The sequence below is a fragment of the Macrosteles quadrilineatus genome, unplaced genomic scaffold (assembly GCF_028750875.1).
Source record: "Macrosteles quadrilineatus isolate MER2022 unplaced genomic scaffold, UCM_ALF_1.0 Scaffold_8__2_contigs__length_117827958, whole genome shotgun sequence".
In the NCBI taxonomy this organism is placed as follows: domain Eukaryota; kingdom Metazoa; phylum Arthropoda; class Insecta; order Hemiptera; family Cicadellidae; genus Macrosteles; species Macrosteles quadrilineatus.
Genome location: NW_026542601.1, coordinates 107,797,652 through 108,086,009, shown reverse-complemented (window position 1 = coordinate 108,086,009; position 288,358 = coordinate 107,797,652). Strand labels below are relative to the sequence as shown.

Genomic DNA, 288,358 nt, shown 5'->3' with positions numbered 1-288,358 from the left:
GTTGTCGTAGGTTTAAATCGTTGATATTATTTTTACTGTTATATCTGTAAAAAATAAACAAACTTTAAGCATCAATACATACCTACTACTGTAGTAGTTATATATCGATGACTATAAACTACAAACCCACAAAACAGAGATAGTTTACATTGTAAAACAAGTTAATTAAGCTTTGCAATTACAATTTTAACACTACCATAACAGACTGCCGTGGTAAATTTAAATTACTGTATGTAATGCAAGTTATTAACCGTTGATAACAATCACTTTTGTACAGTTTACATAAAAAAGTTCACCCAGTGCAAAATTTTAAAATAAAAGAACATTTAGGAGCTGATTCCATAAAACAAATAAAAATGCATATTATTTTATTAGATTTTGTGAATTTTTGCATGTTACAGTGGTAGAGAAGTCTTATAAAAATATTTTAGCTAGTTGAAAATGTAAATAAATAGTAATTGAGTAGTAATAAAAAGACAGACAGCATCATAATTCATCAATAATTGAATACCATTGAATTTCTTGATTTGAAACGCTAGAAACCGCACGAAGAAAAACATATTTCATAAAACTCAACATATAAAAGAATTTGCAGGAATATTAGATTTTTAAACTAGGATGCAAATTTTATTGAAATTTAAATTTTTTTTACCCAAACCCTGTGCATTATTCCTAAAGCCCGGTAAGTTTAGTGGGTTAAGTACTTGAAGGCTTAACTCAACTTATATCGTGACAGGAGGATTTATCTAGGAGTTTATTACGAGATTAACTTATTATATTTGATTTTAATGGCATATTTTTGAGAATTTATAACACGGTGAGCCCTGTTTGGTAAACATTCTTAAAACCTCTTCTTTGTTAGTATATAATGACTTCATATAAACAAACCACTAAAGTTGTTTGTGTACCAAGATGTGGTTCAAAACCTTTACCTTTATAAAAATGAAAATAAACTCGTTATTGTTTCGCGTATCCCTATGTATATCAGCCAAATATGAGTAAAAAGTCACGAATTTCCACTTTACTTGCGTAATTCGCTATGAAAATCGACTACAAAACATACGTTAGTGTTTTTATATCAAGTGATATACTAAGTGAATTCTTCGCCATAATTGGCGTCCTTCTCCTTGTTGACAATATGTCTACAATTAATAACAAAAAAGTACACATTAATTATTATTAATGGACATTTAAAATGGGCAGAAATAAAAAAATGCCTGAATTTTTTTTAGCCATTCCAGGTTCAAGGAGAACATTATAAAGGCATAGAAGAAAAATCACCATAACAACTCCATATCAATTAGTAACCGGACAGTTAAAACAAACCCATCTCACACAATAATCTTTTCTAGTTTCTTCACTATCTTGAAAAAAAACCTACTCAAAACTATTAGTGATATTACTAGAAAGTTTCCAAGTATACAAGCATGTAAATATGGATCGAACACCCTTATAAAAAATAGTCTTTGTGTGATATAAGAAGACTATTCTATGATGTGTTCTTAGATTAGGTTTATTTTTGGTTGGGTATTTCTATTAAACATTACATATCAAAACTTATTTACATAACCTGCAATGTGGTATTGTAATGAAGAAGGTCTATCGTTAGTGGCAAACGATCAACTGGACCCAATCTGTAGAGTAAATATTGACCAAATGTAGCAAACAACGTCCAACTAGAGATTGAATTATTGTACAAAAGTGGTTTACAATACTACAACAAGTACATAATTATTGCTTACATTGTACTTACCTATCTAAGTCAGCTTTCTATATTTTTGAATATAAATTAAACACTTAACTGTTATTTATAATTTCGTTTTGGCTCAAATAGCCATAGTTGCATAGTAATTATGTTCTCTAACTATATCTAACTACGGAACCTAAAAAATCATGTTGAGGTCACATGGCTACAGGCAAAGCAAACAAGTTCCTGTTCACCTGATAAGAATAAGTTGAAAACCACGTTGTTAAACAAACTCATACGTGGGATCATGGAAAAAATGTGGAACATATGTTAACAATTTATTCAAAATAATGTAATACACACATTTAACTGCTGCCAAGGAAAATTGTTAGAAAAAAGTCAAATATATCTGGAAAGATGTGGGAGAAACATTTTGATGTAAATAGGAAATCGAAACGATGAGGTTGGTGATGATATCTTTACATGTGATCCATTTTTCTGAAACGCACTTTGTGTTCTGGAATAGGAACACTTATGTATTGTCTTTCATTGAAAGTTACTTAAGTCAAAGCTATCAAAAATTATAAGGTATTTAATACTCAAATAAATGGAGATTTAATTCAGCTTGTTATTTTAATACTAATTTTAGTTTTAGCTGTTTAATAATAATTATAATAATAGTAATAGCTATGATCCAATCGTTTTGTCTATTACGATTGAGTTAGTGTACATTACACTTTAGTATCGATATGTTCAGTATTTACAAGACCGCAACAATAACTACAATCGATTAAATCAGTCGATTCAAAATTTCAATACAAGTGATTTCTGACAATTGAAGTTTACAACTGAGTAAAAAAAAATTGACTTTTATTCCCTAGGGACTAAAAAGGCTTTTAATTCCCTAGGGACTAAAAAGGCTTTTTACTCCCTAGAGACTAAAAAGGTGGTTTACTCTCTAGGGAGTAAAAGAGCTACTTAAGTCCCACAACACATATATTAAAATCGGCCGTTATTGCTGCAATATTAAAAGAACTGAATTATATTACACTGAAACAACCTTTAACATTAACTCTTTAGTAGGATAAAAAAAAATTTTAACTTATGGCTTTGGCATTCCAAAACTCTTAAAGTAATCTTTCATTCAACGGAAGAATAATGAAAATAAAAAAATTGGTTGATTAGGAATCTGTTAAGAAGAAAAACCCTTCCACGTTGCAATAGTAATAAGGGTTATTGGATTTTTAGTGTTGGCACTTTTTTGTTAACCGTCTCAATTTAAGTGTTTCATTATGATACCCATTTTAAATAAACAAATTAAGGATGTACAGATAAATCTTTAAAATCATTCGTGAAGTCATAACTCAATATTACACATTTCACATTCATTTGTAAACTTGTTTTGCTAGCGAAACAAGTCTCAAACATACATTGATAGGCAAGGGTGCGCTTTATAGTATTTCTATTACCGCAATTTCAAAAGTGTGAAGAATACTTTTTATTTACTTTCTCAAAATGCATTAGGTAATGTATTTTTGACTGTGATTTGTTGCTTTTTTATTATGAAAACATGTGTAATTGAATCTTTTTCTATTAAACAAATTTTTAAACTATTTTACGATTAAAATATTGTATTCGAATTTGTAACAAATATTTCACGAACCAACTTGCATAAGATGGAAATATTTTGTCAATTAACTAACCTTTTAAAAACTAAAACCAACAAAATATGAGCTGCATGGAATTATATGAAATATTTATCACCAAACATTTTATCACAACATGAGTAATGTTCAAAGTTTGGTGTGAATTTAATTTAAACTATAATTTAATTTAAAGAAAAGCTGTCAATATATGAACAAGTACAAGTAAAAATAATTCCAAATTAATTAAACTCTCGTAATCAAACTTTTTCCCATTAAAACTTAACAATAGAGTTTGGCCTTCCGTCTTACTTTTAATACCTGCCGAAGGACAACTCCATAGTGTCAAACTTTATCCATTTGTTTCAGCACAATTTTTGTCTTTAAAGAGTTTAAAATAAAACTGTTAAAGAATTAAAACTATCAAAGTCAGGTTAGATTTACAATAAATGTTGTGTTGTGTTAAGAACCAAAGTAAGTGCAGCTTTTACTTTAGATCAAGAGTTTGCTAAGGTAATATACTGGGGTTAATACAATTTAATGTTAAGCACAGTAAACTAGAACATATGGTACATAAAATGTAGTGGAACATGTATTAGGTAAAGTGAGAAAAACTTCCAGTACAAAAAGGAATTGCTTTAAATTGAGACCTCCAGCTACAAAAGAATCTTTAAAACCAACTAGTGATTTTATGCAAGCCACACAATAGCTGTTTCATCACTATGTATTTGAAAATAACCCATTTACAGCTGAAATCTTCGAAAGTTTTCAATTTACATAAACCAAAAACAAGAAGTGATCAGCTGATTTTTCCTCACATATACATTACTTTTGCTACATAAACATTACTTTCGATACATAAACATTACTTTCGCTACATAAACATTTCTTTCGCTACGCAAACTTTGCCTGACATTAACAAAGTTACAATCAGCTGAATTTCCTGCTAAAATTAATTGTACAGCCGTAATGTGTTAAGATAAAAAAATAAATAGCTTACGAAACACCAACAATTGTTTTAGTTTGACGAAGTAGTTTTTTTTTCATCATGATAAAAAGTATCGATCAATACTTGTCACGAAAGTCCCATTTCGGGGCAAGATAGTGTTTTACAGTTAATTTACATGCGAGTGTAAGTAGTAAAATATACTATTCCTTGATAAATCTTTACAAAACACATGTTTTCAAATACTGCAGCGTGTGATATTTTATATGAACCCAGATAATTTATTCCTTTATTTTAAATTCTATATAAAATAGGATAACAGAGGTTGTAAATGTCCTTGACGTACCAGTTTTATTTAGTCTTAGTGGGGTTACCTCTGCAATGATAACACAGTTAATACCAAGTTAATGTAAGCTAAGCATTTCCCCCCCCCCACTTTATTAACTACATACAAATTTAAAATTTGATTAGTTCTTGTATTTGAAAAAAATTTAGTTTCCTTTAAAACTTACGACAAAAGAGATGCTAGCTGATATTTTATCCACTCCAGAAAAGGCTTTTGACGATGATACAAGCCCCAAGAACCCTCTGATCTCTTCCTAATGGTCGGTCGAAGGATCAAATTGTTTTAAGGGATGTTTACTTTGATTTTAACACGTTTAAAAAGGAATTTCCTTCTTTCCATCTTAAACCTGCATACGTTCTTGATTTTGTGATAAGTACTAATATTCATTCTAATAACACAGCATGTTACAGTTATAACCTTTAATTTTGTTGCAGTTAATGCCTGGGTGTTACATTTAATGATGTTTTAAGTTTTTGGTGTAATGTTCCTTATCTGTGTGGTACATATGCAATATTTTTTATCACCACATGGAAGGTAACCTTTTAAACATCTCTAAGGTGTGGAATATTTCAAAGTGCAACGCTGTGATGTGATCAATGTGTATTGCGTTCTTTATGTAAACGTGTCTTGATTTCTCCGAACGAAGGCTTTTAAGCTGTTACCTCTATGTCTTTGATATGTAACTTGACACTAATGAGCAGCTCGTCTCGGCTATCTCGTTAACTAAGTGTATCAAGTGGGCCACTTCGAACTAATATACGTTCATGTTATGTTTTAACAATTTTAATCGTGTACCTGTAGGCAATTAAGTATTCATTCTGATGTAGGCCTACTAAACTTTAGGAGTTCAATTGAACCTTTTCCTAACCACGCGTCATGGCAAGGCTGTTAATTAGTTTGAACCAAACTAGTTTATGGTAAATTGAAAGTAGTGCAGTACGACATAGTTGTAAACATTACGCTACACCTATGTATATATTTAATAACATTCCGGATTACAGCAGAAGTCTGCTCTAGTTTATGATCAGTTTAACATATTCGGCCCGTGTCACAACTGTGAGAGACGTCTCCTGAGATTATTTATGACACAGTGGAGCGACCTGCAACCTCCACCCATCTCTCTATTTATCTCTCTTTCCATCTCTCTCACTCTCTTTTCCTATGCTTTAAAAACGTTGGTGTTAGATAAATTAAGAGAAAGAGAAATATTAAAAAGGAGAATGGCTTGAAAATTGTTAGTTTTTCTTCTAAATGTTAATGCATAGCAACGATCGGTCCTAGACAAATTAAGAGAATGAAAAATATTAAAAAGAGCATTGGCTTAAAAATTGTTAAATTTTCTACTAAATGTCCAATGCATAGCAACAAAATAGTAATAAAGTCGTATGGAATTAGTAGTATCAGAGGTAGTCCAGTAGCCGAAAACTCGACCAAAAATAATGGACAGACTTTTCTATTTTCAACCCACGCTGTAAATAAAACATGTGATTGGAATTTCTTTTTTTTTATTTTCTGTTTATATTTAGTTATTTCGTCCCCAGCTTGGCAACCTACGTTAATAAATAAAATTCATTTTTGTGCTTATTTAATTTATAAATGGATTTTGCTTAGATTTTCGTCGCGATGCATACGAGCTGAGAAAAAAAGGTTTTCAAGAAACATCCTTGCCTATTAATATATAGGAAGGATTATGAAATAATGTAATTAATTCTTCAAGAATATCAATATTCACAGTTGCAACAACCAATCACGAAATATTAACAATACAGCCCTTAAATGGCGCTTAATTGTGTGAGTGATAACGAGCATGTATTGCTTTAATGCGCCATTGCTTTTATATTATTATAGTAATTGTTATCATTATATGCTAATCCTTTTGGGAAACAAACCATTTTTACCAATCATTTACTGTAAAAGTTGCAATTTTAGAAGAATAAAAAACTAATATTTCTGTAAAAAGTTACAGTTCCAGTAACAAAATAATATCTCCAAAATTATTTGTTGACAGACATTTGGCCCAACGATTCACTGTGTATCTTTTCTTAGACTAGTCATAAAATTACAACGTATAATTCAAGATCAACTAAGCGGCAAGAATTTTAAATTAGTCTGGATACTTTAAAAACAGCAACGTCAATGGGGTTTTACGACAAAGGGAAATTGCTGTAATATTTTTACCTTACAAAGTGTCACAGGTTTTAATAACTTTGCAATTTAAACGCCAAAAGGTGCTGAATCATTTTCACCCGAAGTTTTTTAACATTTTCAAAGACCAGTGGGTAATAAATAAATCTAGGAAGGATTTATGACAAATAGCTCAACATACGCCGAGTTACACTATAAATGCGTTTCAAGAATGTATTGAAACATAATACAAACTATTACCGATTTGGTTTAAGATGGATCATTGATAGCAATGGTATATTTTTCTTTTGTTTATAAATTGTAACTAATTGTTGGGTCACAAGAATCCCCTCTAGTTTTAATTGGATAACATAAAATAAAAAAAACCTCTCTTGTACAACGATGGGATAATATTATAGATAGTTTCTCTATTATAAATGAATAGTTTAAAACCTCTCTTTTTTTCTTTTTCCGGTATAAGTAGGCCTAACACAAGCGTTATTGCTTTTGACATTGCACTACAAAGGCACCCCTCCAATCACAGAGCTTGTCTTGTTAGGTTTATTGAATAAGAAAACGTTACCATTTCTTTTGTATTTCTCGTATAATTTCATTTGAATTTAACTTTTGAGCTGATTTTTTTTAAAGTTTTAAACTCGGAATTATTTGCCTACATTGGGGTATATTATGAACCATTTGTAGTTAGATGATTCTTACTTATTAATTATTTAGCATTTCCTCCCCTTAGTGGTAACTGCATATAATTTATTTTTCTCAATAAAATATTTCGTAAATTTACATGTATGTTGTAGTGTAAATCATACTTAAAACTTTTCTAACGATTTATCGCGTCAGCATATTATCGTGCATTAAATATATTCAAAATTACGTTATTTTAAAAGAAAACCTTAACTATGGGTTTGTCTAGTTATTGGCATGGCAATGATAAAATTATAATGATTAGCCTTTCTTTACCTCAGTACATCACAATACTGCATTATCGGCTTTCTGTTATAGCATCTATAAAATGTACACATTAGTGAACGCATATGAACAAAGTTATGATAACTGCATGACATGTTTTAATACGTGAAACCTCCGATTCCCAGAACAATTTAAGTTGACAAAAACCCTACGGTGCAGAAATTTCGTCCACTTAGCAGCCGATTTCATGCGACAATCAATTAAAAGTTTACAACTAGCTTGAAGCGAAACACCACTCCATCACAAACTAAAATACCCCCGCCGCAGCAAACCTGCCGTCTAACCGAATTTCCATTAGCTTGAAATAATTTTCAATTAATGTATTTAAATAAAATTAGGTTTAACGAGTACCTAGGTATGCTGCTACAAGGAAACTAATAAAGTGTGTTTTTAAGTAAAATAATTATAGATTATTAGCTAATTAATCTGCTAACTTATCTATCAAATAACAAATAAATGACAAATAGCCATTAAAAAATGTTGATCCTTATTATTAGAATGTAGCAATCTGTAGGTAAGTATAGGTTATTTTTGTGTTTACTGTATTTCGTAGCTATATAGCATGATAGAAAAGTACAGCTACTATTTCATTGAACATGTGCATTCTTATTTTTCAGCATATCAGACTATTTACAAATGAACGTTGTAACAAAATACGTACGTAAGGTGTTTTCAAGTTAATAAATATACCGAAAATGTATTTAGGATCAGAAAAATATAGAAATCCCGATAAAAACTATAAGATGAACGTAATATTGTATAGACATTGGAAACAATCTTTAAACTTCTCTGCCAGTTGTAATAATTAAATGGATGTTGGGAAATGATCTTCGAGATATTAATCTATTTTAGCGGTATAGGTATATAATCCAAATATAGTTTTTGAGATTAATTTATTTAAGAGAAACAGAATTTGAAACTAAAGTACATTCTTATTTTTTTGAACTTATATTTTTACGTAGTTCGTACACCTATCTTATCATACACTCATCCTAAACCTACCTATAAGAGAATTGTACATTCCTTTTATTTTAATACGCTCTATGCTATGTCATAAAAATATACACGTCATCACTCACCTTTATAATACGCAAGAAAATGTAATTCGGTAAAAAATATATTTGATTAGCTAAAATGACAATGCCTTTATGTATGAGAATTTCATGTATTAAATTAAGAATCACAGTTGTTAAGTATTGATTATGAAACTATAAGAAAAAAACATTACTTTTTACTTTACTAAACTTTACTATTCTCAAATCTTTAAATTTAATTCAATTCAATTAAATCTTACAGAATTAATCTAAGTCAGCACTTATTCATCTGAGATTTGAATACGAGCCTATAATACCTTTGGTAAAGCTAGTTAAAACGTATACATGATCCGTGGTTTGAATCTTAGCATTGACTATGTATACTCTATAGTATATAATATCTATGGTATTACCCACATAGTTTCATGTCCGATCTTTGAGGTGTCTCTACCTGTCCTGACAGGAATTACGCATCATCAGTTTGTAGCCCAATTTAGATAGAATCAAGGTGCTTTCCTTATCAAGAAACTGCATGGTACCTATTTTATCTGCTGTAAAATTAATCAAATGCATTTTTTTGACACAAGAGTTTTTGTAGATAATAAATTAAGTAGAAAGCGATGAAAATCACAACAAAAGTTTTACTATCAGCATGAACAAAAAATTATATTAGCCTTTTACTAATGAACCAATGAAAGAACCAGTGAATGGATGTTGATTAGGGAGCAGTTGTAAACTCAATTATTGAACAGTTTTATCTTGTAAGTTAAAGGAATTGCTTGACCTACTCCCAGTCCCAGAACAATTTTCACCAATTTGTCTAGGACCACCTGCACCCAAACTGACTAACAGATGCTCACTTATTGATTAAATTATTTTAATACAAAATAATTAACTTTCTAAAAATATACTGTCAGAAAATCAAAAACATTTCTACTTGGATTTGAAAAATACATAATATCTATGACCCAAACGATTAAAACATTAAAGCAATGGTACACGGTCGATCCACATTGTCATTGGTATTTTACAAAAATGCTTTCTGCTCTAAGGCTGAGCTTCTATTAGCCCAAAGAGACTCCATAGATTAACTGGTGATGGACAATAGGTGGTCAATAGTTGTTGTCTTGACCTCAGAAATCTCATCACAAAACTAGATTCACATTCATGAGGCCACCGATTAAGTGACCTAATTCGGGTTTCGGCTACTTTGACTGCTTTTTGGTGGGAAAATTCTAAATAGTTGTGGATGAAGGAAAGATTACGGGTCTGTTGTAAAATTTGAACTAGCTTGCACGTTTTAAAATTAGCCTAAGGGTTTTTGTAATATCATACTTATTTGCTTAATGGCTAACACAGCTAATTATATAAAAAAGTGTTCGAAATACTGTCAAGGGGATTCCATATAACTGGATGGTACTTGGACAATAGCAAGTAAATACAACCACTCTTTTCTATTGACAATATTCTTCTGGGAATCTCTTTCATTGTCTATTTACACTCTAAAGAGTAAAACTCTGTGAAAGCAGCATTCTAAAGTATTTCCCCAGAGGCGTTGCCTCTCGTTACAGAACTGCAACCAATCATTAATAATCGATTCCCATCTCATTGATTAATATAAGCCCTTACAAGCAGCATTTATGAAAGGTATCGGTAAAAATTAAATTGTTGAAGTTGATGTTGAAAATCGAGCTGGTTTGTCAAAATTTGTATGTTTAAAATTGCAGCTATGTTGTCGTAGGTTTAAAACGTTGATGTAATTAAATTTACGCTTATATCTGTGAGAAATAAACAAACTTTAAGCATCAATATATATCTACTACTGTAGTAGTTATATATCGATGACTATAGGCTAAAAACCCATTAAACAGAGATAGTTTACATTGTAAAACAAGTTAATTAAGCTTTGCAATTACAATTTTAACACTACAATAACAGACTGCTCTGGTAAATTTAAATTACTGTATGTAATGTAAGTTATTCCTTGTTGATAACAATCACTTTTGTACAGTTTAGTACATAAAAAAGTTCACCCAGTGCAAATAAAAAAAAAGAACATTTAGAAGCTGTGAACTAAGTATTCAATAAAACAAACAAAAATGCATATTATTTTATCATATTTTGTGAATTCTTTGATGTTACAGTGGTAGAGAAGTTTTATAAAAATAATTTAGCTAGTTGAAAATGTAAACGAATAGTAGTTGAGTAGTATTAAAAAGACAGACAAAATCATAAATAATTCATCAATAATTGAATACCAATGCCGTTCTTGATTTGAAAACGCTAGAAACCACACGAAGAAAAACATATTTCATAAAACTAAACATATAAAAGAATTTGCAGAAATATTAGATTTTTAAACTAGGATGCAAATTTTATTGAAATGTAAAATATTTTAACCCGAAAACCCCGTGCATTAATTCCTAAAGCCCGGTAAAGAGTGGGCTAAGTACTTGGAAGCTTAACTCAACTTATATCGTGACAGGAGGATTTATCTAGGAGTTTATTGAGATTAACTTATTATTTGATTTAGATGGCATATTTATGAGAATTTACAACACGGCGAGCCCTGTTTGGTAAACATTCTTAAACCCCCTTCTTTGTTAGTATAAAATGATTTCCAATAAAGTTGTTTGTGTACTAAGGTGTGGGTTCAAACCTTTACCTTTAAAAAAAAAAAAATAAATAAATAAACTCGTTTTCATTTTACGTATCCCTATGTATATAAGTAAAATATATTTGTTAAAAGTCATAATTTCCACTTTACTTCCGTAATTCGCTATAAAAATCAACTACAAAACATACTTTACTGTTTTTATATCAAATGATTTACTAAGTGAATTCTTCGCCAAAATTGGCGTCCTGCTCCTTGTTAACAATATATCTACAAACAAAAAAGTGCAACATTAATTATTATTAATGGACATTTAAAATGGGTAGAAATAAAAAAAATCCTGATTTTGTTTAGCTATTCCAGGTTCAAGGAGAACATTATAAAAGCATAGAAGAAAAATCACCATAACAACTCCATATCAATTAGTAACCAGACAGTTAAAACAAACCCATCTCACACAATAACCTTTTCTAGTTTCTTCACTATCTTGAAAAAAACCTACTCAAAACAAATTAGTGATATTACTAGAAAGTTTCCAAGTATACAAGCATGTAAATATGGATCGAACACCCTTATATATCATCTTCACGTGATATAAGAAGACTATTCTTTGATATGTTCTTAGATTAAGTTAGGTTTGGTGGGATATTTCTATTAAAAATTACATATCAAAACTGATATATACTACCTGCAACGTGGTATTGTAATGAAGAAGGTCTTGCGTTAGTGGCAAACGATCAACTGGACCCAATCTGTAGAGTAAATATTGACCAAATGTACCAAACAGCGTCCAACTAGAGATTGAACTGTTGTACAAAAGTGATTCACAATACTTCTATTAGTTCGTAGTTATTAGAGGATTGCTTACTTATTGCTTACCTATAACAGTCAGCCTTCTATATTTTTGAATATAAATTAAAGACTTAACTGTTATTTATAATTTCCTTTTGGCTCAAATAGCCATAGTTGCATAGTAATTATATTCTTTAACTATATCTAACTACGGAACCTAAAAAATCATGTTGAGGTCACATGGCTACAGGCAAAGCAAACAAGTTCCTGTTCATCTGATAAGAATAAGTTGAAAACCACGTTGTTTAACAAACTCATATGTAGAATATTGGATGGAATGTTACACATACGTTAACAATTTATTCAAAATAATGTAATACACACGTTATTAATCAAACTGTTGCCAAGGAAAATTGTTAGAAAAAAGTCAAATATATCTGGAAAGATGTGTGAGAAATATTTTGGTGTAAATAGGAAATCGAAACTATGAGGTTAGTGATGAGATTTTCATGTTTGATCCATTTTTCTGAACCAAACTTTGTCTTCTTGAATAGGAACACTTATGTTTTGTCTTTCACTAAAAGTAAATTTAGTCTCAGAGACAAAGAAGAAAAATGTATTTGAGTCACAGAAAAACAAGAAAAATTTTACTCAGGTGTTTATATTAATATTGATAATGGTACAAAAAACAAAAACAAAAGAAATGCTAGATTAATAACCAACCATAAAGTGAAAGATGTAATTGTGTTCTATTTATTCGTATTAAAGAATTCGATGAAGTAATGTATATCGTAAATTAATTATCATTAATAATCGTGCAACTCGTTGCAAAAATGGTTGTTATTTTGAGACTTGACGTGATGAAATATAAACCTTATTCGAATTAAACAAATGTCTTAGTTAATTATATAAAGAAAAAATACTCATACGTTTGTTTTACTCGTATAAACATTAGTTTATAGACTATATTGAAAGAAAAAGTGGATACCTTATACTCAATAGGTTACTACCGTAATATGTGTGATAAACTTATATGTATGATAAGCTTAAGTTGCATCATTTCGACCCAAAGGTTAATTGTTGAATATTAAAAGTGGTCAAAGGTGAAATTTTTGCATCATTGACTTTTACCAACATAATTTTACCGATTGTTTTTACTGAGGAAATGAGCTATAAAAAGCAAAAACAATAATTATGACATTATTATTCAATATGCACGTCCTACACAGCTACACGTCCTAAAAAGGCCTTTTTTGTTGAGTAAAAATGAAAATCGTATACGATGAATATGAATTTCGTCTACAAAATATATGAATTTCATGTTTTACATCAATATTGAGCACAGTTTAAAAAACACTAAGTAACGGACGTAAATATTTCGTAGAAACGAAATAAAAGCATTTGAATTATTTACTGAATTCCATGAACTATATATTAAAAAATGCTATTCAGTGATGAAACATAAAATGTTTTTGCTGTAACAAAATTTAATGCTGTAAAGTTGTCTTGAAATGTTTACATAAGATTTACGTAAATGTATACATTTACTAGCAGCTGTGCTTTGCATCGGGAATAGGACGCAAAGGAGGAGGACTTGTTTGAAATACAGCTGTTCCATCATATATTTTCACGTACACCGATGGTTTTTCAATCACAGTTCAACAGTACCACTTAATTTGATAATAATGTATGGAAAAGAATGTTCTTTTGTATATTTAGCTTTTTCTTCCTGTTTATCCCAACTGAGATTTTAGTGGTAGAATACTTTATACGACATATGACAGCTATGACTATACCCGGTTTGACACTGACCTAGGGATCTGCCCCACAAGTTTCCAAACTTAAGAGGTTTTGATGGGGTTGTTGGAGTATTGCAGCCATGAGAAAACCCACAATGTTTACATTGGCGTTCACAAACTGGCAAATGCAGTTTATTAGACGATTCCACACGGAAGATTTTAACACATAAAATAATACTGTTTTGTAAAAACACGTTTTAGGATATTTATGATGAGATTGAGACAATGATTGTGGGAAGTGAGTAAGATTATTTAACATCATTGCTACCTGGAATTAGGCCCTGCTTCAAAATTTTTAAGTTAAGCTAATAGTAACATCCTATTAATCCATTTTCTTGGAAAGTGAAGCATAGTTACGATCAATGTTGTATAATTTACTTTTGTTTTTATTATTTTAACAAATCTTTCACAATTTTAATGAGTTTAATTTGACTTTAGAGCAAGGAGATAATGAATTGCAAATTTGAGATGACTAATGTTACAAGCCAATTATTTTGTTATACATTTTCATTTAGCAGATTTCTTACATCTGACAATTTCTTCTGTAAACACGATGTTAAGGAACTCTTATCTATACTTTGACCAGTCACGTACCTTGTGGGTTCGTTCCATCAACGTCAATGAGTCTTATCTTTGGGAGCTTGATACAGGCTGAGTTGTGAATTAGCTTCTTTACGATTAGTTCTGAAGCAGAAAAAACTTTATTTGATTGAAATAATTTAGCCTATTCCTATAATATGCAAAAAAGGATATATTGTCAACGTGACGTGTGATTAATTGTTGTAAAAAAAGCTATGTTAACATATTCTTCCTGCACATATTTTTTTAGGAATCCGAAAAGGGTTAGGAACCTACCTTGATAAAAATGGTCATAACATATCTGTTATGTTGCCTATGGTGAAGAAAACCGGTCAATTTTGTACTCATTTTAACCTAGTTTTTACAATTAGTGTTATTTTATAGTGACCTCCATCGCTTAAGTATATCTTTGTGTTTCTTTGTAACACTTTGATTGAAAAAATTCGAATTAATTTTGATTCAGGTTATATAAGCATTTTTAATGGTTAAACTGTTTAGTTAAGGAGTTTTAGAAAAGTTCTTAAATCAAATGAACAATGAAATGTGGGTGTTGTTGAGTAATTCACTAGTTCTTGCTGAAATATTAAAAACGGTGGGTATAGTTTACCATATGGAAAGATTTTAAATTTGGTACCTATGTTGATTAACAACATTGGTCCAACTTAATGCTGTATAAAGTATGAATGTTTGGTAGTATACGTTGACTTACGTCAATAGCAATTGTTTCATACATAAATCTATACACGCGGTAGTTTTCATCCTTTTCTATGTTAAATGAAATTATTAATTCTAGAGTCTAGTATTAGTATTACATATTATGTAAAACTAACACTTCCTAATCAAAACCATTACTACATATTATTTATTATTACCATTTACAGCTCAGTTTCAACTACAAAGTTCAGATGATTCCAACACAGATTCCTGGACCTTAAGCTAAATTTATTTTCGCACGATTGAGTTCCAACCTTGTAGAAGCGTTCCACTTTGACGCCTCTCAGAATGTATTTGAACATTTTATAACGTTTGGGATTATTCTTGGGTCTTATTTTTCAATCTCTTAAACGATTTAAAGTGTAGTTAAACAATGTAGTTAGTTATATGGTGTTATATACAGATCATTCATATCTCTTTAAACGCTTACAGTATTTAGTACATTGGTATGGATACGATATTATTGTTATGGTTTACATATATCTGTTGATTTTCTGTAAGGTAATGCGTTTATGGATTCGTAAAAGTTACTTTATGCATCACTTGAGAAACTATTTTTGTAATTCCTTTGTGATACAAGGTTAGGCCTACACAAAAGCTTGTTTTTTTTTAACTCAAAGTTAACAAACACATTTGAATTTCTTAAATATAGTATTTTCAATAAAAAATAAACTAATAACATTATATTCTGTAACCTAATTCCAAAATATTTGATTAATTTTCAACCGACAATACTTTTTAGGTATATGACGATGTAGTAAGTATAAAAGTACAGCTAAACTAATGAAAATGCAATTAGATACATCTCTGGTGTACTTGGAAACAATATCTGGTTAGCCTAGTGGTTACACTCGCCTTCGGTTCTGAAGGTCACTGGTTCGTTTCCAAGCGAAATCGTTACCCAGACTCAGATGCCATTTATCATTCTATCAATTAATATAATCAAATTACATCATCCTTTATTGTTATACAACTTAACATAAGCATTGGCATGAGTAAATACAATTAATAAACAAATTAATAAACACTATACCAAAGTGCACAATTGCTTGACTGTAAAGAAATATCTGATGAGGCTTGTGATAATTTTATAACTAGAACTTTAATCACTCTCAATGAAAAATGTCGTGCATAACTTGTGACTACTTGTAGGAAAAGCTGAATGTAAATATGTTAATATAAAAACTGCTGCAGCTATTTACATATAACTAGGTATATGTAGGTGTATGTAGTGTATATGTAGGTGTAGGTATATGTAAGGAAGTTCACCAAAACAAATGGAACATTATGTAATGCAAGTTGTTTCTACAAAATATTCATTGGGTCAAATTAATATATTCATTTATAATTTGAGATTGCCTTCCTTAATCCTAGTTACCATATTATTAAGTAACACATTACTGGAGAATAATTTTAATTCATCAATATAAATTTTAAAAGTTTTTTTCATTAGAAATTTAATTGAGTCTTTTTCATAAGAAATTGATTAATTTTTATGTCAAACCAGATTAAATGTCCTCTGATCTCTCCTTGAAAACTCTCTGAAAAGCGTCAAAGTGGAAGGTTTCTGCAAGATTGAGCCTTACTCGAGCGAAAATGAATTGAGTTTAAAGGCCAGAAATAGTATATGTATCTACTATTTCAGGTATATGTTAAAAATATTTCAACATCTTGTGTTGATTCACTGAATAAATTTTTATCAAGCAATCTGTCAGGATATATAAAATGTAAAAATATCTGCTTACTGGCCGGATAATCGTAATTTATTAAATTTATGAAATCTACTGAATTGAAATAGGCTACTAAATTAAATAATAAAATAAAAAATAAGCTAAGAAAAATTATAACAGGATTTCTTGTTAGTTAAATGTTGTCATCGTATGCCTATGGATCAAAACAAGGTAAACCAGCCAAAATAACAAACAGGTTTATTTTTTGTTAAAATCTTGACCAATCTTAATAAAATCTACGTATAAAAGAACATATAAGCTAAAACATCATGTCTACACATAAAAAGGTCAATACATGCACCATTGAAAACCATACAAATATACCATTGACATGTAATACCGAACACATTTAACCAAAATCAACGTACGACAAACCAATACGGCAATAGCTTCTTCCCTAGAGAGAAATTGGCAAAAGTAACTTGATAAACTTTATCTCAGAATGCCCATCATATAAGATTAAATCTATAATATACTTACTTGATAAAAAACAGGTGGTTATAGATAATTAATAAGGCACTAATTAGTTTGTCACATAGTAATTACCTTGTGTTTAGTCAAGTGTACAAACATAGACGTTGAAAGGTTTAATTAGGTTTGTGTTCTAGACGTTTATTGTTGATATTACCTTGTATTAGTATCAAGAGGAATTGGCATTATTAGGCTAGAATGGTACTATTTGGAGAAGTGTTTTGCTCAACAACCATATCAAGCTGAAGGTATACAATCAATAATATACTGCGATTAAATGGTAATTAAGTGAGTTGCTTAAAATGAACAAGTAACATATATTTCTATATCCATTCAAGCTATGTAACCTATAGTAATATTGGTCAGACATTTTCATCTGTATCATATAGGTAGTTCAAAACAATTAAACTATATATTCAACTTTTTCCCTGGACATCTCTTCGATAGGGATTTGCATGAAACAATTATAATGAATAGAAAAATAATTTTATTTATAATCTTTTCATGTAGATTCATTGGAAATCACGTAGATAAATAGCTAAAAAAAGGACTCCTGACCAAATACACTATTAGTAGATAGCACACTCACGTAACATACCATTCAGTTATGGGAATATCCTCTGTATTGTTGAATTAAGGAATTGTATCCATACAAATAAAATATTTACAATAAATTTTGGGGTTGCAGGTGTGAACTTTCTTTCTTAAAGAGTTAAAACCCTTAAGCCAATTTAAGATTTGACCGTTAGAGATGGGATCAGCGGTCTCCTTAAGTTTTAGTTTCGTAAAAACTTGTTCTCTTTGAAAATGTTTTAAAGTATTACCAACTTTTGCAGTCGTATTGTATGTGAAATGAATGTACTAGTTGAAGCTGAAGAAAAATATACATTATTTGAAAACCCCTGTAGAATTGCACCTAAATTGAATTGAATTGTAAGAATCTGATTCAATAGATTAAATAAACCATCATGGCTTTACAATACGTAATAGGTATTGCTGTTAAGTTCATTGACAAGGTAAATTGACCAATTTCCTTTCACTTTATAGGCCAGTTATCAATAAATAATCCATGGCATTGACGATTTGTTGATTGCAGTTCCTTTCGTAACGGAAATAAAGATTTTTTACAATCATATCGAACATTTTAGTTGCAATTTCCTTATTTTGGACGTACCGTTATTAAAATAAATTAAAATATTTGTCTTGGATATAATTCAGTGATAATTGTTTACATTGTGCATAACATAGTTTTGGAAGTGAATTGGATAAGGTAAATAAAAAAAAACTTGTGAAAAATTTGGTGTTTTTATATTTATAGATATATAGGTTTTTATTGATGTATAAAAATACCAAAGGGACATTTCAAATTTAACAAGCTCACTATTAGATTAGAGGCTTTATTTTTTAAAGGTGGAGGTATATTTGTGAACACCAGTTTTGTAAGCACTGACGTATTCTTCGAATAACCAATGAAAAGGAACGAATAGCTATTTACTTTATGGCTCTAATGAATTAACAAGAACACATTACCTAACAGCTGGATTGGTAAAGACCTAAAGACTCACGGAGCAATGAAAGTCAATGATAGTCAGAAGATAAAAGAGTGGATGGAAAAGGAAATGGAGGGAAAGATAAAAGAGAAAGTCAGCTTATTGGAGAAAACCTTCACAAGTCTACTTTTACAGAACTAAACCTCTCAAGTGAATTGGAAAGTAATTTTTGTTAATAATAAAGTATGTTAGGTATAACTTACTACTTTCATGAAATACATTTTACCACGCTAAAATAAGCTTAAACAAATATAAAATGAAAATCTATCGAGTTTATTATTTATACCAAAAGACTATCGATTAAGATTACTTTTGCTTGAAGATGTCATAATAAATGTTTTGGGAAGTATGTTTCAAAATTAATATAGAGATACATTATTAGAAATAATAATAGATTTTTAAAAATTGAAATGCATAATCTTCATTATTCCCTATCCATCAAACTCTTTATTGAATTTACTGAATCTCTTAAGTCAGTAAATTTGCAAATAATATTTAACTGATTTATTCAACTTTTTCTAAAGTAAAGTCCTTGTGTCAGGAGTTTTATAAATTTTATGATAATGTAGCATTAAATAAGATGATTATGTGTAAGGAATTTACAATAGAATACGACCTCCATTTTGCTCTTGAAATATAGGCTATCCGTAACCAACAGATTTAGGAAGAATAGAGGTTTTCTATGACAACATTTATCAGACTAAATTCAAATGCTTGAATAATATATTGATTCTTAGCAACCAAACTCATCAGTTTAATCCATTTTTGTATTACGTAAATGGTAATACGTAATATAAATTTCTAGTTTGAGTTGTATTATTGCTCAACTAATGCATATAACAATAAAATATTTTGATATAAATTATTTCGTCGCCAATACGCCAATAAAACAATAAGTTGGGGAAAGAGCTGGTCTGGTGGTTAGAGCTCGGGACTACAGTCCCTAAAGTCCCGGCTTCAAATGCCACCAAATCGCCAATGGATTTTAAGTGATAATGCCGCAACATCTAGGTCTAGCCTATTTCCATCTAGTAATATGAACAACAATCCCGGGCTCATGCGCAGCGTCCTAGGAAAAAAAACTATAGTTATGATACTGATCAGATAGCAATCATCGATATAAGTACTCGTAGATATATATCGATGATCGCTATATGGCAGCGTTTGGCAATAGCTTTGTGGTTTTATTGATTGTCTAATGATTCATATGGTTCTGGTTCTACGGTTCACCACAGATTTATATGATATTGCTCGGGTCTCACATTACAATACACTTGGTGTTATTGTTCTTCCACACTTACATATAGCACAATCAAGTTCCCTTTTAATATTATTTAATATTTGTCAAGTTTGGAAATTAAGGAATAGGTCGATTAGGATAGTAAATTTTCACTTTTAAAATACAATACGTTAGTTTCTAGTTTAAACTTAACGGAATGTATTAAAATATGTAAATAAACTCTGTGATCTTAGACAATTGTAGTAAAAATTGTATTCAAATGATATTTATGATGTCGATAGTGATGTATGTTATAGCAAGGTTACATTAGTTACATTTCTGCATACAAGACTTAATTAATTAGTTTATTTTATTTTACAATTTAGAGACCTTTTCCACTCAGTTGTAGAGGAAAGGTCTCAGTTCTGGCCTCATTAATGTATAACGCACACCATAGAAAGCATTGTTAATCATAAATTTTTTAGTTAAATGACAAATGAGATCTGGATAAACAATCAAAACCACAAAGAATGAAACAGTAATCACAGATCGAAGAATTCCATCAATTACAGACTTGAAGATTATCTAGATGGACACCAAACTAAAAAATTGAATTTTGTTTATAAGAGGTAACATGAAAAACTAAGGTTAAATACAATATGTATGGAATAGAAACATATGGGAAGAACACAAATTGAACTTTTTGTTATAAAAATTGGATTATATCCTCAATCGGAAGGTCGGTAATGATAAAAGAACATTTTAATCAATATTGGTACGTTTTATTGAGTAAACTTAGTTTAATTTGATTAAATATGACTTAGGATTGTATGGTGCAAATTAATCTTCTAAAGATATCCCTAGAATATACATGAACTTTGGTATTATAGTTATTGAATTTCATACTAGCTGCTTTAATACACAAATTATTTGATGAAACTAATCGAGAATAAAAGTTAAAACGTAATATTTATCAAGAATAATAATGGTTTAGTTGATAATATTCGGGAATGTGATAAACTTATGAAGGATTAAATGAATTTACTGTTACTGACATATGCGATTTTCCTGCTTTAAATCGAGGGAGTGTACAATTTATTTTACCTAACCCGCCATGTTAAACTTCCCTATCCCAAGCGTGATGTATACAACTTCCTTACTTCTCGAGTGATGTAAAGTTGAACAAAAACTCACTCGGTGATGTAATGAAACCCATTTAAATAACATTGAGTGCTTAACTTAAAAAATATACCTCTATGGAGGCATCGACGTTCAACGCTAGAAATCAGCTTTGCGCTTGAATGTTATTGTTACGCTTTAAAGTATTTTCCTAACCTAGCTTTTGTTTGTAAAAGAACGTTACTGTTAGACGATGAGTGAAATGGATAATGAAAAATATTGTACGTAAACCCATGTATATTGTCGGGTCAGGTAAAATCTTGTACGTTACACGTTGCGCAAGAGCGTGTTTACATCTCTTAGGTTGTTAACATTCACCTGCGTGATGTAAAAACGCTCTTACTACACTTGTAATGTAAATAGCTATTACCACATTGCAAAATTCCTTGAAAATAACTACAACTTTTTTCATAATACTAATGCAGAAATTCTAACTACACTTGACCTTTCTTGTTCAATATTAATAATAACTTAAAATTTATTTTCGTGTTAGATGTGACGTTCTTCATATAAAATATGAAGAAAGAAAAGCCCTTTGTGTAACCTGATAATGGCATTGAATATTTCACTAAGCTCTTGAAACTCATAACTGTTGCAGAAGTTACATTAATATGATGATTTAAAAACGACCAAAGCAGGAATAAAAGGTTACCCAATTACGCTTAAACATTGGCTGCCAACATTTTACACAAAATCTTTCGTATTGTAACTGTAATTAACATTCAACAATTTCCAATTGTAATCCTTAATTGCTCCAGAGTAATATGTTTAAGCAGATGGTAAGCGAACTTTGTTTGTAAAGTATATAACAAATAGTGAATTTTGGAATGGTTCAATGTCTTTTATTTATTTAATTTTGTCCTCAAACGTTATTAAATAATTGTAAATTTTGAGTATTATAGTTTGTATAAATAATATACCTGGAAATTACCATCCTTTGGCCATTTATTCCAGAAAGTAATAATTTTTTAAATCCAATAGTAAAAAAAGTAATAAGTGAGTGAATCCATGGATGCATTAAAATAGTTACTCAAAACAAAAGAAAAAAACTGATCTCGCTTCTATTATTTACAAAAAAAATGTTTATTTCCATTTGCGTTGATGCATTTTAGAAATTGTAAACCATATTTTGAATGAGGCGTAAAAAAGATTTTATAAAATTATCGTCAGCTTCTTTACTAATTAAATTTGGCTTAATGGCAGCTGTTAGGTAGAGTTATTTACTTTCTTTTGATCACAGCTCTGAGAGCTTCCTAGCATCGTCAAAGGATAAGTTTAATAGACAAGCCCAGTTTGTGCAACACGGTGTCAATGTGACAAGTTGGGTCCTTTGTTGGAAGTTTGATGTCAGTATCGAACCAATTTCGTCGTCAAAAGGGTTTGATGGGAGAAACTAATTAAAAAGAAACTAATAGACGGTGGATAGACATGAGCTATAATGTAAGTATGGCACTCTTAAATCATTTAAACGGATAATTATGTTAGTGTCTTGACCGTACAGTTTAAATATATGAAAAAATAATTTAGTTTTAAACAGGTTGAGTAGTGCTTTCTATACCGTATAATATTTACATAATTTTATCCTATAACACTTACCGAAACTAAGCAATACCTACTAATTACGGTATTTCGCAGTTTGATGTGTAGCTATCAGCTTTAAAACAATTTCTACTTAATAATATACAATTTTTATAACTTACGAACTTAGTTGAAACCTAGGTTTTTAAACAACCAAATACAATTTCCAGATAATTGTACAATAATTTTTTTTTAATATTTTCTCTGTCCAATTACAGTTTGACAAGACCATCTGAAAACATTTCTTAAATCTGCACTACACTATTATTGTTTGCATTAAGATAAGCCAACTTAAATAATCTTTTTTTGCAGGCCAACCGCAAAACTGATTGGAAGACTTAAGAATAAATAATATTCTACTGCAATACATGTGAATGATAACTGTTGTAATATTAATTTTATAAATAGATCAGCATTGGTCCTCCTTAAATGTTTCGCTAAAATGTTTAATTGAAAATAATTCAATCCTAAGCTGCCTCTCCTTTGACCTGAAATAAAAAAAGTTAATTTGACGACCTAAATCAGCGAATTACCATACTTATAAACAATTTGATGCAATGTAACATTGTAATGTATGAGTTGTAATGTAAATATTCCACCTTCTTTGGCACAAGTTCTTGATGGGATTATTTTATTATTCAGTTAACTAAAAAGTTCAGCAGGCAGTTAACCACTAAATCATTCAAGTATAGAATATGACCCTATTTAGGAAAATTTACTATTTAGGAAATTCTCTCTTATAGAAATGAGAGAATAAAGCAAAATGCAACTACCTTTTTAAGTCTAAATTTTAATTTCAAAACTAAAGTTGAAGAGAATATAATTTTATTTGCCAAAAGTTAATGGTCATATTTTATCAGACCAACTGTTCTCTATTTGGTATAATTGTTCATTGAATTTGAAAATTCCTTACCTTTATCTTTGAATTCCTGTTGTTAACTGACATTTCTTACAATGGATTCTTAGAGATTAAAGACCATTGAAATACAATTCATTCTAAGAGGATTTTTAGGATTCGATTTTTTCAGCTTCTGATTCTGATCAAATATCTTCAGTTGAATTATTTCGTGTTATATTGTTTTACAGATAAAATTAAGATACGTCTTGTAACATTTTTTGTATTCACTATTGGTTACTTAAATAATTGTAATTTTGGGAACTGCATATTTAATTTTGAAGGTTATTTTGTTTTAGCATATCAGTTGTTATCAACATCTGATACTGATAAAATTTAAGTGTGCCCTCGACTCAATTAACTATGTTAAAATGTTGTTAAATTTACAGTCTTTATGTCAAAACCTGTTTTCAGGAAAGTTAGAAAAATAATTTTACGTAGGTATGAATTTCATCTAGGCACACTAGTCATCATAGGCTATATCAGAGACAACACTGACCACACTGTAAAGGTTTGTAGTTTAAGAGTAAATTGATCGAAACATGTTGGTATTTGATAAAAATTTATCATATTTGTATAATAGTACCAAAATATAACTAGCTAATCAGAAAAATCCAATCGTGTAAATAAACAGATTATAACGGATATCTGCAAACAAACAAATAAAATAATGAAAGATAAGCATTATTTATATAAAATGCGAGTAAATGTTAGTATAGGTTGCCATTGTAGTGACATCTAAGCCCATTGAAGTAGTAATCTTAGTTAAATGGATGATAGAGCCTTGTTAGTGACTTTGATCTAATTTCAGTCCCAAGAGCCCATTATTGGAGGATCGACAACGTGTTGGTCCTAATGGAGTTTTGTACACTTTGAACGTGATTCAAGCCAGTTTACGCATTGTCAATTACAAATTGATTTAGTTTTAATTTATCATATCAAACATAGTTTGTCAAAATTTGATTAATGGTTATAAAACAGCTTTTTTAAATAATAAAATCAACACGAAGTCATATTAAGAACTAGTTTGACTACATCTAGATGAGAGTGGTATGGAACAATTGTCGAGTACAACAAGAGATACAATAAGACTAGAGAGATTGGTTGATTGAATAAAGAATTAGATTTTTTTCCCTCTGAGCCTTTCATTTCAACGAAGTAACTTTAAACTCAATCATGTACCTCTTAAACTAAATTAAATTATATTCCAGAATCGTGCTTTATAAATCACGGTTTTGGTTGAATTTTCTACTAATGCTCCTCGAGCTCCGTGAGGGGCATGTAGGTAATAAAACATATTATGAATGATAAAACCTACCAAATGAATCAGCAGTAACTAAAGATCTAAATTTTGTAATTGCAATAACATCTAAGTTCACCTTGAGTTGTGGATAACACTGACAACAAGATTATGCGTTACAAAACACAGACCTAAAACATAATGTAGTCAAATTGCATCCGCTAATATTCAACCAATATAACATACTTTTTCAACGTATACATTTATTACACAAGCATAAAAAGACCTTTCACACAATAACTTTTAGTGTCATACCATGAAGTAATCGTAACTTTTTGTAGTACCATAACTGCAAATACGAACGGACCTCATCGTGAAACAGTTGGTCTACATCGGTTTTGAAAATTATATCATTGTAAGCACCCCTAAAATAATGGTATTGAGTATTATTAATACGTAATCGCATTTGCTTGTTCAGAAAACTGCGAAAAAACATTTATAAATTTACACACATTAATTTCACACATCAACTTTAACACACACTTAACACTTTAACACTCATTAATTTTGAAATATACCGTATTTGTTGTAAAAAAATAAGTAAGGCAATAGACAATAACTAAATAATTGCTTAATACAATTAATTATAATGCTATTGAAGTTCACATGTAGTTTACGTTTTGTATCAGGACCACACAATGAAAAATCTTAGCATAATTGAATACCAAATGATATTTGACTTCATTAAAATACCTCATAATATACAGAAATCTGTAGTTTACACCAGTGCAATCTGTAGGTGAATCAATTTAAAAATGTCTATTTTGTAAAAAAAAGAAATTGTGGCTAATTTAACATGAGAGTAACAACGTCTATTTCTAGCAATAGTCAAAGGTAGTATAGTCTAAAATTACAATTGCAAAATCAAATAATAATGTTAACTATAGTCACTAACAAAGGTTTAGTAGTGTGAAACCACTGTGATTTAATATAAATCTGTGGTAAACCACAGGCCTGGCCGCGTGAATCGTTTGATTTTAAGACCACAACGTGTATTCACCCATTTAAAATGTTGCTAAAATATTAACAGTTTACACACGCGAGTCGTAAAACGTTTAAAAATTGTCATACACATTATTTAATCATGCATTAAGCTTACAGGATGAAGAGATTTATCAATCCTGAAACAAACCTGAAACAAAGAAATACAGCTATAGCAAATATTGAAACTTATTAAGAGGATATTTTATATTTGAATATACCCTATGACACCCTTTTTATCGTTTTTATGACGTGTTCCATGTCAATTGTCAATAAACATACCTAAATTTTGAATATTAGTTGAGATCCAGTAAATCATTTTGAAAAATAAACATGTTTGATGGGTATTTTAAATTACGGTTGGTATTAAACCATACATTTATAAGATGGTGGATTCAGGGCCAACTAAAATATAAACTATAATGGTTTGTCGAGCATTTTCTAATCTAAGGGAAGCATAACTGAGAAACCAAATTACCTTACCGTATGCGTTGTATAATATGGTTAAACTAGGATATATTACTGAATGTACTCACCGTTCCTCTTGTTCATAACCTTGTTTTGTGCGTTTCTTGTTGAATAGGTTGTTAGATGAAACTAAATCTGGAGTAAGGACAATTATTCTTAAATATGAAGGGGTATATGCAATTAGAAATCCTTGATAAACCTATTTTTGGAAGCCAAATACAGTTAAGGTAGTAATACGCTTTGAACAAAGGTAAATAATTAAATCTTCTAGGTGGTGAATAAAACCCCAATATAGGACTGAAAAAAGTTACAGATAACACTTTTCTGTCATTGTATATTGGATTTGGTTCCATGACGTCACTGAGACTAACGGATTCTTACTGGATATTGAAAGAGACCTCTACTGACTATGCAGTCTAGTATTACACTTTTTACAGTTTGGTAAGATATCATAAAATATTAGAAGTATTACAGATACATTAACAACGTGTGACACTCACGTAAATTGGTGAAGAAAAACTAGGCATAATTCTTTATTAATCAACAATAATAATGAATTTTAAGAGAAATAAAACTTTCAATCTTCTTTCCTAAAGAGTCACTTTACCCGTTAATATACGCTCTACCCTGTACAAAGTAACCACCGACTAACCTTCCCTTTGCGGGTTTCTTGACTCTTTGAGAAAAGATAATTTGTCTCTGTCAAACAAAGACTGGACTGAAAGGAAGATATATACATTTCTAAAGTGCTCTAATAACACGTTTAAGCTCACAAAACTGAAACTTCAAATACACTCTCATAAACTCTCAAATTAGGATCAATTGTTAACTTGTTTACACTTAATCGTTAAATTGTTACAAAATTATTCAATCTTGATGGTAAAACCTATTGTAACAAAAGTAGAACTGCTTGAAAGCTCTAAATAAAAAAAAAATTACAATTATGCAAAATAGTAATACATAAATATTTAATTTATGGGGTTTTTATGTGAAAAAAATAGGTTTTTAATTATATTTTAAAGTGGCTGATGCTCATTTGGACACGGCCGTGGGATGAGTCTTCGCATCAATGGAATAATAATTATTGAATTAAAAAGAATACGTTATACAGGGTGTCCCGGAACTCTCTACCAATTTTTTAGGGCATTGATCCTGGGTAAGAAACGTACCTAAATATCATATTTAAATTGTACGGAAGTCCTTAGTTACTCACACAGCCGCCATTTTGTTTTTTTCAGTTATTAATTTTTTTCTAAAGAATGGTTATACCAATGGTAAGAACATACCAAATGGAAACTTTGCACAAACATTTATGACAACTAGACAAAACTACAAAAAAATTATTACGATTTTCCAAATTCATAAAACAAAATGGCCGCCATTTAAATTTTTTTTTCTTAAATAACTCAAAAACCATTGATTTTACAAAAACTTTAAATGGCCGCCATTTTGTTTTATGAATTTGAATAATCGTGATAATATTTTGGTAGCTTTGTCTAGTTAGTGTTGCATAAATGTTTGTGCAAAGTTTCCATTTCGTATGTTTAACCATTCTTTAAAAAAAAATTATAACTGAAAAAAACAAAATGGCGGCTGTGTGAGTAACTAAGGACTTCCGGACAATTTAAATATGATATTTAGGTACGTTTCTTACCCAGGATCAATACCCTAAAATATTGTTAGAGAGTTCCGGGACACCCTGTATAGTATACAGTATATGTTATATTGTATGTTAGTAGTATGTTATATAGTATCGTCTGGAAATAAATAAACGGAAATTTATATATAAAAAAAAAAAACTGTTTTGCAATAATCTTTGTTGAAGCTAAAATATAAATTCCAGTTATTTCAACGACACATATTTTAAACTTTTTTCATCGCCTTAAAGTGCAGAATAAAATATAAGTAAGTTGCTTAACTGTATAATGCTGCTACCTGGTGCAGGACATGTTATGTGGATGACACCAAGATAAACTCCTGACATTACATGGATAACATTTGTATATATTCTTGTCTCTAGTTAGTATTCTAAACCTAGACACTTGGGTATAATTAATGCAGGGCTCAGTTATGCTGCTACCTGGTGCAGGACATGTTATGTGGATGACACCAAGATACACTCCTGACATAACAAAGATTCACATTTGTATATACTTGTCTCAAGTTAGTATTCTAAACCTAGACACTTGGGTATGATTAATGCAGGGCTCAGTTATGCTGCTACCTGGTGCAGGACATGTTATGTGGATGACACCAAGATACACTCCTGACATAACAAAGATTCACATTTGTATATACTTGTCTCAAGTTAGTATTCTAAACCTAGACACTTGGGTATGATTAATGCAGGGCTCAGTTATGCTGCTACCTGGTGCAGGACATGTTATGTGGATGACACCAAGATACACTCCTGACATAACAAAGATTCACATTTGTATATACTTGTCTCAAGTTAGTATTCTAAACCTAGACACTTGGGTATGATTAATGCAGGGCTCAGTTATGCTGCTACCTGGTGCAGGACATGTTATGTGGATGACACCAAGATACACTCCTGACATAACAAAGATTCACATTTGTATATACTTGTCTCAAGTTAGTATTCTAAACCTAGACACTTGGGTATGATTAATGCAGGGCTCAGTTATACTGCCACCTGGTGCAGGACATGTTATGTGGACGACACCAAGATATACTCCTGACACAAACACAGATTAACATTTGTATATAGTCTTGTCTCTAGTTAGTATTCTAGACCTAGACACTTGGGTATGATTAATGCAGGGCTCAGTTATGCTGCCACCTGGTACAGGACATGTTATGTGGATGACACCAAGATACACTCCTGACATAACAAAGATTAACATTTGTATATAGTCTTGTCTCTAGTTAGTATTCTAGACCTAGACACTTGGGTATGATTAATGCAGGGCTCAGTTATGCTGCCACCTAGTGCAGGACATGTTATGTGGATGACACCAAGATACACTCCTGACATAACAAAGATTAACATTTGTATATAGTCTTGTCTCTAGTTAGTATTCTAGACCTAGACACTTGGGTATGATTAATGCAGGGCTCAGTTAAGCTGCCACCTGGTACAGGACATGTTATGTGGATGACACCAAGATACACTCCTGACATAACAAAGATTAACATTTGTATATAGTCTTGTCTCTAGTTAGTATTCTAGACCTAGACACTTAGGTATGATTAATGCAGGGCTTAGTTATGCTACCACCTGGTACATTGTCTAATGTAAAGATGGTCTATTGAAAGTGGTTGCTGTGGAAATTACAGATATCAACCACTTCTTCTTCTTGGTAGAATCACTTCTTGGTAACTTATAGTGCCAGTTCTGACCATTTAACCCAGTGTCTCTGATTAAAGTAAGACCATTCCAGTTTTTTATTGTTTATTATTTAGAACAAAGTTAGGAACAAATAAGACGGAAACTGTACTTATTTAGTAAAGTGAATTTTGTGAAAATTTTAAATTTATAGAATATATGTATATTTTAGCCTACTTTGTCTTTTAATTCATTTCACTTCTACTACGGCACCAGCTTAAATTAGATTCATCCTAAATTAAAGTATACTACCTAATTGGCAACATGGTAAGGGGTATCAGTTACATAACTATGATAATTTACAAACGGTCATAGCAGTAACAAAAGGTTTCCCGCATACGCTTAAACAATGGCTGCCAACATTTTACAAAAACATGTTTTTATTGCAATTGTTATTAACATTCACCACATTCCAATTGAAATCTTTAGTAGCTCCAGAGTAAAATGTTTAAGCAGATGGTATTAAAATCTAGAGCACTTGGTAGTACTTGGTTTGTAAAAAGAATTTAACAAATAGTGAATGTTGGAATGGTTCAATGTCTTTTATTTATTTTTTTTGTCCTCAAACGTTTTTAAATAATTGTAAATTTAGAAAATTATAGTTTGTATTAATAGACCTACAAATTTCCGGAAAGAAATAATTTTTGTATCAAATATTTAGAAAAATCTTAATAAATGCGTAAATCTGTGGATGCGTTTATATATTTTCTGAAAAAGAAAAAAAAAATGATCTCGATTTTATCATTTACAAAAAAATGCGTTTATTTGCATTTGCGTGGATACATTTTAGAGCTTGTTAACCATATGCTTGATTGGTAAGTGTAGGCGATTTTATAATAAATATTCTTTACTAATTATGTAAGTATGGCACTATTTTAGCTATAAAATCATTTAAACGGATAATTATGTTAGTGTCTTGACCGTACAGTTTAAATATATGAAAAATAATTTAATTTTTAACAGGTTAAGTTGATTTTCTATATTATGTACTATTTACTTTTATCCTGTAACAATTACCAAAACTAAGCAATACCTACTGATTACGGTATTTCGCAGTTAGATTTGTCTAGCTGTTTAGCTATCAGCTGAAAAAATTTATACTAATTAAAGTACAATTCTTATAACTTACGAACTTAGTTGAAACATTAATTTTTAAACAACCAAATACAATTTCCAGATAATTGTACAATGATTTTATAAACAAAATTTCTCTGCCCTAATAAAGTTTGACAAGACCATCTGAAAACATTTCTAAATCTGCACTACACTATTATTGTTTGCATTAAGACAAACCAACTTAAATAATCTTTTTTGCAGGCCAACCGCAAAACCCATTGGAAGACTTAAGAATAAATAATAATCTACTCCAATACATGTGAATGATAACTGTTGTAATATTAATTTTATAAAACCCCCAAAAAATGTAATAAGTAGATAAGCGTTGGTCTAGTCCTCATTACATGTTTCGCTTACAAATTTTTATTTAAAACCATTCGATCTTAAGTAAGCTACCTCTCTTTTGACCTGAAAAAAGGTAATTTACATAATTTAATGCAACAATTTAATGCAATGTAGTATTGTAATGTATCAGTTATAATGTAAGTATTCCACCTTCTTTGGCACAAGTTCTCGATGGGATTATTTTATTATTCAGTAAACTAAAAAGTTCAGCAGGCAGTTAACCACTAAATCATTCAAGTATAGAATATGATCAAGATGTTTAGGAAATTATCTCTTATAGAAATGAGAGAATGAAGAAAAATTCATTAAACTACCTTTTTTAGGTCTGAATTTTAATTTAAAAACTTTAAACTTGGAGAGAATATAGTAAATATTTTTCAAAAGGTAAAGTCACATTTTATCAGACCAACTGTTCTCTATTTGGTATAATTGTTCATTGAACTCGAAAATTCTCTGCCTTTATCTTTAAATTCCTGTTGTTAACTGACAATTTCTACAATAAATTCTTAGAAACTCTTAGAGATTAAAGACCAACGTAATCAAATACCTTCTAAGAGGATTTTTAAGGATTCAATTGATTCCAGCTTCGACCTTCTGATTCTGATCGAACTTCTTCAATTGAAACATTTCGTGTTATATTTTTTTACAGATACAATTAAAACACAACTTGTAACACTATATTTGTGTCTTAACTCTTATTAGTTATTTAAATAATAGTGATTTTGGGAACAATACATTTAGTTTTGGTCGGTTATTTCGTTTTTTCATATCAGTTATCATCTACATCCGATAATGATTAAATTTAAGTGTGCCCTTGACTCAAATAACTCTTGAATGTTGTTAAATTTACAATCTTTGTGTCACTATCTGTTTCCAGGAAAGATAGAAAAATACTTTTACGTAGCTATGAATTTCATCTAGGCACACTAGTCATCATAGGCTATATCAGAGACAACACTGACCACATTGTAAGTGTTTGTAGTTTAAGAGTAAATTTATCGAAACATGTTGGCACTCGTATGAAAATGCATTATACTTGTATAATAGTACCTAAATATAGCTAGCTAATCAGAAAAATCCAATCGTGTAAATAAACAGATTAAAACGGACATCTGCAAACAAACAAATAAAAGAATGAAAGATAAGTATTATTTATATAAAATGTTAGTAAAAGTTGCCATTGTAGCGACATCTAAGCCCATTGAAGTAGTAATCTTAGTTAAATGGATGATAGAGCCTTGTTAGTGACTTTGATCTAATTTCAGTCCCAAGAGCCCATTATTGGAGGATCGACAACGTGTTGGTCCTAATGGAGTTTTGTACACTTTGAACGTGATTCAAGCTAGTCCAAGCATAGTCAATCACAATTTGATTTAGTTTTATTTATCATATCTCACCTAGTTTGTTAACAGTTTAAAAAATATTGTTATAAAACAGCTATTTTTAAATAATTAAATGAAATAATATTACAAACCAGTTTATCTACATCTAGATGAGAGTGGTATGGAACAATTGTCGAGTACAACAAGAGATACAATAAGACTAGAGAGATTGGTTGATTGAATGAAGAATTAGATTTTTCTCCCTCTGAGCCTTTCATTTCAACGAAGTTACTTTAAAGTCACTCATGTACCTCTTAAATTAAATTATATTCCAGAATCGTGCTTTATAAATCACGGTTTTGGTTGAATTTTCTACTAATGCTCCTCAAGCTCCGTGATGGGCATGTAGGTAATAAAACATATCATGAATGATAAAACCTACCCAATGAATCAGCAGCAACTAAACAGGTAAATTATGCAATTAAAATAACATCTATGTCCACCATAAGTTGTGGATAACTACTAACAACAATATTAGGCACATAAAAAGTCTTTCACACTAGAACATAGTGTCGTACCATGAAGTAATCGTAACTTTTATTTTAGCTTTTCTAGTACTGAAACTGCAAATATGAACGGACCTCATGGTGAAACAGTTGGCCTACATTGGTTTTGAAAATGATATCATTGTAAGCACCCCTAAAATAATAGTATTGAGTATTATTTATATGTAATCGCACGTTCTTGTTCAGAAAACTGCGAAAAAAACATTTATAAAATATTAATACTCATTAATTTGAACATGTACTGTATTTGTTGTAAAACAATAAGTAAAGAAATAGTCAGTATAACTAAATAACTACTTACTAATGTATACAATTAATTATAATGATATCGAAGTTCACATGTTGTTTAAATCTTAAAGAACAAGCTTTGCAGCAGGACCACACGATGACAAATCTTAGTATAATTGAATACCAAAATGATATTTGACTTCATTAAAATACCTCACAATATACACAAATCTGTAGTTTACACCAGTGCAATCTGTAGGTGAATCAATTTTAAAACATCTATTTTGTAAAAAAAAAAAAATGTGGTTACTTTAACATGAGAGTAACAACGTCTATTTCTAGCAATAATCAAAGGTAGTACATAGTGTTAAATTACAATTTCAACATCAAAGCGTAATATTAACTCGAGCTACCAAACAAATGGTTTAGTAGTGTGAAACCCCTGTGATTTAATATAAATCTGTGGTAAACCACACGCCCTGGCCGCATGAATCGTTTGATTTTAAGACCACAACATGTATTCGACCATTAAAACTGTTGCTTAAAATTAACATTTTTCACAGGCGAGGCGTAACACGTTTTCTAAATTTGTAAACGCATTATTTAATTATGAATTAAGCTTACAGGATGAAGAGATTTATCAATCTTTGAAACATCATTTTGGATTTTGGAACCTGAAACAAATAAATACAGCAATAGTAAAATTGAAACTTATTAAAAGGATATTTTATATTTGAATATATCCTATGACAACATTTTATAGTTTTTATGAATAACGTGTTCCATGTCAACTGTCAATAAACATACTTAAATTTTTAAATAAACATTTTGTTATGGGTATTCTAAATTACGGTTGGTATTAAACCGTACATTTATAAGGTGGTGGATTAGGGCCAACTAAAGATATAAACTATAATGGTTTGTCGAGCGATTTATTATCTAAGGGAAGCATAACTAAGAAACCAAATTACCTTACCGTTTGCGTTATATAATATGGTTAAACAAGGATATATTACTGAATGTACTCACCGTTCTCTTGTTCATCACCTCGTTTTGCGCGTTTCTTGTTAAATAGGTTGTTAAATAAAACTAACTGTGGGCTAAGGTAACAATAAATTATTCTTAAATATGAAGGGGTATATGAAATTATAAATCCTTGATAAACCTATTTTTGGCAGCCAAATACAGTTGTTAAGGTAGTAAAACGCTTTGAACAAAGGTAAATAATTAAATCTTCTAGGTGGTGAATAAAACCCCAATATAGGACTGAAAAAGTTACAGATAACACTTTTCTGTCATTGTATATTGGATTTGGTTCCATGACGTCACTGAGACTAACGGATTCTTACTGGATATTAAGAGACCTCTACTTACTATGCAGTCTAGATAAAAAATATTATTAGTTATTAAAGATACTATGGTTGAAACACTTACGTAAATTGGCGAAAAAACTAGGCATTATTCTTTATTAATCAACAATAATAATGACTTTTAAGATAAATAAAACTTCCAATCTTCTTTCCTAAAGAGTCACTTTACCTGTTAATACACGCTTTACCCTGTACAAAGTAACCACTAACCTCCCTTTGCGGGTTTCTTGACTCTTTGAGAAAAGATAATTTGTCTCTGTCAAACAAAGACTGGACGTAAAGGAAGATATATACTTTTATAAAGTGCTCTGATAACACGTTTAAGCTCACAAAACTGAAACTTCAAGTAAACTCTCATAAACTTTGAAATTAGGATCAATTTGTTAACTTGTTTACACTTAATCATTAAAATGTTACCAAATTATTCAAACTTAATGGAAAAACCTATTGTAACAAAAGTAGAACTGCTTGAAATCTCTATACAAACATCTATTTTATCAAACATTTATACAAAATAGTCATGCAAATTATATTTTATTGATGACTTTTTTGTTATGTGAAAAAATAGGTTGTCAATTGTGTTTTAAAGTGATTGTTGCTAATTTGGACTTGGGGTTGAATTTGGGCTCTTCATAAAAAAGTACAAGTTTTCGTATCAGTGAAATAATAATTATTGAATTAAAAAGAATACCTATGTTGTATAGCATCGTCTGGAAATAAATGAACGGAAATTTATATAAAAAAAAAACTGTTTTGCAATAATCGATGTTCAAGCTAAAATATTAATCCAAGTTATTTCAACGACGCATCTGTATGATATATTGAACAAGTTTAAATAGAAAAGCGTAAAAAGCACTATTTACCATAGTATAGTTATTTAAAACTAAACTGAAATATTTCTTTGACTTGCTTTGAGTCAGTTATACAGATAAGAGATTTGAGATTGTGTACAGAAGAAGGTACTAACTCGCTTTGATACGTAGTCATAAAAAATTAACTCAATATATTAAATATCGTCTGCCTTCTACAAAAATAACGACTCCTTTATGTTATATGGTCACCTTTCTACACCTAAATTAAACATAGATTAGCAAGATCATGGTATCATTCAAATTTCTTTTGTCACATGTACTGATGGTTTAAAATAGGACAATAAATATACCCTTTTTGTTGTTCCTGATAATTTTATTAAACAGCTTTACTTTTACTTTTAAAGTTTTAGTTTCAGTTCTACAAAACATAAATAGAGTATAATATGTATGCTATAGATACCTAAATACATGTATGTACATAGCATCTACCTTTCACCTTTGTTTGACTTTAATAAGTTAGACAACATTTTAATGGTTTATTATAGGTCGTTAGTTAAAGCAACTAAAGATAAAGTTTTCAATAGGCACTCGTATGTTTAATAGTTTAAATATATTGACTTAATAATCGTGTCTACCATATAAGCCATATATTTAAATTCAAAGACAATAAGTAATAAGTAAGAACGTATTTGTAAGAAAGTCTTACACAACTTTAGATCAGTTAGTCTCTAAAGAACAAAAGCAGATTTAAACACAGTAGAGAAAGCTAATTAAATTCCTTGCAGTAATTTAGAATTGAATCAAATACAAGTACAAACGCCTTTGTCTAAGCTGGAACTCGATCAGGTGAAGTCACAATGGTATTTTGTTCACTTAGCATTCTATGTAACACAACGTGGCATAAGAGATTTAATGAATACAAGTATTTAGACAAGCTTTCCTTGTCATAAGTAACATATGACTCAATTTTACCTCTGGGTTCATATATTAATGTGCTATAAATTTGCTAACCTAGTTTTTCACAATAGTTCAGGCTAGACCTAGGGGTTGTGGCATTATCACTTAGATAAAAACCATTGGTGATTTGGCGGGATTTGAACCCGGGATCTCAGGAGACGAGGTCCTGCGCTACAGCCGCTAGACCAGCTCGCTCCCCGAATCGTAGGTTGCATTAAACTTGCTGAAACATATTTGTTAGTAGCATATTGATAGAGAAGTATAAAGTATCATAATCTCCAATAGCTGCAATGGTTCATGAGCATGAGGCTAAGTTTGAAATTTGTAAAAGTAATTGATTTTGCTATAAAAAAACATTCTTGAACGTAACTATCTCCAGCATAGATGAAGTAGTTAAATAATATACTTTGCATATTTTGGATGATTATCTTTATTTTAAAATATAAAACTACTGATACACATAATAAACATAATCTATTTATATACAAATCCACATGTAATTTACACGCATTGCAGAACACGTAATAGTTGAAAACTGGTCTCAAGGGGGATTAAAACAATAAAAACGATAGTTACAGACGAAGAGAAATACTTTGCTTTCTATTTTGAACGCTTGCTAAAATATAGATTAAAAGATTATTCTTAAGTTTTATTGAAACATTTTGATCAAAGGTAAATTCACGGCCGTTTAAAAACCTAATGAATGGCAACATCAAAAGACTGAGCGTTAATGAGTCGAATCGTTGCGTATTTTGGAAATTCATCATTAAAACCAACATTAATTTTGTGGTAGGCTTAAAAAATCTTTTTACTAATTCCTCTTTTATTTATGTATTTTTATTTGCAATGGAGTTGGGTTGGATATATTTTTACCAGAAGTGATATACTTGTACAAAAACACACACCAAAACCGAACAGAATAACAAACATATAATATTGGTGATTAAAACAATAAATTAAAAAGGGTTTTTATGCTTGAGTTTTAGAAACACGCGTGTTTGACTTATTTGTTCAAATCTTAACTCTTGATATCATAAGTCAGCAGATAAGTTACTGCTTGATGCTGCCTTTATAAAGTAGCCTAATGCCTAATGGTCTATATAATTTTGATTCATCTGATCTGCAGAGACTATTTATTGCAGGTTATGTAAATATTATAATTTTATATGGTCTATTTACAAACCAATACATTATATTTCTGTAACTTTATATGGCGCATTGAAATCTTGAGTGACAGAGCCCTAGGTCAGTATCAAAACGAAAATAATACAAATCCCTCTCAACTAACAATACAAAATGTTTATAGCTCTTCGATGAATAGTTTAGGAAATTACATAACATGTATTGAATTTTAATTTCCCATATATAAATACAGATCACGACGGCATGGTAAAGAATTGACACGTCTGGGTTTTAAAGATTAAGCATTCCGATTTAAATCGGCGAAAGGCCTAATGTAGATTTATACTCAAATTACAGTTAAATACACATTTTATAATTTGATACCACTCACAAAAATTAACATATCAGAAGATAAGAGCTTATAAATTTGTACTATATAAATATAAATCCTACTGTCATCCCACTCAAAATCCTCTTGAGGTTCAGAGAGCTAAGCTCACACTCTGATAATCCTGGGATTCTCTTCCGACCGCATATTGATATCGAAACTTTATTTAGTTAAAACGATCTGGATGCCAATAGGTTTACTACTACAAAATTTACTTCGAAATGAAATATTTACAATTTTTAATTTTGGTTGGCGTAAAAATGTTACAATGTAAAAAGCAATGGAACCTGGATAAATTGATATAGTAAAAAAAAAAAAAAAAAACTGAATTAGCACTAAGATGCATTTCATAGTAATCATTAAAAGAGCCGATTTGCAGACTAAGTAAACAAAGAGAAGAAAATAGAAATAATGTTTTTTTTTTATTTATAATCTTTATTATGGGCAACCAAATGCTGCTATGAGCAAGGATATATGTAGAAAAAAAATTAAAAAACAAGATTAGCTGTTGAAAAGTGATAAAATATTTACAAGAAATGCTGATTATATCGATCTATTATGTACATCTTGAGTATTTCCATAATCTTTAAGTCAAAACTTTTTAAGTCATCAGAAATTATGACTGTTATTCTTTTTAAAATAACGCCTGTAATACTTAGCAATTGCTCGAATTCGAGCAACCGGTACATTAGCATGAGTTTAATCAAGTACAAACTGATGATTCAATCAATAAATATTTTATTCTATAATAACCACACATAATTATATATTCTTGCGCAAGTATTATGGTTTGGTTGGTAAGAAAATTTATTAATTATCAAGTTTATATTTTTAATTATGAAACCTACCTACGGGGTTTTGTGTTCTCGAAACAGAACATAATAATTCAGGTTCTATTATGCAATCTACTATGATAAAATACAGGGTTGAAATTTATTATCTATCAACCATTGAGATGGGTACGCTACCTAGGTGTGTATGCCAAAATATAATTGAAGGATGAGTTTAGAATTAAGTGAGATTATCCGTGCAGCTTACTGACTAAGATCAGCTGTCTCATTAATCAGGATAAATTAAAGCCCAATGATCAGAGACAGCTGGGTCTGGTTACGAGGCACCAAACAGCTATTGACTGACACTGCCATTGAAAAGAAGGTGTTGGAGTGGAATCCATAAGAGACTCGAAAGAGAGGAAGACCTTGCGGCACTTGGAGAATTTCATTGAAGAAGAGGCTTTGAGCATAGCAAAAACTTGGGGTCAGCTGAGTTACCTGGCACAAGATAGGGTTGGATGGCGAACTCTTCTTCGCGCCCTATGCTCCTAGCAAGGAGCTACAGGGGATTAGACAAGTAAGTCAGGAACGTGTGGGGTAAGATTTTAAAACTAGGAACTGTGTTAGCCTTTAAGGTTAAATAAATAAGGTAAACATTTCAGAACGAAAAGGTTAATTACAACGTGATCCTGATTGCGTTTAGTGACACACAAATACTGACAGCCTTCATAGTGTGAGTAGATAAAAAAATGCAGGCTCTGTCAAAAATGTTGTAATTTTTAGTAGTTTCATTTTTTATAAGAGTCGTTTCCAACACTTAAGTTAACAGGTTAGCAATTTTCCAGTTTAATTTTTATTAAGATACAAAATAATGTTAATTCATTAACATTTTCATTTCAATTCAATTCTTAAAAGTAAATTTTGGCATTCAGGTTACACAGACAATATTCCATAAATAACTCATTCGGTGAACTTAGAGCGAAACGTTGGTGTTTTTTTAATAAATAATTTATCTTAGGTGTGTACCAACAAGAATGTTAAACAACTAAAATATGTATGTATATTTTTAGATTTTCGTCAAGTTCGAACAAGGTAAGATTTTAAGTTTAATGGTTCACAATGATTTTAATCAAGTTTCAGATGTAATTCCATTGAAAGGGAAGACTCGGAGAGAGGAACTTTCAAAGACTTCATTCAATCAACCATTCTCTCTAGTCTTATTGTATCCCGTATTGTATTTGACAATTGGCCCATACCAGTCCCATTCTGTTGTAGGTGTTCTTTGTATTGTGTCAACTCATCACTGGTTTATTACTTTATAAGCGTAACTATTTTTTTATATCATTGTAATAAGTGCGATGCATTTAGTATTGAATTAAAAGAGTGATTTTTTACACAATTTACATAAGTTTGTGTCGTTCCCAATGTGTAAAAACCTCCATTACCAGTTTTGGATTTCCAATTACAGGAATATCCGTTCTCAAATAGGATCGCAGTTGCTAAAAAGGCTCAATCATCATTTCAACAGACATGTAGGCTTCTGTTTCTAATGGGTTTAACGTGTTTTTCTAATTGAACTATCCTAACATAGTTTACCAGCATTTAGTTAGTACTGCTGGACAGTTATATTCATAACTAGCTTGATGTCCAAATAAGGTTACAAAAATAGAATCAAAATTTAAAAAAGGTTAAAATAAGGCAATAATCTAGCTACGTGAAGTGTTTACGCTTTTATTTATACTAATTAGGTTATGCTATTAGTTTAGGTCTAATAACCATTTTTAAGCTTCCTCTCCAAAAGAAACATTAACATTTTCTAGAAACAATGATAGAAACTTATACATGTTTGTCATTATAAAATTTACGGGCTTCTTAACAATTCTCCCTGGGTAATAAAATATAATTTAAGGTTACACTGTTTTTAATTAACAAATATTATTATCTTTCCATCAAAAGGTAAAATGTTTGCACTTGTGAAAGAGAACTATGTAGTATAGAATCGCGGAGCTATATATACGTATAATAAAGCTTTGGAAATAAATAAATCGTGTATTTACTAAGAAAATTTAAAAATAGCAATCCAAACAACATTTAGTGTACATTTAATACTAACTTTACAGGCATTGTAATAGTAATGAAAAATCCTGTGATTAAACTTTTCCTTTATTTTTAATTAAAACTTGGAGTTTTAATACACCAAAGTGTTTTCTGTTTAACTTTTAATTTAAACCAAAGACAAACTTTTAGTCTTTTAATGACATTTTCGTTCAAAGAATAACAATTCCTAGAATACCTACAATTTTAAGACTGTACTAAGATTTTTTTTAACTTCTAGCTCAAAAAGAAACTGATTTACATTGTAAACATTGCAAACGTTTCTTATTTATTGCATGGAAGGTGCTTCGGAGGTTAAAATAATCAAACGTGAGCGTAAAATAACTGACGACTATAATTCATATATCATTGTAGGGTTGGAACAAAACACACTACTATCAAATAAAATTTGTAAAACCTATGAAAATATATTACTTTCAGTCAGGAAATTTATTTGGTAAAGTTTCATATTATGGTAAATGGTTGATATTTGACAACATCCAAATCGTAGAAATTTTTGACCCAAGGATACATATTAAACATTTATCATGTAATTTTTAATGTGGAAACAGACTTAACATATGAATGTTTAGCACGTTTCAGCGTTTAAAAGTAAAAGAGCAATACTGTTGTATAAGCAGACAAATATAGGGTGTTTTTTTTAAGTATTATTTACCATCAAGTGTTTAATGCTTGTGTTGTTTTATCAAGCACTGAACTAGCAAATATTAAAAGTAAAAAATAATGGTCATAGATACAACATTACTGCATAGCAATTATTAAATTGTAAGAAAATGTATTAATTTTAGCCAATGAATCGTTTAGGTAAATATTGTTTAAAGTTACGTTAGTGGTTTTTATTTTATTTTATTTTGTGTAGCTACACCAATGGAGGTTTTCAACCAATTAGTCCAAACCCTCTTCTTGTTATTATTTAATGTCTTCATTTTTTTAGAAAGCTTCTTCAACTGATAGCCAAATGACAAAATGCATCAGGGACCACTAAAGATCTTGCTGGGTATCGAGCCAGCAAACATTAGATTAGAATGTTTTATAACAACGTTTCATAAGTTATTAAAGACACATACATACAGCACAACTACGAGTATTCGGGGATTTCAGTTAAGGTTTTACTACTAGATGTAGAACTTTCACCCGCCATTACATCTGAGGTGTCGCCTTCCACGTAATGGCCCCAGGGACGATAACATAAATCCTTTCTTGGCACAGAAACTGCTAACTCTAGCCTCAGTCTTGTGTCCCCAATATATTGTTCTGAAGATCACCCATAATACGACAATAATGCCCATTAAATAGCTATTTTATAGAAGAAATTCCTAATGTATAATTTTCCAGTATTTAACATCTGAGTGTTAGATCAAAATCTAAGTGCGTTTCAATGTCCTAAAAAAATTTTAAGGGAATAACAGGCTTAAGAATAGTTATTAGTCAACTATCTTGCATGCCTTGAATAACAAAAATTAAAATAAATAAATTAATCTCTTGTTAAATAAAACTTTTCTAAACCAAAACACGTTACAGTCCTTTACATGTTCTCGAAAAAAAAACAGCCCTGTTCAAACATAATGATGTTTGAATATTTAAAATGATGATAACCAAATTAAGCGATAACTTAACACCAGTGATAACTCCTCATTGTTACTTATACACACAATCTCTACTTAATCTTCTGGACCTAGACACTTGGGTATGGTTAATGCAGGGCTCAGTTATGCTGCCACCTGGTACAGGACATGTTAGTGGACGACACAAAGATACACTCCTGACATAACAAAGATCAACATTTGTATATAGTCTTGTCTCTAGTTAGTATTCTAACCCTGGACACTTGGGCATGATTAATGCAGGGCTCAGTTATGCTGCCACCTGGTACAGGACATGTTAGTGGACGACACTAAGATACACTCCTGACATAACAAAGATCAACATTTGTATATAGTCTTGTCTCTAGTTAGTATTCTAACCCTGGACACTTGGGCATGATTAATGCAGGGCTCAGTTATGCTGCCACCTGGTACAGGACATGTTAGTGGACGACACTAAGATACACTCCTGACATAACAAAGATCAACATTTGTATATAGTCTTGTCTCTAGTTAGTATTCTAACCCTGGACACTTGGGCATGATTAATGCAGGGCTCAGTTATGCTGCCACCTGGTACAGGACATGTTAGTGGACGACACTAAGATACACTCCTGACATAACAAAGATCAACATTTGTATATAGTCTTGTCTCTAGTTAGTATCCTAGACTTAGACACTTAGGTATGATTTATGGCTTAGTTATGCTGCCACCTGGTGCATGACGTGTTATGTGGATGGCATTAAGATTCTCTTTTGACACAAGTACAGATTAACATTTGTATTCCTTTGATCTGGTTAAGGATAAACTAACTGTGGCCAATTTTTGTTCCTAGTTATAACAAGCCAATGTAACAGTTTTTAAATTGTTAGAAAACGGCGAATCCATTAAATTGTGATAATCTATAGTTCTTATCTTCGTAATAATTTTTCTCTTCGTTTAATATTTTGTTTAGAAGAATTAAGTAATCTTTATGTAAGAACTACAGATAGTTAGAAACCCAAGGGGTACATACAATCTTTTTAAACGTTTTGTTTATTTAATTTTACGTGCTACATTTTTTAGCAAAGGAATATACGCTATGGTAGTATACATATTTTAAACTCATTGAAATAAATTTTCAAGGTACCAGGAATATCTCTACTACATTATTGTTTTCTTATCATCAATTTCTTTACATTGGCCTTAAAACTATGCACTCCAAATAAAGTTAATTCAGTCATAAATAATTTAATATTCGGCACCATGATAAATACTACTTTTATGATCACGTATAGATAATATTATATTTGACGTAAACGTTTTCGTAAACAAGGCTTCATCAAGATGGTCAATATTTACTATATCCTTATCCTGTTGGGTGTAAACCTATCTAATACTTGGAAAACATAAACATATTCTAAAATTTATCTGAACACATACTGACCTAACCATACAGATGGTATAATACACATTTTGAGGATGTGTTAGTTGTTATTGCCGTTGAGTTCTAGCTTTGTGAAACTTTTTTTTTAATTTTTAAAATGTGTTATTAATAATTTACAAAAGAAGTGTGTGGTAAGAAGGAAAGGAAGAACAAAAAACCATGGTTTGACGAAGAATGCAAAGAAAAAGTATTGCAAAGAAAGGAAGCAAAAGACACCTGGCTCAACAAGAAACAGGAAAGTGATAGGGAAGAATATAAAAAACGCTCAAGAGAAACAGTAAGGATACTCAGGAGAAAAAAGAGAGAATGGGTGAACAAAATCCTAGAGAAGGCGGAACAAGATCGGACGGCAAACAATAGCAGAGACTTTTATCGATCGGTAAGATTTTTCAGAAAGGGGTATAGCCCAATGCCATATGGAATTAAAAACAAATCTGGGAAACTAGTGATACAGAGCAAAGAAGGGATACAAGTATGGCAAGAGTATTTTAAAGATCTCTTGAATGTAGAAGAATTAGAAGAAGAGGAAGAGGAAACCGAGGAAGTGTATCAAAATGTGGAACCAATGGTCCCAGACCCAACAGTACAAGAAGTAGAAAACGCAATCAAGGAATTAAAAAACAATAAAGCTCCACGAGAGGATTCAGTATCATCAGAATTGATTAAGGCAGGAGGGGCAAGACTAGCGAAGGAGATTCACAAATTGATTCTGGATATTTGGGAAAAAGAAGTGATTCCAAACGAATGGAAGGAAGCGATAGTCATTCCTATTCATAAGAAAGGTGACAAAAAAGAGTGCACCAACTACAGAGGTATTTCTCTCCTCAACTGCACCTACAAAATACTATCAAAGATTTTACAAAAAAGATTGGAGGAGTATACATCAAATATAATAGGTGAACATCAAGCAGGCTTCACAAGAGGTAGATCAACTACCGATCAAATATTCATACTGAAGGAGGCAATTGCCAAATACTATGAATTCAATAAAACCTTTCTCTGCCTTTTTATCGATTTCTCCAAAGCATATGACTCGATTAGTAGAAGACGACTCTGGAAGATTATGGAAAAGTATGGAATACCCAAAAAATTAATAAACTTATCAAAATCAAGCATATCAGAATCTAGGTGTAAGGTTAAGATAAATGGCGAAATCTCAGAAAAGTTTGATGTTAGCACAGGCGTAAGACAGGGGGATGGTTTGTCCCCATTGCTATTTAATTTAGCTTTAGAGGAAGCACTACAAGAAGTAAGGCAAACAGAAGCTGGAATTACAATAGGGACCAAAATAAACGTCCTTGCATTTGCAGATGATGTTGCAATTATAGCGGAGAGTAAAGAAGAGTTGAAAATGCTGGTCACAAAACTCTTAAACCATACAAAGAAAGTTGGTTTAAGAATAAATGAAGGGAAAACAAAAATAATGGAGTGTGGGAGAGCAACCCAAATAAACAATGACAACAATATAGAAATAGAAGGGTACAACTTTAAAAAAGTAAACAACTTCACTTATTTGGGAGTAATGCTGACGAATAATAATGAAGAAGATATGGAAATACAACAAAGAATAAATGCAGCACACAGAAGTTTATCAGCATCCCACAAACTATTAAGCTCTCGAATACTATCACACAAAACAAAACTCCGTATATATAAAACCATTATAAGACCAGTTCTTTTATACGGCTCAGAAAATTGGGTGTTAAGTAAAAAAACAGAAAAACGTTTGATAGTATTTGAGAACAAAATATCGAGAAAAATATATGGTCCAACCTTTGAAGATGGAGAGTGGAGGATAAAACACAATGCAGAGTTGAGGCAATTATATATGGACCCAGACATAGTGGCCGAGGTGAGAGGTAGGAGAATGAGATGGGCTGGCCATCTACTAAGGAAAGAGGACGACTCCTTAGTCAAAAACGTCCTTTTGAACAATCCGGAGGGCAGAAGACCACCAGGAAGGCCCAAGTTAAGATGGCGAGACCAGGTTAGAAAAGACCTAAGAAGACTGGGAAGAAGGGAAGATGAGGCAATGGATAGAAAAATCTGGAGGCAGTGTGTTGGCGAGGCAAAGTACCACCTTGGGTACCAAGAGCCACGGCAGTAAGTAAGTAAGTAAGTTATTAATAATTTATTTGAATTTTAAGCTTTAGTGTATTTTTTTTTTACCTAAAGATTTAATGTTTTACTTTTGCATTTGATACAAATTCATTATTGAGAGTAATTCTCCAAATCGTACTGAAACATGGCCACAAAAGCTTGGGAAAAATATGATTTACATAAAATACTTAATATAGTCAGATGATGGAGCGCATAATAAAATATATGTGTTTATACAAATACGATATGCATCACCAATGGACAATTTAACTAATTAATTATTTTTATTAAATCCAGTAAATCAGACGACCTTTCTGTAAATACAATCTGAAAATGACTTTTCGTACAATAGATTCTTAGAGATTAAGGACCAAAGTAATATAAGATCTTTTAAGAGGATTTTTAAAGGATTTCATTGATTTAGTTTTATTGCGCTATTTCTGACCAAATCGGCTTGGTTTTTCATTAAATATTTTTTTCAGTACTGTAGTGGGTAATGGGTAGTTTGATTATTGTAAATTTCAAATAAAATATATTAAACAATTGGGAAGATTTTTGCATGTAAATAAAAGGTTTAAGAATTTCTGTTACATTCTAGAAATGGCTTTAACAACTGTTGTTAAATATCCTTGGCTTGTTTATTTTGAAAATAATAAACAAAGAAAATAACTACTACACAAGAACTACAAGAACTACTAGAAGGGAAGCATACTTTATAACTATCTTAACAAGAAATCATAACTAACAGTATAATTCCGCTATCTCTTTCCAAAAAATATACCTGGTCTTTATTGTGTTTAAACTCGTTTCTGTAAAGGGTGTTTCAATTATAAAAACTATTATTTGCACTGTTCATAACTAAAATTTACTTTTATAATTTATTTTTAATTTAATATAGGTAATTCAGCATATGTTAAACAATTTTAACGATTTATTTTACATTATTTTTCAAAATTTGCACAGAACACTGAATTGTAGTGATCAAATAAAAGTGGTATATACATTGTATTTATAATTTAAAAGGTTTTTACTTCAGGCCTTTTAACTTACTATTTTGAAAAGAGTTGTCTGGGTATCTGAGTAGTTATAGTGCTTACCTTCAAATTTGAAGGTCGCTGGTTTGATTAAGCAAGATCGTCGTCAGACCCAGATGTTATTTTTCAATGGGCTATAAATAAATGCTTTTTACCTAAAGGTTTACTTTAGTTATTAACAATACCAGGGTTTTAACTCACCAACACAAAAAGTTTACAAATACCACTGGCATCAATAAAAACAATCAAAACGTTATCGAGTTAATACATATTTATGTATTCAAATAAAATTCATATTTCGAATGATTTTAATTATTCAAAATGTGCTCCTGTCACTACTTAATATTCAAATTTTTTTATAGAGCAAACCTCTTTGTTAAAATAAATTCATATAAAATACGTATTACATACGTTCTCTGAAGTATAACGATAAAAGTGTATAATTAAACAGGCAAATCCCAAATGACTGTGTTTGTTCAGTGTAAATATGTTTTTCAGAGCGTGAATAAACAAAATGGCCAGTAGCTCTTGACAAAAACCGAGACTGAATTTCCTGTAATATCGTCGTAAACTTCAAAAGATTTTTGCATTTGACAAAACAGCACTGTACACTTTTCGTGGTAGAAATCAAACCATAGATTTAGTCGCTATACCTTAAATAATATAATAATAGGGTAGGGCCTTTTGGAAATAATACTATAGTACAAACATGAAAAATTCTTTCCTAAAGTAAGTGTTATGAAAATTTTACTGGATATAATATGTTAAAATAGCAGTCTTTTGACTTTTCATACATTTGTAAATTTTCCACAACGAACGGTTTCAGTGGTGACCTTGTTTATTTTGACCTACTTGACCTTTATTTTTACCTTTCGTTACGTTTATGTCATAGTTTAAGAGATTGTATTCTTCACTTTGCGGGTTTATAATCTATGAAAATATTTTTAGAATGTAAAATATTTATATTTAAAAGTTGTATAGTTATTTTACGAATGTTTGCATACAAATGTGAGCATAATTGGCGATTAATAATAAAGTAGCCAATTATTATCATCATGGTAATTTAATATGTAGTTTATTAAAATGAAGCGCACATATACACAGAACTGTACGTTTATTTAATCCCTCAAAATGGTCAAGCGTAACTATATTTTCTAGGAAAGCTTTAATGGTGGTTAAGCTAATACATATTGCAAAATGTAAAATTAGCTTTTCTGTTTAAGGAACTGTCGTAAAAACATAGTTTTTTACTATTGGTGTAGGAAAGTACCTTTTTAAATAACAACAACCCATCAAGAACATTTTCACTTAAAAACTATTGTACAAACACATTTAATTTGAAACAAAAGGTTTTAAGGTATCTTTACATTACGCTTTGTAAGTAATTATGCAAATTAACAATTTGTGTTAAACTATTATTGCACTTGTATTAATTACTAACAGGTTGGTTAAAATAAAACGTAAAGGATGGGTAAAGCTTCTAGTATAGTTCAATATTATATTTACAAGTAGGCCTATGCGTGTAAAACCTCTTAAATATGAACCAGATAAGTGGGCCCGCCAGTTCAATTCTTTTCGTAGGTGTTCATCCTGAGAAATACACGCTTATTTTTTTATAGGTTTTAGGAGCACGATATATCAAAGGATATGAATAATGCAAGGAAAGATAGTGAAACAAACAAAAAATATAAATAAGAATATAAATTGGCTTGTTCCTGACTTGTATAGGTCTTCAATAAAAGCCATAAATTCTCAATATTAATGGGATTTGAAGACTAAATCGGATCACAGTCACTAACAACGCTCGATCATCTATAATGGCAAGTATCGGCTTCTGTCTTAAACGGTCTTCACTGGTGTATGATCGAATTTTTCATGAAAATGATAAATATTCTTTTTCCACCGAAACAAAACAATTCAGTAACTATATAGGAAACTCAGAAATTCATGATCAAACCTAAACCACAAATGTTGATTATTTGTCATTGAATTCACCAATGTAATGGGACACAGTGATTTATTCCGTATTATTATGAATTAATTACAAAAGATTTAAATACAATTCTACTAAAATGGCTGAATATTCACATAAGTTAAGGTAACCACAATTTTAAAAAAGTTAATGAATGGTTACTTAAAGAGACTAGGAGTGCAAATGAACTGATTCAATGTATTACAAGTGTGAGTTGATTGATTTGAATAATATAGCCTACCATTTATTATTTGAGGTAAATTTTAAAAATACACTCCCCAAAGAGGCTCCCCAAAACCAGCACTCCCAGAAGGGGCAGTACTCACAGAAACCAAATTCTTACTGACTTTCTCCAAAACAGCTTTCTCACAGGGCGGTTTAAACAAACTTTCCCCTTGTGAGCAACTCAGGTTTTTGGAAAAAGTCCCAAGATTAACCCTCCGACCACACTCTCGTCTCATGTGACCTGGTTGACCACAACCAAAGCAAACAATAGGACACCTCTGTCTCTGCGGTATTTCAGGACCTTGACCCACGGGTGCTACAGCGGGATGGGGACCAGTCCGGGGAAGATGCCCCAAAACATGCTCCCTCTGAAAATCAGCGTCTTGAACGCTCCGTGAAAGGATGACCAGCCTATCCAGGTCTGCAAAAGAAGAAGGCTTCGGAGCAAAAATCTGTCTGGACCGCTCCTCAGGCTTCAACCCCTGCAAGACAATGTCCACCAGTTGGTTTTCAGGGATGCCCAGCCGTAGGACACGCCACACGCCACAAATGTCACCCACATACTGACTGAGAGTTTCATCAAATTTTTGGGGACGAAACACTCTCTCAACCTTCAATCTCTCCATGACCCTGAAGGGGACAAAGAGCTCAAGTACTTCACTGTGAAAATTGTCAAAATTAACTCCCCGTTTCAAACAATCAACAATTTGTCACCAAGAGGTCTCAGGCAGAGTGGAACCAGCAGTTCCAACACTACTGAGTCCTCCATGCCTGGGAACTCCTTCAGGTGCAACACCTTTCCCAAAAACTCTAACAAAGGTTCCACATCTAAACCATCAACCGGGCAAATGTCGCTCAAAACCCCAGCAATGGGATTGGGCAGTGGAGCAAACAAACCCATTTTGCTTTTAGTCAGTCGGTCTACCTTCCAAAACACACAAAAATATGTTACAACGAACAATTCACAAACTTAACTAACTAAAGGCTCTGGACTGAAATGCCTACAGTCAGATGAGGTCCCAAACAGAAGAACCTGCCCATACACACCGCCTAAGCCACCAAAACAAAAAACACGGACTTACACTCACCACATACACACATACATACATACACTAAACAACAACACCTAACATTTGTGTGATGAGGTAAACACACACACAGTTTCAATTTTGGGTTTGGCCATGCTTTTGACACTCTTGCTCCCAAAGTATGCAAGTCATTAACCAGATTCCACCAGGTGACTCGGCCAAGGGCGAGCTCCTAATAAAAACTACAACAGTGTGCTTACCCCAACACGACAACATTTCTTCAAAAAATTCCTAAGACTGCCAGACCAGCATCACCCAAAAATCAAATCCAACCACGGCCCTTCGTGGATAGAGCACAAAAAACCACGCTCTGCTACCATCTGAGCCGACCCCTCGCACCACCCCCAGACGAACAACCATTGGAAACGTGCCCCCCATAGTGACAGTGCGAGTGGCCGCCCCACATCCCTAACAAAAGTGAAAGGCCGTGGGTGAATATCAAAAACAAACAGTTGTCAACAAAGCCTATAATTATCAATGAATTCAACAATTACAGCAATCAACAAATTCCATCCATCCAAAGAATTAATTTACTAAAATACTAAAGCTTCTCAAAAAACTTACCCTTCTGAATTTACAAAACTGGTACCAGTAACAGATAAATTAGGCCTAACAATAAATAAATAAAAAGATGGTAAAAACTGTAAATTTTGTTTTAAACTTTTAAAAATTCAACAATTAAATAAATAACAATTAGGCTACTATAAAATAAATAACGAATAATAGATTTTGGGGCCCCTTCAAATAGCAGTATTTCTCTTAAAGCTCATGAAAATGTTCATAAAGGTTCAGGTAATATTTAACATATAACACTTGCGGCTTTGGCACACTCATAGTCATTCCTGGTGGTAGGCGGTGGTGTTAGAAGGGCGGAAAGTTGCTTGAAGGTCCCCGGAGAAACAGGGCCGTTGGCAGCCCAAGGAGGAGAAAGGTGGAGAGTTCCCCCAGGCGACCCTCTCCGAGGACGACATCCGCAGAATTAAACCTCCCATCCGGGACCTCATCTGACGTCTTGGCGAAGCTTAACTACATGACTATAACGAAGAAACGGTGTAACAATTTACAGGTAGCACAAAACCAAACGATGGACACAGATACACATTTATGTTAACCTAGTCTTTGTAGTTCAACAATCGCAGACCTTCTGGTGAAAATGTGACAGAAGGCGGACATTCACTCTGGGTTGCAGGTTTGCTGCCCGACCCAAACCGACTGAGTTCCGGCGCAAAGCCAGTACTCGCACTATACAAAAAAACTGAGGCGTGACATTGGTGGGACGCTTGGTGGACATGTCACGGCTCACTTAGTTAAATGGATGATAGAGCCTTGTTAGTGACTTTGATCAATTTCAGCCCCAGGGGCCCATTATTGGAGGATCGACAACGTGTTGGTCCTAATGGGGTTTTGTACACTTTGAACGTGATTCAAGCTAGTCCAAGCATAGTCAATCAAATTTGATTTAGTTTTATTTATCATATCTCACCTAGTTTGTTAACAGTTTAAAAAATATTGTTATAAAACAGCTATTTTTAAATAATTAAATGAAATAATATTACAAACCAGTTTATCTACATCTAGATGAGAGTGGTATGGAACAATTGTCGAGTACAACAAGAGATACAATAAGACTAGAGAGATTGGTTGATTGAATCAAGAATTTGATTATTCCCTCTGAGCCTTTCATTTCAACGAAGTTACTTTAAAGTCACTCATGTACCTCTTAAATTAAATTATATTCTAGAAACGTGCTTTATAAATCACGGATTTGGTTTAATATTCTACTAATGCTCCTCGAGCTCCGAGATGGGAATGTAGGTAATAAAAACATCTATGAATGATTAAACCTACCCAATGAATCAGCAGCAACTAAAGATGTAATAAATTATGTAATCACAATAACATCTCAGCCAAGTTCACCCTAACTTGTGGATAACTTTACTGACAACAATATTAGGCACATAAAAAGTTCTTTCACACAAGAACTTAGTGTCATACCATGAAGTAATCGTAACTTTTTGTAGTACCATAACTGCAAATACGAACGGACCTCATTGTGAAACAGTTGGTCTACATCGGTTTTGAAAATGATATCATTGTAAGCACCCCTAAAATAATGGTATTGAGTATTATTAATACGTAATCGCATTGGCTTGTTCAGAAAACTGCGAAAAAACATTTATAAATTTACACACATTAATATCACACATCAACTTTAACACACACTTAACACTTTAACACTCATTAATTTTGAAATATACCGTATTTGTTGTAAAAAAATAAGTAAGGCAATAGTCAATAACTAAATAATTGCTTAATACAATTAATTATAATGCTATTGAAGTTCACATGTAGTTTACGTTTTGCATCAGGACCACACAATGAAAAATCTTAGCATAATTGAATACCAAATGATATTTGACTTCATTAAAATACCTCATAATATACACAAATTCTGTAGTTTACACCAGTGCAATCTGTAGGTGAATCAATTTAAAAATGTCTATTTTGTAAAAAAAAGAAATTGTGGCTAATTTAACATGAGAGTAACAACGTCTATTTCTAGCAATAGTCAAAGGTAGTATAGTCTAAAATTACAATTGCAAAATCAAATAATAATGTTAACTATAGTCACTAACAAAGGTTTATTAGTGTGAAAACTCTGTGATTTAATAAATCTGTGGTAAACCACAGGCCCTGGCCGCATGAATCGATTGATTTTAAGACCACAACATGTATTCAGCCATTAAAACTGTTGCTTAAAATTAACATTTTTCACAGGCGAGGCGTAACACGTTTTCTAAATTTGTATACGCATTATTTAATTATGCATTAAGCTTACATGATAAAGAGATTTATCAATCCTTGAAGCGTTATCTTGGATTTTGGAACCTGAAACTAACAAATACAGCAATAGCAAATATTGAAACTTATTAACAGGATATTTTATATTTGAATATATCCTATGACAACATTTTATAGTTTTTATGAATAACGTGTTCCATGTCGATTGTCAATAAACATACTTAAATTTTAAAATAAACATTTTGTTATGGGTATTCTAAATTACGGTTGGTATTAAACCATACATTTATAAGGTGGTGGATTCAGGGCCAACTAAAATATATAAACTATAATGGTTCGTCAACCACTTTATAATCTAGGAGAGGGGTAACTGAGAAACAGAATTACTCTTACCGTATGCGTTGTATAATATGGTTAAACAAGGATATATTACTGAATGTACTCACCGTTCCTCTTGTTCATAACCTCGTTTTGTGCGTTTCTTGTTAAATAGGTTATGAAATGAAACTAACTCTGGGGTAAAATCAATTATTCTTAAATATGAAGGGGTATATGCAATTGGAAATCCTTCATAAACCTATTTTTGGCAGCCAAATACAGTTGTTAAGGTAGTAAAACGTTTTAAACAAAGGTAAATAATAAAATCTTCTAGGTGGTGAATAAAAACCCAATATAGGACTGAAAAAAGTTACAGATAACACTTTTCTGTCATTGTATATTGAATTTGGTGCCATGACGTTACTGAAAGTAACGGATTCTAACTGGATATTGAGAGTCCTCTACTTACTATGCAGTCTGGTGTTACACTTTTTACAGTTTAGTAACACATCATAAAATATTAGTTATTGAATAAACTATGTGTAATAGACTCTCGTAAATTGGGGGAAAAACTAGGCATTATTAATCAACAATAATAATAACTTTTAAGAGAAATAAAACTTTCAATCTTCTTTCCTAGAGCCAATTTACCTGTTAATATACGCTTTACCCTGTACAAAGTAACCACTGACTAACCTTCACGTTCCGGGTTTCTTGACTCTTTGAGAAAAGATAATTTGTCTCTGTCAAACAAAGACTGGACGTAAAGGAAGATGTATACATTTATAAAGTGTTCTTATAACACGTTTAAGCTCACAGAGCTGAAAATTCAAGTAAACTCTCATAATTTTTTGAAATTAGGATCAATTGTTAACTTGCTTACACTTAATCATTAAATTTTTACCAAATATTCAAACTTAATAGTAAAACCTATTGTAACAAAAGTAGAACTGCTTGAAATCTCTATAAAAAATCTATTTTATCAAACAATTATACAAAATAGTCATGCAAATTATATTTTATTGATAGTTTTTTTGTTATGTGAAAAAATAGGTTGTCAATTGTGTTTTTAAGTGATTGTTGCTAATTTGGACACGGCCTTAGAGTTGAATAAAAAAAGTATACGTTTTCGTATCAGTGAAATAATAATTATTGAATTAAAAAGAATACCTATGTTGTGTAGTATCGTCTGGAAATAAATAAAGGGAAATTTATATTTAAAAAACTGTATTGCAATAATCGATGTCCAAGCTAAAATATTAATCCAAGTTATTTCAACGACTGTATAATATATTTAACAAGTTTAAATAGAAAAGCGTAAAAAGCCCTATTTACCATAGTATAGTTTTTTAAAACTAAACTGAAATATTCCTTTGACTTGCTTTGAGTCAGTTATACAGATAAGAGATTTGAGATTGTGTACAGAAGAAGGTACTAACTCGCTTTGATACGTAGTCATTAAAAATTAAGTCAATATATTAAATATCGTCTGCCTTCTACAAAAATAACGACTCCTTTATGTTATATGGTCACCTTTCTATACCTAAATTAAACATTGATTAGCAAGATCATGGTATCATTCAAATTTCTTTTGTCACATGTACTGATGGTTTAAAATAGGGAAATAAATATACCCTTTTGTTGTTCCTGATAATTTTATTTAACTGCTTTCCATACATGGAGTTTTAGTTTCAGTGCTACAAAACATAAATACGAGTATAATATGTATGCTATAGATACCTAAATACATGTATGTACATAACACCTTTGTTTGACTTTGTTAAGTTAAACAACATTTTAATGGTTTATTATAGGTCGTTAGTTAAAGCAACTAAAGGTAAAGTTTTCAATATGCACTCGTATGTTTAATAGTTTAAATATATTGACTTAATAATTGTGTCTACCAATTAAGCCATATATATATGTATATATATGTATATATATGTATATATGTAGCCATGTGTATTAAGCCATATATTTAATTTCAAAGACAATAAGTAATAAGTAAGAACGTATTTGTAAGAAAGCCTTACACAACTTTAGATCAGTTAGTTTCTAAAGAACAAAAGCAGATTTAAACACAGTAGAGAAAGCTAATTAAATTCCTTGCAGTAATTTAGAATTGAATCAAATACAAGTACGAACGCCTTTGTCTAAGCTGGAACATGATCAAGTGAAGTCACACAGGTATTTTGTTCACTTAGCATTCTATGTAACACAACGTGGCATAAGAGATTTAATGAATACAAGTATTTAGACAAGCTTTCCTTGCCATAAGTAATATAAGACCCAATTTTACCTCTGGGTTCATATAATGTGTTATAAATTTGTTAACCTAAGACGCTGGGCACGAGCTCGGAATTGTTTTTCACATTAGTTCAGGCTAGACCTAGGGGTTGCGACATTATCACTTGGATAAAATCCATTGGTGATTTGGCAGGATTTGAACCAGGGATCTTAGGAGACGAGGTCCTGCGCTACAACCACTAGACCAGCTCGCTCCCCGAATCGTAGGTTGCATTAAACTTGCTGAAACATATTTGTTAGTAGCATATTGATTCAGAAGTATAAAGTATCATAATCTCCAATAGCTGCAATGGTTCATGAGCATGAGGCTAAGTTTGAAATTTGTAAAACTAATTGATTTTGCTATAAAAGAACATTCATGAACATGACTATCTCCAATATAGATATAGTAGTTAAATAATATACTTTTCCTACAGTTACCTAACAATGTACATGTTCTCTCACTGATATGAGAAAACAAAGTGGCCAATTCGCTCATCATTGAGACAATGTTAACATTGTCTCACTCTAATTACTTTGTCTCACTCCAGATTTGCAACGTGAAGGCACCAAATAGTGAGCGCGTAACATGCAGGCAACGTCGTATGCGTGCGAAATACGTTGGCAGCACTGGCTGTAAATCAGCTGGTAAGCTGTTGTACTGTTGTATTTGTCACTTCACGTTAAATGTTATATTAAAAGTTCACTTCTGTGTAAAAATTGGTTATGTTTCTTCACCAATTTATTTGTTTTATGGTAACTGTAGGAAAAGTATAATGTGCAACTCGAGTTCAAAGTACAATTGCCTCACTCAAAAAACCATTGCTCACTCGCCTACGGCTCGTGAGTAAGGATTTCTCTCGAGTGAGTCAATTGCTCACTTTTCTCACTAGTTGCACAAATAACTATTGCATTCTTCGGATGATTATCTTTATTTTAAAATATAAAACTACTGACACACATTATAAACATAATCTATTAATACAAAATCAGCTGAAATTTTTACAAATGGAATTATAACACTAATTCATATTTTAATGTACTGGCTAAGACCATGTAATTCAGATGCATAGCAGAACACGTAATAGTTGAAAACTGGTCTCAAGGGGGATAAAAACAATAAAAACGAAAGTTACAGACGAAGAGAAATATACTATACTTTCTATTTTGAACGCTTGCTAAAATATAGATTAAAAGATTATTCTTAAGTTTTATTGAAACATTTTGATCAAAGGTAAATTCACGGCCGTTTGAAAACCTAATGAATGGCAACATCAAAAGACCGAGCGTTAATGAGTTGAATCGTTGCGTATTATGGAAATTCATCATTAAAACCAACATTAATTTTGTAGTAGGCTTAGAATTTTTTTTACTTAAGTCCTCTTTTGTTTATTTATTTGTATTTGCAATGGAGTTGGATCAAATATATTTTTTCCAGAACTGATATACGTGTACAAAAACACACACTAAAACCGAACAGAATAAGAAACATATCATATAGGTGATTAAAACAATACATTAAAAAGAGTTTTTATGCTTGAGTTGTAGAATCATGTGTGTATGACATTTATTCAAATCTCAACTCTTGATAGTATCATTGGTCAGCAGCTGTGGTACTGCTTGATGCTGTCTTTGTAAAGTAGCCTAATGGCCTATTTATCTGCAAAGACTATTTATTGCAGGTTATGTAAATATTTTACCTTTTACATTGTCTATTCATAAACCAATACATTATATTTCTGTAACTTTATATGGCGCATTGAAATCTTGAGTGACATAGCCCTAGGTCGAAATCAAAACGGGAATAATACAAATCCCTCCCAACATAAATTTAACTATACAACACTTTTATAGCTTTTTGATGAATGGAAATTACATAACATGTATTGAATTTTAATTTCCTATATACAGGGTGAGTTTATTGTCCCCCCTCCAACTCTTTTCTAAAAAAAATTAAATATCAATCCCTACCCCTTCCAAACATTGTTGAGTGGGGAGTTGGAGGGGGGACAATTAAAACTCACCCTGTAAAAAATACAGATCACGATGTAAAGAATTGACACGTCTGGGTTTAAAAGATTAAACATTCTGATTTAAATCTGCGAAAAGCCTAATGTAGATTTATACTCAAATAACAGTTAAATACACATTTCATAATTTGATACCATTCACAAAAATTAACACATCAGAAGATAAGAGCTTATAAATTTGTACTATATAAATATAAATCCTACTGTCATCCCACTCAAAATCTTCTTGAGGTTCAGAGAGCTAAGCTCACACTCTGATAATCCTAGGATTCTCTTCCGACCGCATATTGATATCGAAACTTTATTTAGTTAAAACGATCTGGATGCCAATTGGTTAAGAGTATAATGATACAATGGCGTTAAGTTAAATAGGTGGCAATGCAAAACAAAATGTAGATAAAATATACGTGTATAAACAATGGTACACAGGTTTTTAAAGAATAAAGATATACTTTTTTGGGATACACAATGTTTCATTATACAATACTATTTCAATATAACACTGTTCACCTGGTCGATTGCATCATAGGAATGAAGTATAGAGCACAAATTGAAAATAAATAATAAATGACCCGCAATGTAATACATAATACATCTATATCTATATTCTATATACTAATTTAATACGCAAGCAGGTTTTTTGTGACAATTACTCCTCCGAAACTACTGCACCGATTGACATGTTATTGATGTCATTGGTATCGTGAGTAAAGAGCGTATCGTGAAGTTGTGCAGGAAACTTTCTTTTTAGGAAAATAATTAGAGAGTGGAGCCCTGGGACCCTTTAAAGTTTCCTATTTCTCCATAAGATTAACATGGAAAACAAACATTGTTATGAAACTCCAGCTGATGCCAGAAATTAAAAGTGAGAAGAAGAGCATATGTTAATTGTAAACAGTCAATAAGTTTGCTAATTTAACAGTTTGCTACAAAATTTACTTTGAAATGAAATATTTACTATTTTTATTTTGGTTGGCGTAAAAATATTACAATGTATAAAGCGATGGAACCTGAATAAATTGATATAGTAAAAAAAACTGAATTAGCACTAAGATGCATTTCATAGTAATCATTAAAAGAGCCGATTTGCCGACTAAGTAAACAAGGAGAAGAAAATAGAAATAATGTTTTTTTTATATTTATAATCGTTATTATGGACAACCTAATGCTGCTATGAGCAAGGCTATATGTAAAAAACACTAAAAAACAAGATCAGCTTTTGAAAAATGATAAAATATTTGCAAGAAATGCTGATTATATTGATCTGTTATGTACATCTTGAGTATTTCCATAATCTTTAAGTCGAAACTTTTAAAGTAATCAGAAATAATGACTGTTATTCTTTTAAAATAACGCCTGTAATACTTAGCAATTGCTCGAATTCGAACAACCGGTACACTAGTATGAGTTTAATCAAGTACAAACTGATGATTCAATCAATAAATATTTTATTCCATATGTAGCGTAATCAAAAGGTCATTGTAGAAATAATAAAGTGGACTGTATATGGGTTATTAATTTAATTTTGACAACAGAAGATAATGGACTTTTGGTATAATTTTTAAAACTGAACTATAGTTATGTTACCACTTTGACGTTATTAAGGTCTTGAATTAAGATCTGGTCGAATGTTGTCTCTAGTTGAGAAGATATGTTTCATGAATGTCCAAATGTTCTCACGGTACACAGAATTTAGTCAAATTAAAAAAGGTTTATTTAATGAACACAAAAGGAAAAGGTAAATGAAATAAGTCAAAATAAAAGGAGAGAGAAATGAATTATGGTACACAAAGAAACGATATTACAAGAGAGAAAAATTGCACTTTTTGAACCAGAATGTTTACCTTGGAATGTTTACATTTTCAAATTTTTATTATTGTATTGTTGTTGACATGTGGGGATTATTTTAATATGCTCATATGGTCATATGAGCATAACTCTGAGCTGGCCTTTTACTGAACACCATAATAACCACACATAATTATATATTCTCGCGCAAGTATTATGGTTTAGTTGGTAAGAAAATCTATTAATTATAAAGTTGATATTTTAAATTATGAAACCTACCTACGGGATTTTGTATTCTCGAAACAAAACATAATAATTTAGGTTCTATCATGCAATCTACTATAATTAAATACAGGGTTGTAATTTATTATCTATCAACCATTGAGATGGGTTCGCTACCTAGGTGTGTATGCCAAAATATGATTGAAGGATGAGTTAAAAGTGAAGAGTGTGAGTGAAGAGTGAAGAGTAAAGAGTGAGATTAGCTGTGCAGCTTACTGACTAAGATCAGCTGTCTCATTAATCAGGATAAATTAATTTAAGCCCAATGATCAGAGACAGCTGGGTCTGGTTACGAACCATCAAACAGCTATGGACTTTTTGTTCGTAAAAAAGAGGAGAAAATACTGCATTTATTAATTATTACATTATATCGGAAGGTGTGGTAAGCCCGACACCACCATTGAAAAGAAGGCGTTAGATTAGAACCCGCAAGGGACAGGAAGACCTTGCGGCACCTGGAGAAGATACAGTGGAGAAGAGGCTTTGAGCATAGGAAGAACTTGGGGTCAGCTGAGAGACCTAGTACAAGATAGGGTAGGATGGCGAACTCTTCTTTGCGCCCTATGCTCCTAGCAAATAGCTACAGGAGATTAGACAAGTAAGTCAGGAAGGTGTGGGGTAAGATTTTAAAACTAGGAACTGTGTTAGTATTTAAGGTTAAATAGATAAGGTAAACATTTCAGAACGAAAAGGTTAATTACAACGTGATCCTGATTGCGTTTGGTGACACACAAATTCTGACAGCCTTCCTAGTGTGAGTAGATTTTAAATAAAATGTAGTCTATGTCAAAAATGTTGTCATTTTTAGTAGTTTCATTTTTTATAAGAGTCGTTTCCAACACTTAAGTTAACAGGTTAGCAATTTTCCAGTTTTATTTTTATTAAGATACAAAATAATGTTAATTCATTAAAATTGTCACTTCAATTGAAAACTTAAAACTAAAAGTTAATTTTTCCATTCAGGTTATACAGACAATATTTCATTAAAAGCTCAATCGTTGATCTTATAGCGAAACTTTGGCGTTTTTTAATGAATAACTTATCTTAGGTGTGTTCCAACGAGAATGTTCATTAACTGAGATATTTATGTATATTTTTTAGATTTTCGTCAAGTTCAAGCACGGTAAGATTTTAAGTTTAATGGTTCACGATGATTTTAATCAAGTTTCAGATGTAATTCCATTGAAAGGAAAGACTCGGAGAGAGGAACTTTCAAAGACTTCATTCAATCAACCATTCTCTCTAGTCTTATTGTATCCCGTATTGTATTTGACAATTGGCCCATACCAGTCCCATTCTGTTGTAGGTGTTCTTTGTATTGTGTCAACTCATCACTGGTTTATTACTTTATAAGCGTAAATATTTTATATCATTGTAATAAGTGCGATGCATTCAATATTGAATTAAAATAGTGAAGTAAGAGATATTAGTAAATTTACATAAGCTTGTGTCGTTCCTAATGTGTAAAAGTCTCCATTACTAGTTTTATATTTCCAATTAAAGTATTTTCCGGTCTGAAATTGGATCGTAGTTGTTTAAAGGCTCGATCATCTTTCAACAGACATGTAGGCTTCTGTTTCCAATGGGTTTAAAGTTTTTTTTTCGATTTAAACCATCCTAACATATTTTACTGGCATTTAGTTAAATTTTAAATGTAGCTACTAATATAAAATATCAATTTGTTTTATGTTGTGTTTAAATTAATTTTGGTAACAATTCATATTATTTAATTGCTAGTTTGTATATAGTAATTATATAGTACTTATTATAAAGCTGACAAATTAAATAAATTGTCTATTTACTAAATAATTTTAAAATAGCAATCTAAACAACATTTAGTGTATATTGTAACACTAACTCTAAAGGAGTTGTAATAGTAATGAAAAATCCCGTGATAAAACTTCTCCTTTATTTTTAATTAAAACTTGGAGTTTTAATACACCAAAGTGTTTTCCGTTTAGCTTTTAATTTAAACCAAAGACAAACTTTTAGTCTTTTAATGACATTTTCGTTCAAAGAATAACAATTTCTAGAATACCTACAATTTTAAGACTATACTAAGATTACTTTAGAAACTCATAGCTCAAAAAGAAACTGATTTACATTGTAAACAGTGCAAACGTTTCTTATTTATTGCATTGAAGGTGCTCCGGAGGTTAAAATAATTAAACGTGAGCGTAAAATAACTGACGACTATAATTCATAAATCATTGTAGGGTTGGAACGAAACACTCTACTATCAAATAACATTTGTAAAACTTATGAAAATCTATTAGGCACTTTTAGTCAGGAAATTTATTTAGAAAAGTGTTTTATATTATGGTAAATGGTTTATATTTGACAACATCCAAATCGTAGAAATTTTTGACCCAAGGATACATATTAAACATTTATCATGTAATTCCTGATGTGGAAACAGACTTAACATATAAATGTTAAGCACATTTCAGCGTTTAGAAGTAAAAGAATTATACTGTTGTACAAGTAGACAAGTAATAATAAAGGGTGTTTTTACGTATTATTTGCCATCAAGTGTTTCATGCTTCTGTTGTTTTAACTAGCACTGAACTAGCAAATATTAAAGTAAAAAAATATGTTCAAAGATACACTATTAAAGAAATTGTTAAAATGTAAGACAATCTATTAATTTTAGGCAATGAATCGTTTAGGTAAATGTTTATGGTTACGTTAATGGTTTTTATTCTATTTTAATTTTATTGTGTCTTTATCTACTTAATGAAAGTTTTCAACCAAAGAGCACAGTCCAAACTGGCCTTTCTATAATTTAATGGCGACATTTTGTTAGAAAACCTCTTTAAATGATAACGGTCTTTTTGGGTATCGAGCCAACGACCTTTATATTTGAGGTGTTACAGTAGAACCTTGATAATAAGACTCTCATAGGCATTGTCTTTGGCTATTAATACAACTCCAGTATCCAGTAGTCAATGGTATTATAAAATACCCCCGCCGCAGCAAACCTGCCGACTAAGCGAATTTCCATTTGTCTGAATTGATTTTCAGTTAAATATATTTTAATAACATTAGGTTTAACGAGTACCTAGGTTTGCTGCTACAAGGAAACTAATAAAGTGTGTTTTTGAGTAAAATATTGATAGCTTAGTACAAAATAAATAAATTTGCCAAGTTTGATCAAAATATATCCATAAACAAGCAAACTACAACATTTGACAATATTCTCCATAAGAATAACATGGGAATTTTAAATTTACAATTTTTTTAATTTTCTTCGTTACTAATAATCGAACAAAAATACTTTTATATAATAAATTATTTGTTTTTTTAAGCTCTTTAAAAAGGTCTAAAGAGAAATCGGGAAATTTTGTGTTTTGAGGGTCAAAAGTGAGAAAAACCAATTTTTACCCTATAAAACCCCCCGTAAAGCCCCGTTCCCATGGTCCGATCGTGCTGGTTCGCAAACTCATTCAAGTTTATCCCGCTTTACACCTTTAAACCAAATTTCATCAAAATCGGACAAAAATTACTCAAGTTATCGCGTTCACGGACGTATATATATATATAAGTGTATATATATATATATATATATATATACATATATAAAAATTTGAACGAATGGTGTTTTTGGCCTCTGGGGACATCAAAATGAAAAAGTAAATCGGTCCCGGGTCTAGGTCTTACCGTGCCACCTACGGTAATAGCTACTTCCCTATAGAGAAATTCGCTAATAAGACTTATCGAGGTTAACAATATCATGTGATTAGGGGTAAAATAATTTCAAAGGGATTTGAAAATGACCCCTGTTATCAAGGGTGACTTGTTATCGAGGATCTTGTTATCAAGGTTCTACTGTATGAGAAAGTTTCGTAAGTTAGGAAACACAGATATATACAGCAAAACTACGAGTATTCAGGTATTTCAGTTAAGGTTTTACTACTAGATGTAGAACTTTCACCCGCCATTACATCTGAGGTGTCGGCTTCCACGTAATGACCCCAGGGACGATAACATCAATCCTTTCTTGGCACAGAAACTGCTAACTCTAGCCTCAGTCTTGTGTCCCCAATATATTGTTGTTGGAATCATCGATAATACGACAATAATGCCCATTTTATAGCTATTTAAAAAGAAAAAAATCTTAATGGATAATTTTCCAGTATTCAACATCTCAGTGTTAGATCAAAATCTGAGTGGATTTCTATGATGTCCTAAAAATCTTTTTTTTATATTAAGGGAATAACAGGCTTAAGAATAGTTATTAGTCAACTATCTTGCATGCCTTGAATAAAAAAATTAAAAAATAAATTAATCTCCAGTTAAATAAAACTGTTCTAAACCAAAACAAGTTACAGTCCTTTACATGTTCTCGAAAAAAAAAACAGCCCTGTTATAATGATGTTTGAATATTTAAAATTATGATAACCAAATTAAGCGATAACTTAACACCAGTGATAACTCCTCATTGTTACTTATACAGTGAATCTCAACTTAATCTTCTAGACCTAGACATTTGGGTATGATTAATGCAGGGCTCAGTTATGCTAGCATCTGGTACAAGACATGTTAGTGGACGACACAAAGATAGACTACTGACATAACAAAGATTAATATTTGTATATAGTCAGTCTCTAGTTAGTATTATAGACCTAGACACTTGGGTATGATTAATGCAGGGCTCAGTTATGCTGCCACCTGGTACAGGACATGTTGCGACGAGATTTTCTGCACTGGAAAAATATAATATTAAAAGTGCAGCAGTCGCAACCGTTTGCCGGGGATAGCTCAGCCTACAATGGCTGGGTAAAGTTCCAGGGTCTGAGATAAGGTCAGGGAAACGACTAGGCCAAAAGCCGGGTCTAACCGGTATAGGACTGGCTCATACACGGGCACTGTGAACAAGTAAAAAACAAGTCACCAAAACAAACGTGCAATAATCACTACCAGGCCTACGCCGATTCTCCACACTCCTAGGGGGTCGTTGCTGACTACGCAACTCGGGCTTCGTCCTAACTATCCAATAGTTAAGCCCAGAGTGCCTAAAACACGGTGAGTTACACGACGACTTGCCAATAAAAACCACAACGCGTGTTATCACCAGGCGGGGTCTACTAGGCCACTATAATCCAATACACAACTCTAATGCCCAAGCTAAGAATCAAACAGTTCACTCAATAATCGTACCACATAATAATATACAAGTACACTATAGGTAGAGTGACTACACCACTAGTAGCTGGTCTCAATAAATACCAAGCCAAACAAGCAAAACTAAATGGCAATTGCACTATTAAAATATTGAGCTACTTAGTAGCAGATAAATAAATAATAAATACGTTCCAAACACTAGATAAATATATTATCTGATAGCCGGTACTCCGCTATCCAAGCTACCAAGATAACGTGTTGGACTACCAAACAAGCTGTTCAGGTTAAATTAAAATAATCAAATGAATAAACAATAACAACCCTACTACTGTTACTGCTACTACCAACTTTATGTTACTTAGCTGGGCTTCTGTTAATAGGCTAATAATATTAGCTAGAGATATAAAGTCAATGCTACTAGCCTACTGGCCACGTGTTTCCAACTACGCACGCTAAATCGTGCAGCCTAGGTTTGTCGGGCCTCAGAGTTATTAGTAATATAACTAACTCTTGGTACAACGCAAAATAATAACTACTATAGTCAATAAATTATATTATTTGCGCTCTAGCACCTGCCCAGAACCGTCAGGAATATACTTTTTATTCCTGACACCCGTAAATAAATCCTAACTACCGTCAGGCTTTGACCAGCACGGTTACAACTCTAACTCTCTAACTCTCTTAAACCAAAATATAATAAAACGTCGTCCACTCACCGATAGTGGGTCTGTACCCAACTTACACCAACACTCGGCGCGATCACACCACCAACGTTCTCCGACACCACTGTCACACCTCGTACACTCTGTACACTCTGTACCACCAACGTACGCCAGCCGTCTCCACAGCACACCAACACTCACTTCCTCACTCTTTGGGATCCACCACTCGAATGTCCGTCCTAGGCTATCCTGAACATCACTTTGATAAGCCGGGTCAAAGGGCGCTCGCTAGCCTCGCTGCCGCCGCTCGCTCACCTCAAAAATCGGTGCGCGGCCAAATAGCAAAAATATACCCCCCTAGGGAAAATAACTCGTTACAATGTTATGTGGACGACACCAAGATATACTCCTGACACAAGCACAGATTAACATTTGTATTTAGTCTTGTCTCTAGTTAGTATTCTAGACCTAGACACTTGGGTATGAACAATTCAGGGCTCAGTTATGCTGCCACCTGGCACAGGACATGTTATGTGGATGACACCAAGATACACTCCTGACATAACAAAGATTCGCATTTGTATATACTTGTCTCTAGTTAGTATTCTAGACCTAGACACTTGGGTATGATTAATGCAGAGCTCAGTTATGCTGCCACCTGGTACAGGACATGTTATGTGGACGACACCAAGATATACTCCTGACACAAGCACAGATTAACATTTGTATATAGTCTTGTCTCTAGTTAGTATTATAGACCTGGACACTTGGGTATGAATAATGCAGAGCTCAGTTATGCTACCACCTGGTACAGGACATGTTATGTGGACGACACCAAGATACACTCCTGACATAACATGGATAACATTTGTATATATCCTTGTCACTAGTTAGTATTCTAGACCTAGACACTTGGGTATGATTAATGCAGAGCTCAGTTATGCTACCACCTGGTACAGGACATGTTAGTGGACGACACAAAGATACACTCCTGACATAACATGGATAACATTTGTATATATCCTTGTCACTAGTTAGTATTCTAGACCTAGACACTTGGGTATGATTAATGCAGAGCTCAGTTATGCTACCACCTGGTACAGGACATGTTAGTGGACGACACAAAGATACACTCCTGACATAACATGGATAACATTGGTATATATTCTTGTCTCTAGTTAGTATTCTAGACCTAGACACTTGGGTATGATTAATGCAGAGCTCAGTTATGCTACCACCTGGTACAGGACATGTTAGTGGACGACACAAAGATACACTCCTGACATAACATGGATAACATTTGTATATATCCTTGTCACTAGTTAGTATTCTAGACCTAGACACTTGGGTATGATTAATGCAGAGCTCAGTTATGCTACCACCTGGTACAGGACATGTTAGTGGACGACACAAAGATACACTCCTGACATAACATGGATAACATTTGTATATATCCTTGTCACTAGTTAGTATTCTAGACCTAGACACTTGGGTATGATTAATGCAGAGCTCAGTTATGCTGCCACCTGGTACAGGACATGTTATGTGGACGACACCAAGATATACTCCTGACACAAGCACAGATTAACATTTGTATATAGTCTTGTCTCTAGTTAGTATTATTATAGACCTGGACACTTGGGTATGAACAATTCAGGGCTCAGTTATGCTGCCACCTGGCACAGGACATGTTATGTGGATGACACCAAGATACACTCTTGACATAACAAAGATTCGCATTTGTATATACTTGTCTCTAGTTAGTATTCTAAAACTAGACACTTGGGTATGATTAATGCAGAGCTCAGTTATGCTACCACCTGGTACAGGACATGTTAGTGGACGACACAAAGATAAACTCCTGACATAACATGGATAACATTGGTATATATTCTTGTCTCTAGTTAGTATTCTAGACCTAGACACTTGGGTATGATTAATGCAGAGCTCAGTTATTCTACCACCTGGTACAGGACATGTTATGTGGACGACACCAAGATACACTCCTGACATAACATGGATAACATTTGTATATATCCTTGTCACTAGTTAGTATTCTAGACCTAGACACTTGGGTATGATTAATGCAAGGCCCTGTTATGCTGCCACCTGGACATGTTAGTGGACGACACAAAGATACACTCCTGACATAACATGGATAACATTGGTATATATTCTTGTCTCTAGTTAGTATTCTAGACCTAGACACTTGGGTATGATTAATGCAGAGCTCAGTTATGCTACCACCTGGTAGGGGACTTGTTATGTGGACGACACAAAGATACACTCCTGACATAACATGGATAACATTGGTATATATTCTTGTCTCTAGTTAGTATTCTAGACCTAGACACTTGGGTATGATTAATGCAGAGCTCAGTTATGCTACCACCTGGTACAGGACATGTTATGTGGACGACACAAAGATACACTCCTGACATAACATGGATAACATTGGTATATATTCTTGTCTCTAGTTAGTATTCTAAAACTAGACACTTGGGTATGATTAATGCAGAGCTCAGTTATGCTACCACCTGGTACAGGACATGTTAGTGGACGACACAAAGATACACTCCTGACATAACATGGATAACATTGGTATATATTCTTGTCTCTAGTTAGTATTCTAGACCTAGACACTTGGGTATGATTAATGCAGAGCTCAGTTATGCTACCACCTGGTACAGGACATGTTATGTGGACGACACCAAGATACACTCCTGACATAACATGGATAACATTTGTATATATCCTTGTCACTAGTTAGTATTCTAGACCTAGACACTTGGGTATGATTAATGCAAGGCCCTGTTATGCGGCCACCTGGACATGTTAGTGGACGACACAAAGATACACTCCTGACATAACATGGATAACATTGGTATATATTCTTGTCTCTAGTTAGTATTCTAGACCTAGACACTTGGGTATGATTAATGCAGGGCTTAGTTATGCTGCCACCTGGTACAGGACATGTTATGTGGATGACATTAAGATTCTCTATGACACAAGTACAGATTAACATTGTTATACGCTTGATCTGGTTAAGGATAAACCAATTGTGGCTGTTTTATGTTTCTAGTTATAACAACCCAATATAACAGTTTTTAAATTGTTAGAAACAATAGCTACATATAGTTTGAAACCCAAGGGGTACAACATTTTTAAACGCTTAGTTTATTTCATTCTACGTACTACCTTTTTTAGCAAATGAATATACGCTATAGTAGAATACATATTTCAACTAATTGAAATACATTTTCAAGGTACCAGGAATATATCTACTACATTATTGTTTTCTTATTATCAATTTGTTTACATTGGCCTTAAAACTATGCACTCTAATTAGAGTTCATTCAGTCATTTTAATTTATTGTTCGGAACCATGATAAATTCTACTTTTATGATCACGTATAGATAAACAGGGTGATTTGTACTCAGTGTGACAAAAATGTTTTTGTGTAAATACAAAGTAAATGAAGTGGGATGATGCATATCAAATGTTCCAAGTCTCAAAATTAGCTTCCCAAAAAATTATTTTATGTTTTTAAAAAGTAACCATGCTTTTAAACTCTCAATACAGCGATTTATTATTTACCTATATATGGATTTGAGTAGATAATGTCATTTTCGTGTTCTAAATTAAATTTTGAACAAGAATAATAGAAAATGACGGAGGATCAGTTGTAAAAACTCCATTGGAAATAGATTCAAAAATAAAAATTAAGATGATTGATAAAAATTTAAAAAAACAATGGTCCATTGCATTTTTTACACCCTGTATACATGAAAGTGTCGGAATATGTTAAAAACTGCGCCATTTTATAAGCTTTCCAACCATATGCTAGACTATTGAGATTTAGATATTTTTTTGGTTGTTTTAGTGGTTTGAATACCAGAAAACAGGGAACTTTTTTACTGTTTTTACTGTTCAAGCTAAAACAAAAATACAACTTTTGCTTAATACATGCCGACTTTCTATGTTTTGAATGTTAAAGACGCCATGCTTTGTAGTCTTCAAACCATTAATGCGTACATAAGCAGACATAAACCTCAATAGTGTAGCATATGGTTGGAAAGCTTATAAAATGGCGCAGTTCTTAACATATTCCGACACTTTCTTGTATACAGGGTGTGAAAAATGCAATATACCATTGTTTTTAAAATGTTTATCAAACATCTTAATTTTTATCTTTGAATCTATTTCCAATGGAGTTTTTACAACTGATCCTCCGTCATTTTCTATTATTCTTGTTCACAATTTAATGTAGAACACGAAAATGACATTATCTACTCAAATCCATATACAGGTAATTGAGAAATCACTGAATTAAGTTTAAAAGCAGGGTTATATTTGAAAAACATAAAATAATTTGTTGGGAAGCTAATTTTTAGACTTGGAACATTTGATATGCATCATCACACTTCATTTACTTTGTACTTACACCAAAAAAATTTTGTCACACTGAGTACAAATCACCCAGTATTTGACGTAGACGTTTTAATAAACAAGGCTTCATCAAGATGGTCAATATTTACTATGTCCTTATCATGTTGGGTGTAAACCTATCTAATACTTGGAAAACATAAACATATTCTAAAATTTATCTGAACACATACTGACCTAACCATACAACTGGTATAATACACATTTTGAGGATGTGTTAGTTGTTATTGCCGTTGAGTTCTAGCTTTGTGAAACTTTTTTTTTTAATTTTTAAAATGTGTTATTAATAATTTATATGAATTTTAAACTTTAGTGTAATTTTTTTACCTAAAGATATAATGTTTTACGTTTGCATGTGATACAAATTCATTATTGAGAGTAATTCTCCAAATCGTACTGAAACATTGGCCACAAAAGCTTGGGAAAAACATTATTTGCATAAAATACTTAATATAGTCAGATGATGGAGCGCATAACAACAAATAAAATATATGTGTTTATACAAATACGATATGCATTACCAATGGAAAATTTAACTAATTAATTATTTTTATTAAAACCAGTTAATCAGACGACCTTTCTTTAAATCCAATCTTAAAATGACTCTTCGCACAATAGATTCTTATAGATTAAGGGCAAAAGTAATATCTTAAAAGATCTTGGATTTTTAAAGGATTTCATTGATTTAGTTTTATTGCGCTATTTCTGACCAAATCGGCTTGGTTTTTCATTAAATATTTTTCTCAGTACTGTAGTAGGTAATGGGTAGTTTGATTATTGTATATTTCAGATAAAATATATAAACAATTGGGAAGATTTTTGCATGTAAAGAAAAGGTTTAAAGAATTTCTGTTACATTTTAGACATGGCTTTAACAACTGTTGTTAAATTTACTTGGCGTGTTTTTTGCAAATAATAAACAAACACTATAACAAAGTACTATTACAAAACCTGCATTCATCAGGTAAATATTAGTGTCTATTGTTAGCGGGAAGTATACTTTATAACTATCTTAACAAGAAATCATAACTAACAGTATAATTCCGCTATCTCTTTCCAAAAAATATACCTGGTCTTTATTGTGTTTAAACTCGTTTCTGTAATGGGTGTTTCAATGATAAAAATTTTAATTTGCACTGTTCATAACTAAAATTTACTTTTAAAATTTATTTTTAATTTAATATAATTCAGCTAATGTTAAACAATTTTTATGTAAATTAACGATCTATTTTACTTTATTTTTCAAAATTTGCACAGAACATTGAATTGTAGTGATCAAATAAAAGTGGTATATACATTGTATTTATAATTTAAAAGGTTTTTACTTCAGGCCTCATGACTTACTATTTTGAAAAGAGTTGTCTGGGTATCTGAGTAGTTATAGTGCTTACCTTCAAATTTGAAGGTCGCTGGTTTGATTAAGCAAGATTGTCGTCAGACTCAGATGTCATTTCTTAATAGGCTATGAATAAATGCTTTCTAACAAAGGTTGACTTTAGTCATTAACAATACCAGAGTTTTAACTCGTCCCACACAAAGAGTTTACAAATGCCACTGGCATCAATAAAAACAATCAAAACGTTATCCAGTTAATACATATTTATGTATTCAAATAAAATTCATATTTCGAATGATTTTAATTATTCAAAATGTGCTCCTGTCACTACTTATTATTCATATTTTTTATAGAGCAAACCTCTTTGTTAAAATAAACTCATATAAAATATTACATAAGTTCTCTGAAGTATAACGATAAAAGTGTATAATTTAACCGGCAAATCCCAAATGACTGTGTTTTTCAGTGTAAATATGTTTTTCAGAGCGTGAATAAACAAAATGGCCAGTAGCTCTTGACAAAAACCGAGACTGAATTTGCTGTAATATTGTCGTAAATTTCAAAAGATTTTTGCATTTGACAAAACAGCACTGTACACTTTTCGTGATAGAAATCAAACCATAGATTAGTCGCTAAACCTTAAAGAATATAATAATAGGGGGCGGGGGGTCCTGTTGGAAATAATACTATAGTAAAAACAAGGAAAATTTTTTTTCTAAAGCAAGTGTTATGAAAACTTTAAGGGATATAAAATGTTAACCCTAGATCTGGCGATCATTTTATTCACCAGTTGCGGGTATATTTTGGCGCTTTTGTAATGGTACCATATATTTTTCCACAGAACATTTATTTGAATATAAGTATACACATATGTATATTTTCTGTTTCAGTGATAAATTTATAATATAACAATATACAAATATTTTTTCCTAGCAATACGTTTAGGCGTAGTAGCAAAAGGTTTGAAATTTTTTGGATTATGCAAATTTCAAATAGCAGTCTTTTGACTTTTCATACATTTGTAAATTTTCGACAACGAACGATTTCAACGGTGACGTTGTTTATTTTAACCTACTTGACCTTTATTTTTACCTTTCGTTACGTTTATGTCATAGTTTACCCGATAGAGATTGTTTTCTTCACTTTGCGGGTTTATAATCTATGAAAATATTTTATAGAATTTAGAATATTTATATTTAAAAGTTGTATCGTTATTTTACGAATGTTTGCATACAAATGTGAGCATGATTGGCGATTAATAATAAAGTAGCCAATTATTATCATCATGGTAATTCAATATGTATTCGATTAAAATGAAGCGCACATTTACATAGAACTGTACGTTAAATTATTCCCTCAAAATGGTCACGCATAACTATATTTTCTTGGAAAGCTTTAACGGTGGTTACGCTAATACATATTGCAAAATTTACAATAAGCTTTTCTGTTTAAGGAATTGTCGTACAATATTGTTTTTTACTATTGGTGTAGGAAAGAACCTTTTTAAATAAAAACAACCCATCACGACAAATTTCACTTAAAAACTATTGTACAAACATATTTAATTTGAAACAAAAGGTTTTAAGGTATCTTTACATTACGCTTTGTAAGTAATTATGCAAATTAACAATTTGTGTAAAACTATTATTGCACTTGTATTAATAATTAACTGGTTAAAAAAATCATTAATTAAACTAAAATCATACGTAAGGGATGTGTAAAGCTTCCAATATAGATCAATATAAACTTTCAAGTAGGCCTATGCGTGTTAAACCTCTTAAATGTGAAACAGATAAGTGGGCTATACTAATCAAAATCCAATTCTTTTTCTATGTGTTCTTCATGCAAAATATAAACTTGTATTTATAGTTTTGAGGAACACTGTATATCATAGGGTATAAATAACGTTAGAAACAACAGTGAAATGAACAAACAAACAAAAAATAAGACTATAAATTGGCTTGTTCCTGACTTGTTTAGGTGTTCAATAAAAGCCATAAATTCTCAATATTAATGGGCTTTGAAGAGTAAATCGGATCACAGTCACTAACAAAGCTCGATCATCTATAATGGCAAGTATCGGCTTCTGTCTTAAACGGTCTTCACTGTCGTATGATCGGATTTTCTTGAAAATGATAAATATGCCTTTTCCACCAAATAAAAACAATTCAGTTACCATATATGACACTCAGAAATCCATGATCAAACCTAAACCACAAAATGTTGAATATTTCTCATTGAATTAACCAATTTAATGGAACACAGTGATTTATTCCGCATCATCATGAATTAATTACAAAATATTTAAATATAATTCTACTATAATAGCTGAATATTCAGTTAAGGTAACCACTATTTGAAAATTTAATGAATGTTAACATAAAGAGGCCAGGAGTGCAAATGAACTGATTCAATGTATTACGTGTTTGAGTTCATTTAATTTTTCATTTAATTTCATTTAATTTCATTTATTTAAACGGTAAACACCATTTATACAATAATAATAAATACATTTATGATACAGGCAATAATTCAGTCTTCAATTGATTTGAGTTGAGTTGATTGTTTTGACTAATATAGCCTACCATTTATTATATGAGATAAATTTTAACAATACACTTTTTATACATTTTTAACTTACGCTACTTTGGTTTGTAATAAATAATGTTTCAACAGTATTTCTATTTATAATGAGTAAATAAATAAATTCTATTGTGAACCAGAAACATAGTTCTTTATTAGATAAAAAATTATTTTCTATACTGTAAGAGATAATCTTCTTTGGTCTTCACCAACATGAAGGACTGATGTTTAATCGTTTTCTATTCCTATCCCACAAAATAATTCGAAAAGATCACACGATAGGGATATTAGGGTTCTGATTATTCCAGAATACATTAAATATCTCATTCTTTTCTTAACATTCTGGGAAATTATTTAACATTTTTCATTTTCATTAATTTTGTTGAAACATGATAAAGGTGAGTTGTAATTTCAATTGCGTTGTGTAATCCTAATCAAACATTTCTATTTACATTACCGACGACAAACATAGCAAGAGATTAATTGTAAGTGTAAACTGTCCACCTCACCTTTTGTAGCAATGAATGAAATAGTAGTGTAAAATTACTGAGTGAACATGTTTAATTAATATCTTGGTTTAGTAAATGTAACTCATAACGATTACATATTCTTCCTATTTAAAATTAGTTGAACATTATATTAACTTTTAGACAATCGTTGTGATACAGTTAGTTGCATTCCTTAATTTTTTTGATTTAAATAAACCTAAACATTTTCATTTAAGTTGGATAATACCTGTCAAATAAACTGTAAAGTTTTTGTCCTAGGACGCTAGGTTGAGCCCGGGATTATTTTTCACATTACTTCAGAGTAGACTTAGGGGTTGCGGCATTATCACTTAGATGAAATTCATTGGTGATTGGCGGGATTTTAACCTGGGATCTCGGGCACCAAAGTCCCGCACTCTAACCACTGAACAGCTCGCTCCCCACACAAAAAAAACCGTACAGTAGAATGGCTTTAACTTAATATTTTCATTTATTAAATAATGCAATTTTCATCAATTGGGGACCCTTACAATGTTGTTAACTTTTTTTGACTCATTCTATCTCTATCCAAGCTAAGTTACAGGCTGTTGATATGTTTAATATCAAAGAAAAAATTACCTTTGGTCAAGAAAAACTTAACTTTTCAACGTGTACATTTTCCTCTTGTTAAACATCAAAACATCCTAGAGCAAGAAACTGGTGTGTTGATAGCAATATGCAACATTGGGAAAACATTTATTACATTAGACCTACTCCTATCTTTCTTCTCGGTCGTATTTGCATAGAATTGGCATACATTTTTTTTTAACATAAACACATTTTACACTTATATTATTTATTTACTTATATTTTTAAAGCTTGAAAAACATATTAACCTTCCAGTTTTAAGACAAAAAATCTAACTTCGGTTTAAATACAGCCGTGATAATCGGATTAATATTATCAAAAATGTGCTTGCAAATCTTTTTTACGTAATACATTTTTTTATAATTTTTTAACATTTAATTACATAGCAGTTTTTCTACAACACCACATAAGCCGTCGGGAAGTACTGTTATTTCAACTTGTACTGAAATAAATATTTGCCAGTTTTGTCACAGTAGAAAGAAATTCTCCAGCCGATTGTAAATTAATTGACTATTGACTTGACTTTTGACTATTGACTATTGACTATTGACTATTGACTATTAACTATTGACTATTGACTATTGACTATTGACTATTGACTATTGACTATTGACTCTTGACTCTTGACTCTTGACTCTTGACTCTTGACTCTTGACTATTGATTATTGGCTATTAACTATTGACTATTGACTATCGAATATTGACTATTAATTATTGAACGCGTTATTGAAAGAGAATAACAGAACTCTCAGATCTATAACATGAACCTAGCTTTCATAAATCTATACCATATCGTAAGCCCAGCTGCAAATTCTTGACACTTGAGTTTTTGAAAAGAGAGTTCGTACTTTAGTTATCCATGTATTCTTTTTGAAACAGCCATATTAAAGTACTTAGCTGTATAGAAAAGTAAATAAAAGGGAAACACTACGCTTAACATTTGCCTTTAACAAAATACCATTATCATTAGTGGATTAGAAGCGCTGTAGATAAACCTAATTACTAAATATATTAAATAATTACACATGTGAGGTGGGTAGGAATAATAATAAGAATAATAATTTATGTAGTATTCTTAGTCTAACCATGATTAAAGGATAATCTGAATGTCAAAGGCACATTCTACTAGCTATAATGCATTTTATCAGATCAATATTTTGATTCTTCGTGGCACAGGAACAAGAAAAACACTAGTGATTAATCGTGTTTGTAAAAATATAAACAATTCAATCAAAGACTGTAAAGATGTTACTTAAAATTAAATTACCTTAAAAAGGTATGTGTTTACATGCACAAACTGTTTGTCCACGTAATCAAATTATAACAAATTGCATGTTTTTTAAGACATATTAAGAAAGATATTAAGATATATTAAGAATTTTACCTAAGAGTATTTTCCAAACCTAGAACTTTCACCCGCCATTACATCTGAGGTGTCGGCTTCCACGTAATGACCCCAGGGACGATAACATCAATCCTTTCTTGGCACAGAAACTGCTAACTCTAGCCTCAGTCTTGTGTCCCCAATATATTGTTCTGGAGATCACCAATTACCAAGTATCAGACAAAAATACAGGGCTGTCCCGTAATCAAATAGTTAAACTCCGGGTTCTATTGGTGAAAACATGGAGAAAATCAAGAATGAAACTTTTCTCAAATCGTTTCGCTAATTTTTTTTTTAAATGATATTTTTATTTTGGGATTTTGCTAACCAATCATTACGCAACTTGGTGTGCATGTTAAAGTAAAGTGACCTATAGAAATAAATATTAACTTATTCCGATTCAAAATTTGTAAAAGGCAGCTATGAAAAATTATGATTAAATTTATAAATTAATGATTTGACCTAAAAGTGTCAAAATACTTTTATAAAGAATTTAAAATTGGCCATAATATGACATAAAGTTAAAAAATATATTACAAAAAATAATTAGCTAAAATATCAGGAATTTTTTAGTAAAATTAAACAAAATTAGTTAAAACCTTGCTTAGCATTGTTTGACCTCTGTATGGAAATATAACTTATGATATTTCCTAGGTGATGGGAGAGGTATTTTTGGTGGACTCAAAATGTGCCGGGAAAGACGGAGATTGGAGCTGACAGCAGGAAGAGGAATCCGAAGGGCAGGAAAACGGCCTGAATACGGCTATGACTAAAACCAGAGGTGGATGAAACCCGCATGGCTTCAAACACCTCTCTTCTTATCACTTTGACCGACACAACAAAAATATTCAAGAAAGCACCGTACTCACATTCTCTAGGTAAATTATACTCTCCTTCGTTCGTTGCTATAGCTAATTAATTAATTCAAAGAAATACAAATCCTATTATGAATCAAAGTAACAAAATGGATTTGTGTCCCTAGAAATAATTATAAACAAGAAAATGAATAAAACGTTTATTCTGTTCAGTAAAAAGATAAATGTAATTTCAATTAAATAAAATTAACTGTAAGCGAAAGAATCCTTACAGTAGATGATACAGTAGTAATCGGTTTCTAGGTATCAGGTTTAGAGTCTCAATTGTTGTGTTTATATCATTGTCCGTAATTTTATGTGATTGTTTATATTTCATGTAACTACTTTCGCTTTTTGTTGGTTCCAAAACGTGTCAACGCCTTAGGTTTATTTGTTTAGGATTCTGGGGGTTTTATTAGTTGCTGTTTTTCTGTCTATTTAAAGAAAACGACTTGAATTGCTTGGACAACATTCGGTCACGGTTAAAGCCGTTCTTCAGATGATTTAGATCTGGCAATGGAATCCAAACTGAGCACTCTTTTGAACCATGATGCCTTCACTTCCAATGCAGCCTTACTGGTCCAATCTGTTGGAGCTGGACAATTGACTCCTTCTGGGGCGTCCCGACTGATTTTAATTTTATCGCGAGGCTCAACGAAACTATAACGAATTTACATTTTATAACATTTCCCATTCTTTTAAACACAAGTATAAATTCTTTTTCATATAATGGGTCAATCTTCACCGTGTCTATGTACATTCCTTCAACTCCATCTATACAAGTGTCCAGAAATAACTTTTCTATTATTAAATCTCCATACATTATAAATCCTTTTGCTATGATGGAATCTTCGGCTGTGCTATCTGGATTGATGTATTTTTGGCACACGATCTTGATATTTGATTCATCTTGAATGATGTGTGAAATAGGTTCTTCGTTAGATTCAAGGTTTTTTGTTGAAATTCATGATTTCATACGTTCCCGATGACGTTAAACATCCTATAAACACAGTAAACTTAGGTAGAAGTTAGAAAATGTAGTATATATTAAAATACCTCCTTATCCTAATGACAGATGTAAACAATATAAAGTATAAGTAATATATAGACCTAATTTGGCTAGAGGTACTGCAATTTAGGCTACCTTGTAATTACTTACCATCTATTTTAGAATCTAGAGTACCGCTTTCCTGAAAAAAAAAACAAACATAAGTACAGCTTGAATGTTTTGTAAGAGGTTAGCTACTGTAGTATACTAGTAGTGTATCCGTTCTACAAACAGAGATCTTGTATTCAGTTAAAACCTTACTATATTTAGAACAGTAGTGTGTTTGCATATCAAGTAGGATCTTTCCCAGATATCCAGACAAAAACATTCTATAATATACCCGTTACAAACAAAATATCTTACAGGTTTGGTGCAAACAAACAACCTCGCAAATAAATGTTATGTGGAATCATTTTTTTTCTATATTTACTATTCAACGTTAAAAATAATACAGCAGCTAGGCAATTTGAGGCAAATACCCTTGATAAAGCTACTTTCCACACTGGTTAAAAGTAGCTACTACATCACCATTTCACACTTTGTAGCGGTTTACATCTTTAACAACGGTTCTCTTAACCGCGAAACACCGATAAATAAGGACACTAATGGTTCACCAACATACATTCAAATTGTTTTCTACCGTATTTACTTATCGTGCAGTGATTACGACGATAGTAATTAAAAGTAATATGTGCTTGGTTCCAAATAATACCCGAAATGGTCTTGCAATAACTTTATAGTATAGAAAATGAAGTGCTAAAGGCAATTTTGATAAAAGGTTGAGGTAGTTAATGTACACACAGGCTACAAACTATTGATGTGCAAACAACAATAATAGATAACAATAAAACAATAAATAAACAACTATAGTTTGTGTATTCATTGGTAAAGCGTAAACAATTCATGGTGGGTCGCTCGAAAGGTTTTACTCAAATTTGTAAACATTTCCATGCTATAAACTAACATTTAGAACCCATACAGAATATAAAAAAAATATATATATGTACACGCATAGTAGTTATTGGGATATTATGCCTGTAAACATTACACATTTCCTAAAACCGCAAATTACTTCATGTAAGAAAACAATAACATTTCATATGATAAAAAAAATCAGCACCACTAAAACTAACCAAAAATATGACGTTTCTTTGCAATTTACAGTACAGAAATTTTAATTTTATCTAAATAAATGTTTATCAATACATTTAAAGACTATTAACGGAATATATCTAAGATAAGTATTGTAAAAGTGAATTCCTTGATTGATCCTATTTTATGGGGCTGTTCGATTGTTTCGTTTATTGATTCTAGGGCCATTATTGAGTAGTTAAAAAAAATTATTTCAAAATTTTAACTTCAGTTAAAATTTGATACAACAGTTTTCAAAACTGAAACGTTAGGTTGAAAATAAACACTCTTTAGGAAAAGCTAGGAAAATGGATTGATCTTGTAAAATAAGAATTAATCTGACTGTAAAATTGTAACTATAACTAAGACCAGGAATATTATAACAGAATCGGTATGGATCATAAACATAAAAAAATGACATAACTGGCCTGAATCCTATCCTAATAACATTCACATATGGTTTGGACACTGGAAAGGTCCATTTAAGTAATGTTAAATAATATTTACTATCAGGCTGGTGACATCATTTTGTTCATCTTTATGATCCATACCGGGTCTGTTCTAGTATTCATGATCAAGACATTCCTGACTTTAATTGGATCATATGATGTCGCGTAGCTATTCTGTTGTATTATTTTGGACTTACAATCACAGCTTGTCCCTTGCAATACGTCCTTGAGTTGAGTTCTCTCTCCAATTTGGCATAGTCAAGAAATGTGACGAGGGTGTAGACTCTAGTGACGCATTGAGGAGTCTTCCCATCGAATTTGTACGAAATAACGAATGATAACTCGTTATTTCCGTCCCTCTGATTCCAATTCGGACGTGCGCGGATATCAATATAACCATCCAATTGGTTGCAAATATCATTAAAGTCAAAAATTTTCACTATATCTATTAGGAATTCTTCTTGGCCGTAGTATACAAAGGCTTTGGCTTCATTGTTATCTTGTACACATTTGACAAGAAGAGTTTTTTCTGGTCCGAATGGTATTTCGTGATGCGTTAAGCGATCTTTCACATTATTCTCTTGCTCGATGACCGTAGGCCAGGTTGGTCCAAATCTCTAAATTTCTCATTGTTCTGTTGAGGGAGGGTCAGTACTGAAACATATATATATATGCGGCTTTATTAGAAAAATTGTTTCTTGTAGCATTACATAACTGTGCTAGTTTGTTGTTAAGCATTGACTTGGTTTTCCAGAGTAACATGATTCACTTAGTTAAATATACAAGATCGTTTACAAGTTTTCGAAACTAGTATAGAGTCATTGAGTTCGGTTGAACATTTCAAACTATGTTAGTTTCGTTTTGGTTAAGCTTGTTTAGTTTGTGTTCAGTTCGATGACATAATATCCGTTGGAAATTAAATGCAAATACTTAAAGAATAATGTGGGTCTCTAAATCTACTTTACTAAAGTTACACCATGCAAAACATACAATTGAATCTCAATGTTACTTATTTCACTGATCCAAATTAAAATCTCTTGTGTATTTGCATTACACTGTGTGGCAGAATTGAAATTCATAACCTAATCGCCATAAACATCTAAAATGAGGATCAAAATATGAACTCAGGGAAAAAGTGAACGAACAAACGATAATAAAAACAATTTTATCATCTGATGCATCTTATTTTTTTAATGTGACCGAATACAGAACTTTAATCGAGATTCATGCCCTAAAGAGAGGGTTTTATCTTAAAACTGATATTTTTTTGGGGAAGTTTCACGTCATTCAATATGCAGTTGATGAATGTGTGGCTCACGGGTTTTCCAAAAGTTCGTGATCCTTATTAGCGTCATATATGGATATTGTAGCATTGTTCAAGTTTTATAAGTGTAAATTCATATGAACATTTTTATTTCATAAGGCTTTTGGAATTAAATGCATTTTAATAAGATAATATTAAATAAATTATTGAATTTACCGTGGCCTTTGACTTTCCCATCGTCAGAGATTCCAAAATACAAGTTCTGAAGTATCTGCAACAGTATTGGCTCATTTCAGGTTTAACATTCAGTTTGCGGGAATCATGATCAGCTGTGCAAATGACAAACGTAGCACATATTGTACGTAGGAGGATGGCATCATGCACGATTTCTATTTCAGCACCAGTTTTTCGATACAAACTAAATGAGAGCATTCTATTGGTTGCTATTACGTGACGTCATAGACAAAGCTGGTAAAGCCGTCTGCTGCCGAGTCTGAAAGCGTTCCTAATCCAGTTACTTTTATATCTGATTTGGAACAGGTTACACACAAAAAAAAAACTATTAGAAAAGAAAAATATTAGGAAACTGTTTTAACCTAACCTAAATAACCAAACTTGCTGTAACATTTCAAAATTCCGATTGGTAGCAAACGTTAAACTGAAAAATAAATAATAACTAAAAAAAATAATAAAATTAAAAAAATCGTAAATAACTGAATATGCTTGTCGTTTTCTTTATTTGAAACTAATTCATGTAACGCGTCAAAATAGCAAAATTTTTAAGGAAACACCATCTTCACCGAACTTAAAAATGTGACTAAGTAATTTAAACAATTTGTTTTCAATATGTAACTGTTCGTTTGTAAATACTGGAACTAGAACGGGAACGGGTTGAGGTAAACTTCAACAGACAACTTATCGAAAAACTGGTGCTGAAATAAAAGTTGTACTGACAGCATAGCATCATTGACTATTGGATACAGAAGTTGTTGTATTAATAGTCAAAGATAGCATCCTGCAAAATGTGAACACCACATAAGATCGAAGAAAATACATAGCTAAGTATAACATATTGTTTTTGCAAGCTCAAAGAGTTTGTATTGAAGGTATCCTGTTTTTGTTTTTTTCCGATTTGGGTATCAAAAATATTGTTGACACGCCTATAAATAGTTGATTTAGTACGTACTGGAATAACAACTGATATTTAATGTCCAACATTTTTTTGATTCAGTACCAGTGATTTTTTTTTTACGTACTGTTCTACAATGCTAATTTCTTAAATCGAACGAGTTCGCGAACCAGCATGATCGGACCATGGGAACTGGGTTTTATACAACAATGGAACAACGGGTGTGACCCTGAAAACATCTAATTAACAAATTTCTCTTAATTTTCAATCAATTTATCTCTAAACTACAAAAAATAATTTAAAAAACAACAGTTTTCATAGTTTTTTTTTGAGTTTTTTTGTAGAGAAGTATTATAATTTGGATCGAATGACAAGATTAATTTATACAATATTGTACAGTTTCTTTGTAAAGTTTTCTATTAATGAAATCAGAAAGTTGAATATCAGTGTAAAGTTTACATTTTAACTCATCAAGTTAGATTACGAAACTCGATACAAAAAATACAGTTTTATGATTAATAATGGAAATACAAGTTATCTGTTAAAATTGTGTTTCTGCTGTTACGTAAACAGCAAAAGTAACGCTTGAAAAAAACTAACATTTTGTTAAATTACACACTTACTGTTACAAATAATGAAAGCGGGTCAATGCATATAAATAGATACAGATAAAACTTACCAGAATCGTTGCCAACACCACAGTAGGCCTAAATAACAGTTCCATAGCAACGAAAACTGGTGGAACCGATCGCATCCAGACTGTTGCATCCATGTATGTTCGTAATTTGCATGTCAAATTAAGTTAGTGATAAATTACTATTACTCTAAAAGTGGCATAATCTATCTGACTAAAATGTGGTGTACAATTTAAAGTCATAAACGTTCACTAATTTAAACGCAACCCGCTTACTGTAAACGGGCGAGTGCATTCAAAACTTACACCGAAAAAATACACGTAATTTTTCACATAGTTTTACACTTTTCCCAAAGCCCTCTGATATTAAGAATCGAATAATGAATATTCTCAGATATGGAAAGCAAAGATTGAATCCTAGCCTGGTAAACTATTTGAAACCTAAAACAATAAAACCCATCCTTTGTCATGATGACGCACATATTTTTGATGTAGCTATATAGTTCTATTTATTAACTAACTAAAATATACGAGGTGAGATATCAAGTAGTAGTTTGATTACAACAAGTAAAACTATCTCAGTAAACCTGTAGACTATGAGAACTATAAGTTGTTTTATTGAATTGTCATACAAAGAAGTTCATATTATTAACTTATACATAAGTTTACAATACAAAAGAAATCGCCTGAATGAGCATCTAAGTTAACCGATACTAGACGCACTTATTGCAAATTATATATTTTATATAAAGCTGCCATACTAAGTGGTATTTTGATCACTTGAACCAGTTTGCAAAACAATTAATTTTTCAAGCAATTTTATCTTGCACATTGCATTGCTGAAATCTGAGGACGCTGTTATTGCAATGCACAGTGTATTAATCATAACTAATCGATCTGAAATAGTTCATTATTACGTGTTTGATTGAAATGGTTGTGTACTTAGCCGTTCATAACCTAACCATTCTACCCCATAATAACCTACTGGTTGATGGACAAAAACAGTTTCAAAAACAAATTAACTATAAAAATACGACTTGGTTAATAACACTTTTGCGTTAGTCAATTTCCATTTTACCTACTAATTTAGGTAAAAATTAAATGTATCGAATACTAACTCTCAGTTTTGACTCGAATGACGATCCGAGACATTTTTTAGCTTGTGTTGTTTCACTCCTAAAGTAATAATTTAGTTTAGCATTCTTAGGTTTAAATGGTTTAAGTCTTGTTCCTAATACCCCGTTCTTAGAGTGCATGATGTAAAACAATATTTAGAACATATAGTTATGAGAATAAAAGTATATGACCTGAAATAATAATGATTCCCCAGCCCTTAAGTGACTGCTAATAACACGGTATCCCTTACTACACTTATTTAAGTTCAGTTCAAAACTTATTCGATGAGAAACAATCTTACTTTTATAGCTTATGCACATCTTAAATATTAACCTATATTTTTATACTGATGATATATAACAAACTTTCATAAAAATATTGTATACAGTATTATTTTGATGTTTCTAAAAATAATGGGGTTTATTACATTATTTAAACAAAATTAATTTCTTTCAAAAACAAAATTTTATTGTATGAGGAGTTTGACTCTGAGCCCCGGCAATAAAACTGAAGCTTAATACAAAGCTGTGTAAGAACACGTCAACCAAGTAGTGGTTTTATAATATATAGGGTTTATGTTTTTTTTTTTAAGAGTCCCTATAAATTTATATACGTCTACAGACGTCGACACCATTATAACCTAAGTAGCAGGTGCTCGGAGGGACTTAAGCTGTCCATTAATTATTGTCTAGTCCAGACTATAGTTGCTACTTACTCAAGCTTATAAAATACTAAGACAAAATACTTTCAGGCTTATAAACTATCAATACATAATTACTTATTCAAATCTTCATCGCACTTTACGATAGGTATCGTAAGAATTGTATAAGTGAAATATGCTAAACAGAAGAATAAACAGGTCCAATCAAAAAGTTGTTAAAGGTTACAAGTAACCGTTTTCTTGTTATTTTAGAAGCAGTTAAAAATTTCTCATCACTCCGTGTAGAAAGTATCTATTTTCAATAAACGATTATATCAATAAAAGTTATTGTTTCCCAAGCTTTAATTTACAGCCAGGGAAAACGACCAGCTGATTTCATTTTACTCTAAATTTACTTTTGATTGATCTCAATCAGTTTCGTGTCCCCATAAGCACTAAGTTTTTTTAACATCTTTTACCATACTCCGTACTATTATTTTAATATAAAAAATCAGTGAATTTTACCATCCAACAAAATAAATATAAACATATATATATATATATATATATATATATATGTACAAGCTAGTTTTGGTGTGTTATTTTTTATTGTAGATCATAGTATGTACGTTGTAATGTAGTTTTTCTATGAACTATTTGCTTCAATTGTGTATTCAAATTAAGTTTTGTTAATTAGGAAATATAGCGTAATAGTTTTAAGTTTACTAAGGCCTGTTATTTTGAATGTGAGAATTTTTGCGTTTGATAAAAATTATTGTCCATAACTTTAATTACTCTCGTCGTCGGCTTCATCTCATACGTGAAAATAATCAGCACATGCTCGGATTAGCCTCACACATCCGTTTTGTGTTCCTGTGTTCGGCTTTGCCTCGTACATGCAACTTAAGCGCGTGCTTAACATTTGCACTATTACAGACAAGCATAGTTCGTGCATGGTAATGAAACGTACTTTTTTGTCTGCATGAACATTTTTCCTCATGAACTTTGTTTTAAATATTATATTATTGGCCAACTGCTGCATCCTGGCAAGGGAGATATGCTTTTGATTAGCAGAGTATAAGAGAGATCTTTGGTGGTTCAGGCATATTTTGTTTTCTTATATCTTGCAAAAAAACATGCTTAGGGCTGACGATGTTTACCTGTGTTTTTATATTTTCATTCTTTTAAATAAGAACAAATAGTTTTGTGTAATGGTGATAGAGTTATTAAGTGACCCCTATTACCCTAAATCTGTTGGTTGGCCCCATTATCTTTATCATGAACTCAAATCCTTAATCTATCATAACCCTACGCAACCCAACTACTGAACTGTATATGCATAATCAGAAAACGCTCGATCTCAACCATTCAATGCATATTTTTTCTTCTATATAGCCTTGTATTCTTGTATAAAAAGAAGATTTAATCTCATAAAAGAGCCTAAAATCACTTTATCATCAGTAAAAAACGCAAGCCTCTACTGAGATGTTGAAAAGAGTCTAGGTAGAATTTATTCAAAAAGCCGCCATGCAGCAGCACTTAACAAATATAATCCACGTCTCCTGCATTCTTAAACATTTAAGTGACCTTCATTACTCCGTGACTGCCATTACTTTAGTCCTCCTTGCGACATTTCTATTACAGGGCAGCATGATAAATTTGAATTTAATTATTTATAGTTTTTTGTTTATAGTTGAGTGATATAGTTATGTTTCATTGCGGTTTCTATTGTAAAATGATTCATGATACGATACAGTTGGCCTCTTTATTTAGCAAGACTTCTCTCATTAAGCTGGTATTTCATCAATGTCAAGAGACTTATCTTAGTCTGTTTCACTCAAACTGAGATCTGCGAAATAAGTGTGGCTTGTGCAGAGTATCAAAACATAGAGTATATTTTTTTCGCTAATTGCATTTTTATAATAATATTGAACATTTTGGAAGCGTACAATCATGTTTTGTCTTTTGTTTGTCTACTGCAAATTTTTTTTTAAAGGCAAACGGGTAAGTTTATACTAAATAACACACTATTCTTAAGATATTTTTCTTATATTTAGCCTAAGCGAAAAATATGTGCAAACAGCTGTTTTCGGTAGTGGTTAGGAAGTGTCTAATTTGAACGTTGAACGCTGTTCATATGCCAAAAGATCATTACGTACAGTCGCTTCATTGGTCTGCAAACATAATTACCCATTAATTAGTGTATGTGTGCATATGAGCATCCTGCCTCAAACACCTTAACATAACACAAATACTTTTATTGTTAATTATATTTTTCGTGAATTTTCTAAATTATACGAAAAGATAATTTTCCTACAGATTTTATCAATATAATTGGCTCTACAGTTTATTTGTAGTTTGCATTACAAATAATCTTTTAACAGTCTACTTGAATAATTTGCAATTTTGTTTGATTCTGTTGCCATTCGGAGTCATGAAAAGTTATAAGAAATCAAATGATCTGTACGTTTAATCATTATTTACATGTGTGAATTAAAGTGGAATTTGTATTTGTTAAAACACTTATTTTTTTAACGCTCTAAAGTCTGAAGTATCGTTCATAGCTTGTACAAATAGTTATTTGTATATCTAGTGCATCAAAGGGACTATAGACACTTTGGTTTATCGAATTTACCAATGTGAAAATAAATAAACTTATGCAACATCTACTAACATATTGGGCCCACAAAAAAGATATAGTTTACTGCACCTTTTTCAAAGCAGATACTGTAACCGATACCTGACCAAAATAGATTCGTATTCTACCATTAGCTGTATTGGTACCATTATTACTTGGCTAAAAAGTACTTCTATTCCAAAATTAAATTTAAAATTTTTTTAGTACATTTATATTTTTAAAACATTTTACTGATGGCATTTAAAGAAACTGGAATAGGTCTAACTCAATATTATGGGCCTGTAATGTAATGAAGATGGGGTTTTCTCGGTGTAGAAACAATCATGATCACCATAACAAAACCCTAATCTCAGCACAGTGTTAATGCTTGCCCCATATCAATATTGATACATCAAAGTTTAGCATTTGTGGGTAGGCCTACATAATTGTTATTCCTTGTTTGTAAGTTCAAATTATATTTCCGATCCCCAAGGATTACGTCGTAATAGTGTTATGACTTAATGACGATATTTATTTAGTTGTTTTTCAATTTCCATTTTACAAACACATTAAATGTCCCTTAAATTATAGAATTATAATTGCTAGTAATTACAGTAGATTTTCCTAATCCCACAGCGAGACCGTTTAAGGGTTAAGCGCTATAGAATTTGTTTATGTGAGTACGCGAAAATTTTAACTAATTAGTTGTAAAAACAGCAATGTAAAAATAATTGTTGTTAGATACGATAACATTTTGGCAAGGTCCGCAAAACCGTCAACCCAAAGAAATTACATACTTTTCAACACTGTGAACTCGAAAATAGCCCATTTCCATACAGCTGAGATCTTAGAAAATCTTCAATTTCCATACACCAAAAACAAATAGTGATCAGCTGAATTTCCTGACATAAACTTTACTTTCGTTACATACACATTACTTTTCCTACAGTTACCTAACAATGTACATGTTCTCTCACTGATTTGAGAAAGCAAAGTGGCCAATTCGCTCATCACTCTAATTACTTTGTCTCACTCCAGATTTGCAACGTGAAGGCTCGGAATAGTGAGCGCGTAACATGCAGACAAGGTCGTATGCGCGCGAAATACGTTGGCAGCACTGGCTGTAAATCAGCTGGTCAGCTGTTGTACTGTTGTATTTGTCACTTCACATTAAACGTCATATTAAAAGTTCACTTCTGTGTAAAAATATGTAACGATTCTTCACCAATTTATTTGTTTTATGGTAACTGTAGGAAAAATATAATGTGCAACTCGAGTGCAAAGTACAATTGCCTCACTCGAGAAACTCGCCTACGGCTCGTGAGTAAGGATTTCTCTCGAGTGAGTCAATTGCTCACTTTGCTCACTAGTTGCACAAATAACTATTCTCTACACAAACAATACTTCGCCTGATATCAACAAAGTTACAACTGAAGTTCCTAGTTACCTCAAAAGGACATACAAACAGCAAACTTAAAGTAAAGCGTGGTTGATGTTCAATCAGCTTAATTTCACAATACAATTTATTGTAAAGCCGTATTGTGTTTTGATTAGAAAAATAAATATATTCTACAAATATATAAATTTGTGACTAAATATCAGAAAATTTTTTTAAGTTTGATAAAACAGTTTTTTTATCTTGATAAAAAGTTTCGTTCAATACTCGTCAGGAAATTTCCATTTCGGGGCAAGATAGAGTTTTACATGCGATTCAAAGACGAGAAATGGGTCACTATCATGACTAGTAGTGAAATACTATTAATATTACAAATTGCTGCTCAATATTGACTAAAACTTATGTAAATCCAAATATTTTTACGTCTGGCTGTTAAGGAGAAGGTGATTAGTGTGCAATGCCATTCTATACGAATACAATTATTGTGCAAACTCTGAGATGAAATCACCTTTGTATAGCAATTCAATCTCCAGTTGAACGTTGTTTGCTACATTTGGTCAATATTTACTCTACAGATTGGGTCCAGTTGATCGTTCACCCACAAGAAGTTCTTTATGACAACAACACGTTATTATAAGAGTTATAGTTTGTAGGTCAGTATACAGTGGAAACAAGAATCAAATAATACGATGTGTAAGACTGATTGTTTATAATTTTAAATGGCTTAAAATAATGATCATTCATACAAATATTCACATTACTAGATATTTCGGACAAGACAAATACCAGTAGTTAATTAGGTTCACGCTAATTCAATCCTTTTATAACACGCTATTTCTGATTATCTTTCTACCATATAGACTAATGTTTAAACAGAAAAAAAAACTTCTCATAATCTAATTAAATAAGAAAATATATACATTCTTCGTTTTGGATGTTTGTTGGTTTCATAAAATATGTTACCAAAGTATAAGAAAAATGTTGTTATGGTTTATTAAATTACTAAAAACAAACAGAAACTTATATAAAAAAACTTAATGAAATTTTAATTTTAGACTTTTATAGTGAAAGTATGCCATATGTGATTATGGGTTGATATAAATTTGTAAATACTGTTCCAATCATGAAAAACTATACGAAAAAAATACCTATTATCTTAAATTAATATTATTGCCATTATTGCAATGGAAGATATTACCTATTGGGAAAGGAACGATAACATAGAATTGATAATAGGCCTTTCGAATATTAACCATATCAACCTCTTACGGTATGGTTAATATACATAGTACAATAGTAAAATGTACGTCTAAAAATTAATTGTTTACCATATATCCTATACATTGGCTATTTCGATTTATCAAAGTTATAAATTCTGTGTGCTATTTTTAAACTGTACGAGCTAATAGAGTTTATCTCAGTGTCTACTCATCAAGCTTATTTCCAAATACTGTACATTATAAATCTCAGAAACTATTTTATTTATTTTCTTGTAGGGTTACATAAGCAAATACATCAGCAGGTAATAATATCAGCATGAAGATATTTTACATTAACATAAGTAAAATCTTTTAAAAAGTCCAATTTACTTAAAGCTACTATGTGGAAGGATTTAATGGATACATTGACTAATTAGAGATTACGTTTCAAGTCTAGTGACGTGAGGTAGACACTTAATCGTATCATGTCAAGCTACGCTGTTTGGATAAACTCAGGCATTTGTCTAACACAGAATCCAACGTTTCCAAATAATTGGTAAATTAGCACGATAAACATATAGCTAGTATAACAAAAGTCCTGATGGTGAATGTCTTCAAGTTTTCTGTCAATTCAAATAACATGATAACATGTTATATTGGTTAAGCTACGTCATGGACAGTTAGAGTAGAGATTTTGAAGTAACATTACTTCAAGTAACATTTTACATATGTTATGTACGTTTAAACATGTTTAAGGAACAGTAATCCAAAGAAAATCTATTAAATACTATGTGTAAATAACAGTAGCACATTCCAAGCAAAACAAAGGCTTAGGTAACATAATTATAGGTGATGTAATCATTTTGACTAAATAAAATCATTATTGTTATATTATACCGACCACACCAGATTATGTTAGTTTCCTAACTAAACATCTTTAATGAAAGTGAATTTATTGTTTTATGCACGAATACCAAAAATACCTAATCTACCCTGGTGTAGTGGATATAAAAAAAACCTTTTGTGTTGTGGGTGAAACAGAATAGTTATCATAAATTCTATGAAAATAAACTTTATTTGAGGAATATAGTAGAGCGATATTGTTGAAATTTATTAAATATGTGGATAATAGAGTACGTTAGCTATATATATAGACAATAACTATTATATATATTATATAGCTAATATAATAGCTATAGTACCAAACAGAATGTCGAAAACTACCTAATATAAATTAACATAACCAAATGAATTTCCTATTATTCTGTTTTAGTAATTGATAACCAAATTAATCGGGATGCGAATACGTTGAAATAAATTTAATGTCAATTGTATTGATTTTTGCTTGGACTCATTTAACGAACCTGTTTTGGAACATAAAAAGATATCATTGTCGTTAGTGTCAAGATTGATTGAGAAGGGTTGAAAGGCTATTATTCAACAACAATGAGATAGAGGACAAAGTCAGCGTGGTAAAGACATGCATTAAACATTAGACCTGGCACAGTGTCAGCCTTTAACTGATTAGAGGTTTATAAGGATAACAAATTCATTTACAGACTGTGTATGTATACAAAATAAAGTGTGTAGAACTTTTACAATCACTTTATACCTAAAATGTGTCCTGAATTTGAAGTACATACAGCTAAGGAAAAAGAGTAAAATAATTTCACCATGAGATAAATTTTTTGGTTAAATGGTTTTGGGGAAAATCTTTTAGTTTCATTAATAGTTATTTTTGTTTAAATGTTAAACGTGGGTTGTCAATAAATCAATCAATAAATCAAATAGATAAATCAATAAATCGCTGTTTAAATCTTGGTTTATTTGCTTTTCAAATACTTGGTTTTTAGAAAGTTTTGTTGAATTCCATACGAGGAAAAGTATTATCTGATTAATTTCGAAACAACTAAGAGATTGCCGGCTAAAAGTAAACAATTGAGTTTTTACTCAAATTGTTCAAAGATGTTTATTTTTTTTTAAAAAGAAATAACTCAATTTACAGTTGTGAATCAAGTTTCATTGAATTTTTCAGATTGAGTACCAAAGGGAAATATAACTAAAAGCACACAGTGTACGTAGCCAAAATTTCAAAACTGCCTCATTTAACCTAAATAAAAAAAAAAAATAGCCAATCCCTATAGTTAGCCATACCTCCCTAACAAATCGTTCTCATAATATAGAGCTAGAAGCCTTTACTGAAAAATATTCCCTTACAATTTATAATCGCCATGAATAACAATTTATTCTGTTTATAACTTTGACTTACATAGTCACCCCAATACAAATATACATAATGTGTAAAATGGTATCTTTCCTAAATGAGAAGTGAAATTGTTTCAGTATAACATTGATAGGTAACTTTACCTTCCTTTGTCCTAGGTAGTAAACAATAAACATAACCTAAATTGACCCTAATGTAACAATAATAGAAGGAGATTTATGCACTACTTAATAATTAAAATTAAAGAAATGATGCTGAACAGCTTAGGAATCCAACAAAGTCAATGCTATTTAGGATCATGTGTCTCAGACAGATTTTAATTAGTAATCTTTCTGATTTACAAAATGATGCTGTTAGTACTACGAGAATAGAATTAATAATCTTAATGGAAAGGTATTTTAATTAAAGATGCTTGTCAGAGCACGCCAAGGTAGCTCATCAAGTTACGGAGTCGAGCTTTGAATGACAGACATATTGAATAACGCTGCGATGACTTAATAAGTTTATTACAGAATAAGGTCGTACAACAAATACTAATAAAACACTATTAATTATTTACACTTATATAATATATCCTTCGCAAAAATCAGGTTGTTTAAGTTAGACACTTGAAAATTAGTTTTGACACAAAATGTCGAAGTCTACATTTTCATTAGGATGGGTTGACTAATTAAGTTTTTAGAAATTTCTGTGTATAATTTAATATGAGGTAGGTAAAAAATGACAGTTTTACTACAAGTAATAATTACTGTTTGGATGAATTCCACTGTCAGACATTTAACATAACTTTTAATTAACATATTTATTATAAACTTAAATCACAGTTACCAGATCTTTAGAATTACTGTTCAACATTTATCAAAGAGAAACAATATTAAAGATAACAATTTGTTCAGAAATTTTAGAATATTAAATACAATATTATTTTTACTAACTAAAATAAACTATTGGTGCAATACTATCGACCGTTATAAAAAAAAATTAAACAATCATAATACATTGGGATTTAAGTTAAATTTAAGTTTTTTTTGCTGTAAAGATTATTGTTGTCTTTTAAAGAGCAACACAAAGCTAGTGTGTTAGTTTTTATTTATTACAAATGCCTTGAATGACCGCTAAACTCTCCATATTTTAGGCCCAAGGTTTTAATGTAATTCATTTTCAATATTTGTTTGGATGTTTAACTCGTTTAAATGTAATTCCAATCTAAAGGAGTAGCTATAGTTTTACAAGCTCTATTTATTTTCAAGGTAAATTCGATTATTACTGCAGGAGTAGATGTGAGCATACAATTTATTATGTCCTACAATTTATATTACTTGATAAAAACACAGCATCACCAGTAGAGACACTATTGGTGTACGTCGGATGAATATGACTTACTAATATATTTCTGAATTACCCTATAAAAACAGAAATATAATAAATATTTTATCTTACATTACGCTTTCTTTATTTTGATTCTACAAATTTTTTTAATACCTTGATAACATTATCATATCAAGTTTCTCTAAACACTCCTGTTTAGTTTTAATTCAATATTTTCCAATGGCTTAGCCGGTGGGGGAGCGAGCTGGCGTAGTGGTTAGAGCGCGGGGCTTCAGTCCCTGAGGTCCCGGGTTCGATCCCCGCCAAGTCACCAATGGATTTTATCTAAGTGATAATGCCGCAACCCCTAGGTCTAGCCTGAAGTAATGTGAAAAACAATCCCAGGCTCGTGCCTAGCGTCCTTAGGACAAAAAAAAGTCTTAGCCGGTATATTTTGATATTCAAATAGTTAGGCATTAATAAATCTTAATTTGTGTGGTTGGCAAAATTGTTAAAAATTCCATATTGTTGTTAGTCTGGGTTTTTCCTCTGTTGGTGAAGTAGGTGGCATCGGAAGCCGAAGAGGTTAAAAAGCTGCGTTCTCGTTGTAGCATCTGACGCAACGTTCTTTCCTTACACGGCAATTTTCCCGTTTACTGAGCATTTTAGTCTCCATACTATCTACTCTCCCCTTCTTAATTACCTCTGCTCTTATCTCCTTCGAGGCTATTTCAATTTTTTCCCGTGGAGTGGTATAAAATGATACTTATTCCTCTTGTGACTACTTCCCATGGACCTTCACTGCTGACAAGCTGCAGGACTAAGACGAGCACAAGACATTAATAGCCTCTCTTTTAGTACCTAAACCCTCCATTTGTATTAACCTTCTGTCTCGTCATTTCAAGATAAATTTAATTTGTTCCATAGTTTAGTCCTTAGTTGTTATTTGCGTTAGTTTTTAGATTTATTTCTGTTTTTCGATTTTTTGGAAAATTTAACTGTACAACGGCTTTGAGTAATTTATAATATAACTAATAAAGTAATTTAATCCTACAATCTAACAAAGCTAAGGATTGAAGCATTTATTTTCCACTTCTATTAATACCTCGACTTCAAGGTGCAGCTTAATTACTCTAATTTATCTCGCGTGCAAACATGTAAGCTCATTCATCAGACATTCTAATTTATCTTGCTGAAACTTGTTTCTGAAATTAATGACGCCATAATGTACTTAACAAAGAGCGCTCAGATTTCCTAAAGACGTGTAGCTAAGCAGTCGTGTTTGCTCAAGTGTTAAGGTTCATAATGATGTTGCAGTATTGAAATAATTATTTTGAGAAAATGTGTAATTATAATGTTTTGTAGTAAGATGGAAGATCACGGATCTTTTGTATGACAGGCTTACTAGATTTTGTAACTGTAGAAAACTAGTTTTTGTTTTGGTTATTCAATTATTTTATTGCATACTCTTAGAATGTAGAATTGATTCAATTACAAAAACGAGTTTTCTTTATTTAATCCGATTATTGTTATGTGTTTACATTGTATAAAAATATCCATTTTAAACAGTGTAAACAGAGTTAGTAGTTTTAACCTTTACAGACATTAACCTAGGCAGTATTCGCACACATGACTGTATTATAATTTTACTGTAATAGTATATAATATTAACTCACTATATCGCTTTTAATTGCTGTGTCTGATTGGAAAAAGTTATTTATGTGACAAAGTAAACAAAACTAATTTTACAAGATCGAACAAAGGGAGATTAAGCAACAAACAGTATATTTGTCGTATGTTTCCAATGAGATAATAAAATATGAGACTCTCCTAAGCGTATTATAGTAATTTTGAAAGTTCATGGTGGAGGATACTTCCTGAGATAGCTCTAGGTTTATTATCGATGAAATCTAGAGATAAAAATGCTTATTAATGTTACTCACAGACATACATTTTGTATTAATTTATACATGCAGTTATAAGTTACGCAGTTTTTTGCCATTGTTTGATTAGTAATTATTGTCATTTTTCTATTATTTATATATTCTATTATTTATAATTTGCACATTTAAGGTGAGTCGGTGGCTCAGTTGGTAGCACCACAGACTTCGCGGCCAAGACAGCTATATCATCTGTTTAGATCCTGGTACCTAGAAATACTTTTAACAGTAAACTAAACTTCACCTTTGTACTTTACCAGTCACCCCTTGCTTTGCTGGATACGTTCCATGCACGTCCGTTGACTATGTGAACGTGCAAGTGCAAGATTAAGGGCCGCAAACCCCTTAACTATTTTAAGCTCAAACAAGCTCAAAACTTCAATATATTTTATGAAAAATATTCCAATATTATGTTACAATATGAGCATTTGAAATGGCAACCTTCCTTGACAGAATTCAGATTAGATCAGAAGTTAGACACAGGAAATCACAATCTGAAAGTTAAATTACAAATGATAAAGTTATGATTGAACTAGGAAAGTTGGGTGAAAAATTACTAGATACTTCTTTATCGACAGTTAGACTAAACTGAGGTCTTTTGATTTGTGCTTTCGTTTATCTCAAGTCATATGCAGCATTTCCACGAATATGTATTTAAGTTGTAAACTGGTTATTTACTGTACTTGGTTACTTAAAAAAAATTTGTGTGGGCGTCTTTCTCAGTTTAATACTTCTTTCGATTCTAAATAAACATATAAAGCTAAAATCTTACTTTTCTCTGGAACATTCCTTTTTTCCGATTTACTCATTCAATGTTTAAGATCGAGGTGTAATTTTCAAGCCTAAAATCTAGTTAAGTAATTAAACCAATGTTTCCTTTAAGGGATTCACCCTCCAAGCTCTCAATTACTTTCTAGAGGTATCTACAATATTTATTGTATGGAAACGTAAATTTTAACTTTATATCATAAATCGTATATCTAAAATTATCAAGTAAATCTAGCAGTGTCCGCTTTTTAAAATCAACCATAAATCAGACTTTTTACGAGTTGCGTGACCAAATGTTATATTTAGAGAGACCAGCTTCACATGTAACGCTCTTTAACCTATTACGATGCAAAACACGCCTGTTCAAAGAAATCCATTTATGGAAATATGTTGCTTCCAGTCAAGTTTATACTGATTTCTTTCCAAATTGCATTTCATACCATAAAGAAAATAAGTGGACTAAAAACTGATTTCTCTTTCTGTTTCAAAAGGATACCTTATGAATTTTAATTTCAACAATGCTGTAAACTACACAATTACAATTCCTCTCAAATAAGTGTCGTGAACATCTAAGTTCAGCTATAAAAATCTCTTCTATCTAATTAGCCAGGTCTCAAATAATCAATGATAAAATATAAACTAAAATGCAAACAAAGCAATGTTAATTTCTCAAATGTTGATATCCATGATGATACTCTAATCCTACGTATACTCAACAATATATTTTAATGTTTTCTAGGTTGTTATTGCTTTATCCAAAAATTAACCGTTTAAAAAAATTGTTTTTTTTTAGACATACTCCATTTTGAAGGTGCAAAATTGAAGAAAATACTACGGTTCTTCAAAGCTGCAAATAATTACCGATGCAATATGAAAATAACAAAATTAAAAAATAATGTTGCTACATTATCGTAATGGTTTTAGCTTACATTCTTAGCCGAGTAAAATTTCACACTCTTATCGAAATGTAAACCAATATATTGACCAAATGTTAACATTGTGATTGTTTATCGTTATAAAAGCCAATCAATAAATTTGATGCAGCCAATTAAATACTGTGATGCCCCGAGCCTAAGCCTAATGCAAATTGTTGATTGTGAATATACAAATATGTTGACTGGTTTCAATATTTTTGTCTGCGTTTAATTCGAGGTTCAGTAGTTAGTATCCGCTCGGTACAAATATATAAACCAATATTGGACAGAAACCAATTATATTTTTTATATTGTGCAAATATAAAATCTCATCCCCTCTGTCAACACTAGTGAGAGAAAGTTTACTAATTTGTGATTTCATAAGTCATTTACATCTTGTATAGTTTTGTAGTGGTTGTATGAAAACGGTTCCAGCCCTGGTCTAAACTTATACATGTTAAATCACGTGTATATTTCCAATACAACTATTTTTCCTCCAATCTCTAGACCTCCTTGTGAAAAACCACTTTTGCATTTCACACCACTAACATTCAAAGTATCTTTTTCATCCTACAACACTCCTCTATCTTGTTGTTATTCACCTCATCTCTCACTACAGATGTAGAGAGAGAAATAGTCTGTAGCCATGTACTCTAACCTTGCCTCGATGATCCAGTTTAAACACCTGCACCATTGTTGTGACACGCGTAACAGTGTGACACACACACACACGCACACACACGCACACGTCGCAGCGTCGTCTCCATTGACCTGATAGTTGGCTAGTGCGCAAGACACGACCGCTCCGGGCCATCCGCCTGCTGCAGGGAGAATTTCCCCTTGCGGGGAAATTTAGGCGTGGTAGGATGGATATTCTCTGTATTAACGGTGTGGTAGGGAATTTTTCTCACAACGACCAATTAGAAAACCTTTGTAAATGTAATTTGTGATTCTAACATTTTTTAAAGTGAATTTTATGTATAAACAGTAAAGGTAATTATCACTGTTGGCGAAAAAATGATGCATTTATTATGTTGTAAATTAGTGTGGGTACAAGTTGACCTCATATCCTTGTTGATCGTATATATTGGCAAAGTCTTATGAGGTCTTAAGTTGAAAAAAAAATATTAACAAGAATCCCTGGCATGATTTTAATGGTAAAGTCTTTATCGTATCGTACCAACAATATTTTGTACAGAACTTTGACGGTGTCCAAAAATCCTCTAAAATGTATTGATTAAGTATGTTGTAAGTAAATAATCATGACAAATTAAATTCAAATTAGGCATAAATTACAATACACGTTGTTTAATTTACGTAACAATAAAAGCGGACACGGTTTGTATAATGAAATAATAGTTATAACCTTTATTATTAGCTTTTAATAAAGCATAACATCACACAATTGTTTTGAAAAGATATAATTTAGAACAAACTAGAGTCAACACGCTTTCTTATACGCAAATACGAATGCAACAATATTATCTGTTTCCGCTCGAAATTCCCCCACTTGGGGGAAATTCGTCTCGACGCGGGAAATGTGGGAGGCAGCGGCGTGGTTCTGGTTTTGGTTCAGTCGGTGCGAGGGACTAGTGCAGTGCGGTGTTGTGTGACTCTTCTAACATTGTCCGTCTCGCTCACACAGGTAAGCAGTAACCACAACCGGTTTTACCAACCGCACAATGCCATCAGCTGATTTCCCCGCCCTAGTTACCCAGCTGATCGGCGCGCTCATCTCGGTGTCAAGTTTCAGCTGTGTAGACCTAAAATCGATCCATCAAACCCCCATCTGGAGATAGGGCTGAGTGGTCTTGTCAGTAGATAACGAATCGTAAACACTTAGTGGAAATGATGTTGGGTGAATTGTTCAAATGTACTATAGGCTACTATTTTTGGGAAGGACACGTTATTATTAACAATAATTATTTCATACCTAACGTAAGTAACGTAGAATTGTCTTCAATATCGCGAGTTTATAGCAAAGATACAAATATTATCACGTTAATGGTTAGAAAATATGCTTTAAACAATCTGAATATGATTATAAGTAAGAACTTTTTAATTGCGGTGCATTAATTACTCTGGAAACGCTTGAGTGCTTTTTGACGCAGTCTAAATCACTCTCTTTTTCAGTTTAAACTGTTTAAGCATTAAGTAAGTTAAAAAATACATAGGCATCATGGAGGCTAAAATAGAACTGAATGATTCATATGTGACTGTGAACGAAGAAATGTGATAAGAATGATCGTTGATAACTGTGACTGAATTTGATATGATATGCGGTATCACATTAAAAGTTATTTAAAATGCAAATTATGGATTTGAAGAAGGTAAAGGTACTTGCTGTATAGTTATATTCATATGTACTCTATAAACATAAATTATATGTTTTGACGTTTACTTGGTTATCATGAATGAAAAAAAAACGTCCAAAATAAAAATAAAATGTATATGTTTCGATTTAGAAGTAGATTTATTGGAGTTACTTGGCAATTGTTGATATTTATGAAACACGTTACAAACATGGTAAGATAGCAATACAAAGTAATACTGTGTATGGATATGTTAAAGCGTAAACGATTTCGTTCATGGAAATTCTTCACTAATATCTTCAACACGATATTGTTATACCTATAGTAACAATTGAATCAAAGGTATAGCTAAAATGCAATCTAAAAAGGATGCAATGTTACTAGTAAACGTGAAATGAAAAAAACGCATGACTGCAGAACAACTTACATGCATTATTTTGGGCATTACAACCTTACATATATACTTTTTAGTACCCCAAAGTAAACTTTGAGTATTAAGTTGAAATCTTCGTTTTGGACAATTAACAGTAAAAAATGAAAACGTTAATCGTATTGAAAAGACAATTTAGACAAATATCATAAAGAATTTCAGTAAATTTTGGTAAGTCGGGCAGTAATTGAGAGATTTAAACTTGGTGACGATTCAAATAAGTCTAAATACCTTATCTTCAGCTCTAATTTAGTCTCGGGCGACTATTTTCAACTGTTTATTTTTTTGGCTTCTTGACGTCTCAAGTAAAATTATTTTAACACATTATTATCGTCAATACACAACAATACAACAATACAATACCGTAAGTTAACAAAATGAATACACGCTGTCGGCAATAATACGCACGACTCCACTTACCTCCAACCAATTATATTGATTCCTAAAAAAAGAAGAAAAAAAACCTACTGTAAATCTATAAAAGCCTCCATAGTCAAACGTATTTAGATGCGTAATTTTCCATCATTTCTAAGAAATTAAAACAGTTTAGTAGGCCTAAAATGTTAACGAACAGAATTTCGCTTGTCTTATTCATCGATGTATAATAAGGTCTTACTACGATTGAGAACAGATGTGCTGAGTATGACGTAACATGTATAAACATGATTGTAATACCAAGAGTGGCAACTGGCAGCTCTACATAAGGCTAGATGTAGACGTCATTAACGAAGTGTAACTTTATTTTTTTATCTTGCAGCATTTATATTTAGGAACTTCATACACAACGTATTACTAAATGGTGGACCATTCCACTCATCGAATCTACGTAAACATAGTCATACCTAAAGCTGTCACTAAGTTCATCATAAGACACTAAACTTTTAATCACTATTAATTAAATACTTGTAAACATTTTGAAACTACTGAACGCAGTACTTGTTGGACGAAATTAACAGCTATCTCAAGTATTTACAGCAAATTATACTTTTTTATGTAAAAAAACTAATTTTTTATATATTTAATCAATATTTAAAACAACTGTAAATTGCATTAAATTTAGATTGCATTAAATAAAACCTAGCATTAAATTTTAATCCTAGGTTTTTATTTTGTTTGTTGCAAAAAGACGATAACTAGTTACTATACTATTATCTAAATTGTGAACAACAACGTTATAGGTTTTCTTATTTGATTAATTTTCATATTGGAGTCTTAATTCAACTAGGCGAAAGACTATACATAAGCGAGATTTTACACATCCAGGTTTTTGTATTAAATTAAAACGTAATAAAAATTTGCTATGCAATTAAATTGCGGAATCGCAGACTTATATTTCATTGAAAAAACCCCATTTAAGTGGAGTATGGTTGCTTTTGAATTTAAAATAAATATCTAAGCAATTGATATTTAAACACGTTACAGGCATGTTTATTTTTAAGATATCGAAGACTGATATACCAATTACGTCAAAATTATAAAGCAGATGAATTTCATTTTGCTGTTAAAGATACGATAACTAGTTAGGAACCAATATTACCATAATCAGCTGAACAATACAATACACGAAAGTAAAACTATGTAAATTGATTACACTAATTTGTCTTTATTTGTAGAATCAATAGCTAACGCCCTTATAAATCAACTAACAAAACAAAAAAGTAGCATTGTAATTCTGTTAAGATGCGTTGTAACTTTATTTTATTTATATAAAAAAATAGAATTTTAAATTTTTTTTAGGCCATACTTATGTGGAATCATCAATTATTGTAGAAGCAATCATTTGTTAAATATCTATCATCAATCAAAGATTTAGCTTACAGTAAAATATAGTAAAACGATGATAAAAATAATATTAAGGGAAATTGCGTGAAAATTAGATTGATGGGTCTCATATAAATCGAGGATTAAGGGATTATCCTTGTGATGAATTGGTTTTATTTCCATGCACAAATTTTCCAATGAAGTATATCTTTCGAATTACTGATCCCAAAAACACCCAATTAGACAAATCTTAATAGTTTTAATTTCTTAACTGACAACTAACTAAACTACAAAATTATAATGTCAAAAAGTATGTTCATTTGTACAAGCTAATGCACAACAACAAGACTAATGCACAGACAACTTTTGTAGAAGTTGTTGAAGTTGTTTATATAAAGAAGATTTTGAACAAGAATCTATACTTAAAATACATTACCCGATGACATAAAAGATACCATGATAATGAAAAGATTTTTTACCCTGATGTATGCTAAAGTATTTATCATATACTTTAGTTTGCATCCCATTATGTTATCCCACTAAGTTTGCAAAAATATTATCATAACCCCTTCCACCACAGACTATATAGAGTAAAAGGGGCCAGACGATGACGGGGCTCTACGCATTGTCCGGATAGCTGTCTGGGTTTAATCTATAGTCTTTGCTTCCAATCTACCTTACCAATCTTAATGTTTTTCTACAGTATAAAATTTAACTAAAAAAAATTGTAAAATGGAAAATGCTATTTATTTTAAGCTGTTTAAAGGAGGAGTTGTATTGAATGTATTTGAAACCCCTTTCAAAGTTGTTACATAATTATGAATTGGACCGTTTTACCAATTTTAAACAGAATATGACTGAATAATTAAGTCAGTGTGAAAATCGTTTAAAAGAAATCCTTACGTTTAAACATTAGCTATTTGGCTTTATAATATAAACTTATGATACTGTAAGTTTTACCATAGTCTTAAGGTGCCTATAATGAAAAAAAAGTATAACGAACAAAAGATAAATCTAGATAATTTTAAGGTATATTAGAGCTTGAAATTCAAACCTAAATCCCTAACTACTCTGTATTTTAAGCCGTGTAAAATCAAAGCATTAAATTTAATCAGACTAATGCGTCCTGCCTTTGCAGTGATTTAACAAAAATGTTCTTAACTCTCCGTAATTAAATTGCACCGTCGATGTTGGTAGGCTTGTGTACCAATTAACACACTAATTTCGTAACGTATATAATGAGCAGTATTTTAAAACTAGCACATTGTTTCTCTTTACCACCATTAAGGTAATTTGTAATTTTATCACATTTAAAAGCAAAATGTACATCTTAGGAATATACAAATTGCATTTTGATTAGAGAAAACTACATGTTTTTGTTTCATATTGAAACTATATTATCTATAGTTAAGTTACTGTTCAATTTATTTGTATTTTTTTGGTACGGAAACATCTTATCGTTATTTTTAATAAGGTGCATGTAAAACGTACTCTTCTTTAGTGGAAAAATACTGATTCGATCAATTTGAATATTATTGACGTTAAAGTGAATCTTTTCGATGTAACTTCAACCCTTACAACACACGTTTTTATATGTTTTATCTATATCAGTTTCTCACTCATACGAGAAATATTATATTTTAATTTATTCATGAAACACTTGCAACAGCACTTACGCACAGCAGTACGACAACTTTAACGTTTTGTGATTAGAGACGAAACAAATTTAACATATTGAAACATATTTTTCAAATAAACAAATTATGTAGAGTTATTCTAATATGTTTTATATCCTCCAAAGGCTTCAGTAGTTGTAAAAAAATAAAAATGTATGATAATTAGATCAAAAATAGCTACATTATTATATTTGTATTTTTACACTCACCCTTTAATCACTTGAGTCTATACCAGTGCCATTTTCTTTAGATCTGCTGTATGAAAAGTCACAAATCCATCATTTAATCCTAGATAGAACTTTTTGATTGTATCGCATAGTTTGGTAACATTCTTTTTATTAAGTTCAAGGAAGGGTTTAGAATTTTCTAAGGCAACCTACCTAATACATCATTTAATCCTAGGTAGAACTTTTTGATTGTATCGCTTAGTTTAGTAGCATTCTTTTTATTAAGTTCAAGGAAGGGTTTAGAATTTTCTAAGGCAACCTACGGTACATGTGCGTACGGTGTATAAGCGGCGCTGATGCATGATTAAAAGTACTGTAACTTATTAAATAACTTATTAGACACACTTACTTAAGAATATACTTATCTTCAATACCCTCTTTACGTTTGAAGACAGTGAATTGACATATAAACATCCAAATTTCCACAGTTATAACATTAGTAAGATAAAAATGTTACAAACTACTTTCCATTAAGAAAATAATGCTAATCGTTACGTTTGACCTAACAACCTAGAGTTTAGAGAGTATTTATTTTTTAGATAAGAAACCCAACGATACTCATGTGTTTGAAGGCATAAACATGATATCCAATCACTTGACATTATATTGGTCCTGTTCCAAGTATGTGGAAGAAGGGTGTCGCTAAGATAAAACGGAAAATTGAAAACAATAAAGTTTAATACATGAGCCAGTAACGTAATCGCCCTGAAGCGCCCAGTTAAGGGACTTATGGCTATGAACCTTTTATGTCAAAGTAAAAGACGGTAAAAAGACCATAACATTTCATAGCCTGTACAGCCGATGTTTCTAAAACGTTGTTAGGATTGTAAATAGGAAATGATCGGGATTTATGGTTAAGTTATTATACGAAACGACGCTATGTTTATGTGTATTTGTTGATGTTTATTGGTCCTTGGGCTTGAAATGTATTAAGCTAGTTGGTTCGAAACGGATAATTGGTTTTGAATACAATCCTAAATATAGCAAGGATATGGTTTATCGGTTACTATGGAAATGTTACTCATATGATAAAGTCCTACTTGCGATTGAAAATTGCATACTTTACCACGAAAGATTGCTATTTTACAATGGTTTCTCTAATACTGATGGATGCAAAACCTTTTTACTGTACTTGTTAGGAAAATCAAATCCAGCCAACTTTTCGTAACCACCATATGTTAAAGGTTGGGCAATATTAGTTTTTTGTCAAGTTTACTTACCTTAATTACGCTATGTTAAGATCGAACAGGACGAAGCTCTCGCCTTAAAAAAACTAATTTAAACAGAATACCACAATAGCTACGTTTAGGTTGGTAATAATAGGATTAGGTAGGTACATGAGAATATATTTACTCATTAATCTGTTGGGTAAAATCATTTCAAACAAGAAAATAAAAACATGACCTGACGTGACTTCTTAGCTTGCATTTGACCATACTTCTTCTTAATACGTGTTAACCATTATGCAAAATTAAAAATTCTACTCAAGATGCCACTTAGTGATACAAGTAATTTCTACCACAAACTTAAGAATGACTATACGTTGTAAACATTCACTAATTTTTCTACTTGTACATACTGATCACAAGAATGGATAAGAAATTGTACTCGTATCAAATGTTGACTTATTTACATAATTCATGTTTTAAAATCGGTTTTACTTAAGTATTTTCAACATTCGATAATTTTAAAATTTGCAAAGTTAAATTACATTACGAATAAGGTTGTAAGAAACCTTATTTAACCTTTTGACGTGAGTTTAGTGGATCATTACGTATACTCATACATCACATGTCCTTAACTGCTATGCCAAGGCACTTAAGTGGCTAAACAACGGGTTAGTTTGATGCACTTGATGCATCTGCTCGAGCTGGGGCTTCTGATGCTAACGACCTCAGATTCAATTAAGCTAAGCTTTGTTGAGCGTGTAATTAGTGGCTCCCCTCATATTAGAGACGTGGAAACATAAATGAGAAATATATGGTTACGTGTATATAATTAATGTTGCATAAGAAACTTGAAATTAATTAAATCCGAGCATTATACGTTTAATATTGTGTTCGTTATTGTCGGTTGCATTAGAGGGTTTTCAAAAATAATAATTATGAAAAAAACAACAACAACAACACAGTCATCCTGCAGAATAAACGATTTTCAATTTACCAAACTTGATAAAAATGCCCACAAATTCAAACTACTACAGTTAACCTATACTCCATGAGAAGTGGAATTTTTAAAGTGTTTGAAGTCGTCGTCGTATCCATGAAGCCTATAACCAACGTACGATTTAATTTGTTTTTAGGCGAAAAAAATATAAATAGTTTGGAAAGAAGCTGCAAAATATTATACATTGATTGAAAAATTGGGAATACCAAATTTATATTCAATAAAAACCCCTTTCTTAGTCCCATTGATGGTGCACGAACTTGCTTAAATAAACGCAAGTATACATGTTTGTACCAAATTTCATCATAATCAGATGATAATTGTTCAAGTTGTTGTGCTAACGGACACATATTGCTAAATATAGATAAAGAATATGTATATGAAATAGAACAGATGTTTATTTGTTTCTGGAGGCATCAAAACAAAAAGGAAAAAGGTCCACGGTCCACTTTTTACAACAAAACCAGCAGTTATAGCTTATTCCCTAGATTTGAAATTCAATAAAATGTTGTATACAAATCCACATTATGTTGAGAGTTCAACTCTATCTCTCATCACCTACCGATTTCCGGAACTAAAATTTGAAATGACGCCGTACACACTTCACAAGCTGGTAGGCTATTTTTGAACTTTTACTACATCGTTGGGCAATAAATACTGCGCTTAGGTGTTGGAAACTGTAAATTTTAGTGAGATAAACATAACTGTGGTTGTATACTAACAGGAGTAACAAGTCGTAAATAATTGTAAAAATACCCCTGCATACCGAACCACAAGCTACAAGTCAAGAATATTGCCCGAGAAAATGATGTAAAAGCATTTGGTAATGACGTAAAGTGATTTCTGAAACACTTAGGAGAACATTTTGCAATTCTTAAGTGTTAAACAAACGTTTTTTTATTTCTCAAGCAACTTTCGTTTTGTGAATGTTTGTAAAAGATATTTCCGCTGTAATACTTATCATTAAATATATCAAAATGGCAAATTCACAGTTTATCGAAAATATACATCTTTGTACTGAACAAGGCTTAAAAAATACATTCGAAATTAACTGTTACTAAATTTAGTTTTATAACTTAACATAGTGCAATAAAAACACTTAGCGTAGGAAAAGTAAATTGTTGCCTAAATTAAATTTAGCTTTAATTTAAGTATGTTGAAATAAAACCTATTTCATAATGGTTAGCATCTCGAGTTTTTGGGTTCAATAGGTAAAAAATGTCTCTTCTTGAGTGAGTAATCCTATTTCCCAGGAGTTTTAATCAAAAGTAGCAATATATGCGGTATAATTTAAATATCAGAGGACTATTTCATTCTAATGTATCTAGTTCTATAACGATTCATTAGATAGCAGATTTGGTTGGTTGCATAATAAACTCATCTACATATACTAGCAATCTACATCTATGAGATAGACTACACATAGCCTAGTATGCAAATGCGCAAATGCACCATCTCAAAATCTTAATGACTGGTGATAATCGAATCGAACGTGCGAAAACATCTTTCTTTACGAGAAATCACAACGTACAATCTACATTCTTTTTCCTAATTTATGGAATAAGGAGTTTGTAAAATCTAATAAAACATTAAGTATGATAGAAATAAAGGTACTTCAAGATTAAAGTTTTTTTTTCATTTCAATAGGAAAAAAAATTGTACACTTTTTCTATGTCCCACCTTTCACATCCTACAACGCTCATTCAAGCCCGAAACTGTTTGATATATTACTTAGGCTGGTCCTAGAGGGTTGCGGCTCCCATAGATAAAATCCATTGGTTGGTGAGATTCGAACCCGGGACCACGGGCTCCGAAGCCTCACACTCTACCACTAGACCAACTCGCCTCCCATTTTCATACTGTTGAAACTGAATTGTACAGTAATAATTAATTAAATATTACCTAGTTAGGGAAGTTTATACCTCCACACCCTGCAGTTTAATGGCGTACGATGGTTATTTACAGAAACATTATTCACAAATAAGTGGCTCTAAATATAAATTTAAAATTTTACCATCGAGTAGACATGTTTTCACAGGAATATGCTAAGGCATCGAACATAATGTCTAAAAAACGTAAAATATTGTTAGGTGTCTTATTAGGTTTTTTTTGTGTAGGTATATGAAAAAGTAAAAGTAAAAAGACAATTTTATTGAACTAACTTAAAAAACTATTCAAATATACATTTTAATCAACAAAATAAATGTTAAACGTGGCTCAAAACTTACGTTCTGGTACTTTTGGGTAGGCATATTGATTTAAATATTTCAAAGTTCATCAACGCACAATGCCATTCATTTATCATTCTGCCGTGGGCCACTTTTCAATCAGAATCAAATGTACCAAACACAACAAATGATAGAATTGCCTTTTATCGAAGGAAGCATTTTCCCAAATCGGACTCACTTAGTGTCTATTGTACTCACTAAATTGCTTGTTCCTGTTAGATTACTCTTTTGAAACGTACATGTAGCCTTGCTTTGTCCGTTAACCGAAGCATGTAGCTTTATATTGATCACAGGAGCTTTAACTAAAAACCTTACATATCCTTGTAAACCAGCTGATAAAATTTATATAATTTTCTTGGTTATGATTTTACAGATTTTTTATGTATAGGGCCTATTCTATTTTGTAATCCAAAAGTTATTGAGTATCGGTATACTTAGGTACTATCGGTACTATATTTCGGTACTATCGGTATTCTATACATGGCTATAGGTGATCAACCCATTCATTACATGTGATACAATTTAAAAAGATACTTCCATTTTAAACAATTTGGCACAGTTATAAAAATTACATTATTACATCGATTGTCAAATAAAGTTAGTTATTGAAGAATGGCATAGGCTTAAAAGTATTTATCTTGTATTTACCAAATTGAAATTAGATTTAAGCGATCTTTCACTTATGAACATAATTTATCTTTAATAGTGCCTAAGCGTGCAATAACTTCACATTTAAATAAGATATCTATCTATCTATATATCTATCTATATATATAATACGTGAAGCCGTTTTTTGTTAACGCAACTCCTCCCTTATTTGTGGACCAATTTCAGCGTTTAAGGTGTCAAAAGATTCGTTTCAATATGTAGTTTTGCAATAAGGATTTAAATTTTTTAAATTCCTACTCTTAAGGGCGTGAGACCCTCTCAAAGGTCGGGTTTTTCTGTATATATTATTACAGAAAATAAAAATAGTTCATGAAAACTATTTTGAAGAAAATAAAACAAATCTGGACAGCATTAAATCTCAATTCCGTAACAAATAGGTTATACGACACACTCTTACTTAGCTCATTTATGAACCATCGATTGTGCCTACGGAATACATTACAAAATAACATGATCAACAGCTAAACTACGAGGCGTAAATTCAGCGCATAATCCACTTAGCCATTTTACAAACTTATAAGAGGCTAAAGAGTTTACAGAGAGGCATGGCAATATAAACAGTCGAAATGATGATGGATGAGCTCTCAAAAATCAATCTCCCAGCAATACTCCAACTTGTTCAGTTGTTCAACTCCGCCCGTAATGATCTGCTTCGGTTATTCAATCGTTATATTTTGACCATGGAAAAGATTATGTCATCGTTACGTCAACGTCCATTGATTTGTTTGACACATCTAGTCAGAACTAAATTGGCTCATAGTTAGTTTTTAACAGTTCCACCAAAGCACGAGAAGTGAAAAATGTAGTTTTAACCCAATTCTGAATGGTAGAGTTTTTTCGTGGCTAATTTTGCAATAACATCGTAAAAAGTTTAATCAGCTAAAAATATTTGTTTGCTTCAAAATGGAATGAGTAGAGACGTGTTTAAGATCATTCAGACAAGACTGTTTGCGTTTGAATTACTTTGAAAAACTTTTTGAGCAGTTTAAAGTGACGAATATTGTGAAATTTAATTAGTCATTATTTAGAAAATGTTATATAGATAGATATGAAAATCCATAGCTGTTAAATTTACTTTAAGTATAATTTCCTGAACAAAATAAACGATTAATTATAAATAATAATTTTGTAAATATATTTTAGTGACTGTTATACCTTTGAAAGTAGTGGTAAAATCGTTTTTAAAATGTTTGCTAAACTTAATATTTATACATTGAAAAAAAGAATAAAAATGCTTAGTGATGAATAAATAATCAAGGTTTTGCTTTGTTTGTAATTAATCCCGTTATACTTTATGAAAAAAATACATATATCCATTAACTTGTAGTATTTTATTATTGCTTTCGTACAACATACTGAATTTAGTATCATCAGAAGAGGAAACAATTATTTTTTTTAGACATTTCATTGTAACGGATCTATTAAATTCGAAACAGTTTTTGACAACAACGTGGAATTAATTGCATCCCTTACTAATGACAGCACGGACTGAGCTAATGAAAAAGTTGTTTATATATGACCCCAGCGGTTCTCATTGTCTAAACGAGATTTTGAAAGAGTAATTTTTCACTGTCTGAGCCCAGACTTGGGTCAGTTGAGTTATTGTACAGCAGCTAACAGATGGCTTTGGCTTCACTTTCTGACGTGATTCAAAACATCTAAAACAATTTAAATGTACATTATAAACTGTTAAATTGTTTCAAGGCTTGAGGATTTATTGCTATTTGTAGTTATAATAATTTAATTTTAGATTGTTTCATCAAGGACTTTATAGGACTTTATCTCGATAAGATTGATAACCATACAACTAAGAGGTATTTGTAAAATTCCTTGCATGTCTAAATACATTTTGATAAAAATAAATTAAAGACCTTGTACAAATCGAACTCTCAGAAACGAGTAAGGATGAGAGCAATGCTAATCTTTACAAATAACTTAATAATATGTAGCTCACTAAATGAAGATAAACTCTGTTTTATATACTAAAAATAGCACTTTAAGAAAATAACAATTATTCTTGATTCTGTCTCAAAAGTTAATACACGTAGCCATTTTACGGACACGAATACGAATTGATATGATTGAATTGATTGATTGAATATGAATTGATGCGCCTTGATAAAATTTTCTTGAAATTCTTTTAAAAAGTTATAGTTCCAAAAATCATTAACCTAAAGTGTTGCCGTACCTTTTTGTAGTAGGCTATTTAAAACCTGCAAATATGCATAAAAAACGAGTAACAAATATAACCAAGTAATTGTTTACAATTTTCACTATTTATATTTTCCCAATTGCTAAACAAGAATTGCTAAATGCTTATTTCAAACATTTATACAGTTGATCTAAACAAATTAAATCAAATATTTTGCACAACTATGTGGTGGGTTTATTTATTCTTAAGCTTTTTTGTAGATTATTTTTTCTAAAAAGATGTCATTGATTATGGAAATAAAGAAAGATTCTGTAGCTGTAAGTAATTAAAATTATGTTATTTATATTGTAATGTAAACAGAAAGACAATTACGATGTAGGTAATACTTTTTGTGTACATTTGTTGGCTTTTTGTTTATAAATTTGAAGTACTCAACAAGTGTTTGGAGGTGGTATAGTACATCTTCCCGTTGTGAAACATGGGTACAGCAGCTAGTTATAATTAAAATGTACCTAGTGCAAGCTATTAGTTACATAAGCTAGTCAGTTTATTATCCGTTATACACGAGTTGTTGGCTTGGTCTGTGTAGCATAACAGACTAAAAATCCAAGATACACATGTAGTGGGTTGTGTCCCAGTGCTGTTAGAAATATTATTGGTACGGCTCGGTTTGTTACTGTGCCAGCTCACCCCCAGATTGACTCGATAATTTACAAGAGCAGGCTTATGCTTGTGAAAATGTGAAAAAGATTTCGACACTGTAAAATAATTGGGTATATAACAATTATCTTGTTACTATTCGGTATTCAGTTCATTCTGCCAATAGTATTCAGTATTCCGCCCAAAACCGAATACCAGTACTTAGTTTTAATTAGGGATGTAAGGGAACGTTTTAAACACTGGTTTTGTGACTGCAGTATAAAGTCGACCAGTTGTTGAATATCATTTATTGATTAATAGATAAATTGATTAGTTGTACCAGGCATATGGAAGAAAATATTGTTCTTATTTAATTTCCATGGCCTAGCAATATAATCGGTTATTGTTCTCTGTTCAGAGAGGCCACACATAACAGGTTATTGTTCTCTGTTCCACCGGTTAACCGTAACGAGGGAACTTCTTGTTTTGTTCCGAAGGGTTCCATTGTTCGGGAAGCAACAACCGTAAATTGGTTGAAACTAAGTTTTGGAACTGATTTAATCTATCCTTCATATTTCTATTTGAATAATTATAGTTATATTGATTTAAAACAAATCTCTAGTTCCAGTTATCTAGTTATCTGTAGTTATCAGTAGTTATATGTAGTTTTCTAGTTATCAGTGTTTGTTTTATATGCATTTATTTTATTTAATACGTTTTAGAGATTTTAACAACATGCAAAAAAAATCAAATTTTACAAAAAAACTACATTAAAGGTTTCTTTTACAATTGGGATGGTATTTCCCTTACTTTTGTATAATATTGATTCTGCATTTAATATGATTTATCGTTTAGTATGCGTTATTTTTAGACAAATTACCTTACCCTGTTCCTTATACCACTCTTACACTACATTTGTGGTGACCTAATAAAAATAATTTTTTCTAATAATCATTTCTAATTCCAATGATGTATTGAGTTTTTTACTGGAATTTAGCTTTTATCTTTGATCATAGTAAGTAGAATATGACGTAAACATACTTCTAACGTTCATGTTTTTGCTATTTTACTCCCCCAACGTTTTAGACTTAATATCAAATTTCATGAAGTCATAGCTAAATGTGATTCGTGGCAATTTTAGAAGATTTAGACGCCCAAGCAATAACAGGGTAAAGTGAATCCTAACCTGCGCACAACGAACAATCTATGGAGAATTTCAAACAATTAGGATAATATTAATAGTTTAATATAGTTTGTAATAGTTGGTAATAAAGTTTTAATAATAATTAATAATAGTAATCATGAGTAGTGACAAATGTTATTAAAATGTTTTATAATTTGACATAACTGAGTTTTATGAAATCTACAAGAACATGCAGTACAGCTTAAATTATGATTAACTTTTAAATTATTAGATTCTGGCTCAATCAGTTTTCCAAATATTGCTTTTTCCCTTTTGAGATGTTACATATTGAGTTGAGATGGTGATATTAAGATTACTCATTAATTTCTAACACATGTCCGAATTTACACTTTATAACATTAACTACTATTCTTTTTTAAAGTACTGATCCCATGCAGATGTATGAAGTAAGAGAAAAATATATCCATCTTAAATTCTGCGTTCATTTTATAATGTATATAAATTCTTTGCAATAACATTGCCAAAGGTTTAACGTAAAGAATAGGAGAAATAGTTTCCAGTCTCTTGGTTTCAAAATAAAACAATTCAGGTAGAAATGTTCCGTTCATCGACCAACGACAAGGCTGGATAACAACTCAGGGAATTCTTCACATTCCTGTTCCGAATTCAGGAACTTTCTTACATTCCTGAGACTTCTATGGGATATTGGGATAGTTAACACTTCTTCCACACAAAAGAGTTGTATTGATTGACATTTCAAAGGATTGAGAGTTGGTAAATGACACTGGCGTAGATATAAAAAATTAGAACCACATTATTAAAAATTAAAATGCTTGGAAGTACCTAGCTTATATCAATGTTTTAAACTTTATTATACACTAAATTATGAAACTATGAAAACCCATTGTATACATATGGGTACAGTGTAATACAATGTATAACGAAATGTTGGCTAAATTCTTATTTTTACCCTCCACCAGTTCTCTTTTATCAAATGATAATTTTCCACGGATGATTTAAGTAAGCAAACTTCGAGTTCTGGGATGTTTAACTGTCTTCTTTGTTCTCTAGACACCAGAGTAAACTTAGCTAGTTAAACAATTCACGAACTGTATTGTTGAATTGCGGCTATTTCACTTATTTAAGTGGTTAAAGTAAAAGTGGTAATTTTTATATGAATGTTTCCAAAGCAGTAAAAATACTACTATTTACTGTCGCTTTTGTTTGTGTTGGACTTTCTGCTCATAATAGTATCATAATTAAACCTACCACACGCGTATATATTTAAGTGTCATAATTGGTTTAAATATAATACTGAAATGTCACATACTTTAGCTCTGATAGTAGCAGAAAAGTTGATTTCGCATTTTATGTCTTTACATACCTATGTATTTATCAAGTTCTTAATTGAATGATAAAAATTACTAAAATATAACAATTTTAAAAGTAAAATGAGGCTAAGCTAACGTCGCACTTCATTTTTCCTTATGCTAGGCTACAACTAAATTTCATAATATTTAAGTTATTATTATGAACTAAGTTTCGATCTTTTTCAAACTCGGTGTCGTTTGAAGGGGAATGTTAAATGCAAAAAAAAAATTTGCTTGACTTTTTTTTTGCAATTTTCAGCTATTTAAAATATAAAATTGCTACTATTTTGAATTGAACCCAGTTAATGTATATTTATATAACATGGACCTCTACATAAACATACAAATATACATGCCAAGTTTCTTAAAGACCGGTTGGAACAATTCAAAGGCAAGAATGTTAAAGCAAAAATACAAAATTTTAGATATGTGGTCAACAAAACAAATTTAGGAAAAATGTATTTTATTTCGATCCACACAACCATTTCCCGTATTTTGGCTGTTTACTTACGGAACACCCTGTTTAGATTTCTATGGGGATTCATAGAAATCTAAACAGGGTGTGGGTATAACGGTCACACAATTCAGAAACGTTGAGAGATTTCGAATCACAATAAGTGCAATCACTATGACAACGTTCTTCACAGTGGCCAAGAGTCCAGGCTATGAAGCAACCTCCAAAATACTTTAAACCTGAATATTTTAAACCGTACCTGTTTCGGTTTGTGTTATACGCTTAAAAATATAGTTATAAAAGTAACTGAGTTTGAGTTTTTCTACTTTTCGTATATCTCTGAAATAAAGGTCCCAAGTAAAAAAAATGTTATCCCAATATATTTACCCCATCTGCTATCGGGTTTTTACACATGATTTTTTTATAACTAGATAATGTAAAATAAACCATACCATGGGGCTGAAAAAAGATATTTTTTATTTCTGCTCACCAATACATTAATATTACTTTTACTTCTACCTTACAAAAACATAAAATTTAAGCCATTAAGTTGTGCCATTGTCTGTTGAACTATCATCCATTTAGGTAGTGTTAAATGAAATTAGATAACTAAAGCTCGGATGTTCCTCATTATAACGGTAATAATTATCTTTAATCAGAAAATCACTATAGTACTTATTTGTCAACAGATTAGGCATTCGATTGTCTGAGAAGAATGAATGATTTATTCCCGTTGTATAAGAATAACCTCATATGTATTCGACACTCGATATCGACAAGTTGCTATCGGTAAAACCCAATCGAAATGAATCTCGTTTTGAACTGCGGCCAACGTTCGTTGGCAAAAGGACAGCTCCTGTTACACATAACTACTTGTGGGTTCATTTAGATATTTATGTTACTCTTTCAAATGTCGATCAATATCCAATTCTTAGGGTATTTAAGTGCATTGTTCACATTGGACCGTATAATTTTAAGAGAATTAAAATAATACATTCAATGGAAATCGCAGTTTAAATCCAATACGATGATCAAATCCTAGTTAATTTTTCCATCAAATCCCCTAGACAAACACTATTGATATACTATTTGGAGCAAAACGGAAGGGTTTTACAATGTGTTACAAATAAAAATTATAGTACTTATAAGTACTAGTTGCATGAAATTTCGGAAATTATAAACTAACTCAACATTTTAAAATACTAAGTACTAGTTGCATGAAATTTCAGAAATTATAAACTAACTCAACATTTTAAAATACCTACACAATTAAATCTTACATTTTAAAACATCTTAAAAACCCACCGTAATGTTCATGGTAATCTTCACCAAAAACTCTGGCCCCAATAATATTTAATCCCTTGACAGCCTTTTCAAAAACACTTTGAGAGTGTGTTCCCACTGCGAGCAGAATGTGTTTTTCCCCAGTATTGCGTGAACCAATGCAACAAGATCTAAAACGCCCTGGGGGCCGGCCTAGTTCAGTAAAGACGCATTTATATGATAATGTACAGTAGGAGGAAGACAGTTCTTTCCATTTGAATACGAGTTCGACATGGAAGTTAACCATCTGTGACATCGATTTAGAACTTGAACTAGTTTGACTAACTGGAATTTCTATCTTAGGCATTTACTAGTATATAATATTGTGGCTAAACTTTCATTGGTTAACTTGTTTATTATCCTACATTCACATTCTAGGATGCTATATTCGAACTATTGACACATTACTTTTAGCTAGTCCTAGATGGTAGCAGCATTAGTCCTATTAAAATCTGTTTGTAATTGGCAGGATTTGAACCCGGGACCTCAGGGTATAAGTCCCATGCTTTCAGACCAGACCAGTCTGCCCCCCTTTGGCCCCGCTTAATTGTTAGTTGTAGATAAATACTATAGTTTACAATGGTGTTTGTTCACATAATACAAAGGAAGTCAGTATTTTTAAAATTCTGGAGAATTATATTCATAGTACGTCCACTGAATAAAATAAATAAAGTAATTGTCACCATAAATAATATTTGTCAAGTTTGGTAAGGATTGATGGTTTAAAATATCAAAAATTTGTTTTAGAATTTTGATTGTGATACGAGATTTTTGAAACGTAAACATATTCAATTTAAACATTGTAGTTTTATTTTTTTCCACGCAGTTTAGCCTATATTTCTACAAACTTAGAGCGTTGGAAGTCAGGGACGTAGAGTCCTAGGTTGATTTTAATATACACCTGATTTTACAGACAAGTTTTGAGTAAAGTTTTATGTGAATTGAATGTTTATATCTTTATTTGATCATTGTTATATAAAACCTACCGTGTACCTAAATCAATTCAAATTCGATCTAAAAAAGTTGGCAAGCTTTTTATAGCAACGAAAAGTAGCATATTATAACTGCATAATATATCTCTTAAGATGAGTATATTATAATTCTTTGCAAAAGTAAATCTGTGAATAATACACATTTGATCAAATAAACTCCGTACCACACTGTAAACAACAGAAACGACATGAATTTGATATATTAGTGATTAACACAACATCAAGCAAGTAGATAATGGAATTTCCCTTAAAAATTTTAAATTATATCTTTTTTTTTGAATTTTGCTAACACGAGATGCAAATACTTTTATCATGAAATAGTTCAATCGCATATCAACATTTACATTTAAAGAATACAATAATATTGTATTTTAAACTACTGGTTATGATTTTCGAATTTGAATTTTGGGAGTCAATTCTATTGTGACGATTGTGAAGTACTGTACTATGAAATGTTCAAATCTGAACCTATATCCTTGAATCTTTGTTAGTGTCAAAGAATGTAATTTGACGAATAGTTCAACAAAGAAATATCGAAAATCGCGAAAAATCTATATAATTACAGAACACGTATAGCAGTGACGTACAGTTTTCCTGTGAATTCATATAAACCAAAACTCGGATTAGTGTATGACAGACACACGTGTAACAGAACTCAGAATGAACACATGAACACCTTCTATGCTATTGAGAGAGTTTGAATGCAGAAAGCTCGTCGACGTGTAATGCTGTGAATTTGAGGCAGGAATCCCAACAATTCGTTGTTGTAACTCTTGTTTCCCACCACGAGAGGAAATAAATGTAACATGTGTTCAAAATATTTCCATCTGAAATCCCTTTTATATATTTGGTATATTTTTATTTCAAGCCGGAATATATACAAGATTCAAAACCTATGTAACTCCCATAACATTTAGTGAATTTACATACCTAACCAATTTATATTTACTGGGTCAGCAGAATTAGTTACTATTTTAAAGTATTCGTTTACTATTTAAACGGTATTTTAACTCGATGTCAATTAATACTGACGAAAAATTGCTGAATGGATTGTTAAATTTGTACTTTAAAAACAGACAGGCGATCAAGTCCGTAAGTACATTTAGCTTGTATCTACTAAGGTGACACATTTGAAGAAACTAAAATATATAATTAAGGTAGGAAATTCGAAAATAATATAACATAAAAACAAATAAAATTACATATCATGCATTCTTTTTTTAGTTTTTTTAGAGGTTGGCAGCCTCCCTCTTTTAACCTTGCAGTTGTCCGTCCACATAGACTAACTTAAGGCTGTAGAATAGCACCATTGACTATATATACCTATACCTGTAGGTATGTATAGTCAATGATAGCACTTACAACGTGCGGGGAACGTATCCAGCAAAGCAAGGGGTGAGCCGGAACAGTACAAAGGTGATCTTTACTGATAAAATGCTTGAGGCAGCGACCAGGATCCGAACCCACGACATCGCTGCCTTGGGTCCGAAGAGGTCACCAACCTCTAAAAAAAAGCAAAGGCCGTGACTCTACCAACTGATCCACCGACTTACCCCTGTTATTTCACTAGGTTCATCAGAGTTTTAAAAATAAAACTAAAGAGGGTTGTTTAAACAGACAGCATTTGATTATCTCGGACTTATATTTTGGTCTGTTGAAAATAGAGACCAAAATGTAGCCTTTAGTGGCAACTGGGGCGGAAACTAGGTTATGCATTCTGTGGTGATGTGATGTATTGATGATGATTAAGTGAAATATGTAAGTTGCTTGTCTGTGGTGCTAGGGCCTGGAGGATCCTAGCATGTCGCAATTAAGAACGTGCTATCCTCTACTACCATCTTAAAATGACAATTTAATTGGAAACGTTGTTGGGGAACCAGAGGGCAGAAATCTTTATCCAGACCAGCCAAGCCAGCTTTGATTACTTATAATTTAACTTGAAAACAGAACTATAGCTAACCATCCAAACTAAACTGCTAAATAGTGTAAAATTTTAGATGATGATAAAATAGGTCTATTGCGTTCCCTAACTCCTTATTGAACAAATTTGGACTTCTAAGGCATTTCCTGAATGATTTAATACTAAAATTTTCAACGCGGTGACTATTGCATGTCTAGTCTAGGAATGATTACCTCGTTAATCTTAACACTTAATATTTAAGGACTTATCCTGATTTAACGAGGGCATGGTGATATGAGAAAATGGAGATTGGCAGCTAATCCAACGACAGGTGGCGAGAAACAAGACGGAGGAAATCTCGATTAAGTAGCTCCTTGACCGTTTCTCGGAAAACGGCAAGCGGCAGACCGAATGAGGCGCGCTGATTGGAAAGGCCAGCGATTTCGTTGTGTGGCACTATATAAAATAGTGGGGCTAAGCGTCACAAAAACAACCAGTCCAAATCGAAAGTGGACTCTCTATAGGTTACTCATGAAAAATTACTTCAAATTTTTAACATTTCAAAGGCATTTTGAATTTAGTATTTAATTAAGATATTTGTTTGCAAATCAAACTTCCATTTACATTTAAAGCAAACATTGTTTTAAGTTTGTCATCACACTTAATTTTACATTAAGACCTATTACTTCTTTCTCCCTATTCTTACAATACCTCCTTTTGATGTGATTAAAACAATACATTTAATTTAACATACTCGATGCATTTTGTTCTAGAGGATTCAAAATGTTGCTACACAAACTTAATTACAGCAAAGAATATATTTGGGCAGATATCCCAACCAAAAATTGTAATTTAACTTGAATACCCTAAAACTCTTGTTTTTAGATCTGTAAAAGTAAAGTTGATCAGAAAGATATAAAGTTAAAGGGAAAGGCAGCACCGTATAACGGATGTGGCTTCGTTGGCATTGAACGATGATTCTTTGGAACCTCTCAGATGTATAAGTTTTTGATACACGTGCTCAGAAACATCTCTACTTTGATATCAGAGTTGATTTGAAATTATAAGTTCTTTGCTGCGTGTTCTTTTCTGACGAAAGATAAACTAACGTCGGTTTCATTTATGATTTTAAATATATCATAAATGAAGGTAAATTTTACCTTGTATTAATGAACGTCAAAATGTGTTTTTTGCTAAAATGTTATGATAGATTGGTCCAAAATTAATACTCTTATTTTTTCACTAATTTGCAGATATTAAGTAGTGGACTGACGCAACTCAGAGTATTTTTAGGTATTTCGTTATATTGATTTTGAGGCGTATCAGTACTTAACACAATTTAAAGCTTGATATCATAACACATTTTTTATTATTATTATATTAAATTTTGGTAAAATCTAAGCTAATCAATCGTGAATTGAGTTTAACAAACTATAAGTAACATTTAAAATGACAATCAAACTATTTATGTTTAACCTTTATGTAGAACGCAAAAAAGTAGGCGTACTTTTGGACTCCCGCTTCCAAAATAGCATTCTTTGAAAAATATCTTCAAAAAATCAAAACGCTATGAACTAAAAAGACAATGTATAACATTTTACAATGCCAACAGATCTAAAACGTACCCAAACAGTTAACTAAAACTCCTAACTAACAATAAATATACAATTTTAACATAAATCTTTATTTTCCATCCTAGTTACGAGAATACAAATCATATTGGATTACATTTTTCAGCTTATTACGCCCCTACCTACTAAGATTCGACAACAAAGGTAATATAGTTAATCATGCTTTCCCTCCAAACAAAAACATAAAAAAATCAATCAAATGTTTACTACCTCTTAACATAAAAATCATATTTAATATAAACACAAAATCCGTTAAAGATAAAGAAAAAATAACCAACTGTAACTAGAACTAAGTAAAACAAAACAGAGCAAATATGAAAGTTCCAAATTCAATCAATACATCTCGGTAGCAGGGTGAACGCCCCACGCTTGGCTCAGAGCCAGAAACTGACAACTTATACTGGACATTATCACCAGATTAGCCGACTGTCAAAAGTGCTCTGATCTTAGCAATTTTATCGCCTAGCCAACCCCATTATGCGGACCCGAATAATCTTAAGCGCTTTTCCTGTTTATTATTACAAACGGGAATTTAATAGTAGGTTAGACGATTTGTGAGTTTGTTTCAGGGGAAGTTTGAAGTCGATAGGGGTTGAACATAGGTTTCAGGATTGATGAACAGATTGATTTAAAAGACTTTTATTTCATTGTCATTACTATTTACAAAATTATTGTATGGTTTCAATGCAGTTGAGTCATGTACATATCTTAAGAACGAGCTAGTTTGTGAATGTGAAAGGGCGTTCAAAACACAATGTTTGAAATTATTGCAAGAATCATATTTTAGTGCGAGTCTTTTTAAAATTTGTTTATATAAATGCACTTTGCCCCCTATGAGTTCATTCCTCGTAATGATGGGCTTATTTTGTTTACAAGATTATCGAGCCAAATTTCATCACGGCGAATCAACTGAGTTTTCACGGCGTTTTGCAACCTAATAGCTTTCATACCGTCCTCAGGTGAGAAAATGGAAAAAAATAGATTCGATTTAAAAATACATTTTTAGACTCATATATTTTTCTATTAAATATATAGAACTATAAAAGAGTGGTTGTAAACAAAAAAATATTTTTTCACAACTTATCCACAATTTCAAAAATTCTCATACGTAAACTCCAAAGCTGAATTTAACTGAATACTTGAGTGAATTCACTCTTTCACAGTGTTTGAAACAATAATCCTAGATTTAATGGGGTTCTTTCATCTCTGGTCCAAAGGAAACTCTGATGCGTTAAATTAGTTTTTTTCTGGACCGCTTTTATCATTTCGAGTATATGTAAATCCAAAAACTTTCGGGACAACCTTTAAAGCTTTCTATAGTAATAAAGAATCATTATTCATTGTTTGTAGTGTTTGTATTCAGTGATATTAAATTGATTAATATGTCAAAACTATGGTTTTGATAAAATGTTACATATTTTAGATAATCGACTAAAATACTTATCATGTAATTATCTATATTATGAACTTTGGTATAAAACATTTGTCCACGTATAGTTTAAGACATTGCCAAACCTTGCTATGTGAATGGTAACAGATGAGTAAAAAAATATTAAAATAAAAAAAAAGAAAACGATTATTGTGCCCTATGTATTATTTCTTAAATACGCTCTTTAAATTGATAAAATATGTTTTCATAAAATATAAAAGCAGTTTGAAAAAACATCTGTATTGAATAATTACAAATATAAAACGGTTTAGAAAGAAAATATTATACCATTCAATACTGAATATTTAAGCAGTTTGCAAATAAATAAAAGCTATCTTTTATTTCCATATTGATTGAGACAGGAAACAAACAAACTTTACAAGAAAATACGTTCATCGACAAGAGAAAAAGAGTTTGATAAAACGCTGTTGAAATCCGAGATACTTTCTATCAAATATAGTTTATCGTCGCAATTCTTATTCTCCCTTATTATCCTTGTTTATGATATTGCCAATTTCCAATGCCTTTAAGATTGATGTTTCTCTTGATTTTACCTTTGTTTTTCTTTTTCAATCTTCTGTCAATAATGACAACTAATTCTGAAAAATAATTTAATTGGACTGTTATCGAATGTTTGCCAATTATTACAAAGAGTAGTTTCTTTGGCTTAATACTCTTCAGCTACAGCACAGTAAGGTTTGATTTATATCATATTCTGTTTTGAATATTTTGTAATATTACAGTATTTGTTTTTGATTTTTCTTTTCTGGTATTTCGTATTATTCAATGGGACAATAGATTTTATTTCTTTTTAATCAAGTTTTTAAATACAATCATATCGTCATACTTTCGTATCTCTGTTAGGATTTTGTTGGATCAAGATCTTAGTAATCAGTAGTTTATTTACCCAACATAATATACATAAATGAACGTTTGTATTGTACCTATTAAATAGGTACATTTTAAATATGAACGGAGCTGTACAATTTGACCCAAGTTGTCTTTTTTTAAATAATTGTATGATGAACAATGACTAAAGAATTTAACTTAGTATTTTGCCTCCATATTGTTATCAAGGTTTTGTGAACTGTACTCACATATAGTCACATTGAGTTTGAGAGGATATAATATTTCTACATCAGACACCGTAGGCGGTAAAATGTGATCCTGGCAATCTCTATAAATATATAAAGCTGTGGATATAAGCTGGGATACATAAAACTACAGTACTGAAACTTGAGCTCACTCTGAATCTTGTTATAGTTATACATGAGCGAGACGTAATGCAATAACGTAAGTAATAACTACAGTTATGCACAGCAGGTTACGAGCCATCGAATGTAACATTACTCTATGATTAATGCTATATAGTAAAGATTATATTAAGTTAAGCTTTAACTTAACTTCGTTTTACCTCTGATAGGGTGAAAAGAGCCATAATATATCCATGGTTTTAATTAGAAAATCTATTAGAGCATTCCAAAAAACACTTCGTATTCTATATAAATGAAAGCATATAGGGCTAGTACTTATATTTTATAAATAAAATTCATTTAAGTAAGGTACTTAGTTGTAAAAAAATTATGTAAAATATAAAATATGCAAATCCGAGGAGTATGAGCTAGATCTTAAAAATCCATCCTTACCGTTTAGCAGTATATTCATAATGAATTAATAAAATCAAAACATTAATAATATTACTTAAAGTAAAAAAGAACAAAAAGAAAGAAAAAAACCATAAAATTGTTCATATTGACACCATTAATTTCCGTTTGGTTTCTAGAATCTCTTTAAATTTATAAGATATTTACATTGATTCAACATTTGTCATTTGGTTATTGCCTTTAAATTTCTCAATGGAACTTTAGTCGAATAAAAATTGAAATATTTCCTGAATATAGTTTCAATTTTAACACAGCTTTATACAGATTTTTGTCACTAGTCCTTGGTATCTTAAATTGTCCTCTTAGCATTGTGAACAGGGGTTAGTCAGATACATGACATGTATCAACATGTCATCTTAAAGTATAAAACCTACTCAAACACGTAAACAACATAACAAATAGGGTGTTTTAAAAAGTAATACAGATATTGGTTTGTTAGTGTCTTGGTACTGGGGGTTTCCTTTAACTAAAATCTGGTATTCACACAGCTATAAAAAAATTTCAAACAAATTAAAAGCACAATTTGTATGCTTTTAAACATATAAAGTACATGCATAAAAGAAACCTTGAAAAATTTGTAGGCCTTCATCTCTAAGTGATGAGGTTGGTGAAACGAAGTACACTGGTTGAGGAAACTGACGATTCTTTTGTAAATTGCTTTTAGGTTTTGCTTTGAAGGTTAAGAATCTCTCACATGGAGCAGTATTTCTTCACCGTTTCTATTGGATAAGATAACTTTTATCTCCTGTAAATGGATGACGAAACAAAAGGTTTACTAGGATTAAGTATTGTTAGTGGATAAACCTAGTTTTAAATTTAAAGATCTGCACATTTTAAAGATTTTTTTGCATATCTGTTCTTAAATATTAACTGAATGTCATTTTTTTATAACCTACTATGTTTTACCTTTTGACTGTTGTTTGTCTTTTTAGTAGTGGTTCTATATTTTGATGGAAAATTGCGAGAGTTTTAGTGAATTTTCTATCTGAAGAGTAAGCTATTGTCGTATATCAAATACCTGGACCCTGGACCAATGTCCCCAGAGCATAAAAACAGCACCATTTCTAGTTCTTAAATATTCTTCAAGAGGGTCATTATAGGCTAAATATCGGATTGTACTGTTTTCGCCCTCGAAATGCTATAAAAGCTAAAAAAATTCAAAAAAATCTAAACATTAAAAATTCCTACGTTTTTCTTTCAGAGAATAAGTTAACGCTTAAATTTTGATTGTTTATAGATACAACCCATCTTGACCAAATTTGTAATTTTTTTTATTTCATACTTTTGATATTACCTTTCCAGTAACTGCAAATCACAGTATTGGTTAAACCTAGTTATTTTAATACGGAATATACACGAGATGTATAAGAAATATTTTACTGAAAAGACAATCAGGCAGATGGTAATTTGCTTAGTCTGCAGGTTTGCTGCTGTAAAGGCTCTATTTATTTATCACCACTCATGTCACAGCATGAAATAGAAAAGAAAACATTTTAAACTTGTACGTGTTGTGAGTCTGGTGTCTTGGACTTTGTTGTAGGAGTAAGAGTGTTTATACACTGCCACTAAGGATTGTTAAGTGCTTGGATAGCTTTCCTTTAAAAGCGTTCACTAGTCTCTATAATATAAAATTCAACTGCCCTAAACACGAAAAAGCGTGCCAAAACTTATAATACGCAACCAATCATGATAATAACTTTGTATTTCTTTTGATGACATATAATTTCATTAACAGGTAAAATATTTTTTTCAAAATCCTAAACTTCTGATGGATTTATTTACGTTCAGATAGAAATAAAAGTATGTAATCATTTTTTCTCTAAAAAACGAAAAATTTGATGTTTTGACATTGAGACATTGAGTTATTATGGTAAAGCCTGGAGTATCTAATTCTTTGCATATTAATGTTTTAATTTATGTTCTAGTTCTTGCATTTGCATTTCAATGTTCCATCAATTATTATATTTTTACTATTACTCATATATAATTCGATATTAAAGGTGATATTAATAGCAAACGCAAATAATGGTAGACCTTTAAAAGCCAAAGGTTTCTTACTTTTTTTAAGGAAGGATTAATTAACGAGTTGAAATTTGCTAAATTAACCCAAATGTTTTATAATAAGTAAGGTCATTCTGCACAAGCTTTACGCTATGTTTCAGTTTGGAAACCATTGAATTAAAGTGAAAAAAACCTCTTTGGCAATCGGCAAAAAATTATACAAAAAGTGATGGAAAGAACTAAGGAGGATTTACAAGGAACAAGCGTAATTTGTCGCTTTTGTCATCGTCAAATTACCTTTATTTCAACCTCTTTGTGTAACCAGCGATGCAAATTGAAACATTATCATTACTCCATAAGTAGAGCGTATACATTTCCTTGCGGTAAATTTTCAAAGCAATACAGTATCTCAGAATAAAAAAAAATATTTCTGCTTCGTTACTTACTTATTTGTTGCTTGAGGGCTTCATACTAATTAAGAAAATCCTGTTTAACTTATGGAGTTAGACTCATGGGTTTAGAAAAATCATATTATCATCTATTTAAAATCAACGTACGATATTTCAATGCTTAATTATTTAGTTTGCTGCTTTGTTTAAAATTTATGTAGACTTTCTAATAAAATTATATTTATGGAGGGTAAAATTTTCACCTTTAGTAGGCTATTTTTTAGGAAATTTATTGTAATAAAAAAAAACATACTATAGGAAAAAGTATTAATTGATACGACAAATGTATGACTGTAAATTGTTAAGTTAATAACTCCAAAAGCATAAAAAATATTTAAGGAGAAAATTTATAAAAAATAAACTAATGAAAATTTAAACAATATAGCGAATAAATTAGGATAAAATCTGACGTTGAGTCAAAATTGTAACATAATCAGTTAAATAGAATATTATAACTTTTAATTTGCATTTTGACTTGCGGTTACCTAGATTAATTTTAATTTTGAGGGTGAGGGTATGAAAACATTCCCCATATTACAGAGAAGAGTAAATTAAAAGGTGGGTTTTTGAAAACGCACTTAGTGAAAAGAATACCCGATTTTTGCTCGGTTATATATGGTTACATAAAATGATAGAAGTATTACAAGATACTTACTGAAAACAGGTTCAAGTGGCAGTAATAGTAATAATGATCACAGGGGTTGGTGAAACCCCTCACCACTTACTATGTGAAAAGAAAAAAAAACTTGAAAATACACTGATACAGAATTTTTGAATGCTTAACCCTTGACTCTGTTGGTAAGAGGTTGCACACAGATTGAACAAGTTTACAGTTAGCAGCTACTTATAGTGGTTATATAGTTTACTTAGCCATCAACAGGTAGCCTCTATCCTGAAAAAGCCAATAGCTGTTTGATGTTTTGAAACCAGCTGTTCCTGATTTGGGCTTTAAATAAAAAATATTCTCGGATGAAACAGCTGATCTTAGCGTGTAACAAAGCTACACAGATCATCTCACACGGTTCTACATTCATATTGGGTTAAAATACGCACCTAGAGTCGGGATCACATAAGTTTGCAGTTGAGGGAGGAGCCTATTTACCATATGGTTTTGAATGAACCAATGAGAACCGTGCGGTGTTGCCAAATCTAATAATACCAGCTGATTTGAAAATATTGCATAGTATATTTTTATTAGTGTTGTCAACGGGCGATTACGTCGCACTAGCCTTGTCTTGTGATTGGCTGCTACCAACTGCAAACTTACGTGGTCCCGACAATAGGTGGCGTCTCCATCTCCAATGGTAATCATAATGATAGTACAATAATGAGGAACTTGACAAGTTGATAACAATAACTACGCTAATTACCATATTATGTAAATAATAAATATGTGTTGCTTTGATAAATCGTACATAATATATTAAAGTAAACTAGAGGTAACCACGTGCTCTAAAACTCGACTGAAAATATTAATTTCGCAATCCTCTCCATTTCCACCACGCAATTAGAATGGGATTTCTTCCTTTTGATTTTATATTTAGTTTATATTTCGTTGTTATTTCGGCACTAGCATGGCAAGGCAACCCATTAGGCCCATGTTAATTATTCTTTTAAATTTTTTAATAAATTTTGTGTGCCTATTTTAAAGTTTATTTTTATTTATATAGGAGTTCTGAACATCTTCTAGCAAATATCCTTCTAACAGTATGCGTAGATTTTGCCTGCGATGCACACGAGCTGAGAAAAAAGAAACATGCCTGCTTATTAATGTATAGGATTAATTCGAATAGTTTTCATATTGTATAACAAATCAACATCAATTTAAACGTTTTAAAGAGATTTCTTCTGGATTCAAAGAAATTAGTTAATTCCGGGAAGTTTGTATCTACAATGAATAAGTACTTTAAATGTATACATAGTCTGAAAACAATTTTTACAAAATGTTTCTCCTTTCAGGTAGAAGATTAAAATGGCATTTCGTAAAGACTGGCACTTTTCTGGCACACATCACTGAAGCCGGTAAGTCACCAATAAGATTTATAGTGCTAAGATTATTTCTGTAATGTATACAAATTTAATAACTTTAAACAACATTTAAGTACTCGTATGATAATATAAGAAAGTAGACTTTGTTTAAAAATTTAAATCGATGTTATTGGTACTGATTGGGAAATGTAAAATGTTTAATTATTCACAAATCATCCCAACATACCATTGCTAAAACATGATTCAGATATTTACTTGTTTTATTTTCACCGTCTAATTTTAGAAACTTAACGATTATATATTTATTTCTATACATTGCTTCATTTTCTTAATCGTTAACGAGGATTTAGAATTAGAGTAAAACCCCTTAGGTTAAGAAAAACCTACACACCCATTGCAGACCAATCAACAAAAATTATAATACGTTATGCTTACAAAAATCGACAGAAAATTGACAAAATGCTTTATAACAAACAATGTTGCACATAAATGAAAATGTGACTGTTTTAAATGAAAATTCCTTTCTTTTAAAATATGTTTTACTTCATTCCGTCAAGAAGAGTGGTGAAAACAATTAGGGCAGTGAAGCCTGTTACATGTAGACATTTGTCGCTTCCCGCCGCCAGGAGCGTTGCTGTAGCTAATGGATTGGGGCTTGATGTTAATTACAATTAAGAAGGATCTTGGCGGTTGTCTACAAAAACTTCCCGTCAAAATTCCCATCGTGGCAATTAATAATTGCGTTAATTGAAAGATATCGTTAGTGCATTATATGTATGTAAAGTAATGATTACATAAATTTCTAAGTTTATTTTACATTTCTTTATTTTTTAATGATTACATTATTTTTTACATATCTTCAACTTTAGTATATTAGGAATGTGATAATTGGAATTTCAATATTCGGAATAGTTAAATTATTAGTTCATGTACAGTTTATATAACCTTAGTCCGTGTTGACGTTTATATTATCTATAAATATAATATATCTCTCAGGATTTTTCCATTACACTTAATAACACTTAATAATCAGATAAAATTGATTTAATTTTTACAATTTATGAACGTTGTTCCTAATAAACGTTATTCTTTTCTTATATATTCTTTTTTATGTTTGGAGTCTCATGTTATGATTATAAAAACTACCCCTACTCGCACTTCTACATATTTAGCACTCATCGAAGCTAGAATTTATGGTATTAATTTGGTAATATGGGTAATAAGTTATTTTTTAACTGTGGCTGATAAAAGATAATTAATGTGTTTGATGGTGTGGTAATATTTGGGCTAATAAGATTCATTGCAATTTTTGACTTTTTATATTTGAAACTACTAGAGGTTTAGTAACAAAATGATAAGGTTCCCTCTATATCCACACATACTACAGAGTTTTGATTTCTCTATTGTAACCACTAGATATAATCTTCAAGCTTCAGACCATTTTCAAGGTTTTCTAGTTAACAATCTACTCAAATTCCCGATTGTAAAGGATCGAGTCATCAGTAAAATCAATTATTTCAAAATATAAAAACACCTATGGTTAACTCTATTTTGGGTTAAAAGTGTACAAAAACTCAACATTTCATTTAAAATTTTAGTTTGGTTTATTTTAAAAATTTTAGAAAATTATTTCAACATGCAATTAATCACTTATGATGTCATCTTAAATGTATTATAATATTTGTTGAATAAAAATAATAAAAAAGTGCATAAACTGACTAACCCAACAATATCAATTATTATTTGGTTTTGATTTTTATTTCCACTCAAATATTTCAGAAGAACTAATCACCAAGGTTCAGGTTCAATAATTACATTCGCCATGTTTTTGCAGGCAGCCATCCAAGAGCTGGCCTAATTGTAATTAACAACGAAGCTTCTATCCATTAAAGGCGGGGCTGCTTGTGACAAATGGGCCCGTTACTTCTCTTTGACTTCATAATTGCTTAAAAAAATACTGTTTGTACATCTAAAATATTTTAACAATCATTAAACATCCAACGTCATTTAATAATGTGAAGATTTCCAAGAAAATTAAAGTATGAGGATTATGAAATGTTTTCAGGGAGGATTTAATAACACACTTTATTTCAAAAAGCTTCTCGGAACCTTATTGCTTCGTTGTTTATTAAAAATTAACCCTCGAATTAAACTGAAGCACTTTTTTTACTCAATAGCTTAGACGTTATATTATTTTATTCGTTTCCCTTATTTTTTTTTTACTTTTTCGTTTGTATGATTACAATTTAAGACAGCAGTAGAAAGTTTAAAAGAGGTTAATGTTGAATTGTATGATTGATCAAGTGATTGTCCAATCCAGATCGTTACTGGATTTATATTCTAATAGGCTATCAGTTATAGAATCCTATTTAAAAAAGTTTGACCTTAAATTAACATGACCAGGGTTTGGACCAACTATTACAAAAAACTATTTAAAAAATCTCTTTGAGTTTTTCAGCTAAAAATAAATTAAAATTGGCTCAATACTAAGGTTTTGGTTTTTGATTTCTTTATTTTTAACACATATTACGTTTTTACAATGTTTGTTATATTGACAAGACCCTGGTCTGTATATGATTACATATTTGTTCCAAAAATACATTGTAGCATCATGTTTAAAAAACTTCGTCGCTGTTTGGTAGCTGAGAGGAAAGAATGTAATAAACGTCGACCCACATTTGACTGGGATTTGCAAAAATGTTGGTTGTTACACCCCGGAAAACGCTACGCCAGAACATGTCAGGCAACCGGGTAATATGAGACGGCGAGGATTCTCATTGCAACACTAGCTAATGCAATTAAACGCAATGATGAAATAGGGCAGTTAAAAGAAACTTTTGCGGGAATAGAGGAAGCAATAAAGTTTTCATAATATATGGCATCATGAAAGACATGATTGTAATTACTTTACCATCACTTTTCCTATAAATATTGAGTTTTTTTCCTACGTGTTAGGTTTGGATATATCTCCAGAAGTACCCCATAAGCTACTTAAGTTTCTTATTTAAAAACTTTCTGCCGTTTTGAAAAATAGTGGCCATTTTTGCAATAATGAAATCACTATTGCTAATGTTATAATGGTTTTTTTAGAATCTAGATCCAATTTTAAGACTTATATACTCTTAAGCATTTGAGCTACATGGCGCAGAATGTTTACCGCAAGTAATTCGTTCTTAGTTTTAACACGCTGTAACTCCTAATTGAGTAGTTTTAGAGAAACAAATGCAGGGAATAAAAACGTTTTTAAATGACATTTAATTTCTAAAAAATCATAAAATAAAGGATCTTCCATAAGAAAAATAAAAGTTGGCGGCCATATCGGAAAAATGACGGCTAACATCATTATTTTAACTTGACCTAAATTTATTTAATGAAAAAATCCAGGGCAGTTATAATTTAAAATTTTTGATATTTCTTATAACTTTCAAATAAAACAGCTGGCACACTTATATCAATCACGCTGTATAGAATTTAATAGCAATTTGTCATTGAGAAAAAATATATTAAATATGTTTGCATCTTAAATGTGTAAATATAGCGACAAAATAAAATGTAATTATTGCAAATGTACAATAAATAATTAATATTAATTTCGAACTCCATAACCTCACTATTGAATTATTCAATTACATCCCATTTCAATACAAAACTAATGACAACTGCTAGTTGACTTTTTTCAGCTGATCAAAACATGAGAAAACATCCTAGTATAGGTTATGTTTGAAATTGAACGTTATGTAGTAGATTTAGAATTTATCATGTTTCTATTAATAAGGAAATTATGCAATGTAATATACATGTAAATGATAAGTCGAGTGAAAGGTAAATAGTCATAGTAACAAAATAGGTTTACCTCAACAAATCACCTTACAAAAGACCCTTTACTGTGAACGGATCCAACTCTAAACATGCCAGAAATACAAAGTATTGGAAAACGATTTCCATAAACTTCACTTCTCTGTTGTCGCTATGTCTTTGATTTCCAAGTTATAACTTTTCAGTATAAGTTGTTTATGTGGAGGATATACACCTTTCCTGTTGACAACTGTGTCGTTTTCCTTCAGAAACTTTATGTTTATACGACTTTTCACAGTGTATTTCATGTTTTTTATTGCTTTTGTAACTTTACACAGTAAGCAAAAAACATCAAAATGTCTTTACAAAGGGGGTCTCAAAAAGAGGTTTAAACGTTTGATATTGTATTATTGGCGATTTATACAATAAACGGTAGCAACTTTACAATAATTGTAAAGTTGACTTTTAACAAATTGTTGGAAGTGTTTAGCTTCCTAACTTGTGTGTAAATTAAAAAGTGATATATTAAACGTTTTACTTATTTATTCAATTCAAAAATGAACTTTATTAGTTAACTGGTTTTTAAATCGATTACAAAGTTTTTAAAGGATATTGTTGTGATATATTGTCAATTGTAAGAACATCTGAGAAGCATAAAACCCTTTCTTGTCTTTAAACAGCTGATTCAAGCCCCATCAATATCTAGTATGATTTATCATTTCATAGGATCGTTAAAGAATATACGTTAATTTTATTTGTAACCAATAACTCAAATAATGCACATTTAAGGCTGATGCTGATCAATAAGTTATTCGTATTTAAGGAAACGACAATTTTAACAAAGTAATTAGTTTCGAAATTTACACACACACACACACAAAGTAAACGATTTAGCGTAGTGTGGTATCATTCAAAACGGCCAGTGTTATTTCTGGCTTTGAATTATTCATAACCTATTATTCATGTCCTTCATAACCAAACGAGCCAAGCTGTAGTTGTAATGGTAATATTTCTGTATGAGCAATGTGATGTAGATGGCACAGTTTTAAAAATAGATTTTAATTTGAGTATTTCCAACAGTAAGTTTACTGGTTATGGAGTCGGACTTATTGTGATATTAAAATAAAGGGTTAAAATGATTTGTATACTATAATCTTATAAAAACGTATTTTTCATGAAGTCTGGCAGAAAGAGCAGTAAATTGAAGCAATGGAATGATCCCAAGTTTTATCACAGTGCCTGTTTTCAATTACACTAATGCCGAGTTTACGTAGTGTTTTTGTTCCGCTTCAGTCCCGAAGGCCTGGAGACTGGAAATGATCCTTGAGCAAACAGCTTTCTATCTGTATTGCTGTGATGTTTACTTCAAATTATATGTAAACAATGAGAAATCCCTTAATTTGCTGTTTAAATTGTGTTTGCAATGTGTATTTTAAAACAATGCTGTTTAGCAATAATACACAAAATACGAGTTGAAGTAGGGATAAAATAATATATAGTTTTGTCTACAGAAACATGAATATTAGATCAACGTTGTGAAACTCTTAAGTTGAGTTATTCAAAGATATTTAAGAAACTCAATTCAAGTTTCCAAACAGAATGAAATCTATCTGATAGACCTTTTCTACATCAAGTTTGTTGTTATAAACCGGACGACATTAAAGCGGACGTTGTTATAGTGGAAACATTTGCGTTTAAACTTTGACAAATCATTTCATGGTGTTAATGTGAAGCTGCTTAACGCTGTCTGTTACGTTCACGCTCTGACAACGTCACACTATGACATGTGCAGAGTTAACATTTCACGCTTCTCCACGCTAAGAATCATCATTTCATGGTACAACTCATAAATCAGTGAAATTAGCCCGGCAGCACAACTTCTCATTCTTGCAATATCGTATCAAGGTTTTTCCCTCAGTTACTTGACAAAGTGGGCTCCCTTGCACTGATTATAGTACGCCAAGTAGCTAACTGCTGCATTTACTTACCTTTGCCGCACTCATTTTTTGACACACTCCAGTATTCCGAGCAAACAACACAAAACTGTGTGCTTTAATTATACACGTACGCTTGAAAATTAGTTGGCAACACTTCGAGATTCTACGACTACGATCAGCTGGTGTAGCATTTCCCATTTCGATCAACGCTTGAATTTAACACAACCTAAAAAAGTGTTGTATAGGTGTTGAAAGACTAATTATTTATATACTTTATAAATATTGTAGGACAAATAAAATGTGTTGCGCGTGTGCCACTTCGCACACTAGTTACAAAAATAACTATTCCTTATAATTTAGGTCCCTAATTGTACTATGCAAAACAGTTTTCAAGGAGATTAATAACACTAAAATTAAGGAATGAATACACCTTAATCAGAAAAAAATTGCTGAGACCCATTGGTGTACAGATTGTTTCCAGGCCCAAACAACAAAAGTGGGCGATAACTGGGTTCTGTGAGAGAAAGAAGTGCAGTATATGGTCATTATATCGCTACTTAAACCAACGATCATTTTAAAAACCATCGTCCATTATGATAAAACCCTTGTACCGTAATTTGCTAACACATCTGCAAACACAGTTTTGCAAATAGTTTGATTTAAAACAAACCCATTGCAATGCTAAGTTAGTAGACAACAGCGATATTTACATTAGAAACAATAGCTACTTAAAGTATTTCGATTTTAAACGCTGCCGGTTAACAAAAGTCTGTAGCTTGGGGATGTGGCGTCCGACCAAACTTCCCCTTAAACAATTAGAAGTAAATTCGAGTTTTACTGCTTCCGGCTTCATTCAATTGGGTATTCGGTCGAGTCTAACTTTGAATACCCTTGGCGTCATATTGTTTTTCTTAAGACATCATTAGGGCTAGTAAGATTTTTGACTCTTGGAATATGAGGTAGCAGGTCTAGGTGACACAAACGGTTGCATGATGTGAATTGAAAGTAGTTCCAGGTTTTGTGTCTTATGTTCTTTAAAATTTGCGTGAACATTTTATGGAACGTTCGACTAATTGTTTTACGTAAAAAACTTTTAGATCCGCTCACAGAGAAATTAAGTGAAGAAAATAGAGGCGAAATAATTTTGATTTTGATTTTGATTTGCCCGTTGATTTTTATGGCCACGAATAACATTTGCAATTTAAAACAGACTAAACCACGCTGAAATGGGCTGATAAAAGCAGGGCCATATGGTTTCCACTTGACTGTGAATGGGAACATAAAACGGCTTATCAGCTGAAACCATAAACACTACCATGATTAGTGGTTGTGTTTTATAAGAGCAATACCAAGTTAATTTGCCGATAACGCTACAAATATGTTTGGGAATCGGTAGAGTGTAGGTTTTATAAAAGGTATGGCACTACTACGTTTCTTTTGGAATCTATTTGACTCATCAAGAAGTTTACGGGTTTTTTAATAGACTTTTTAGAATTTTACTTTGGAAGGCAGATTATACATTTTATCATTGAATTTTTTTTATGTGGACAGAGACGTTGTATAAAATATTCTAAATAATTTGTATGCAAATATGACTAAAATTTTCACTCAATGTTTGCTCGTTGCAAGTTTTCAATTAATCAAAGTTCGAGACCCCAAGTGACTTAATATGCGGGCTTTTGTTTTACTGCTACGGAACTGGGAGAGGTTGAGTCGAGTTTATAAAAGGTAAAACTTTTTGAAGCCTTTTTAACAAGTTTCATTACGTAATTGGTTCTGCGTTTAGTGATTAGTGGCGTAGATGTATAACATCTTATTATATAGACAATTGTTTGTTTTACATAGAAGGTATGAAACAGAACTATAAATTATAAAATTATTCCTAGGTATAAATTCTGGGGTAGTTAAATTTCGTTAAACAATTAATTTCTATTACAATTATATGATTACTGTACTAGTTCTAGTAAATTTAGAGAATGTTGCTTAAAAAAATCAGCTAAGAGAAGTTTTTGTATCTTAAAATTATTAAATAACATTTTCAACTTTATTTGGTAGCCTGAATTGTTATTAAAAATAGTTTTGGGTGTATATAGATTTTTTTAAATATTTTAAGAAACATAAAGAAGTTACTGAAAGTTTACCTTGGACCACCAGAAAGAGACTAAGAATAATTTCTCAGGAATGTAATAAAAGCCATTCTCTTCCGTTGAGAAATGCTTTATATCTTACATTACAGCTAGGTAGAGGATAATGGGCAATTGAGAATTTCCTTTAAGATTTTATGAGCTAAAAACTTCTAAAATGACATTGCCAGGAATTTATCCAAAATAAACCTTTTTTATTACGGAAGTAGTTATTGTTCAGAGGGAGAATATTTTAAAGTAACACATTTATTACATTATTTACATTATTACATTATTTACATTATTATTTATTTACATTATTATTTATTTACATTATTTATTTTTTACATTTATTTTTAAAGAACAGTAAATATTGAACCTAGAACAGTTAGTAAAAAAATTGCAACGATCCTTTCTGATTTGCAATATATTATTTAATTTAATAGATTTCTAATTTACTACTAAAGCTTGTATCAAGTGACTGTTATCATGTTTAACTGTCAAAACTGCGATACGTGTTTTTCTATTCTTGGAGGTACAACATCAATCTAAGCGCTCACTTTGTTAACAATATTGATCCTAATATTATTGGAGAGCAAGCTGGTCTAGTGGTAGAGCACGGGACCTCGGTCCCTGAGGTCGTTGGTTCAAATCTCACTAAATCATCAATGGATTTTACAAGTGATAATGCCACAACCCCTAGGTCTAGCCTGAAGAAATGTGAAAAACAATCCCGGGCTCGTGCCATCGTCTTAGGAAAAAAAAAATTGTTGGATATAAAATAATATAGGACAATTTGTAAAAAATAAGATTATTCCGAAAAGCGTGTAAAAGCCCAAAACTAAAATACATAACTCAAGGGAAATAATTTTTTGGGTTTCACATTGAAAATTGCAAAGTGTACAATGCACGAAACATGCAGTAAACACTCAGTAGGCTACAAAATGATATTCGTGCTAAGCAAATTAGATTTTTCAATTATTATTACCTAAATATATATACCTAAGCAATATCAAATAACATACCACAATGTTTGACAGACCTTATGCACAATCATTATGGACTAACAAACTAAAATTAAAATTTATTTATTACTAGATGGACATTCAGTTTCAGGACTTGTTATCTTTCACAATAATTTGTAAATATAAGGAAACAAATACGATTCCTTGTAAGATGTCAAAAATTTTTAAAACCATTTCAAAACCTGTTGATAGTTTAGGAAAATTTTTAAAATCATACCCTCGAATATAATTATTTAAAGCTTTATTTGTTATTTGTAATAGGAATGCTCTTAAGTACTAAGTAATTTAAATTTGGTCTAATCACGGAAATGTAATATTTCACAAGACTTGCGACACGTGTTATAACTCAAGTTTATTCACATGATTAGTTTTATCTCGCGTTGTCAGGCAGCTAACTCAGTTAGCGTGTGGAACTGAGGGTAACTTTTCGTGTGAAGGGTTTAAAGCTGGTACAGCTGCATGACAGCCTTTTACTTTGGAGCATACAGTGATTATAACAAATTTTGAGAGTAAGGTTTCATGTCTTTAAGTATAAAATTGTTACTAAACACCTCAGTAGGAAAACTTTTTCTTAGTGTGGAATTGTATAAAGACGACATGCTAATGCTATGTTTGATCGATGCTAAAACTAGAGACACTAAGCATTGATAGGACCCTTAGACCAATTTTTGTACGTAGTAGTATTGGGTTAGGTTGTTAACGGTAATTATATTTCCGAAATACCATCGTTTTCATTATATTTTTTTTTCTGATAATATTTTTATACTCCAGATATTTTTTATGTAAATTAAAATGTACGGTCACATGATCACAAACAACAAACACATCCAACTATTATATTATTATTATAATTATTATTATTGAAACAAATGATGACTATAATTTACCAACACCCTTTGTTAAGTGAACAAGTAGGTTAAGTGAAACCTACAGCCAAAGCGGAACACACGACAAAGTAAATTAAGTTATATTGTGTTGGTAATTACGGTGATCCTGGCAACCTCAACAAGGGTTTATATCATATGAAGTATAATATTATCCTATTTTAGTATACAGTATTATCTCACCATATGTATGAATAAAGAATGAAGGCGTCAGATGCACATTACGTTGGGTAGTCGGGGATAAATTCATCCGTTGAATTATTCAAATAATATTTACAACTCCTCTTAAGCTTTAAGAGTACTCTTTAGCACAGTCTGTTGGTCACCGAATAAAAGTGCTATAAATGTAAAGTCATGCTTATTCTACAAAATTTACAATAAACATATGTCTACTGTAAGATTGGTAAACTGAAGCACACAAAGTATATTTTGGTTTTTAAAGTTTATACAACTCTATGAATAAAATAAATTTAGCTGAACACAGTAATAAAACTGTAATTAAATAAAATGTAGATTACCCTTTGATAAAATTATAAAGCCATATAACGCTTTATATAAAACCAATAATTTAATTTGCACTTAAAAGCATTTATCCTAAATTTTTTCTTCAAAATACAACAAAAAAGGTAGGAATTACCTTATGATTGTTTTTACATGTTGACAGAAATCAAATAATTAATTCGTTTGCTACACTATTATATACTCTATTACATATATAGTCATGTGACCATGGTGCTGAAGCTCAGATAAAAAAATATAAAACGAACGTTTCTCTTCAAGTGTTTACCGAACATTACCAATCGGGATGAATTCATTCCACATCCACGGGATGGAGAATTTCAATGATAAAAACGTATTTGATGTTTTTGGTACCTACTCATTCTTTTCTTTTGATGAACTTTATATTTGAAAGCTTAGAATATATAAGATTATCTAATAAATGACAGTTCTCACTCTTCTCCATCTCTCAATCAGTTTCTCCCTAAGTACAGTCGGAGGATATAAAAGTGTCCAAGTAGATGTTTTATCACACCGCGTGTCCCCGACTACTCGTTCTGCAGTTTATTGCTCGTTTTTGTTCAGTTCTGGTCACAATAGAAGACAAGAGCTGCAAATAAACCACAGCTGCAGCTAAAGTTCCGATAATTGTGCCTCACGAAACTCTATGGAAGTTTCATCACTAAGCTTCGTTATCAAAATTGAATGAAACGAAAATTGTTAAGTGTTTGAAAAATATGGTTACGATGGATGTTACTAGAGATGAAACTCTTTTTCAGATCATTATGGTTTCAAATTATTATCCTATTGATGTTACCATCAAACTAATTATTTAAGGATTTAATATGAATTTAATTATTTAAAAAAATATTTAGCCTAATCAAATCATCTTATTTAGGACTGACTAATAATGTTGTATTGCTACAAAAGTATTTGTATGTGTACACAGGTTGTGATATTGACAGCTCTCATGTTAAAAGACATTGGTATGAATCATTTGTAAAATTTTGTAAACGTACAGTTTGTTTATTTTCCAGATTTTTTATTGCAGCATTGTTAGTTAATGTTGGAAGGGTTATATTTTATATATTTTGTTGTTACATTTTACTTGCCTTAGCTGAAGCAGACGTACATTTATAATACAATGCTTTTTTGCACAGTAAAATGTTAACGTATAAAATGTTAGATTTTTCATATTCTTATGTCGGAAAGAGTTTCTCGAACTACCAAATAACGGAGACAAACCACATGTCTTGAAGGGACGAGGATTGATAGTGGTTACGTCATCAATTTAGTGACGTCACTTTCGTTAGATGTATGGATTATAGATTACAAGGGTTCTGTAGTGATAAATATGGCTTGGGCCACAAATACTAATGTTTCAAATTTTTTATCCCACAACGTCGCCTTATACATTTTACATAGTAATAAGTTCTTTTAATTTTTAATAAATGTAGTTTGTAAGGTAAAAGAATATAAAAATAAAATAAAAAACTACAAGCAAATTGTGGAAATCAAGTCTTATTAAGAAGTCATTAATAAGATGATTTCAGCCAAATTTTAAATGGATTGTGGATGCGGTTTAATTTAAAACAAATTATATCTAAATGTTGGATATTTAACAATAATCTTTAATTGTTTATATGAACAGTTCTAAATGTTAACTGTAATTTTGTATTTCAAACATGAAGTACTTAAAGCTCTTTTTACTGTGTTTTAGTAAAAGTAGTAAACTGAATGTGTTCAATGCCAGAACTTCAAACCGATGAGTTTATTTTTCTTACTAAATGGTCGAAATATATAGTTAATAGTAGTATAATTAATACATCGTCCTTTTGAATAGACCACAATTATTCATAAGTGATGACAGAATATTCGACAGTTCTCTTCATTGTCTACTTTCATTATCAAGGGGGAGAGGGAGGTAAAGTAAAATGTTACCTTATCAAGAAATCAGATCCTCGTCAGGAGGTTGCAAAGGTGAGTACGTGTAACATCTTCGGCATAATTTTTGATCAAAAGCTGAAAAAAATTATTATTAAAAATTAATATATATTTTAGGAAGTAACGTCCCTTATATTTGCCAAAAAATTATTTGACTTTTATGGATGAATTAAGATTTATAAATAATTGCGACTAATGTAGCATTATATATATTTTATTTTATTTTAAATTTTAGGCTGTGCAATAATTACACATATTCTAGGCGTGTTGATTCTCATTTTTAAATAAATAGATAAATGAGGTGTGAAATAATCACATAAACTTTACTACGCGTGTGAAAATTAGAGTATGATAACCAGAATAATTTGTTATGGTTTTAAATGAACATCTTATTAGCCTAGAAACAATTAATAACTTACTAAAATTGTACACCTAAATTTTATTAGCGTCTTATAATTAATTTGTCTTTTTTTATTTCAGAGGCAGACAAATTACTGACAAGGTATGTACCTTAGGTTCTTAATACTATTAGATAGGCTATATGGAGAGTGATCATATCTTCAAAATGATTTTTAAAATCTTCATTTTCGTTGCTAACTGAAACGAAATAAAGTAGCTAGCTGTAAGGGCTTTTTGCTATCGTAGTTGCAATACAATTGAAAACAAATACTTAGAGCTCATGTTAATTAACGGTCAATTAACGGTTACTTATAAATGTATTAAGAGAATAATTAATTTGCATTTTCACCGGTAAATGGGGTTTTCTACAACACAATATTACAAGTTTTACATCCCAAAAACTAACTGGGTAGATATTTTTAATAAAAAAGCCAACACCTGGCATTCATTAGTATTAAACGACTATTGTCAGGCCCAATTAACGGCCATCGCAGTATTGAGAATTTAACCCTCCCGTTGGAATAAATTGTATGACATTACAGTACTATTTGATCGTATATATTTGAATTACAACTAGTCAAGTTTTAGTTAATGGACCATAGTTTTGTTTTATAGTCATTTATACAGTAACATATATTTTCAAAACGATATCATGATAAATTTACAGTTGATTAAATCTAAAAATTCTGAAGCCCACAGGGTCACACTATAGAAAAATGTATTTTACAATACAAATATCTTTCTGAATATAATTATTCATTAACGTAGTTTAAAATCTTCAACCATCAATTTTATACGGTAAAACAAATGCTATGACAATTTTAAAATACGATCAAACGTGTTTTGAAAATATTCCCGCAAAAAATTATGTAACTGAAAGTTTCTGTTAATCTATAGAAAATTGAATTAATTCAGTTAACTACTAAGGTTAGAATGCGGTTTCCTATAAACCACTCCTTAAACAATTAGAAGTGAAGTGAAGAGTTCTACTGTTTGCTGCTTCATTTAATTAGGACGTATTTGGTCGAAACGTCCCAACTTGTGGTGAATGGCCCCGGAGGTCGTATTGTTTGTACGGAAAACTTTATCGGACACTTAAGTTTGGTTTCTCATCTGAATCATGATGGTTATTTCACTAGCTACCGTTTTGGAACTGGTGTGACATTTCGTATCGTTAGTGTTTGTGATTCATTGTGTAATTCATGATATTATTCATACCACAGTTTCTTTGGATTTAATAAAATCTCTATTTCTGTAATCAGTTTTGTCTTTATATTTATGATTCACAATTCAGCCTCAGCTGACTTTTTCATATAAACTATCAATTAGGGGATACGACACTTAGGTGCGTATGTTAAACCAAATGAGTGAAGGATGAATGTAGAATATTGGGAGATGATCTGAGTAGCTTTGTTACTGACTAAGATCAGCTGTTTCATCAGTCAGGATTGTTATTTTTAAAACCCAATGATCAGGAACAGCTGGGTCCAGTTTTGAACCACCAAAGGGCGACTGACTCTTTCTCAGGATCGAACCGGTGTTGATTTTCAGGTGAACACTACACCACTCAGCTAACCAGCAATAAATTAACGGTAGTCCTAACTAAGTAACAGTTGAATATAATTAGTCGTGTGTAGTAGTTAAGTAGCTAGTGCTACTGAAACATTTAAGCATATTACATTAAATTTAGTTTGACATACACCATTGTACATCGACTTAGCTTTCATTCTAAAAAAGGTTTTTCTTTTTCCATTGATTCATTTTGTTGAGTAACTACTATTACGTATAAGCTGAGTGTATTGTACAAATAAATCGTAATTTTGACCCTCTACTGTCATTAGTGGTACTGAAATAAACATTTGTTCTTAATACACTGTTAGGTCTAGTCTTGAAGAACGTGGAAGACTACTTACTAATAATATAAAACAAAGAATCAATCGTTTTCCCACTAAATGTTATATGTTTCTCTGTAACGTATTAAACAACCATTCACAATCCTTACACACATGTACGTGTACATCACGACTGTGTATCATGTGGCTCCGCAATACATATGAATAAAGTATGACGTCATTGGGATTCGCGTTATACACAATGGCCAGTGATATTTCTTCCTCTTCTTTTATTCATATCGCATTATTTCTTATGAGCCCCACAGACCTTGGGCTTGATATGCCTTTCAATCAAAGTCTTTTTTCAAATCATTATACCCACTAGATATCGACTGCATCCGACTGTTGTTTTAGCATTGATTACAGGATTATCCAAGTTTTTTTTAATATGAAAAAATGTTCATGTTTTTATAATTTTAATGTGAATAATGATGTGTAAATGTATACTTTTAAAGTTACATATGTTATAATTCGTAAATCAACATACCTTCAAGGCATAAAGGTTGTATTTGCGGTTTTACCTTTGTAATTGATTTATATCTACATTCTGGATCGTTTTCTTTTCAATTCAAGTCAATGAGAGTTTTATCTCTTGTCTATTGTTGAATAATTTATTGTGTAGCATAAAAAACACAACAATTCAAATCTATTAATCAACGTATTACGATAAATAAGGTTTCATTTATCGGATTGTTTGCTTTAATTTACTAATTTGCATATATCATTAAGCCATTTTTCCCCTATAAGTAGTAAAACGAGTATATTCATCAATAATATCTAATAATATTACATGAAGAGAAGTTACATATTGAAACCAATCAAATTTCCATTGTTAACTAACTCCCCAGATATTTCAGTTTTCAGGATAAAAATTTCAGTTCTATTGGTACCAATAATCTACATATTTGATTGCTTATACCTCGATATAGTTTTGGCAACCGTTTTTTGTGGACTCTTTGTTATTGAATACAATTTATAGGATGATTAAACGGTTGAATTATTCATCCTCTGCAATATTTTATACTAATTCTCCATTATTGAACGCTCTTAGTATAGCTGTAGTTATTTATTTATGAATTAATTACAATTTTAAAAAATAACATGTTTATTTGTGTAACTATACTATTTATTACCACAAAGTGTTTATACATTATTAACAGTTAAAACTTATTCATGAATCTTGGGTTCCGAATAGTTTATTTTATTAATTAAAAAAATTTATTGGTGAGATGCTCCTTTTCATTTTACAACCATATCTGGCATAAGCCTGCAATGTGAATTTATGAAAATATCCTTGTTTTATGACAGGTCACCATACCAACATTAAAAATTGGCAAACTATTATGTTTATAACTAAAAACGGTTTCCCAGGGAAATTTTCTTTACTTAATTAATCCTACTTTTCATTACGAATAATATGTTATGCTTTACAATATTTTGACAACAAATGCTGTTTGTGTGCGCTTCTAAAACAATGTTACAGCCTGGGATACGGGTCCTAACCAATCTCCCCTTAAACAATTAGAAGTGAAGTCGAGTTTTATTACTTTCGGCTTTATTCAATTAGGGCGTATTTGGCCGAAATGTTCCGACTTTGAACGCTCCCAGGGGGGTAGTTTGGCTTTAAGACATCATTGATGGCAACGTTATTTTCAGCCAAACATTTTCAAAACTTTTGCTACGCTAAAATCAAATGATTTTTTTTATCTAAGGAAAGAATATAGAAAATATAGAATAGGTTCTACTGAGCTTAGTATTGTCATAAAGATACATAGTTCTTTACTTATTTTGTAATTAATATATTTTTTTTAGATTTTATTTAACATCTGAGTTCCAAATACCCCCTGCCAAAAATAACCCCCCCCCCCCCTCACAGCGTAACAAATTTAATCAATAATTCCTAAACAAAATATAAGAGACAAAATTTAATCCAAACTTAAAAGTCATAATTTTTTGCTTGTTGTTGATTTGTGTGCAAAATTATAATTCAAACCACACTGAGATAGAATAATAAAAACGAATAAATTTGTTTCATAACAACTAACCAATGCACGAATATGAACATTTCATGCAAAAAAGATTGGATAACCAAGTACCAAGTGTAACGCTTCCTAATTATATTTAACAAGACTCGTCTTCATGTTCTACAGCAGCGCTCCTTGTGGCGTGGTAGGAGGGGGTAGATACAACGCTCAGTTTTATATTTACCCTATTTCCTATATCAACGTCATATTAGACAACGGAAACATTAATAAAATTTCATTGGGCAATACATTTTTGATTATGAATTGGTATTGTCTCATTACATGTGTTTCACCGGTATTTCAGAATTTTTACGTCTTTCTATTACCAAAGTTGTTAACACATAAGATAAATAAAAAAATAATTTCTGTAGAAATCTTATCCTAACCCGTTCGCAAAACCATTGTTACTTTTCGTTTATGCAAAATTATGGAGAAATTATAAAATAAACTTCCAACAAAACGACTGAATGCATTAATATATATCTTGTGCTATGTATTTAAACAACATGGCTGATTTAGCTGCGGGAATAAAATTTTCTAAAGAAATAAAACATATTCAATGTTTTCATTATTTCAATTTTCATAAGAATATTGTATTATTTTAGGAAGACACCCCTTACCCCCTAATAAGTACACTGCACTAGTTTTAATCAAAGCAGAAAATAACATTCATACGCTATCCAACTTATAGCCATTAGCGTTGTTGAGGTTTTTTTTTAGTTTTGTTTGTTCAAAATTAAAATACAGCTTCAAGCATAAGCAAAGCTGGATGTAATTTTTTTACTTGAAAGTCATAAAAGAAAAACATGAACTTACAATGTTCTCTTTACAAAGCCTGTAAGATACCGAGAAAAGCTCAGGAATGCAATAAAAGTCATTCTCTGTTGCTGAAGAATTATTGTGTTATATTTTAAGCTGCTGCTGGTGATAGAATATAATGGACGATCGGCATAATCCTTTTAGTTTGGTAAAGTAAAACTTCTAAAACTCTTGCCATAGCAGGTAAAAAAAACCTATAATTTCTTGCCAAAAAAAGCAACGATCACCCTAAAGCTCAAGAAAGGTTTACGATACAGAATATTTTTATATTTGACACAAGCAAAGTTTCTGGGTGTGTGAGAATAAAATTCAGATGAAATCATTGATCTCTTAGGTTAAGCATGTATGACGTAGGCACGTAGTTATTGTATAGCTTAAGCTAGTTGAGATAAGTTGTAGGTAAGCCAAATACACTTATCTAAAACATTTCCTAGGCTAACAGAGATATGAAGGCAACTGCTACTTATATAAATTTGTATTTTTAATTTCAACACGCGGCTCCGTCTCCCGAGTAAGTAGGCCTTGAAGTTTTCGGATAAGACATTATTAAGACTAGTGTTAATGCAACCGATGATGGTAGTGGGTTGGTAAAAAAAACAATATAGCAACAAGAATTAACAACAAAACAAAACGACAAACATTACAGTTGTATATGATAAGCAGCGAAGAAATCAATATAATTTCAAAAATATAGAAGCCATATACTACTCAAAGCAATGGATGCATCACATTTTTTAACCAACATGTGCTTAGACATGTTGAAATTTTTTTGTGCTTTAGAAAGATTCAAAGATCTCAAATTGAAAATCACAAACTGTGTGCTCTTGGATTGCGAAGCATTGATCGTGTCTACATCAGCGTCCTCAATTTTATTGGATCAATTTTCTGTGGATAGAGTTTATTTGCATATTGATAAATGCTTTTTACTACAACTTCCTATTTTTTCTCCTTAATAAATAATAAAAAAATAGTTCTATGACGCCATTTGAGCTATTAGCTTCTAAATAATATTCACTTTTTCGTCGAGAACAAGGTTAATTTATTTTGAAATACACTTCAGCAAATACATAACTACACACTTATGTTGGATAACATTATCGAAATTTTTAGCAAGGAAAAGATTGAGATTCAAATTTAAAACGCGTTATAAAATATAGCAATTGCTATTATGATATCAGGACACTCACTAAGGCGTTTTTGTACCAAGAAATGACGAAAACGCACGTGTAGGAATACTAAACTACTTGATGAGGTTTGTATAATTACTGACTTTTCTCTTTAGCCTGGATCATGTATTGCAAGCCCTAAGATTGAATGCCTCGAAAAGCTTTGAACCTTTACAAATTTACTGGAATACCTCAGAATCAACACAACTACCTTCAGTTGTTTAGGGAGCATTATAACAAATCTCTTCGTCTTCAACCTATATTTGTTATTTCTACTGTCCATATTTTTACCCTGTTACTATTAGATTTAGTTGTTAAAGTTAAATATTAGGTATTTTTAGATTAATATAATGAAAATAAAAATAAAATATATAAAAATTAAAATTAAAAAGAGTAACAGTTGATATACAAACTGTTATGTCATTTTGTACATGGTCTGTTTAAGTGTAACATCGATTATATAATACCCTGATTGCCAGTAACGAGTAGGTTGGGGAGGAAAGGTAAAAGGTTACCTTATCAGGATATCAGATCCTCGTTAAGAAGGGAGAAAAGGTGAACACGGGTAGCGCTCTCGGCGCATTTTATTTTAAGCTCGGAGAATTATCTCTGTAATGAAGTAATATTTTTTTAATAACTGCGTGCAATATAAAATGTGTGTCAGGTAGGCCTATGAACTATCTTAAAAATATCGATTCGACTTATAACCTTATTATGTGTTTAGTATGCATGACCATTATTATCATAAATACTTCGTAATTTAAGATTATTGTCCCCTTTTCACCACAAGTTGGCGTTTCCTGTGACCTTATAATGACTTTTCCTTCAGTTAAGGCTTTTACCTCAAAATTATAGATTATAAAAATGGTATACATGTTATAATACAGAAAATTAATAAGTCCCAAAAGTCAAGTTTAGCATGAGGAGACCAGGTTTAATCAATTGAACGACATAAAAGTATAATTTTTTTGTGCAAGATAAACTATGTTGTTTTAAGCGGTTGCATTTTTTTCAGAACAAAATGCTTTCGGTATTCCTAAAGTATGAACATAATTAGGAAATACTTAGATTTTTTTAATAAGGCATTAATAATAAGACATTTATTCAGTCATTTAGCACATTACAAATTAGCAATAGACATCGTCACAATTTTTTATTAGGTTGGAGAGGAATCAGGTCTTAGAATTGATACGATATTTTATCACGGTTGAAAACATTCGATACTCGGTTGTAATCGTTTGGTCCAGCCCAGTTACTCTAATGACCAACTAGCCGCAGGATCCCGGAGTTGTTTATAACCGCTCAATACGACCAGACGTCACCACTGCGTTTTCCCCATTACGTAATCGTTTCTAATTACTTATCCTTCGAAACAATAGTAATTTTCGATACGAAATAATGATATGATCCTTATTGAAAGTATTGATGCAATTAATCTTAACTTAAGACGAGTTTCATGGTTTTCACTCAAATATACTTAACATTTGAATGAATATAAAAATGTGAAAATTTGAAATTCGTGTTTCCGGTGCTTAGAATACTTCTGTAACACAAAGGCTTTACTATAACACAGTGGAATAGTCCAAAGATTATTCTGTTGAATCAACTTACATGTTTCATACAAGAGGCAACATATTTACCGATTGCAGCTGCATCAACATAGTTACAATACACACAAGACTGACTCATCTCTACCCAATCTACCGGACTCGCTCAGTACCGGACATGATAGTGCTAGCTTTTTATTTGTGCCTTTCGTTTTTATGTTTGTGTTGTGCGTGTTTTAACTGTGTTGACAAAGTTGCAGTCATTGGAAATGTTTCTTTCCCAATGAAAACCCCTCCTGAATGGCTGAAGTGAGATCCTTACGAAATTTACTACAGTTATTTCAACAAAAACGGTAAAAATAGTTGAATCAGCTTGCATATTAAATATACGAATTTAAAAAATTAGGAGTGAAATATAAGAGCTTTGCTCGCTTCACTTGATAATTTATAAAAATCATATAAAATTTATGTTTGATTATAATATAAACTCGAATGCTTCTGATCTGCTGAACTTCTAAAACAATTTTATTTGTTTTCATATTAAAATGTTAAACCTGCTTATAAACTTTTTCATACAAGCTTAAAGAAATAAAAATTTTATAAAATGAATCAGAAGGATACAAAAGTTACACGAATACAAATATTCACTGGCTTTTCTTTTTTTATTTCAAATTAAACTGCCAGCACTAAATTAAATAATATAAAGAGAAAACTGTGTTGACATAACTTAATGTCGGTTTCATAAACGCTGGCTTATAAGGGTAAGCACTGCGCAATAATACACCAAGCTTAATTGTAATTGTAATTTGCCTTTGTACAATTATTTAAATGTTTTCCAATTATTCAAATGATAAACAGAGTTTTATAAAGTGAACAGAAATTCAACCTGTTACGTTTAAAATTATGTTTCTAAGCAATACTGACCTTGGGTTAAGTTAATTTATTGCTACCAATTACTCATACATTTGCCAGGGCCAGTAAAAAAAAAATCTGCATATTTAATACGTGTATGAACCCTTTGTTTAAAATTACTCTTGATGTTGATGATACTAGCAATACAGTGATTACAGAATACACACAATTCACAGCCTGTGTGTATACCATAATTGTTTATACCAGTCAATCTGTAAACACTTAACGCTTTCCTGTTTGTTAAATCAATCATCATTGTAATCAACCATTTCTTTGTCTGGCTACTCAATAAGGGACTTGAATACAGACAGAGGCCCATCGACTTCAAAAAACCAACTATGCTGAGGAATTGTTTCTAAAAAACCACGAAAAAAATCAAAAGCTATAAAATTGTAATCATAAATGACTTTAAATCTTTATATGTTATCTGTGGTTCTGCAAAATTAAATAAAAAGTACGTATTAACCAACCTTATTTCCAAATAATATTCTTAAGATGAAAACAGCCAAGACTTACTAAAATAATCAAGAAATCGAACTTTTATTCGTGTAATTTGAAGTTAAAAACACTTTAAGTGTCTAGTATTTGTTCGATGGGTCTTTGTTTTTGTTCCAAAACGAAGAGTTCAATATAAAAAAATATTTACTTTGAATTACTTTTATTTTAACTTTTAAAAGGAAAAACATATCAATATAGTATAAATAAACAATACACGCATTACCTCATTCCTATTTAAATTCGTATATCCATTTCACGTGAAAATATATTAAGGTGATATAAGTATTTTATGAATATACGTTTTCATAATAATCTTTCCTGCTTTCGTAAACTTGAAAAGTAAGAACAATGACATAGCTCTCAATAAATAGCCTACTTACGGGCCACATCTCATTGCAAATATAAAAGCATTACGAGAAATGGCTCACATTACCTATCACAATGGGCCAAACTGAACATTTTCTTGAGAACGTTTATAACAATATATATTTTTCTCGTAGTATCATCGATGCTCGTAAAACCTTGGTCATTAACGACACAATTTGACGGTATAGTTTTACTTAACATGGAATGAACAAATAAAATAAGCTATATTCTAAAACAATAATAATTTATTTTTATTTTTTTTTAATTTTTAACAATGAAACTTCTTGATCATCAAGTGTACAAAAAACATGTTTAAAGTTTATGTTGATCCAAGAAAGATTAGCTTTTACCAGTTGTTGGCAAATGTTTACCTTGCGAAAGTTTTCAACCCCTTGGTTACAAGCTCGTCTCGAAGTAAGAAGCAACAAAACAGTGATGAACAAACTTAACGTACATAATATTTTCTCCCTACCTTTACAGCCTAGTACAATCCTTTTCTCTATTTACTTTGGGCCTACTTGATTACAGTTTTGATATCTGAATACATTTAATATGTTAATTCATGGCCATCATGACAGATTGTATTATTATGTGAGGAAAACTATCTAGAGTTCAATCAACCTTAATACCAAATACTTAAAAAGTAAGAATAAAACAAAAGAAAGTTCTAGCTTAAATGGATTATCAACTAAATACTGCGTGCTGCGAAGTAAATGTTTTATATTGAAGTAATAAATGGTTACGTTTTTACAATATCTTTTTATAAATGCACAATTGATATATTATACATTAAATCGACCGTTTAATTCTTTCAAGAGCTGTCATATCAATTATGTTTGCAATTGTAAATTTCAACAAAATAAGTTCTGTGAAGACGCGCATACATTATTCTACATCACGTTACGAAACAACTGCTGCCTGCTCATGTGTTATTTGGTCTTATACATATTCATAAATTATAATAGTTCAACGCTTGAAAAAAATAAAAGAAACGCCCATAGAGTATTAGGAGCGTAAGGAACCATGAATTTAAATATTCAAAATATATCTTTCATAATAAATAATAAAGACCCCTATGTAATAGTTGTCTAAGTAAATATACATAGTGATCACTTTGGTTGTCAAGTAATCTTAGGAGGAAGTTTTATTTTATGATTTTCAAAACTTTGAGTGTCCCCCAAAAAGGGGGCAGATTAGATTTTTTATCTAAGCCCCCTTAATGCTTAAAAAAAACATTAAAGAATGTTTGAAACCAGAGTTCGCTATCACTCTCCTCTATCCAAAATGGCAGCTCGTCAAATGTATTGAAGTCTAGGCCTACACATTAAAAAGATAAGAAAAGATCAATGTAATGGTAATATTGGCTACCATTTTGGATAGAGAAGAGATGGCGAACTCTGGTTTTCACCATTCTTTCAGTTTTTCTTACACTTCAAAATGAGGTGTGACTTGAAGGGGGCTTACATTGAAAAAATAAGCTGCGTTTGACTAACGTTTGACGTGGTGCCATTTTGGATAGAGAAGAGATAGCTAACTCTGGTTTTCACTATTGTTTAAGTGTGTGTAGACACTTTAAAATAAGGCGCCATTTAAAGGGGGTTTACATTTAAAAATTTTAAATTGCCACAAAAATCCCCAATTTTTGGGAACATTCCAAATTTTCTAAATCATAAAATAAAACTTACTGCTTAGATTACATGACCAGGTTTCTTAATTTTGCAAGCTCAACTTTTTCTTTTTGTAACTACGCTATTATTTAATGAACAAAAGAAATTGCGTTTGGGTTTTTACCGTTCTCAAATACCACACGCGTAAACATACACAAAAATACTAAAATACTTACCACCAAATGTGAAATACAACCTAAAAACTCTAACTACATGAGACAGTTAACATACAGTTTGAAAAAAGGAGGAAAAAGGGTTATCTGTTTGAGACAAAATTTATTACGGATCATTATCATTAGTTATACTAGATGTTTCAAGATCTTTGATTACTTCTAAGTTTGTGATGTCGTTTATCTTTCTTTAATTTTCTTTGTTCTCTCCGGTTGTCATTCCGCTTTATGTAGTGAATCTTTTTTCCAACGCCGAACCACATTAAGATATAATTTTTCATAGTATACATCCGCTTTTTTGGGGGATTGTGAGCGTAATTTCTATACCGATGGTTAAGCTATCTAAATGATATTCCAGTCTACCACCAATAGGTCTGATCCGGTGTAGTGTTTAGTGGTCCATTATTTTATTTCCATCTACTTGTATGATGTGTTGAATTCAGTCCTCACAGACCAAGAGAAGATTTAGAACCAACTCCTTAGTTGTAAAACCCATCTTCTAGAATTTGTTATTGGTAGCCGTGTGGTTAAAGAGCTTCTCTTCAAATTCTAAAGATGATGATTTGATCTTAAGTGGGATCGATAATGGACCAAAATCTCTTTTTTCCTTCAGACTTTCAACAATGATGTAACAAAAAAGGCGCGTCAAATGGTAACAGTACAATAATTTGGACCGTTCATTTAGAAATACGCAGAATTACCAATGGTTTGAAAAAAAAGTATAACAAGAACATAATTATGAGTTGTGTGGGCATATATACCTAGATATTATTCCTAGATGTAGAATATACCCTTTTAAAATATACATTTTACCTTGCAACACACGTTGAAATCCACGCAAAACATACTTTACCTAAAAACATTAAAGGAGAAAACGCTAAGAACGTCAGCGTCTAAAAATCCAAAGATCTTTCTCGCTATAATTCAATGCAAATTGGGTTTTGGGAAGGTGTGCACCTAACCAAAGCTATTTACTGAAAACTCTACTCGAGGATGGATTTAATTAAACAATGTGTTTGTGGGGAACAAGGGTTGAATGAGATCTGCCAATAACCACAAATTGAATGATTCAGACGCAACGGTACTGTTGAAACGGAACTTATTGATGGAATCGGAGCTGATATCGGTTATGTAATTTATCAAATTATCTTGCTCACCGGAATGCGTTTGTATATCACAACTTTGTTCCATATTGGGTATTTATTTATTTTTGGTTATACATTAAAGTGACTTTTTTAAATAATTGTTGAACTATTCAGTCAGAGAAAAATACGACTCAAAACGAATTACTACGTTATCGGTACATAACTACTTGTTGTCCTTACAAAGACGTAATTTTAATCGTAGCGTTTTGAAGTTATTGATAATGTTTACCTTTTATTACCTCTATACAGGGTGTTCAGAAAAGGTAGGGACATAATTTACGTAGTGATTCCTCGGGTCAAAATAAAGAGAAATGAATTATAATTTTTTTCCAAAATAGCTTCGTTAACTAGATATTCGCCATTTTGTATTTCATCATAAATATTATTATATTTAAATTTTTTCAACCGTTCTTTATGAAACTTGTTATGTAAGTTGAGGTAGAAGATACTCCTGTTAGGACAAGTTCATCTTGATTCAACTTAAAGTTAAAAAAAGGCGAGCATTTTAATTTTCTTTTTACTTAAATTACAAAACAATAGTTGATTTAATAAAAACATGTAAGAACACTTTTTCTTAGCATTTATAATGCTTCCAAATTATATAGCATTATTATAATGCTACTAAATTCTCTGCCAAACGTTACCAAGTTACAAAAGATCAAATAAGAAATAGCTGAAATATTACTATTTTTAATTGTGAAAGGGGGCAAATCTTAGCATTTTTTTACCCTATTATACAACTTGAAATCGTAATATTTCAGTTAATTCTAAATCGACTTTTTTGAACCTGGTACCGTTTGATAGAAAATTAGAAATACTAAATAAAAGTGGTCTTGAATTTTTTTTTAAATCAGCCTTTTTTAGTTTAAAAAGTTTAAATGGCCACCATTTAAAAAATTTAAGTTGAATCAAGATGAACTTTTTTCTAACATGGGTATCTTCAACTTTAACGTATATACCAAGTTTCATAAAGATCGGTTGAAAAATAGGAATATGATAATTTTTATATAAAAAATACAAAATGGTGGATATCTGGTTAACAAAGCGATTTTGCAAAAAAATGTTATTCTTGATTTTCTCTTTATTTTGATCGAAAAAATTACTTCGTAAATTATGTCCCTACCTTTTTTTGAGCAACCTGTATAATATTACTACATTCATGACTTAATGATAGAGTACAATTTTTTTTAAACGGGTTGTTTAGCTTGCGGGGGGGATAGCCTCAGTTTTCTCAGACTTTGGTGCGAAAGAGATGTATTTGTCACCTACCATCCATTAAAATCGGTTGGAGGGTTCGGGACCGCTTTTACTAAAAAGTATGCTACTGGCTTAGACACAGACCAAAACAGAGAACATAAAAGCGGCAAATCTTGCTATCGGTGGCATTTATCCAGAAGTTCCCTATTCAAATATAAATTAAAATAACTAGCAATTGAAGATTTAATTGCATAACTGTAATTACATTAGTCAGCGTTTCACAATTACCCATCGTAATATAAAATGTTTTTGATAAATTTTATGGTTAATTTATTTCATATCCAGCAAAATTAGCTAACAAGATTTGAGTAAACATTGGTTCAGTTGTTACCAAATCAAACATATATCTATTGTCTAATTCAGTGCTACTTCAATCGGCCTGTGAAGTCTATCTAATATACCTATTAGTTGTAAAGTAGAAACACAGCAAGCACATAAAGATACGTATTTCCCCCTTGTGCGGTAAAATAAAAGATTTATGGAAACAACAATCAGGCGTTCCCTGGGCATCGTTGGCGAGTAGCCAGCGGCTAACCAAGTGGTTACTGGACTGACGACCCTGTTAACCTCCCAACTCATTCAGTCACCACAATTTCACCTCAATAAAATGTGTGGATGGTTTAAAGGGACGGTTGCAACCAAGAAACTTCCTACGGACGTTGGAAAAGCCACTTCAAAGCTATGTCATCATTACTCTAAACAAATTTAATGTACATTATCTAGTGCATAGATGTATCGTAATTAATTACAATAAAATTATGTGGTCCAATATGTACCCTGGACGAAATGTCACTGAACATTATTAGTACTGTTTTTGAAGTCACAGAAAATAATGTGGATTTTTCAAGCAAGTATACTAAAACATATGACAAAACTATTTTATCAGTCAAAACCATTTTCATTGCGAATGAAATACCTCTCTTTTAAAGAGAATTATTTTGGTTTGCCATGATTCCATTTAAATATTTAAAATATAGACTTTCACCAACAGCCTTAAGAGATAATAATTTTATATTACTACAATCGTAACAGGTATAGAAGTTTACCACTTGTAATTACTACATGTACTAACCTATTACTATTATTATTACTTCTAACTTATTACTTACTACATGTAACCATTATGAGATAACGGCTTAGCCATACTCTTAACTCATACAGCTCTTGGTCGGCCATGTTAGCAGCACAAATAAAATATCAGTATGTATTAATTGGTTGCAAAGTTAATGAGAATCGCTTTTTAACACATGTATTTTAACAAAATTTACACATTTTTGCATATTATTTTATGCTTAAGCAGCTCAAGATTTTAGTAGGGAATTTATGTGTAACTATAACTGAATGGGGAACAATACAGTGGCAACGGCAGCCGTTGTATTTAGAAGTTATGAAGAGTTTCTCAACTTCCATAGTGACTTGGTCATTAGAGTAACTGATCTGGCCAAACGATTACAATAGTGTAGCACTTAAAATACCGTATCGTCCATATCGATTAAATTATCAGAAAACTATTACTTCCAATCGCAACCAAACATTTTATGTCCTTTCATTACCGAATGCACTTAGTAAAGTACGAGTTTCTAAAACCAATAGAATAATTATTTAAATTACAATTTCAATAGAATGTGTCGTCCAAAACAATGAAAACCTGTATGAAATCATAATTGTATAAGGAATTTTCCAAGTGACTTGAATTGCAACAAAAATGACGAGTTATATTCTATTATCTATTTATTATAAATGCAATCATGAAGCTAACCTTTTGTCACATGTAACCTATTATAGATAAATTTTTGTTGTTTTGTATTTATTTTATTTTTTTAAGTTTATTACTTTGTATTTATTTACGTAAAATCGAATTAGGTGTTAACGTATTAATAAAGACTGCAGTTTTTTTTATAATGTATACTAAACATGAAACGGAATAGGATCCAAACCATGCAAAATAAAAAGGGAAACTAAAAATACAGTCCTGACTAAAATGTTGTTATTAATCTGTACATTAGCAAACCATAAACAATTTTGTTGACGTATATCCTACTTATATTATTATAAGTAGAATTATATGAATTGAAAGGGCTTAACAGCACGTTTTGGAATATTTGTGTATATCATTAATATGTGCAACAATATTCTGCTATTAATACTATGATAGAACATAAATAAAAACTATATTGAAAATATGCTGATTTATTAATGTTTTGGAATTAGCATATAGCTTGAAGTCCTAAAGTTCCTTAAACTGTCCGTGGAGATTTTAAGGATATGCATGTTTAAATAGTACTTGTAATGTCTTTATGACCATACATTTTAATATATCTAAATAGACAAAGGGAAAATATAAAATGCTATACATTGTTTTCAATATTTTATTTATAGAAAGGTCTTTAAAATCAATACCGAAATTACAACAAATACTTTAGGCACACTTAAGCCAACTTCGCCAACTTTAAAAATACATTCGACAGAATGAAACCATTCAGAGGCTTTTCAGAAGCACAGTAATCGGAACGATAGCTACAGCTGTGGTTTATTTGCAGCTTTTGTCTTCATTTGTGACCAGAACTGAACTAAAACAGGCAATAAACTGCAGAACGAGTAGTCGGGGACACGCGGTGTGATAAAACATCTACTCGGACACTTTTATATCCTTTGACTGTACTTAGGGAGGAACTGATTGAGAGATGGAGAAGAGTAAGGGCTGCATTAAATAACTATACACTCTTAAGTGATCTTCAATGTCACATATTTGTCTTCTATACTTACTCCTAAAGACTAAATGACAATGACATGAAAATAACGTCGCACTAAACCCACGAAAGAATTGTACTAAGCCCTTTTTTGTTTACATACTTTTGATAATATAGTTCACTCTAGCTGTATGCTTAAATCAATAAATGTAATGACATCATAGCCTATTAAAAAAACCCTATATATAATCTAGGGACTTAGGTGCCCATATATACTGATAAGAAGTGTAAAGTGTAGGCAGTCTGAGGCCTACTAGCTAGTACTAACTAGTTTGGAACCAAGGCACCGTTTGCAAATGTTGGTCAAGTCGGAGCCACATCAAAGCAACTCGAAGCTAAATCAAATCTAAATCAAAGCAACGTCAACATTACGAGCTGTGGTCAGTTATATGATATTCAGGCTTAACTAAATAATTATTACATGGTTTTAACAAATTGTCTTAAAAAATATGAAGGCATGTATACAATGCTACTAATAATTTAATGATTTAATAATAATTAATAATTTTAATACCTAATATAACGATGAAAAAGAATACGTATTGAACGATGTACACATTTTTTACATAACAAATCTTGTAGGAAACGTGTAACATATAAGTTTCTGTTGATATTAAATTACATACGAGTACGTGCATCACTACTTAAGCTACGAGTAAATATCTTTTTATTTGCAGAACAAATTTAATAGCTATAGAAATCTACTTACGTAAGATCAACAACAATTTTTATATTATTTGAGTTTTTACTCATGCATTGTATTTAGTTAATGTTATTTGATGCAAGATTTAGAAAGAATAAAAGCACAATTTAGTTCTAACATAATACAAATGTAAAATAAAATGCATACCTGTAATTATATTTTTGAGAGTAATAACTTTTATAAATTGATGCTATGGTCAAATAATCACATTAATTTAAATAAACTATCTGATAATCAGAAATTTCACACCACAAGATTGATTAAACAACACGCCAACTTTTTATAAATATTTTGTCAATTGTTTTAAATTTTATTTTATTTTGTTTTGTAAGTAAAACCTGTGAAGATTTCGCTCATTACCATTATCAATATTGTTGAATATAATATTGAAAATTATTATTAAAAGACCAAGACATATTTTTACCTTGTAGATAATTACTAAACACTCTTGACTGCCTAAAATGGCTTCCATTCAACTCATTTTAATCAAAACGAACGCTTAGCAAAAATTACAAAAACCCAGGTAAAAGCTTGCTCCATACCTGTGACATTATGAAGCCAGGAAAGTTATAAACATTTGTAACTTCAGGTGTTGGCTCTCTCCAGATCAAATTATCTTCTGTTGACGTCTGCACTTGGAATTAAATTACTTTCTTGGAACTATGCCGTGATGATTAAAAAGTTATTAGATATGTTTCATCAGATATAATGACACATTTAATGTGTCAATACCAACTTATAGTTGTTAGGTACCAATGAAACACAAGATACCCCGTTTCCATGATTTTTTCAAACTTATAAATTGTATGTATTATTCATAAAAGTATCTGCAATACATGGGCCTAGGATATACATGGGACCATAGTATTATATGCTACATGGCAAATAAAATTAATATTACTTTTTGTATATTTTTTGAGTCCCCAATCCCTAATATATAACGTTAACAACTCACTACAGTTTTAACAGAGATCGTTTTAGCTTATTTATTTGTTATTGAATTGAAAGTTATACTTGGACTACTATGGTTCTTTTATCACTTGGCTCTTTGTATGTGTCTAGCACTATACAGGGGACATGCACATATATTCCAATAAAAACAACAGGCCTACGGAATTTTAAATGCTATGGAAGTACAGATTGGTTTAATTCAATTTCAGATAAATTTGAATGTTTCAATGCCAAAAGAATCTACCTTTTAACCACTGAATACTTATAAAATAGCTGAATACTTGCTGAAGGACTACTACAAAATATAGGGAAGTAGGCCTTGCGCATTTTAGAAGAAATGTAAATTTTAACGGAGTTTTCTACAAAACATACCAGAAATGGGTAAGATATCGAAAGATACGCTAGTTATTGGTATATTCCAATTTCCTGAATGGCGGATATCGTACAACTACTTCCAATATCCGTTACTTTCCTCAACCCTCTTAAATAAATTGGCAATGTCGGTGGATGCACGGTAGTCACCTAACACGACAGTAAATACACATGCCAATCTTCATTGTACATTAGAACACAGTTTGTTCTTAGCTATTTGTTACAATTTTTTTCTGGTCCATAAGAAGAAAAAATAAGCTTAACGCATTTAGCTTTTTAAAACTGTTGTATGCTTTATAAATTCAGTTTATTTAAGTATTTTTAAATTTTTTTTTCAAAGTACCCTAATATTAAACTATTGATTAACACGCTCAATAATTGGTAGTTATCATCATATGTAACTGAAATTGCTGTTTTCGGTGAGTAACTGCATGCAATGAGTCAAACAAAGATTGGAAAAATAATTAAATTGTAATACATACTTTTCCAATATAATTGGCTATTATGATCGTTAATTCACAATGTAAATTTTAACTTACACACATTTTGAAGTTAAGGAGGGTTAAATTATGGTACTATTGAGATGGTACTAAACGTACAGTAATTTACAATGTTTTATATACCTTTTTAAAACCTAAACTCCGACCGAAACTATTAATATGAAGGAGGATAGTGATACAAAACACACTGAAAAAAGTGTCAATGAAAACATAACCAATGCCAATTAGTACATAGTATTTACTTAATACGCAAACCTAACCTGTGTCAATCTTCAGCTAGGGTACATAGAAAAAAAACTTTTACTGTTTTTGTATTGGTACTATGCTACATACGTTTACATATATATTTACAACCGTACATATGTTATGGCTTTAAAAAATTGTAGTTTAGTTATTTAAGAATGTAATAAATTAATACGATATTACAAATTTGAATGAGGACTCCATCCAAGGGCCACCCAAATATGAGTGAAGGTCAAGTGTAGACAGATGTGAAACGATCTCTGTAGCCTTGATACTTACTATGATCAGCTTTTCCATTAGCCATGATCATTCATTTAAAAACTGATCAGGAACAGCTAGATCCAGTTTCGAACCTTCCAAAAGCTACTGACTTTTCTCAGGATTAAACTAGCAACCTTTTGATTGTTAGGTGAGTACTATAACCACTCAGCTACCCAGTTCATGCTAGTGCTAGTCATGCTATTTATTTGCTAATAGATTATTGCGTAAATTGTAAAAAGAATTGAACCGATTAGAACAAGAGACTTGTTCAAAAGACCCTTGGGAAGAAACTGGAAAGCGTAAAACGAATTAAGGAGATTTATTGTTCAGAAGTTGAATAAGTTGAACGAATACAATAAATCTCGCTTTTGGTTCACTGTGAAAACGTGTATTGTTATTTTGAAAGTTTAACTTAAATTACTCTAAATTGTCTTTTTGTCCATTAAACAATATGATAGTTGCTATAAAACAAGTTTTGCTCAAACATACAGTAGTTACATGTATTTACTATTTAAAACTAAATACGTTAAATAACAAAATGTTGTGTCTGAACTGTTTTCGCACTAACTAAGAATAAAACTTAAGACATATAGGTTTGCGAACAATCACCATATTTATGAATGAATGTACTTGAAATAAGACTGTAAAAAAAATTAATTAATTAATTTATTTATTGCTTATTGCTATCCAAAATGAGGAAATATACATAAAATAAATTGTATATATCTCTTTTCTGCTTTTTTATGTAGTAAAACCTATTTAAAGCTTTTTTATGGTTACCGAGTGTAAAGTACATACCTCAGGCGATTGATAATTGGTCGCACACAACAAGCCACATACAGACAACACAAACAAACAACAACAAACACAAACAATGCAGACTAATAAAGACAAATCAGAGGTCGTCGAGTGGTCAAAAATTCGACCAAAATATGTAATGTACGGACATCTATTTTTTTCACTCAACGCGGTAAATAACACATGTGATTGGAATTTCTTCCATTAGTTTTGATTTTCGGTTTATATTTCATTGTTATTTCGTCACCAGCATGGCAACCCATAAGGCCCGTAATTGTAAAAATAATTTTTTTTTTATTTGCGCTGATTTTTGAGCCTATTTTAATTTGTAAAGGGATCCTGCTCATCTACATTAAAATATCTTTCTTACAGTATTCGTGGATTTTCCCTGCGATACACAAGAGCTGAGAAAATAGGTTTTCAAGAAACATGCTTTCCTATTAATATAATAGGATGACACCAGAACACACTTGACGTATCAAATAGCTAGTAACAGACTTTACACTAAAACTTATAGGCAACATACAGTCGGCTTATTTATTTATTTGTAAACGGATTTAAAATTTTTACAGGAAAACACAAGATTTCAGTGTGACAACTAGTTCAGTACTTAAAAAGATAACTTCAAAATTATGATAATCCACAAATAAATAGAACAAAAAATAACAATATAATAGAACAACAAGAACAAAATAACAAAAGAGGACAAGAACAAATATGAACACGATAAATATCATGCTACACGAGTAAATTTAGACAAAGCAATGTTAATAAAAATTTATGCAAATGAGGAACAAATTGATTGAACTGTGCTGTTGAGACAAGACTCAAATTTTTTACAGGAAGTTTAAGATTTATGTTTTTTAACTGGTTTGATACAAAAGTAGTGAAAAACTTGAGACAAAAGAGTAACCAGTGATATAATTGGTAGCATAATACCAGCAGAATAATGACAATTAGATCATAGGCTTTGATAAAAAGCCACCACATTTTGGAGTGGGACCTTTCAAAAGAATTCAGACCGCAAAGAAACAAACTAAAAAACAAACAGCAGGGCACAGAGTACAACCAACAACAAATTACCAAGATGCAACCGTATAATCTGGCGATGAGACAGACAGCCTGGACACTCTCACCTAGACCGTGTCCAAGTCTACTGCTAGATCATTTCACACTTGCCAGATACTAAATTGGTCATCTATATCTCAAACTCTGGCACAATTGCTAAATATAATTTGGAGGATGTTTATCAAACTGAAATAGCTTTTCCTGCAGGTGTTCTCTGAAGGTGTATCACACAAAGTCAATTTGTTTTTGTAAAAAAATATGGTATTCTTGGCCTTGAAAGGTAAATATAAACTAGGTATACAATACAGTTGTGAATGGACAAATTCTAGAAATTATAAATAAACATAAAAATCAAATGTTAAATAATTCTTCTCAATTTTGTTATGAATACAAAAGAAAATTCAGCGACTCTAATATTGAACAATTTATTAATATTTTACAAAATGAAACTTGGTTAGATCTTTTCTTATCACCGGTTGAAAATAAGTATGACACATTTCATAAAACTTTCATTGGTCATTTTAATGAATGCTTCCCTAAAACTCTTTCAAGACAGCACACTAAAAAGAAATGGATTTCAAAGGAACTTAAGACAGAAAGACAGGAAATTATTGATTTAAGTAAAACAGCGAGAGATATTAAATCCAAAGTTTTGTTGGACAAAGTTAAAAAAATGAACAAAAATTATAAAGAAAAATTAAAATCTTCAAAAAAAGAATATTACAAAAAGAAAATTAGTAATTCTAGTAATGTTAATAAAACATCTTGGATGATAATTAATTCTGAAGTAGGAACTGGCTCTTTAAAAACTGAAAATATAAATTTAAAAATAAATGATGATGTTTGTTCTGATCCTTTATTGATTTGTAATCAGTTCATTGATTATTTTGCAAATGTTGTGGATGACAGTGTCTTGTCGAATCTAGAGCAAGCCAGAGATGATCATAGCAGTAGTAATACTGGGAGTGAGATATTTCCATGTGACAGGAAATTTGGTTTTAGCTTTGTTGATGAGAAGGACATAGATGCTATTATCTGCAGCCCAAAAAATTCTTTCAGTATGGGGTATGATGATGTCCCTGTGGTACTTCTAAAAAAAGCTAAATCAGTCTTACTAAAACCTATTACTCATCTTATAAATTCTTCCTTAATTTCAGGTATTTTCCCCAACAAACTTAAGATTACAAAATTAAAACCACTCTTCAAAAAAGGAGACAAGAAAATTGTATCAAACTATCGCCCTATAGCATTGTTACCAGCTATCTCAAAAATTTATGAAAAAGTAGTTTATAATCAACTGGTAAATTTTTTGGAAAAAAATAATCTATTTGAGGACTGTCAACATGGCTTCCGCTATGGTCGATCTGTTGTTACAGCTGCCACAGACTTCATTGAATCTGTTATAGATAGTCTAGACAATAAAGGTAAAGTTGCGGGTCTATTCATGGACATTAGCAAAGCCTTTTATTCAATATCACATGATTTATTAATTTTGAAATTGAGTAAATTAGGAATTAAAAACAATACTTTAAACTGGCTAAAATCTTACCTTCATGATAGAAAACAGTTTGTCGAAATTATTTACCATAACAACAAAAATTATAAAATCCCTTATCGTTCCGATATTACAGCAGTTAAATATGGGGTGCCACAGGGATCCATTTTAGGCCCCCTTTTATTTATTTGCTATTTAAGAGACTTCCCTCAGCTTTCTGATTTCAGTAAACTTTGTCTTTATGCTGATGACACCAATTTGAAAATCACTGCATCAACCGTTGCTGAATTAGAAATTAAAATTAATTCCGACCTAACTCTCTTAAAAAAATTTTTTAATGCCAACAATTTGCTTTTAAATCCTGAAAAAACTAATATTATTTGTTTTAAAACTCGATCAGCTCAAAATATAACTCAACCTAATGTTACCATATTTGATAAAAAAAATTGAGGTTAAAGACAGCATAAAATTTTTAGGATTAGAAATAGAAAGTACACTTAAATGGAACCGTCATGTTGAACAATTACCCACTAAAATTTCTTCTGGCCTTTATGCATTGGTTAGGTTGAAAAATTTTTGTGAAAAAGAACCTCTAAAAGTTGTTTATTTCTCTTACATCCATTCAGTGATATCATTTGGGCTATCTCTTTATGGTGGAACTACTAAAGAAAACTTAAACTCTATCTTGATAATGCAAAAAAAAGCCATTAGAATTATTCGTAATTTACAACCAAGAACTTCAGTTAAAGATTATTTTAAATTAGAAAACATAATGACTATTTATGGAATGTATGTTTTTGAAACAGTTTTATCCATAAAAAATAGATTTCAGGAATTGGAGCTAATCCGTAACAATCATGAATATAACACCAGAAATCGGGGCTGTATCGCAATGAGCTATCACACTCTGGAACGTTTCAAAAAGAAACCTAAATATGCTGGTACAAAATTTTATAACAAAATTCCAAAAAGCATAACAGATGAGGTGTCAACCAAAAAATTCAAAATTAAATTGAAGCAGTACTACATCAGCAAAGCTATATATTCTTTCGATGAGTTGTAGGAGGTAATGTCAATTTTTGCATATATTGTTAATTCTAAGAAACCTTTGTTTTTCATTTTTTAATACCTGTATATTTGACACTATTTATGTATGTATTGTATACTACTAACAAATAAAGATTATTTGAATTTGAATTTGAATTTGTCTGCTTGCAATAAAGTGGAGCTGTCATATTAATTCAATAATTTCCAGAGCCAATGTTAGTCTGGTAACGTAAATGAGATGTATACTTGCAGTATAAAAAATCAATTCTAAATATACTTTACAAAAAATAAGATGTCCCCTTGCAGTATTGAAAGTCAATAGTATATCTGATTCACATAAATAGGATGTCTATGTGCAGTATCCAAACTCAATGGTACATTTGGAATGAAGTACATCCAGAAATGAAATTGTCTACTTGCAATATCTAACGTCAATGGTATATTTGGTTTACATAAATGGAATGGATATTTGGAATCCCTATCTAAAGTCAATAGTGCATTAGCCTGATTCCGACGACCCTAATATTGGTTACAGTATTCATTTTAAAGTATATTTTGCTCAACGATATTAATCCGATTGTTCTTCTCTTTTGTTCTGTATTATTTTGTAATGTGCTAGTTTAGATGATTCGTTGACTTATATAAGTTGCGACTCTTTTGTTTACTTTTTTATTTACCTTGCAAATAATATCATGGCGACAATAAACCACAAGGCCCATGTTAAATTTCTATAAATCTCAATAACGCAGAGAAAAGCCCTTTAGTCCGATTTGTGCCATTTCACGTTATTTATATCTTCCCATTATGACTGTGCTATATTTCGTGCGGATTGCTTCAGCCGTTCAGGAGGAATATTTGTAAAACAAAATCAGGAGTGTAGTATAAGAGCTTCGCTTGCTTTCCTAACTCCGTTGAATAAAATAATTATGATTGAATACGATTTTTTTAAATATACGAGTTGAAATATCATTATACAGTGTGATTATGTGAACAGGGTGCTGTTTTACCTACAGTTTAATATTTCTGCAAAGTATTCCTAATATTAGACGATAGGTCAACACGTATTAACATCATGAAACAAAGATTCATGCATTTTATGACATATAGCATGTTATACTTTGTTGTTTAACAATAAAAGGCCATTCCCATTCGATGCATTGTTTCACTAAACAAGAGCTTCACTATAACTACGGCTTCTGCGAAATTAATTAAGCATTGTGTACGTTGACATGTATTGTGGATGTATTGAATACATGTAGTGCTAATACACCCGCATTCCTGGACATTCGATATACATTCCTAGTTAGACTATTGGTATAATTATTTGACTAGACGATTCAATTAGATCTGCAGCTTTTGTTTCTTTGCATCAATATCCAACAATATGTTCGGAAAACAATTAATTGTTTCTTTAGTAACATTGGTTTAACAAAAATCAATACTGTGTAGTGATTGGTAACAAACACGGTTAATTTGTTTATAGGTAACACTCAAATTAAGAGGAAGCCTTTTGGTGTAAGGAAGCCTAATTGTTAAAACTCACAATGGTGACTATAGATTAAAATTTGTATCATTGCTAGATCGATCAAAAATTTTATCGTGGGTTAATCATAGAGCAAAAATATTTGTTCGTAAGACAAAAGAAATTTTGAAGCATTCACTGTCATTTGTTTGGTAAAAAAGGTTATAACGTAGGTCGCTATAGAAGCAAAATAAATAAAAACTGTATACAATGTTTTTACAAGATATATTAAAACATCTTGTTAACATTCGCCCCTTAAAACACATTCAAAAATATCTTGAGTAGCTGTCAGGTAGCTGCAAGAAGAATTCTGATATTAATATAAAAATATAACAATATTTTATTACAAACAAAAATATAGATCTTTGATTAACAGTTTCTTATAAGCTCCTTTTGTAAGGAAGAATCACATTAAACGTCCGAGCAAAGTATTTTGCAATGGACGAAATGACGACGATGTCGAGTTTTATAGCTAAGGGCGTAAACAGGTTCAGTGACCAGACAAACTTTTAATTTATTTAGTTATAAGTTCCTTGGAACCTACATCGATATGACTTTTGTACTTTCAGCTAAAGTTTCAAATACGTTGTGACCTATTTCAACAGAACTAAGGGAAACACATAAACTAGTTATAGATGATCGTAGCAATAATAAAAATAAATAATATTTTAATATTTGGTCAAACAATTGATGCAAGGAAAGTGTCTGGATATACATTGTTTAATATGTATCAATAATTCCTTCAGCACCATACTTAATGTGTGTGTTTGTTGTTAAATCATAAAATTACGAAATAAAATAATGCTCTTTATTTTAATTTTAAAGAACTATTGTTTCATTTGTACTACAAAAACTCATTCAAAGCCAAAACTCTGATATATTGATACGTAAATGCAGAAAATAGTGATGTAGCCTAAACATTTATATATAAAACTGTATTATTTGTAAGTATTGTATAAGACTTATGTACAATAGTTCTTAAGTATATGTAAGCAAACTTTTATTTAATGATGACCTAACCAGTAAAACTTGTATGTATTGTTAACTCTGGCTCAATAAATGATTTGATTTGATTTGTATTTTTTATAAAATATTGGACTCAGGATATGCACCAAACATATTATTGGCATATTTGAAACCAACTCGCAGTTCACATAATGATGTATTTTGATCACATATTACATTAAAGTGATCGTAACCTCTCTGAACAATGCCTTAATACACTACGTGATTTTTTAAACTATGTATGGCACTAGGTACAAAATAAATTAACTCCTGGCCTAAAAGAGCTATCCTGTATGGTTCAATCCCTTAATTGACTTCTGTCTTCAACTTTTTCTCGTAATTTAAACGATTAATTTATCTATATAAAATAGATGGCCAAGAAGATGTTGCAGATCTACTTTCGGTATTCATTATCATTGAAGTCTTTTTAATTTTTTAATAAATTATAATACATAATAGATTATAAATAAACGATTTTTTGTAATTTTCTTCAATAGATGGAGTAATAATAAAAACAATACAAGTAAAAAATCCTAGTTTTAGTTATCATATTGGGGAAGATGGACCCTGCTTTGTTTGACCTCCAGCCAAATCCTCACGTTTTTAGTATTCCATTTTTTCGATCAAATTAAAATTCAACAACTAAACATTAATTGTTGCCACATATTTATATTCTTATTGCCATCCAAGTTTCAAATCTGTAATCAAATAACCTACGGATTGTTTTCTTCAGGAAAATAAAACAAAATCTAAATGATAAGTATCAAAATTATGTCATCTTTTTAAAAGTCATATACCAAATGCCATGACATATGTTTAATTCATTAAGCATTGGAATGGCTATGTTATTGTGAATTTTATTTTTTACATCTTTCTATCTTTCGTTATAGGATGAAATCTGGATTTTCATCAATGTCAATACTTTAAAATTAGATTCAACACTTGTTATGCCTAACATCACATTCAAAACATGTAAATTTGATCTAAAAGTTAGCAGGGGAAACTTAAAAGAGATAAATATTTAATCATTTATATAACGTATTTCTTTTAAACCCATTATTGAGTGAGCTTTAACTGACATAAGAGAGGGCATAATTGATAATTAATGTGAGAGAAAAGTGTAAAAAACGGGGTAGAAATAGGCTAAAAAAGAGTAAAAATGCGTTATATGCAGAAACGATCAATTAAACGTGTGGTGAGTATAAAATTATGCAATAAGTTCTGTTAAATTTTAATTAAGTTCACACAAAAGTTTAGGATTTGATGAACGAAACCTTCGTGTTTTGGTTGGTGTAGAGGTGAAACAGATATCTAAGGTCAGAGGAAAATTAAAGGTAAGAGGAATCGGACAACTTGTTTAGCTGTTTACCGCTTGCAATCAGACTCGCCACCTTCTCTCATTTTCTCATTCAATTTGTTTTTCTTCTCCTCAACGGCAATGATACTTAATGGAAACCCTATTTAATGGAAATACTACTGGATACGCGTTACTATCTAATGACTTTAAGTAATAAAAGAACATTCTGTTACCTTGATGCAAAAAATATTCCTTGCAATCAAAAAATCTATAAAGTTAATTTAAACATATTATAATTATAAATAATAGTAAAATAGGCATACAATTTTATCCATTTATGGATCCAAAATTGAAAATATTTTATCGAAATTATTTATTTGGAAAGAAAAGATAAATTGACAAAATTCTCCTAACTTTCAATAATAATCCAATAGGTTGAGTCAATCGAGTTATCGATATTTTTCTGCCATTCGGTAAATTTGGAAGATTTCTTTCATATATCACAAATACGTAGAGTTACTCGTAAAAATCATAACCAATAAGTAGAGATCAATTGCCATCCAATAAGGTAAAAAAAAAAAAAAAACTAAAGCAATTAACAAGAGTAAAAGTAAACATTTTGTTCAATGTCAATAGAACAGTATAAAAAGTCGTACACAGGGAAGTAACCTCTTTTTAGGGTCTAGAGCACCCACGAAAACGTGTTTCCGGTAATAAACCTGGTTTATTATGTTGTAAACCAACACAATCGCTGCGCTCAACGAGGCTCGCCTCTGTAGACAGTGAAAGCTACTGTATTAATGGAATATACGTGTATAATATTATATTTTGTAACTAGAAATGCATGTTTGTAAAATATTTTGTTTAATTTTAAATATAACACAATACGACGAATAGGGATAAGGATGGATTTACGAGTAATTGATCAAAATTTGGGACCGATTGTGGTAAGTCGTGGTATTGGTAGTGTCACGGACTTTGGACCCAAGGCAGCGATGTCTTCGGTTCGGATCCTGGTCACTGACGTAAACATTTTATCAGTACTGCCTTCGTACTGTACCGGCTCACCCCTTGCTTTACTGGATACAATTCACGGGCAGTCTGTGTGGGCAGGAAAAATTTAAGGTTAAAAGAGACTGCCAACCTCTTTATGAAAAATAAATGAAATAATAAATATAGCGATAACCCAAATTTAATCGGAATAAGGAAGATTAATTCACAACAGGCAATTTAAGGGTTTAAAATAAATTAATGGTTTAGGAATTCCCACGAAATATTTTAAAATATAATATTATACAACAATATAAATAGATTGTCTATGGAGCAACTGTTATCGTGTTTAGGGCATAGGGCGGTTCTGAACTCTGGTTGAAATCCCATTTATCAAGGTTGTTTTTGGGGAACTAGTAATACAAGCTGTAGCATTTTATATTTTGTATTTTTTGTCACAATTTATAAACAAATTTAAGTTAGTATTTTCTTTTTTTTAGCTCTGCTTAATCATGAAATATTCGAAACATATTAATTCAATTTTGTCAGTTAAACCAGAAATTTAAATAGTTTGTAAGATCCTGTAAGGAAAAGAGACGACAATTTGATTGGCCAGGGTAAGTCAGTCATTGTTTGAAGCACATGGTTTTCAGCCAATCACAGGGTTACCTGGGTCAGACAAAACTTAATCACCCTTCTTGTCCGGTCTCAGTTGTGCTAATTCAGTTGTAAAGTAAAGTTATAATTTGGGAGTTCACTTGGTCAGTTACCCCACGTTTTGGGTAAGAATTTTTAAAATTTTAAATTTAGTTAGTTTTATTTTAGGTATGATGACAGATGTCCTCTCTTTTTCAGCTTTTGATTAAATACAATTCACAAAGATTCTTATATATTTTATATTTTTTTAGGGCTCATGGTTAAGAAGGAATTATAAACTTTTAAGTACAGTATATTGTATGAATAAGGAATTTTTAAAGATTGAAACTTAATATAACTTTAATGAGCAGAGCTTATTTTTAAGAATTTGAATTAAATGATATAATGGAAAAATGAAGTATTTAAATAAAAGTTTTGTTAAATCATTTTCAAGATAATATTTTCTTTACCTGCTTTGGCAGTTAAACAAATTTTTTCCATTTTTTAAGACATTAAAATAAATAAATAAAAAACTAGATCATGTGGGCCTAGTACGGTACAAAGCCATACAAAAAATATATTCTAACAAAATGACCTTAAGTATTTTAAACTAAGAACAAAAGGTGTGTTGCTAGTCGAGTAGTTAGTGTCTTGGAATTCGTTGCGGGAGGGCGAGTTCAATTCCCCGCATATCTAAAAAACTTAAATCTCCCGTTAGACTTTGCAGAAATGCCACTGAAAAAAATTGTACATACTATTAGAATCCTTAGATAAGGAGGCTCATTGCCTAGTAGTTAGAGAACGGGCCTTCAGTTTAAATGGGTTTAAGTTAAAAAAAAATCAACACTGGCTCGCTTATAAGAAGTCTTACGTAAATGAGAATAGATGGTTATATTTGAATATATTGATGAAATGATGAGACTATGAGTGTGATATGAGGTATGAGCTATATCCTGATTAAGAAGACAAGTCCAATTGTAGCTCATATCTATGTGACTAGGAACTGTATGTAGCTCAGATATGCATCAATCATTATATTATTGGCATATTTGCAATTCAAGAGAATTTCCAATAATGCTCACAGCTGATTGATCTAATTTTCTGACAGGGATGTTTCTCAATATCGATGGACATTGTTTATTTACCGTATTAACTTGTTTAAAAATACCGTCATTGTATTAGTTTGAACAAGAGTTTCAGTTTCTAATTTTTTGTTTGTTTTAAGACGTGTTTTCAGTCGTGACACATAGTGTTTATAAGCACTGTAATAATAAAAAAAACTTAAGACTGGAAAATTGAATTAGTTTATACGCTAGGATATTAAAAGTATTAAAATGTATTGTTTAAATTCCTAAACTGACATGTTCAAACAAATTTGCATAATGTTATTTTGTAGTCACTTAAACTTTGCGCAGAAATGAGTTCAACTTATGGCAAAATCCGATATTCCTACATAATATTTGTTGTGCAACAGATGTTATTTAGGCACCGATCATGTGCAAAACTTTACTTATGCCGTAATTTGTATGCATTCTGGTGTAGAAACACAGGCTGGGTAGCTGAGTGGTAAAGTGCTCACCACCCTCTTAATTTATAAATTTAAATCAAAGTCTTTGTCGTTGGGTAAATACGAATACTATTTATGGAGTTCTCACTACACTCAATGCCGGCAAGCCCTACAAATATCAGGATTTACATTTCCATTATAATCCAGGGTCGCACTTAACTTCAACAACAACTTCCTGCTTAACCAATTTGACCTCTCAAAGTTCTTTAACTTAAAACAATAGAGGTAATTTCATTGTTAGCGCTATCCCTCAACTCTTAAGTTATCATTTAATTATTTTAACTTAACCAAAATTCGAACTCAAAACTATCAGTCAGTTTTATAGAATGTTTTCTTGCATTTCGCTGTTTTGTTTCCCCCTATAACGTCGATCCAAGGGTAGATAATGATTCATGAAAAGACGTTTTGCATTAAACACGTTTTGCTTACGTTTGATTTTTGCGGCTTAGTAATTGTTAAGAGTAACACCAAACTGAGTCCGAAAATGTTTTTGCAGGTATAATAAGTCAGCCTTGTGGCTATAGACGTAACATTAAAAAGGCGAAGTAAAAAAAAGTTGGCAACAAATACCTTTCGTAAATAAAGTAAAAAATTCAGCATATATGTCTGAAGTATGTTCGATAATAACAGTAGGCCTACTACTTTGAAAAATACCTAAGTTTCATAATGTAAAAAAGACAATAAAAAACTATACTATGGCTTTTAATTTCCATAAATAGGTTTAAAAAATATAAAACTAATGTATCATATAGCTCACTCATTCAAATCTACTTAAAAGCAATCCTGTAGTGCGCAGGATCCCAAAAAAAGATATTCTTTCCTTTTCGCCTTTCCTACTTTGCTAATATAGTACAAAACGGAAATGTATATTTTGTACTACCCATTGCTATCACTATGAGTAAAGCATTTTTTGCCGCACATTTTGAGTAAACCTCAATGCAGGGTGGCCAAGCCATTCTAAGATTAATCTTGTGGGTGGACAGCTAATGTGTTACTCGCACGGCAAACAGTCCTTGCTACCCAGAAACAGACTTAAATTAACCAACCCTTGCTATCCAACGACACCCTTACATTAACCTAAACGAAAACACCACCTAACAATGAGCCGACATGGTTGGTTATTTTTTAGTGTTACTGGAGGTCCCCAAAGTATGCTTTATGTTTTACTTTATGTGTGTTTGTTTGAGATATGGTTTTTAGAAAATGTAATTATAACAAAAGTTTTTTATTGGTGTGGATAAGGTTATTAAGGTAATTGAAACCACTGTACAGTTTCGTTTTAAAATTATCATTTGTGTAAAAGCTCAAGAAAGCCAGTATATTTTTCTCAAATGACTTTTGTTTACATGATGACCTGTTAGACTTTATTTAGTTTAAATAGATCACTTATCAGCCTGATATTAAAACTCGGGAACCCATGGGAGTGGGAATAAGATGGGTTTACTTTAGAAAAAAGAAGACTTTAGAAACCATACCCTGTACGAGTAACACTTTTGCCATTTTTGTTGTTAAGTGTAATTTAGTGATTTATTTTCTATGTAACCATAATTGGTAATTAGTTTAACCATTAAATATTTATTATTTTTCGCAGGAATGAACGTGTGACCATTTACAGTGACAAATATATGGTAAGTCCTTTATATGTATTATCATACATACATTTGGGATGAAAAAAGTAAATAAATTTTTACCCTAAATTATTTGTAATAACCAAATTAAAATTTTAAAATATTTATACCCTCATAAATTAGTATCTGTTGTTCTACTGATTACAAAAAAGACAAGTAAAAGTATGTGTAACACATATATAACATAAAAAAATGTATACACGATTTTTCTTGGGATGTCAGATTTTTATGTTTTAATTAAAATGCAATTGAAGGCGAGTCGATGGCCCAGTCGGTAGCGTCTCGGACTTCAAGCCCAAGTCAGCGATGTCGTGGGTTCAGATCCTGGTCATTGTCACCACTTTTTACCAGTACAGTTCACACTTGTACTGTACCGGCTCGCCCCTTGCTTTGCTGGGTACGTTCCACGCACCGGTGCAATAGCCTATGTGTACGGGCAAATACTGACAACTTCATAAAAATAAAAAGAACAGGCCAACTAGCCGTGTTAAAAATATCAAATAATTAAGTTTTTCATGATTTGTCTATAGTTAGGCTAACAAAAACTATTTTATTCACATCCAACATGTATATGCACGTGTTTATGTATATAACTGCCAATTATTGTATGTACGAGAACAATTTAAATGCATTAAGGATATTTAAATATATCACCCAAATTTTAATAGTGTCCTTAGATATACAGTGAATTTCCTTCTTGAAGCTAAAATACGTTAAGTTGTAAATATGATGCGACACCTAAGTTGACGACAGACTCGAAAGGTGAGTGACGTTCAAACATGAGAACAAATGTTCTTGAAAAACCATTACTTCCACATAAATGATCTAGCAAAATATATTTCCAGTGTAAGAATACGGAACTAAAATGTGTCTAATTTTTTACATAATTTTTGCTTTATTTGATCACGTTGGATGAGAAATGTCGTAGAGTTGGTTTTGGAGATTTATAAAACATTCTAAAGTGTTCTAAAGTTCTTATACCCAATTATTTGATTTGAAAAAAAATCCTGCATCAATATTATTATTACTAACTGGTTATTTTTTCATTAGATAATATAAACCTAGAATGGATTTTTATTATGATTAAAAATGGTATTAACATTTGTTACTAATGATGAAAAATGCCAAAATTAATACTTGTGTAAATTGTTATTCTGTCATAATTATCCTTTGGTATCCAATTTCATTACCCTTTACGCAAATTCAATTTCGAACTAAATAATTATAAAACATTTGGAAAATGCAGATATATTTACAACATGTTTACATATCATTACCTTTTTTTCTGTTGAATTAATTGAAAACTCAAAATTGTTTACAAAATTCTTAAGGCAGTTGAATCCATTAGAAAATTAATTATAGTGTGAAACGCTTTTAATTCAACTACGTACAACTAAAATATTGATAACCTTAAAATTAATTTTAAAATGATAGTCGCAACGGAAAATTTATTTAAAACCTAAATAGAATCTTGACACACGAGTAAATTGCTATAATCCTATTTAATTCGTGTCCCGTGTAGTAATAAATGGACCGGCTAATATGATCTAAGTCTGTAATATATCACCATAAGCTGATTTAAGGATTTGATCATCAAGCTAATAGTTTATTATTTGGACGACCATGTATAAATATTTATAGTTAAATTATTCTGCATCTGCTTCAAAGAAAATTGTATAGGAAACATAATTAATTTTAATTATTATGGTGTTAACAAAGTTATAAATTTATTTGTTAGTGAAAAAAGTATATGTTTATGTTACCGTGTAGTTAGTTGGTAAAAAGACCAGAAACTGGATCATTCACTGACAAAAAAGAATTATAATAATCACGATAAGGACGCTGAAAAATGACTACAAAACAATGGAGATTATCGTTGAGCTTTTTCATAACATATAAAATATTTTAGTACATTACACTTAGTATTTAGTAAGTTTTTCAATAGAATGAGTTTATATTGATATTTGACTTGAACAATCAGAAAGGACCACGAGGTAAATCTTTTACAACTCAACCTTAAAGAATCCATAAGGCAAAGAAAATAAATATTTTTACTTCAATATTTGCTACAAATGAAAATGTGGTGTGACATTAATACAACGTTTACACTTATCCAGCCCTCAGTAAAAACCTAAAAAAATATGTGAAAATATATTTGATTAATTTTTTTAATTTATGCCACTTATGTTACTTATTAGAGCGTGAAACTAATGTATACATTCTGGTTATGTATGCTTGTAAAGAAGTCTTTTTTTCGTTTAAGCAAATATAACCAGATAACGTAATTGGCTGTTTCATAAGGTAAATAAAGTGTGTAAATAAAGAATGCTCTTCTTTGCAGACGTAACATTTTGCAAGAATCGGTTTCTTAAAAATATTTTTGTGTAAAAAAGTTAGACGAAATTATCTTAAGAAAACTCTACAAAATCATATACTTTGATTCAAAGTGTGGATATTGAAATGTTTAAAAGTTAATCAAAAGATAATTGTTTGTATTGAAATAATACTATGTCTACGTAATGACTTTTTAAAAGCTTAGGTGCTAAATCATTGGTAAAACACGTAATATCACAGCATAAGCTTATAAGGAATGGAACATTGTTCTGTTTGTCTACCACTCCGATGTGGCAGCAAAAAGCTCTTCAACTGAACTTATATGTACAACTTCAAGGTTTTGAATTATAGTTACGTGTGTCTTGCAAAAGTTAAGGCATATTTGTATATTTCCTTTCATTTTTGGGGTTAGAACTTTTCATGTTTTGTAGTAAAATTCGTTAAGGGTCTTCTAGTAATGTTTAGTTTGTATATAATATGTTTACAAAAGTGTTTTTTAATTAAGTGGCAACATTAGGGATATACTTTAAATTCAATAAATATAGCAAGTCCTTAGTTAAATATTTACAAAAGCATACAAATGAATAATCAAATATCAAATTAAATTTACAAAATACTAAAATGTCAGTTGTCATTCTAAGTAGGCTATACTTTTTAAACGCTTGGACTTCTTAGTAATATACGGTTTGTTTTTAAAGGGTTGAAACTAAAACTGATCACAAACACGCATGACAGTTTTACCTGCTATTTATTTTAATTCTTTGTATTAAAAACAATCATTATTAAGCAAAATACTTACACAATGTTCTTTTAAAATGGAGTTCTGCTTTGAATACACCTTTATGAGTTAGATTATTTATAACTTAGGTATTATGTTAAACTATAAATAATTATGTTAAAAGATTATAATAGATTATGTCAAACTAAAAAAAAATTGATTGTGTTTTGTTGAGATTTTGCTGAGGTTAGTGAGAGAAAATTCTGTCTGATGGTAAAAACCTTTACGGACAAATTTGGATGCTGAAGAGTAAGGTGGTTTGTAAGATAACAATCACCTTCCTCGGGAAGGGAATATTTCGTAATGGTTACACTGAAAGCAGATACGGGCTTGTGCTTCCTTTGGTTTTACCTTTTGTTAAGCATATCCCCACTTTGTGTACATATAGACTTAAATCTTTTTTTTTTCAAAAAGTTATGATTGTTATCTGAAAGATTTAAAATATTAAACTTAAATGAACTAAAGTAAAATTAAATTAACTCCTACCTAGAGAATTTGCAAGAGTCCTTAAAATACCAACATATGCACGAAGAAGTTTGTAATTTGACGAATTCCATAGTTTTAACTAAAGTTTAATCACAAAATACCACAATAAGGCTGATATAAAAGATATTTTGTATGAATTTAGTTTTAAGGTAGTTAAGTACTTGACAATAGTCTCATTGCACTTGTTTAAAAATTAAGGAATCTTGAAATCTCACTAGACAGACAACAGAAATGCAATAAGACCTGCACTTAGTTTTAACTATGGCCAAGCAGAATATCCCAAATATTAAAACTTTATAATAATCACAAAATAAAATTTAATGTGATAATTTACATTTATTCAAAAGTATCACATATTAAATACCAAGCTTAACAGACGTTGATGTTTTGCCTGGTAATTGGAGTATTATTTGTAGAACCTCTAGCAGACAGGTTGGTTAACTCCCGTAGAATGTGTGGCACAAGTTAGGTAATTGAGTTTGTTGTTGGTTGGGATCGGAATTCTCTTATTCGTCGCCACGCTAACACTTCCCCAGCTGTGAAGAGTAGTGTTTTATTACTTTGCAAAAATTAACTCTTTCTAAAAGATTGTTCAACGAGAAATCCACACATTTCTCATACCTAGGCCAAAATGTGTTAAACAAATTAATTTAACCTTCAAGCATAGTTAATAAGCGTGTTAATCTTTGCCTCCTCAAAAGTCAGTGCAATGTTAGCCACAGATGAAAGTAATTAGAAAATAACTATCTATATATACATAATTATATATTAGTCTCGACGGTTCAGGGGTAAGCCACAACAACGGACTTTTCAACCTTCAATATAGAGATGAATTAAAATATGACGATTGTCATTAAACAAGACCAAGTAACAACTATGAACCCAAAAACGTGTATGTTCATAAAACAATGCAAATTTTATAGGGTTTTTTATTTAAGGGAGTACTAAAAACCAGCTACGGTTTTCCTTACCGAAACATATTCCTTATTCGTGTTCTATAATATACCAGCAGATTATAGTGTGCTAAAAAACAACGAGCCACAATCATTAAAGATTTGTCGGTGATTGAGCCCGAGCCTTGAAAATAATGTCCCAAGTTTTAATCAGCGTCGAATGTATATTATACGTTTTCATTTAAAGGTGACATAAAATCGAAAATATTGAGAATTGTCAGTAACGATTATTATAAATACGGACACATTGTTGTTTTCTCTTTTTATCTTTCTATTCGCTAGCTTTGGGTTGAATTATGTAAAACTACCGTCCTCATATATTTTAGTCAAAGTCACTATTATCTAATTTTGTATAAGAATTATTCTTGAAGATATAAGTTTATTTTGTTACGAGGTCAATTATTGGTTATTACCATAAAAAAATGTAAGAAATAGTATCTTAAACAATAAAATTAGCTACATTTAATTCCTAAAAACGTATGTATAACTAAGTAGTGCCCTAACGAATGTCTTGTATTGTCTTGGTTGCTAAAAGAAAATCACTATTAGCTGAAATAATTATAAATTTCGGTTTTTGTGAATGTTTCATCATGTCATCTTAACTACAATACGTGTTTATACCCTGACATTAACATCAACCTAAAATGGCTTTAAGATTTCTAAAAGACATCGCAACTGTTCTCCGATGGACGCAGCAAAATATTAAACGACCTCCAATAGTGTAAATAAATACATCATTGTCGTCTCCTGCGATTCTGGCAAAATTATTGCTTGGTAACCAAGAAAACCAGTCTCATAATGGAGTAATTTTATATAATGATTTCAATTATTAAAATGTTTAAACTCTGAGAAAAGTATGACTAAATTGATATATAGTTCAAAGTGATATTGTTTTAATATTTACATTTTAAAACGACCCTAGAGGAGAAATAATGAAGCAGCATCCTCGAGCATTATCGTGAATCAAACAAATATTTTACAATACATAATATCCTTGGAGTATATTGTATATACTCGCAATTATAATTATGCAGAATGCCAATTTCGTTTTACTACGTAAACTTTTATAATATAGCCTATTCAAAACGGTAGTATATACAAACAAACAAAAAAAGTCCGGTTTCCGCAGATTTTACTGATTCTTGAAAATATTTTTTTCATAAACACTATTATGACAAAAGTAAGATTTCTCATGATAGTTAAACTTTCAATTCCGATCAAGTTCAACAAAGTCAAAAGAACAATACCTTTTACACAACAGTGTTTGAAAAAAGGAAAATTAGAATGAAAATCAGCCAAATGTAAAGATTGCATCTTATCAGTACCTTAGCAATTAAATTCCGAAAGTGATTACACTAATGGTGTTGAGCATAATTATTTAGAAGGCAGCGATGAGGTCTGGATCTTCCCAAGAGTCACGTAGTCAATTAAGGAAGGTCACGTGGCAAACGTGATACCACGTGACCTCCAGCTGGCTCCTGATTGGTTGTAGATTCACCATAATTTTATACCCTCTAAATCCCAACTAATTGTGCTCATATTACATTTTAAATAAGTGGTTTCGGTTTTATATCCACAGGATATTAATAATTTCAAAACTTATAAATATTCTCGGTGAATATTATATTTTTAATCTGAATGGAAATAAATAATTGATTTCTTTGTGATAATATTTGTAAACATAATTTGTATTATGTAGTTTTTTTATCAACGATACTTTATCACGTATTACTCAACCCATATAAAATAAGTTAATATTTTATTACGTAAGTACATAAATATTTAAATTACACAAATGTGTCATAATAACCACTGCATACCAGGTACTGGGGAAACAAAGCATAATATTAACAGGTGATGAAACATTGAATAAGATAAAGAGATAATAAGGCTGATAAACCTGTACCCTCTTTTAAGTTTTAATTTCCTATGAGTATATTGCAGTCGCCACAGTATTATCAAAATAAATTATTGTACCATATGAAGGAAAATACCTGACAGCTATGAAAAGATAAATTGATTTAAAAACTAAATTTTCATTCAAGATTTTTTTTACGTCTTCTCATGTTATTGATTGTTGTAATCGCTAATGAACCTGTATTTCGGATAGAAAGCTTTCAAATAAATGTAGTTTTAATAATGTCAAGCTTGTCGTGACAAAGTTGATTGAAAAAATCTAGCATCATAGCATGGAAAGCAATGCATTTACTTACCTCATTTAATTGGCCGAGCCTCAATAAAAAAATCGTTCCGTGTGTAGAAATACATGTGTTTCATTTAAACAATTTCGAAAATATGTTATTTAATATTTAACGTCATTTTTGTTATTAATAGGAAGGACAATATTTTAAATCGTTTATTACTTTACTGTTCATGCAGTAAATACAAATAATACAAAGCTACGATATAGTGTTAGTTTCATGCAGCTGATTAAGGCTTAGTAACGTCAGGAGATTTGCCTTTTTCAAACATAAAGAGATGACTACGTCTCTAATAACTTCCCTCAGAGACAATAGCCTTTGTAACAGCTCTTTGTGATATTAATTACTACGTCCTACAGTCCTTACAATACTCATCTATCCAATATACTGTTGTTATTAATATATCATATTTTGCTGGGATTGTTTTATCACAATGTATTGTTATATTCATCACAGAACTCTATACAATCTAAAATGAATTATTCATTTTGGGGAAAATAAGAAAGAGTTATTTGATAATATAAGAAAATCGTGTTTGGTTCGGGTAGGGAAGCTTTAATATGGCAGTTTTGAAGGAATATTTTGTTATATGTATATTTATGGAGGGTTAAAAACGCTCAGGTTTTCATTAGGACAAGTGGCAGCGGAGACAGTTCCGGTGTGAATTATTAAATAGAAGGTTGGAAAATGGAGTCTTCCACCGTCTCGCTTATCCTTCTTCCTTCAATTTATATTCTGAACTAAGTTTTATAGATATTAAGGAATTAAAATGATGCATTACTTTCACACGTACTACCTAAATATGCTTAAAAACATTATACTTTCTCATAAAAACCATTGCTAATAAATATAAATAATACTTTACCAATTATATGTATAACATTATAAAGAATATGACGTGATAGTTGTAAGAATTTTATTTATTTATACATTTTTTCTAAGAAGATATTAAAAATCGCTTTGAACCCACATAATTTAAAAGAATTGTCATCTTAGAAACAAAGGCTTTTACTGTAAATCGTTAAACGTTTTATTTTATTGTTATAATTGAATCACACATTTTATAATTTCTTTCTGACAGTTTTGTTATTTTCTTTATTTCTTTACTTATTTCCTGCTCACTTATAGCGTAGCTGTAATATTTTAATTTATAAAAATCCTTTTACTAAATTATTTATAATTGTGAATTTAATTGAAATGAAAAATTCTTATTGTAACATATAATGTATATATGTCCTGTGGTTTTATTTGATAAACTGATAAGTCAATCGAACGATTTATAATGTAGCAGTTACTGAAGTTCTTTGAATTCTTCTATTACAAGTAGAATTCTCAAGTGAAAATAAAAAACAAATATGTAACCGATAATTTTTACCTACTCAAAGATTCACTCACAAATAGTTTGTAGAAACAGTTAAATCAATCGCAATAATATTTACCTGGAAAGGGTTTGTTTGTGTTTTCTCTTCTATCATCGATCTCCAGTCTTTGAACAAAGAATGGTTGATTACCTTTTTCCGTTGACATTGAAAAGCTTTTATCCTTTATATTGTTGAATCTAATGTTTAGAGATTAGAGATTGTTTAGTGTTATTTACAGTCAATAGCTTATCAAAATTAAATCATAACTGGTTATCTAAGTGAAATTGAATGAAGGCAATAACGAGTGTCAAATTTTTTTATCTATATTGATTATGATATTTTTAAAACAATGTTTCCTATTTTACTATTTAATTATAGCTTAGTGCGCTCATGTACACATTGTACACATCGTGTGAATCATTCTTTTCAGTAAAACATCAAGACAAAAATAGATTGTAGTCCAGGAAGATAAGAAACACCTGCGCCAATAAACAAACTACAAACTAGCGGTGTTAATTTTCTCACAAAGAAAGAAGAGGACTACGGATTGTAACCACAGTAGCTTATATCACCTTTTATTTAAGTCGAGGTTTACATCGTAATAACAATATACTCGTATTTTACTAGTATTAGTTTTCGTTTAACATCGTTGAAAGATTAAAAAAATCATATCATAGAATCTTTTATATACGCGAAATAATGTTGTTACAATAAAAAACAACCCTGGTGAAATATAAAGTAATTTAAATATTTTATAACATTTTAAAAGTAAAAACTTAGTTGGGTAGGTATAAGGTAACAGTTATGTAGTAGTTTACGCAACGATTGCGTAACAATAGTGTTAATGACACGATACGAAAATTTAAGGTACGAGCTTTGGCGAGTGCCTTAAAATATTCTACGAGTTGCGTACACTACTTTACATAGGCAGTATTTAAATAAAAAATAAATAAATAAAAACACTTATCATAACTTCTTAGAGAGGTTATTTTTTCTTTTATAACCTTTCATTGCCACCTACAGTGATGCTAAGAAACATTGTACCAAACACTAATTGCACCACTCAACAATTAAATTGGCTTGAACAGCTGATGAGTTAAAGTTTGAATGATTGCAAGTTTACTTCTTCTCTCTCCATCCTTGACCGTCATTGGTCCGCTACCCGTGTTGTTTCGAGTAAAACTATGCTGTTTTGAAAGTAAACAATGCTGTTACGTGAGACTTTTCAATTCTAAGAACTGAACTTAATCGTCTACTTATAAAAATGTCCTATGTAATTTTTTTATTATAACCGGAAAAAGTTTATTCTAGCTAATTATTAATCTTAATTAATGATAAATAAATAATAATTATTAATCTAAATACAAAAACAAATAGGTAAAATATTGCTGATAAATAATGAAAATCCATTTGCTAAAGGTGCCTCAAATTTGAATTGCTTATAACCCAACCAACAAAAACACAAGCTGCTAATGTCCATTATAAGTTTTTGATAATATTTATATAGTAAAATATAGATTAATAAAAAAAATTATAAAACAGACTTTGTATGTTGTTGTAATTAATAACTTTGTGCAAACAATTAGCATTGGAAACTACATCTAAAAGTATTAGGGAAAAAATAAAAATAATTACAGTTACTAGATAAATACAAGTAAACTAAAATAATGTTAAAGTTATTTTTAAAGCAATTACTTATTAAATAAAGACATGAGAACTAAACGAAGAATATTCTTCGTGAATGTTACTGACGTTTACATTTTGAGAAAATATGAAAAGTCAATAAATGATTCACCTGATGTAATGAATAGTCAATATTTCTTTATACCTTACACAATAAAGCCTCGGATCACTCTAGGTTATAAATCACGAGTCTGGAATATTATTTATCCACAACAGCGGGGAAAGGCATTCATCACTATCATAAATTATAAACTGTGGCTTGATAAACATTGTTGGCAATCTCTTGACCCTGGTTATTGATGGATACCTTTATTGTAGGTCTTTTGAAAATATAAAAATTACATGATGTTCTTAGTAACCTTATCAATGAGTTGAATATTATTGAGGTATTTCTTTACCTAGATATATAAATAGCTCGACATGACATATTGGAGGTACCACAGATGAAGTTTTACATTTCTACTCAATTGTGTATCTGCCGATACACTGATAGTTGCCGCAAGCCAAATGTCAAAGTAGCATCTGATAATCAAATACTGTTAAGGCAACAAATCTTCATTATTTTTTTACAGAAATATAAATAAAAATCACCATAAGTTGTACTGTAAATTTACGTACCAATGTTTAATTTTAAAATAGAAAATGTGTTAAGAAACCTTTTTCAAAGGTGTTTATTAATAAACCTTTTTAACTATAAACTTTTATGAAAATTTTTCTTTCATGAAACTTATTTATGTGTTATTACATTTAACCAGTAAAAAAAGTAATAACTGACATAAGCAAAAATTATGTTATAAAACGTTATTGAAGAACTATAAACAATTTAACGGTAGTCAAAATTACAATCTTCTTTCAATTTTAGAGAAGTAATCTTATAACATAAGCATTTGTTACACATACAATACTTATATCCATGAAGGATTGTTCCATTTAGTTTTGTTAGCTATAGAGTCCGACATAATATAATGAGATCGGAGTTACATTCAGAAACAAGTTTGTTATTTGAATCATGGTGTAAACAATTGAATGGAGGATCGTTATATCACTGTCTAATTGTGTCTCAACTCTCCTGGTACCAACGTCAATCCCGGAAATGCTGTATTGCGAAATTCATGTTAACAATGCTGAACCAGTTCTAGAATCTCTTATAAAATTTCCAGAACTAACAACATAGTTTTACATACACCATCCCAATGTTATAATGGTATAGATGACGAGTATGTCATATTTTATATAATTGAATCAGTGGAATGTGTTACCATGCTTTTAAAATGAAGTCAAACCAACAAAACAGTTTCTAAGAGAATTGTTAACATGCAAGTCGTGTTTTAATGTAATCACTTATCTAGACATATACTTTTACCACAAATCTTTATAGCACCTAGATTCAATTTATGACCAAGCTGTGCTCCTTTTCTTTCCATCCGTCATCAAACAACGCATCATGGTTGTGGTTTGCGTTAGTAATTAATAATTATTAATTATTAGTTATTATTATTAGTTAGTTAATAATTATTTATTTCAAGGTTAGTAATATTTGAAAGGATTACGTGAGTCAGCGCAATTTTGTCTTGTACATTAATTGAAAGTAAATATTAAATTTTTGCCATTAAGAGTCCTTGGAGGCTACCAGCCATCTTGGATAATTTCAAACATCTGTTTAAGAGTAAATTATCATCACAAAATATTTTTTTGAACAAAAAGTGATTAAAATGTAAATATCTAGTATACTAGTATACTGTGAGATTACAAATTTGCTTTGTCGTTTTTTATTTTCTATGACTTAAAACGTCTGGGCTCTAAGGACTCTTATAACATAATACAAATCATAGTTTCTCATAAGCACAACTATTCACGACTACTTGCAAAATATTTTACTAGTGACAAAAAATGTGGAACTCTGACAAAGACGACCTCCTAAATATGAGAGACATTTTAATTTCTGTCAAAAATAGCTGCAAATAGACAATCATCAAAAGGTTTACATAATAATCCGTTTCAGCACGCCTAAGATAAGATTACCCAGGTGGTATTACAGGAGGCGGCTGGGAGAGCTAGCGCTGTTTTACCGCCCTCATTTGTAATACTTGCTTCCGGAGCTGGAGCTAACCCAAATAGTGTTATCTACATTCTGAATCTGTCGCAGAGACTCTAATGAAACCATATTCTTGATCGTGTCGAGCTACCCCCCCCCCTCCCCATTTCTGACTTGGCATGCTACAAAACTTGCCTTCTTCGATTGGTAGATCGGGATGAGTAATATACAAATGTTCTTAGATAGCTTCTACTATGTATATAATGCATTCGACTATTTAACGCATTTTATAGTAGCATATTTTAAGAAACATGATTTATCTTATTTACGGTTTTTTTACCATAGGTCACAAAACCTGTACAATGAGTAATGCTAGGCATAAACTTGTATAGGATGGTAAATAACTTTACTAGGTAGTTTTCACGACATTATCTAAACGAAAACTTACGATTGCTAACTTCGTTTGAAAGCCCTTCATGTTACTGACTAGTCCATTGATGTACCTCTGCTTTTTTCATTTAATTTATTTAAATTTTACAACAAAATATTAATTTTTTTTCCAAAATAGAGCAAAAAAAGGTTAGCTAAATTGAAGAGCAAAATTGTAGAGCAAAATTGCAGGTAAGCTAAGGAGGTTTACGAAAGTTAATATGGTATGGAATTTACTAAGGTTAGAATGGTAAATCCCAATATATGTTAATTCAAAAAAGTAAGAGTCTTTATCAAGTTAATTACTTGAGTTGAAGTAATAACTAAACGTATGAAAGACAAATTTGTAAGACTCTAAACTTAATTTCAAATGATTTTTCGAACTTATGCATGAAAACATTAAGATTTATGTGGTTTCTTCTTATGAACTGTCAAAACCCATTCATTACCCGATGTTTGAATGTGTGCGTTATTGCTTTTGATTCAAAGTTGTTCATAATTGAGGGATTACGCTATCCAAACAAAGATGAACATAAATTTTGTATAAGCATACATACTTTTGATACTACAATGAACACAATTTCCTAATAAAGCTACAATATTTCAAATGTGACCAAAGTAAATATGTTTCAAAGTAACCAAAACGATGGGATAAACTTTATTTAGATCCGTGTTGGTTTTGCTCAGCGTTGAGCTTTTTGTGACAAAACATTAAGCTTTTTATGAAATATTGCATTTTTATGACCAACGATACATACCCAGATTAAATCCGCTTTAAGTCGCGAACATTCAATTCTATGTATCTAACATTTGTGGTACATTCGTTCAGCCGATGATTTATAACTATAATCTTTGTTTTTAATACCAGAATATAATACTTTATAGGTATGTTTTGTTAAAAAACATATTCCCATTAAACAAGAATTGCTATGACTTTAACCTTCATAATTATTTTTCAAACTTTAGTTGGAACGAAAACAGTTTGGTCTTTTACTGTATTAGGTTAAACCACTTGTCTTACAACAACAACAATTTACTGTTTGTAAAATATTTTTTTAAGCTAGCATACTAACACCCACAGATATACAGGTGAGGAGGTGAGGTTTATTGTGTGCTTATGGTAAAACATACTTATTTAACTAACCCACAACATCGAAAGATTTAAACAAAATCATGATTCGTTTATGATTTTTAAGTTTGTCATAATTTCAACAAGTTTTCGTAAGGTAATTTTAAAAGATATGTTTGAGTAAAAAATCTTTTTGCTAAGATAACTTTTTATATATCTGAGTAACTTTTTTTATTTTAGCATTTAAATTTATGAAGACTTACTCATAATAGTTGTGGGTTTTTATGGTACGATTTGAAACAAAACATTCTAGATCCTCATATCATTCATCTTACACGTTCTGATCTAATTAAATTTCAATTATAAATGTACCACTTGTTTAAATGATTATTATTCCTTTAATTCAATATTTTAATTTAACAGTACTACCCTGTTTTTAAACTAAAGATAACGTTTTTATAAGTGATTGAAAAAAGGAAATGTTTTTGAAAAATATTGAAATATTATGTTTACTGGACTTTTTATATTCTTACGCAAAGAAAAAAGAACTATTTAAAACCACATTAATGCACATTATAAAACCTCGACTAAAGTCATGTCATTCAAAGATTAGTTTTAATTTTCAATAAGGATTCAATTTGCAATTAGGTAAAATGCGACACTGTGAATTAGTTTGTTCCTTTGTTATTACAATATCCTGGTTTTGTTTGTGTTGACCTTTGATTGTTTGTTGGCTCACTAAAATTACAGTTAATCTTTCTGATTTTTCATCAGTTTTCCTTGATTGCAAAATCTTTTTGTATTCTGTTTTAATATAATCTGATTCATACAGTAGTGTCTAGATGTATCCTATAATAAAAAAAAATAATTTGTAAGTTGAAGGATTTTTATATATATATATATATTTTTTAAGTTTAACAAACATTTAGAACTTATGGGAAAAATAAACAGTAATAAAATGGTAAGCAAATAGCCCGTAAAGTTTGTCCTCGCTTATTTTCGTAGATTATCGTTTTTATTGTAAATATTACTATTCTGTTTTCAAACTACTCGCAGTATATTTTGTAAATGCTGCAAACCCAGGGTTGTTGCCCACGATAATGTCTGGTTTATTTATAGCTGTTGATTACTAAACACAATTTACAAACGAATCTGATCTTAATCTGATAAGGTAATATTGAATGGTTTAATTCTTATTTGTACCAAATATTTTAATAGTCAGAGCTGCTTATCTATTTATTTTCGAGGTTATAATAATAATGGTTTAAAATATATTAAATCCATTATAATATCTGATTGAAATGACGATGGGGAAGAGAACAAACTACACAGTAACAATGGAAAACATTATACTCACGTGTTACAAAATGTACACATATTGATAAATAACAACACACAACAGTAGTATATACAGATCAATAATGTAAGGATAGTAAAGTATAGCAACACAGCTGATTCGTAGAGAAAAATACCTTATTGCTGGTGACCAGAGAACAAATCTGATCAATCGCTAATGTTTTTAACTTGATAATTTATGCTGTTACCTGATGGCAATGAGTTATTCTATGTTGTACATACAAAGAAAACAAATATGACACAAGAAACTTTTACCTCAAACTGGAAACTCGACCAACAAAAACGTATAAAATAACAAAACTTTAAAAACTACACTATTATCATTCAATCAATCAATTATTTAAGATGGGGACGCCACTATGTGCTTATTTTAACCCAATATCAGTGAAGGATGAGTGGCGCGATCTTGTAGTCTTGTTATTGACTAAGGCCAGGGGGGGGGGGCGAGCTGGTCTAATGGTTAGAGCGCGGGACTTCTGTTCCAGAGGCTCCGGGTTCAAATCCCGCCAAATCATCAACGTATTTTATCCATACGATAATACCGCAACCCCTACCTCTAGCCTGAAGTAATGTTAAAACAATACCGGGCTCGTGCCTAGCGTCCTAAAAAAAAGTGACTAAGGCCAACATATTCCATAGACACAGCTGTTTATTAATACCCCATACAGCTAATGGCAACTAAGTGACCTACAGTTCGTAGTGGAATCCGAACAACATTTTCGACGTGGTATTAACGAATTTGCCAATTGATCAGAATAGTACTTCGGATATTCGTAGTACTCACTAGTGCTGACGTTAATCCACACCAGGGAGTATCACATTTACAGTGCATGCCTATAAATATCCACAATTCGTGACCTAGTAGCTGTATTATAGGACGACGCCACCATCCAGTCATATTACATTAATATTATCATGGTGGACCACCTATCTACATGAATAAAGCTCAAACGATGGATATTTCCTCTCTATAACACTCTCAGTGATATCCCCCCGGTAGCGACAAGACGCCCGCATGTGTCGGATATATCTGAGAGTTTTGCTTTGGACGTGATCCAGATCTCGTTTCATCCGTCCACCCACTGTCTTGGGTGAGGAAACATTTATCCTCATGGCTATTACACTTAGTGTTTATGGCGGGGCTTTAAGTTTTCATCGAACACGATCTTTTGATCCAGCAAATATATCGGGACATAAAACCCAGTTCAGATTTGGTGCTAGAAATATTCTGTGGAAAACCAAAAGTGATATGGAATTTGTACTTCTGTTAAGAAATTGTCATTTATGATCGCAAATATTTATTCAATTTTGATTTGTACAAGTGAAAAAGTATAAGTGGAAAAAACGAAATAGAGATGTTACTATGTTTGGTTACATTAAGTGTTCACAACAGACCTTTTAAGATCAGTAGTCCTAATCATATCTTCAAGTGCAAACCACTTGCCAGTTGCTATGTACCCAACATACTAGGGCAGACATGTTTTGTGTGCTGAAAAATTAGAGTTTACCACATAATTTTAAATTAAGAGTTATTTTACGGTACTACCTTAACCTCTGTTTTGCTTGATAATTTCCACGCTACGGCCTCTAAGTCATTATAGCAAATTCAAGGTTTTAATAGACCATAGACCTTCAAAATAAAATTTCTCTACTTTTATGATTACATATATTATAAAATCTAAAGTTTAGTTTCTATAATGATATGAATAACCAGGGCTACGTTTTTGAAAGTTATATGTTATTTGGTCCAATTTATTATTATGATTTGTACTATCGGTCAAGATTTATTCTTTCACGTAGAACTGTGCACACCGCTAAATTAATTCCTCTGTAATTAAACATGACAGTAAACATGTACTATGAATAAATTTAAATGTCTGGTCAATTCAACCAGATATTTCCTTAGCAAAAAAAAAATAGCCAATCAAATTGAAAAAAAAAAAACAACTAATATAATGAACAAAATATCTATCAAGAGTTTAAACACGGTTTGAAGATACTTTGATCCTAAAGATTCAAGCAAATAGTTTATATTACGATAAATAAATGGTGGAGAGAGGTACCGGATTCATATTTTCAATAAAAGAGGTCAGCGAACCCATTTATTGCTACCGCGGGCCAAAATGAAATACGGAGCGACCCCATGTCCCCACCCAACTTATTGATTTTGATCTTTGGTTTTATGTATTATATATATATATATAAATATATATAAATTTTAAATATAAAAAAAGTCATTACGTACATAATGCAGCGTAAAGCCTTTACAAAAACACTACCGACAGTGCATCTATGTACATAACGACCTAAAACTATGATTGATAAAAAACGACTTAAAACTCAAAATGATACGATCTGAAATGTTTTTGAATTAATCGTTTATTTCCATATTCTACCTATATTATATAGGAAATACTTTTTTCTCGTTGGTGATGTGACAAATACTACACATGGAAACCAATAGTAGATCCAAAATTAGAAATTAAGCAATACAATAACTATATAAACGCAAGGTGAACAGATAAACGTAAGGTAAAGCTGCAAAGTTTTGAATGCGAACTCAGACCAAATCAAGTTAGTGTGATTCTCTGCGTTTGAATAAACAAACACAAAGTCAAATCTGGAAAACCTCGCAAAGTAGAATGGATTTGCATAATTCATCCTTAACATCTACATAATACGTTTTGTTCCGCATGTTATATTTTAATTTTGGCAATATATTTACCACGATTCAATGGTCGTGTCTTCTTACTAAACAAAACAATATGTTTTATATAATTTCAAAGTCTAAACCTCATATTATTTTAAACATTCCTAACTTGAATATAAACTGGGTATTTATGTACAAACTAACGTTACGGAAAGTAAATAAAGATACGTCTTATAACACTGAAAACATATATTTACGCTTATACTGTTACTCACAAGACGGTAAATATACAAAAGATGGTAAGTGGTGATCGATTTCGATTGGACACTCCAATCTTCATCAGACCCAATAGGCGAATGACAAGAATCTTGAATGGCGTCCCTACTTATACCCTAACGTTGACATGTCAAAATATATAGTTATTTGTATAAATAGTGGACAAAGGCAGTTTGCACTCGTTTCAAACATTATATTTTTCGTGCAGTTACTATTAATCATATTATTAATTAGTCTTTCAAACACTGTACAACAACACGTTCTAGGTTAGGTTAAATCCAAACATTGAACAAAAGGGAACCGCTGCACCAGCAAATCATAGTCATAATATCTTTAAGTTTTGCCAACTTATTTTTAAGCGTATAAAGATTACGCTGTTTTTTGTTGTTTGGTTGGAATACTGGTGTGTGCCAACGTAAAAACTGTGTGCCAAAGTAAGGTTTTCTGTACTATAATCTGTGCAAAAAAGCCCATTTTGTTGGGTGACTGTAGGAAAAATATTTTATTTAATATTAAAAGGAAACCAGAAAGTTAGTTCTTTCTGCTGTAGCCTGTTCAAAGCTCACGCTAGGTGGAAATTTAGGCAAAGTCACATGGCCCCAACCCTTTTTGGATGTTAAGCAGCTTAATAGGTGCTCTGCATGCAACGAGTCTTAACCAGCACAAGTAACTTGTAGGAAGGTTCATACATCGCAACGCTTAAACTTTCTTTACGTATGTAAAACAATCTTACCTCATATGAAATGAAAGATTGGCTAAGCTCTTCTATGGTTTGAACATTACTAAGCATAATTTATTGTTTTAATTTATGTAAATAGGAAACAGTTTGTTAAAAAAATATATCTACTTTTTTAAGTTAGCTTTGCTAAATAGCATAAAAAAATGCAATCAACATTCCTAGGCCTAGTGAATAAACGTATACGGATTTACGGTATCTGATTCAGACTAGCATTTAGGATTGAAACTCCGACTGTTTGGAAAATATACTAATTAAATAATATTTTTAGGACCTAAAAGATTACTTACAAAAGGATTTTGTAAGTAACACGTAATTACTTGTCACGCTACCAAATACAGTATCTCTTTAACATAATTCAAATCTTTTTAATCATCTAAGAAAGTAACAACATATAAACATAACATATAGAAATCGTTTAAAGGACGTTATTATCAATGCCTTGCTTTTATCTTAGAAAAGCCATTAGCTTCCCAAGTCATGTCGAAGATGTCAATAAACTTCCCAACTAGTTTTCTTCAAACTTTTTCAATCTGAATAAGTCTAACTTGGATGTTTTCTTGAACAGGTCGCATCTTTATCTTATAATCGATCGAACATATTGAATGAGCTCAGTAAAACAATACAGTTTTATCTTCAGTTTACAATTGGATGTATTGATGATGGAAATAGTATTGCTTAACGTACAACTTCATTCTTACCCCTCTGACGTTTTTTTTTTTAAGAGGTTGGCGGCCTCTTTTATATTGTTTGTTGTTGTTGTTGTTTTGTTCTTTTGTTGTTGTTGTTGGGTGTTTTATATTGTGTTTTTTTGTTGTTATATTGTTGTTTTGTTTGTTGTTGTGTTTATATTGTTTTATATTGTTCTGTGTTATATTGTTGTTGTTTTTTGTTGTTTTTTTATATTGTTTTATATTGTTGTCATTGTTGTTGTTTTATATTGTTTGTGTTGTGTTTTATATTGTTGTTGTTGTTGTGTTGTTGCCTTTTTATATTGTTCTATTGATTTATTACAACGCATTTTAAATGGACAAATAGTTACCAATAAAACAAATAACACATATTTATTGAAAAATATATAGTCTATTATGTTTTAAACTGTATAAAATACATGTTATTGATAAGAGTTGTTTTACAAAGCAATTTTTATTACCAGTCACATATTTTACCAAATCCTTGATAATAACGTTAGTTTAAAGGACACCACACGTTTGTGGGTTTATCTTTACCCCCTTTAGGGTAGAGATATTACTAACATCCTTCAATAAGGTCTCTGACAGACCTTGCCATTGTGACCTCCCCTTTGTGTAGTTAATTAGAGCTGTTTTCCTCCTAGTCCAGCAATCTCCTGAAATTAAAGTCCGATTAGGGGATCAAAGTCATAACACAACATGACTTTTAAGCCAGGGTAATTATATTACAAATCCATTGTGTAAAAATATAATGTAACAAACAGCTAATTCTGTGGACATTGTTAATTTTAAATCATAACTGTAGACTGTATAATGCACATTACGTTGAAATATTAATGATGTAATTCAAGTAGGCGACAAAGGTGATAAGATTTACATTCTTCTATGTCTGTTCTGTATTATTTTTAATCACACCCCCGCTGCAGAAAACCTACAGACTAAGCGAAATTAATTTTCCCTGGCTAAATCTCCCTTAAAATATTCCCTTAAAATTGTCAGACCTAATTCCTATATAGATGACATTACTTTAGTCCTTCGGTTTGCTGCTACAGGGAAGATAATGAGGTGCGTTTTTATTGAAACGTTGATAGTTTAGTTTGAAATAAACCACATAGCCAAATTCGATTAACCTTTATCCATGAACAAACAAACTACAATAGTGTATCATTTTTCTGTTCTAAGTAATTATTTATTATTAATGTCTGTTCTAGTATTAGTGGTTTTAACTGTGATCTATTCTCAAGTCATCATAACCAATTAACGGTTGTCCGGGCAACTGTATAAGAGAGGGGAAATTAGTGATGAGGAAGTCAGTTTTAGTTTTGACAGGAGTAATAGTATTCTAAACCAGAAACGGCAAACGTCATGGATCAGATGATCTGTTTGTTTCGTGATTTCAGTAACCTAAATCAATTAAAGTGTTATTAAAAAGTATTGAAGTATCCAAGAATGTATGCTAAAACATACATAATTTATTTAAAAATAAATACTTAAATTTTTAACGTTGGTCAATTTACTAAATACTCTCCCAATTTTTTTACTATAAATTTGTAACAAAGGGGTATCTACAGGAGATTTGAATCTAAGAGAGTTGTGGAACTATATTCTACTAATACCTATTCTTTATTTAAATTGTATTGCATGTTTTAAAAATGTAGGAAGTGATACATGTAAAAGTTTGCAGCACCATCTTAATGTTAGAGGTTACTTCGGAACGGTTTCCAATACATTGAGTAGGAACTACCTTAGTAGATGGTGATATAACTCTCTGTTAGGTGCCACTTCAGAGGTACCTTGCGTTTACTACAACCTTCAAGAGCTCTATCGAGATATTTATTCAACGGGTTTTACTTTTTTCAGCACAACAAAATTTGTACATATTTAATTTACATCAAGTTAAAAGGCAATGAAAATAGTTTGTATATATGAAAATATACGAGAAACTTTAAAGAAAACTAAAATATTATCGGAACATGATAAGGTTAAACTTTTTAAAATTTTGTTCAAATACCTGCTAAGAGAAATCCAATCTATTTGCAAACGCAACTAGTTTCAACTACTAAATGGAATCATCATCCTGATGATACAAGGACGTTTTTTATTCTTGATATAATTGATATAATTGTTAGCGTCATATTATTTAACACGACAAAAACTACAAAATACGAACCATTTATGGTAAATAATCAGTTAAGAAAACAGACGATGCTAGAGAGTTTGAGTCCAGACTTCTGATAAGTTACCATAAATGTTTTTCTATTTGTTGTTTTTGTCGTGTTTAAATGTTTATTTATTTTCAAAAAGCTATTTAGCCTCCAGATTACTTTAATATACTTTAAATGGTTTACAATACCTGCATATAGTAATTCTGTGTTGCTTTCTGGCAACTAGTTTCGGTTCCATGGAACCATCTTCAGGCCTCAAGATGTCAAGGTGATCACTTCACTCGAAGGTTGTTAACGGAGTTCAGTAAATAGAACATATACACGAGACACGAAAACATAGAATTACATAAGGTACATTACATAAGGTTCGGAGGGATTTCGTGTCTCGTTTGATATTTTCAAAATCATACGTAATAAATTTACAGAATATTGTAGTGGTATTGGCTAGGAAGCTGTTTTGTTACCATCAATAAAACTAACTGGATCGTTTAAAGTTACGACAATTGCTAGTCGGGGTGGAGATATTGGAAACGCATTTATCTTCTTTTTACAACTTTTAAGTGATAAAGCTACATGGAAAAGCATTTGGTAACGAGTTTCAAAGCGTAATGGGAGTATAAGTATCAACAATACGAGGGTATAATATTTTCGTAAGCGGAATTTTTGATATCAATCTTATGCTATAATTCTGTTAATGAGGTAATAAAAACTCTACCAAAAGCCATAGAAAAGTTATTTATTATAACCTACAGGATTTGTGAACGATGAACAAGTGATTTTACTACTGGCCAATTTTCTTATACATACTATACCTAAGTCGACGGATTGTGAGTTTTAAGTATATCCTCAATCCAAACTTATAACTTGCGTTGAACCTGAAAATCATATTATCTTCGATATAACACGACACTGAAAGAGAACGTGTTTTGATAGCAATATCTTTGCTGATGATTTAACTGAATTTTCATATTATACCATTTTGAATAATACACTCACGGAATACATTTTAATAGCGTTTTTACAATGTATTTAGGATAAGTTTGGTACAGTCTGTTTTTAAATATATTTTTTTTAATTTGCAGTAGAGTAAGTAAATCAGTTGAACATCAATTAATAACCAGCAATGGGTTGAACGGAAAAGCCATGAGTATTGATCAGGCTTGGAAGTCATCTGACCACAAATCAACAAGTTTACTTCCAACTTCGGCTCAATATATCCACTGAGTGAATCCAATCCCACAAAACGTCAAGTTAACCTATAGCAGTTGGTTTGGTAGAATTAAATCGGTATAGTAAAACAACAATTAATTGTTGTAATATCGACAATGCCCGTTTCAAACTTCGGCTAAACCATTAAATTATCTAATTAAAAGTACCAATGTATTATTATGACTTGTTTTAGGGCAGTAAGCGTTTAAATTAAAGTAATATATAAGAATTATGTAAAAAATAGAATAGGCAAACTTTATTTATTCTTTTTAACACCTCATTAGCTTTATTTGGATCTTGATCGTTATTGAACATAGTTAAAATCTAAGGCTTACCTTACGATCCAATTTATTTTATAGTGGAGATCTAGGTTTCTACGTCGAAACGTTATCATCTTAATATTTATATGTGTTCAATGTTTGCACAAACTATACAAAATCGACAAAAAACTTAAACAAGAGATTGAAAACTAAAAGTTTAGCTAACCTATGAGACAAAGGACTGACAATAACGTTTCGACGTAAAAACCTAGGTCTCCACTAATAAATAAATTGAATCGTAAAATAAGACATAGATTTTAACTATATTAACTTTAGTTTACATTGAAATCATGAACAGGTAAGAGGTATTAGAGAAGACAGTAATAATTTGCTTTACCAATCATATTAAGGTTACAAAGATACAAAAATGATATTCTGCAATGAGAGATTTAGAAATGATATGACAATTGTAAGATAAGGTTTGAATTATTTTGAAACTGTTTTGAGAGTTTATTAATTTATAACATTCTGTATAAACAAATTTGTAAATAAAAATCTTAAGACTTTAAAAGTTCTGAATTTTTTAACCGAAAATTTTTTTAGAATATCTGGTGAAAAGCTTAGTATTAATAATAATTCACTTTATGAATGAAATATAAAGAATCTTTTCTACACGAGCTACAGCATTAAAAATTCACATTAAAAAAGAACTTCAGTCATATATTTCTTTGAAAGTAAAATATTTCGGAAACTTTGCAAAATTTTAGAGTAAATAAATAATGATACCCTTTATCTTAAATGTGTTTCAAAAATGTGTGCATTATAAGTCAAATAATATAATGGAAGTATCTCTCTAAGGTTCCTTGGTATTATTTTCACAGTTATTAATCTACCTAATAAAACTTAGAGTAACATATTCACATTTTGTTATATAGGGCTAATATTAAAAATACATTTCTAAAATGTTAGAAATAAATAACCTCAAAATTGCATTTAAGAACAGTTCGAAAGATCTAACTTCTTTGACCTCTGTTTCAGAACACAAGAAAGACCTCATATGAAATTAGGTAAGTTACAGCTACAAAATATATATTAAATACTACATAATTTATATATTCTGATACATAATTTTTTACTTTAAAAAGTATACATATCATTGTATGTACTAAACGAGGAAGTAATTACCTTTTGTAAAAGATTGGACGGTAATACGTACATTTTAATAAATTTAATAAAAATTATGCTTTTGTCAATATACAGTACACTTTCACTTTAAGAGTTTTCAACCTTTCTAATAACAAAAAATACAAAATCCTACGGTAATTTTGCACCCCATAATTAATGCAAAAATTGTTTTTGCTGTAATGGGTATTATAAGTTGAATAAAATCTTACATTTCAATTAAGTGTTATGATTGCCTATGAAGCCCTGTTTGACAATATTAATAGGTAGAAAATAGAATTGGCTACATAGCTCATGTTTAGAGGCTTTAACTATATATGACACGCTTGTATATCAATATAATTATTATGATACATATTTATTACGGTTTTCACAATAATTTCAATTGGAAATCAAATAAGAGCCATAAGTCGTTAATAAATACATCAAATGTTGAATTGAACATGAAAATCAGCTTAAAAACTTCCCCATTATCACCAACTCTTCACGTGCACATTTTAAATATCCAAACAAGTATATATAAACTACAAGTTCATCCAGGTTGTGTGTAAACAATTTATATAAAGTGCAAAATCATCTCATAACAAAACATCCAGATTCTACTGAATCGTCTGAGCACGCGTAAAACAGAATAATATTATCGAAGAACTCAGTTCGTAAACGAAGACGAGAACACAAACCTTGTCTTTGGATGAGAAATGCCAGCTTTTGTTTGTAGAACAAAGGGAATCATCCCTTATTTGCTCATTCTGACGTCATTGTTGTTAAAAGAATCACGTGTATTTTTCTTTACCTCATTTAAGAGTTAACACTAACTTGGGTGCTGAAAATATTTATTTCGTATTTAGAAGAATGACCAGAAGGATTACACACTTATTCGCAATTTTCAAATGTGTGTTACATCCCTTAATATATTAAAACACTTTGGCAAAACTTATGACAGCTAGCCTGACCATACTACTGGACCGAATTACACGCGGAAGGTACCAAAAGAAAGGTTATCGGTCCTATATGTGTAGATTTCATTTGTATTTTGAGAATATATATTAATGTATGTATTATTGCATGTATGTATTGGGTCAAAAATGGAAATTCAACTTTTCTTATGGATATTTAACATGGGGCTGATTCTATATATTAATAGACAACCATGTTTATTGAAACCCCTTTTTCTCAGCTTCTGTGCATGACTGGAAAAATATACACATAGTGTTAAAAAGATATTATAAATTAAAATTGGCTAAAATAAGCACAAAAAAAATGAACTTTAAATTTTAATAATTAACATGGGCCTTATGGGTTGCAATGATGGTGACGAAATAACAACAAAATATAAACAGAAAATTAAAACAAAAGCAAGAAATTCCAATCACATGTTTTATTTACAGCATGGAGTGAAAATAGTGAGGTTTGCACAATATATACTGTTGGTCAAGTATAAAGTTTTCGACCACGGGGTGAGCTCTAGTAACTTAATACGCATTGGTTAACAACTACAGTAAGTTTGTAATAAGTTGTTCACTAGGTTATACAACAAATTTTAAACACATCTAATTTTTAACATTTACTTATTAAATTGTTTCAAATATATTATCGAATTTGTGATCTCGCAAATATAATTAAGCTACGAATTAAATTGAGAAAACCCCCGAATTCAGGTCAAACCTGACTTACCACGTTCCAGTATCTCTGGTATGAAATCGATGTAAAAATAAAGCGACTTGGGTGTTTTCAAAGATTTTTGTCCTTCACATATGAGGAGGAGGCGGACAATTTATCTTCTAGATATGAATAAAAATCGTCGTTTTGATGTAGGCCTACTCCCCTACCTGAAATCTCCAATAGCAATTACCGTCTAAAATAACACTATAGGTGTCACTATGAATATTCTTTTTACAAAAAAATATTTTTACTTCTCCAGAACCCCCAGAAACTACAAGTATATTTAACTTTCAATAATCTATAAGATATTTATAAGCCTATAATTTAAAACTTATCTTTTTTACAATATTCCATAAATTTGTAAAAAAAATTTGGTACTTACGTATTAAACGGAGGCCACCTAACCTACAGATTCAATTCGATTAGTAAACCTTCATGCGATTTTTTCACCATCAGCAAGTTTGGTTGGTTAGGTTAGGTTAAGATAGTTTAATTTGATAAAAAACCATATATTTATGATAACCCAACCTAACATAACCGCTGCAGCGCGCTGTAAAATATGTGGCCTCCGTATAATACGTAAGTACCAAAAAGTTACTAATTTAATAATGTTAATTAATAAAACAAGTGTTTAAAGCGTTTTATCCAGGACTAGGATTATAAAGTAAGAGGTCGTCCTCCATTTTGGCTTCTCGGCTAAATAATTCACCACCCGTCGTGACAACACCGTCACTTGCCCTAATGAAATTGCCTTTAAAATCCCACCCTTATACGATAGTAAAATTTTGAAAATACCATTTTAAGGAAATAAACTGTTACTTTTTTTAACTAAAACCTCAGTTAAAGTAAAAAAAAGCTTTTTTTGAAACCTTTTATCTCACTTGAAAAACATAGATGGGTGTTTTGATATTATTTAAACTCAAAACTGTGGGAATCTGGTGGTAAAATCGATTATTTTTACGTAAGTTATCGTCTACACTAAACAAAAAGGTTTGTTGGTTGACATTACTATTTCGTAGTCTTATCCCACTAAACCTTAAATAGTTTCCTATTGGGAGGGTGATATGAGTAACCTTACAATTTCTATAAAGCCTGAGCTTGTTTGCGTTGACTTATATTCTTGAGATTTTGTCAATTACATTTCGATTTGGATAATATTTTCGTACTAAATAAGCTTACACTACAAAGTGTTGAGAATCTTTTATACTAATCTGTTGGGAATTTGTTCCCTGAGCCATAAGAAGCGTAAGTAATCATAAACTCCCAAAAGGGTCTATTTTGATTCATTAGGCGTCTGTCTGTCTGTTTGGGCAATCTATAATAAAATTAATAGTATCAAAACGGGTCAACCGAATCAAACCAAATCTTGCTTGTACGCCATGCTTTTAGGATATCTTTGGAGAAACCTTCTTGTCAATAACTACTTTAGTTTTAAAATGGTAGGTGTATTTCATATTTTATTTTAATATAAGTCTTTCCCGTGTACACATGTGATTCAAAGATTTTTCATGCCAGAATACTGTGGTAATATAATAAATATTTCTCTGTAACTTGATTTTCTTCTTGGGAAACGAAAAATATCAACAGATCAAATGTCTTGGTTCGTGTGTTAAAGCTGAGACGGTGGTCTGAACGCTCTGGTTTTCATTAAGACAAGTGGTGGCAGAGACGGACTTGAGGTAAATTATTAAGGTGAGAGCGAAAAAGACGGAGACCTTTAAATCTCGGATTTTACTCCTTCCGATTTTCTCGGAAAGGAATATAGATGTGTGGGTTTATTCTATAAAAAGGTGTATGGTAAAATAGGGACTTTGGCTATATTTATTCGTGATATAAAATGTTCAGTATAATAATAAGTAATTGTTTGATTTTAATATGGCACAGGCTAGCAAATCCATTTTTCATTAATCTAAATTTATTTCTCATTAATTGTGTAGGTTAATATTACTCAAATTTATACGTTTGCACTTATATGTTTTATTAGGTATTGGTATACGTCCCAATATATCTCTAAGAAAACCACTTTTACACACAAATATAAACATTTTGAGAGACTTAAGTTTTATAAAGATTTGGTTAAATATTTTGGCAAAAACAATTCAATTATAAATTAGTTAAACATTTATATAAAAATAAAAATAAAAAAGATGACAAAAATTATAATAACTATTGTAAATTATAACTACGATAAAATAACTTTGATACGGTATAACATAAGTAAAATAAATCTACTGTTTGATGGCTATTTAATCTCGAATACGACTTTTTATCAACAATTACCTTTATTATAAATGCTAAATAAAAGTGTTCATACCATAAAACCATAAACCATAAACCATTGTGTGTGGTTTCCATAAAACCAGATATTTGTGAGTAATTTAAGTTTAAAAAATTATTTTAACATTTTTAGTTGAATCAAGATGATTTTTTATTAAATGGGTATTCTCTACCTTAACATACACGTCTAGTTTCATAAAGATCGGTTAAAAAATGTTAAATATAAAAATGATTATGTAAAAAATCCAAAATGGCGGATATCAGGTAAACGATGCTATGTTGGGGAAAAAATTTTATTCTTGATTTTCTCTTTATTTTGGCCAAGGAATCACTACGTAAATTACATCCCCACCTTTTTTTAACACTCTGTATACAGTAAAAAAAAAAAATGGTTCATTTTAAAATAATTATATTATACTATTAAAATATTTGATGCATAGCCTGTATAAGAATATAGTCAAGATACACAAAACTATTTCGCATTTTCTTTTTGGATTGTGCATTGAACATCAATGTTAATAAACATAAAAATGTGCCATTTTTTTAATAAATATAAATCCTTTCATAAAATGTGTTATTGATATTAAACTACTTAAAATCGATCGTTTCGATAATAAGCTGTTGCTACACGATTACGGTAATGCTCGGAGCCATAGGAGGTGACTAATGGACTGTTTTATGGCAGCTATTTATGGCGGTGATAAACCAGGTGGGCCACGCTAAAGGTCACCAACCAAACTGGCGGGAAACATTTTGGCGTTAATCTTTATGGTTATTTTAATGGCCATTAAACGTATAGGAATACATTATGTGCCCCACTATTGCTCGGTGGTTAGTGGCATAAAACTTGTATGTAATATAAAACTTTAATATAAAAATATTTGTAATTGGATGAAAAAAACGTTTAAATTTAATTAGATTCTGTAAAAAAAAAACTACTTAAGAGAAGTTTTACGTGCAAAACTAGTCCTGAATAGGTACTAGCCTATGGTTAGAAATATATTAAACAGTTGTCATGTGCTGTGCGATGTATCAGGTAAACAAAAGATTCCTAAATACATACAGTCCTGTGTGTATTACTGTAGCTTTTCTAAATTATCTTAATCGAGGCACTGTATTATGTTTCATTAGTCATTTGTTTACGTAAAGGTCCATTAAATATTCTGAATATTCAAATTTTTTGTTTTCAATGGCGTAAGTATATAATTATTTATGACACATTTTTAATTTACAATGTATTTCGTCGTATAAGCATTAAAATGAAGAATTTCATTTGTATTGTAGTTCCTTCAAATGCACAAGAGGACACAAAATGTTCATACAAGAGTCCAAAGACAATACATCACAAGGGAGGCCATTGAGTTGATAACCTCACTCCAGGCCTCCTACGTGAGTTGCCATTCAAGTAACTCAGCCTGTACTGTGGAATGCTCTATAATACTAGAAAAACTTCTATATGATATTATCTTTGTTAGAAGTAGTTACTAAAACTACAGATCATGAAGGAGTCATTGAACTGATAACCTATAGTATACCAATGATGCTTGAATTTAAGATATTACTGTAAGCAAGATCTGTAAGATCTAATTCAGTTGTAAGGTGGCCACGTCATAGTTTTGTAATAGTTATTAATTATGTGAACATGAGGTTTTGTAATGCGAATTTGTGTCCATATACAGTATACGCATAAAGGTTAAATAACGTATGATGGACATCTAAAATTAAAAATACAGTGTTTTACAAGAAAGGGTTTATTAAATTACGATATTACAAAATAATCCTGATTCAGCTCTTATACCATGAGTTTTCGTTTTATTGACATATAATATCATTATACGTAGTAAAATTCTTCTTTGCAAGAACAATAAGAATATTAGCCTTTTTTCTCTCAAATGTTTATTTACAGATATAGTTTGTGCCTTAAATATTTGCAATAATTTTTCTTGCCAATTGTCTATTATTGGGTTCATCTAACATATTAAAATTAAGATTTGGTTTCTTCTACAAACCGTTCAATTAACACACTTTAAGAGTCAGTTTGGAGTTATCAAGTCAAACTACCGTATATTACACGTTTCAATATTATGTATTAAGAGGTAATAACCTCTTGACTTAAAATAATAAAAGATTACATAATGAATTGTTGAAAACTTTGGAGTAGCACTTTGAAAAAGCATCAATAGTTTGAAATCCTTTTAGCATAGTTCCTTTCTGCGTTGTGTATTCAATTCCAAAGAATGTTTTGGTTATGTTTAAAATATTATACTTTACTATATAAAAATTTCTTCCGGAGAAAAGATTAATGAGCCTGTATAAAATTCGATATAAAAATGTTTCAAATAAATTTTGGTCAGTAATGTATTACTCAATTAAGCGAAGAGGCTTACAATTGTTCGTGTTTTCTCTTTCAGGAAAAGGTTTTTTTACAAGAAGTATGTGTGAAGATTTAAACCATAACAGAGAAGTCTGGTATTTAGGATGTTAGGCTATAGTATAACTATTAAGTCTGAAATTTAGTTTTATTTTACGATCATAATATAAAATCTATCATAAACAAATAGACAACACAATAAGTCACACAATAGGTGGCTAATAGGATTGGCACATTAGGAGTGGCTAAACAATAGGTTTAGCCACTTAATTTCTCCACTATAACCTTACTATAAGCTACGATTTGAAAAATAATTTCACAACCAACCAAATAAAAAAAAATATTAACATGCAAATTTACCTTTTGTAAAATGTCTACACAAAAATGAAGAATTGCGTCCTCTCCATAAAGCAAACGAGTACTTTGGGTGATTGGTCAACTCAATTCCAGTATCAAACAATTCAATTCACATGACATCGGTGATGAGTGTGTCTCACGCAACATAAATAACATGACTTTCTATCAATAAATATTTAGTGAGTCCTTTCCAGTCTTATTGCGTTGAAATTGTAATGTCATCGGCATAACAAAATATCATCTTATAAGTTACGAATTGAAATCAAAATGCTTTTTTACGCAACCTACGTTAGTTGACAATTGTTTTTCATATAATTTGTAATATATCTTGACATTGTTTAGCTGCAAAATTAACTTCAATGAAAACATTTGATTGCGTTGATTGAAGATTTAAAAAGGACATTATTTTGGACCCTGAAGTTACCAAAGGTGATGTATGGAGTAGGTATTTTAATATATTGTACCTACGATTTTTTTTAAGTAGCTGTTTCAATTCAGTTCTTAGAATTGAAAAGTTTCACATAACAGCATTGTTTACTTTCATAACGGCATAGGTAAAACCGTACTCATAACAACACGGGTAGTGGACCTATGGGGTTCAAGAATTGAGAGAGAAGAAGTAAAATTGTAATGTGTCGAACTGAAACTGACTAGCTGTTCAGGCCAATTTAATTGTTGAGTGGTGCAAGTAGTGTTTGGTATAATGTTTCATTGTATCACTGTCAGTGGCAATGAGATGTCATAAACGAAAACATGACCTCTCTTAGACGTTATGAGTAGTGATTTGTATTAACTAAAACTGTCGTAGATAAATGTAAAGTGCTCGCCAAGGCTTGTACCTAATATTTTTACTCGTGTCGTTAACTATTTACAAACCTCTATCTAGTTTTAGTAAAATATCTATATGATATTTTACCTCAAAGCTCGATAGGTCATACCTTGTGTATGAATCAGCAACTTCAGTAAACTGCCTTCCCGTATACTACTAGTTATGTTAAACAGACACTATTTAATCTTTAAAGTTAAACAAATTTTGTGGTTTTTTTGAAGCAATGGGTTTATTTTGTCAAAATTTCTGACACTGATCATATAATGCCTTGTTACTTAACCAAGGGTTGGCTGGTTACATGAAATAAACACACAAAAAATAGGTTATAGCATAGACTAACCATGACTAACCAACACAAGTGGACTTCTCATCCCATTGTAAATTTTGAAGCACGTTTTTCGTGTCTAGTTCATGTACGTGACACATGGGCGTTAGTGTCGACGAAACTTTGTTTCTATTATTTTAGGGTTAATTTCTTGATTTGTGCTTTACTGTTTGGTTATATAACTAGGGGACAAGTAATTGTTTATGATTAGATCGTATTATTTGGTTAAACGAGGTTTTAAATGGCTGTAATAACGGGAAACAAATTGTAAACAAAACACGACCTCTACATAAACCGTACAGAACTAACAATAAAATTGTCTTCAGCTGTTCCATAAGGATGAGAAATCTACTAAGGGAGTATGTTTTATCTATGGTTATAGCCTACATTTATACATCAGCAACTTTATTCATTATCGTAGAAACTGCCAAATTTTTGTAAAATACGACTCTTTATGGTAGATTAAACCATAAAGGAAACCCCAAAGGAACCTCAATTAAACCCCGAGGAATATTTTATTCAATCTAAAAATGGGAAATCTTTTCTCACCTACTGTAAGATAACCTTTAACAGCCACAGACTAGATTTCTGACACTTATCTCACAAAGTCGATATTCTTTATAAAGACAAATAGACAACGGAAACGGAAGCAATGTCAGTAAAACTGAGTAGCCATTTCAGTGAACAGTCACGGTGCAGTTTAGTCTGTTGTGTATCGAGTCACGGAGGTCTCTGGTGTCTGCGAGTATCGACTTGCAATCTCCTTGTCAAATACTGGATACAAATTCTCTCATGTTTTGTAAATTTGTGATTTACATGTTTGTCTTGAAGCAATATAAGGTATGCTGCGTGTCATAAAATATATGCATATCACATATCTAGATGTGCAATCAACATATCTGTTGTTTACACAGTTAACACGGATAAAAGATTTATATTAATAGCAGTGAAAAATGTAATTTCACAAAATAATTATTCATTTAGTCCTTCCAGATTAGGGAATAGAAGCGAGACTAAGATCTGTATGAGAATTTATGAAAAACATTATTTAAAATATGTAACTTGTAATCAAGTACCTAAAAAATCATAATAAATTAAATCTCAGTGATATCGGACCTGAAACAGATTTTGTTTGTAGAACAAGTAGACTTCTCATCCCATTGTAAATTTTGAAGCACGTTTTTCGTGTCTAGTTCGTGTACGTGACACAAAGGCGCTAGTGTCGACGAGTCTTTGTTTCCATTATTTTAGGGTTAATTTCATGATTTGTGCTTTACTGTTTGGTTATATAACTAGGGGACAAGTTATTGTTTATGATTAGATCGTATTATTTGGTTAAACGAGGTTTTAAATGGCTGTAATAACGGGAAACAAATTGTAAACAAAACATGACCTCTACATAAACCGTACAGAACTAACAATAAAAGTGTCTTCAGCTGTTCCATAAGGATGAGAAATCTACTAAGGGAGTATGTTTTATCTATGGTAGAACTAAGCTACTTTGGTGTATGTGTAATAGCTATAAAGTGTAATAGTTTGATAGACAAGCGTTTCTACCAGTTCAGTTAGTTAAACATTTCTTTCCAAGAAAGGAAATATTGATGCGTAAAAAAATATGAACTTCTAAGAATACGGATGATGAAATAAGATAATAAAATGAGTAATTGTTAAAGCTGTTCCTTGAAACTTTAAAACCAGGTTGAAATTTAAATTCTGACTTTTGAGGAAATTAAAAGCTATACTCATCTAAAAATCATAATATAACATGAACATTCATTGATTTCATTGAAAAATCGAATGCAACTGTGTTTGTTAACGTTCTTAAGAATTTAAATACAAAGTGTATCGATATTATTATCCAGTGCAAAAAACAAATACATGGTCTGTCATGAATGCTCTTATAATCATAATTCATACACAAGTTTTTATTGTCGAGTTTTATATTGAAACATAGATCGGGTTTTATTCAGAGTGTCCCGATAGTAAACAGACAAAAGATGATTTTTTATTTAAACGTGGGTCTCTTTTATCTTAACACACAAACCAAGTTTCATTATGATCGGTTGAAAAACTTTAAAAATAAAAATGTTAATGTGAAAAAAACGAAACGGTGGATATTTGGTTAAGGAAGTGATTTTGAAAAAAATTATTTTTATTTTCTCTTAATTTTGACTTGTGGAACTATTTCCCGATATTTGCTGTTTACCGACAGTACACCCTGTATATGAGTATTAAATACATAGCTTTTGCATGCATAAAACAAAATATTCATTGGGAAATTGTACAAAATAAAAAAGTTTTTTTTTAGTTTCATATTTAAATGCTGTATTTGACATGAAAAGGCGAGTCATTAAATGAACGGCTGTAAATAAAATTATTGTAAATGGTTCTATGGAGAGAGCATTTTACCACTGAAATAAAAGAGCAATTTTAAGTGTCAACAACAGAGAAACGTTGAACAGTTTTCTTCCAAATCTTGACACATTCCACTTTATTTTACGTTATTTCAATGTTTTCAGCATGAAATTAAGTAAAATTTATTATTTTTTGCATATTTCCCTAAAATAAACATAAATTGGAATACTAAATAGTTAATCAGCATTGTTGTATAAAATAAGGTATACTTCATCTATATCTTTTGGATAGGGATATAGTCAATATTGTTCTGGCTGTAAACTCAACTTTTACCCATTATAGTTGTGTTGATAATTAAAAAATACATTTATTATTATTTTATTTATTTATTTGATTTATTTTTATTTAGTTTCATATACAAAACTTTTAAGGTAATGTTAACACAGATAAACTTTAAATATTGTAAATTGATGTTGATAAGATGCATCGATATTTTAAAATTAATTCAACGTAAGTGAAAAAAGACAGACCTAATAAAATAAATGTTCAAACACGTCCCAGTTATTCTATTACGACAGTTTAGTTAACTAACGCCATGTGGTGCTGGATAACAGTAAAGGCTGGAATTTCATTAACTCACCCCTGTCCACATTCAATGGACAGTTGGGTTTGTTGTGAAGTACTGAGTCACTTGGCTGGGCAGGATTGATGGAAGCAGCTCTATATTGAATGCTGGTGTTGACTCCTCTCTACTGCCAGAGCTTTGACAACTAATAGCTAGGATTTAGAATATATAGGTCGGTAGTAGCTTTTAGGAATACTAAAGATTAGTTTTAATTCTGAGATAAAACCTAAACTTTTATTTTGTATCTAATATGGAGTTGTTATCATAATATTTTTTACTACTTAGATATTATAAACAAGAAATTTTGGAGACTCTTTTATGTCCTTGTTCTGGAAAAAACATATTAAATTTGTATATCAATGATATAACAATCATCTTACAGTATCTCAAATGCCCAATTGAAAAAAAAAAACTAATGTTGTTGGAAAGACGATTATATTTGCCAAAAAGTCTTAAAACAATAAGAGGTACTTTGGTATTATACCGCCCACACCTAATAACAATAACCTAACCTGACCTAAGGGTGGCTGGATTAACTTAGAAAGATTTTTGAAGATTTTTGTGAACTCGGAATCGGCATGTTCTAGGCTATATTTCAGTTTGTATCAGCACCAGGCATTTCATTACAAGCCACTTCAGTGTAAATTGGTGCTATAAATAACTGACATGAAACGCTGCAATAAACAGACCATGTTCTGTCAGTTGTTGGAAAACAGCATCAGACAGTTCTGAATCCTCTTTGCCTATTCCTCGTAAAACAATTTACTGATTCGTCAAATATTTTTCCTTTCACCAAGTAGCAAATTGTGTGGTTTTTGAGCCTGATAGTTAATGCTTTCAACGGTATATTCCTCAAATAATATATTATATATAGTTTTACTTTAGTTAATTTAATATTTGTGTGCTCTATATGAATGCAAGAAACGTAAATCAATTTCTACTGTCACATAAATTACTTAGTCATCCATGACAATGACTATAAAAGTATTTTAACTTGACGCCTAGCTTAATACAATTTTACAGTTAGTTAAGTTTACATTAAAACCACTTCCTTAAACATATCTTCTGGGTGCGTATAGTTATCGCTCACAACAATGCTCAAGTATGTAGTTTTCTTGATGCTACTTCTTATTATATAACCCACATTTTCAATCACTCTTAACCCGGAATGTAAAATGCTGCTTATCCTGTCGAACTATTTAAAGATTTACAAAATAAACACTATACAAATCTTTTTAAAATAATAAAAAAGTGTTTAGATAAGAACAAACCGAAGAACTCAACTTAAGGCACAAATACTGAGCATATATTTTTTCTTTTGAATGAGACCAGAAATCCGTAATCTATTGATCCTTGAGCCACGTAATTTCCTAACTCAAAATTCCCAATACTTTTCTACACGTTTACAATTATTTCACTTAATAGAATATCAATAAATAGAAACGATAGCCTGATAGGAAACCAATTTTAGTGCATAGTGTATATATTTTATCTAAAATTGTGAAGGTTAGGCAGAGAAATCCTCAGAACCAAAAGAGCTAAGATCCAAACTAGGTAGAGCGTCGTTCACAAGCGGCGCTGTCGTGGCTCTGGCCCAAATTGCCAAACATTCAAGTCCTTACACGTTCTCTAGAGGCCAAAACACTTCCAAAGATTAATAAAACTAACGTCTTGACCTTATTGGCTGTAAAACATAGCTCTTGTATTGTGTATGCATGAAGCAATATGCTAAGTAACGTTGTACGGAACAATGTCAAAAATTACGTTGATTAATTACGCAACAAATATACAAATGTGAGTTTGATTAAATATATTTGATGTTTCAATACGGAAAAAATAAGTTAAATCGTTAGTGGAATTGGAAATGATGTATGATTTGAGAGTGCGGAAATATACGCCGTAAAATTGAGTTGCAACTCCTCAAAACTTTCCTACTCGTAACATAATAATTGTTTGTCTCTTAAAAAATATTCTATACCATTCTAGAAAAACGATGGCTGATCTAACAAAATAACGGTTTTTCTACCAAACCAAGATCTATGGTAATTGATAAAATTATAACTTCCATACAAATTTACATTGATATAACCCTGGTTTTCATAAAAAACTGTAGTAGTTAAGAATAAATAATTGAAATAGTGTGGTATATAATAAAAAAAAAAACTTAATTGTATAATATATTAAGTGTGTTTGTTAAATTGCAGTATGGATTAAAATTAATTTTAATAATACTATAACTAGTTCAAAAGTTTTATTTCCAATAAAAGTTTAAGTTAAATCTCCAAACTATTTTTATATACTAGATATAATATATTATAAAACGTTTTGCATATGGACTTGATCTATTTGATTTATCAAATGTAAATCACCATTTTACAAACTCTGTATTAACTATACGTAAACTTTTGCAGAATTAAAAGTTGTCAAAGGAAACCTCAATGACACATGAATGTTAACGCTTTAAACTGAGTTAGTCCAAAGTTCCATGGCTCTTTTGTAACATTAAACGCAGCTTTAAATCGTATTCCATCTGTAATTAAGCTTCATTGTGCCCCGAACCTTATTTGTTTCATGAAAAAAGAAATTAAATTAACGTTACATAAAGACTTTTGGCAGATTCCCTCAATAACAAGAAGGTATTACCGTAGATATCACAGTTATGCTTAAGCCCAGCATCGAGTAGTCTTTTAGTCTTAATGACTTTACAGGAAAACAAAAAAATTATAAAACTTGTACCTCTATGCATTCTATGTATTCTGTTATCCTATGGTGGATGACTGATTTCTGTAGTTTGCCTTGATACTAACATATATGGATAAAATTTGGCAAACAATCTTATGGGTTGATGTACAGGTGACTTTAAATTAACAACATACCATGTGCATACAACATAATTAAAACCAACAAAACAATTCCAGTAAAAAAATGTATAGCTTATTAAAACATTGTTTATATTTTCAACGTCTTGAAGGACAAAAAAAAACAAAAATCAGCATATATTTCACGAGAATGCCTAGCTTGTCAGGTGTTTGTATAGTGTATACTAATGCCTCTGTACCATTCTCTGTAACAATGAGAAGTGATTCATCATCCTGTAACACTGTCTCAGAAACCCACGTAACAGCGTGTTAATAGTATTTATTGATCCACAAATTGTTATGCATGAAATTGTATATATAGTGATTTTGCCGTAAATAAATAAATAAAAATAAATAAATAAACATGCGAGGTTGATGACTCGAGTGATGGAAACTTGTATTGTATCGAAAAAACTAATGTGATCAATTATGTGTCCACTTGTTTTGAACATTTACACGATTAGTGAGGTTGTGACACTGTTGTTTATAGCTTAAAAAAAAAATACTTTTATTCTACTTAAGATGAAGTAAATGTTTTTGTTTTTTTTTTTCAGAAAAATGGATGCTTGTCGTCAGTTTCTTTAATAGATTGAAAAATACAACTATTACAACATAATGGTAAGTACAAATGTATGCTTTATATTTTTTAAAGATTACTTATGTCTTGTTTATTGATTTTTTTTATGTAAATAACTTTAAAACACATTTAATTTGTATTTAAATAGACAAAAATATCTACGGTCACAATATATTTCAAAACGAATATTGATTTAACTTGTATCTTAAACTGTATTAAAATTTATAAAGTCATTTGGTCTTTAAGTCCTTATATGGTAATGTTTGCCGTAGTTAACAACAATGAGATTGATACGAAAAACATAATACGAAATGTTTCAGGTTGTTCGACCCATAACTCTATGGACACTATTAAACAATACTGCATTCCAATTTAAAATAAAAACTTCAACATCGTTCTAAAATGCATAAAGAAATAGGCAATTTATGATTTTGATTATTCGCCAAAAGATATTTTTAAGTTCGATTGTAAATGCACGGAAGCTTAAGGTTAAATAATGTAAAAAGTTGAACAAATGTATTTTTTTACACAAATCATTTTATGTACAAATTACATTACATATTACATATATTACATATTACATAATGATTATGCAATTATATACATATAAAGCCTTAAGTGGAGGGATTTCGATGAAAAACTATCGTAACTTGGTAAGAGTTCCAATTTTCTTTAGAACTGATTTAACTTTCTCAACAATCCTTACTGCTTCTGAGCACATATGGGTTTGTGGATTTAACCTCATATCTTGTATTCAAATAAGCTGGTTAAACCCAACACTTAAACCTATTCACTACTTGAGAACCTTGTTTTTTTTCAAACACATTGGTAGCTTTTCTAAATTAAAACCTTGAGGTACACAACGTAACACCTATTCTATTGCATAAGCTTTTGTGTTCATTAGCATGGATAGTTTTTTTTATGGAGGGGTTTTAAAGTGATGTGGGCTTTAGGGTTTTTACTGAATCAAATATTCAATAAGTGAGCGTATTTTTGTGGATTTTAGTTAAAACAGATTCACTTTATAATGTTTGTCGCAGCTAAACTGAAAACACTGCAAATCAACCTTGTTCATGTAGTAAAAACCTGATCTAGTAGTTCGTTATTTGTGTATAAATTTAACAAATAAAATGTACTATACTTTAATTTCACATGAAAATGTGTAAAATGAGGACTATTTAAAAATTATCCCTAATATGTTTAGATTTATTTTAAATCTACGCAAACTAGTATCCATCCGGATGTAAAACACAAGTTTTTAAGCTATAAATTAATTAAATAATAAGTTAAGAAACAAATAAACTCGTTTGGACCTAAAAACCTCCTCATTTGTCTTGAAATAGCTATCATTGATAATGAAAAGATATTATGCTTAAAACAATATCCAATAGGTTCTATTTTAATGTAATACATTTTATTGTAACCTTTGACAAATATGATGATTCAAGATCCTTGGCGTGAAAGCTAACTTTGGGTCAAAGTACACCAAGACTCTTGGAATACTTTAGGTGTTAGAATTAATGCATACTTTATATGCAACACCGGTGCAAGATTTACTCTTACACTCATTACTATACAGGGAAGCTTCATGCATTGCATAACTCTGCATGCATATTGGTCCCCAGATTGAATAACATGAGTTTGTCAACAATATGTTAGGGGAAACTGCTTTGCTGTTATCTAAATCCTTTGTTGCTATTAGTGTTCAAAATCGAAACCCTTGTAAAAATAAAAACTCTTAAGTACTTAAACAATTTTTCTTCTTCCAAATGACTTAGGCATTTGTTAAAATATTATATTGTACATTTGCTTTTCCAATTGCATCTCATTTACAGAAACTAATAAAAAACCAGGACTGATTTAAATAACGAAAATTAATTCTCTGTGAACTGGTTGAAATGTAATATTTCTAGTGACTCAAATATTATAAACATAAAACTGTAAATAAAACTGCAAAGGTCACCGTTAAAAAAACCCAAACGTATTAAAGGAATTTCCTTTTGATAAAATTACTTACTAGATCCCCCCATAATATGTTGAACCAATGATTGAGCCAGTGAAGAGGTGTTTATAAACAGTTCTACCATTGTGAAGAAGCAGAAACAGATCTATTATAAGACTCCTCGAGCTCTATTTCACCATTGAACCAATCTATCACTATCAAATGTTCTCATTTAGTCAAGTTGCTATTTATCCTTTTTAGAGATAGATGCTAGTTTTAGTAAACTAAAAGTAAATCTCTGTTGGTAAGCAAAGTAATGTGAAAATTGACAGTTTAAAAAGCAAGTGGGAAAGTTTAATGAAATGTGACTAAAATGTCAAATATTGTCAGTTGAGATCATGTAAAGCAGGGACGTCCAGTCACACATTTAAATGCTTTTTGTGGTTTTTGCATCAGGGTGAACAGTGACACTGTGCAAATTAAATGGCACTGCTTTGAAAAGTAATTTACTTTTGACGAGTAAAGTGATACCTTAAATACCGTACATTAGTTTTAAAAGCTGATGTGTTACAGTAAATGCTTTTGAGAACTCTGACTTTTGATTTCTTATGACTGGTCTTACTACAAAACATGTAAATCCTTAACATCAATAAAGTGATAATATTCTAAGGAATATCCATACATACATTTAAAAAATTGTTTTCATGGATAGAATTTTTTTGTTTACGAAACATTATCTCATAACATAGCATTGTGTCCACCATCATGACACACAAGCAGTTAATTAATGCAAAATTAAAGAATAAATAAAAAATACTCCATTTTGTTGGTTATAATATGATTAAAGTTGTTTAGATTAGTAGAATAGTTCATGTTTATATTTGGGTAGTTTAATGATTAAATATTTTAGTTTACGTGTGGTTTCTATTATGGAGTAGTGGACAATCATGTTTTTGTACATTACAGAACACTTAGGTGGTGTAACCAAAGTTTATAAACGGAAAATATATTTTTGTATTTCCACCGTTAAGCTACTAATCAAGGACATCCTAATTGAATCTGCCTTGTTGTCATTTAGCACTAAATCCCGCACGTTGTTCGACAATTGAATAATCACATGGGTAAATTGAAACATGTTTTACTGCAAACGGCTTGCCAGTAATTTACAATCTACATAAGTTAGCAGAACAAATCCAAATACTTAATGTTTTTTTTATAAATCAACTGTTGTATCTGTTGATCGAGATAATAGCAATAAATAGCAAGGGAAACGTTGATATATAAAAACACATGCTTCACTCATAGGCATTTTATAAATTATTCAAACATATTGGCTCTATATAGTTTCCCAAACAATCTTATATATAAAAAAACAACTTTTCCAAAATTTATGTTAGCTAGCCTACTGTACTACTGTACTTTTGTACAACCCGAATTACACGCGGGTTGTACAAAAAGAAAGGTCGTCGGTCCTATATGTGTAGCTTTTATTTGTATATTGAAAATATTTATGTCAATTGGGTCAAAAATGGAAATTCAACTGTTCTTATGTAGGTTTAACATGGGACCAAACCTTTAAGCTCACGACAGCCACCCTGGCCGTACTACTGGACCAATTTACACGCGGGTTGTACAAAAAGAGGTTACTGGTCCTATATGTGCAGGTTTTATTCGTATTTTGAGAATATTTATGTTAATTGGGTCAAAAATTAAATATTCAACTTTTCTTATGGAAATTTAACATGGGGCTAATTCTATATATTAATTGACAAACATGCATTTTGAAAACCTCTTTTCTCAGCTCGTGTGCATCGCAGGGAAAATATACGCAAACTGTTTTGATTACGCAGAAAGATATTTGCCTTTCGATGTGCAGAATACCTTTAAAAATTTTAATAGGCAAAAAAATTAGCACAAAAAATAAATAAATTATAACAAAAATTACATGGGATCTATGAGTTGCCATGTTGATGAGGTAATACACAAAATATAAAAAGAAAAGCAAAAGAAATGGAAGAAATTCCAATCACATGTTTTATCTACAGCGTGGGGTGAAAATAGAGAAGTTTTCACAATACATACTTTTGGTCGAGTTTTTGACCACGGGGTGAGCTCTAGTATATACAAATATCTATTTAATAATTTATCTGCTGGAAGTTTATTTGTAGGGAGAAATATTTAAAACATACGGCATTACTCCTCTTTTATCTTGACAAATCTTTTATTATTTGAAACAACATAAAGCTTAAGGTAGGCTTCAACCCAATGGGTTGGTATTATCAAAGTCTTTTATTTTATCTTGAGACTGTACAGAAAAACTCCTACGTTCTCACTGCCAAACCAGCGCACTCCATATTATCAAAGAGCATATAAATAGAGAGTTCTATGACGGTTAAATTTTGTTTCTTTTCATTATCACACAAGAAATACGATGTAACTTGTGCGATAATTGATCATTAGGTTTCTTATACTTAGCACTTGAAGTATATCGTTTGCGTGTGTAACATATAATTTTAAAAAGATAATCAAAATCTTCGTAGTCATTTAGAGAACCTGGGAAACAAATAAACTGTAAAATAAATACATGGCCCAACAGATACTATTGTACGAAAGACTTCTGAACAAAATTTATATTGTTTAGGGATTTTATTAAATATATTATTTGTATTTTCAGTAATCTGGTATGACAAAATAACCGTTATCTGTTTTAAACGTCAAGTGAGTCTATATGTCGGTGTGCGCAATTTTGTGGATGATTAAATGTCTGTTTATCAGATAATTACGATTCCAATTTGTTAATCCTTTTATAACATTGATTGTTACCAACCCTACTCCCAACACGGTATATACGTTATTTAATTTTACAATATGTTTGTCATGATATAACTAAAAAACTTAGATTTCCTGTGTATAATGGTCTGATTAATACTTATAGTTATGTTATGTTTAATTGCAAAGTAAATACATATTTTTCGTAATCAGGGATGATACGTTGATATAATTAAATAAACCATATTATTTGTATATTTTCTCTTTTCTCAGATGGCGCATAAATGATAAGAAAAATCAATTAAACTAACAGTGAGTATTAAATTATCTTATATTAATGTATATAATTTTATACTATCTAACTATTTTATATATATTATACTTATACAATTTACCCATGCAATGAAAATATTTAAATCCATAAAACGTGGTGCAATATGTTGAGATGGTCTACCAACTAATGCCAATATTTTGTGTTAAGTAATAGATCAATCAGTTGTTTGCTATGACACCGCATTGATTATATTTATTATTTAGCTCAATACACTGTACCCTCTGGTGAGATGGCCCTGAACCTATTTTCTTTGCTTCAAATTTTTACATTACATGGAAATTATATTCTTTGTATAGTCAATGGTACTCCCTTTCAAAAATGATATTCAAGAAATTTTGACAATAGAATATTGAGAAATCTGTTTTATTCCATTCAAATTTATAAATGCCAATATAATGAAAAATGTAGAGACCAGTTAATATCCTACATTGTCATAGAATATGTTCTTCTAATAATGTCCCTTATACACAAATTATAAAATATTTTTAATATTTTAGTGTTCTAATACTTCAAATATTTATCAAAACTTAAAAAAAAAGACGCAACGTCTTGACCAACTCCGATAACACAACATAAGTCTTGTCTAATGGACACACCACTTAATTTGATTCATTAACCACCACTTAATTGTATAGTTATATTTACAAATATAACTTTATTATCTTTATAATTTCTATTTTGACGACCTTTCTATTTTAAAACTTATTTCACTTAAAAGATGATCTTTGCATGTTGTCCCAAATATTAACCATCATGTTTAACGTTCTGTAAAAACTTCCAGTTACTGTATAATGGCTATAAAATAATATTAGCTGCTCAGTTGTTGACAACCATTTAGATTTCAATATCTTATAGTAAAGATCGTATAGTTAATCCTTAGACAATAGATGAACTTAGCTAACATCCCAATATAGCTACAATATACATCAATACAGCTAACATAGCCAATAGATCATTATAGCTGACGGTCAACATGTTAATTTATTGTACAATTTTGGAAATATTGCTACCAAAATACTATTTAAAACTATTACAATTTTAACTTGTTATCTTCAGATTGCAAACTATGGATGAATGAAGTATACACATCACTATTTTAGAGCTTAGGATTTATAGTCTAACTGTCTGCCAGCAGGGCGTAGTCATGGAGGGTTTGGATGTGGTGGAGTTTCTCTCACTGACCACGGAAGCAGCTGTCAACCTCAACTTCTCTCTGGAAGACTGGAACCTCACCTCGACCACTGCGTCCTCTAACAGAACCCTGCATTACATAAACGTTACGTCTGAGCTCCCTATAGAATATGCTCAGCCCATGTATGGGTAAGTGTGCTATAGTGACGTATTGTATTGATATATCCTACTTAATTAAGTTAAATAGTGGAATCATTCAAGTACAACCTAGATGAATATTTGGTGAGTCGGTAGCACCCAAAACTTTAGGACAAAGGCATTCCTTTCGTGGTTTCGGGTTCTAGTACCTGCCACTAATTTTGATCAGTATAGTTTATCCGTGTACCATATTGGCTCATCCCTGGCTATATTGGATACGCACCGGCTTCAGTGGCCTTCCGTCCACACGGGGAAATGTAAAGTAAAAGATAAAGACTTAGAAACAGACATACATTACCTAAATACTTAATTTTAGGATTATGTACCACTAAAACATTTTAATGTGGTAACTTCGACTACAAATTTCCTTAATACCTTTTCTAATTGCTTGAGGTAGGAATTGACCAGAAAGGCCAATTTCTGTTACGAAGGCAACCTCTACCAGTGTTGTGAAAATCGTGTCCAAATTACCTTTCCGGGCGATTAGGTCTTTCATTGGGGAGAGAGAAACTCGCCTACTTTATTAGGCTTGACTTTTTCAGTAAGGATAAAGTACACCTTAGAACCTGACGGTACACACGCAGAAAGATATGCAGTATCATACTTGTATCATTACAGCTATGTGATGCCGTTTCTGCTGCTGATCACCATTGTCGCCAACATGCTGATAGTAGTGGTGCTGAGTAAGCGGCACATGCGCACCCCCACCAACGCAGTGTTGATGTCTGATAGCATACTTGTATCATTACAGCTATGTGATGCCGTTTCTGCTGCTGATCACCATTGTCGCCAACACGCTGATAGTAGTAGTGCTGAGTAAGAGGCACATGCGCACCCCCACCAACGCCGTGCTGATGGCGATGGCTCTGTCGGACATGTTCACCCTACTCTTCCCCGCCCCATGGCTCTTCTACATGTACACGTTTGGTAACCACTACAAACCCCTCACCCCTGTTGGTGCCTGCTACGCCTGGGCGTTCATGAACGAAGTCATTCCGGCATTGTTTCACACTGCTTCCATCTGGCTTACGTTGGCCCTTGCTGTACAAAGGTAAAAAAATTATCTGGAAGTGCTGTTATGTCAGAATATGAAGGATAGCTAGACAGCATAAGAGTCATAGGTATGTTTTAAAAGACTAGTGTTGTTGTATCCAAATGCAAATTGTGTGGATTGGTAATACAAGAAAATGCAAGAAAATGTTGTAAAAATACAAGAGGTAGCAATTATAGCTACATTTTATATTGAGATGCTTAATACTTCTGTTTGAGGGATAAGCTATACCCTAATTACTACCCTAACTTTTTTTTTATTCTAAAATATATTAAAGGAGTGCTGTTGCCCTTTCAAAATTACACCGAATTAGAGATTTAATATTATAAGTATTTGTACGTAGGTAATCATTGTTATTTCCCGATAACAAATTAATTTTAATAAATAGCACGAATTTGTAAAATTCAACTATTATGAAACAGATACATTTGTGAATCAGAAATGCATTCGGTTCCAAGCCATACACATGCATACTAATTAGATTATTTTGTTAATTAGTTGTTGAGGTACTCTGAATGGGAAGCCTTGAACAGAGAACGTAGCCTCTCTTGTTTCAGAGGGAATTCAATATTCGGATATAAATACATTCACGGGCCAGAGAGTGGGATCAGCAGTGATGTTAATTAGTTTTTGCTGATGGAGGGAAGTTTCTATCAGAACTGGTTGGGATTGATAATCCTCCGCTAATCTCGCCCATTTTGAGTTAACACTTTGTGGATTTAATACGTCCGGATTATATTTAATGGACTACAGCAAAGCACTTTGACCTTTTATCCCTAATTATTATGTAGTTGGCAAGATACAATCTATTAACGATTTATGATTTATGATGGTATATTTGCTTTTTTTAGTTTTTTAGGAGAGGTTATAACATTTTTCCCATTTTATGGTTGTTGAACCACAGAAAAATTGGTTGAGTAGTAGATTATCAGTTTACTATTGTTATTTTCGTATTTTGAAATATACCATAAAGTTTAGTTATATGGTGTGTACAAAATCAGGATGTATATTGTAAACACAATTTTTTTAAATCTAGTTTACATTGAACAACAGAAGGATAGTAGTTTTATAACTCTCTAACTGTACGATTACCTTAGATTTACAAACGAATATCATTTCACGATATATACTACTAGTTATCTATTCTAGTCTAGATGTGAAACTCATGTTTAAAGAATACTAATCGTATAACCACAATAATAACTGGTTGTGGTTACATCTATGGCCCCGTTTATGCACCAAGTGCGGTAGCGGTAGCGACAGCGGGAGCGATTTCTAACACCATTGAGTTAAATGGGGCTGTTTATGCACCAAGAGCGATAGCGATAGCGGTTGACCTCCCGCTGCGATTTCTAATTCGCCCGCTGTGTAGTTAGGAATCGCAGCGGTTGCTTGGGCTGAAGCCAGGGTTGCCAACTTGACCCACGCGCACGTGCACTTAGGACAAATAGTTGTGTTAATTATTTGGCAGAGTTTGAGTTGGCAAGACTGTGTCCCCCTTCCATTCTCCTTTAACCAACCGCTACCGCTATCGCTCTTCGTGCATAAACAGACTCATTTACAGCGGGAGCGGGCCCGCTATCGCACCGCTCCCGCACTTGGTGCATAAACGGGGCCTATGAGCTTGATTTAACTTTTTATTAAAAGCTCAACATGGGTAAGAATTTTTAGAATTCAAGGTAGCAACGGACATTTATAAACATACCAGTATAAGAAATTGTATCTTCCAACCTTAGTTATCTTTAATTGCTTCTTTCCATACTCTGATTTTTATTTAAACACTTATATGTGTGTCCTTTAATTATATTTTTATAGATAACTGTGGAAGGTTTATGTAGCAGGTGCCCAACCATCAGACACGTGGACAGTCTGGTCTGAGAAAACTGGTCCGCAGACAGCCCCACACACGATACGACGTGCCAGACACCATACCGGACGGTCTGGTCTGGTAGTGTGTGAGAGGCTTAAAGTGTACACTAGTTCTAAACTCGTTATATATTCTCTACGTGTCCAAGACAGAATGGTCCATTGTTCTACGTGTGCCACTCTTTACCAGTTCCTAAACTTGTTAGACATTTTCTACATGTCTTACATCGAATGTTTCATTTGTTCAGGTACATCTACGTGTGCCATGCTCCCGTAGCCAGGACGTGGTGCACGATGCCTCGAGTTCTCAAATGTGTCGCTTGGATCGCTGTGCTGGCAACTCTACATCAATTCCCCCGGTTCATTGACAGGGTGTATGAACCCCTCACCATCTCTTGGAGAGGCCAGGATGCTGTGACAGTTTGTAGGGTAAGACATATGCCTATTAACATTGTTAAACATATACAATCATTGTTCCATGGTTGGTGTTGATAGTTTTCAAACTTGTTCTTTTACATTTTGACTTAAACTAACCGATTGTATTAATTTCTGATTCAAAAGTTTTTGTTGGCACATTTTGATAATAAGTTAATCTGTTTGTAGCATGATTATAGTGGAGTTCATATAACCATAAAAACATACGTAGGTAGGTACTTTAGTTTAGGGTAATTAGTATATACAGCTACTCTTAAATAAATAATACATATCACACTAAACCGTAACTATGCTGTACAATACTTAAATTATTAGAAATATTTAATTTTTTGAACATAACGAAATTAAAGTTAATATCCTAAAATGGATATAATATTTAATTTTGTTAAGCTTTGCATGAAAATAAAGATTGTCATTACTAGTTTTACGGATTTTTCAATCAGTCCTTGATATAGTTACTCTTAATTAAACCAAGATAATACAGGAAACCTTTAATAGTAGTTATGCTTAGCTTAACTACTCATATTCCTGGAAATAAAAATCTGAACCTAACAATACAAAGTCCATCTATTAAACCTCAATTTGGTCTAGCTCTGAACTAAAATCCATCTGATATACCTCGACTATTTTATTACTTGACAATTTTTGTGAGTCAGCGCCTCAGTCGGTGACACCACGAATATATAAATTTATGTAAATACCTTCTTCTGTGTAATCCAATAGTTGCAAAGTCATGTGACTAGTTTCAACTTCTTGAAGAAGTCCTCTTCAGGCGTCCAGAAAATGTCACAATCACTTCATCAGATTCATCAGATGTTAAAATTATTCGCGTGACTTTGCAACTATTGAATTACACAGACACAGGTATTTACACAAATTTATATATTCAACGTAATCCGGAAGCTGTCATCAAAAATGCCCCACGAACTTTGAGCCAACGTCGTGGTTTCGAATCCTGGTATCTGCCTCTAACTTTTATCAGTGCAATTCATATTTGTACTGTACCTCTTGCTTTACTGGATACGTTCTAAAGGTAGTTTTTTTTCCGCGGGAAAATGCAAAATTAAAAGAGGTCACCAAACACTTAAAACAAATATAACAATTTGATTTTCATTTATGGTTGACTATTAAAGATTTCTCCCAAACTGCTTATCCAGGAGCGTTTCGCCTACTGGGTGGAACACTGGCTGTCCCTGGACGTCTACTTCACCGTATACTTCGGGTTCCGGGTGATCTTCGTACACATGGTCCCCTGCATCTGTCTGGTGGTGCTGAACGTGCTGTTGTTCCGAGCGCTGCGAGACGCCCAGCTCAAGCGGGACAAGTTGCTCAAGGAGAACCGTAAGAGCGAATGTAAGCGTCTGCGAGACTCCAACTGTACCACTCTCATGCTCATCGTCGTAGTCACTGTCTTCTTGTGCACCGAGATACCGTTGGCTGTTGTCACGGTGAGTCTGAGGTTTTATAGGTTATGTGAATGATTATATAAAGTGGAAGTCTACAGTTGCCTGATAGCCATCGAAGATTTTGAGGTATACCCAGTGAATAGTGTTTGTCACTAAAATTGTTGTAAATCAAAAATGAGTAGTTAGATTTGAAAAAGTGTAAACTTAATTTGTGAGACGACTTTTTAGCTTATGTTCTTAAAGTTCTTTACGGTAATTTTCTTAAACTAATGGCCGACCAAGGTGAATCTCATATGGCGATCGTGTAGCAACAACGTGTTTTTACGCTCGCCTTTATGGGAAAATACTTGTATAAGTAAAATGATCAATAACCTATGGTAGTATACATAAACATATCTTAAAGTATAGCTTTTGGAGCTAGCTTAAATATGCCAACTGATACTGATTTTCCTCTTCAGAAGCTTAATAAAAATACACGATCCTATTCAATGATAGTTGTGTAATTCAACCACTTGAACAGGTGCTTCACGTGATATCCAGCAGCATCAAGGAGTTCTTGGACTACCACCTGGCTAATGTCCTGGTCCTGTTTACCAACTTCTTCATCATCGTCAGTTACCCGATCAACTTCGCCATCTACTGCGGCATGAGCCGTCAGTTCCGAGAGACGTTCAAGGAGTTGTTCATTCGAGGAGCTGTTCAGGTACTGTTTTGGTTTATACCTTTTGAGGATGTTTGTAGTATAACTGCAATTTTGTAGTGAGAATCGAAACAGTAGAAGTTTATACTTTTTTTATAAAATGAGCTATGAAAAAATACTCTCACTATGTGGTAAGAGGGTTCAAGAAAAAAGTTACTTTAATCAAGTGGTTGTAATGACCAATATTGCTAAATAGTAATCCTTAAAAGCTAACTTGAAGTTCACTGTTTTGATTAACGGTATGACTATATTGACAAGTCCTCATAGTTGACCAAATAAATCACTAACAAAAGCAGATTTGTTCATTCGGCTCAATTTCTCTACTAATATAGTAATGTACTACACCCTATTTACACGTGTGCAAATTTGGATTAACTATGCCCTTTAACAATCAAATGTATAATATCTCTTGAAAGGGGTTCCAAAAAAACTCCAGTCTGTGTGGCTATTACATACCGAGTTGCAACTGTGACTTTTCACAGGTGACAGGACGCAACGGTGGCGCAGTTCCAGGTATTACCTAGTCAACGGTCTCCGGACGTGTACCAACGAGACTGTTTTGTAGTTAAGCAACCGCCATAGCGCTCAGCTAGACAGCAGTAGGGAGAAAAGCTCCAGCACTGTAACTAATACATATTGAGGTGCAACTGTTACTTTTTACAGGTGACACGACGCAACGGTGGTGGCAGTTCCAGGTATTCCCTAGTCAACGGTCCCCGTACGTGTACCAACGAGACTGTTTTGTAGTTAGGCAACCGCCATGGCGCCCGCCCAGGCAGCAGTAGTGAGAAAAGCTCCAGCACTGTGTAACCGTTACATATCGAGGTGCAACTGTGACTTTGTGAGATATTAGTGACAATATGGAAATTCCCCGTGAAGTGATATTAGTGAAAACTCTTAATGAAGCATTTTATTATTTTTTATACTTGTCTCTTAAAACGTGTTTAGTGTTATAGTTTGTTTTGGAACGTGTTTAATAATTTTGGAATTGTTAAGTGTTTATGACAATATTTCTTAAACATAGTATATCCAAGGATACTGTAGTATGTTTCTTCCAAGATTCAACCAATAACATTTGTGTATTTCATTACCAGAAAATAGTCCAGTTTTATTTGTTTCTAGTTTTATAACCATGTAGTTTTGGTTTAGTAAAATTTATTAACATCTTTAAACGTAATTATATGAATTTAATTATACTGTTAAACTTATTGTCTTACAACTTGGTTTGACTTATGCATTTAATGTCACTTTGATAATATTATTCTGTAGTTTGTAAAGTTTCAAGCTTTATTTGCTTCAACTGATGGAACAAAGGTTACTAGAACACAAATATCTCCTACTTTCCCAAATAAATATACCTAGTGCTTGAACACTTAATTTCGGTGTAAATATTGACTTTTGTACATAGGAGCGGTACTCTTAGGTATTGAAAGACTGTTAAATTTCAAATACCTCAGCTAATATGTAACGAAATGATATTAAAAGACAAACTACTAGATGTAATGTGTCTGTTCTACTTGGTTGCTCTTGTTTAGCGTCACCTAACCTTCAACCCACCATGCTTGGTCCCAGTGATGGGTTGGGTGGGTTGTATCTGAGCCCCGTAGACAACCCCCCCTCGCCATCGCAACCCCCCCCCCACCAAACCATCGCACCCTCCAACCTTCCAAAGCACCATTCCTCAACCAATCGCACCATATCCTCGTCCTTCAACGCTCTGTATAGTCATGCTCGCTACGCTTCTGATGTTTATATTTTAATATGAGTGTTTATATTGTTGGAAATGTAATAAGTCTAGGCGTTTGTTGTAAATTGTTCTATCGTAACGTTATTTTAGCCATTACTCTTTAAAATAAAACTATTAAATTCAATGTGTTTATTTTTCCTTGAATGTCGTAACTCACAGTTCGTACCAATCTAAATCAATTACCAGTTAAAGGTGACAACCCTGAAAAGTATGTAATCTATAGAAATAACAACAAAAAATCCTTATTTTCCATTGAGTTTTATGAACCAAATTTAGCAATGACTTAAGATATTATATGACAGTTACATTTGCATTACATTGTAACGATAGAAGTAAATAAAATAAAAACTAAGAATTCTAAACATACACCTTAAATATCAATTTAAGTGTTTACAATACTAAGAAAGTTATCATATTATTCATCACTCCCACCATTGACTATTGCAGACTGAATTGTCTGTCAAAGTTGTATTAATAGTCAAAGCTCCCACGTAAAGTCGATCAATAATTTAATGATCTTATTTCCTTCATTTCGTGCTTTGTAAGGAAAGAAGTAATTAAAATCAAATCAAATAAACGGTATCAGCATTCTGACACATACTTTCTCCCATAAGTTTGTCAACAACCTTTATCATGTGTCAGCGGTCAGAGTAAATGTACGGAAATGGGATTTGTAAAATTTTGTTCAGAATTTAAAGGAATATAGCATACTAAATTTTTATCAAAATCGATCTAGCCATTTTTTAGAAAATCAATTATTTCCGTTATTTAATGGTGCTTTTAAAGGGAAAATAACATTATTTTCAATAAATTTTGAACCGTAATTTTTATAGAAATGGGATTTGTACAATTTTGTTCAGAATATAAAGGACTATAACATACTAAATTTTTATCAAAATCGTTCGGGCCATTTTTTGGGAAAATCTGATTGTTCCGTTATTTTATGGGGTTTTATGGGAAAATCAAAAAAACCTAGCTAATTGTGGAAACACCTCTTTAATGGAATATGGATCAATTCCTATAAGATAGTTTTTTTATTGGTTTTGTTTTTAATTTGATGCTGCCAATGGTTTTTAAATCATTAAGAAAAAAACGCAAAAACTTTCTTCCGGCACAGGTGGTTTTTTTTATTGGAAAAGAAAAGATGGTTGCGACTACGGCTTTTCCTGTTGTATTATAACATAATTAATTGGGCGCTATCCGTTATACTTTTTTTAGCAATGAGAGCCGTTACGAAAATGTATAAAAAAGACATTTTTTTTATTTCAAAACTAATTTTTAAACCGTCACAATTTTTCAGTTATCACAAAAAACTGTGCACGGTAAAATACAATGATTATAAACAAAATGTATGATTAAACTCAATAAAGACTCTGTCAACGTGTGTAACGGTTAATTGCAACTGTTTCAAATGATACGTTATTAGTAACAATTACGTAATGGGGAATTCACTGGTCTAGAGTATTATTGAGAGGATATAAACAACTCTGGGCTCCTGCGGCTAGTTGGTCATTAGAGTAACTGGGCTGGACCAGACGATTACATTACAGTATCGGAAGTTTTCAACTGCAATATAATATCGTCTCTATTCTATAACAAAGAACTGGTTACTTGCTAACGAAATAAATGCTCTAAGCCTCTATTAATTTGGAAGAGTGAGGATACTGTAAATTAAAAACGATGTTTGTACAAAATGTTGTAAATAATATCAATTTATCTGCTAAAGAAAATAAAGTTACACCTATACAAAATGGTAAAAATTACCACAATTTCCTATGATTTGCAAAAGTATTTATTCTCTTTGAGTATCTTATCAGTAATAACGAAAGTTTAGTCAATTGAGTTGTAGCTCGTGTTTGATGATTAGATGCACATTAGGAAGGAGTTTTAAAAATTAAGGACAATTCCTAGTGAGCTGAATAAAAACGTTAACTTGTGGTTGAAGTGTATTAACTATCTTAAACTAACGAAGCATAAACAATGTTTCATAATGATGAAGCTTGATAAATAAGTGTTGAATTACATAGTGAATCAAATTCTAGCAAGACTTATAATTATGAATCACATATGTATATTGTTATTGGGCCATCAAAAGATGGCTCTACAAAATAAAAGGTTTTCGATAGATAGTGGCAAGACCAAGTTTTCAACGTTTTTATTAGAACAATAAATTGTGAAATATTCCCATTTAGTAAAAACAAAGATATAAATAATGAGCTAAAACATACATTTAGCTCACACTTTTCCCAATACATAGTTCGTAGTTAGAAAATAAATATTTTATACCTATAGGACTGTGACCGCTTTAGAACGATAGTGTTTATTAATAGGCCTACTATTTATAAATATTAGTAAAAGACAAACTTATACAAAAAAATGCTATTGATCTAAATCTTGAAGCTTAAAATACTATAAAACCTGTGTTAATATTTCCACCTTCCTTAATGAGGATCTGATGTCATGATAAGGCAACCTCTTGCCATTCCTTCTTCAGATAACGTTACTACTCTAAGTAATATTATAATTGAATCTGGATTTGTTCAAGAAGATTGTGTATAAAATCACATTTTGTTAGCACCGGGAGCTTGTATGGAAAAGAACACAAGTAGGCATAAAAAGTATAACTTTATTTAGTGATTTGTGATTTTTTCTATGAACCAAAGGTAGGCTACATAAAATAGAAAAAGCAATGTTGAAGTACTACTATCACTTAGAAAATAGACAACATACTTATATGTATGTTAAAGAGATCCTGAGTAGTTATACATCTGAAGGCCAAAACATGAAACAAGATTTGAAAATATTTGTTTATGGGTTGTAAACTGGATCTATTCGTTCTAGACATTATATTGTAATCTGTATATTTTAGACTTGAAGGAAACCCAAAGGACATGATGGGAAAGAAAGTAAGGGTTTTGGTTTGATTACTTTCTACGGAAAGAAATTTCAGAAGTCATACTTAAGATCTTATAAGGCTTTCTTAAGCTCCCATTCTACCACGTAACTGAACCTTGCGTGAAGAAATTTTTAACACTTTACTCAACAGCATAGAATAAGTTTTGTTTCATTTTCAAGTTGTTCTCAGTATATTTCATGTTTTGTAAAGAACCTTGGAGTACAGTCCTTGGAGTACCATTTAACTTTCGAGTAGAGGAATAACTAAATATAAATGTTCTTAACCTTGGAGCTGTGTTTTAATTGGGCACAAACAAAGGTTGATTGTGCCCAACAACAGCACAACAATGCATCAACAGCAACAACATGCTCCTAACTAGAAATAAGTTCGTGTATGTATTTTGTTCTTCTTTGAATAAAACAAATTCAGGGTAATCGTGTAATTGTGAGGGATGTAAAGTTTTTCTAAGTGAGTCCGTACAGTATTTTATGCGTGCTTTATAAAATAAAATATTTATTTATGAGAGCATCGAATTTATGATACTTTTAACACGATGTTGTGTTGTTGTTTATGAGTTATAAATGTCAAACTACATTAATAAGAACATTATTTAACATCGCTATTTCGCCAATGGTGGTTCAATTGTGGTGTTGGCAACTATTTTAAAAATAGTTTACTTTCTAAGCAAAGAATATTTTTGCAGTCATTTCAGACAACATATGTTTTCCTCGCGTGTTTGAAAGTGCCTCTTACATGAGCACGCGAGTCTTCAACTTTAGCTTATCTTTGTGCATATTTTTGGCCTAGAGAGTTTATTTGCATTTAAGACGACATGAATTAATCAATTGTATATTAAATATATTTTTCATAACCCCAAACAGAATGTCTTTATTTTTAAAGAGATTTTATTCTATATAAGTAATTAATTCCCAAGCTCTAATCTAGAGCAAAGGAAAAACCATCAGCTGATTTTCCCTTTCCTTTGATGAGTTCTCGGTTTGCCCACTACAGTCGTTAGTGTTTGTTACAGATCATTTCTATTATCGAATTTAAATTGAATTCAAAATTTAATTCAGCTTTTTTATTGTTCTACAACACAAAATATGAACATAAATACACATTAGCTACAAATGAAGAACAATGCATATGCTGTGTCTAGGCTTGTAGTGCGTGTTTACTGCACAATGAATATAAACTTAAAATTGAACTTCTAATTTTACCTTGTTATGTGTGTCTACTATATCCTTTACACTGTCCATTTTATTAGTTGAACATTAGTTTAATAAACGAATTGATTAAAATTAATTTTAGCAGGAAATATAATAGTTTTGATTTTATTAAAATCTGTTATTTTGTATATGAGTAGGTGTCGTGATGAAAAGTAACGTTCATAAATTAGTGATTTTCCGGTGCTTGCTTCAGTTATCCTCGTCCTCAGATTTTCCTAGCATGTGAAAATAACTATCACACGCTTGACTTCGTCTCTCACGTGAAGTATGGTTGTCCCAGTATGGGGCTTGCCTCACACATAAAACTTGAGTACACAACAGAAATAGCCACTTTTGGTAGTAGTAATGAAATATGATATTAAAAAAAAATTGTATTATTAGATTTATTAGATCATAAACATTTATGAAGTTAAGGTCATGTATGTATTGAACTTCAAATTATAAATGCTATATTTCGTTTAGTCTTTAGCATTGATGAAAACATCAAACTTACTCTATCAATAACTATTGCGTACAGTAATAGAATAAAGAGGAAATCTAAGCTTTCAGTATTTGAAAAATTGACAGAAAGTATTCATCAAAACGATGTATTTTACATCACACGTTATTCAATAAAATTTAATTAAAAAGGGGAAAAAGTGAACTCATATATTAACGAAGTAAACACAAAATGATAAATAAACTGTAATTAGAAGCTTTCGTTTTAGTTTGGAATATACAGAGCCACCTTGAAATCGTTTAGTGTAACAACACTTGGAAATATTTCTACCTAAGTTGGAGCGGAACGTTTGAGACCCAGAAGTACTCTTAACCTAACAAAGACCCCACGTCCTAGACTGGAGAGGCTTTTGTAATTGAGGCTTGCTAGTGCTCTCGTTCTTGTTTTACTCTAAAATATAAGGTTGGAATGTTACTTTAAAACTGTTCGTTGAATCTAACCCGGTTTACGATTTCAAAAAAATTATTAAAAAAACAAAATCCCTTTAATTCATATGAGAAGTAAAATCAACCAGCTGGTTTTTGTAGGTGGAAAATTCTGCATTCATATTTAAAAACAAGCTAAGCATGTTAATTTTTACTAAATTTCATAGTAAAAATGTCAACTAAAACAGATGTACAAACTTACCCTACGAATGTTATCACAAACTCAAATAGCAATATGTAACCTTTGCAAGCGAAAATCCGAGTTGATATTGCCAATAATATTACCGCTTAGTTGTAGCTATGTTGCTCTAGAAGTATTATTGTCGTCGTTACACTTTATTTTTACTACAACGTTTGCATAATCTATTCGATTTTGTTTTTATGTTTATGCACAGCTAAGCTTTTATTGATATGGGTCATAATGGTCGTAAAATAAAGTGCAAATACAAGTTTACTATGATGATAGTGAGGTCAACCCGTGGAAATAAAGTGTTTGTAAAGGTTTTGTGACTAAGGTCATATAAATTGTAAAGTAGACTAAATTTAATTTAATACGCCATTATGAGTATTGGAATGAAACGTTTTTTCAAGTAGTAAACACTTTATTTCTTTAGAATAGACATCAATTATCAATTATTTGAGATGGGGAAGCTACCCAGGTGCGTATGTTAACCCAAATATGAGTGAAGGGTGAGTGTAGAATTGAGTGAGATGATCCGTGTAGTGTAGCCTTGTTACTGACTAAGATTAGCTGGTTTACCAGTGAGGATCATTTATGAAGATCCCAATGATGAGGAACAGCTGGTTTTGAACCTCTGAATTTGAAGCTACAAAATATTTTGTATGAGTAAAATGCATTTTTCTGATTTGTATCCTAAATGTATGCCTTAGCATTTCTTATATTAGAAGATGATAGGCGAATGACATTTTAATTGAAATATACATATTTAAATATAAAACTATTATGAAAGCTCATGAGAAAATAAAACGTTACAAAAGTTACTTATAGATATTTTAATAAAAGTGATATGTTTTAGTGAGAAGAATAGTTTTCTACCATTTGCATTGTGTTAAGATACATTCATGTAAATAGTTGGAGATATATCATTCTGTTGAATTATTCAAATAATATTCGCAACTTCTCTTAAGCCTTTCCTGCTCTCTCTAGCACAGTATTGAGATTACTTTTAGGTTGCTTATGGCCAAACTGTTTTATAAAATGTTACACAAATAACATATAATGTTTCCAAGTAATATTAATAATAAGGTTTCGTATATTATTTATCAAGGTGTAGGATGATGTTTTGCTTTTAAAGAATAGTTAGTGAAATATATAAATTCATACGTATTGTTTATCACTAAATTTCTATGTGAGGAGAGTAATACAAGATCTCGTAAAAAAGGGTTTTCATTAAAACAATAAATAAAAAAAACACGTTCTACAGGTTGACAAACAAAATGACAAAACTGTTGTTTAAAATGTATTAATTTTCTTTAAGTCTAAGTGAACATGTTATATTTCATTTAACTCATCATACAATTTTGATCAGTTGGTAATACAAATTTTTATAGTACCTTTGTGTTTTTTACTTAATATTCGCTATACACTCCATGTTAACTTTTGTTTACTTTAAGACATTTTTTATTGCTTTTGATTTATCTTGGACATAAGGTACATGACACAAAATGTGTTATTTGTGGCAAATTAAACTTGAATGTATTTAATATTAACGTTAGCAAAGTATTTTTCATACTGTATACAAAGTGAGGCAGGCCACACGTACGCATACTTTTACGGTAGTATGTTTTCACATAGAAACGTGAAATAAAATTATTCCCCCCTAAATCACCTACGAAAAATCCATATAAAATACTTATAACATGATCCATGCATAGGGTGTTCCCAAAATAGAGGTATCGGGTTCGAATCTAAAAATTTCCCTATGTCAACCTATATCTTTTACAATTTTAGAAGGGGAAACATTTTGGTGAAAACATAACACAATTATCTCAATTAGTTTCAAAATGGCAGCAATTTTTTGTAATTTTCCTCGTATTTGCGTAATACCCTGTATATTCGAAAACGCTAAATATTTTTCCGTTGTGATTAAAAGTTTGTAATCCTGGTAAACACAGATTTACAATAATGTGTTACATGTAATAATTATCAAACTTATAATTTTTACCAATATGTAATTTCTTTTTTATGTTGGTAGCCCTGTAAAAAAAAAATAAATGGCAACATATCAAATAGCAATAATTTAAGCGTCTTGTTAATATGAACAGCTTTCCAATTTACACCTAGTGTCTATTTCTTTTAGTATTTGAGTAATAAACCAAAAACAAAGTTTTCCCATATTAAATGCATGTTAATTTTTAAAGCATAAACAAAAAAATACTAAAAATACTAACAAACTGAATAGACAATACAGTTTTTTTTCTTAGTTGTCTAGAAGATGTCTTGTGCACTAGTAATTCTACTACAACTGACATTCTTCATATAAATGTTAGCTTGAAAATATTCATCTAATGGCAGCTTTCACTCACCTCCATCTCTCAATCAGTTTCCAAGTAAATAAAAGTGTCCAAGTAGATGTTTTATCACACCGCGTGTCCCCGACTACTCTCTCTGCAGTTTATTGCCCGCTTTTGTTTAGTTCCGGTCACAATAGAAGACAAGAGCTGCAAATAAACCACAGCTGGACCTGTTCTGATAATTGCACTTCTTGAAAGCCTCTGAAAGTTTCTTCACTAAGCTGCACTTTGAAAGCTTAATGAAAGGATTAGGCCTAAGTTTTTTTTCAAAGTCAGATCGTTTACGAAGTTATTGGTTCTTGACGTGAATTAATAAATACTAAAAACTAAATGACTTAGTTCAATTTAAAATGTAGTGCTTCAAACAGAAAATGCCGTTAGGAACCAATAGATAAAAATTAATAATATGTTTACATGTTTAGCGAAATAGCCATGTAGAAAATGATATATTAGGTATCGTGGTAAAAAATAGACCCAGGACCAAATTAAATTTTTGTTTTGATGTTCTTAGAGGGAAAATCATTTGATAATGAATGGTGTGATATAATGGTTATAAGTGCTAATCAATAACTCAATGTTCTCAATATCCTAACACGGTTGTAATCGTTTGGCCGGGTCAGTTAGTGACCAAGTCACCCCGGGAGTTGGGAAACAGTTAATAGCTTTTGATTAGAACAATCTGCCATTGCCACTGTATTGTTTCTTTTTTAATAATAAGCATGACCATTCTTACATTTTCTTTATCCAAGTAAATGGTGATAGTTGCACATAAATTGTCAAGTGATATCTCGAGTTAGTGAATTTAACGTATAATACAGGATTACGAAGAATGCTTCATCGTAGCTTTGCAATTGGTTACATCATAAAAAATATCTTTGCTCACCGATACATCGTATAAAAGTGCAATGTTTGATCAGTAGGAACATTTCTTGTAATACTCTGAATAAAATAATTTTACATTGAACCCCAAAAAGGGGTATTTCAGAGGCAGCTGATTTGTTAAGGCCCTTTTAATAGAAAATTTATTTTAGATATAAAAAAAAGATTGTCACGATTGTGACAGAAACTATATTTTATTTTCATAGGTAATAAGGTAATAGAATTGAATGTGAGTACAAATCCTGAAAAACTAGAAGAAACCGGTTTTCTTAGTTCAAGTCGATGCCAGCATTGATAACTGCAAACGCGCAGTCTGGTGGCAAGTGTTCCAGACTAGGCTTAGGGTAGCGATGATTCATAGGTTGGAGGAGAACCACGTTGTTTCAATCTCATTTTGCGTAGTTGTGGCCGACAGTCAACTTGTTCCCTCGATTTGGAGGTATGTAGTGCAAATAATTAACCAATTTATGTTTTAAGGTTATTCCAGGAAAAATCATTACAACTTCAATTTGTAAATATACCTATAGCTAAGCATTTTTTTGGTAAACCAATTAATAATTTTTACTTAAATTTTGATAGACATGAAGATTGAACACCACGTGTTTTTGGCTCAGGTTTCAACGAGTGTTGAAAAATTGTTTTAGCTTTGTATCTTAAAAGGGATTAAATTTAAATAGCATTGTGTCAATCTAAATGAGTTTTGTAACTATCAATAACTGTTCAGAGAGAATATTTCGATTAAATTTGTTTTTTTTTTTTAAGGTAAAATTAGGTTGGTTTCAGAGTCATGTTCTAGTTGAACCGACAGGATTTTAATATTGTTTTAATTTGGGGTAGTTATTAAGGATTTGTCTAAACAGTTATTTATTTAGACATGGAAGAAGGATATGTTTAATAGAGGTTATTTGTGTTTTATTAAAATGTCACAGTAAACTTATTTAGTAATTCGTTAAAGAATAAAGATGTATTAGACACATGTTTGAGACAGCTAATTTAAAATTACTTTGTGGTCAATTTTATTATTATGTAAATTCAGTTAGATTTGTGTTAAAGGGTAATATGTTAAAATATTTTATATTTTGTACTTACAAATGATTTTATTTAGGGGGTTATTTCAAATGTTTATCAATGAGAACAGAATGAGAATTATTAGTATTCTATGTTTAAATTTATTGTGAAGAAACTAGATTTCAGAAACAATTCGTGGGAAATTAACTTTGCTGGATAGATGTGTGAAAGTATGTGTAACTAGACTAAAATAAAGATAATAAAGAAGGGATCCATAGTACGAATTTGGAACATGTCCTAGGGTTCAAGTCCCAGAGTTAAACATCGTCGGAGAGTACACCATCGCCTATCTGTTGTCTGGAGGAGTCTGGAGGAGTATCACCTTCTCGGAGGCCTAACAACCGTCTGGGGATCTGTTTGCAAACCATGGACGTCTTCTCACCAGTAGACTGTCCCCGGCTCAGATCATCTCACTGAAGCTCCACCAAAGATTGAAGACAGCGTTCGTGAAGTGATGAGTACCCTTCACCATGTTACACATCAATATTTTCAAATTTTATGATTAGGCCTATATTTGAGTTGTAAAGTAGGAAAGAATGGACTTTGGAGAGGACCAGAAGGTTTAGGGAAACTTTTATATAAAGGTTTGATCGATCAATGAAAGGGGAGGGTAAAATTAAAAAGGGGAGGGGGTTAGTAATGAATGTAATGTTTATTTTGGTTAAGTGAAGATATTAATTTTGGTCATTTTCTAAGATCAATATCACACTGAACAATTGTTAGTTTTATGAGTTTATTTCATTATATTGGATTTTTACTGGAATAATACGACTTCTTATTTCAGCATGCCCTTCTTGCCTCCTTTCACAGCACGCTATACTTGGTTTTAATTTTAAGACACTAAGGTGTGTCGAGATAATTAGTTTTAACCAGAGGAACCTGGTTAGGATATCTTAACCTAGTACGATCTGCTACATCGTACTAGGTTAAGATATCATATGAAAAAAAAACATCGAAAATAAGTTTTCGTCGGTTTTCTCAGGCGGATGATAATGTGAATTATTGTAAAAATACTTGCCCTTATCACATCAAGGGTTTGCTGCGGGAAAAGTGATCTCAGCAATAATCACATCCTTTGTGCGGTTTAACAGCACACCTTTTACTTGGTGGGACAATTTAGTGCAGGACCTCAAAGTGGAGTGTTTTGAGGGCTGCTTAAACGTCTTAAGAGAAAAGCTTGTTATTGTCTTTTTTATTTCACCTGCCATCGGCCTCATTAAAAAATTATAGGTCATTCGAAATAGCTTTGAATTAAAAAGGGGCTATCGCAAAAATATAAAACAAAAAGTACACTTTTATATAAAAAAAAAAACTGAGTTTTACTCCTGATGAAAAAAGTGACCAAATATCACCCTTTTCCTTGAAATGTTATGATGGGGTATCCATACCAATAACTAAGCTTGTATACTGTAAAAATGAATTCTCGGTGTTTGTCAAAATGTCTTCATGAAAAATTCTCTGGGATTCTCACTTAGTAAAGCATCCAATTTAAACATACTGATAGTTTATTTTAGCTAATTAGTCCTTCATTTGGACTTAAACAATTCACAGTAATAGTACAGTTTACACGAAATACATTTAATTTTACTAAAATATATGTAAATACTTAGCTGTAGTTACTTATAATATGAATGAAAAATATCATCAAACAAGATATTTTGTTAAACATTGTTTATATGATAATAGAATAATAATAGAGTTTTTGTTTTGTACCAGAAAAAAACTTAAAGGAGGAGGCTATTAAAGGAAAGGCACTTAATAATGTATTCGATTAATAAGAACTTACTTTTAATATTAATACTTAGTAGTATTAATGCATAACTAACTAACTTATGCATTATTTATTTGCCCTCTAGTGTAAAATAAATGCAAAAGGTAAAATATTGAAGTTAATAATGAAAATTCCACTACTGCTAATAACTGGAAAGAGACTGGGGAAAAATGTAATTATAAACTTAATTTAACACATTCTAATAATAGATACCAGAGGCTACGATGCAAATAAACATTAAATCATTGCGAACTGTAACAATGCTTGTTTTCATAGGGATAAATACGTTGTATTTTGAAGAGCCAATTATGACTGATTAAGTTATTATATCATTAGGGTACCAGGTTTGAGAACGGATGCTATTTTTGGCAACTACTAAGACAATAATGATATTGTTCAATGGATTTTTTTCAGAATACATTTTGGAGTTATAAACATAACAATGATAGATTAAGTCGTTTTTAAATAACTAACTGAATGTTAAGCCAATTTAATTGAATAAATCAAGTTTGTAAGGGTGATGGTGATATAGCTTTGATGTGGCTTAGCCAACATCCACAGGAGGTTCCTTGGTGGTGACCCTCAAAGCGTCTACATATTCTATTGAGTTGTGACTGAGTCACTTGGGAGGCCAGTTACCACTAAATTAACCGCTGGCAACAGGTTACCTACACATAGTTGTGTAAAATATTATATTTAATTTCTTTGGATCAGCTGTCTAACATTTTGAAATATTTAACTAGGCAGTTCAAGCTTGTTTACATTGAAATGTCAAAGAAAATGTAAACATTATGAATGTTCTCTTTAACAACCAATATTTACTTTTAAAATCCTCACATCAGAACTTTTCAAGCCAAAGGGGCAAAGCCCACGGTCAGTATCGAAGTGTGAATATCCTTTCACCATTCTTGGTGTGGTAGTTATGTTTATATAAAAATTAAGCCCAGTTGATTCAGTAGTTTTTGCAGTAGTAATACACATACAGAGAGACACTATTGGATTTTTATAAAATAGTAGGCCTATACTAGGTAAAACCCAAACATTTTATTTTAGAGCATTTACGCAGAAAAAGGTGCAAGCTATGGGTTGAATTGATTCAGTTCGGGAAGAGTGTTGGGTTTTCTATTGCTTTGATCTGGTACCTTTAGTACCAATTTCTAATGTACTTGCTTGATTTATTTTATAAAAACAATGTCTAAGACGTATTTACATATCCGTATTGGACCAGTCCAGTGTTTAATGGCTTTTAGTTGTTTCCCGCATGTATGTTATTTATTGCAATTCAGGGATTTGTAAAACTAAATAAAATACAAATAATGGCTATTATACTGTTATAGTTTTAACTATTGTCGATAATTAAGTACTAGTTTTCTTTTTCGTTATAAATTCAATTCCCTTTTCCATAACAATTTCCATACGTTAAAAGTCTGTAACAATGAAAAAAGGGTGAGGAAATAAAATCAATATCGAGATTCTTTTATTCTACTTTACAATTAAAATACTATCTTTATAAAGACAAAACAATTTTGACGAAGGAATTTACTTTGGCATTTTTTGTTAGCAAGGGTTAGACAATTTACAAAGCTTTGTCTGAAATATCTTCAAATACAATCAATACCCAATATTCAAGTAGTTTGTGACACACAAAACACATTCCGGCGAGCAAGATAATTTGATAAATTACATAACCGATATCAGCTCCGATTCCATCAATAAGTTCCGTTTCAACAGTACCGTTCCGTCTGAATCATTCAATTTGTGGTTATTGGCAGATCTCATTTAACCCTTGTTCCCCACAAACACATTGTTTAATTAAATCAATCCTCGAGTTGCTGTTTTGATACAGGCTGCATTTCTAAAACACAATTAGTATTAATACAACACAAAAGAGATTGTTTGGGTTTTCATACTGTTACGTACTTGGTGCGATTGTTTCTTAATCAATTTGGCTTTTAAAAGTGGTTTCCCTTTTTTTATTGCAAACATGTTGCTTTATTGTTGAAATGCTAATATGAACAAATAACATCTGGGTCCAATACAAAACCAGCTTTCATGTTTAAAAGGCGAGGTTTTTTACAACACGAATTTCAAAATAAATCTTATAAATTTTACGGCCCAGACTTTTGGGAAAGGATCTTGATTATATGGTCCAAATAAAATTCCAAGTAGACGGGAAAAAATCAATTAAAACCCTTGGTGATTGACTATATTTTAGAGGTTACTAAACCACCGTCATAAATATCACACACTCATAGATAGCAGGCTCATAGATCTCTACTATGACAAGTTATTGTGCAGAGTTAAACATATCAACTCCTTATACAAAAATAAGGTGCATTGGGAGTAACACATAGTCTACATCACAACAATTAAGAGAAATCTTCCATCTTCAAACATCTGGCAAAACTAATTATAATTATCCTTATTCAGTTATGTTTGTTAATCTTTTTTTAAGCAAGGTTTAAAAGGACTCATGTAATTCAGATTATGAGTTATATTAAATATTTGTCAAGTAAATATTTGTTTTGAATATATTTTAAAACAAAAATATAATTTTATAAGCTTCTATAAACAATGGAAATAATCTCGATAAACATGGTAACAGATAAATTTAATTTTTATCATATTATGCTTGTAGTAAATTATTTCTAATAAAAAACACGAATTTCTTTCAACTCTCTCTCATTATGATTAAATTGAACATTTTAACATTACAGCGTTGTATTATATACGAATGAACTTAATGAGTTATTCATTGGATAAACAACTGTATGAGAAGTGCAGCGGATGTTTTGCCCTGAATTATTTGAATTATTTATTATCTAATTAACAAAACTTGCATCTGTTTAAAAATAACAATATCGCACATAATAGATTTTTTGACCTTTATTTAAATTAATTTTTAATATTAACTAATAGTATTGAATTTAATTCATTTTTTATACCAGTATATCAAACGTATATATTTTTTCCAGTCAGAAAAGAATCACTACTGTACTGTAATTAGTTTTAAAGACTAATTATTTCAGTTATTTTTAGTTATTAAATTATTTATATTATATACTTAAATAATGATTAATAACAATTAAACATTAAATAGATAAAGTGTATAGACAAACGTTGAATAAAGGTTTGATACAAAAGAAACCAAAATATTATGGGAAAAGAGTGATAATAAACGGGAACAAAACTTTTTACTCAATTTGTGAGTAGTCATATTTATATTTAGTCCCTAATTTAGTTTGTGATTGTGAAAGTTTCAGCCAATTTCTTATATAGGGTATAAGCTATTATAATTTTATCATTTCATACAAAACTATTAACTTTGAACTAAAACATACTTTATTGCCCTTCCTGTAGTAGCAAACTTAAGCACTCGTTACAACTAATTTTATTTAAATTGGGAATCAATCTGACATTTTAAAGGATATATTTACGTAATAACCAAATCAGGCAAATGTAAATTCGACTAGCTTGCAGGTTTCTTTTGACGGTGTATTTTATTGCTAGGCTGGAACAGTGTAGCGAAGAAAACCGTTAGGCACTTATACAAAATGTGTTCTTACTACTATGGTTTGCTAGTCCCGCGCTTAACCATTTTGGTCTAAGTAAACAAATAACTTCTAGACTAATACCTTATACACCAAACACCTAATAGCCAAATAGCCTTACCTTATACACTAACTTCTGCTACATTCATTTCTGATCTGGCAATATAAATGCATTCCAATATAGCTCAAACTCAGGTTTTTTATAAGTTTTTAATCAAGCTCCTAATGTATTTAAGTAAGACACATCTTTGTCGAGAGCTAAAAATTAAAATAATTATACAGAAGATTTAAAATATAAAATATTTTACAGGGTAATGAATATAAAACAACATATTAGACTGGACTATGATTGACTGGATATGAAGTTTTGTCTTATTTATTTATCTTACAACGATGCCTTAAACAGCATATGCCAATTAAATTTCACCATTAAGCATTCAAAATAAAGTTAACAAAAATGATCAAAATACAATATAAATATAACTGGGGGGAAATGTAGGTCTTCAAGGGTGGAAGTCTTCAAACAATTTAACTTAAAATAAAGGGGAAAAGTAGCCAATGCACACAAAATATATTTTGAAGTTAAGGCACTCATCATTATTTTGACATGTGTTACCTTGAAAAAAACTTAAAGCCATAAGGCTGAAAAATATCAGGGTAAGTAATTTTTTAAACATATTTCGTAACATATTTAATTCCAGAATATTCCCTACCTTGTTTTTTAATTAAATTTTATTAGTTTTTGCCTAAAATGAACTAGTAAAGAAAATTAAAATAACACTATAGTACTGTAATTAGTTTACTATTTAAAAACTAAATAAAACTATAAAGCAACTATAAATAACACTATAGTACTGTAATTAGTTTACTATTTAAAAACTAGATAAAACTATTTATCTATTTAATAAGTTACACGGTTGATCCATAATACTAAATTTAACGATCAATATGGTAACGATTTCTTATCATGTGTATTATACATAGGATAAAAATCCTTTTCAAACCTCATGGCCCTTTGTGGGAATTGAGGCTATTTCACGTAATGCTCTGCTATTTACGATATGAGATGTGATCCATAAGTGGGCCGTTCGTAAAATTCCTGGGTCATACTTTGTACTCAAAAAGCTCAAAAAATTTGTAAAAAGTATGAAGATCTATATTTATAAAATGGATTGCCTATTCTTCTATTCGGTTTACCCTCTTAATACTACTAAATATCCAGAATTTAAAATGATTAATATCTAAAAAGACAAAACCCGTATTGCTTAGGTCTACAAGCTTTCTTCATGTCTTTTTGTCAAGTTACAATACAAGCTGTATAGTATAAAATGTATAATAAATTTTAATTACAGTAATTGTCAAATAATTTTTAGACGAAAACGATTAAATTAGTGTATCTAAATATATAAGTAATTGCAAACATTTTTATCATATTATTTTAATGTGAAACATTTTTCGACATACTTAGCTCGTAAAGAAGGACCTAAAGTGCATTTATTAGAAATATTTGAGCTAAATATTGTCTAACTAGCTGTACGACCTACTTGATCTGTACAAATATATAATCATTCAAATTATCAATTGGATACATTTTATTTATTTTTTTTGTTGAAAAATTACTTTGTAGAGTTTTTGTTTCTGGTGTGAAAAGGCCACATAAGTCAACCTCAGTATTGAAAGGACCGCCTGACAAAGAGTTCGATGTTGATTAAAACAACGGTTGAGTGGTTTAAACAATACAATAGGTTGTAATTTAGTCGTATTTAGTACTTAAGGCGTTGTTTGTATGATACATAAGAACTTCAAAAGACATAACTCTAAAAATCACTGTCCCAAGAACACGTTTAGGAGCTGTAGTTTAGAATGGCACATTGTTTACCAAAAAGTGCACTTCTAAATTTAAAGTTGAAAGTGTAAATACGAATTGTAAAAATACTGGTCTAGGACATATTTTAATATTGAAACTTAGTTATAATTTACTAAGATATGATGTGTAAAAAGAAGAAAAATTTCTACTATAAACCTTACTAATAACATAAAAAGGTCAAAAGTGGGTTTCTCGGTGTTCTTAAATATAAAAAGTTAAAATAAGATTTTTAACACCATAACTGAAAATATACGGCAACAAAATATTTACAAATTGATTTATAAATATATGCGCAGTGAAGTAGTAGATGAATGGAATATTTCACCAATTCTTTGACGAGAAATATATTTCGATACAAAACGAGAAGTCAATTATTATGAATTATCCCCATTATGTTTTGGAAATATCCAGTGCGATGGTACAGACTCGAAAAAGTAGCCCCCTACCCTTATCAAGTACCCTTATCAAGTATTTACTTTAATCTTATTGATATCTATGTACAATGTTTAGATAAAAACTCAGTTTTGGGCAACCAATACGTATTTTTACGAATCACACAGTAAATCAACACATTTGAAACAAGAAATGCATAAAATATATCCAATTAAATTCATATTTAGACTACTTAATGCTCCTGGATAACTATGGGTAATGAAAAATTATATCAAATATTTGCTCCATGCCTATGACAATTTGAAGCCAGGAAAGTTATAAGCATTTGTAACTTCAAGTGTTGGCTCTCTCCAGATCAAATTATCTTCTGTTGACGTCTGCACTTGGAATTAAATTACTCTTTTGGAACTATGCCATGACGTGCAAAAAGTTATTAGATATGCTTGTAAATTATGGTGTCACATTTATAATAGAACGTTTAATAACTTGGTTTTTGGATGGATAGCAAGTAAAAATTAGCTAAGCCGATTCCAAGATTGTTATACCAAACGATAAATATATACTTAACAAAATTTACTGTGTATTTTTATAAACCCTTACTGGTTCTTGAACATTAATTTATTTTCAATTGCAGGTTTAGAGTTTGAAGAAGTATTATTTTCCTAGAAGTTAAGTGCGAATATATATACTCTTGTGGTTACTGGGATATTCGTATCACGTTCGTTCTAAGCGTTATCCAATGATCATATTATCCATTAGTTATCTATTGTAGTATACAATTGTTAATTGTACGGTTCTACTAATATATTTGATCAAATCCTCGGCAAATCATTGTGTTTAAATAAGTTACATTAAAAAAAATCATACGTATGTTTATAACTAATCTTTAGTGGTGGATACAACAATGCCAAACAAAATATGGGCAATCAATCCAAAAGTTTGTATACATTATATTTTGATAACTTATGTGTAAAACGTTATGAGAAGTACCCAAAATGACGATGATATTGAAAGATACGCTAGTTATTGGTATATTACAATTTCCTGAATGGCGGATATCGTACAACTACTTCCAATATCCGCTGCTCTCCTCAACCCTCTTAAATAAATTGGCAATGTCGGTGGATGCACGGTAGTCACCTAACACGACAGTAAATAAACATGTCAATCTTCATTGTACATTAGAACGCCGATTGCAATTTTTCTACCGTCAATGTTCTGTTTACCTTTATGTGCGAAGAGAAACAAGCTAACTGAATATATCTTTTGGAATCTGGTGGGATTGATGTATTTAGTTATTTGGATTACATTTATACATATAGTTTATTTAGTTTTATTGTATTCACATTAATCCATACAGACAATTAATTGAGCTACGTATTGCATGGTTAAGTAATTTCTAAATATCTAAACAGTTTCTGCAAAGCGTAAAATGAAATAATTTTTCATGAACATTTGTTCACAAGTTGAAAAATTTGAAAGACTACAGTAAATATCACTTTTGAATTCAGTGCAAACATTTTTTTTATTTAGAAGATTTAACTAGATTAATTCAAGTTAATATCCCTGGTATAATTATAATGGCTAGGAAATAAACATTCCTTACACATAAAGCTGTCATATGTTTACCATTCAACACCAAATATATTGAATAAATCCCCTTTTCTTAACTTAACTGGCTTCACATAAACAAAACTGAATATGGTAAATATTTCAAACAAACTTTTCACAAAACACAACGTAAATATTATAAAGACTAACAAACAATAAGTATCATTACAACAGCAGATATTTGAATCTGTTAAAACTGTGTCCCAAATAAAATCGGACGAAGTTCAACCCATTCATTTTTGCTACATGTTTAATTTTTATATATTTTTTAGATAACCCATATAACAAATCTGAATTTTAAAAGATCTATAAAATGTTTTTTTTAGAGTATCCAACTTCGCTAACCTGCGGATATAGTAAAGTGATATCCCTGGCATTACTGCATATTATGCCAGGGTTGTTTATGTATATTATGTTTTAGTTCTACCCTTTAAAACTTGTTTATGCTTAAATCTGCTGATTATAATGTACTAAAGTATAATTTGGTAAAGTAGCATGGAATATAACGTTAAAGCAAAACATTATGCATTGGACAAAATTACAATGAAGTTATGTTTTGAAGCAGAACATGTTCACTGTACAGAATTTTTTTTAAATTTGTTTAGTTATGGCTTTCTTAAAACCAAAATATTGATATAACATTTGTACTTTCAGCTAAAATTTCAAAAACATTGTGGCCTAATTAGAAATTCTTGGAAATAATTCAAAGGGAAGATATATTCTAGTTATTTAGATCGTAGTAGTATTTTTAGATATTGAGACTAGGAAAATGTCTAGGACAGTGTTTGATTAGCTTTTATATTTCTTAAAATACTCAACTTATATTCAGATTTTACTGTTCAATTATAAACGTTCGTAATTAAATCATGTTTCAAATATTTATTACGTAAATTTTATTTCAAATAGACATTACAAACATGACGAAGCCAAAACTTTGATATATGAAACAGGAAATTAAGGAAATGAAATATGATTGCCTTCAAATGCCCAAACGTATATTCCCGCTATGGTATATACCCACACAGTTTGGCATCCAATATACAACCCATTATTATTACTAAATAATAATAGTTCAAAATATCGATATCGTATTAACCCACTCTTTGCCGTAATTAATTTGTTTCATGAAGTAAATATGCAATGATTTTTTGTTACATTGAATTCAGTGGGGTTAATATTTCTAACAACTTGTTTTTTATGGTTAGTAGTTACGCAATTTTTAAGTAAAAACACAGTGATATCCAAACACGACGCATAATACTGTGTTTAAAGAGATCTGGGTACTTTTCTGTTAAAGGAAACATTCATTATTATCGATGATTTTTTCGATATATCGATATTTTTGTTCACCGATCCATTACATATTGACAACTGATCTTGTTTAGGCTGAAATAGTCTATTGGATTAAGAAATGAAACTGTTCTAAGCTAACCTGACATAACCAACCAAACTTGCTGTACTATTTAAAAATACCTTTTGATAACAGAAAAGGCAAGTTAAACATGGGATGTTACACATCAAGTTTGGTTAGTTATGTTAGGTTATATATTTTAAAACAGTTTCATTTCATGATTGTTTGTTGATACTAAACGATATTTATACGAATATTTATCATAGTTGTCAGCTGATATGTTTCAATTTGTTAATATCGATATATCGAGAAAATAATGATCGATAATAATGAATGTTCCCTTTATCAGGAAAGTACCGAGATGTGTAATGCAGACGAGGCATTCCTCGCAATTGAGACTTATCTTGTTTGTACTCTATTTAGTTAGACGTCTAGCTTGATAAGGGGTGCTAAACTAATTACAAATTCTGGGTACGAAATTATCACATAGGCAATTTTCGATAGGTAGGGTTTCTACTCGGTTGATACAAATCATTTGCTAGATCACTACCTCCACTATGAATATTTATAAGTATCACTTACATCGTCCAATTTGACCTTTCTTTACCAGGGATATTATCTTAATTAATTATTGAGAAGGGTTATATATTTACTCCAAATTTATTGGTTACTGTCTTCACTATTATATATGTTCTCAGCAATAAAAAAACATAAAAATAAAATAGCAGGCCAAGAGTGTGCTGCGGACACTACATCTGGTAAGTTTTATCAACTAAGTATTTTTAGTTTATGCTTATAAAGAACAGAAAAAAGAGCACTACAATTTTAAATGAATGGTTAAAAAAGCATAATGTTTAAGCATAATTTTTTGTTTACCTAAATTTCCTATTAGGGTAACACATTGACACGGGTTTACTTTTACATGTCATAAATTACCGAAAAGCTTAAATTTTTAGAGTTTTAAATATTTTTTCGAAATAAATAACCTCATGTAGGAAGTTAGAGTGTAGAGGTGTAACAGATACCTCAGTTCATAAAAAAATTAAAGGTAACAGAGATCAGACAACTTGTTTAGCTGTTTACAGCTCGCAATTGGACTTGCCACCTCGTCTTATTTTCTCGTCCAATTTTAATTTCTTCTCCTCCGTTATAACGACAGTTAATGGAAAACGTATTTTTAATGGAAGTAATAGCATGCCTAAAATATACATATTTGACAAAAATTCTATCAGAATATATTTCTTGAAACCCTCTTTATTTTTTTTAAATTGTGTTTTAGGGGCTATTACAGTTTGTTTTTTGTAATTTAATTAATTACAAGTTTCATTTACAGATTACAGGTAAGTAAAACTATTTTTGAAAATTCAGAGAAGTGGGCGAAATCTGTTAAATTGCAATTAAATAATATATAACACAAAAATATAATTAAACAAATAAAATGAGCTTAACAAAAGCACCAAAAAATGAGTAAATACACAAGGAAGTAACCTCTTTTTAGGGTCTAGAGCACCAACGAAAACGTGTTTCCGGTAATAAACCTGGTTTATTGTGTTGTAAACCAAAGCAATCGCTGCGCTCAACGAGGCCCGCCTCTGTAGACAGTGAGAGCTACTGTATTAATGGAATATACGAGTATCAAGGGCATTGACTTATTAACTATGTAATAACTGAAAACTTGTTAATTCTGTTTAAAATGTCAAATGCCATATGTTTAAGTTATGTTAATCATGACCTAGTAAAATCATTTTATAACCCTGGATATATGAATGGCTGCTTAAAAGTAGGAGTGGTAAAACCTACATATAGATAAATAAATAAAGCCTCAAATTTATTATTGTGAATGTTCAGAAACTTTGTTATAATATTATAAGAAATTGCTTTACAATATAACCAAAGATAGTTGACTGGTTAGTCAAGTAATTGTAGTATATGTCTTCAAGCCTTAGGTTTACTAGTTTGATCTTCTGGTTGGTTCTGAACAAATATCCCATTTGTAGGCTATTAATTGATAAAGCAATCTGATTAGAAATGAGTAACAAAACCAGATGTTGGAACTCTCCCTAAACAGGTTATAAGTCCCTATTGGGTTGTTTAAAAGAAATTAAACACAACATAAACATTAAGATTTCTTCGACATAACAATTTAGGGTTAGAACAAGGAGCTTGAACCTAGAAGGTATCGGATAAAACTGCAATTTAAGGATTTATTTCTTAGGCAAGACGTTTTGTCTGTACTGTAACAAATCTTTATAAGCTAAGGAAGGAAAACATATTCTACAAAACAATCTTCAGTGGTTCCATAGGTAATGACGGCTTAACTTGAGATGTTGTTTATAACGATAGGAAAACCTGTCAAAGTTGGGGTCATTAGTCTTCGTCCAGCGCCGCACACCACTTGGACTAAGAAATAAGGTTTAAGAAAATTTTTACGTAATACAACGTGTATGGAAAAAAAAACTCTAGACTAATAAATATTGTTGCATTAGGAAGACAAATCGAACTAGGCAGCCAAGTAGGAACTGCGTAACCCAGAAATGCATCAATCATTATATCATTGGCATTTGCAATTCAGACGCAGTTCCAATAATGTTAGGTTTGAATGATCTAGATCGCTTACATGGGGCATTCTGCCGTATCAATAGAAGTTGGCTTGTCTATCCCGCATTTTCCTCATCGATAAGTGATGTCTGAATTGCTTCGCTTAAATGACGTTCTCATTCCAGTTTTTCATTGTAAGTAAAAAAAAAAACATCAAACAATTACATATATTTGTGTTTATTAACACCGTGATAATGTTTTAGGCATACATTTAGTTAAAACAAAATAAAAACTTCAAAAAGTAATAAGTTTTTTTTTACCAGGTATTTTGTCATTTTCTAGTATTTTTTGTCCCCAATGAATACACTTTTTAGAAAATTAAAGACTTCCAATACGCCCAAAGTAAAAATTGTAGTTGTATCACTAGGAGAGAAAGTGGCTAATTTTTGTATACAACCGTGTTTTACAAGCGAGGCGCAGACGAGTTTAGAAATACGATTAAGTACCAAAAATACACCTTTGCTCCGTGTGATTAACAAACATTTTCATCATACTGTGGAAACAACCTTCTAATCGTTACAAAATTATACCACTTAATTTGGTTTTACAGAAAGTCGTCATCAATGTTTATATTTTTGTAGTTAACAAACAAATAACGTGTAATTAGCACTGTTTCCAAACAATCTTTGGGGTTTGAATTACATTATTACTACATTATTATTTCATATATATATATACTATTTGAAACATTACTATACTATGTTTGTTTTTGTTTTTCATAAACAATATGTTTTGTCTTAGACAATATCCGGATTTTTTTTATTTATACTACATTATTGGTTTTGGAACGGATTTAGTATAGTAACCAATAATACCATACCTTATGTGAAACCTGGTGTAAAAATGCATCTTCAAACAAGTCCTAATAAAGCTACAATATCTTGTGGAGTATAAACTAGTAGGAAAATAGTAGGACGAATTTTAGTATGTATCCATCCTGTGTAAATCTGAATACTATTACACTTACTGTCCATTTATATAGTGGAAATTATTTATATTTACCCTAGATTATATACTAAATCTCCTATATCGTCTAATTAGGAAACTCATAAGGCTGGATACCATAAAATACGATAGATAAAAATCAATATAGCCATCTATTAGCATTATACAGTCCAATAAAAACTTCTGTTTTAAAGGCAAATTGTTTTATGCAGTCGTTATTTCACTTTATTATGTCAAGCCCTTCAGATATCAAAATTTACATTTTGGTTTTAATCTAGACTCAACTTCTTAAACAACTTCCTGCCTAACGAACTTAAAGTCAAACAATGGAGGTAATTTCATTTTTAACGCAGTTTCTCATCTCTTACATTTTCATGTATCATATTGACATTTACTAAAATGTTGATCACACAACTATAATACTTCTTTGTTTGAAGTTCATTGTTGGTGATGGTGAGTTAATGTTGTTCAAAGGTTTATTGCGGACATTTTCCATCACGAATGTACAAAAACAATACACAACGTTTCGGGATCTGGAATCTGATCCCGTCCTCAGGTGAAAAAAAACTTAACTAACACATTACAACTAACAATACACAAACGCCCAACCTAAGTTGGAATACACTACATAAGGTAGCAGTCAAAAATTATGCACTGTATAGAAGTCAAGTCATGATATAACATGCAAATAATAACCAATCACAAAACACTATAATCTAAAAAAGTGTAACTTAAAAAGCTCACACAATGGAACACTAATAGCACCGTTCGCAACGACTCCACCAATAAGACTGAAGCAACATGGCCGACCAATCGGAAACCCGGAGACAACAGTAATGGCTTCCGGTCCCTGGAAAAGTAAAACCAACAAAATGGCGGAGCGATGTACGATGCCGCAAGATGGGAGTTAATTCTGTTTATTCCTATCACGAGTTTTACTACGAGTTAACATAACGTGCGAATTTTGAGGAGACCTCGTTATTTCCCTATTTATTGAACAATTAAGTTCCCTATCCTTTAGTTCCTTGTTCAAAATGGGTAGCCAAAGTGGCCTGATTTCAACCGATGACTGACTGATTGGTTGGTCTGCTAATTTAATGTATGAGGCTTCAATGAGTTTACGTTTGAAAAAATGAGATTCCTTATGGACAATTTTTGCCTCTTCAAAATTCATACGATGATTTTCGGACCAGCAATGATGAGCGATCTTAGATTTTTCCACTAAACCTTTTTTGGTGTTTTCTCTGTGTTCTTTGATTCTAACGTTCAACGGTCTTTTTGTCTCGCCATAGTAAGGCCTGGAACAATCATTACAATTTATTCTGTAAACACAGTTTTTAGTATCCTGAGTGTCATTTTTGGGTTTTGTTTTGACGAGACTCTGCCTAAGTGTGTTTTGTGTCCTAAACGCTGTTTGCACATTAAATTTCCTAGCAACCCTTCTGATTTTTTCCGACAGCCCTGACACATACGGGATTGACATATGGACGAGCTTTTCCTTGCGATTTTGTAAAGGTTCACGCGTAGCCCTATCTTTCTTGCATTTGTTTATAATGGATCGAGGGTATCCGTTACTAGCCAAATCCTGTTCTACTTTCTTTATTTCATCCTTTAACTCATCCTGATTGGAGCAAATGCTCTTAGCCCTGTCAAACAGAGAGTAGGCAACCCCCTCCTTGACAGAAATTTGGTGGTTTGATTGAAAGTTTAAATACTGTCCTGTGTGTGTCTTCTTTCTATAAACAGATGTCCTAAGACTGTTCAAATGCTTTTCTACGCACACATCCAAAAAGGGGAGTTTGTTTTGTGATTCCACCTCCATGGTTAGTTTTATGGAAGATGAAACGCTATTAAGGTGCTCTAAAAACTCATTCAATTTATCATCTCCATGAGGGAAAACCACGAAAGTGTCATCGACATATCTCCACCATATCTTCGGTTTGAGCCGAGCTGAAGCCAAAGCTTTTTGCTCAAACTCCTCCATAAAGATGTTGGCAAAGATAGGTGACAATGGTGACCCCATGGCCATACCCTCATCTTGACGGTATAATTTACCCTCTAATTGAAAATAGTTACACTGAGTACACAACTCCAAAAGTTCCATTATGACGTTAACAGGGAGTTTAGTTCTGTTTGCTAAAGTATCGTCGTTTGTGAGACGAGTCTCAATTATTTTTAGGGTTTCCGAAACAGGGACATTCGTAAACAGACTTTCAACATCGAAGCTGACCAGCTTGTCAGTATCAGCCAGTACGATAGATTTAGACTTTTCTACAAAATCTTTAGAGTTTTTGATAAACGACTCAGTGTTTCCTACTAAAGGCTTTAAAATGTCCAGAAGGACTTTAGACAATTCCCTACAAGCAGAATCACGGGAGCTAACTATTGGTCTCAGTGGAACGTTAGGTTTATGGATCTTAGGTAACCCGTACATGTGTGGAATTTTGGAATGGTGTGGTGTTAACCGAGTCCTTTGTTTGTCGCTAAAAAACTTTTTGTGTTTTCTTAGAGTACTAGCGATTTTACGCTCGAAAGTTTCTGTGGGGTCTTTTTTCAATTGGGTGTATTTGCCAGATTGCAAAGTTTCTAACATTTTTTCTTCGTATGTCACAGTATCCAGAACTACCGTGGCATTCCCTTTATCCGCGGGCAAAATCTTTACAGTACCGTCTTTCCCAAGGACTGATACTGCTTTGGCTTCCTCTTTACTAAGATTAGGTTTAGGAGTGGGAATTTTCTTTAGTAAAATACTAGCTTCACAACGGAACTGATCCCCCTGAGACTCAGGTAACTGAGAAACAGCAGACTCAATCCCTGTCACAAAATCCAGCGTTTTAATTGATTTAGGCACAACAGAAAAATTTAGCCCTCTGCTTAAAACAGAAATCTCAACGGGGTTTAGAGCTTTAGAAGACAGATTCACAACTTGGTTTTTTGCATCATCACGCTGTGGAATTTGAGTATTTCTATCAATGTTATCGGGGGGTCTGAGATGTTGTAGTTTAGCCTTTTGCCTAGCCTTCACATTTTCCGATTCTTTGTTGAACCTATTTTGGATGCTTTGAAAAATGTTTTGAAAATCAGAACCTATTATTAGTGCCAATTCAGCTTTTTTGTTCTCAATAGAACTTTTAAGAAGTCTTTTTTCTACACGGTGGTGTTCAATTCTTTCATTGATCAATGATTTAGAAGCTATAGACATTATTTTGCTGGCTTTGAAACTTTTGTAAGGAGGCTTTAGGTCAAAACCTTTAGGTATCAAATTATCACGTTTGCATTTCACAAGAAAGAATTTTTGTACATTCGTGATGGAAAATGTCCGCAATAAACCTTTGAACAACTATAATAGTTATAGTATAAGTATTAGCTATAGTTATAGTAGTATAGTTTTTTTTTCTCGTGTCTACGCCAGTGGCATTTTTGTAATGAAGTCAAACAGTTTTAAGGGAAAGCGGTCCAAACCCATTAAAGTTTTGTGGATGTGCCGGGGATCGAACCCGTCCCTCCCGCACCGAAGTTCGAGACACTAGGCTAGCAACACACCCATGGTTTAACTTGGCTATAACCATTACTTGTTTGTACTTATTAAGCACTCCATAAAAACAAATTGTTATTTCAAACCGTCTTTTAATGTCTTAAAAATACTATTGTTTGTACAATAGAAAGTGATTATATCCCACCCATATTAGTGTAGAACAATCATTTTCACGTATTTTTCAATGAGTCTCATGCTCAACGTTTATTCTCCATCTCCATGTTCTTCATCTACCATTAAGTGATGGGTGATGGGTGATGGGTGATGGGTGATGGGTGATGGGTGATGGGTGATGGGTGATGGTTGATGGGTGATGGGTGATGGGTGATGGGTGATGATGAGTGATTGATGGGTGATGGTCTAGTTTAGAAATCCGGATTTTATTGTAATATTTTTTAACAAAAAAACGAAAAAAGTTGTAAGGCTCTGGAGGGGCTATTTTTTATATAAATGAAAATGATAATGGATATGAAATGTAAATAAGAATAAGGAAAGAATTACGAAGATGGGGTTACTAGGGAATGGATAATAGGAAATAGAGAATAGGGAAAAGAGTAATCAGCAATAAGTAATGAGCAATGAGTGATGGGTAATGAGGAATGAGTAATGAGTAGTGAGTAGTGAGTAATGAGTAATGAGTAATGAGTAATGAGTAATGAGTATTGAGTATTGAGAGATGAGTAATGAGTAATGAGTAATGGGTAATGGGTAATAGTTAATGAGTAATGGGTAATGGGTAATGAGTAATGGGTAATGAGTAATGAGTAATGAGTAATGAGTAGTGAGTAGTGAGGAATGAGTAATAAGTAATGAGTAGAGAGTAGTAAGTAAAGAGTAATGATTAATGAGTAATGAGTAGTGAGTAGTAGGCAGAGAAAGGTGAGTAGTGAGTAGTGAGTACTAAGTAGTAATTAATGAGTAATGAGTAATGAGTAATGAGTGATGAATAATGAGTAATCAATAATGAGGAATGAGGAATGAGTATTTAGTAATGAGTAATGTGTAATGAACAATGAGTAATGAATTATGGGAGTAATGAGTAATGAGTAATGAGTAATTAGTAATTAGTATTGAATAATATGTAATGAACAATGAGTAGTTAGCAATAAGTAACGTATAATGAGTAATGAGTAATGAGTGAAGAGTAGTAAGTAATAAGTAATGATTAATTAGCAATGAGTAGTGAGTAGTAGACAGAGAGTAGTGAGTAGTGAGTACTAAGTAGTAATTAATGAAAAATGAGTAATGAATAATGAGTAATGAGTATTGAGTATTAAGTAATGAGTAATGTGTAATGAGCAATGAGTAATGAGTAATGGGAGTAGTGAGTAATGAATAGTGAGTAGTGAGTAATGAGTAATGAGTAATTAGTAATGAGTAGAGATTAGTAAGTAATAAGTAATGATTAATGAGTAGTCAGTAGTAGGCAGAGAGTAGTGAGTAGTGAGTACTAAGTAGTAATTTATGAGTAATGAGTAATGAATAATGCGTAATGAGTAATGAGTAATTAATAATGCGTAATGAGTAATGAGTAATGAGTAATTATAAATAATAAATAATAAATGAGTAATGAGTAATGAGTAATGGGTAATGAGTACTCGGAGTAGTGAGTAGTGAATAGTGAGTTGTGAGTGGTGAGTAGTGAGTAATGAGTTGCGAGTTGTGAGCAATGAATAATGAAAAGGAAAACTAGATTCCATGTCCACCTCTATGTTCATCTACATCTCCATGTTCTTCTCCATTTCTAACTCAATGTTCATCTCCATGCTTTTCTCTATCTCCATCTCCAACTACATCTTAATCTCCATCTCCATGTTTATCTCAATCTCCATCTCCAACTCCATCTCCAATTACATCTCCAACTCCATCTCCAACTCCATCTCAGACTCCATCTCAATCTCCATCTCTATGTTCATCTCCATCTCCATCTCCATGTTACTCCATCTCAATCTCCATCTCAATCTACAAGTTCATCTCCACATCCATGTTAAAATCCATCCCAATCCCCATCTCCATGTTAATCTTTATCTCCATGTTCATCTCCATCTCCATGGTCATCTCAAACTCAATCTCCATCTCCATGTTAATATCCTTCTCCATGTCCATCTTTATCTCCATTTTCATCTCAGCTACATCTCCATGATCCGCTCCATTTCCATTTCCATGTTCATCTCCATCTCCATCTTCATGTTTATCTCCATCTCCATCTCCATCTTAATATCCATCTCCATGTTCATCTTAATCTTCATCTTATTATCCATTTTATTCGCAATCTTAATCTCCAGCTCCATGTTCATGTTCATCTCAACTCCATCTCTCCATCTCCATGTTCATCTCCATCTCCATCCCATCTCCATCTTCATGTTAATCTCCATCTTCATCTCCATGTTCATCTCAATCTCAATCTCAATCTTCAACTCTCTATATCCATGTTCCTCTCCATCTCCACCCCATCTCGATCTCCGTCTCCATTTTTATCTCAATCTCCATCTCCATTTCATGTTAATCTCATTCTTAATCTCCATGTTCATCTCCATGTTCATCTCCATCTCCATCTCCATCTCCATGTTAATCTCAATCTCCATCTCCATTAAAATGGGAAATTTTCTATTAGAGAGTGATGAAGAACTTCAACATTACTTCTTTGGAAGCCTATGATGAAATATTTTGGCCAAATTGTTTTATAGATATGAGACGTGTGATCGCATAGTTATCATATTAGCATTTGAGATACTCTCCCCAGTAAGGGATCACATGACATGTCTTAATGTTCATCTTAATCTATGATTGTCTCCTATTCGTATAATAAAATAACAGATACTATTAAACTTCGATTCAAGGTACTAAATTATAAAACGTCGGCATTTTTATCCTTTATCTAACCTACAATCTTTTAATTTTATCCTTTATACAAGCCTACATTTGGTATTTCTTTTCTTATGCTTGTAAAAACGGTTGTCTTAATTTAAATACGTACCGGTAGCTCTTATAATAAGCTGCAGACTTCGTAACATGCTTGAGTTTTGAGGACTATTGTTAAAATATGTAGTTTTTGATCCTTCAAAAAACGTAAAGGGGATAGCTTTTTTTACAAATAATGTGTATTTTTGTATGCAGGGGCAGCATTACCCAAAGTGACAGCATAAGATGTCTAATCTAATTAAAGCGAATTTAATTTCATTTTAAAATGAATCTAATGTCACTTTAATTCTAACCCTTTAAAGGAAATCTAATTTCAGTTTCAAATGCGCCTTGACTCCTAAATATCTCATCTTAATTTACTTATAAAATAAATCTTGTATGAGGGGTGAGCTAATCTAATCCTAACGGTACATTGCTCCTGAAGTATTTTATGCTGATAAATAAATAGCAGCTGGTTTACAACGATGTTGGTTATAACAGATTGTAGTAAAGTGTATTTTTTCTACTGGAAAAAGTCAATCAGACTAAGACAAGAAAATGAGCTGTGTCTCTATTTGGTAGTAAAATAATTTTCTTCTTTGGAAGAAAAAATTTTTTTTTTAACATTTGGGATGAAGTTTTTCAATCAAACATATACATAATCAGATATAATTATGGTCTGAATAATTGTGAAGCTATAAAAGTAAATAAAAATTAATTTTTCTTAAAATACTTTATGCATTGATAATAAACATGTGGTGGTTAACCACTATAGCGAAACACGTAATATCACAGGGTAGTCTTATAAGGAACGGAACATTGTTCTGTTTGTCTACCACTCAAATGTTGCAGAAAAGAACTCCGAACTTATATGTACAACTCAAAGTTTTTGAATTAGAGTTATGTGTACCTGGCAGGAACTAAGGAAACTTTTATATTTGGCCTCCTTTTGTTTTTCCCATTAAACCATTTATTCAGGTTTCGAAATGTTCATAAATTGCAATTTTTTAAATTTCTTCAAACTATGTAGCTTCATTCGCATAAGTTAATTTAGTGAAATATAATTTGAAATGAGGGTAATCATGTTTTCTAGGCTAAGTTGACTTCACAAACATAATTATCATTAGTCTTCGACAAAGTAGTTATTTTTGCTAAAACTAACAAATTGCTGATAAACTATTACTTTGAAATGAACAAACTTATTAAAATATGATTTACATTTTAAATGTAACGATACCTAGTAAATGTCTGGACTGTTAAATATTATATGAATATACTTTCAAGACACCGGATCAAAACATGTCGACAACTTTTTGCAAATAATATTTTTGCCTTTAGACTAAATATTCAACTCCCTGTTAGAAGTTGTGAGGTAAAATACTTACTTATTTGTTATTTCATCTGCAGCTCATGCTTTAGCAACTCTTTTATTATTTAAATTGTGTTAACCTAACTATTTGCTAATTTACGTTGGAGAACATTTTGTCTGATAAAACGTTTGCGGGAAAATTTGTGCGCTTAAGAGAAAGGTAGTTTGTAACATTACTCGGGAAGATAATACTTCGTAATGATTTCACTGAAAGCAGATACTGTTTTGTGCTTCTTTGGTGGTATTTTGGATAATTTCCTGACTATAAAAACACGATCTATTGATGAACTTATTCATAATGTTATAAATTTGATATTTTAGCATTTCATTAAAGTATTATTATACTCAAACTTTTTTGTATAAAAATCCTACTTTACCTAAAAAAAAGGTTCTAGTTTACTTGATTTTAGGCAATAGTTTACTTGTTAGGCTCTCTTTTATTTCAATAAAGAAAGTAATGTGAAATATGGATTTTTAATGTATTTGGACTGAAAATTAATATCAATCACATCTGTTTGTGATCATTTTTACAGTATTAACAACATTGTATTTAAAATTCGAAAAATTCGCTGTTACAAGCAGCAATAAAACATTGTTTTATGCTCATACTTACTACCGAGGTAATCAGAATTAAAAGTTTTTTCTGTTAATTGGAGTATTATTTGTAGAACCTCTAGCAGACAGGTTAGTTAACTCCCGTAGAATGTGTGGCACAAGTTAGGTAATTGAGTTTGTTGTTGGGTGGGATCGGAATTCTCTTATTCGTCGCCACTCTAACACTTCCCCAGCTGTGAGGAAGCGTGTCTTGTTACTGTCGAAAAATTAATCTCTGTTTAAAAATAAACCGCTACGATCACAAGAAAATCTATATTTAAAATAAAATTAAGGCCAACCTTTACTAAAAGATTTAGTTCCACCTATTATCATAAAATAAGTAAGATATATTAAACTATATACATATGTTTCATTAAAAGTAAAATTGCCACAAATTGAATGAAACCTACCTGCGTCCGGCAACTTCTCGCAAACGTCAACCGGTAAATGTAGTGAAACAGTACTGTTTTGTTTTTGTAATCTTCTTTGGTTAATCTTAGGTTGGTTCCTAGTTTTTAAACCCACTTAGGCCCTTATTGTAAAGCCAGCAATAACAAAAACTTTTAAGGTGAAAACTCCTGACAGTATAAAAATTTAAATTACATTATAATTTAAATAAAACTGATAATTGAAGATTTTAACAAACTATGGAATGCTAAAGTATGTACAACCTATTTCAATAACTATGGGGTTTGGAAAGTTTACTTTTGTTTTTCTAAGAGTTTTTGTGATTTATGACTACCTGATTTCTTTTAAAAAGCCCTAAATATTAAAACTGTTAAACGTTCGTACGTTATTGCTGTTCTTTTACAATTTAATTTTACTACATCGGCTTAGGCTACACTCAAAACATCAAAGTACATTTTTTCAATATTTATACATGAAATGATTAACCCTCCAGTATTCGTGTAGTTAAATTGACCATATTTCCTCGATATCTTGTTAAATTATTCAAATAAGGAAAATTACCTATTACTGTTTAGGACTCCTGCAAAAATGTAAGCTATATTTTAAATTTTCATTTGTAAGCTAACATCTACTTAAGAAGCGTACTTGTCTTATTATTTCTTGTCACTAAAATTTATCATGGAACTATCTTTATTGTCTATAAAAAATAACTTTTAGTTGACTGCATTTTGAGAAAAAAAATCTTCTGTCGTAACAAAGAGAACCAACAAATAAATACTAACTGATCGATCCCTTATCTAACTAACACTCATCATTACTTGAAACATTTGTTTCACTCTAACCTCTCTTCAAAAAAGTAAGCTACATTATATACGTTGGTGTTTTTTTGCTTTTTCTTTCGATAAAAAAAATAGCACGTGTAAAAAAATATGCATCATAACCGGTGCTTATATACAAAAAACTATAAAAACTGTCTTGTCATAGAAAAGGCTTACCATAATACTTTTAAATGTATACAACCTTCATTTTATTGAAATATTTACAGTCTTTTTTAATTGTTAATTTATACGAAGATTTATCAAGCTCTTTAAATAATCTTAATGTTTACAAATGCAGAAAATATAAATAAAATAAGGCTGAGAGTTAATTTAGCTTTATTAATTTCATGATTAAGGCTTAGTAATGTCAGGAGATTTGCCTTTTTCAAACATAAAGAGATGACTTCGTCTCTAATAACTTCCCTCAGAGACAATAGCCTTTGTAACAGCTCTTTGTGATATTAATTACTACGTCCTACAGTCCTTACAATACTCATCTATACAATATACTGTTGTGATTACTTTCATACATCATGACGTTTGTGAAGAGATTTTTCATTGGGTATTTATACATTAAGGGGACATATAAAATTAATCTTTTTGTATAGGTCATTTCAGCTTACGACTATTTAGACTAAATTAAAATATATGCTATAGAGTTTTGCAGGCAGGTAATATGGGTTTTGCATGAAAATTTTGTTAGATGCTTGACTTAGAAAAGTAAAAAAAATAAAACTGTCAGGTTTCATTAGAACAAGTGGCAGCGGAGACAGGGCTGCTGTGAATTATTACAAATAAAGTCTAAAAAGGCAACCACCGTTTAGTTTATCTCATTCCCTCCAATTTCAATCATCAATTATAGTTTATCCATATTGTTAAGTTACAATACGCATAAGTTTTCTCAAGTTACTGAATCATCCTAGAACGTGTTTTTATACTTCTCGTACGACATCGTAAGTAAATTAACAAATCTCTTATTTCAAATGTTGTATCTTAAAAGAAATTAATTTATTGAAAAAATTAATGGTAATTTAAGTTGTGTATATTTTTTTCTTGTTTATGCTATGTTATACTTCGATTAGTTTGAATTGTATTTTATAACATCTGAAACAAAAACAAAACAAATATTTTTGTATTAAAAACAATATGCTTATTTCAGCGATCAACATATATATATATATATATATATTAATAGGCAAGCATGTTTCTTTAAAACCTTTTTTCTCAGCTCGTGTTCATCGTTCCAAATTATCCATTTGGAAATGTATGCGAAACATAACATTTTCACATTCACAGTAAATTTGGTTGTTAGAAAATACTAAATTATATTACGATATTTAAATAATCTTAATGTTTACAAATGCAGAAAATATAAATAAAATAAGGCTGAGAGTTAATTTAGCTTTATTAATCTCGTGATTAAGGCATAGTAACGTCAGGAGATTTGCCTTTTTCAAACATAAAGAGATGACTTCGTCTCTAATAACTTCTCTCAGAGACAATAGCCTTTGTAACAGCTCTTTGTGATATTAATTACTACGTCATACAGTCCTTGCAATACTCATCTATACAATATACTGTTGTGATTACTTTAATAAACCATATAAAAGTAATCATAAAAGTTGTTGAAAAGTTGTTGAACTGTTTTATTATCACCTATTGTTGCAATCATCTAGTTTGGACCTCTATCCAACTCAAAATGCACTGCGTTTTACTTGAAAAGTAAAAGATAACGTATAAAGTAAATTGTTTACTAACATAAAAACTATAAACTGACGTTACTTTAATACATTTACAGCATTTACATGATGACTTCGTAAAATGTATTATTACTACGGAAAGTTAAAACCGCTCACGAATTCATCGAGACAAGTGACAGTTGAGACAGTCCTTGGGCGAATTATTAAATAGGAGGTTGGCAAACGGAGTCTTCCACGTCTTCCTTTTTCTATAACTTCAAAATATTCAAATAAAAAAAAAATTTCTGCGCATTCAAAAGTACCAAATTTACACAAATTACCTATTTTCCTTGAAAGTTTTCATATGTTCACCTATACCATATTTACAAGTAAATTTAATTATTATATTACTCGTTTACATCTTAAAATAAATTTACGTCCTAAAAGATATATGATAGCAAAACATGTAGCATACAAATTCTACATAATTTAAAGATATTTTGTGCACACTAAATAAAAAAACCTTTAAATGGAATAGGTATTCCTCTGGGATCATTTATATATTTGCAATTTTTAGTAGCAGTAAAGTTGTATTTTCCTGTTTCATAGGTTTTAGTTTTTTTTTTTTTTTATTAATTCGAACGTGAATTTGTTACAGCCTTCTTAAAACCACAGACCATGGAAAAAGCATGGGGTGAGGAACAATAACTAAAAGCCTTTTGTCCTGCTCAAAAGTGCGTTTGTTAATTCGAAATGTTAGTTACTCGGAATGGTTGTCAAGCAATGAACATTTTGTGTAAAAGTAATTATTTTGTTTTCTAAAATCTTGTTGCTAAAAGAAAGAAGTCACATGTAGAATCGAAATTTTTTACGAATAGAAAGTTTCACTCACAAACAGCCAAATGAAACAGTTCAATCAGTCGCAATAATATTTACCTGGAAACGGGTTGTTTGTGTTTGCCCTCCTATCATCAATCTCCAGTCGTAGAACAAAGAATACTGTAGTTGATTACATGTTTCCATTAACACATGCGTTATGTAGTTCTCTACATCGTTGGTTATACTTCATACCTCTGATATCTTTAAAGGTTTGTATGATTTTATTTTAATTAGGTAATGAATTATTAAATATTAAGATAAAAGGTCTAAATCTATCAATAGTAAAATCTAAAAACACTACATTTACTTTAGTTTATTGTAATCAAAGTAATAATAGAGCTTATTACAGGACAGATGTACAGCTTGTGAGCTTTTTCTATGTAAAGCTTTCAAAAGTATAATTATTTTAAACCTAAGTATTTATCCTTACAGTAGTACCATTAAGTATTATATTGTCTATGGTAGTACTGTCGAAGTTTTGATCATTTAAATATACGGTTAAGTTGCATGAATCATGAAAATTACTGAGGTTGCATTGGTTTAATTTGATATTCTTCGTTATAGAACGGTTTTGAAGTTTTCCTTACAACACCTGCAGCAAATCATTAGTATTAATATTATTATTTAAGTCTAAGCTTTAGTAATTTAATCAAGCACCTAACAAAAAAGTATTTTTGTGTAGGTCTATATAGTTATATACTATCTTTCACATATTTATTCTAGAAATTAATATCGGTGAGCTATAACGTAAAAGTAAATAAATGGATAATACATAAAACGGCTCAAGTACAAGTTTACATGTACAGAATAGTTTTCTTAATAGTTAAATGTTTAAAAACGTTTAAATAACAATCATTAATTGTCTATAGTTCAAATTTAGAATAAAGTAAAATGTGTTAATTAGTAACGTAAATAATCGGGCAACGCAAAAATAAATTTTGATTTGTACAAAATTTCCTAGCTAAATACATAATCCGTTTATGGCCATAATTAGTTGTATCATAATATTTTTGTATCAACTTTTGACTCATTTATTAAGCACAGTGTTAATAAATACAGAATACGGTAGTTCTTTTGTAACCATGCGTAAAATAATGTATAACATTCACACTAAAACTGATAATAAAAAATGACAAACATGCTCTATAAATGTCTGCATTATTTTGTAAAACATTTACCCTCTTAATCTTAGAATAAAGATAAATATAGGGCATTTTATTAAAAATCCATGTTTATTAAAGCATAAGGGACAATACAAAATTTACCAAATGTAATAAACCCTCGATATTCTTTCAACTTAAAAAAGAAACCTCGGATCACTCTAGGTTACAAATCATGGGCCTGATTTATTATTTTTCTACAAAGCAAGGAAAAATCAATCATTGATTTTTGAGTGTAGATTGATAAATGTAGTATGGTAACGGCGCCATTTTGAAATTTACAATCGGATCAGCTTTATTATTTTTTTTCTATTATAGGTCTTGTGTATGTTAACATGGGTACCAAATGTCATAATCATCGAACGAAAAACTTCACAGATAAAAATACTTTTGTATAAAAAACAAAATGTAGAATAGCTGGATAAAATGCATTTTTGGACATACCTTCACATAAACTTTTTTCTTCCTTTTAGTATGAGGATTCATTTTTCGAAGTCATGAAACGTTTTTTTATAGACACCCTGTATATGAATGAATACATTGTTTAACTTACCAGACTATTCAATGTTAATATTGAAGCTTTACAGGTAGTCATAAAAATCCGGACTTGTGACCAGGTAGCCAAGTTTTATATGCAAATAATAACTATTGAACATTACGAAATTGATATACTATCGTTTTGTATACCTTAGCGCTTATACAATGTTGAGAATGCAATAGAAACGTCAAAGTCAGTGCAAATTTCCTTTTCTATTGACAGATTCATTCCAATAAAAGCTACACTATACCTAATTGTTCACCATTGATTTTGATAAGTATACCTAATCCTTAAGGAGTATTTTATCAATCCTGGCGTTATTCTTAATGTTTATCGGCTAAACTGACATCATTATACATCAGGATTGAACATTTGGCAAATTTGCACTTCGTTTAGGGCTATAAAATAGTTGTCTACAAAACAGCATCGTGAAGCAATTACTATTGCATTTTTATTCGGTAATATTACACTACAATTCGCATTTTCGAATATACCACAGATATAGTTCAATATTATCATTGCTCAACTTAGCATATTCAAATACACTTGCCCGGAAGCCAAATGCAAATGTAACATCTGCAGTCTATATGATACTGAAATATTGTAAAGGCAACAAATCATTATTTTTGTATCAACAAGTACTGTATTGAAACATGAAAGTAAAAATCACAGTATTTTCGTAAGAAAAATGCAAATGTTTTGTTTGCTTCCCTAGAATTAAATCTGAATTAAATCTGTTTACTGTGGATGTTATTATAAATTGCAAACTGTTATACTTACTTTTCTTTTATAATAAATACCATCAATATCAATGAAATACGTATAGTGGGAAAAGTTATAATGGACTAATGCAATACATACTTTGAAAATATATATAAATGAATTAATTAATGTATAAACAAATATTTCGGTGCTATAAATGTAATTATATTAGTCATCAAAATGTTATATTGTAACAGATTTATTTAAATCAGAAATATTTTTTAGTACTAATAAAGGGGCATGTGATTAAATTGTTCTGATACAATAGTGAGAGGAAATTAAAATTACATTCAGAATACAAGTTCGTTATTTAAAGAATGATGTAAACAATAGACGGGAAGATCGTTATATCACTGTCTGATTGTGTCTCAACTCTCCTGGTACCAACGTCAATCTCAGAAATGCTGTATTGCGGAATACACGTTAACAATGCTGAATCTGCAGACGATCTTGTAGTTAAATATTTCAGAATACTCTGTATTTTGGTAATAAAATCCAGTAATTGTAATCACCTTACCCTTATCTTGTAGTATACAATACACAAACGGAAAACCATTTTCTCCTGGAAGTCATTACTTCCGTGTACCATATGGCACTTTTACTGTAAAGTAAATAAACCAAGTCATGGATTACAAATATTTGACAGAGCTCCAATCTAAGGAGTTTTACCAAAAATGTAGACAAAATGTGTTGCAGCCAAGGAGGCTTATTCGATCATGATGTAAAATATCATCTTAAAAAGCACAAACTTACTAAATGTTTAAATAATCGCGAAAAAAAACTTCTTCAATTTAGTAATAATGGCCTCAGATTGCGAAGAATAATTTGTAATAGTGGTTTAAACACCTGGTTCTGACAATTCGATTTATTTGATAAATTAATTAAATTGATTTCCAGAACCAGGTAATTAACCCACTATTACTAGTTTAAACTTATGCCTAATTTTTTTTATATACAGTGATTAAGTTTACAATAATTCTAAGGAGACGTTCCTTGACATATTATAAGAATAAACGGGTTCAGCACTCGAAAGATGAGATTACTCAGGTGGTATTACAGGAGGTGGTTGGGAGAGCTAGCACTGTTTTACCGTTCTCATTTGTAATGCTTGCTTCCGGAGCTGGAGCTAACCCAAATAGTGTTATCTACATTCTGAATCTGTCGCAGAGACTCTAATGAAACAATCTTTTTGAACTTGTCAAGACTAAACACATTACTATATTATCGTGAAGTAAATGTTTTAGGTGTTATTCACGTATTACTGTTCTAATATCCGTGATTCGTAGGTTTATTATGCTGATTAAGGTGGCCAAAGAACACGAACGGATGACATCGCTTCTTTGGCTTACAACCTTTCATGTCACTGGCTAATCCACCGAATATCCAAAAATGTATTCTTTAGAACTTTAAAATACAATTTGTAAATATGAAAACTCTAAACTAATTAATGTTTTTGTGACAGTGGAGAGTCGATCTAAAATGAATTTGTCATCGAAAGAACTCTAAATACTTAGGTTACATTTAAGGATACTTTCCTGTTAAAGGGCACACTCATTATTATCGATGATTTTCGTCTCGATATATCGATATTTTTGTTTACCGATCCATTACATATTTACAGCTGATCTCGTTTAGGCTAAAATAGTCTATTATATGGATTAAGAAATGCAACTGTTCTAAGCTAACCTGACATAACCAACCAAACTTGCTGTACTATTTAAACATTGTTTTTGATAACAGAAAAGACAAGTTAAACATGGAATGTTACTCAGCAAGTTTGGTTAGTTATGTTAGGTTATTTTTTTAACAGTTTCATTTAATTATTGTTTGTTGATACTGAACAATATTTATCGTAGTTGTCAGCTGATATGTTTCAATTTAATGGATATATCGAGACAAAAATCATCGATAATAATGAATGTTTCCTTTAACAGGAAAGTACCCATTTAAGTTTACAAAGGTTAGAAGCAGTATCAAAATTTTCCCTAGGTTAGGTCCCAAGGATAAGATTTTTATGAGGTTTATGAAGAGGTGCTAGGAATAATTTTGTTGAGGGTTTTAATGTGGAGGCATCTGTACCACAGTCTTGTGGATTCTTTAATTGCTTAATTAGTGTGACCGTTGTGATGACTAATCACTAAAAAGTATTAAAAATTAATTAAAAAAAATAAATTAAATACGAAATTAATACTTTCGTTGCTTCATTTAAATTATTTTCTTTAGAGAAAGCTTAACTTTCTTTTTTACTAATCGTAGTTAACGTAATATTAAGCTATACAAAATAAAACATATTATAAGGATCATGAAATACAAAATTAAATATTTACATGACTATGCTTAAGCTAAAAGCTATATATAACTCAATATATTGTGATATCTTGATGATTGTACAATATTTACACTACATAAACGTATCTAATTGATATATTAAACCATTAGCTGTAATTTGAATCATTGAAACGATTTGCAGCGGGGTAAAAGTCAACAGTTGTAAAGCGACGCTTTGAATTAGTTCGTCCTTTGTTCTTACAATATCCTGGCTTTGTTTGTTTCAACCTTTGATTGTTTGTTGGCTCACTAAAATTATAGTGAACAATTTCTGATTTAAAAACGTTTCCCTTATTTAAATACTTTTTCAACATATTATTTTATTGGAATTGTTGCTAACGATTTGCATAAATGTGTTATAGAACTTTGATCATAACAAAACTAATGTATTGGGACTCAGATTATTTATTTAGGAAGCTATTTTCATGTTTACGATATAAAAAAGGAAAAACTGACATTTTTACCATTGGTTCATTCCTGGTCAAACAAATCTCCTCTAAATCTAAAAAAAAACTACCTCTTCAGTCAACTATGCATTATATTTACATTAAAATCAATATTATTATACATAGATTTTACCTTTTGAAAAATAATGTGGCAAGTATTGAAACAAAAACAATAAACCAAAGACCTAAAGAAAATAGAATAGAATGATATGTATACCAAAATTAAAACACGATATAAAGTTACTCTACTCCTAAATTTTCAAATGATTGGTTTATATCTCAATAAACAAATGGTTTCTAAAAGTACTCGATCTATATTGTCAATGAAATAGGTCAGATTGGTTTATTGATACCATAGACCAAAATGAAAAACGAGCTCATGTCCTCCAATACTTATAAGTTTTCGGTTACAGTTCAATTTATGGGATTCATATTTTTAAGATATTTATTTATTCACATTTATAAGCAAACATCTAAGTGTGAATTTTTATCAGAATTCCATATAGTTAATTCAAGACCATGGCATATTTGTTATGCTATTCATATATTCTAAACTATTCATCATAACTATAATAGTAAAGAATTGTTACTATTGTAATACATAAGTATATTATTCGAATTACTATTTGGATCGATAGTGTATCCGTAAAAAAATAACTAAACATCGGAAATAACACAAAGTCGTAATTCTAAAGCATAATGGCTATTGTCTAATAAATTTTTCTAAAGGACAAATCACATCATTTAGAAAAATTTATTAGACAATAGCCATTTAAACGTAGGATACACGTTAAAAGTAAGGCAACGCAGGGAGGTTTTGATTACAAACTAAGAGCAAATCAAGTTAGTGTGATTCTCTGCGTTTGAACGCACAAACTCAAAGTCAAATCTGAAAACCTCGCAAAGTAGAACATTTAATTATTTAATTTTTTACCGTATGTTGTATTATGAGATTTGACAATTTATTTTCTAAGTATTGGTGACAGTTTATTTTTCCGGAACATGATCACGTTTTCATATGTTTTAAGCTTGTCAATATTTTAAGATTAACATTTTGATGAATTTGAGTACTCAATTAATGTTCATGATTCAAGCAGTGAACTTCTGGTGAACGAATCAAAATTTAAATAGTTTTAAAGAGAAATATAAATAAGTAGGTTTGTACGAAAGCATATCCGAAGCTCTTTGAAAGGGAAATTGTAGAGAAAGTCACATAGCTCCAACCGTTTCTGGATGTTAAGCAGCTTAATCGGTGCTCTGCATGCAACGAGTCTTAACCAGCACAAGAAACTTTCTAAGTAGGAGGTTTATAGCTTGCATGGCTTAAAGTGTCTTAGAAATATATATAACTACAATCTAGTTTCGTATTATATGCATTTAAAATATTTTGTGTATTGTTTAGGGAATATAATATTTTGTTACGAAATTGCATTTAATTTATCTATTTATGTTATTAGGAAGCTGATCACAAACACAATGTTTGTGTCCTGTTTGTTGTTAGGATATCTTTAAACACAAAACAAACTTGTTATATAAACTAAATTTTATTTTGAATAAAAATTGGATTTCGGAAAAATATTCGTGTGCACTCTAAGAAAACAAATTTGTTATCAAAGTCCTATACGTAAAATGAATTTACTCTTGTTTTGAATAAAATATAACTTTTTATGAGCGAAAAGCTAAATTTTTGCAGTGCTTTTGCATTACCAGTAACATTTATGTGTAACACTACCCAATATAGCAACCTCTAAACATGAAAAAGTATGTAAGTTTTAAAACGTCAATAAAAGACTCGTGAAAAATAAAGAATTGTGTAATTAAAACTTTAAGTTTTGCTTTTAAGTATAAAGAGAAGACATCCATTAACTTATAAAGTCATGTCGAAGATGTCAATAAACTTTCCAACTACTTTCTTGAAACTTTTTCAATCAAAATAAGTCTAACTCGGAATGTTGACTTAAACACGTTGCAACTTTTTCCAATAATTGGTGATGACATTTTACTTTAAGATAACAGACAGAAAGGTTATACAGTTTTAGTTAACATTTAGAATTACTAATCACAACTTTAATCTTAGCAATTGACTTACTTAATCAGATGTATACAATCTAATACTAATAATTACACAAAAGTGTAATATACTTAAAGAAAAAATATTGATTGAGAACAAGTGTTTGAAACAAGTGTGTTGGTGTGTGTTTCATGAGATGAATTTTGTTTCCAAACATAGGAAAAAAGTTATCTTCAAATACTTTTATAAGTCTTTTTCCATGTATCAACAAAGATCCTTGAAAATAAACTCCGTCTAAAGACTCTAAAGGACACCACATGTTTAAACTGGGTTTTATCTTCTCCCTCCCTTATTGCGAGGATATTACTAACATCCTTTAATAAGGTCTCTGACAGACGTTGCCCTTTGCGAACGACCTTTGTCAAGTTAATTAGGACTGCTTTCCCTCCCTGCCCTATAATGTTCTGAAATTTTAGTCTTATCAAGAGATAAGCTCATCACAATACATGACTTTTAACATAGCCACCTCTCTTTTAAGCCTGAGTAATTATGATATTCATTTTGCAACAGAATTGTGGAGCATTCTACATCTTTAACATCTAATTACATAGTTTAACGCAATTTGAGTTTTATAGCTTTTAATATTGACACTCATTGCAAGCTAAATCTAAGTAGTTTAGCAATCATTTCGCAAATATTTTACAGATGCGAGATGATGAGGAAGATTATCTGGATTGTTTATCTCCAAAAAATCACGTGAACTTTCGAAAGGAACACTTTTAATGATGTTTCTGGGCTTAAGTAAAAAATGCATTACTCAATATATTTTTAGTTTATGGTGGAGGTGGATGGATTATTAGTTTCGAAGCAAAACTGTTTTATTGACTTTGAACTTACGCTTTCCTGTAAGCTGTCCTTATTGTATGGATATAAAAAGCTAACTTAACATCTAATGGTGATTTGGTGGTTAAGTATCTTGGTGGATACTGCTGGAAATGACCGCTAATTTACTAATTTCTTTAGAACCAGCTATTGTACACTGCTCTTGCTTTAGATTTTCTGTATATCAAATCATTTTAAATATGGTTAAGAACGCTAAAAGTAACAAAGAATTTAAGCCTTTGATACATAGCAATTAACTAGACTTATAAAGTTTGCAAATTTATCTTCAACCATAGTTTGTATCCTAATGTTAAGTAATTGAGATATATTAAGGATAGTTGTGCCTTTAATTAGTTTGGCACGATTTTCCACTTACACTGAGTCTACTTGTGTTGTTCTCAATGTTTCAAAACATTTAGCAAATGTTAAACGTGAAAGCCTAGCCCCATTTTAACTTGAGAGTTACATCGGAACGGTTTCCAATACATTGAGTAGGAACTACCTCAGTAGATGGTGATATAACTCTGTGTTAGGTGCCGTTTCAGAGATACCTTGCGTTTACTACAACCTTCAAGAGCTCTATCGAGACATTCGTTCGACAAGTAAGCTGAACAGTATATAAAATAAAACTCAACCTATATCAAATTTAATGGTAAGGGGTATCTAGGTGGTTTTTCAAAGCGTAAATCACGTAAACAAATATAAAGGAAACAATATAAGGAATTATGAAATTAATCAACCACTATCACTTTAGTCGAATACAATATTGAGCTTTGAAAAACCTTATAAGAGTTTCGACAATACTTGTAATTTGCATTTTCATTGTTCTAGTTTACTTTGTTCCAGGATGCTAGGCATGAGCCCAGGAATCGTTTTCACATTACTTAGGGCTTGATTTAGTTTTTGTTTATCTTAGGTAAAATTATTGGTGATTCGGTGGAATTTTAACCTAAAACCTTACGGAAAGAAGTCTTGCGCTCTACCACTAAACCAGCTCGCTCCTTTTTTTGTTCTAGTATAATTGACAGAACATAGACATCTAAACCACATTTCATGTAAAATCTAGAACAATTTTGAAACAAAACAAACAAAACTTTGTAGATACAAGTATCTCTTTTTGGGTATAGTTTAATATTAGTGAATGCTTGCTAGGTAGAATCCAGCAAAGTGCATTCCATATAGCGCATATATATTTTCTGCAGGTTTCATACTGGTTTTACAATTTACTACTCATCATATATATTATACGTAATAAACGGACAGACATGTTGAGTTGAGTAGTATCGGCTTTGATGTTGTTTTGTTACCATCAATAAAGCTAACTGGATCGTTTAAAGTTACGACAATTGCTAGTCGGGGGTGGAGTTATTGGAAAAGCATTTCTTTCCTTTTTACAATTTTAAAGTGATAATCGGAAATGGACGAAATAATATAGTCGTATTGGCAAGCCCAATGGTGCTTTAAGTATTAATAATTCAATTAAATCAGCCTTATTTCTTTTAAATAAAAAAACTAATAAAAATTAGATTGTGTACAAAACCGTCTCTAATAGTTTTTTTTTTATGTTTAACACATTTAAGCTAAATTACTAAAACAATTTTAACACAGCGTGGTTTTGCTGAATTTTTTTTAATTAGTTGGACATACTATTAAAATACATGTTGGAAGTAACAGAATGGTATGGTATAATAAACAAAACAAAACAAGAAACAACTGGCAATGCTTGTGCTGATGAGTTGGTCTGAAATTAGGGGCGTCTGCTCTCCCAGTACTCAACTGGCTCTCAATATCCTCGTCTTCAAAACACAACAACCACTTGCTGTAATGAAACCCTGGAGTTGATGGATCAACAAGTAGTCAATAAAGTAGCATCACAAACTTTATTTATCACGTACTTTCGTGAATAATTATAGCTGTTAAGATTTGTTATGAGCTGTAGTTAGTATTTTTTTTATACTTTTTAGTAAATGTAAAAATAAATTGGAAAAAAGAGTTTTAATAGGGTTAATGCAAGGATATTTTTTATTGTTACAGTAATTGGAAGCATAAATGTTAAAGAAGTCAGTAAATATTTAAATCAAACTTCTAGAGCAGTCTTTGTCGTCATTGTAGTAAGGATTGCTACTGATTGCTAATCGTTATCAGAACGGTATTTAACAAAGCATTATCGGCGGCAAATAAGAGTCCAGACAATTGTAAACAAGCAACTGTTTGTAGGGATATTTTTTACAGCTTACTACTGCGGTTACAATGTAAAATTTTTTATACGAAAGCGTGCAAAAGTACAAATTGTAAATTTATATTTTTGTCAAATTACCCAAAATCACATTATTCTTTAGTTTTCCTATCAATGTCACTTAGTAAGTAACAATCATAAACTAAACTAAACTAAAATAACCTAAGCCAAATGAAGCTATCCGCCGCAGTATACCACCTAAGATTGGCGCTCTGTCCTCGAAAAAGAAAAAAAAACATTTATATTTATTTATAACTAGCTGTAACCCGCGGGCTTTGCCCCGTTTAACCTCTTAATTTTCAAGATGATCTCGTTCGCACGGCTCAATCACGTCCTGGTTGAAGTTCGTTCGCTACGCTCACTCACCTTTAGGTTGGAGCTCGTTCGCTGCGCTCACTTGCCTTCACGTTAGCTCGTTCGCTACACTCACTTGCCTTCAGGTTAGCTCGTTCACCACGCTAACTCGCCTCCAGGTTGAAGTTCGTTCGCTATGCTCACTCACCTTTTGGTTGCAAATTAGCTGTTGTCATAAATGTAAAAGAAATAATAGTGCTGCACCCTGTTGGTAATCCTTGTAACTTTAATGCTATTGAACATCATAGAACAGAACCAACTTGTTTAATTGAAACAGCTGTTAAGATTCATTAATTCCATTTCTCATAAGGTTAACATGGGAAACTCCAGAACCACTGGGGCGGAGCTGATTGGACGGATCGCAAAATTGATGGTGTATAAACCTATTCCATGACATTCTACACGTATGTACCAAGTTTCATGGCAATCGGTTCAGCGGTGTCTGAGTTTATCACTGCCAAACAAATATACAAACATTCTCTTTTATACTTATAGATTTTTAGCTTTTGTGGACATAAAGCAGGTCCATAATAAGCCTCAGTGACTGAAACAAACTCTACAACTTTAACAGCTGTTTGTGTCTGTGTCACGTGGTAAAAACACAGTCACGTGACACTCGTGACGTCACGTACACAGAGCTACAAGTGACCGTGTTTAATTGGTTGTGGTTGTAACATCAGATGATAACGTTACAGCTTCACCTGCAATATTAAAAGTATAGCTATAGTGCACCTTTCTCAACCGTTTATGTTACTGCATATTCGTAAACCAGATAAATAATTTACGATGTAAAAAAAAAAAACATTAAAACATTTAACATTAAAATAACATAATAGAAAGGGGAATGCGTAAAGTTTCAGACGGAAACGATTCAACACTTCTATGTTGTTGACACTTAAAATTACTCTTTCATTTCAGTTATAAAATTTCCTCTTCTCTAAAATCGTTTACCATTATTGTATGTGTAGCCTTTCTTGTGATAGCTGGTGTTTTCCCTCAACAAACAAAATATTCATATTGAAACTTTAAAGGAGCTTGAATATAATTGGGATGGAATATGTAATTTAAATATTTCCAAGACATGTAAATAATATGCGGTTAGATTTTAGGGATCGTAAGTACCTCAAACATTTTGAAGGAACAATTTAAATCAATCGTAGACTTAATCTCGGATTATAAGTGAAACAGCGCATAGGATAGTGTTTATTTTTAGATTTTACAAAGTATTTTTACTATCAAAACTAGTAGAAATAATAATAAATGTATTTGTAAATTTGGTAAAAATCAATTTAAATACATTTATTATTAAATGGTAATTATTTTTTACATAACTATTGGATAATTGTTGATAGATTTAAATTTTACTTTTACACTGTTGGATCTGAACATAGTACACAAATTTCAAGAAATAGCTCAATGTGTCCTATTAAATAAAACTAGGTCTATATAATTAATGATAAATTCACGTTTATACATTACTTTTTTATAGTAGCGTATTCTCAAATTAAATAATGTATCATCTGAGTACTATGAAATGGAAATTAAGTAAATTTCTTGCATTTAAAAGAACATTTTCAAACATGGCAAAACTTCTATGAAGCAAATATCAAAGCTTTCATAAGCTCTCTTATTATAAGAGTGTAATGAATAAGTTTCCCTTGGTTATTGAAAAATTAAATGTCTGCAGTCTAAATATTACTAGAAATACATACAAAACTGTTAACTTAAAATTTTCAAGTCTCTTACTTAGCAACAATTGTTTGTTTTTTTTTTTGCCAAAATACCTCCTTTAATTACAATGAAATCCATTTTATTAACCTAGTTTTCGTTTCTGTTTAAAACCCAAATTGCTAAGAAAATCTATAGTTAATCCCATTTTTGATAGACAAACATGAATTGCCTGAGAAATTCAGACAAAGGCTATCGTACGGACTGTTAGCAGGATAATTGAGACTTCAGTTTATTTTCTAGTACAGTTTTGCAACGGACAACGGTACGAGCACATACAGAAATACATTCAAATGAAAACGACCAGAAAATTACGTCAGTTTGTTCTGAAACTCATGGGAAATCTCAGTCAACATCTTAGAGTTGATCAAATAAAAAAAAACATACGACTAACTCTCTGTTCTTCCTTAGAGCACTTAATATTTATGCTTACATGATATACATTAATATTAGATTCAATAATTATATCATAGCAGTATTCCACGTCTCTTACTTTTCCTTGCTATATAATGTCATTGAGAAATCGTTCTTGAATACGCAGGTTTAGAATATTGACTGTGCTATCATTAATATCCCAAAAACTATACGATTGTGAATCTAATCTCTAGATTTCTCCAGCATCCCTACTTTCTTTTAATATTCTTAGGAGGTACAACAAGCTCCTATATTAGAAAAGGCTACTCGCTTTGCCTTTTTCGCGCGATTAATGTGTTATATGGACCACAATTATTAGAAAAGAGTCCAAGAAAAGTACAACGTTATAATACTAAGCATGTGAAAAACTTAATTTTTTATGTTTATGATCCATACCGGTATTTTTATAGTATTAAACAACGACGTAACAGTTGAACCATCAGAGAAAACGATCATCAGTCACTATTTCAGCAATAGGTTTAAACCCGTTGTTTATATAAACATTTAGTTTTCACTTAATTGTAAAAATACGCTCAAACATGGGGAACCCTACCCTCATATTTACTGGTTGGCATTCAAATTTATTTGTTATACCACAAAACAGTTTTACCCATGATCACAATAGCCTTAGTAAAATGAGATTTTGGAGGCTGATCGAGTTTTAAGTGTTAGAAACAGTCTCAAACTTGAAAGGATCAAGAGTGGAAAATGCTTTCGTTCAAAATATTTTGTATGCACACTATTACTTGTTACACAATATAAATAAGTAAAATAAAAGAAAAAATATCGTATACAAACTTTTAAGTATACAAAAAGTGTTTAAAATAAAATGTTTCGCTTGTTTCTATGTTTGCTACACAGCGCTATTATAACAGTAAGGCCATTAAACAAATTATATTGTGTACTACATAAACCAAACACATATAATAGAGTTTCTTTAGGGTTATTTTACTTAAATGTTTTTTGTGTAGACGAAATAGAAAAATGTTTTTCAGTCTGCAAATCAAACGTCAACCGATTTGAATCTGTGCCAAATACTGTAATAAAATGAGAGCCAACATCAAACCCCCTTGTTCAAAATGTGCGAAAACACTATAAATGAGAACGATCCAGTAAACATACACATTGACGTTACTTACATTTATATTATTCATGTAAGCACTAATTTAAAAATATTATAAATTATAGATAAACAGAATATAACAGTAAAGGAGGCTGAAGGTAACATTTTATATTCGTTATATGGAAAAGCTTTTATGTAGAAGTTTTTACCTTTCTTGAAGTGACTCTAAAAATGTTTAAATAATATGCCTTACCATTTGTTCAATGTGTGTTTCTCTCTAACCACGATTTCAAGAAATATTGAGTGTTTCTTAGAGTAAACTACATCAGTGGATCTTTCTTTCTGTTACAACTATCCTGAATAAATGATATCCCGAGTGATATATTTTGTTTTATTTCTAGAGCCGACTGATGAATAAACAAAACGTTCCTAGCCAGGCAAGGCACTATGCCAAGCTATAAGATTAATTATTATGCATATGCTTCCCAAAACTAAAATTCAGTATAAATATACAGTATATTCCAAAATGTGTAACTCTAGGTTAATTTCTGACGAGCTAAAGTTTAATCGGAAAAAGTACAGTTTGAAAAGTGAACATGGTATAAATAATAATACAGCATTTTTTCCTCTTGTCATTGATTAATTCTTAATAGGCTAAAGTGAGTTCTGAATACGGTTTTGATATTTTAGATTTAATATTGAAACTTGTTTCGTAAGATATTTTATAATTTAATCCACCGTTCTCGATATTGAGATCAAACAATTTCTAAAATGAGATTACAAAGGCTTTTAACAGATTTGTATAAAGGGTGATTCAATTTTGAATGTAACGCCAATTTCATCCCTATTTCACACCCAACATAATGACCAGAGAGTACATAGAGTGTTGTATTTAAACCCTGTAATTTAAAACTGTTGACATTTTTAGTATCCTACATTTGCTTGTAGGCAATTAGGTAATTTAAAGTGGAAGTAATGTAGTAGGTCTCCGGAAGTACAGTAATAAGCGTTTAAAATAACGTTTGGATGAAGGGATGTCAAACATTACAATCTTACGATTTATGCTCTTCTTAAATTTTATAAATATTGCATTTTTAAGGAATTGTTTTATAAAACCTTTTAATATTCCTACTTTATACCTTTTATACGTTAAACAATTCCAATAGAACCTTATAAACAGTGAAATATTTGGTTAATAATACGAGTGGTTGAGAACATCTAAATTGTCCGTCACTATAACATTTAATCGCTTTTTATTGTTAATTTTAACCTAAGATCATGATAGTGGAAGTGCAATTTAATATGTTACAGTAGTAAAACTGATATTACAGTCTCGTAAGGCTGAATGAGAAAACATATCCGATCTTTGTCATATACATGGTGTCCCGGAACTCTCTACCAAAATTTTAGAGCATTGTGGCCATTTAAAATTTTGATTCTTAAAACAACTCAAAAACCGTTAATTATACAACACTTTTATCATACCCTTCTAAGGCAATTTTATTAACAATCGATCGAGGCCTTTTTTTGAAGATTTGACGAATTTAACTGAGATATAGCAGCTTTACTGATACTTGACCGCTGGAGGTTAGTTGCAGCGCATGCTGGAAGCGGTCACTTATCACAAAAGCTGCCATGCGTCAGTTAATATTCGTATATATATTTGTAACAGAATTCATTGTCCTACTTCTAGATATTGCTTTATATTAATTAAAATATTATTGTTACCTTACAACCGTGACGGTACCAAAATAAATGTAATGTGTTTTTACGTGTGTTCTGTGTTTTATGTTTTAAATTGATGACGAATCTGAGAAGAGGATAACCTGAGGATGTGGTAGTCACCACGAAACATGTAGTTGTTTATCTACCAACACTAAACAGGATATTGTAAGGTACAATAATAATTTAATTAAATTAAGTTCAATAAAATAGTTACCTCAGTGGTACATTAAACTGAAGCTTGCCTGTTTATGTAGAAGTATGCTATTATAAAAAGCGTTCTGTTTCATTAGAGACTAAGGATGGTTTTAAAGACTCCTTAGTGCATACCAAAGGCACGAGAAATAAAATTAAATCAAGAATGTCTTAGCAACCAGGGAGATTGTCCAGATTGTATTTACTATGTCTGTCACGAAATGGAGGGGCCGAAATTGAAGTTATAAATCTAATCTAATAATATTCTTTTTAAGTTACGGTTAATTTCATTTATGAATTTCTACTGTATTTTATTTTATTTATAATTTTAAAATACTAATATTTTCCAGTGTCCTCGGTAGTATGGTAATAATATATGTCAAATGATATTTCAAAAGCTTTTAACACTCTTTCATAAAATATGAAAATGTTCAATGCTACGCCATTTTTCTTCTTATTACACAACCAACTATACAGTATGTTACATATTATTGACTTTTTTGACATTTTTACATTCTAGTAAGTACTTTTATTCACATGGAAACTGTATAATTCTAATAATTGGACTTTTTATAATAATAATACTAAAATTTTTTTTTTCTAAAAAAACATATAAAACACTGACAAAAATTCATCTGAAACATAAATTATAAATTACTATCCTATAAAACTACAATAATAATGTTTGAATGGTTATAAATATCTTTATGATAAACTATAAACATTTTTTATGAGTTAATATTTTTAACGACAAGTTACTTTGTATAAAATAGTTAACGCGATTAAAAAATTAATATAAAACGACAAAATACCTTAACTTATAAAATTTGGGACTGAACGATTGGGTTGAGATTTTACATAAGACTAATACGTATACATTATTTTTAAATCTCGGTCTTTTGATACATTGGAAATATATCAAAGATATTTTAGTTATAATACTTATCTTACTTTGGTTAGAAAGTCTAAACCCCATACATTTTCAGATGTACAATTAGGTAATTGGACACCGGAAGTATTGTAATTGGTCTCCGGAAGTAAAGTAATGGGCGTTTAAAATGATGTTAGGATGTCAAGGGAAGCCAACCGTTAAATCATTACAATCTTACACTCGAGTTAAGACGTAGGTTATAACCTTTATGCTTGCTCCTCTCAAATGTGATAAATACTGTAGTTTTCGAATTTTAAGATACGTTTCATTTAGTTAGTTAAGATTAAAATAAAATTATGTAAAGAGTAAAATATTTTATTGCTGTATTTAAAGCATTAACAGATAGACTAATTTATTTCAAAATTCATTTTGATGGCTATATCATAGAACATGATATTTTTCACTTTATGATGGTGCAACTCAAAGCAAAGTAATTGAAAGAATAGGCCTACCTTGGTAATTGAGTTTATTAGATTTTATTAACATTTATAGTTATCGATATACCGTGATTTTGTGATGTTTAACAAATTATTTTAACAAGAAAAACTCTTGCGAAAGAAATACACATAAAAGGTTAAAAGTTTTACCTCTCACTAATAGATTAAATCCAGTAAAAAAAAAAAAAACAATACATTAAAGTATACTATTTTCAAATGTGTTCTGTAGGATTAGATTCTTAAGCAACATGTATTAATGACTCCTTAGTGCATACTATGGAGACGAGACATCAAATTAGTAATGAACGTCCTAGCCACAAGGGATATTACTAGGTTCTTATCTACTGAGTTTATTTTCCAGAAGCAGAAATATTTATTGGGAAAAATATTAAAATCATTAAAAACCAAATTTCTCTAGGAGACGGTTGTCTATTTCAAATATTTAGTTTTTTTATTGGTTCTCATTTAAATATTAATAATAATAGGTGATAGTGAAAAAAGACTCATCAAGCTTTTTATGTCTGCTTTATAACAAATAGAATTAGTCAGGTGTATTTGAAATTTTGTTTCACTATAGCATGTTCCTCAAATTTCACCAATCAAAACATCTCCAACACTATGTTCATATTTTTATATCAATGCCAGCCCGTAAACGTTTTTTACAGATATTTAAAAATAAGAAAAAAACACTGTCAAATTTGATATATTTCAGAAGTTTACATTACGGCAGTTAGTTAACTTACGCCATGTGGTGCTGGATGACAGTAAAGGCTGGAATTTCATTAAACTCACCCCTGTCCACATTCAATGGACAGTTGGGTTTGTTGTGAAGTACTGTGTCACTTGGCTAGGCAGGATTGATGGAAGCAGCTCAATATTGAACGTTAGTGTCGACTCCTCCTCTCTACTGCCAGAGCTAGGGCACCTTATAATTTGGAATTAGAACATATCAAGAATGGATGAATGGATTTGGTCAATGAATGGATGAAGATTAAATTTCTCTTTCTCTATGCTTATAAAATATAACTTGTCTTGATGGCTCAGTCAAGATTTAAAAGCTACATTTCAACGTAGTCACAAACTATTTAATAAATTTTGTAGATGAAGTTATTGTTTCAATCATAACCTAAAAGCATTTAAATCGCATGATTCTAATAACTTACGTTCAGTTTTACTTCAATGGCTTTTCAAAAACGGTATAAATTCGCTTTCCAACCAATTCTGTAGAATTTCGCTATTGACATTAAATGGCTAAATGGCTTAATAAGTGACAAAACTTTATTGGGTTGATTTTCAAAGTTACAAGGATCATAAAAATATTATGATTTAAATAGATCTCCCCTTTCGGTCCTTAATAAATTTTATTAAATGGGACTACCCACTTAAATATAACACTTTCCGGTAATTTTAATTAAAACTGGTTATATCGCGACAGATCATTTAGCTTTTAGTATGCACGATTAAAAGATAAATGATTAAACCAAGATATAAAGTAATACTATATAAATCCGTGTATTATTAAACTCAGTGTGATTATGCCATGTTACATAGTTGATACGGGAAAACAAAAACAAAATATATTGAAAATATTTGGGCTTGCCAGAAAACAATATATTTTCATATATAGGCCTACATTGATTATGTTCTATCCTGATAAATATCAACATAACAAATAATGCCAATGCTAACAATTAGGACATTTTTTCCCAAGTTAAATTTAACATTGTTTTACGAGGAACAGTCACGGAGGATTCAGAACTGTCTGATGCTGTTTTCCAACTGACAAAACATGGTCTGTTTATTGCAGAGTTTCATGTCCGTTATTTATAGCCCAAATTTACAGTGAAGTGGCTTGTAATGAAATACCTGGGGCGGACACAAACGTAGAACACAGTCTAGAGCGTGCAGATTCGAAGGGTTTAGTTTTAATTTTTTTTTATTGATTTTAAGAATAAGATTGACGGAAATATTGCTTTTTCTCGTCCTTCGCGAATTTTCTTTTTGTATTATATTCTGATAGAAGCTTAGGTAATAATAGTCGCGTTATTAAAATAAAAAAAGTTATTTTACCAACAAATTAGAGTAATTGTATTGGTAAAAAGATAGATATTGTATTTTATTAGAAACAAAAATAAGTTCCCATACAAATTAAATCCAACCCAAACCACCTGTAAAACCATGTTTAGGTTTTGTGACGACACTGCAAACCTTAGATAAAAACCTTATATTTTAGAGATCATCATTGTTTATGCAGATAACGATATATATCTCATTATCGATAGATCTAATATCCGAGAATTCGTGAAGTGCTTGTATTCAAATCTAGAAGATATAACAGGGACTAAGCCTTAGTATCAGCAGATCTAACATCCAAGCCTCGGAGTTGTAGAGCGTCGTTCACAAGCGGCGCTGTCGTGGCTCTGGCCCAAATTGCCAAACATTCAAGTCCTTACATGTTCTCTAGAGGCCAAATCACCTCCAGAATTGCATATCAATAATTTCCCCATCTCTGTTCAACTGCTATTTGAAACGTAACTGAACTCATGCACTGCGTCAGCATTCAGGAAATGCAAAATTAGGTTCAAGGTATGATAACGTTCACGTAAACAACATAAATAGCGTATATAAGTTGAAAATACAGTAATATGAGTTTGATAAATGATATCAATAAAATTTCCAATCCATATAGAGGCTTTAACTGAAAGCTTTAAGAGCTTTAACAATTATTATCTAGTTTACCGATGTTAATGGGTAATCTAATTTATAAACTACATCCAAGTCCTTTCTTAGGACTCAAACAACTGTTTAGCGGAAAAATATTTCAGGTGTTTGTATTGCGTATTATAAAGCCTCTGTACCATTCTCTGTAACAATGAGAAGGAATTCATCATCTTGTAAGAAAAACATGCGAGGTTGAGGAACTATTAACTATTCAAAACACATTTCCATTATTTAAAAAGGTCATTTAAAAAAATCGAAAAGTTTGATGGTTTATTCATTCCTTGTGCATAAAGTACTTTTTCGTATAAAGTACTCCCCTTAAAAATCAGATACTTTTTTCATAGCAATGGAGGCGTGTGATAATTTTTGTTATATATAAAAAGACATTTAATAAATTAAACTATAGTTCTTTATTTCATAGAAATGTAAACCAAATTGAGAACTTTATTTAAATATTTTTTAAATGCTAAGTTTTTGAATTTTTTAATAATTGTCGGAATATATGTTAATTTGTTAATTCGTTTTTGAGTCTTTCATAAAAATTTAAGTAATGAGACCGTAAGATATAGGCTTTGAACACATCTTCGTACAGCTGTGGGTACACAGTACTGTATGGGCAGTAATATATGATTTTTACTTCAGAGGTAAAAAAATATATGTTAGTAATTTTTTTTCACGGATTAACTTTCTCACAACCCAATCCACTACTGAACACATATGGCCTGTACACCCAAACGAGTATATTGTATTGAAATATGTTTATCAACTAGTTGCATAACATGGTGACAAAACAACGTCTACGTCTTCCAGTCATGTGTTTTTAACATTCATATCACTTGTACTTTTTCAGAAAACAATCTTAAAAATGCATTTAAATAATTATGCTCGTCTTAATATTATTTTATTTTATTCTATGTTAATCAGAGACCTTAGTTTTTTAAACAGCTGCATTTTTTGTACAAATGCCTACACAGTTTTTAAGATAACTGCGTTGCATTGCACTGAAAAAAAAAATTTAAATTCGAATAAAAAAGTAAGAAAGTGCTTTACTGAACTGTAAATATTTATTAACAAAGAAAACTATGAAATAGAACAGATATTAATCAAAATCATTTCAAATACAAATGCCAACATAGAGGAAGCGAGTAATTATGGGAGTATCGCAAAGAGTATCAAACATAATTATTTAAAATAATAGAAATAAATAATTAGAAAAGTTCAAACTAATATAAAAAAAATACTTAAAAATTAGTAACGTTTATATATTTTAATAGATTAAGTGTAATAATGAAAGCTAACCTTTATCTTAGAGGATAACTAACAAACGATAGTGTTAACAAAGATTTTACTTGAGGTGTTAGAACTAGTCTATGCTTTATATGCAACACCCGTGCAAGATTTACTCTCACACTCTTCATTATACAGAGAAGCTTCATGCATTTCATAACTTTGCATGCAGATTTCTCTCCAGATGGGAGAACATGAGTTTTGACGTTTATAGTGGATAAAGTTAATAACACTATAATATGAATAAAACTGTAATGTTAATTACACATTTTCAGGGGTGACATACGTTAAACTACGTTAAGAAGCTGTAGATTGATATGGTAGAACAAATTAATAAAAAACTTTTTAGTTCAGTTCTTACCTTAAATGAGTTTTGGAAAGATTGTAGTTCGATTCCGGTTATTTTATAACTGTTTATGTCTACTAATAAAATAGAGAAACTAATAAAACGACTGTAACAGACAAAGAGATCAATAACTGATGCTAACAATATGTGAAGATATTTTATTATAAGCTGGCCAAACGTATTTCTAAGGAATATTATAATACAGAAAAAGCTCTAAAAAACCCAATTTTTTCAGAATGAGTAGTGTACATTGAAAGGGTCATTCTAACTATAAATCTCACTGCTAAATAAGTTAGACACGTTATACGGAATTCCTTCGATGGCTAGTACTAAACAATTTTCTTCAAATTGGGATGGTTAATTTCCAATGTTAAGGAACAGCTAGTAGTTTTCTTTAATAGTTTGACTACTGTTGACAGTTCTAAACGCATTTACAATATGATTTATTGAGCATACATTTTTCTATATTGAACAAACATGACACATTCTAAAGTCCCAATTGACGAGTAGCTTACTTTAAAAAAATCAGCATGGCTTGGAAACAAAAACCTTTGACTATTGAAACAACCTCTGTACTCAATAGTCAATACAAAAACTAAAAACTTCTATTAGTATACAAACCAAAGGAAACAAGTCACAGTCAAAAAAATAGTTTGTTTCCTTTGTCAGCGATGGTACTGACATTTCAAAGGTTGTCAGTCAGAGGTTGTCAGTTGAGGTCATGTAAGGCAGAGACGTCCAGAACCTTTAGCACCTTTGTTGTGGTCTTGCAACAGAGTGACCTTGTGCAATAATTATGGCAAATGCTTTAAAGAGTAAATTACTTTGTTGACGAACAAAGTAACCCCTAAAATTAAAATTAATAGTTTTATAAAGCTGAAGTTACTGTGTCTACTTTAGGATGATGATTACATGTTTGCAAAAAACAATAAATTACATACAGTGTGATTGAAAAGTCCCGGAACGGTTAAATATTTTAAAAAAATAATGCAGATAGAGCTAAAATACTTAGTAAAAAGTTACAGGGCATAAAACTCTATTTTAACACATATTCCGTGATCCAATCATTCTTCAGGGGGACGGCCCACAAGGAGTCGGAAGAAAATATTAAATGGAAGCATAGGTCAATATGCGCATCAAATTAAAGGTATTTTTTAGTAGAATATATTGCCCCAAACCGCACTTCAAAAGGTTGATTCTGCACAAAATGGCAGATTTTCAAAGATTTCTTGAATCCGCCATTTTGAATCTTTGAACGACTGCCATTTTTTACTCAGGCATTCTTTTGAGCTTGAATTTACGGCATCGTAATCTAAAAGTGAAGACCTTTAATTTGATGTGCATATCGACCTATTCTTACGTTAACAATTTTCTTCCGATTCCTAGGGCTGTGCCCCCTGAGGAGAAAGCGTATAATAGCAATGTAAATTAAATGAATCTTTGAACAACTGTCATTTTGCGCAGGATCAACCTTTTGAAGTGTAGTTTGCGGCATTGTATTCTACTAAAAAATACCTTTAATTTAATGTGCATATTGACCTATGCTTCTATTTAAGATTTTCTTCTGACTCCTTGTGGGACGTCCCCCTGAAGAGTTATTGAGTCACTGAATATGTGGTTGAAATAGAGTTTTATGCCCTGTAACTTTGTACCAAGTATTTTAACTCTATCTGCATTATTCTTTAAAATATTAAACCGTTCCGGGACTTTTCAATCACACTGTATATCATCTATCAAGGGATATTATGCGTATGTACCTAGTTAAATACCCACAATTCTCAAAATAAAAGAAAACAATTATAAAAGGAAAGGGATTGCTTACCACCCAAGAATTGTCTAATATTACAGTTAAACTAACACCACAAAAAGGGGCGGGATTATAAATGGAGTCAGGCCCAAGGCGCAGTTATGTGTAAGTATGGGGAAACTGGCTACTGTATTCCTGGCTGAAGTGGTTGCCCATTCAGAGTGTGCAAGAATGTGTTTAGAGCGAGGTATGACAGGCCACGCCATATACATGAACTTGGACAGCAAAGCAGCGCTAATGGTGCTTGACAGTTCTGAATTTACCTATAAGGCAGAATGGGACTGTCATCAGGCCATGAAAGCTCAGGGAGAGAACAACAAGGATATCCTTAGTTGGGTTTCAGGACACAAAGGTATTGCTGGCAATGAGGGAGCTGACAAATGGGTAAATAAGGGAGCTAAAAGTCTGCTCATGGCTGTTCGCCAGTGCATGGGCATAGAACATCGAAGGAGCTATCCGAAGGAGCTGGGAAAGAACACAAGGCAACATACAGTCAAAGAGAATGCTGACACCTACTCGTGCGATAGTGTCAGATGCCATTGGGATAAATATAAAGACATTGCGGAAAGCGGTTGGCTTCATCAGCGGCCACTGGGTATTCCATGGACATCAACACAAGATGGGAATTCAAGTTGAAAGCCTCTTATGCAGAGAATGTGGTGGTGAGAAGGAGACAGCCTTTCACGTGATATTTATGGGTCCAGCCCTACAAAGTCTGCGTGTGAGATCTCTTGGCCTATCGTTAAGGGAAGGACAGGTAACCATAGTCAAAAGGATCTCATAGTTCACTAAACACCTTGGATTTGACGGAAATGAGGGCCTGTAAATAAGGGTGTACAATAAGCTGTTTCAGCTGCGATTAAATCCTATGGTCTACTAACTATCGACCTATCAAAACAAAAGTAGTTATAAAACAACATGTGCAGTTTTGCAGATAATAAAGGGTCTACTTATCAGATAATTACGATTGTTATTGGTTAAGCCTCTAACGTGGTTAATTAATATTGTTATCGACCATACCACCAACACGTCGAGTAGTTTCCCAATGTGTTTGTCAGGAGATGACTATAGAACTCCGAATAATTCTGTACATTAGCCCGTATAATTGTTAATAATAAAATACAATGGCAAATTCAAAAGATTGTATAAACGAATGGAGAATTGTCTGCAGTTTTATTTAGGACAGTACATCATTTGTGAAATTGCTAATTTTCAAGATAACGCATGAAAGAGAACAAAAACACTACATTTTTCGTATTATATTATTGTACATTTTCTTTATGTTTATTTATCTTTTATTGTTTTCTGGGTATTACTACTATGATTGTGGGGAGCGAGCTGGTCTAGTGGTTAGAGCATGGGGCTTCAGTGGCCGAGGTTCCAGGTTTAAATATCATCAATGACCAATGGATGTTACATGTGATAATATCACAACCCTCAAGGGCCAGCTTGAAGTAATGTGTACATCAGTTCCGGGCTAGGACCTAGCGTCTTAGGATGTGAAGGTGGGACAAAAATAAAAATAAAACTTATATGTAAGGTAAAGAAATATCATTTATTTTCAGAAAATCTTGAGTAAAATATTTTATTTGTCTATCACACTCTTTTCGGTGTTCATTAATACGTTCTCGCTTAACACATAATTGTCAAGAATACAAGTGATAATTTAATCTATAGACACAAGAATGTTCAAACTGTTTTCAGTGATCTGATATCAGGGAAACCACATTCCATCATGGTGTTTAATGATGCATATTTTTTATCTTAAAATGAATTAACTTAACCGTTTTGTGTCAGTATTCAAATTCATAAGTTTACTTAGGAACTATCCTCATTACACATAGTACAAAATATGTTTTGAATAAAATATATAAAAGCAATAAAGTTTAGACAGAAATGACTCAAAGTCAAAGCCATAGGTTTATCTAAGGCACTATCCTAGTTACATAAAATAAACAATATTCTTTGAATAAAATATATAAAAGCAAGTAATGTTGAGAGAAATATGCCTCAAAGTCATAGGTTATCTAAGGCACTACCCTCATTATATATAATACATAATATGTTTTGAATAAAATATATAAAAGCAATAAAGTTTAGACAGAAATGACTCAAAGTCAAAGCCATAGGTTTATCTAAGGCACTATCCTCGTTATATATAATACAAAATATGTTTTAAATAAAATGTATAAAAGCAATAAAGTTTAGACAGAAATGACTCAAAGTCAAAGCCATAGGTTTATCTAAGGCACTATCCTCGTTATATATAATACAAAATATGTTTTAAATAAAATGTATAAAAGGTGAGACAGAAAGTGCTGTATCCTCTGGAAGATGTATTTCCCGTTGTAAGGTGAATGGTGGAGTTACAGTGAAATATGCAAAAGGCAGATTATAAAGCGTCTTCCTTCTCTCGCTATAATGCTTGACAGTGCCAAAATACGAATACTTCGTCTGTTAAAAATCTCACTTACAAATATGTTAAAGTACTAGATGGGATTGTTTGGCTATTTACTATGAGATTATACTTTTATGTGTAACTAAACCCGTTCAAAAAAAGCTTTTCTCAACATCATTTAAACATCATTTAAATTATAAACTAGGTATTACTTACAAAACTAAGATTTATTGGACACATTTATATGATATTTAATTCAATAATATGTTATATAACACAGAATATTGGATTTTTTTTACAACTCTATTTTTTGTATAATAACTTTTTATCGTTGTAACTCAAATAATAGCTGAATATAGCTAAGCTTGTCCCAGACTTGAGTAGCATAATAATATCCTTGGATATAAATGCCCTCTATAACCCTACCATAGCTAGATATTTAAATAGGTTATTCCAAATTTTGATAGTTTACCTAATTTAAACATAAAAGCTTGTACAGAAAAAAAAACACATATGAAACCCCCTTACAATCTATTTATACAAGTTGTCCATTATCAAATATAATCATACTTGACAGTATAACCTGCAAGTTTATTTTATGGACAAACATTCGGAAAAAAAACCTAAACTACTCGCACTTTATAAACCTCACCAGTAAAAATACAAGTTGATACCTCCATTAACATTACAGTTTGGTTGCGGCCATGTGTTACTTATAAAGTATTATTGACCTTTTTACAGACATTTTTGCATAATCCAGTAGTGTTTTTTTACTTAAATGTCATAAAAGGAAATAAATTCTCACAAAAGAACCGTGGTAATCGGCGTAGGAAATTAAAAATATATGTAGGCCTACCTATATAAATCACACAACTCTGAATAATAGAAAAGAATTTTATTTTTTACAAACATTATAATGATGTTGTAAAATGATGTATGCTGTTTGTAACAGAGTTAATAGGGAGTAGTTTCAATGTTTTTAAATCAAAACACACATTATGTAATAACTCTGTGAAGATACACGTTCCTTTAGGTAGGTTTCAAACCACTGGCTTATATCGGAAACACATGATTACTGTTTTAGTGATTAGCTTGATTTTAACTTGAAATTGTAAGCCATAAGTCACGTGCACAAACCACTACACCTTCCACACTCCATGCCTCTTAACAAAATCTCTCGTGCCTTTTTTTATAAGGGGGCTGACTTTTAATAATGAACCCGTCGGTGAAACCATCGCACTTGTTATAGATTCTTTGCATCAAAAATAGGAGAAAATCATATCATCATCTTTGAGTTAGTTATAGATAAATGAATACGTTGTATACCTCATATATATTCACTGTTACGTTGCATTACTTTAAGCCTGAATAACTGATTATTGGTGTGCAGTATTCCCATATTTCGTTTACCCATATACTTTAAATATTTAAAAATGTTATCGGATGCCAGTTTAGATTTTTTATGTCGTTAACGTAAACATGATAAAGGCGGCAGTTAAAAAAATAAATAAATCAAAGTACACAACATATGTATATATATCAGCCAAAGTCAAAAGGCTGTTTCATTAAGTTGGAATTTTTTATATATCGTTTTTATTACTTTGTGGAATTTGAATTTAAAACTTCGTCTAGTCAGTTGATATATTTCTGCCTAGCATCTATATTTTTCATTCAGATGTACTAGCAATAACAATTAAGTAAATTATACTCAAGATTCACGGTTCTATGTCCATAATTACTCTTGCCAATCTCTCAATCAGTTCCTCCCTAAGTACAGTCGGAGGATATAAAAGTGTCCGAGTAGATGTTTTATCACACCTCGTGTCCCCGACTACTCGTTCTGCAGTTTATTGCCCGTTTTTGTTAAGTTCCGGTCACAACAGAAGACAAGAGCTGCAAATAAACCACAGCTACAGCTTTCGTTCCGACAATTGTGCCTTTTAAAAGTCTGTAAAAGGTTTCATCACTAAGCTACGATGAGAAACCTTAATAAAGTGATATAGCTTAAGTGTGTTGAAAAATCTGGGAATTTGAGAAATAAAAGTAAAAAGACGTGAACTAATGGTTGTAAAGTCCGTATCAATGATGTTTTAGTATTTTGGGATATTGTTTATGCTTGGTTTACGTCTTATTCCCCTGTAGATACAAATTTTCCACAACACTTGGTTTCAAAAAAAGGGGGGGGGGAATTACCATGATTTGCCAAGACATGGTTGCTGTATTTGCAAATAACATTATTGAACTTGAATTAGTATATGCATTTTTAACTTGTCCATTGCATTAATTTGGTTAATTATA

At 31.1% G+C, this 288,358-nt stretch overlaps 1 protein-coding gene across 2 annotated transcripts; it reads left to right on the top strand.

The window, feature by feature from the left end:
- The first annotated feature begins 98,898 nt into the window (after nt 1-98,898).
- LOC128999813 (sex peptide receptor-like) lies at nt 98,899-224,596 on the top strand. 2 transcript variants are annotated; one of them, XM_054426498.1, is made up of 13 exons: nt 98,899-98,961; nt 127,893-127,955; nt 140,609-140,630; nt 172,787-172,823; nt 196,535-196,563; nt 210,892-210,955; nt 215,899-215,937; nt 217,095-217,279; nt 218,040-218,339; nt 220,454-220,634; nt 221,798-222,088; nt 222,567-222,749; nt 223,410-224,596. In XM_054426498.1, exons 8-13 carry the CDS (start codon nt 217,104-217,106, stop codon nt 223,491-223,493), a joined length of 1,215 nt encoding a protein of 404 aa, XP_054282473.1. In that variant the 5' UTR covers nt 98,899-98,961; nt 127,893-127,955; nt 140,609-140,630; nt 172,787-172,823; nt 196,535-196,563; nt 210,892-210,955; nt 215,899-215,937; nt 217,095-217,103; the 3' UTR covers nt 223,494-224,596. The 2 variants fall into 2 exon arrangements, with proteins under 2 accessions (XP_054282473.1, XP_054282472.1); XM_054426497.1 differs by having other exon boundaries at nt 217,092-217,279.
- Nucleotides 224,597-288,358: the final 63,762 nt, after the last annotated feature.

Coding starts and splice junctions, on each gene's coding strand:
- LOC128999813 (XM_054426498.1), top strand. CDS start 217,104: ATGGAGGGTTTGGATGTGGTGGAGTTTCTCTCACTGACCACGGAAGCA. Junction 217,280..218,039: donor TATGCTCAGCCCATGTATGG/GTAAGTGTGCTA, acceptor GTATCATTACAG/CTATGTGATGCCGTTTCTGC. Junction 220,635..221,797: donor ATGCTGTGACAGTTTGTAGG/GTAAGACATATG, acceptor CTGCTTATCCAG/GAGCGTTTCGCCTACTGGGT.